General features: G+C 50.2%; 17 protein-coding genes, 1 long non-coding RNA gene and 1 pseudogene across 48 annotated transcripts; 9 read left to right on the forward strand and 10 right to left on the reverse strand.

Annotated features, from left to right (window-relative positions):
• Positions 1–2,257: 2,257 nt before the first annotated feature.
• LOC139007385 (uncharacterized) lies at positions 2,258–7,281 on the reverse strand. Its single transcript, XR_011470845.1, has 2 exons — positions 6,795–7,281; positions 2,258–3,102 (listed from the first exon to the last, which is right to left on the reverse strand). It is a non-coding gene; the product is annotated as an uncharacterized lncRNA (long non-coding RNA).
• A 291-nt stretch (positions 7,282–7,572) lies between these two features.
• On the forward strand, positions 7,573–10,109 carry LOC139006509 (small ubiquitin-related modifier 2 pseudogene; annotated as a pseudogene).
• A 2,043-nt stretch (positions 10,110–12,152) lies between these two features.
• Positions 12,153–15,064, forward strand: SPSB2 (splA/ryanodine receptor domain and SOCS box containing 2). Its single transcript, XM_070410759.1, has 3 exons — positions 12,153–12,271; positions 12,754–13,500; positions 14,696–15,064. The coding sequence occupies exons 1-3, from the start codon at positions 12,181–12,183 to the stop codon at positions 14,821–14,823; spliced, it is 966 nt and encodes a 321-aa protein (XP_070266860.1). The 5' UTR covers positions 12,153–12,180; the 3' UTR covers positions 14,824–15,064.
• Positions 15,065–15,172: 108 nt separating this feature from the next.
• Positions 15,173–18,357, reverse strand: TPI1 (triosephosphate isomerase 1). Its single transcript, XM_070410760.1, has 7 exons — positions 18,138–18,357; positions 16,953–17,076; positions 16,783–16,867; positions 16,576–16,708; positions 16,213–16,298; positions 15,866–15,953; positions 15,173–15,734 (listed from the first exon to the last, which is right to left on the reverse strand). Exons 1-7 carry the CDS (start codon positions 18,355–18,357, stop codon positions 15,616–15,618), a joined length of 855 nt encoding a protein of 284 aa, XP_070266861.1. The 3' UTR covers positions 15,173–15,615.
• Positions 18,358–19,185: 828 nt separating this feature from the next.
• Positions 19,186–32,363, reverse strand: USP5 (ubiquitin specific peptidase 5). Of its 4 annotated transcripts, none has more exons than XM_070410761.1 (20): positions 32,175–32,363; positions 29,147–29,272; positions 28,831–28,897; positions 28,503–28,636; positions 28,233–28,378; positions 27,788–27,972; positions 27,253–27,347; positions 26,383–26,576; positions 25,708–25,779; positions 25,342–25,429; positions 25,100–25,225; positions 24,457–24,610; positions 23,987–24,161; positions 23,262–23,350; positions 21,999–22,190; positions 21,374–21,517; positions 21,152–21,297; positions 20,784–20,937; positions 20,432–20,516; positions 19,186–19,852 (listed from the first exon to the last, which is right to left on the reverse strand). In XM_070410761.1, the coding sequence occupies exons 1-20, from the start codon at positions 32,283–32,285 to the stop codon at positions 19,759–19,761; spliced, it is 2,577 nt and encodes an 858-aa protein (XP_070266862.1). In that variant the 5' UTR covers positions 32,286–32,363; the 3' UTR covers positions 19,186–19,758. The 4 variants fall into 4 exon arrangements, with proteins under 4 accessions (XP_070266862.1, XP_070266865.1, XP_070266864.1 ...); XM_070410764.1 differs by having other exon boundaries at positions 22,068–22,190; positions 32,175–32,356; XM_070410763.1 differs by having other exon boundaries at positions 22,068–22,190; positions 29,141–29,272; positions 32,175–32,356.
• Positions 32,364–32,502: 139 nt separating this feature from the next.
• Positions 32,503–35,199, forward strand: CDCA3 (cell division cycle associated 3). 2 transcript variants are annotated; one of them, XM_070410769.1, is made up of 7 exons: positions 32,503–32,664; positions 32,960–33,196; positions 33,399–33,574; positions 33,796–33,925; positions 34,212–34,505; positions 34,639–34,742; positions 34,866–35,199. In XM_070410769.1, the coding sequence occupies exons 3-7, from the start codon at positions 33,455–33,457 to the stop codon at positions 35,019–35,021; spliced, it is 804 nt and encodes a 267-aa protein (XP_070266870.1). In that variant the 5' UTR covers positions 32,503–32,664; positions 32,960–33,196; positions 33,399–33,454; the 3' UTR covers positions 35,022–35,199. The 2 variants fall into 2 exon arrangements, with proteins under 2 accessions (XP_070266870.1, XP_070266868.1); XM_070410767.1 differs by having other exon boundaries at positions 32,503–33,196.
• A 2,204-nt stretch (positions 35,200–37,403) lies between these two features.
• On the reverse strand, positions 37,404–44,548 carry GNB3 (G protein subunit beta 3). The gene is made up of 11 exons (XM_070410766.1): positions 44,339–44,548; positions 43,447–43,579; positions 43,137–43,223; positions 42,840–42,878; positions 41,330–41,436; positions 41,185–41,248; positions 40,894–41,056; positions 40,723–40,789; positions 40,440–40,641; positions 38,896–39,112; positions 37,404–38,026 (listed from the first exon to the last, which is right to left on the reverse strand). The coding sequence occupies exons 3-11, from the start codon at positions 43,191–43,193 to the stop codon at positions 37,920–37,922; spliced, it is 1,023 nt and encodes a 340-aa protein (XP_070266867.1). The 5' UTR covers positions 43,194–43,223; positions 43,447–43,579; positions 44,339–44,548; the 3' UTR covers positions 37,404–37,919.
• Positions 44,549–44,618: 70 nt separating this feature from the next.
• Positions 44,619–53,936, reverse strand: P3H3 (prolyl 3-hydroxylase 3). The gene is made up of 15 exons (XM_070410765.1): positions 53,406–53,936; positions 52,335–52,487; positions 51,818–52,016; positions 51,603–51,734; positions 50,978–51,114; positions 50,449–50,538; positions 50,162–50,214; positions 49,961–50,028; positions 49,714–49,838; positions 47,147–47,248; positions 46,727–46,877; positions 46,377–46,494; positions 46,227–46,302; positions 45,290–45,430; positions 44,619–45,176 (listed from the first exon to the last, which is right to left on the reverse strand). Exons 1-15 carry the CDS (start codon positions 53,883–53,885, stop codon positions 45,003–45,005), a joined length of 2,199 nt encoding a protein of 732 aa, XP_070266866.1. The 5' UTR covers positions 53,886–53,936; the 3' UTR covers positions 44,619–45,002.
• Positions 53,937–55,234: 1,298 nt separating this feature from the next.
• GPR162 (G protein-coupled receptor 162) lies at positions 55,235–60,935 on the reverse strand. Of its 2 annotated transcripts, XM_070410770.1 has the most exons (5): positions 60,851–60,935; positions 57,959–59,247; positions 57,070–57,259; positions 56,290–56,441; positions 55,235–55,990 (listed from the first exon to the last, which is right to left on the reverse strand). In XM_070410770.1, exons 2-5 carry the CDS (start codon positions 58,823–58,825, stop codon positions 55,454–55,456), a joined length of 1,746 nt encoding a protein of 581 aa, XP_070266871.1. In that variant the 5' UTR covers positions 58,826–59,247; positions 60,851–60,935; the 3' UTR covers positions 55,235–55,453. The 2 variants fall into 2 exon arrangements, with proteins under 2 accessions (XP_070266871.1, XP_070266872.1); XM_070410771.1 differs by lacking the exon at positions 60,851–60,935 and having other exon boundaries at positions 57,959–60,378.
• A 1,008-nt stretch (positions 60,936–61,943) lies between these two features.
• Positions 61,944–87,534, reverse strand: CD4 (CD4 molecule). Of its 2 annotated transcripts, none has more exons than XM_070407920.1 (10): positions 87,410–87,534; positions 80,985–81,090; positions 80,675–80,851; positions 68,236–68,391; positions 67,540–67,785; positions 65,985–66,320; positions 64,996–65,196; positions 64,311–64,435; positions 63,925–63,992; positions 61,944–63,628 (listed from the first exon to the last, which is right to left on the reverse strand). In XM_070407920.1, the coding sequence occupies exons 2-10, from the start codon at positions 81,031–81,033 to the stop codon at positions 63,598–63,600; spliced, it is 1,389 nt and encodes a 462-aa protein (XP_070264021.1). In that variant the 5' UTR covers positions 81,034–81,090; positions 87,410–87,534; the 3' UTR covers positions 61,944–63,597. The 2 variants fall into 2 exon arrangements, with proteins under 2 accessions (XP_070264021.1, XP_070264022.1); XM_070407921.1 differs by lacking the exon at positions 87,410–87,534 and adding an exon at positions 85,582–85,625.
• Positions 87,535–98,034: 10,500 nt separating this feature from the next.
• On the reverse strand, positions 98,035–103,872 carry LAG3 (lymphocyte activating 3). The gene is made up of 8 exons (XM_070407922.1): positions 103,350–103,872; positions 102,933–103,077; positions 102,368–102,615; positions 101,471–101,734; positions 100,769–101,044; positions 98,964–99,203; positions 98,552–98,682; positions 98,035–98,236 (listed from the first exon to the last, which is right to left on the reverse strand). The coding sequence occupies exons 1-8, from the start codon at positions 103,405–103,407 to the stop codon at positions 98,090–98,092; spliced, it is 1,509 nt and encodes a 502-aa protein (XP_070264023.1). The 5' UTR covers positions 103,408–103,872; the 3' UTR covers positions 98,035–98,089.
• Positions 103,873–105,137: 1,265 nt separating this feature from the next.
• Positions 105,138–109,654, reverse strand: PTMS (parathymosin). Its single transcript, XM_070410772.1, has 5 exons — positions 109,265–109,654; positions 106,244–106,315; positions 106,028–106,106; positions 105,846–105,907; positions 105,138–105,682 (listed from the first exon to the last, which is right to left on the reverse strand). Exons 1-5 carry the CDS (start codon positions 109,307–109,309, stop codon positions 105,632–105,634), a joined length of 309 nt encoding a protein of 102 aa, XP_070266873.1. The 5' UTR covers positions 109,310–109,654; the 3' UTR covers positions 105,138–105,631.
• Positions 109,655–119,228: 9,574 nt separating this feature from the next.
• Positions 119,229–124,078, forward strand: MLF2 (myeloid leukemia factor 2). 2 transcript variants are annotated; one of them, XM_070410773.1, is made up of 9 exons: positions 119,229–119,435; positions 119,925–120,002; positions 120,239–120,365; positions 120,621–120,656; positions 121,198–121,251; positions 121,822–121,950; positions 122,120–122,279; positions 123,045–123,295; positions 123,535–124,078. In XM_070410773.1, exons 2-9 carry the CDS (start codon positions 119,953–119,955, stop codon positions 123,571–123,573), a joined length of 846 nt encoding a protein of 281 aa, XP_070266874.1. In that variant the 5' UTR covers positions 119,229–119,435; positions 119,925–119,952; the 3' UTR covers positions 123,574–124,078. The 2 variants fall into 2 exon arrangements, with proteins under 2 accessions (XP_070266874.1, XP_070266875.1); XM_070410774.1 differs by having other exon boundaries at positions 119,230–119,435; positions 123,083–123,295.
• COPS7A (COP9 signalosome subunit 7A) lies at positions 123,685–142,435 on the reverse strand. Of its 6 annotated transcripts, XR_011470846.1 has the most exons (9): positions 142,301–142,432; positions 141,636–141,840; positions 139,493–139,568; positions 139,177–139,265; positions 138,023–138,225; positions 137,289–137,394; positions 136,975–137,126; positions 132,647–136,807; positions 123,685–124,683 (listed from the first exon to the last, which is right to left on the reverse strand). XR_011470846.1 is itself a non-coding variant. In XM_070410778.1 (8 exons), exons 2-8 carry the CDS (start codon positions 141,795–141,797, stop codon positions 124,662–124,664), a joined length of 810 nt encoding a protein of 269 aa, XP_070266879.1. In that variant the 5' UTR covers positions 141,798–141,840; positions 142,301–142,433; the 3' UTR covers positions 123,685–124,661. The 6 variants fall into 6 exon arrangements, 5 of the variants coding, with proteins under 5 accessions (XP_070266879.1, XP_070266876.1, XP_070266877.1 ...); XM_070410778.1 differs by lacking the exon at positions 132,647–136,807 and having other exon boundaries at positions 142,301–142,433; XM_070410775.1 differs by lacking the exon at positions 123,685–124,683 and having other exon boundaries at positions 135,948–136,807; positions 142,328–142,435.
• A 13,721-nt stretch (positions 142,436–156,156) lies between these two features.
• Positions 156,157–163,353, forward strand: PIANP (PILR alpha associated neural protein). 2 transcript variants are annotated; one of them, XM_070407924.1, is made up of 6 exons: positions 156,157–156,244; positions 158,791–158,850; positions 159,104–159,615; positions 160,607–160,688; positions 161,473–161,700; positions 162,051–163,353. In XM_070407924.1, the coding sequence occupies exons 2-6, from the start codon at positions 158,834–158,836 to the stop codon at positions 162,070–162,072; spliced, it is 861 nt and encodes a 286-aa protein (XP_070264025.1). In that variant the 5' UTR covers positions 156,157–156,244; positions 158,791–158,833; the 3' UTR covers positions 162,073–163,353. The 2 variants fall into 2 exon arrangements, with proteins under 2 accessions (XP_070264025.1, XP_070264024.1); XM_070407923.1 differs by lacking the exon at positions 156,157–156,244 and adding an exon at positions 156,529–156,687.
• A 5,340-nt stretch (positions 163,354–168,693) lies between these two features.
• ZNF384 (zinc finger protein 384) lies at positions 168,694–188,946 on the forward strand. 11 transcript variants are annotated; one of them, XM_070410791.1, is made up of 13 exons: positions 168,698–168,893; positions 169,104–169,153; positions 170,020–170,079; positions 176,500–176,570; positions 177,202–177,439; positions 177,675–177,722; positions 177,922–178,255; positions 179,079–179,171; positions 183,098–183,322; positions 184,025–184,207; positions 185,889–185,967; positions 186,704–186,862; positions 187,549–188,946. In XM_070410791.1, the coding sequence occupies exons 4-13, from the start codon at positions 176,505–176,507 to the stop codon at positions 187,981–187,983; spliced, it is 1,860 nt and encodes a 619-aa protein (XP_070266892.1). In that variant the 5' UTR covers positions 168,698–168,893; positions 169,104–169,153; positions 170,020–170,079; positions 176,500–176,504; the 3' UTR covers positions 187,984–188,946. The 11 variants fall into 11 exon arrangements, with proteins under 11 accessions (XP_070266890.1, XP_070266881.1, XP_070266883.1 ...); XM_070410789.1 differs by lacking the exon at positions 170,020–170,079 and having other exon boundaries at positions 168,694–168,893; XM_070410780.1 differs by lacking the exon at positions 169,104–169,153 and having other exon boundaries at positions 168,694–168,893.
• A 2,684-nt stretch (positions 188,947–191,630) lies between these two features.
• Positions 191,631–199,087, forward strand: ING4 (inhibitor of growth family member 4). Of its 6 annotated transcripts, none has more exons than XM_070410793.1 (8): positions 191,631–191,705; positions 195,072–195,143; positions 196,854–197,020; positions 197,197–197,311; positions 197,476–197,584; positions 197,877–198,024; positions 198,260–198,321; positions 198,438–199,087. In XM_070410793.1, exons 1-8 carry the CDS (start codon positions 191,669–191,671, stop codon positions 198,475–198,477), a joined length of 750 nt encoding a protein of 249 aa, XP_070266894.1. In that variant the 5' UTR covers positions 191,631–191,668; the 3' UTR covers positions 198,478–199,087. The 6 variants fall into 6 exon arrangements, with proteins under 6 accessions (XP_070266894.1, XP_070266895.1, XP_070266896.1 ...); XM_070410794.1 differs by having other exon boundaries at positions 197,479–197,584; XM_070410795.1 differs by having other exon boundaries at positions 197,197–197,302.
• A 5,764-nt stretch (positions 199,088–204,851) lies between these two features.
• On the forward strand, positions 204,852–212,885 carry ACRBP (acrosin binding protein). 2 transcript variants are annotated; one of them, XM_070407925.1, is made up of 10 exons: positions 204,852–204,929; positions 205,252–205,494; positions 205,663–205,757; positions 206,227–206,344; positions 206,918–207,443; positions 207,900–208,032; positions 210,256–210,435; positions 210,554–210,721; positions 211,882–211,965; positions 212,548–212,885. In XM_070407925.1, the coding sequence occupies exons 1-10, from the start codon at positions 204,887–204,889 to the stop codon at positions 212,668–212,670; spliced, it is 1,713 nt and encodes a 570-aa protein (XP_070264026.1). In that variant the 5' UTR covers positions 204,852–204,886; the 3' UTR covers positions 212,671–212,885. The 2 variants fall into 2 exon arrangements, with proteins under 2 accessions (XP_070264026.1, XP_070264027.1); XM_070407926.1 differs by having other exon boundaries at positions 210,322–210,435.
• Positions 212,886–214,971: 2,086 nt separating this feature from the next.
• LPAR5 (lysophosphatidic acid receptor 5) lies at positions 214,972–226,176 on the forward strand. Of its 2 annotated transcripts, none has more exons than XM_070407928.1 (2): positions 214,972–215,074; positions 223,512–226,176. In XM_070407928.1, exon 2 carries the CDS (start codon positions 223,709–223,711, stop codon positions 224,813–224,815), a length of 1,107 nt encoding a protein of 368 aa, XP_070264029.1. In that variant the 5' UTR covers positions 214,972–215,074; positions 223,512–223,708; the 3' UTR covers positions 224,816–226,176. The 2 variants fall into 2 exon arrangements, with proteins under 2 accessions (XP_070264029.1, XP_070264030.1); XM_070407929.1 differs by lacking the exon at positions 214,972–215,074 and adding an exon at positions 220,939–221,053.
• The last annotated feature ends 6,704 nt before the right edge of the window (positions 226,177–232,880 follow it).

The raw sequence follows: 232,880 nt of genomic DNA on the forward strand, positions 1-232,880 counted from the left end.
CCCCCATGTGGGGCATGCAGGAGGCAGCTCATCAATGCTTCTCTCTCATCATTGAGGTTTCTCTCTCTCTCCCTCTCCCTTCCTCTCCAAAATCAATAACAAAAATATATTTTAAAAAATTATCAAGGATAAACAAAAGGGAATTAGATGACTGACTGGTTAGGGAGGAGTGGCAGGGGCACTCGCTGTCTGCAGTAGGTGCGCTCTTTCTCCCGCAGTTTCTAACCTAACCCGTGTCCCTACTTGCAGCCTCCCTCCTCCAGGGTGAAAAAAAGGTCCTCTCCCGCGGAGGGTCCCCAGACAGAGCTGAAAGGAGAGGGGGAAGGGGAAGCAAAGAAAAAGGATGGAGGAAAGGAGCCCCCTACGTGTAAGGAAGCACTAGTCCCTTCCACTCCACTCCACTTCCGCTGCACGTCCGCCGGCTCAGAGGCCTCGCTTCCGCCCTGGGGCCTTTGTTCCGGGACAGAACCTTCCAGACGCGAACGCTGGCGCCGGAAGGAGGTTGGCCGGGCGGAAGCGGCGGTCCAGGGCAGGGCCCTGGGGTAAGGGCTCCCGGCTCCATCGCGGCCGTGGGGAGAAGCGGGTTGAGAGGAGGCCCCAGCACCGGCCGCGGCCGCTGGGGGGCGCGCGAGCCCCTCGGGCCGCAACCCGCCTGCCCACGTGATCCGCCCGCCCACGTGATCCGCCCGCCCACGTGATCCTCCGGCCGGTCCGGAGTCAGCGCCCCGCCCGCGCGGTGACGTAACTGGCTTCCGCAGCTCCTGGCGCGGCTGACATTTTCTGGCGTCGCCGGCTAGTCACCGCCCTTGGGTTTTGCAGAATGGCTTGTCGTTTCACCTTTCCAAGTCTCCGTTGCCGAATCTGTAAAAATTGGGATAGTTTTATTGAGGTTTCAATGAGATCGTAGACATTTAATGTGAACTCAGCCCTACTCATTAAACAGGGCAGAGGTAGCCGCCACGGTTCGTGGCGGGGGTGAGATGGTGGGCTGGACTATGCTCTCTTGGCACCAGTTCTGGGCCTTTCAGTGTGTATCTTGTGAAGCTGACTGTGATTCTAGTGTTTGGTTTTTAAAACAAGATTCTAGGCAGTGGTGCTCAACCTTCTGGCCCTTTGAATACAGTTCCTCATGTTGTGACCCAACCATAAAATTATTTTCGTTGCTACTTCATAACTGTAATGTTGCTACTCTTATGAATCGTAATGGAAATATCTGATATGCAGGATGGTCTTAGGCGACCCCTGTGAAAGGGTCGTTCGACCGCCAAAGGGGTCGCAACCCACAGGTTGAGAACCGCTGTAAGTGTTTTAAGATGCCTTCTCTCCGAATAACAGTACCATCTGACGGCATTCTAACCACATTTACCGCAATCACTCTCCATGCTGGAAACAACGAGCTGACTTACGGAGGGTGGTATGCCCGAGTCCATGTGGCACATAAATACGACCTCAGGAAATCCACACATGCAATCAAAATTCAACACATTTGTGAAGCAAGTCATCAAGTTCTCCTGTAACTACTCCAGTGACAGCAAAGTTCATGTGATAACTCTTTTTTTTTTTTGTATAAGCAAAAGTGGAAATTTATTGAAGAACAAGTACAGACTCCCACATGGGGAGGGGGAAAGGGTCCCCTGATCACTCTTTAATGAAGACTGAAAGAGCACTAAATTTATGCCTGGAAGAAATGAACCAGAAATCTGTCACTAACAATGGCAGTATGTGGCGAAAAAAATAAAAATAATTTTTTAAAAAGGAGAGAAAAGAAAAGCTCTTGGTCTCAAGTCACAGTTCAAACCTCCTGCCAGAGAAGACAGCCTTTGGGTGGAAGGATTTCCCAACCAGCCAGATGGCATAAGAGTTTTAGAAACCACCTTAACCTCAAAAACGTGCAAACTGTTGGTGAGGCTGTATCTGGAGCAGTGGTTCTCAACCTTCCTAATGCCGAGACCCTTTAATACAGTTCCTCATGTTGTGGTGACCCCCAACCATAAAATTATTTTCGTTGCTACTTTATAACTGTAATTTTTCTACTGTTATGAATCGTAATGGAAATATCTGATACGCAGGATGTATTTTCATTGTTACAAATGGAACATAATTAAAGCATAGTGATTAATCACAAAAACAATATGTAATTATATATGTTTTCCGATGGTCTTATGCTGGGGTCCAGCCCCAGCGGTCCAGGGGTTCCCAAAGGTGTGGACGGAGTCGGCGAAGGATGTTTTACACAGAGACAGCGTTCAGAACTCTCTAGCTTTCCTCAGTCTCCGTGGATCTTCCCTGTGCCTGGCTGAGGCCACAGAGAGAGATCCCAAGGCAAGCTGAGCCTTTATTTTATACTGAGCGGTAAACAAGGTAGTGGTTTCCATAGTCACACAGTAAGTTACACTGTTGTAAGTTTCACTTGTTTTTGTTCTTGTAAGTTTCACTTGTTTACACTGCTCTTGTAAGTTTCACTTGTTTTTGTTCTTGTTGCACTTCCCTCAGCCCATTAACTTCCCGAGTAAGATCTAGGGAGCTTTATACAAGGTCAAGCCTAATTATGCTAAGAGGACTGTGCTCTCTAAGCTGGGAATTGTTTATGACTTTGCCCACAGGTCAGTCCGAGGCTTAACCCTATATCAGTTCCCCACATCTCACCCTTCTTTTATTTTTTAAGCTACCATAATAACGGTAAAATTTAAGCATCAAGAACAAAACTCTGGCTATTAAAACAATAACAAAACAATGCCAATGCAAAACCTAAAACATTTTAAAACTTATGCATAACATTTCAAGAACAAAAATGTCTTAAGTCCCAATTTCAACATCCAACAGTTCTGAGTCCAAGTTTCAATGTCCGACAGTTCCTTATGTGTACATGTCAGCAATGATATTTCAGTTCTTGATGGTGGACAAATGGTGGCAATGCAGGTCCAACCCTCTCTGGTTTGATCCTGGGCAACCTGCAGTGACGCACAGCTGCTGACTGCTAGCATGGCAAAGTGTCGTCAGCGTCCTCCATCTCTGGATTGTTTTTCCTCTTGTCTTCATGGCTGGAGCATTCCTGATAATTCATCTCTGTTGCAGGAATCCACATGGTCTTGAAGTTGTTTTCTGAAAATATACAAACATATTCTCGACCGAAGGTTAATAAAGGGAATTTTACTTGGGGTCCTTTTTATATTTGCCCAAATGATTTTCCTTTGGCTTATTTTGACACCGTGTGTGTTTTCCTGGGTGTCTTGCTGTTAGCATTATAAATGAAAAAAATTTTCTAGATGTGATTTAGTTACAGGATATTTTTCCTTACATGGTATTTTTCCACTATCCCCCCTTTTTTGATTTAGTCTAGATAACTTTAAATTTTAATGTTTTTGCACAAAAATATGACTGTTTTAGGTTCATTGCATGTTAAGCAATTTTTCCATGAAATGAAAATTTTGGTTAATACTATTTGAATAATTTCAAGTTAGCCAAATATAGTTAATTTGAAAACTTGACAGCTATTTTACTGTCAAATTTAATATTCTAACAATAATCTTAATTTACACTGTAAATATTAATTGAAAGGATCACCTTACGTCCTTGAGGAGGCCCAAGCATTCCTGTTTGTTAGGCTAGATTTAAATATAGGGTCTGTTAACTAAGCCTTCGTTTATCTGGGTACCATTTTCAGCTGGACCAAGTCTCTTCTGTTATTTGGTTCCTAATCTGGGCTGGGCATGGGAAGCAAGAAGCAGCCATGGGGACAGGAGACCTTCCTCAGAAGGGGCGAGTGTTCAAGCCCCTGCACCATTGGGGGGGTGAGGATCTGTGCCCCACCTCTGTTGAACCCCAAGTTCTCTTCTGCTGGCCCCTCTGTGACTGTGCCTGTCTTAGGTTGTTCCTCCCTGAGGAATCTTACCCGTCTTTGACTAACCAGCCATGCTCCGGGGCCAAGCAGGGTGATGTGAGGTTCAGTTCTGTCTCCTTGGTAGTCTATGTCCCTCTGGCCTCCATGCCCAGCAACTGCCTTTGGATCCCCTCGCCTGCTGGCAGGGTCCCGGCATTGATCATGTATCTTGGGGAACCCAGGTTTCTTCTCCAGAGAGGACCCAGCTCATGCCATTGGGCAAGAGACAGATCCATGGTACCAGCTTTTCATGATCCCAGCTTGAACGAAGAGCTCAGATAACAGGTGTAGACAATTGGAATCCTCTTGGCAAAAAAAGGTCAAGAGAGGTCAATATAGAATGCTTAAGTGCCTTCCCAGGAGGGAATAAATCCCTTCAATGTCCTTAAAACATTCAAAGAATTAATTTGTAAGTTTGTTTGGGATAAATGCACAATATACTGTTGTAAAGCATCAAAAATTAAGACTAAAACTTGTAGAATAATACCATGTAAGAATATTCTTTGCTCTAGGTCATGACAACTTAATTTTAAACTGGCTGTCTCAAGGTTTGGAATGAGGAAACTAGTTAGCAAAAAAAAAAGCAATTTACAGAAGCAGAGACAGCATGCTCTCAAATTACAGTTTTGGGTAAACACATTATCTAGAGTCCTTGGGTAACCTAGGTTAAACTTAGGCATGTTATCTAAATTTACAGTTTTGGGTCTCCAGAACACTGAGTTGACACGCTAACTGGAGCCCTCTGACCTTGGGATAGCTGTGCTGTCCTTCCCAGGTAAAGGAAAAATGTGCCTTCTAAGACCAGTATGAAAAGTTATAGTTTTTACCTGAATTAATTGTTACCATACTTCACTTTACCTACCGTGCCCCAGGTGGTCTCTGGGCTGTTGGTTGTCTGGTTTGTCTTCCTCCTGCTGGGTTATACTCGGAGAACTTCAATTTAAAAAGAAATCTTTTTCTTTTACAAAAAGTAACCTATAGGGTTACTTCCTGGATGTTGACTGATAGTGCTGCAAGGCCATGTATTACAAGTCAAAGTCATGAAACATTTATGGTGACTGTACTTTCAGATTTGGTATTTTAACAGCAAATCATTAGATTATCCTATAAATATTAGTGGAAGATATTTCAAAATTTTAAAATTTCTCCTTTTTATTAAATTTAAGATAATATTTTTAAACAGCATTCCCTATCGGCTTATTTGCATATACAGAGGGACCATGGGAAGCCTTCAGTAACTTTTTAGAAGAATTTTACTTTACTAGGATTCAATTGCTCACAAAGATTAGTAAATTTAGTAACGTTTTATTCTGATACACGAGGTGCAAATGCTGCCCCACCTCCAGCCTAATTTAAAATGCAGCGGCGAGGAGCTTTTGTTATTTTAAATTACATCTTAAAATTCTACTGCTGTATTTTAAGAAATATCAAACAAAACTTGTTTTGCCCTTTCTTAGAGGCAAAACTTAAAATATATTTATTAATTTATATTTGATAAAGCTTTCCATGTGATTTCAAGTATATTAAATTGGCTTTATTAAAAAATTTAAGAAAAGAGAATAAACTTTTGAAAACATTTCAGGGCCCGTGAAATGTCCCAAAGTCATTCCTTGGTTATAGTTTTGAAATCTAACTTGAAAGACCATCAAATATATATGTGTATATATGATTTAAAGATTACATACCTTTTATAATTATTAAGAGATATCAATTAAATTTAAACTGATCTTTGTATTTAAAAATTTAGGTTGGGATTACAGAATTTATCCTCTTTTTTCAATTAGACAAATGTTGAAATTTTACTATAATTATATGATTTCTCCCAATTTATTTAACCAGAACTTTAAACTCTTCGCTGGCAAGTTAAATATTTAGCATTTCTCAATCAGTAACATTTTTAAGAATAAACTTCAAAAATACAAGACATAATCAATAGATTTAATTCTGTCCTCTAGATTTTTCGTGAGGGAAATTTAGATTAATATTTTAGCATTTTGTTATTTCAGAATATCTAATTCAATTTAGCAAACTCCCAAAGCCTTGGGCTGCCATTGACTGGAAACAGGTAACCATTAAAATGCAGATTAGTTACATTCTTTCTACCAAGGATGGGAAACGGGGAAGCAAGCCTCTCTTTAGAAGTTTCCACTGGTAGGAAATTTTTGGCCTACCTGCTTGTCTGTTGTGGGGAGGGAGGCTAGCCCTTCCTCCATCAGAAATTGCCTTGGGCATACATACTCCTCTGTATTCACAACTTCCCACTTCAACCCCAAAAGCCCCAGCTTCACATTTCTACCGTGAATTGGCTCCACCCCTGAGCCTCAGCACCTCAAAACAAAACCCCAATTTCGAGCCAAATTGTTAGTTTTACCTTTTGTGTCAAGAGCTAACTTTGATATGTTAAAAACTAAGTAAAATCCACTTACCCAATCCAAAACAGGCATTAAAAAGAAAAACCTCAAATGCTCTCTTGTATCCATTTTAAGAGTAGGATTGGTGCTTTCCACTATTACCTGAGTCCTGATCTATCACCCCAGGGAGAGCTTGCCAATCCTGCACTTCCCCGGGGTGGAAAGGCTGCAGTGGGGTTAAGGATAAGGCTCCTTGGGCCTACCTTCTCCCATGCCTCTACATTTACCTTTCCGGCACCTTTCCTTCCTCAGAAAAGCATGGACATGTTAAAAGATCAATACAGAGTCTTTTTTCTTCTAGACTCAGTATGGTACATCTTCTCATTCTAAAGATCAATACAGAGTCTTCTTTCTTCTAGACTCAGTATGGCACATCTTCTCAATCTAAGTTCTGTACTATCCACCCACTTACCCTACTTATCCTCTATAGGGGGGTCTGCAGCACCCTGGTGGAGTCCTATCCGTCCCGAGTGTGGGGGTTCTCAATGTGTGTGGGGGCTTACCTAGGGGAATCCTGTTCGGGCGCCATATGCTGGGGTCCAGCCCCAGCGGTCCAGGGGTTCCCAAAGGTGTGGACGGAGTCGGCGAAGGATGTTTTACACAGAGACAGCGTTCAGAACTCCTCAGTCTCCGTGGATCTTCCCTGTGCCTGGCTGAGGCCACAGAGAGAGATCCCAAGGCAAGCTGAGCCTTTATTTTATACTGAGCGGTAAACAAGGTAGTGGTTTCCATAGTCACACAGTAAGTTACACTGTTGTAAGTTTCACTTGTTTTTGTTCTTGTAAGTTTCACTTGTTTACACTGCTCTTGTAAGTTTCACTTGTTTTTGTTCTTGTTGCACTTCCCTCAGCCCATTAACTTCCCGAGTAAGATCTAGGGAGCTTTATACAAGGTCAAGCCTAATTATGCTAAGAGGACTGTGCTCTCTAAGCTGGGAATTGTTTATGACTTTGCCCACAGGTCAGTCCGAGGCTTAACCCTATATCAGTTCCCCACAGTCTTAGGCGACCCCTGTGAAAGGGTCATACGACCCCCAAAGGGATCTCGACCCACAAGTTGAGAACCGCTGCTCTGGAGGAACAGGCAGCAAAATCCATCCAGAGCTACTGAAAAGAATTACTGGGCGAAGGGCTGTCTTCCAGAATATCATGAACCTGGTATCTTCTAGGAGGAAAATGCCCAACTGCTTTTGTTTCCAAACTAGGTATACAAGGCCCTGGTTTGAAGGTAGCTAATACCCTTATGACCACCCCTCCCTCCATCTCTCATATAAAGCCCAGTATGTTCTACAGGGATTCAGATCCCAGTACCGTTAGAGAAAACAAAATATGTTTGCTTGTACTGTAGCAATCAAATGTAAAGTCCAGGGAGACTGCAGCACTTTTCCTGATTTGGTTTTAGAAGGAGACTAGGACCTCAGAGAAAGGCCTTGGCTTTAGTGTTGCTGACTGCAGACAGCGGACAGCAGTCCCATGCTAAGGTACCGGGTACTTCAGGAGTGTGCTCATAAAGACACGCAGTCTTCCTCCGTACAACATCACCCCATCCTTCACTCTGCCGATCTCAGCTTGATTTGCTGTTTCAAAGCCACATCATGAGGCTGGGATTCCTCCTCTGAGCCACGAATGCTTACCTTAATATGGTAATAAGCTGGAAGAGTTGCAAGTTCTTCAGTATTGCCAGTTGCATCCTTTATATTACAGACAGGGAACAATCAAGCCTAAAACAGTCCATGCATGTTGAGAAGAAATGTGTTTAGGATGTTAAGGATATTTCATTAACAAAGGATGAAGCTCGCTGTTTCATTGTGGCCTAGCAAGTGGATAGTGGTGGCTTCTGGAAGAAACAGAAGAGCTTCTTCTTTAAAAAAAAATATATATATATATATATTTTATATATATTTATATATAATAAAAAATATTATATATATATATATTGATTTCAGAGAGGAAGGGAGAATGATAGACAGAAACATCAATGCTGAGAGAGAATCATTGATTGGCTGCCTCCTGCATGCAATCCGGACATGTGCCCTGACCAGGAGTTAAACTATGACCTCCTGGTTCACAGGTCGATGCTCAACCACTGAGCAACACTGGCCAGGCTTGAAGAGCTTACTGAGAACCACAGAGAAACACTAATAAAAACCTTGAGGGCCCTAACCAGTTTGGCTCAGTGGATAGAGTGTCGGCCTGCGGACTGACGGGCCCCAGGTTCGATTCCAGTCAAGGGCAGGTACCTTGGTTTTGGGCACATCCCCAGTAGGGGGTGTGCAGGAGGCAGCTGATTGATGTTTCTCTCTCATTGATGTTTCTAACTCTCTCCCTTCCTCTCTGTAAAAAATCAATAGAATATATTAAAATAAATAAATAAATACCTTGAGGCCCTAGCCGGTTTGGCTCAGCGGATAGAGCTTCGGACTGTGGACTGAAGGGTCCTGGGTTCAATTCTGGTCAAGGGCACGTACCTCGGTTGCAGGCTCCTCCCTGGTTGGGCCCTGGTCGGGGCACATGCAAGAGGCAACCAATCAATGTGTTTCTGTAGATGTGTTCCCCCACGTCCCGTGTGGTTCAGGGTTCAGGATATGGAAGAGGAGCTGCACACAAATGAAAGAGAAGAGACAAGAGATAATTTGGAAATATTGGGGGGCCAGGCGGGCAAGTCCAACTCAAAGGGAAGGACTTCCACAGGTGCCCAGGCCTGGCCAGCCTTTTATTCAACTCTGGTTACACATAAAGCCCTTAGGCAGGTAATTGCAGTAACAGACAGGCTATCTTAAAGGTCAGTAAATATTAGACGGATTTACTCTGAGACTATTTGATCAGGAAATAGCTTGAGCCTCCATTGTCAGGACTAGACAATCGGTGCATAACCCAGGCCCTTGCCATGGGCTCAAGGTTCACCAGCGTTCCGGGATCCTTGTTTGCACTTCTCTGATAGTGAAGACAATGGGCGGCCTCCTGCAGTTTCTCTCACATCAATGTTTCTCTCTGTCTTTCCCTCTCTCTTCCACTCTCCCTAAAAAAATCAACAGAAAAGTATCCTCAGGTGAGGATTCACAACAACAAAAAACACCTTGAGGACCTGGCATAAGGTGCAGTGCCCTCTCCCTCCTCCACCGGTGCTGCTTCTGGTGCTGCTTGTGTCCGCCTTTGGTGCGGACCTGATACCTCTTTTGTGAAGTGGCAGCTGAGGAGACTCCAGCACTGGCCGAGACCAACGAAAAACCCAAGGAAGGAGTTAAGACTGAGAACAAGGATCATATTATTTTGAAGGTGGTGGGGCAGGATGGTTCTATGGTACACTTTAAGATTAAGAGGCTTACACCACTTAGTAAACTAATGAAAACCTATTGTGAACGACAGGGTTTGTCAATGAGGCAGATCAGATTTTGATTTGATTCAATGAAACAGACACACCTGCCCTAGCCGGTATGGCTCAATGGATAGAGCGTTGGCCCAGCGACTGAAGGGTCCCGGATCAGTTCTGGTCAAGGGCGAGTACCTCTGTTGCAGGCTCGATCCCTGGCCCTGGTTGGGCATGTGCCAGGGCCATATGTGGGGGGCAACCAATCGCTGTGTCTCTCTCACATCAATGTTTCTCTCTCTGTCTCTCCCCCTCCCTTCTACTCTCTCTCTAAAAAAAAATTAAAATTTAATGGAAAAATATCCTCGAGTAAGGACTAACAAAAAAAAGAAAAGAAAGAGAACACCTGCACAGTGGGAAACGGAAGATAAAAATACAATTGGTGTGTACCAGCAGCAGACAGGCGGTGTCTACTAAAAAGGGAACCTGCTACTTTACTCCAGGACTCTGTTCTCTAGACCAAGAAGACATTCTCAGTTAGGAAATTGCAATTTGGTTTCAACACATCTGACTACTACATACTAGTATAGTTTTCTCTATTCTTTCATTTTCCTCTTCCCCGTTCCTTTATTGTACATAAAGTAACTGATGAATGTGCACAAGCATTTGCATTTTTAAAAAACTAAATGGCCAATGCTATGTTTTGATTGACATCAGATGGAGATGGGTGGAGGGAAAACACTGGTTCTGTGAAAACACATTCTGGCATGCTCATTCAGCTCTTATCTTTATATTCCAGTAAGTTATTTTGCTCTCACTGTTTAATCAAAAAAGAACAACATAAAAATCCTTGTATACCTTGTTTGATTGGAGAATTTTAATGTTTTTCATTTATCATTGTAAAATCAAGGACAATTTTATAACTGTTTTTGTATGTGACTGTTACATGTAGGGTAATTTGTCCTTAAATAGAAATAAATTACCAAAAAAAAAAAATGAATCCTAGTTTTTCCTTCAAGTCAAGTGTCTTGTTGTTTAAATAAACTTCTTGTTTAAAATGGAAGAGAAAAAAAAAAAAGCTTGAGGAACTGATAAAATCCCCAAAAGACAAAGATATGATGAACAGGAAGAAAAGACCAGTTCAAATCTTCAAGGATATGTTGAAGTGTTCCATACTGCCAAATACCTGAATGATTTAATTTCTGAATAAAAGTGCTCTATGGAGAGAAACCTGAAAAATTACATGTGGCTAAATCTATACATTGTAAGTTTTTATAAACCGGCAATTCTGCACATAAGTATACATGAGTGTGCTCATAAAGAGAGATCGATGTTTCTCACAATACACAGCTAATTAGTGGCATAGCTTCACTCACAACCAATAAAATGAGTGCTTAGGTCCACCAGAAGACTTGTACAATACTGTACATAGCTTTCTCTGTAATAGCTAAAAACTGGAAACATTTCAAATGCCCATCAAGAGTAGAATAGATACATTGTAATACATACATACAATGGAATACTGTAAAACACTGAACAGAAGGAGCTCCTATTTCATGTAGCATGGATGACTCACAGACATAATATTGAGAAAAATAAGCCAGATGCAAAAGAAGACATACTTTATGGTTTCATTGAAGAAGAGGCAAAGCTAATCTATACGGATAGAGGTCAAACAGTAGGGACCTTTAGGGGTATAGTGTTAGGGAAAGGGCAAGAAAGGAGCCTACTGGGACGCTGGAGATACACTTGACCTTGAGGCTGGAAATGGTGGTCACATAACATATAAATATGTAAAAATTCATTGAGCAATTTACAATTAGTGGACTTTACATGTGTTACATATCAATGAAAAATAAAATGTTATTATTGCTTGTAGCATTATGGAATGTTTGAGCTATTATCAGCAAATGTTTGAGCAGTTCAGGATCCAGTGGCAACAACTGGGGAATACCATGTTTTAAACAGTCAGCTACTGCTCAAGCTGAGCTGGAGTCGGCTGTGGTTTAGGCTCGCTTCATCCGCTTGGCTATCACACAGGTCTTGCACTAATATTCATCGTAGGCCTCGATCCACAGTCATTATTTTTGTTGTCACACTGGCAAGAATATCCAGGTGGGGTGGATGACAAGTGTTCAGGTTTACATCTTTCTTATTAATATGCTTTATTTTTTTCTCTTTAATTAATATATTACAAAATTTTGCCCTGGCCGGGTGGCTCCATTGGTTGGATCCTCGTCTGGTGCACAAAAAAGTTGCTGGTTAGATTCCCAGTCAGGGCACATACTTAGGTTGCGGGTTCCATCCCGGGTCAGGGCGCGTGGGGAGGCCACAGATGGATGTTTCTCACGTCACACAGCTCATTAGTGGCATAGCTTCGCTCAAACCCAGATCGGAACCACTCCACTCTCCCAATGAGACCTGCAGTCTAGGAATGGATGGACTAGTACAGCATGGAGACCTGCGACACCTACCGCTCAGAGCCCGAAACACGGGGTTCAGAACCTCAGGCATAGAACAGGCTGACTCACAACCGAACCAGAAAGAGACCTGCCCAGAAACGGTGACCCCGAGTCCGGGACCATGGAAAGAGGCCGGCACAATGGAGGAACCCCCTTGACCCCAGGCCCCTCGTACCGAAGGGCTCAGGAGTTGGTGCCCAGGTGGCTCAAAGGTATTGACGGTGGAGAACAGACCCCCCAGAGACCCCAGAGCGATGCAAGGGAGAGATTAACGGCCCCGAGGGCCTCCCGCGGGGGCGGGGCCTCGAGGCGGGGACGTGGGCGGGGCCAAGCCTGGGGGCGGTGCTTGGAGGCGGAAGCGGCCGGCGTTCTGCGCCCGCGCCCCTCGGTGACTTAACGCCGGGTTCCTCCGCAGGCCCGGCGACCTCCCGGCTGGGGGAGCCCAGCGAGGTTCGGGGGCCACGGGTGACGCGGGCACGGGGCGGGCGAGGGGGACGGCCCGAGGGGCGGACTCGCCCGTCTCGGGAGCCCGCGATTGATGGGTGAGGGTAGGGCGATGGGCTGGGGCGCTGGAGGGAACGAAGAGGGAGGAGCGGGGCGGTGGGCCAACGGGTGAAAGGCCGGGGCGCATGGAGGAGGAGCCCCCGCCGGGTCCCCTCACGTTACCGTCTCTTCTCTCTTAACTCCTTTCCAGGGCAACCCCGAGCCGGAGCGCAACTTGCAGAAGAGAGACGCCCCAACAAGACTCTTCCGGGGAACCCTCCAGCGCCTCACCCCATGGGCCAGACGGCCCTGGCAGGGGGCAGCCGCAGCCCCCCCACCCCGCAGGCCCTGTACCCCGACCTCTCTTGTCCCAAAGGCTTGGAGGAGCTGCTCTCTGCTCCCCCTCCTGACCTGGGAACTCAGCGGCGCCACGGCTGGAACCCCAAGGACTGCTCGGAGAACATCGAGGTCCGGGAGGGGGGGCTGTGCTTTGAGCGGCGGCCCGTCGCCCAGAGCACGGACGGGGCCCGGGGTAAGAGGGGCTACTCGAGCGGCCTGCACGCCTGGGAGATCAGCTGGCCCCGCGCGCAGAGGGGCACCCACGCCGTGGTGGGTGTGGCCACGGCCCTCGCCCCGCTGCAGGCTGACCACTACGCGGCGCTGCTGGGCAGCAACAGCGAGTCATGGGGCTGGGACCTTGGGCGGGGGAAGCTGTACCATCAGAGCAAGGGGCCCGGGGCCCCCCAATATCCACCCGGACCTCAGGGTGAGCCGCTGGAGGTGCCGGATAGGCTGCTGGTGATTCTGGACATGGAGGAGGGAACTCTGGGCTACGCGATTGGGGGTACCTACCTGGGGCCAGCCTTCCACGGACTGAAGGGCAGGACCCTCTACCCAGCAGTAAGCGCTGTCTGGGGCCAGTGCCAGGTCCGCATCAGCTACCTGGGCAAAAGGAGAGGTGAGGCCCGGGGTAGGTGTGGGAGCGTGTTCTGTCACTGGTGGCTGTGGTTTGGGTTGGAAACTCAACGCCTTTACAAGGGTGGAGGGAAGGAGCCTTCATCTGACCTGCTTCCCTACCCCTTACTCAGTGCCAGGAATGGCTAAGGGTCTTCACAGCCCTTACCTAGTTTAATCCTCCCAACAGCAAGAGAGGTAAAGGTGAGGCTTGGGCATGCAACTTGCTATTAAGTGGTGAGCCCCCAGAATGGAGGGAGGCCCTCCAGGGAGCAGCGGTTCTCAACCTGTGGGTCGCGACCCCTTTGGCGGTCGAACGACCCTTTCACAGGGGTCGCCTAAGACCATCCTGCATATCAGATATTTACATTACGATTCATAACAGTAGCAACATTACAGTTATGAAGTAGCAATGAAAATAATTTTATGGTTGGGTCACAACATGAGGAACTGTATTTAAAGGGCCAGAAGGTTGAGAACCACTGGATTAGGGCTTTATGGGAGCTAGCAGCTCCTGGAGCACAGGTGCAAAGGGTTAAATGGGTACTGGGCTACGTGTACAATTTCAAAAGAGGACAGGCAGCTCCAGGCACCCAGGGTGTGTGCTAGATTCCCTGGGCTCTGACCTGTGACTCATACATGCCTACTTCCTCACTCAAACCCCAGGAAGGAGCCACTGAGCCCTCCCCCCCCCCCCCCCCCCCCACCTGGAAGGAGAGCAGTAGGGGCAGGGTTTGGGGTGGGGCTGCAGGGGAAGGACCTCCTTGGGGAAGCAATGGGGCCCGGCTTTAGACTGATGGGATTTAACTGTTCTCTGCAGTTGTAGGCTTAGCAGAGGCTGGGTACCTCTCCTCCCATCACCCATGGTGAGCTGTTGTGGAGGGCTAGCCTTCCTTCCACCTCATCAGCCCCATTCCCCAGGACTCTCTGGAATCCAAGCCTGGGCCAGCTCCACCCCTGTCAGAGCCACCTTGGCCTGTTGCTTAGAGGGCCTTAGCTAGAGCTTCACCCCCAGCTCTGACTTGGGGGGTGTGATGCCTCTGACCCTGAGAGCAGATGCAGAACGTCAGGGTGCTTTAGATCTCTTGACCAAGGTAGGAACAGACTCGGAGCAGGAGAGCGGAAGGGAACCCTATAATTTGAGGATGTCTAGCTGGTGCCTGCACCCCTACTTACCTTCCCCTCCTTCTCTCCCCCAGCGGAGCCACACTCCCTTCTGCACCTGAGCCGCCTGTGTGTGCGCCAAGCTCTGGGGGCTAGCCGGCTGGGCCAGGTATCTGCTCTGCCCTTGCCCCCTGCCATGAAGCACTACCTGCTCTACCAGTGACCCTGTGATACCACAGATTTGGGGGCCTTGATGCTACCCCTCCCCAGGGGTACTGCTGGCTTGACCAGCTACTTAAAGCCAGTGAGGCTGGGCCCCTAGTCCCAACCCAAGCTCTGAGGAGCTGAATGGCCCGAGCCACCCAGGGGGTGAAGAGAAGGAGCTGTTATTCAAGGCTGTGGCGCCTGGTACACAAGACACTTTTTTTTCCAAGTAAAAATAATGAGACCTGCTGTTGTAAAAACCTGTTTGTGGCTTTTTTTTTTTTTTTGCACAAGGGTCCTGTGGCTGCCTCAAAAAAGTAAAGAGAAATGATGTGGAAACAAGTACAATGAAGGACAAACCACCAGGCTTAATGCCAGATGTTTATTCCCACCCCCAAGTGGGACTGCTCACATACACAACACACAGGCGTTGGCACCAGGGAGGACAGGGCTCTTTCCCTGCCCGTGGCCTCAAGTACGAGATGGGAGAGGAGGACGGCTTCTCTTTCCTGCCTTCAGTGGGGACGGAGGGGCCTACGAGCAAACCCCACCCTTCTACCTCTCAGCCAAGGAGAGGCCATTTTGGTGACATGTTTTGTTCCAATTATTATAGTAAGTGGAGAAGGGGTTGTCCCGACCATTACAGGTGTACATGGTAAAGGAGAGGTACAGTTTGGATTAGGCCACAAGAAGGGGCAGGTGATACCATCAGAAGCATGTGTGGGGGTGGGGAGAGGGAGGAGCAGTTATTGGGCTTCTGAGCTTCACAGTCCTTGGCATAGCAGGAAGGGCAGGGAGATGGATTTGGGGCTTATTGTTTGGCGTTGATGATGTCCACGAATTCAGGCTTGAGGGATGCACCACCCACGAGGAAGCCATCCACGTCCGGCTGGCATGCCAGCTCCTTGCAGTTTGCCCCAGTCACAGAACCTGGAAAGGGAGGAGTGAGGGCGAATGGTCAGGGATGGGATGGGCATACTCCATTCCCACCTCAATGTCTAAGGAAGGCTCAGTCTAGTTCCCAGCCTACCCCACCTCAGGCTGGAGCCAAACCCACTCACCTCCATAAATGATGCGGGTGCACTGAGCCACTGCATCAGACACATTGGACTTAAGCCATCCCCGGAGCTTTTCGTGTACTTCCTGGGCCTAGAACAAGAAGCCAGACTAAGTTAAGACTCTTCCTGCCTTTCCCTCAAAGGGGGAACCACCCTGGGCACCAGTGACAAGGCAGTGTTGCTTCAGGGAATCCCAGAAACCCTGAGATCCCAGTTAGAACACCAGGCCCTGGAATGGATGTCCTTGGGCAATGTTCTGTCTTTAAAATGAAGGGCTGTCCCAGATGGTCTCTGCTGTCAGTTCTACCCAAGCAGGGTAGGATGAGGGTGGGGCTCCTGGGCGTGGTTACCTGCTGGGGTGTTGCAGTCTTGCCTGTACCAATGGCCCACACAGGCTCATAGGCCAGAACAACCTTGCTCCAGTCCTTCACGTTATCTGTGGGACAGAGATCACAGAAGCAGGGTGTTTAGGAGGGAGCGACCGAGCTTGGTACCAAGGTATAAAGAGGGTGGCCTGCTGCCCCCTAGTGGCTGTTTAAGAAACTCCAAGAGGCATCAATACCATGGGGCAGGTGTAGAAGTGAGAGGGAGGAAGCAAGGGTTCCCACCTTCCCCTTCCCTTTCCATGGGGATCAAGTCAGGCTGCAGGGCATCGACCCCACCCTCTGTGCCTTCATGGACTTGGCGAGGCTCATAGGTCCCTTCAGAAATACCTGCAATGACCTTGGTTTGTTCAAAAACGACCTTCTCAGTGATGCCAGCTTCCCTCTCATCTAGCTTCTCCCCGATGCAGGCGATGACTCCAAGTCCCTCGGCCAGGGCATGGGCCACTTTCTGCCCAATCAGCTGTTGAGGAACACACTTGGTGAAACACCACTCTTGGAACAAGGCGTCTCTCATCTCTTCTCCTAGTTACTAACCTCATCTGACTCCCCAAAGACGTGTCTTCTCTCCGAGTGCCCCAGGACTACCCATGTGGCTCCACAGTCTTTGATCATGCCGGGGCTGTGGGAAGAGATGAAGCCACAGTTCCACAGGGAGGAACATGAGGGACGGGTCCCCACACACCCCTCTCCCACCTGCATCTCACCTGATCTCCCCAGTGAAAGCCCCATTCATCACTTTGTAGCAGTTCTGGGCAGCCACGGCAATCTTGGGATCTAGCTTCTGCCTGGCGAAGTCAATGTAGGCGGTGGGGGGTGCACAGACCACCTCTGAGGACGAGATCACAAGGAAGCCTTCATGCTCTAGACTCCATCCAGGGCTCTGAACCCCTCGCCTTCACCAGCTTTCTGAGTTCTGCTTCCCATCCCTTTTCCCCCCAACAAGATGATCTTTGTCCACCTCCCAGATTGGGCCTGTTTCCAATTCCTAGAGCCTCCCAGGTGCCGCCGAGGCCACGGCCCTGCCCTCTGCTCTTTTAACAGCTGTGGCTCTGATTTCCTGGGGCTATTCTGGGCCTGAGCACCAACTAGACTCAGCATTCTCCGGGGGCCAGTCCAGCCTCCCTGCTAAAATAGCTCTCACAGGCCAGGCAAGGCTTTTTAGCAAAAGCAGAAAGGGCCAAGTCCGGCTGCTGTGGGGTCTCGGGGCTGCCCCTTCTGATCAGGCCGGTGGTTCTGCGATGTGGGTGGATGGGACGGGCTGAGGACAGCGCTGCGGGTGGTGGGCCGGGAGCCGAGCGGCTCCTGGAGACCCCGCGCTTCCCGGTTCCAGGCTGGAGAGCGCGTGGGGTCGCTCCTCATTCGCAAAAGGCCCGGGCTGCTTGGCCCCCGCGCAGGCGGCGGAGGGGAAGGATCGGGGGCGCTCGGCTGCTCGGGAGCGCGGGGCGGAGTCTGGGCTACGTGCGGCGGCGCACGAGCCGGGCCGGGCCGAGGGGGCAGGTAGCGGGAGGCGCGCGCGCGCACGCCCACTCGGCCGCCCGCCCCCGCCACCCCCGCCTCGGCGGGCGCCCCTCTCCCGCCCGCCCGCGGGGGCTGCCTCCGCTCCCCTCCGTGCCCGGCTCCTGGCGGTGCAGCCCGTCCTCCCAAAGGGCCATCTTCCTCCGAGGACCCACTGTCCGAGGGCACCATGAAACGTGCCCCCGACTCCCCCTCGGCACACCCCGATCCCGCGGCTGCGGGCCACGGCGCTGCGGGGTCAATGTCCGGACCCCCAGGAGCTCTCGCCCTCAGCCCTGCACCCCCTTCGCTCGGACTCCCCGTGGCTCGAAGAAGGCGCTGCCCGCCCTCCCCTCCCCTCCCCTCCCCTCTTCTCCCCGCGAGGCGAGGCTCACCCGTGTCGGCCGGCACCTTGGCGGAGTTCAGGCAGGTGATGAGTTCCCCCAGGTTCGCCTTCCGCCCATTCATCTTCCAGTTTCCCCCGACGAAGAACTTCCTGGAGGGCGCCATGTCGTCGCTGAAGCCGACACACTGAAGGTCAGCCTCACGGCGCAGCCGCGGCCACTGCCCGCTTATATAGAGCGCGGAGAAGCAGAACTCCGCCTCCTCGGCCATGGTGCGCCGCCTGCCCTGCCCAAGCCCTGCCCCGCGCCCGCCCCGCCGCCGCCGCCGCCCGTGTGCGCGGTTCTGACGTCTCCCCCTTTCTTGTCGCAACGTTCTAGGGCTCGGGGCTCAGTCGCCGGGGCTCGGAACGAGGCGAGACCTACGAACCCCTGCGCTCGGGGGTGGGGGACCCTCACTTCAAGCCCACAGCTCGGGGCAGGGGGCAGGATGGTTCCCAGGGCAGGTCCAGCCACTCCCACTGCGGGGCCGCCCGCTTCTCGGACTGCGGGGCCCCGAGGGCCATCTCCCAGCTCGGGGAGAGGGACTCCGCCCGTCCAGTCCCGCAGACCTGACCGCGGAGCGGGTATCTTTGACCCCCGCAGGGGACGCCCGGCCCAGCTGTTGGACCAGGGACAGGGTTCAGAGGGAGGGACGGCCCATTGGCACAGAGACCGTGCAGCTGCGAGAGGCGGTCGGAACCCCGAGGCCCCGGGAGCAGCCCCCTCCTTGCTCCAGTTGGCCAGGCCTGAAGAGGCTGCAGGGCCTGGGCCAGGGCTCCTTGGCCACTAGGGACATGGGGGAGTACCCCCTACCCCCTGGTGCAAGTGTGTGGGGCTGCTGGAAGGAAGGGCTTTTGCCCCCAGTTTTGCTCTGTCACCCCACTCCAGTTCCCCAGATCTGACAGCCTCTAGCACTCACCTCACCCTGTTTCCCAAGAGCTCCAAAAACCACGGAAAAGTAGAGAACTGCCTACAGAAGGGGCAAGGCTGGGAGTTTTTGGACACGGCCTTCCTGCTAGCCCCAGGGAAGAGAACTCCCACTGTATCAAACAGGACACAATTTCACCCACTGTACTTTTATTCACATCATGTATTTTGGCATTTTCCAGAGGACAGGGTAGAGACAGGGTAGAGGAAAGACTGAGGCAGGAGGGTGAGGGGGTCCCCATTTCCCTCATATCCCTTCTGACCCGACCACACAGGGAGCAAACACACAGGGGAAGGGGGAGCAGGGACACCCCCTTCTGTGGAAGAGGCTGCACAAAGCGACACACACACACACACACACACACACACACACACACACACACACAGATAAGCCCCTTCCACACCAGGAGCTGGCAGGACTAGAGAAGCAGAGGAATGAGGGCCCAGGGGGAGAGGAAGCAACGCAGTCTCCTCACAGACAGGCAGCCACCCTCCGTCCCCTTCCTGCTCTACCCCAAAGTCTCTCGAGTGTCCCTCCACTCTGCCCAGCCATTCTCCTAGCGCCTCTAGCTTCTTCCCTGCTGCAGGGGACAAGAAAGGAAAAGGGTGCAGAGCCAGCGGCTGCAGTCCACTCCCAGCCCCTCTCCCTCATGCCAGGTGGCCTGCCCCTGCCCCTGCCCTCCGCGGTAAGGGTCAGGACAGGCTCTTAGCTGGCCACTCTCTGGTAGAAGTAGATGTAGCCCAGGTCCTTGGGCGGCTTCTCAGAGGCACACACTTTCTGGTCGTTGTAGATCACCCATCTGGGAAAGGTGGGGAGAGGTGGGAAAGGATGAACAAACCGGGCAGTCCACAACGCTTCAGCTAGGTTTCTCTGACCCAGCCTCTGGAGTCAATCCTGGTGATTGTGGGGAAAGCCCCCCAGACCTACAGTCCAGCTGCTACCTGTCTGACAAAGACCATTTCCCCTACTCGGTGTCTGCAGATCCTCCAGACACTCCCCACCTCCACCCCCGCCCATTCCTGTAAGGCAGGGGTCGGCAAGCTTTTCCTCTAAAGGGCCAGAAGGTTTGGTAGGCCATTGGGCCTCTGATATAACTACTCATTTTCCTCTTGCAGAGTGAAAACAGCCACAGATAATACATAAATAAATAAGTGTAGTTATGCTCATTAAAACTACTCACAAAAGCAAGAGGCCGACCCAGCCCAAAGGGCTGTCGTTTGCCTGATGTTTGCTGTCGGGCATTCTCTCATCCCTGGTGGATTTGTGGCTCCCACCAGGCAGTCCTTCACCTTCTCCACACATACTCTAAGGGTTTCCAGGTGGCCCTGCTCACTTCCACCACCACTCCCCATTCCAAATGCACACTGTGGCCCCTCACCTGCCTTCCTTCTTGATGTGGCAGACGTAGTGACCACACATGGTGGAGGTGCCCATGTGACTAATGAAGGCAAAGAGCTGGTACTCTAGGGATGGAGAGAAGGGGAGGGCAGAGAAGACAATGAGAAAGGAATCCTTGAGTGACAGTCCAAAGATGTATCTAACAGCTCAAATGCAGGGTGTGTAGGCATGTATTGGGTCAAAAGTCTATCTCCGCCTCCTAGAATCCACCGTCAGGAGTCATGTCACGGGAAAAGATCTCCTGCGCCCTCTGCCCCGAGGGAAGCAGAGCCGCCCTGGAATGAGGCTCTGGTAGAGCAGACTGGCCTGTCCTCTTTCCCGGGGACACTCACTTCCAGAACCATCCCGCACTTTAGGTCCCACCGGCACAGACTCAGAGATGGAGTCGGCAGCTGAGCGACCCTCCGAGATGTCCATGGCAGCTTCCGCGTCTAGGTCGTCAATGTGGCTGAAGATCCAGTCCACAGCCCGTTCTAAACTGTTGTTCTTGGAGAGGAGGAAAGCATTACATTTCCAACAAGTTCGGGCGCAAGAAAACCGCCAGGAAAGCCTCAGCTCCTCATCACAGCCACAAAAGGGTGGAGCCCAGCCCTGGCCATTCCGCAGTGGCTGTCCTCGGTCTTGCTTACGAAGGATGGAACCTCATTCCCACCCCCTTTGACCTCAGAGGCCCCAGTCCTGAGCTGGGGGCAGCCCCTACCGTGGCCCGCAGAGCTTTGAGGGCCTGGTCCCGGGAGAAGCCCATGGAGACAATGGTGGTCACGCAGTCCTCTGGTGGGGGGTCCGCAGCCGCACTTGTGGAGCCAGGCCCGCTGGAGCCAGGCAGGATGAGGGGGTTTGCAAAATCTGTGGATGCGAAGGGGTTGAAGTGTTTGGGGGAGGATGGTGGCCCTGCCAGGCCCTGCCACCCATCCCTACCTACCTGGATCATCCATGTGAGACATGACCCAGTTCATGGCAGCCTCGGCCCCGCTGTTGCCGGTGTAGTAGACAGCTTTGCGGCAGGCATCCATAGGGAAGCCCATCTCCACCAGCTGGATGATGACTGACTCATCCAACATGGGGGCTGTGGTGGGAGAAGTGTGGGCACGGTGACCGATTCCTTGGGCCACTATTTGCTCCACCTTCTCCTCCTCCCCACAGGCCAGCCCCCAGCCCTCTCCCAACCATTCCACTCCATGCATTTTTCTTCTACAGCCTGGCACCTTATCCCAGAACTGAAACGACAGACAACACAAAGTGGGTCCCATATCCTAAAGGCACAGACCAAAGCTAAAGATCTCACAGAATGGGCCCTTTCTCTGGAGTATGATACGCAGCCCCCACACCTAACCAATAGGTGACAAGGATAGGGAGGCAATGCTACTGCCATCCACACAGAGAACGTGGCTGGGAGTGCTTCAGTCGGTCCTCAGTCCACCCAAAGAGGGCAGAGGAAATTGGAAAGGGAGGACAGGAGAAACACAAAGGACAGGGTTGTGGGGAGGCAGGCAGAGAAGACCCCCATCAGCAAGGGAGAGAGACAGGCAGGAAAAAGAATCACTAACATGTCGGAGAGGAGAAGTGAGGGGAGCAGAAGGAGTCTTCGTCTTCGTTGCCATAGAAACCAAGGCTACCTTTGGGCTCATCCGGAGTGACCAGGGGTGGGGCAATGTCAGGCAGCTCCTCCTCTCCAGGCTGCAGCCCTGTACCCCTCAACTGGGAGATGTCTAGCTCGTCTGGCATCTCGATGGACACATCTGTCATGGGAATGGCAGGAAAGGGTCACTCAGGAGCTCCCTGAGGCCCTCCCTGAAAAAGCACTTTGGGAATCTCAAGCCCAGGCACCGTATCTTAGCACTGCCCTGTAGTCGGAAGCTGTTCAGAGAATACCAATCTTAGGGATCCCGGTGTAATAAAAATAATTGTGGCCTGGGAGTCAGGAGACCTGGATTCCAGCCCTAGATCTACCACAAATGAGCTATGGGCAAGGAAGGGGGGCCTCCAATTTGTGGGACAGGATGATTTTATACTTCTGTGAGTCTCAACTTATCTAGGAATTGAAGTTAAATCAGAGTTCTCAAAGTCAGCAGGGCCCTGTAAGGCCCATGAGAACTAATTATTTCCAGATTATTAAAATGAAAACATCTTAACAATTGAAAAAGTAAAACTTGTGAAACTCTGAAGATCATGTTTGGTTGTAAATTATAACTCTAAAATCAAAGCAGTCTTTTTTTTTTTTTTTTTTTTTTTTTTTTTAATCTGAACAATAAAGATTTAATTATAAAAAAAATTGAAATAGATTACCAAAAGAAAATGCAGGAGTGAGGGAATTACTAGAAGCACAAAGGCTCCTTCTCTTTCTTGGAGGGAAAGGGAAACTTAGTTTCTATAAAGGTAGATGTTTTATTCTACTGCCTTCATCTAGAGAGGCCACCTCTATGGACACCATTTATTAGATGCTTCCCACGTGAATCAAAGCAGTCTTGGTGCTGGCCAGGTAGCTCAGTTGGTTAGAGAGTCGTCCCCATATGCCAAGGTTGTGGGTTCGATTCCTGATCAAGGCATATATAAGAGGCAACCAATGAATGCATAAATAAGTGGAACAACAAACCAATGTTTCTCTCAAATCAATACATTAAAAAAAAAATCAAAGAAGTCTTCTAATATGTTTAGTCAGTGCTTTTCAAACTAGACACATTCTGAAACGTCTAAGGTAATGCTTTCTTCTTTCAGAGGAAAGTTAGAGAAACGTTAGTTTACATATATTAAGGCCTCTTCTTGTCTAGCATTTTCTGCTTAACCTCCCCGACGTGTCCCAGCCATCATACCCAGTTTCTTGGGTACCCAGTCTAAGCCAAAGGTGAACTTCTTGATCTGGATGACCAGGTAGTCAGGGAATGAGGCAAATCGTGTGGTCCTAGGGAAGAGAGAATGTCCTGTAACCCAGACAATCCCAAGCCTCTCCTATCCTGAAAGCCCCACCCTGGGGTTCAGCCTCTTATGGGTAGAAGACCTAACAGCCCAGAAGATACCCCATATTCTCATCTCGCCCTGGGCAGGCATCAGAGCATCTGCAAACAAGGAGTGGCGGAAGCCAGGGCAAGGGCTGGCTTGTTGACAGGAGCAGCAAAGGGGTGAACGGCTGACTTCTCTGGAGACCAGCACTCTTACAGATCTCACGCTCATGCCAACACAGTTAGGCAAAAAGTGAAAGCATTTGCTGGAAACCCACACCCTGTTCACCAGTGATACTCAGTGTCTGTCCTGCCAGGATCGAGGGAGGGAGTGGAGAGAAGCAGCACTAAAGTGACCCTGTGCCATGAGAGAAGAGGGAGTGGTTTGGCCAGGACAAGGGACTGTGTAGTAATAGGGTCGTCTGAGTCTGCTCCTGCTAGGGCCTCTTGGTTCCCACCAGGGCCAGATTACCAGCCTCAACTGATGCAATTCTGAGATTCCACCCAAAAGAGGAACGACAGGAGACAAAGGCAGATAGTATCTCAGGGACCACCCTGACACAGGCCCGAAACCCTCAGCCCAGACCACCAGGACTTACTTGACAGCTACTGATTTGGCCTGCAGAGCCGTGCTCCAGAAGTCGTCCACCTGCTCAGGGGCCCCGTAGGCCTCCAGGCAGGAGCTGAAGGGCACCTGGGCCCGAACCAGCTCTGGCAGTGGCAGCTTCTCCTCCTCAGCTTGCCGCTTCTTCTCCTCATACTCCAGAAGCTCCTCTGGTGACAGAATTGGTGGGTGGCTCCTTCAGAGGGTGATGCTTTTTCCCTCCTAGCCTGGCCCTGCTGGCTCTGTGTCCCACCTGACAAGCATCTGTATATGATCTTGCTTCTTTTTAACACAGCTCTGCTGATAGGCTGTGGGCGAGGTTAATCCTACTTCCCCCTGTGGCCTCGCTTAGGACCACGGGCTGGGGAGCAAGGCATAACATGGGCTCTGCTCCTATTAGATGCCCAATGCTCTTCACAGCCCTCAGACTGCACCCGCACCCAGGCCTGGCCGAGAGCCCCCTACCTTTGTTAAGGGCCGCGTCCATGGGCACAGGCAGCTGCATGATGTAGTCCACTCTCTGCGTGTACTTCACCTTTTCTGTGGCCAGGCACTTGATTTTTTCCTCCACCAAGAAGCGGAACACTTCATTAGGATTTTCAGAACTCCGGCAATTCCTCTATGGGAAAGAGGCAGGTGGGGAGGTCTGGGTAGCCAGGGACTGAAATGGGGGCCTAAAAGGGTCCTTGGGGGTTAGGGAGGCAGCAGAGGGAAAGGGAAGGGAGACCACCTGAGAGCGCAGGGATGCAGGAACAGAGCGGAGGCCTTCCCTAGTTACCCACCCCCTCCCGGATTCGGGCCGGGTCACAGCACTGCGGGACTGTGTTGGGATGTGCTTGTAGTCCTCCCGAAAAGCAGGAAGTATCCCAATTGCATTTTCTTTGGGTGTATCCTTCATGAGGCAGCAAGCCCATCCAGTGTAAGGACCATGCTTGGCTCTACTATTCTTGGGTGTCACTGCCACCACAGGGCAGGCACAGTGCATGCAGACTGTCAGGTTCAGGGGTGGGGCTGGCAGGCAGGAAGGGGCAGGAAGGGGAGGGAGTGATTGCAGGTGGATGGGAGGACTTGGAAGAGGGTCCTCCCTTGTCATCTGCTCAGCCCTTACCTCCACCATGTTGATAAGGTGAAGGAAGAACTCTTGGGCATCCTGCTGTCGGTTGGTGGAGAACTCGGGGTGACCCTTGCCAACGAGGGCCTTGAACATCCGAGGGGCAATGCCATCTTGAACTTCCTAGGCAGAGCCAGGGCAGCGAATTAGCTGGGGCTCAAGAGGCCAACAAGTGAGACATCTTCCACCTCAGTTTCCCCATCATTCCAGAGCCTGATAGGGATGGAGTCCTTACTCACCTTGTGTTCTGACACCTGCTCCCCATTGCCGGACTCTGGTGGTAGCTTGGAATACTCTCCAGAGAGAAGGCCATGGCCCAGCTTAGCCCTACGTTAACATCCAAGAGAACCACTTGGCTTTAGTCAACCAATGATCTGACATCTGCTATACCTCTTCCTCCCCAACTCAATCCTGGCTGAAAGCCCTCCTTAGACAACTCTGCAAAACGTGGAAAACCTCAGGTTCCCATCTCAAGGCAGTAAGCATGCCGAGAAGGCAATCATCTGACAGTGTTTAACTGGCCAGGGCTAAACTGCTGCCCCTTCCAGGCGGCAGACAGGCTGCGAGGCGGCCACAGCCTCTGTGCATAGGACCTGGCTACGTACACCTGGGTGCTGAAGTCCTGGGTTGGGTCCGTCGGGGCGTTCTGGAAGATCTTCTCCAGCTTATCCACATACCTAAGAGTCAAGGGAAGGAGAGCTGGAGGGGCTTTGGTCTGGGCTCAGCCGAAAAGCCGAGGGAGAAATGATCTACCCGCTCAGTGAACAGGCTCCCTCCCCAGTGAGGAGTTATGTGGTTAAACCTCGAGGTCCATTTCTTTCCACCGGCCTGCCCTTCTTCCTTTCTCAACTACGTCAGAATGCAGTGCACTGAGGCCATCCTCCCCAGCCTCCTCGAGAAAGAATCTGCCTTCCTCTGCTTTCATGTCCCACGTCCTCCCCTTTCCCCAGGGTTACATGTCCCTGTTAGATGCTTATCTGATGTCATGGGCCTAAAATAAAGACCATCTGCTCACCCTTGGGTCGGTCAGGAGGCCTCAGAGAGCCCTGGGATTTGGTGTTCTGCCCTCAGTGGGGGCTTGTGTGTGACTGGGAGACGACGGTGCAGTCCTACAACTCACTCCCTTCATAGCACACCAGCCGCAGTGTGAGAGGAACTAACACTAGAACAGAGGTCTGAGGGCAGCTGAAAGAGCTGTGTGCCCAGAGGCTGGTGACCCAGAGAGGAGCTGGGGTGTAAGGGGTGCAGTGCCCGGGGGCCGGGGGGAAGGCACCACTCACTTCCTCTGGAAGTCGGGGATGCTGAAGAGCACCTGGACCACTGAGTTGAGGTAGCAGCTGTTACCCAAGTTTCGGATGCCGGTGTAGCCAGGCCCGAACAGGGGCTTCAGTGACACACCCGACTCCTGGATCAGCTCCCATTCGCCAATCCGCTGGTTCATATCTATCTCCAACTCGGTCATCGTCTTGTCCGTCTGTAGGGAAGGGGCACTTCAGACGAGGGGTGGGCTCAGCCCTGGGTTTTCACATTGATCTGTCACAGATCTAGGACGAAACCCAGCTGGAGCCTGGATGTGCTGAACTATGGAGGTGCGCTGGATATCGTCCAGTCTAAGTCTAGGTGGCCACAGCAACTGTCCCAGAGGACAGTCAGCAGGCTTGAATGAGGGAATGAATGAACGCAATTCCCTCTGCCTGAAGCGTGTTTCCCATTCCAAAGTTACCCCTCCTCACCCCTCAGGTCTCCACTCAAGCAACAGCTTCCTCAGAGAAACTTCCCTGATGCCCCAGGCTAGGCCAGGTCCCTGCTGTAAACCATGGCCGCCCCCTCCAATCTCTTTCATAGTACCCCGCACAGTTTGCAATTATTCAGTTATTTGTGTGAGCATATGATTAACGTCTGCCTTCCCATATATACTGTAAGTCGATGAAAGAAGGACCACACCTGCCTTATTAGTGACTGGCACATAGTAGGTACTCAGGAGTATTCAATGAATGAACAAATGATTCTAGAAAGTTCTTCAAAGCCCACATATCATGGGGACTGGAATAACTGTGGCAAATGCAACTCTCTCCAGTATTCTGCCTCAGGCCAGGAAGAAGGGCCTAACAAGCAGGAGTAAGAAGAATCTGAAGCTGAACAGGTCTTACCTTTTGCATTCTCAGCATGTTAATGCCAAAGTGGGACAGGTGCTCAGCCAGGTTGGGGTCCAGGACCATGTCGTCCTCATCATACGAGTACACATCTAGGATAGGAGGCAGAGGCAGTGTCACAGGGGGTGGCTCAGGACTGGCCTGACCACCAATGTCACGCCCTGCCCTGAGGGGCCTTGGTGGGAGGGATAGAAGGATGAGCCTGTAGGATAACCCTCTTGGCTCCCTTGAACCTTCTGGGGATGGCTGTCAGGAAAGATGGGGTGAAACAGGGTGAGGGTTGGAATTAATTGTGACCCCGAGGGATAAGGGTCTAGTGTCAGATGGGTTGGGAGGGTTGCTTACTTATCGGATAACAACAATAACTTCTAGAAAGAGGACTGAGGTTTGAAGGGTAACGGGAGATTTAGCCTTATCTGCAGTATTTTCATTGTTTGTCAAGAGAACGTACTCATGTATTATTTGTCCCATATGAAACAAGTAACAGTTAAAAGACATTTTGGCATGGAGGCGGCTGAGGAGGGAGGAGTACCAGCTCCGTCAGGTGTGATGGTGCCCAGCTTGACAGCTAATGGGTAGCCAGTCTCCCTGTAGTGCTCCGCGGCATGGTTGTTGCCCCCACTGCCATCGAAGTAGCGTCGGCCACAGAGGATGGAGCCATCGGTCAGGTTGAGCCATAGGTTTTCTCTCATGTCACACTTGGAGCACTTCCAGCCACTAACCCAGGAGAAAAAAATGGGCTGAAATATGGATCAGGGGTATTGCAGAGTGGAGGAGAAAGGGGACTCTCTGGGCCCTGCCAATCCATGAGCTCTCTGTCCTCCTCTGCTCTGGACATCCCCCTGTTTAGTTCTTCTCCCCGACGTCTCCCTAACTGTCCTGCTCCCAGCCCTCTCTCCCACCAGATCCCCCAGGAGGGTGGCCTCTTTGCCCCTGCTCTGGGGGTTGTGCCTCGAGGTCGAGGGGCCAGGTCTTACCAGGGAGGGATTCGAGCAGGGTTGTCCAGCTGCTTGAGGTTGAAAGCATGCTTAGACACCTGCCGTACTTCCCCATCCCAGGCCTGCACCTCCTGCTTGCGGGAGGCTGAGTCGGCCGACAGTAGAGCTTCCACTGCACTGGTCACCTGGGGAAAGCAGAGGGTCAGAGACAGTGCCCAGCCCCAGCCCCATGTGCCCCTCTGGCACTTGGTCTTTAGCTTTCTCAGTGCTTGCCCTAAAATTTTTGGGAGGGCGGGAAAATGTTCATACCCGATCTCTGACAAACTCAGGCAGTCCCCCCAACCCATCCCGGGCAATCTCCAAGTAATCCGGCAAAATGACAATCTTCACATCCTCATCGTACTCAAACTTGTCCTCGCTGATGTCAAACCCGCCTTCGACACCTGGTGAGACAGGGAAGAAGAATAGTAGGACAACGACCACAGGTAAATGTTCCTTCTCTGAGACAGCACCTGACTTCGTCCCTTCCAGAGTTCAAGGCCCACTGATCAGGCTCATTCCTTTGGGGCTTTCCTAGTACTTCTGAGAGCAGGGCAGACCAGCTCCGGGAGAGGAACGGGACCGCAGGGGTGCTCACCAATAGCGAGCCGGGTGGGCTTCTTCCGTGGGGGGTCTCCAGTGCCCGTAGTGGTGTCCTCCTCTTTCTGCAACGAAGCAGGAAGGCAGGATCAGCAACGAGGACCAGGTCAGGGACAAAGGGGGAGAATGGACGGGATGCAGTGAGTTAATCTCAGAAGAGAATGGAGCTAAAACACGTGTGCTGGGCTTTCACGATACCAACAGACACAAGTGAGAGGGGAATTGAGGCGTACAGAAGCCAGAACGGAAGAGATTCAAAATGGGGGCCCAGCGGGACATGCCAGGATGTCCCCAGGCCCAGTCCCTACCACTACCAGGCGCCGGGTCCGCCGGAGGTGCAGGTAGACGCGCTGGCCCGTCTTGTTGAAATGTCTCTCCACATACTGTTTCCCGAAACCCAGGAATGTGTTCATGCAAATGTAGAGGCCACCCTCAGACTCCTGCAGGACAAGAAGCAGGGGAGGAAACACCGGGGATTAAGCCTGGCCAGGTGGGGAGACGAAGGCCTGGGCTCGAAACTTCTGGTTTCCAAAGAAAGGTTCTGTTCTCTAACAAGGCGTGGCTCTTGGTAAGTCATTTACCTACTTGGTACTTAGTACATGGCTAAGGTTCTCCCCATCCTTTGGTAACAACCAACAAGGACAGCAGGAGCCGAACACCTTTCAGTCACCATTCCTCTTCCTCCTTGCTCCTTCTTAGGAGCCCTCCAATCAACTGCAGAGAACTCCCTCCACCTCTTCTCTGGAGCCAAGAGACCCAGAAAATAACAGGGGACCAAATACCATAGACTTCCGGTACCAGGAACCACATTCAGAGGGGAACAGGGTCCTTCCTTGGAGAGGAAAGACCTGTATGTCAGACACTGAACCTAAACCAAGGACAACATGACAAACCCCACCTGATCTCCAGGATTAAGAAAACCTACCAATATGCATAACCCATGGACACAGACAACAGGGTGGTGAAGGCCTGAGGCGGGGGGCGGGGGGCGGGGACGGGCTGGAGGGGGTCAATAGGGGAAAAAGGGGGACATATGTAATACTTTCAACAATAAAGACAAGAAAGAAAAAAAACCTACCAGACTGGACAAGCAGAGATTCTTCTAGTATATCTAACCCCAGAGCTTGCCAGCAAGACCAGACCTTTCCTCTACCATACTCGGCTAGGTAGCTGAACCCGGTCCTCAGTGAGTCTTCTCCCTCCTCTCCTGCTGAAGCCTGACTCCAGGGGAACAATGCCTTGTGTGCAGCTCACAGCTGAACGAGGACCCAGCCTGGCAGGGATCATGCATTCTCCAGCCACCCTGTCACCTCCCCTCTGACCAATAACTAAATCCCCAATGAAGTCCCATCAACCTCCAACCTCAAAGCCAGCCCCTTTCTAGAACAATCTAGCAACACTTGCTGAGATAGGTGGAACACATATAACCCAGGCAGAAAACAAGGAGACAGGTGTCCACTCTAAACCAAGGCTGACGGGGAGAGGATGGGCTTCCCCCACACTGAGCAAGCCTCCCAGTGCCTTTGTGACTCAAGTGATGGAGAAGGTGGAGCAGGAAATTGGGACAACAGCAGAGTCTTCCCTAAGACCCCCCAGATCCAAGGTTTTGAGCAACAGCAGGCATCTTCTTCCTGGGATAAAAGCCCCAGCGGCTTTGAAAAATTCTCTGCTGCCATAGTGAAAATAGGGCATCATCAAAGGCAGTTCTTGATCCCACAGATTGTGTTCCACTCCCTAGAACGGTGTGGATTATAAGAGTCATAAACAAATAGAGCCTTTCCCATCAGGCAGGTCACGTAAGCTCTCTTTCTACCATGAACCCGATTTGAAGATAATCAAATGTGCTGGAAGTTTGTGAGCAAAGCAACTCAGCCACACTGGAGCTCGCTTGACTTGGGGTGAGAGAGGTAAAGTGTAATAAGATGACCAAAATCCCTTTGGGATTATTCAAAGCAGTTACTAGGAGAAAGACAGGAGCTTAAAGAGGAATCCACTGACTTCTACCATCAGTTGGTAATTAAGAAAAACCTTTTCCTCCTGGGAAAGATGGTGCTTCGCCCAGCCATGCCTCTGGTAACGGGGGCAGGAGGAAACCGCAGGGATTAAGCTCCTCTGTGGGAAATGGAAAATGCTGGTTTCACCGAGGACTGGGAGCCCTGGAGCTCGGCTCTGAGCAGTCCCCTTTCAGCTTTAGCTTGACCAAAGCCAGACTTCAGAGACGCGGCACATTGTGAGAGGCCAGGCTCAAAGCCTAGCAAACCAAGCAAACCACAAATCAGTGGTGACCCTGCACTTGGCTTTAGACCACGCTCCTATACTCAGCATTGCATTAATGATCCTTTCCACTCTGACTTGCAGTTTTCCTGGCCATGAGCTGGTCTGGCTGAACACCCAGGGCAGGGCCCAGCAGCGGCTGGAGGGGAGGGCTGATGAGGGGGGCGGATCCCAGCCAGGCTGCTGCCCTCTCAGTTCCAGGCTCTGCCCTGGCCAGAGCCTTGCCTCTGCTTGCGGGTGACACAAGAAGGGAGAAGAGCAGGAAGGGAGGTGCCGGGTGGAGCCCGCATAACGTGAAGCATGGTGTGGGTGGTGGCTTTGTCTAACTAGTCAAGAGTGCCAGTGGGATGGGCAAGAGGCCTTAGTGTCCTGTAAGAAGGAAACCATCTCTCTGAAAATACTTTGAAAAGGGCACCCTCTGCTTTCTGTGATGCGCGGGGGAAAAAGAGGGGGCCGCGGGAATGGTTCACCTTAAAGGAGAAACGACTAGAGCTTTCCTACCACCAATGACCCACCTCCCCGCCCCCTGTCCATATTAATCATGGGTGGAGGCTCTGTAGCTCGGCCTTTCTCAGAAACGGCCTTCCTCGTGGCCACTTCCAGACTACTAGCTGCCTAGGAACCGCAGTATCCACCCTCCAACCTCAACCGTGGCCCAGAACAGTGGAGGGTCGCCCCATCCTTCCTACACGAGACTACAAACCCCGGAGAACCATGCGCGATAGGCAAGGCCAACTCCCAGGCTTTCGCAGGTATCCACTTGGGAGATGTAGTCCGATGATCGGGTTGCGCCCCTAGCTTAGAACTGCAGAGGGGAAGAGAGCGACTACAATCCCCACAGTGCTCCGCGAGACGGGGAGCGGATGAGGTGGGCGCGGTGGCTTCCGGGGGCGGTAGTCACACGGCAGCTCCAGCTAATTAAAAGCAACGGCAGGGAGTAGCATGGGAGACTACACGTCCCATGGTGCATCGCAAGGAGGCGGTAGCCCAAGCCTTGCAGGCCCCGGCAGAATGACCAGGGCTATGGAAGGAAGTCGTGCTCGCTGCGGACGTGGGGAAGGGGCTTACCGGTGTGTCGAAGGAGAAGGCGCACTCGTCTTTGTGGACCCGGTCTCCAGCCTTAGGGACCCGGATCGTCGGTAATACTGACAGCAGCGCCTCCTCACTCAGCTCCGCCATGACACCGGCAGTAGCTCCTTCACACAGAGCAGCTCCCACCTTTCCTAGTCCCCCTCCCCGTACTCTGGCGGTCCAATGAGCACTACTCGTTAGGTGCATGCGCTCCAGGGAAGACGCGCGAGAATGGCAGTTGGACGGAGCCTGCCTTCCAGTGCTCCGCCCTCTGCCCTACTCTTGACTAAAGCCAATGAAAAGCGCCTCCAATGCAATCGATGGTCCAGAGAACCAATCCCACTCTTCCAGGGCCGAGCAGCGAGGGGGGCCCCAGAGTTGTCGCTGCTCGCACTCCGGGACCCCTCACAGTCCCTTCGCGTGCCTCCTGCTGAAGAGCAGAAGCTGGCGGTTGTGTAAATCAACCTGAGACTCTCCTGGAGACTCGGTATTTGGGAAGGGCCCACCTAATGAGGCGGAGTGTGAGAGGGCTAGAGGCCAGTGATTGATGACGCCGTCAACCTCTACGGATCACTATTTCTCTCGCCTCAAAAAAACCTTCATATCTCTGTCTCCGCCTGAATCTGTACATAATAGCATAATAATTCTTTTTTTCTATTTTTTTTAAATAAAATAATTTGGTTTTTGAAGCTGAAGGTCTCAAAAGCGAAGACTGGCACTCCTTAAAGTTTCACGATGGACAACTTGCAGCCTAATAGGAACAAAATTCCCCTTTTATCCAGGAGGCGTCACACCTGGGTGAACCAAGCCGCTGCCCATCGACCCCGTGGTTCCCATGATAGACGTCCTCTCAGCCCAATGGCTTCCCTCCCTGTAGGCGGATTTCCCATAGCGGGCCTATCGGAGCCTGTGTCCGCTCAGCCAATAGGGTCACGGCAGGGGGCGTGGCGGGAGGTTTGAAACTCAGCTCTGGGAGTTGAGGCTGCAGCTGCCGTGCACCGAAGTGGAGTTGGGGCCCGGTAAGTGATTTAAATAAATGAGTGAGTTAGAGGGCCCCGCAGGACCGGAATGAGCCGCCTTGTCGGCTGCACCGTCCCCACAGAGGCCTCTGGCCCAGCGGCCAGGAGGTTCCTTAGCTGGGATCTGGGAAGATCGGGTGGTGTGGAGTCCGAGGTCGAACATGGTCGCGGTGAGGGCTGAGACCGGAGTCACTTCTCACAGGCATACCCTCCTCGCCCCGGGCCGGGCCCTGCCCCACCCTCCTCCTCCGGCTTGAGATGGGCTCAGCCAAGAGCGTTCCAGTCACTCCGGCGCGGCCTCCACCGCACAACAAGCTTCTGGCTCGAGTGGCGGACCCGCGTTCACCTAGTGCCGGCATCCTGCGCACTCCCATCCAGGTACTCTGGGCCGCGGGAGGGGCAGGAAGAGAAACTCTCCGAATTCTTGGGCCTCTGCCTAATCTGATTTTAAGAGAGCCCCCACTCCCCACCTCTACATTCCCCGGAATGTCGGAAGGCCTTGGCTTGGCAATTCCTGCCTGAAACATTGGCCTGAGGCTGGAGAGCTGGGAGGGAAGAAGAGTCAGGGCCCATACTTTAATGGCCTTTGGTCTTGACAGGTGGAGAGCTCTCCACAGCCAAACCTAGCAGCGGGGGAGCAGCTGGAGGATGCTAATCAGGCCCAGGACTCGGATCCCCGCTCTCCGACCCTTGGCATTGCACGGACACCTATGAAGACCAGCAGCGGAGGTCAGTGTTGGGCCCAGGGAATTCTGATGAGGTTGTCAGCTAGCATCCTTGGGTCGGGGGGTCAATGAAGCCATCCTCTCAGGGCTCCTTCTTAAAGGAGCCTCTATCCTCCTGCTGTGAACCCATCTCACTCTTTCCTCAACATTTTGCTCCCTCTCACCTTGATTTCCCTCTTCTCAATTCCTCACCCACCAGGGCATGAATCCTAAGGCTTCTGTATTTTTTCCCTCTTTGCTGAACAATTTGTATCAGGGAGTCACTATCTCACTTCACGTCTCTCCTCTAGAGCTCACAACCCCGCTGGTGAAAGAGCTGAGTGAAGAATTTGAGACGGAAGCCCCCAAATCAAATCTGCCCCCAGAGCCTGTTCTGCCCCTAGAGGTACCTTCATCTTCCGACTTGGACTTGCCTCTGGGCACCCAGTGTTCCCTGGAGGACCAGATGCCTCATGGGAGCCAGACTGAGCTCCCCTCCAAGCAGGTGTTTTCCGAGGAAGAAACAGGACAGCCCTCAGAAACCCTTAGGACCAGCCAGGGCTCAGACAAGCCCATGAGAGACCCTGAGACGCCTAGACCTTCAGGTACAGAATCTAAGGGCAAGCTATAAGGGAGAGAAATTGGAATGATGTCCTGGGATAATGTCTACAGATAGTTTAGGAGGAATGAACGGCAAGCCCCTAATTTTGGCTCCTTTCTTTAACTCTAACCACCTAGGTTCTAAGCGAAATAGACGGAAACCAAGGGGCAAGGCACTAGGGAGATCTCCCCTCACCATCCTGCAGGATGACAACTCCCCTGGGACTCGGACACTACGACAGGTAAAGGGGGAGGGGGAGGCTGTTCCTAGGAAGTCCAGCATGGAGGTGGGAGGCCCTTTCCCCCTGTCTTCCCTCTCCTGAACAACCTGCCTCCCTCCCCAACTTGCATCCTGCCTTTTGTAGGGTAAGCGGCCTTCTCCCCTGAGTGAAAATGTTAGGGAACTAAAGGAAGGGGCCATTCTGGGAACTGGACGACTTCTGAGAACCGGAGGCCAAGCGTGGGAGCAAGGTCAGGACCACGACAAGGAAAACCAGCACTTTGCCTTGGTAGAGAACTAGGCCCTGGGTTCACCAGGGTCTAGTGATATTCCGAGTCCTCCCGCCCCTTCTTTCCCTGGGAGACTGGAAAGACTCATTTTCTTCGACTCCCCCAAACTACCAGCTCAGGAACTGATAGCGTTCTTGGGCTTTCTTTGTGTATTATGTGTTTCTTGTATATTAAAGGAAGTGATTTTAAGTGATGTTGTTAACTGTTATACTTAAACCTTGCACTGGTCGTCTTCATGTAGAAAGGCAGCCTGGGGAGCTTGTGTTCTGGCCTCAGTGCCCCTGCACTGGTACCTCCAAATCTCCTCAACGCACCTCCCTTAAATTTTGGTGTTCACCCGAACTCTGTCCTTGGCTCTTTCCTCTTGATCTTTATTTCTAGGAATTAGCTACTACTTACCTGTATTCCGATTACTTCCAAGTCTCTCTGTCTAACCCTGACCATATCCATCTGCCCCATAGGCAGTCCAAAGTCAGTTTGTCTAAAATTGAATTTGTGATCTTTCCCCAAAAAGCTATTTCTCTTCCCCTCTTTTTTTTTTTTTTTAATTAACATATTTTTATTGCCCTGGCCGGTTGCTCAGTGGGTAGAGCGTTGGCCTGCGGACTGAAGGGTCCCGGGTTCGATTCCGGCCAGTGGCACATGACCAGGTTGCAGGCTTGGTCCCCAGTGTGGGGCGTGCGGGGGGCAGCCAATCAATGATTCTCTTTCATCATTGATGTTTCTATCTCTCTCTCCCTCTCCCTTCCTCTCTGAAATCAAAAAAATATATTTTTTTAAAAACACATTTTTATTGATTTTAAAGAGGCAGGGAGAGGGAGAGAGAGATAAAAACATCAATGATGAGAGATTCATTGATTGGCTGCCTCCTGCATGCCCCCTACTGGGGATCGAATGCTATCCAGGCATATGCCCTGACAAGGAATCGGACCATGACCTAGTTCATATTTCTCTGCTCAACTACTGAGCCACAGGGCCCGGCTTTTTAAAACATTAAAAAAAAATTTTTTTTAATTGATTTTAGAGAGGAAGGGAGAGAAAGAGCAAAAAACATCAATCAGTTGCCTCTTACACATGCCTGACAGCATGTTCCCCATCAGGACCAGGGATCAAACCAGCAACCTGGGTATGTGCAGGGGAATTGAGCAGGGGAAAGGACAGCTGAGTGTCTTCATGGCCTTTTACCTCCCCTCCTCCAGCCTCCTCATACCCGCCACCTTTTGGTGTTCGGGACTATGCTCCACCAACTGAGCCACACCAGCCAGGGCTTGGCCATCATTTTGAATCCTTCCCTCTTAATATCTCATATCCAAGCACTTGGTCACTAAATCCTGGTGATTCTGTATTTAGAATCATTTTCCCATCCCTTTTCTTGTGCCCTCTGTCCTATTGCTCTTGCAATTTCTTGCCACCTGGCTCCTACTGTTGCCTTTATTCCCTCCTGTCTCTCCTTCCATTTCATCAACCTGCACTGCTGCTTGGTTTATCTTTCTGAGAAGCATAGCTGATCACATTATTACTCTGCGCAAAGCTCTTTAATGGTTTTCCATTGGCCTTAGGATAAAGTCTAGACTAGCCTTACATTCAAGGCCTTTTATAACCTGACTAGAGGCCTGGTGCAGGAAATTTGTGTGTCCCTCAGCCTGGCCTGTGCCCTCGGGGGATGTCCAACTGCCTGCACCCTCAGGGGGGGATGTAAACTGGCAGTCGGACATCCCTCTCGAAATCGGGGACGCTGCATGCACCAGTGACCATACTTTTTATACAGGTGAAAGGCATCTTGCTGTTGTATGGGCAGCTACATTTCTTTGCCCTGATTATAAAAAGTAGTACATAACATGATCCTTCTGAGGAAGTAGTACCATTTTCCCCATCTTATGGGTGGAAAAACCGAAACAGAGAAGTTAAGTAATTGGCTTTGTCACACAGTTATAAGTGTCAGAATCAGGGCTGACCACACAATGTGCAAGCCAGAGTCCATGCATGTCATTGCTGCATCATCCTGTTTTTTCAGTGTTAGAGTAGCCTTGTCAGGTTTTAATTTTTACATCTAAGAGACTGTTCCCAATATATAGGGTAGGATCCCTAGGCCTGGCTGGTGATCAGGGCCAATCTTCAACACAATCCTCCTATACAAACACACATGTACGCACCACAGGCAGGCTATGGTGAACTGCTGTGCACGCACTCCCAAGCCACCTGGTGAATACCTTCTCTCCTAATCCATCTCCGGCCTTCCCCACGAACCTTGGGCTTCTGCCTCTACCCTACTTTCTGCCCACAAGCTGTCTGGTACCCAGTCTTTATCACTTGTACCTGTAACACTTCATTACTTAAGTGGGAACTGAATCTTTTTGGAACAGAAGTAGGGTGAAAACCAAACATCACAGATATACCAGCTGCTATACTTTATTGCAGGTACTTTGGAGAGGGGAGAAAAAAAAAAAAGAAGGTAGAAAAAGGGGAAAACTTGAAGGAGAAGGGAGCCAGGACCCTGGTGGTGCCAGAGCCATAGTCATGGGGCCGAGCACCCTGACCACCCAGGTCTTTACCCTGGACAAAGGTAGTAGCTCTGGAGGAGGAATCCTAGGGCCTGGAGCCTATGCTGAAACCTGCTGGGCTGCCAAGGGCTGGGGCGGGGTCCGTTGTCCTTACTCATTAAGGGAGAAACTATCAGGACCACAGAGAGGAGAGGCCATGGGAGGAGAAGGGGCGGTTCTCTGCCCAGCCCTGATGCTGTCTCCCAGAGGCACACCCTGTGTTCCCCACGGGCCTCAAAGGAGAAAGCTTGTGGGAGTGGCAGCTGGGGGTATAGAAGAGAAAGCCTTTAAGGAACCTTCAAGAAATTGGGCAGGGGAAGGGGCAGCTGAGTGTCTTCATGGCCTTTTACCTCCCCTCCTCCAGCCTTCTCAGTTCCAGATTTTGAGGAAGCTGTCCCAGGAGCCAGTGGCCACCGCCATCCCATCAGCTGTGACCCCCAGGCAGCTGACCCTGTTGTCGTGGCCAGAGAGGACGCCTGAGGAAAAGGGAGAGGAGTCAGCGGGTCTGCAGGTGCTGATTTGGCAGGGACTGTGTGTGCAGGCACAGGAATCCCAGGTTAGGTAGGCTGGGCTCCGACTCCAGCCCCCCTGGTGGAGACAGGAAGACCCAAAGAGGATTAGCCCTAAGCAGTGCGGTTTCTCTTGAGGCCAATCTCTACCAAGAACTTAGGGCAGGGGAGGGGCAGAGAGGGATGGCAAAGGGTCGGCAGGCAGTGTCCGTGTGCTATGAGAAAAGAAAGGGGCATCTGATGGGCACTGGAAAACGTGGGAAGGAACTCTTTTGTGCTATTTCTTTGTTTCCAAACCAAGAGACTGAGGCCCAGAGAGAAGGGACTTCCCCAAGGGCACTCGGAAAATAAGCCACAGAATTAGGGTTCAGACCCTGACTTTCTGGCCAGTGTTATTTTCATTGAGCACCTGACATCTCCCAAGAGAAGAAGCCACACTGACTCAACTGCAGACCAGGCTGGTCCCATGAGCCCCTCGCTGGGGGTCAGGGCCCTCAGATCACTCTGGAGCTCGATCTGCTCATCGCATGGTTCCCCGAGGCCGCCCTTCCCCTGCAATGAAGCCGCCCCTGAATCCCAGACCTGACTGGACACTCATGTCCTCAGGTCTGGGCTCAGCCTGAAGGAGCTGTGTTGGAGGGAGCAGCTCGGGCCCTGGGCGGTAAGGGAGGCCCTCAGAGCAACTTTTCTTCCAGAGAAGATGACCCTACATTGGGAACCAAGGGGACACGATTGCAGGGGCAGTTATCTAACGATCAGGGAGCAGCAGTAAGTTCCCACAAGGGGAGCTGGCGGGAGGGCACTTCCGGCTGAGGTGGCAGGAGGGGGACCCTTACCCACACGCTCGCCCTTCATGGAGTCCCAGACATTGCAGTTGAAGTCGTCATAGCCTGCGAAGAGCAGGCGGCCACTGAGGGAGAAGGCCACGGACGTGATGCCGCAGATGATGCTCTCGTGGGAGTAGACCGTCAGCTCCTGGTCTGCCCGCAGGTCAAACAGGCGGCAGGAGGCGTCGTCTGAGCCTGTGCAGATGGCCTCTCCGCTGGGGAAGAACTGAGGGCACACAGGGGGTAAGGGGGTCAGGACTCAGACCCGGGCCCCGCTGCCTCTCCTGCCTTCTCCCTGGCTCCTGCCCTGGTGGCTCCCGGGCAAGCTGCTTGCCTCAGCCTCCCTGGCTGCCCCTCCCCTGGCCTTCGGTGAGAAAGGCCATGGCATCGCTCTTCATGCGCTGGTGGCTCCCCCACACCCTTCCCTGGCTCCTCATGACAGACGGGCATTATTCCCGTGAGGCTGAGCGAGCGCCTGCAGCCTGCCCAGGCTCCCAGGGCTAGAAGGGGGAGGTTGTCTCTGACCCTTCCCGCCACACTCAGTGGATCAGAGTGTAGGCGCAGGGCCAAGTACAAATGCATAACCTGAATCTCATCAGGAGGAAATGTCAGGTCAGCCCACACAGAGGGGAAGTCTACAGAAAACTGGTTTGTACTGTACTCTTTTAAAATGTCAATGTCACACAAGACAAAGGTAGAAAAACAGTTCCAGTTTAAAGGAAACTAAGATGTGGCAAGAAAATGCAACACGTGTTCCTGGCAGGAAAAACCCCCCACTGCTGTTAGGGATATTGTTGAGATACTCGGTGAGATGTGAATATAGGCTGTAGACCATATTATTGTGTCTATATAAATGTTAAATGTCCTGATTTTAAGAACTATACTGTGGCTGTGTAAGAGAACGGCCTTGTGTTTAGGAAATACACACTGAAGTATTTAAGGGGTAAAGAGGTATGATGTCTGCAACTTACTCTAAAAAAAAAATCCAGGAAAAGCCCTAGCCGGTTTGGCTCAGTGGATAGAGCATCGGCCTGCAGACCAAGGGTCCCAGGTTCGATTCCAGTCAAGGGCACGTACCTTAGTTGTAGGCTCCTCCCTGGACGGGGCCCTGGTCAGGGCTCGTGCAGGAGGCAATCAGGGCTCGTGCAGGAGGCAACCAATCGATGTGTTTCTCTTACATAGATATTTCTGTCTCCCTCTCCCACTCTCTCTAAAAAGATCAATGGATAAATATCCTTAACAACAACAACAAAAAACACAAAATGTATATCTCCATTGGGATGTATGTGCGTGTCTAGCTAGCTGTCAATCATTTACCCATCCATTCCTCCATCCCATCCTCTACAGAGGACAAAACAAATGCGGTAAACTGTCAACAGTGAATGTGGGTGGAGGCTGGGTGGGAGCTCTTTTTGTTACAACTTCTCTGTAAGGGGAGGTTATGTTAAAGTGGTAAGTTGAAAAGACGGGGGAGGGGAGCTCTGGCAGGGGGTGAAGGATGCGTGTTGGGATGGTGAGGTGGTCCCAGGAGGTGGAGCACAGAGGGGGCTCACACAGATAGCGTTGATGTCCGACTCATGGCCCGTGAACGTCTGCCGGCAAGTCCCCTCCCGCACGTCCCAGAGCTTGGCGCTGGCATCGCAGGCCCCCGAAATGAAGAGTTTGAAGTCGGGAGACACAGCCAGGCTCATGCAGTCCCCTGTGTGTCCCACAAACACAGTCTTCTGCTGCCCGGTCTCAATATCCCACAGAGTACTGCAGGGAGGAGGGGAGGCTGTCACGACAAAGGCCAGGCCGGAGCTGACTCCCAGCCCAGCTCCCAGTGTCAGGCCTCACCACGTGGTGTCCCCTGAGCTGGTCACAATGTTGTTGTCGTCCAGAAAGCGGCAGCAGGAGAGATAACCTGGGGGAGGTGAGGACAGTGCCCTGGCTGCAGAGCCACGGCCCGCCAGCCAGCGGGGACTTCCCTGGATCCCTCAGGGGGGGACGGAAGAGAGGGCCTCTCACCTGTGTGACCAGAGAGCTCCCGGCTGACCTTGACATTGCCCTCACGGGACTTGAGGCTGTAGATGGAACACATGTTGTCCAGCCCCCCACATGCCACAAAGTTCCCTGAGGGGGCGTAGGCACAGGTCATGACCCAGGAGGAGCGCAGAGGGATGGCGTGTACCTGCAGGAGGGCAAGGGGAGCAGGGGCAGAACCTGGGCTGAGCTCCCAGATGGAGAGAGCAGAGGAGGGTAGGCATAGTGTCCCCAAGAAAGGACGGAGTGATGGAGGGTGAGAGGCAGGGCTGGTACCTTATTGGTGGTGTAGGTGTCCCACACGATCAGCTTCCCATCTTGCGAGGCACTTACTAGCAACCTGGGGAGAGGGCACCCCGTGTCACCCACGCCTGTCCTTCTGCCTCCCCTCCCCTCCCCTACAGCACCTCTCAAGTCTCACTTGGAGTCCGTGGCCCAGTGCATGGCATAAATCTTGGCCAGGTGTCCCCTGAGCGTCCGTCTCATCCGCATCTGGACTCGTCCCACGACTTCTAGGCCAGACGCAAGCTGCAGAAAAGGGGACATAAGAAATCAGGGTGAGCCGAAACCGGTTTGGCTCAGTGGATAGAGCGTCGGCCTGCGGACTGAAGGGTCCCAGGTTCGATTCCGGTCAAGGGCATGTACCTGGGTTGCGGGCACTTCCACAGTGGGGTGTGTGCGGGAGGCAGCTGATCAATGTTCCTCTCTCGTCGATGTTTCTAACTCTATCTCTCTCCCTTCCTCTCTGTAAAAAATCAATAAAATATATTTAAAAAAAAAAGAAATCAGGGTGAGCAGGGTACGTGACCAGATGTCAGTGTCACGGCCACCGATCTGTACAGGTTTCTGCTCTGTGCCAGGCTCTGGGTCAGGCCCCAGCCTTAGAGAAATCAGTCCCCTCTCTGGAGTGGCTTAGGTTGATGAGAGACAATTAGTGGCATGTCGTTAAGTGTTTTAACAAATCCCTCTCCAGTGTGGGGTGGGGAGGGCCAGGGGAGGAGGGAGGGTGATTTCTATCCTGTAATTCTCCCACCTTGACCAATTTCAAAATGTGAAGTCACTGAACACGTACTTAGGAAGATACGTACACATTTCCAAACCGCTGGGAGCCTGCCCGCACACACCACGGTAGCATAGCCAACTCTTTACCTGGGTATCCAGGTATCACCATGACCTTGAACTGCAGCTCCTGAAATGTGTCGTCCTACGCCCCTTCAGTCTATCCAGCTTCTAGACTTAGTCTGAGGCTCTAGGGCCAATAGACTTGACTCGCCATTTACCTGCTTTATTATCTTGATCAAGTTACTTGACCTCTCCGAGCCTGTTTCCTCATCTATAAACTGTTTATAGCACCTGCCTTGTGGGGTTGTCAGGAAAATGAAATTAGGCATTGAAGCAGCTTAGCCCAGTGTCTGGCTCAGGGTAAGTGTTCAGTAAATACTCACAAAGATATTTAATCCTCTCTAAGATGCAAATAACTCTAGGAAGCACCTTCCTTTCATGTATCATTAAGAAAGAAAAAACGCTGCCAATTTTAATTGTAAGGCGTCATCTAGTGTTGGATGCATCTTGATTTCAAAAATGTCAAAATATAGAAAACTGTGCGTCTTAGAATTGACGAAGTACAGTATCAGACCACTAGTAACTGCAGTCTGTAAGGGTGTGTGACTTGCGAAGTGCTGTCCCTCCCTTCGTCCTCACCACCCTGCAGTGTGAGCACCTTTGTTTTCTGGATGACAGGAGGGCAGCATCTTGTCCTTAGCCTCCAATACGGCCCCCGGCCCAAAGCAGACCTCACTAAATGTTTGTTGACTGAACTAATTAATGTTATTCCTCACGCCAGGGACTTGTTGTACTAAAGCTTGGGCTGGTCAGGGAGCTCGCATCCCCTCTCCTCCCGCAGGCCCTGCTCACGGGGACAGGAGTCTCACCTCTGCCAGAGTGGTGTCAGCACAGGCCTTCCTGGCATCCTGGGGGGAAAGCAGACATTAGGCAGGGGGAGGGCGGGAGCGGGGGTGCATGGGCCTCTGAGGCAGGTAGGCTTGGGGATCTACAGTTGGGGGACATCTCAAATATGAAACCCAGAAAGTCTCTGGTGAGTGCCAGGTCAGGGGTCACTAAGGTGTCACTCAGGAGTGAGTCCAGCCTCCTTCCCCCCCAGGCCACACTCCCTCATGTCCCCATTTCCACGTTTTCTGGGGTCCCCAGTGGGAAGGTGCTGGAGTTACTGCAATCTGCTTCTTGAGCTGTTCCGCTTCCTGCCGCAGCTGCTCCATCTCCCCCATGGCTGACAGGTCGAGAGGTAGCTCCGGCTCCTGCCGGGAACATGCGATAAGTATAAGGGATCCCTCTACCTCGCTCCCCACACCAGACTCTCAGGAGGGCTGGAGCCCACTCCAAGAAATAGGGAACTGACAGGTGGCCTACACCACCTCCCCCAGGAGCCCCTCGTGTTTGGCGTCCTGTGCAGCCAGCCCAGCCCTGCCTGCCTTCCCCGCAGCCCCAGGCCCAGAGGCAGAGCTGCCGGCTCCCCCTTACTTGGGCTCTGACTGGACCTCTCCCAGGTTTCCAGCTCCGGTTCCCAGGCGCCTCCTCACTCCCTCAACTGCAACGCCAGCCGTCACCTGCCCCGGCTCTGCTGCCAGAAGAGCTGGCCTGGCCTGGCCCCACTCTGGGGAGGGGGGTGTGGGCACAGACAGGGAAGGGCCAACAAGACGTCAGGCAAATTAAGTCAGCTGGCAGGGTGGGAGGAGGACAGGAGGAGGTGTGTGGCTTCCAGAGACTTGGGCCCAGCCTGGGGGAAGGGGGGAGCAGGAGTGTGGGCTATAGAGCAGCAGCCCCCCACAACCAGCTCTGGGGGGAGGAGTGGGGAGGAGATGCTTCCCTGATGGGTCTCTCTGCAGGCAGAGAGAAGAGCATTAGGTCTCATGGGATTAGAGCAAAGCTGTGAGGATTAAAGGTTGACGTTTGGGAGGGTGCAAAGGAACAGCAGCCACCACAGCTCCAGCAGCCTCCACCCCACCCCAGGCCTGGCCCCACCAGTGGTGATGATCTTGGCTGTCAGGACCTACCTGGCACCCAGCCCCAGAGCCAGAATACAAGGGTCAGAGATGGCCCATTGTCAATACCCAAAGCTGTGTTCCTTAGCTCAGGTAGTGGGGAAGAGGGTTCTGGTGACGTGGGGAGGGTGCAGGCCAGAGCTGAGCTTAGAAGGGACTGATCTGGATAATCCTTCTTCCAGACAAACCCCAACCAGCTGCCCCAGGATGTGATTCTGGGAGGTGGGGACAGGGGGAGGGTCCAGGGGATTCAGAAAGAGGGGTGGACAGGCCTGGCCCTGCTCTGGGTGCATCAAGAATTGGAAGTGGAGGGCAGCCCCATCCCCTGCTCCCATCCGGGGTCGGGCCCACTCCTTGCCCCCATGACTCACGAGGTCCTGCTAGGCTGGGAATGCAGGAGTCTCAGGGATCAAGCTGCCCTAAGTCTCGGCCCAGCTCGGAGGGAAGACAGGTCTTAGAGTTGGAGGCCCACGGAGCAGCTGTCCAGGGTCTGGGTGTATTTGCGTGAGGGCAGCAGGTGGCTGAGATTTCCCTGACAAATCACAGGCCTGAGTGGCCCCGCCTCCAGCAGACACCTGTCTCCTCCCCGGCCAGCCCTGGCCGCTCCCACCTCCAGCCACCACAGAAACTGATAGGAACATGGGCCCTGGCTGAGGGTCTTCACGTTCTTTATTGACAGGCTGGGGGAGGGCGGGGCTTACTCTCCCCTCTCATCCTCCTCATCTGAAGCAGTCAGGCCCTGCCCTGGCCACTTCTTCCCAGGGAGGCATCATGCCCCTCTGTCTGTCCTAGGGCTGCAGGTCCATCAGCTGGAGCCAGGCCTGACTCCTCAGACCGGACGAGTTCTAGGCTGGTGTGTGCAGTGTCCTCTGAGCCCAGGGCTGGATGGCCCTTGTGATCCCCAAGACGGTGGGGGTGCAGGGACAGAGCGCTCGCTGTGCTGCTCCTGTCACAGGGGCCTTCGTGTGGGTCCTGGCACCGAGGCAGCCCTTCACGAGTCAAGTGGCCGCATCCCCGAGGAGCTAGCTCAGCCCCTCACAGCTCCTCTCGGACCCGAGGCGGCTTCCCAGTCTTGTCCTGGACCCGCTGAGGCCTGCGGCCGGGGGGTTCTGGAGAAGGGTCTCTGCTAGGCGTTTCTTCCTCCTCCTCGTCACCCTCCTCCTCCTCCTGCTCCGGCTCCTGAAGCAGCTCCTTGGCTTCTGTCCACTCCTGAGAGGTGGGAGGAGAGTCGGCCCAATCCCTGCATCCACCCTCCCCAAGGACCCTCCCTGGTCCCGTCAGCCCGTGCCCCTCACCCAGCAACCAGCCCACGCTTCACACACCTGCTCCCTGTGCTCAGGTGCCCACGTGTGCCACAGGGCCAGGGCGCAGCGCCGGCCCCGAGTCACGGCCCACACACCGTGGGGGTTCTCTCCACCAGAGCTGAAGGCCACAAGGCGTCCGCAGCGAGGACGAACCTGCGCCTGGGGGGTGAGGGCAGGTTCAGCTCCAGGGACAGGCCCTCAGAGCAGGTGGCCCTGACTCCTAGGTTAGGACAGGGCAGCAGGCACGGAAAGATCAGCTCTCTTGCCCATCGCCCACTCCTTAATTCAGGGACTGTCCTGCGGCCAATGGGAAACTGGCCTCCCTTTGGGGAGCACAAAGGCCAGACAGGCTAACGGAGTTGGAGCCAAGGGGAGAAGGGGCCTCCATCCAGTGCCTCCTGCTGGTCCCCTCCCTCTGGCCTGACACTCTTGTCCAACCCTTTGAACTGGGTGTGAAGAAATCTGCGACATGAGGAGGACCAGGCTCGGGTGCTGGGCATAAGGATCTTGGGAACACCCTTCCACCCCACGGAGGGCGTGGAGTGTAGATGCTGGTGGTGGTAACCAGGGAAGGAAGGAAGACAAAGCAACAGGTGAGAGAAATCACTGTCCCTCTCCTTCTACCTACTTCTAGCCCCTAGTTTCTACCTGGAATAGGGACTTGGGGTCCTGTGCTCACCCACCCTTCTTTAGGAGGTGAGCAAACACGGACAGCAAGTCTGCAGGGGTCACTGTGACCTCCTGGGGGGACGGGGGCGCAATAACCAACCTCTGCTAGGAGCTCTGCTAGGAGAGCTCCTGAACAGACAAGTGGTGGAAAGAGCTGGGAGGCCAGGAGAGGAAGGGTTCGGGTGGCCCCAGCCATTTCCCTGCATTTGCTTCTGGGATCCTTCTGTTTTGAATCCTGAGCCCACAGCTGTGTCCTTGTTCCAAACCGCCGCCCTCCCCCCCTTACCCTGACAGTGAGGGCGTTGGGCTCTGTGAAGAACAGGTCCCCGCCCTGGAAGTCATCGTTGAGGTAGAGGAGTCCACTGGAGGAGGAAGACAGGAGGCCGTGAGAGCCCACCCCAGGCGCATCTGCCGGACCCCAGGAGAGGCTGCCCACCTGTAGTCTCGATAAGTGTAGGCTGGGGGCTCCCGCCAGCACTCTCCCGTGTCAGGGTCCAGAACGCAGTTGTCGGCATGCACGGGGTGACTCAGGTCCATGCGTTGCTCTTGCTCCCCTGGGAAGCAAGGGGGCCTGGTGAGCGCCTCTGTGCCTGTGCCCAAGCACCTCGATCCACTCCCACCCTGAAGCTTGGGGGCCACAGCTGAGCAGAGAGGCCAGACCCAGACGTGGGCAGGGGAGTCCGTCTTTTAGGAGTGAAGATGAACCCACACAATTAGGGGGTGCTGAGGCTATGCAGCCCCCACAGGGCCCGGAGGCCGGGAGGAACAGTGGGGTACGGTGGTTACCTTTGATGGCAGTACGGCACACCAGGTGAGTGAAGGAGAGGTGCAGGGGCCGTTCCGGGGAGAAGTAGGCCTGAGTTAAGGTCCGCACACGCTCGCTCACTTCCAGGAGCAGCTTAGCACCCTGAGTGCTCACAGCCCCAGCGCGGGCCAGCTGTGGGCAGCGGGAGGAAGGATGAGAAAGGAGGGAGGCAGTGGAAGGGTGAGTGTGGAGTCTCTCAGCGGCCAGCTCTGTCCATCAGCCCCAGCTGCTCCTTCCAGGGGCTCCATGACAACCCCTCCTCGATCCTGGGCAGAGAACTCAAGGTCTCTCGGTCACGGAGAGCCCCTCCACTGGAGAAGCCCAGGCCCTGGCGCCAGCCTCCTGTATGCCCTTTTCCAGACCTGAGCATCGGACGAGGGCATGGGTACCGCTTGGCTCACCTGTGCAGCCTTCAGCACCGTGAGCCCCTCGAAGTGTTCGTGGGCGGTGTGAGGGGATCGGCGGCCCCGATAGCCAGACCTGGCTCCAGCCTCAGCTGCATCCTAAATAGGGAGTTGACTGTGGAGTCACTGTCCAGCCCTGGACTTTTGCCCAACTCACTGCCCACGGACTACAAGACCTTCTCTCCAACGCCCCCCCACTCCCCGGAAGAGGCTGGAAGCTCCCAGAGATCTCTGGTGGCTCCTTTTCCGGAGCTGCTGCCCTTCCCCAGAGAATGACTATCTTCTCAGCAGTGTCGTTGCTCCCTGGTAAAGATCTGGCATCCCACTGGCTGAGGGCCTGTGCACAGAAGGGCCTCTGAGAGGGCAAGGACAGCTGGGAAAGGGGTGCAGGAAGGGTTTGATCATTCCCTGATGAGCCAAGATAGAGGAGTCCCTCTGGAAATAGAACTTCTTCCAGCAGGAAGCTCGATAGTCCGGCCAGGTCCAGGCGAGGTATCGCTCTTGGAGAACGTGCAGACCCTTGATGTGAACTCCCACATCACGGGGGTCTCCTGGTGTTTGGCTGTCCTTTCCCGACACCTAGTCTCCTGTCTGCTTTATGAAACTCAGTTAAAATACCACTACCTAATTATTCCATATATAAACCTCACCTCCGAAAAGCCACCTTATCACCCAATAAGCCATCTAACCTTCTATTCTTGTATTCATTCATTCATTCATTCACTCACTCACTCACTCATTCCACAAATTTGTACTGAGCATCTACTATGTGCCAGGCACTGTTCTAGGCACTGGGGACACAATTGTGCACGTGGAAAGGCCCCTGCTCTCATGGGGCTTGTATTTCCAGATAACAAACAAACCAGGATAATTCAGATAAATGTTATGAAGAAAATAAAAATAGAGCTGCAACTTTGAGAGTGCCCAGGCACGGGTTGGGAGACAGCTAATTGGTGAGGTGACATCTGAATTGAAACCAAATGATATGAAGGAGCCACTTGAGTAACTGAGAGAAAAGTGTTCCAGGCAGCAGAAATAGCAAGTGCAAAGGGGCTGAGGCCAGAGTGAGTTTAGTGTGATTGAGCAACAGAAAGGTCTGATCCTGGCATCACCCAGGGCCTCCCCCTTACTGTCCTCTCCCGTTGCATTTCTCCACACGGCCCTAGAAGGATCTACCAGTCCTCTGGGATGGTGGTGACTCCGGACCCTGCACTGGGAGGTTCTACAGGAACAAGAAAGTCATCCCTCCTTAAATACTTGAATAAGCTGTCCTACCATCCTTGGTAGGGTACAGAAGGCCCTTCGCCGTCTCTCCTCTAATTCCAGCTCTGGGTCTCTCCCCTAGAACACCTCTGAATAACAGAGCCTGGTGATAATAGTGACAGCTAGTAATACTGAGCACTGTCTTCTGAGATCTTGACCATGTACTAACTCATTTAATGCTCACAACAACTCTGTGACAAAACCACTGTATTTAGCCCCACTTTATAGATGAGGAAGCTAGGCTCAGAGATGTTGAACTACATTGCCCAACGTCACACAGGCAGTCACTGTGGGACCTGCCCTATGTGCTGAGCCCCTATACTCCAGCGCAAATTCCCAGAATACCGTGGCCTTCTCCCTCGAAGCCCGACTCTCCTCCTTTTCTCGGTCTCGTCCTTAGACAGGGTTCAAAAGCCACCCTCCACCCCAAGCTTTCCATGACCTTGCATTTTGGTGCTTTTATTTGAAGGAATCATACTTCTTTGATCAAACTTACCACCACTCTAGGTGTGTCTCTACATCGAATTCCTTCTCTCTACACTGAGCTCCAGGACGCAGAGTCTGTGTCCACCTAGCTCTCCCTGGAACCTAGAAGCTTCGAGTACACAGCAGGTGCTCAAAGCGTGTGTGTTGAAGGAACACTAGCCTAGAATGAGGACTGATGCTTCATAAAAGGACAGGCTCAACCTGGTGAATACGGATCATTCAACCCAAAGTAGGAGGGAATTCAATGGATGGGAGAATAAGCCGTTGTGTCCACTGAGCCATCAGCCAAGCCAGTAATGATATTCCAAGGAATCCTCACCCATATATTCACAATGTTCTATGCCTTTATATTCTTTATTTTCTTTTGTTCTCCTATTAACTTCTAGCAAAATCCATTTGTGAAGAATGTAAGGGAAAAAAGAAAAGAATGTCCACGCCAAGCCCTCTAAGTTGAGAGGAAAAGGAACTTGTCCACAGCAGTGAGGCAGTGGCAAGCCCAGTCCCTGCTGGAGAATCAGAGAAGTTAGAACTGGGGGCAGGCAGGTCTGCCTGGGGTCCCTCACTAGCCAACGGTGCCACCCTCCCCTGGGTCTTCTTTTTTTAAAATATATTTTTATTGATTTCAAAAAGGAATGGAGAAGGAGAGAGAGATAGAAACATCAATGAGAGAATCATTGAGTGGCTGCCTCCTGCACACCCCACACTAGGGATTGAGCCCACAATCCGGGCATGTGCCCTGACCGGGAATTGAACTGTGACCTCCGGAGCCACCACTGAGCCACGCCGGCCTGGTTTTCTTTCATAGGTCTTCTTACCTTGGCCAGCTGCAGCAGCACCCCACACTCAGCTGGGGTGAGCAGGCCGTCCAGCACCGCTCGCTCCGACCCATTCAGCTGTCTTGCATCCTGGGTCAGGGTTACTCCCTCCAGGAGGAGGACATCTGCAGGCAAAGGGATAAGGGAGAGGGGATTGAGGGTCCCCTGAAAGCCGGCCCAGCAGTAGCCCCAGCTTGCAGCCCCCAGACCCTCCAGGACCCTGCCTCCTGCTCTCCCAGGAACTTACCCTTCCAGTCCGTCAAGGGCTTCGGCTGTGGAGGCTCATGGTCCCAAGGTCGCTGCTCTTGATCCTCTCTCAGGGGTGAGAGACATGCTCAGTGGATGCACAGACCAGTCCAGATCCATTTTACCCAGAACCAGCCTCGCAGGACCCCTCCTGTCACCTTCCAGCTCAGGGCAGGCCCCTCCCACCACCAGCATCTCCTACCTGAGCTTTTCTCTCAGTGTCTCGGGGATGAAAGCTGCTGGAGTCCAGGGATCCTGGAACAGTCAAGAAAAGCGCCATCACCCACCAAGCCCAGCCCCGATCCCTGATACTAGACTGAACTACCACATTAGGCTCTGCTTCCAGAGGGCGGGGCGGGGCGGGGATGGGGAAAGCCCTGGGTGCTGGACCAAACGCTGTAACAACAACAACTTAGGTAGCACTCTGCCAGGTGCTATTCTAAGAGCTTTACGCATGGAAGTGGGATGGAGAGAAGTGGAGTTACTCACAGGATCCTTGAAGCTGGTCCCCAGGTGCTCCATGGCATAGTAGAGCTGCCTCTTCTCGCCCAGGGACCGAAGGACAAAGCGCTGGATGTCCTGAGGCAGGTGGACACAGGGAGCGGGTGGGGGGGGCGGGGGGGGACGGACAAGAAGTTAAGTGGAGCAGGGAAGTGAAGGCAGGGCAGCCCCGGTTCCAGGGGACAGCCTGCCTGCTCCATAAACACTTCACCATGCCTCTCGCTCAGCTTTCCTCCCTCAGCCGCTTCAGGACATCTGGACTCAAACTGGGGGAGAAGTCTGCGTATAGGGTGGGGGCAGGCAGGGGTGAGGTTAAGGGAAGAGAGATGGGCTGGCACTTGGACTTGGAATCTGAGTGGGGAGCAGGGCGTGGAGACAAGTCAGTGCTGGATTTGGGGTTGCCTTTGGTGACTAGAGTGCTTGGGCCAGAATGGGAGAAGGGGGCAGAGTCCAGGTAACTGCTCAGGTATGTTTGATTGAGGGCCTCACAGGGTAAGGGTGGGGGTCGGGGAGGTACCTCTCTTGGCCCCAGGCCAGGTCTCGGCTCTCCCAGCTGGCTCTGGTACTGGTTCAGAGCGTCCTTGGCGGCCTCATCCTCCGGATAAAAGAGCAGGACACTCATGGCATTTTCCATAGCCTGGGACAGATTCCCCACTGGAGACAGAGCAACAGGGTGGGGTGGGCACACAGACTGAGGATGGCCCTGACCCTGGGCAGAGGCGGCGACGACAGGTGGACAGAAAGGTGATCCAATGCCAGCCAACGCGAGCCCCCCATCCCACCCCCACCCCCCGTCCCCTCAGACATGCTCCTCCACTGCTTCTTGTCAAAGCTTAACTCAAACCTACCTGAGCTGAAGGGGCAGAATGCAAGGGGAGGAAGAGAGGAGAGAATAAAGGAAGGTGAGAAGCAGCAAGGGCAGGAGGAGCCCTGGGACCCATCTCCTGAGCTTTCCACCGTGCCGCCAAAGGAAAGCCAGTTAGAGTCCTCCAGAAGTGACGGTCCCCACAGAGCCCTGCCCAACTACAGAGCCAGAGACAGATGGGAGGGATGCAGAGACAGGGCTCAGGATACCATCAAAGACAAGCCTTCCCTTGACCTGTTTCCAACCCATCACCCCGGGGCTCTCCTCCCCAACGGACCCTGAGCGTGGGCCTCATGCAGCCGCCTCAGCTGGCTGGGCAGGAAGTCGGGGACAGGGAAGCTTCGACCAGGGCGTGTGGCTGTTTCCTCCACACAGCGCTGCCGGCACTGCAGGACCCGAATCCAGTGCCCTGCGGAGGACACGCATACGAGATTCAGCTCGTCATGCTTCTCCTCCCGGCACCGTGAATCTGCCATCCTCCCAGCTCCTTACCGGCTATAGCCTCATAGAGACCCCCCTGGCTCCCAGTTCCTTCCTCCTCTTCCTCTCTTTGATGCTCCTCAGGGCCCTCGCAGCCAGCGCGGCAGCTCTCCACCTGAGCCAGGCTCTCCTGCAGGGCCTCCTCGAGCCTGGGCAGTGCCAGTCCTGCCTCCTGGCGCCCCAGGAGCTCTAGGCCTGAGTCATAGGCTGCCTGTTGGAGAGGGGAGTGGTCAGTCACCTGAGACCCTGGGGGGGGGGGGGGGTGCCTAATGAGATTGGGAGGTAGAAAGAAGGGGCATGGCCTCCAGGTCCCACTCCGCCTTGGCCCCAGGACTGGAGCGTCAGAACGTGGGACCTTAGTGATCCTCGGGAAGAAACCAAGCCCCAGATCAGGACTCCCCATCCCGGGTCACTGAGAATGGCACTCAGATCTGATGCCCAAGACACGCAGGGACACCGTCCAGGGAGACGTGTGTGTCCTGTTAGTCGAGGGCTGGGGGAGGGACCGGGGTCCTGCTGGGGGTCTCACCCAGTGTGGGGGCGTCTCCAGGTCCCGGAAGCTCTGCGGCCGAACCCCAGACATCCGTCGGTACTTAGCCATGTCCTCCCGCATCTGCAGGTGCGTGGGGTTTGCTACAAAGAAGGTGTGAGCTGCGGCGGCTGCCAGGTCCAGCTTCTTCAGCTGAATGGGGGAGGAAGAGGGAGTCAGTGCCCCGAGGAGCGGGTGTCAGACCTCTGCCTCTCACCAGCCGCCCCCAGACACCCCCTGGGGCTGCCCCCCCCCCCCCAGCCTTCTGGAAGACTGGTCAGTGAGAACTGCCCACCCCCAGGCGCCAGGCCCCGGGGGCACCAGTATGTTGGGCCTCTCAGGCCCCGGCGGCTAAGGAAAGGGCACCAAACACTTCGGAGCCGGGGAGCCATGGTCAGAGGGCTCAGTGGGGAGACCAGGTGGAAGCGATGGCTACTGCAGCGGTGAGGGGCGGAGACCCGACGGACCAGCAGAACCCGCGGGGCTCTAGGACCCTGAGGTGAGTATGCGGCCAGCCCCCTCTCCCCCGAGCCACGTAGACCACAGCTACCGTCCAGGAGCTGCGCAGTGTCCACGCCCCCTCACCCCCGCCCCGCACCCCCACACACTCTCCGCACCCCCAGACGTCCGTCCTCACGGCCCCCAGCCCGGCCCCTCTCCTCTGACCTTCCCGAACCTCCCTCCCGCCTCCGGGGAAGGCTCACCCGCACCCTCCTCCCAGCCTCTCCGCCGCCTCCCGGGAAGGAGCAGCGCTCACCCCCACGGAGGTCACAGACCCACTGGGATTCCAGGCCCCTCCCTCCATCCTCCATCTACCCGCTCCGCGACCCCGTCCCGCGCCGACTTTGCTCCCCGCCCCCCCCCCCCCCCCCCGAGGCTGCCTCTGAGCGGGTGCAGCGTGTGATGGGGCAGGACCACCCGGAAGTCGGAGGTCCCTTAGAAGGCCCCCCCCCCGCCCCACCCGAGCCCCGCGCTCGCAGCGCGCCCCCTCCCGGTGCGTGCAGGCAGGAGGCGCCGTGGGTCGGGCGGGATCAGCCACCCGCCACCCGCCACCCGCCTCCCGGGGCGCACCTGGTAGTAGGCCCTCTGCAGGTAGTTGTAGGGCTCCCGGCGGCGGAAGGCGTCGCGCAGGGCGCCCCCCACGCGGAGCCGCGCCGCGCCCCCCGGCCCCAGCCTCCGCGCCGCGCACTGGCTCAGGCACTCGGCGCGGCGCAGCGCGGCGCGGAGCAGCAGCCGCTCCCAGGCCCCGGCAGCCGGGCCGGGCGGGAAGTCGGGGCCCGGGGCGTCGGGGAGCGCCGCCTCGGCCGCACAGCGCGCCCCGCAGTCCCGCCGCGCGCGGCCCAGCTCCTCGAGGCTCCGCAGCGCCTCCCGCAGGAGCGCCACGGCCGGCGCCCAGGCCCCCGCCGAGTAGGCGCGCAGCCCGTCTGCGTAGAGCAAGTCCGGAGCCTGGGGGGGCGCCCCGGGGGACAGCGTGGCCAGGCCCGGGGGCTCGGGGGACCCCGGGGGAGGCAGCAGGAGCAGGAGCAGCAGCAAGCGGAGGAGCCGGAGCATGGTGCCCGAGCCTCCGGCGGCTGCCGAAGGAAAATGCGGGAGCGGAGGAGAGAGAGGAAAGGGGGCAGGAAGAGGGAGGGGAAAGGAAGGAGAGATAGGAGGGGAGGAAGGGAGAAGGAATGAATGAGCGGAGCCAAGGAGACCGGGAGAGCCCAGTGTGAGAGAGAGAAGCCAGGGGGAGCCGGGCAGAAAGCGGAGAGCGTCCTGGCAGTTCAGTTGGTTGGAGTGTCCCTGATCCTCCGAGGTTGGGGGTTCCATCCCCGGTCAGGGCACATACAGGAAACCACCAGTGAGTGCATGAATAGGTGCAACAACAGATCGATGTTTCTCTCTCCCTTAACCTTCCTGTCTGTAAAAGCAATCAATAATTTTTTTAAAAAGGTAAATGGAGAAAGCAGTCTTTAAGAAGAGTCGGGTAGCCCTAACCGGTTTGGCTCAGTGGATAGAGCAGAGGCCTGCGGACTGAAGGGTCCCGGTTCAATTCTGGTCCAGGTCATATGCCCGGGATGCCCAGTAGGGGGCATGTAGGAGGCAGCCAGTCAGTGATTCTCTCTCATCATTGATGTTTCTATCTCTCTCTTCCTCTCTGAAATCAATAAAAAAAAATTTTTTTTTAAAAAAGAAGAGTTGGGTAGCCCAGCGTCATATGAACCAGGAGGACATGGTTTGTTTCCCCTTCAGGGCACATGCCCGGGTTGCAGGCTCAATCTCCAATATGAGGCAGGAGGCAGATGATCAGTGGTTCTCTCTCATTGATTTTCTATCTCTCCTCCCTTTCTGAAGTTAATAAAAATATTTTTTTAAAAAAAGAAGAGTTGGGTGGTGTGGGATGAGAAACAGACCAAGAAACAAATCATGGACAAAAGAAGGCAAGGGCCAGAACCTGAGGCCCATGGGTTCCCGTCCACTCTTGGGGCCAGGAAAGGGAGTCACAAGCCCTCCCCCACCCAATTCCTGGAAAAAGAGCTTCAGAGTGCAGCATGGAGGAGGGCAAACTCCAGGCCTGTTGCACAAGTCAGGCCCAAACGCTCTCCTGCCCAGTAACTGGGCCCCTGCATGGATTTCGGGGAAAGAGGCATGGAGGATAGGGTCACACTCTAAAACACCTCCACAGATCGGAACAAAGATCCTTCACACCCCAAACCAGTGACTCCCCAGGCCCCCAGCATGAGATGCTCTTTTAAACCCTTCTCTGTGTATGTTTGTATGTTTATAAATTTGTTTGTCTTTCTCCGTGGGTATTTCTGTGCCTCTGTCCACTCCCCCTGTTATGTTTTGTCCTCTGTAAGCCACTCCACCCCAAGCCACTGGCCATACCCTTTGCCACCACAGCACACTGCACACAGAGGTTTCCATGGTAACACTTCAGACTTTAATACATTTTACTAGGGGTGACAGAAGGTGAGTAGGGCATCTGGTTACTTGGATGGGAGAAAGCAGGGGCCCCAGGACCCCAGATCCAGTGCCCATCTCCCTAGAGTCTGGAGGCAGCTGCCCTAAGCTCAGGGCCAGAAGGAGGCGTTACCTACCCAGGCCCCCTCCTCTGAGTCCAACAGGCCCACTTGGGCTCACAGGGTCAGCTGGGAGAAGATGGGGTTACCTGGACCCCAGGAGCCTCCCCAAGCTCTTGCACTCTCCTCACCTCCTGTCAGGGAGCAGCGTCTCCCCGCACTCAGCCCCAAGGGAAGTCCAATGGCTCTATTATCAGGGGACCCGAGGGAGAGTCGGCGGGGTGAGAGGCCCAGTGGCCTAGGCCAGGGAGGAGAGGCAGTTGGAGAAGGCAGAGGTGTCTCATCAATGAAGGTGGTGATCTCCTCCCGGAAGAAGCCAGGCCCCTGTGGGTGTCCCCCACCTGACCCCAGAATGCCACCCTCCAGGAATTGTCGAAGGCTGGCTAGCCCTCCACCTTCAGCCTCCTCCTCCTCCTCATCCTCTAGCCTTTGTCTGTGTCCCAGGTACGCAGGAGGGCCTCCCAGAGCCTGGCTGTGCGCTGGGAGAATCCGGATGTCATCCGAGGATGACCACTTGTGCAGGAAGGACCCTGGTGCCCGAGGAGTAGAGAAGATATTGGTCTCGTCGTGGGACAGACGGCGGGACAGAGGGACCTGGGGAGAGGAGCAAGTAGACCCAGAGGTGCTGAAGGGGCCAAAGTGGGGACTCTGCAAGATGGTTCTACCCCCCCCCCCCGACCCCGGCCCCCTTAAACTGAAAACATCCTCTGATGGGCAAACCTGGTTCTGAGAGGTCTGAAGGGGGCTTCTCTTGCCATACCTTTCTTTCCCCTACTCTTTATGTGCCCGGCAGACCAGGGCTAGGGAATGGGGGGTTGGGGGTGAATAACAGAGACTGGAGAAAAGTAATTAGGGGACACCCAGAATAGGAGGTACATTCCCTAGTCCCATACCTGTAAGTAGTGGACCCTCTCAAGAGGGGGAAAGAGCATGTGCCTCCCAGGCAGCAACTTCACCTGGGCGGGGTCCCCTGGTCCTGTGGCCCCATTAGCATCAAATCGAACTTTGCACACTCGGCCATCTGCGTAGTCATCACAGCCCCCATCTAGGAAAGAAAAGGGGCAGAGTGGTTACAGGCAAGGCATGCCCACCACTCCCCGCCCCCCTTTAAAATCTCCCACCCCCCTTTGTAAGTTCCCGGAGAATCTTTCTGTCCCCACTACTCTGTAAGCTCCAAGAGGAAAGTGAGATTGGGTTGTTGCTGAATGGTTCAGACTGGTTCAATGCTGAATCCCTAGTGCGTCAAACATATATACATGCTTATTGAAACAAGCGTACCCCCCACCCCAAAAGCTGTCCCTATAGCTGGGGTCCCTTTTAGGAAGCTCAGCCTCCCTTTAGTTCCACACCCTTCCTTTATGGTGGTTAGGGCACCGGACTGCTTCTCGGGCACTCTGCCCCGCGGAGGCACAGCTGGATAGTGTGGATTTCCAGAGGGGAACCGACGCCCCTTGGAGGCAGCCCTTAGTGCAAAACGAAGCGGTGGCTGTGGGGTGGCTGTGGTCATGGCGTACGATTGGGGAAAGGGGAGCGTGGAGTCAGCCCAGGGGCAGCGCAGATTCCGTCCAGCAGGGGGCACTCCAGGCAGCCCGTCCCCGCACTGAGACGAACTGGTAGAAAGGGGCAGAAAAGGGAGCCGACGCCCAAGAAAAAAGCCCTGTCCCTCTTCTGACCGTCTTCGCCATCCTCCTCGGACATGATAGCCACGCACTGCTCCCACACCGTGCGCACGTCCGCGCGGTAGCGCTCGCAGGACCAGATGAAGGAGGGCAGCAGCAGCGTCTGTGCCATGGAGCACCACAGCACGGCCAGCACCATCCACGGGGGAGCCGAGTCCGACTTCAGCGAGAAGAAGCTCACCACCTGGTGGGAGGATGAGGAATGGCGCAGCGTCAGGGCCCAGAGCCCAGGGGGCCCACTTCACCCCAGATCCGATATCCTAGTGCAGCTGGTGGGAAAGAAGTGAGGAAGGGATGGCCGGGGGTCACACCGGATCGTGACAGGAGCCAAGTTGGAGGTGGAGACAGAATGAATAGAGGGGAAGGGATTAACTCGGAGGAAGGTCAGGGGAGAGTTCCAGAGCAAAGCCCTGGGCCCAGAGGGAGAGAAGCAGAGGTGGTACAGGAAACCTGAAGGCAGAGAAACATTCAGGAGTAGGGGCCAGCTGGGGATGCAAAAAGTTGGGGTGGTGGGGTGAGCTCTCTGGGGTTTCCACCCAGAAGTACTCAGAGACCTTGTGATATCCAGAGGGAATCAGGGAATGGAAAATGGAGCTCAGCTGCTGGATAATAGGTCTGGGGGGCTGAATAGTGGGGCCTCAGGACAGATGATGGAGCAGGAGGAGAGGCAGTGGGGCTGAAGAATGAATGGATGATGGCGTTCAGCGGTGGGAACTGGCAAACGTGATGGAGCTGGGGGTAATGGGAACTGGAAGATGGATGATAGAGATGGATGATGGAGTGGGGATGGATAGAGGAGAGGAAGATGGATGATGGAGTTGGAGGTCAGGTGATCGTGCTGGGGCTGGTTTGGGGAGAACAGGAGGGGGGACCCCAATCTCACCAGGATGGGCACCCCTGTGAGTGAGTCATAGAGAAAGACGATGGCGCTGACCAAGTTGGTGACCTGCAGGGATGTCTTGGCCGATTCGGAGCCATCCAGCGAGGACCGCCGCTTCCCTTGGGCATCTTCCACCACAATGGCTGGCACCTCAAAGGCTGGCCGTGCACCCAAGCCCCCTGGCCCACTCCCCTTGGCCCCACCAACACCCCCTGCTCTCCGGGCCTGCCTTGCCCTCCGGGGCCTGGCCCACAGCGTCTGGTAGAAGGTAATGGCCACACAGACCAACCCCATGACAATGCCCCCAAGTAGCAAGAGGCTGAAGCAGACGCCAAAGCCGAGGCCAATCTTGGAGACTATGAACTGGCAGCCTCGGGCGTAGTAGCGCTCACCGTTGTTGTGCCAGCCAATGGAGGGCAGTGTGGAGAGGATGAAGCTGACCATCCAGATGCCCATGACAGCATGCAGCGCCTGCTTCTTGGCATTGCTGAGGCGGTAGTTGACAGGCCAACGCACCATCCACATGCGATGGTAGGAGAGTGAGGCAACTGTGAAGCAGGTGGCCAGGGCCAGTGTGTAGTAGGTGGACACAAAGACCTTGCAGATGCTCTCATTCCAGTCATAGTCAGAGGAAGCCTGGCGCCGGAGCTGCACCACGGCGAAGGTGGTGAGGGGCACGGCCGCCATGAGTATGTGTGTGCCCGCCAGGAAGCAGAGCAGCAACTCCAGTGGCTTGTGCTTCTGCTGCTTGGCAGAGATGCTGAGGATTATCCAGGCGTTGGCCAGCAGGGCCAGGAGCCCACAGGCCAGCCAGGACAGCGCGTTTGAGCGCAGGGAGGCTTCTTCTGCCCCGGCCCCGGCCCGAGCCATCCTGTTCTCAGCCCCCCACCCCCTTTGAACTCCTGGGGGTGGGGGCGAGGTCTCACCCAGGAGCCCCACTCACACACACCGCCATGATGCCCACAGTCCTTGCCCTGTAGTGAGGCAGGCAGCCCCTCGGCCCACCCTAATGCTCAGCATTGCATAACTGACCCAGCAAAGGTCAGCTGTGGAGGGCAGGGGAAGAGACTGGGGCTCAGCAGAGGTGGTCCTCAACCTCCATACTGAGTGGGACCCTCCCTGTAGTTGACCGGGGAGGCAAGCTGGCTGCTTTGCCAACTATGCGGTTGGCTGGGGAGCTCTGGCCCCCATGCCCGGACTTGCAGATCTCTTCTTCCTCTGGTTCTTGACCAGTCGGGGATCTTCTGGATGCCCCAAGGGGTGTGGGGGTGAGGCTCAGCCACCTGCACAAACTGCAAGGGAGAGATGAGATGTGGAAGGGGGGAGGGCGAAGATAAGGCCTAGGCTGGTCCCCAACTGGCTTCTTGTGCTCCCCTTCTCATGCAACCATAGAAATGCCTGATTGCTAGGGGTCACTCTCCTGTCTTAAATCAGATAGCGGTTCAACCACCCACACAGATAAGAGCCCTGTTTCCAGACCTCCAGAAAAGACGGTGTTCGGACCTCCTGTCTCCCACCCCTTTTCAGCCCCTTTTCCTCCCTCTGGCACTCTCTGGCTCCTTCTTCTCATACCCCCTGCTCAGTACCATTCAACCACTATCTTCATGCCCAGAGTCTCTCTTCAGAGCTGCTGATGGCAGGTGCATGACTTGTTTCTTCCTGAGGGTTCACGGTAAGCTGGGATATGGTATTACAGCCCCCCCCCCCCAACCTTCCAGGCTCCAGGGCCCATGGTCCTGGTGCTCAGCCCCATTTCTCCACATCTGCATGATCACCCTCCTGCTCACCAGGAGTCTGGGAAGATGGGAGAAAAGAGGCCGGGACCAAGGGGGGCCTAGGGAACCTGAAGGCGGGGAAACCGCTGACATCAGAAGCATCCAGAAATGGAAAGAGGGGGAACTAGGGGGAAGGAGGAGAGTTTCAGCAGGAGAGAAAGAAGGAGGGGGCAAAGTGATAGTATCTGAAAATAGAAGGAAAAGCCCAGAGACCCCTGGAGAGGAGACTGGAGGAGAGGGGGGGGGGGGGGAGGGAGAGAGGCAACAGGGAATGGAGAGGCTGGGAAGAGAAGCTCAATGTGCTAAGGTGCTGCTTCCCACCGGTAGACGGTAGACGGTAGACGCTGAGTCTTTCCTCCCTGCCCCGGCCTCAGTTTCCTCCTCATGGGAGGGAGGGTAGTTCTGAATTTCATGACGCTGAACGCTGAGCTTCAGTAAGCCCCGGGGAGGGAGCTCAGAGGAAAGCAGGTGCAACCCCAAACAGAGTGGAGGCAGGAAGGATGGGCATAATGGCTTTGGGGTAAATGGGAGGAAAGGGGGCACCGCAGTGGGAGGGTCCATTGCTCTGGAAGAACCTCAGACCCTTGCCCTCCCCAAGAGGTCCTGGCCCACCCAACCTTTGTCTTCTCTCTGGAGCCCAGTGCACCCTAGTTGCTATGGCAATGGCCAGCCAGAGGGAGGTGGGGAGACTTGGTCAGGAGCGCCTCCCCCATTTTCCTCCCCGACGACCTCGGACCCCTTCCCACCCACGCCCGCCCAGGCCCAGCCGGGGGGGGGGGGGGGGGGGGGGGGGGGGGCTCAGGAAGGAAGAGATGGGAAGTCAGAGAGGGACGGAGACAGGAAGGATCTGAAGGACAGAGAGGGAGGTGAAGGGCAGAGAAAAATCAGAGGCAGGTGGGACAGGGGACCTGGGGGACTCCAGGGGGGATACCGGGCCCCTCGCCTTTTGGGGTGAAGGGGTAAGGTCACGCGGCTCCTCCCTCCTGCCGCCCACCAGGTTCTCCAGGGCAGAAACAGCAGGTGGCTGGGGAGGAGGGGCGGGCCGGAGGGGAGAGGAAGCTGCTGGGGGCGGGGGAGAGAGGGGAGGAGACCGCGGGGGACGGGGCAGGGGTCGGCTTACCTCTGGCTGCGCCCAGCACTGCCATGGAGACCGCACTCCCGGCACCGCTCGCCGGGCTCCCGCGGCCCGCCCGCCCTCCTCTTCCCTCCCCACCCCCTCCCGGCCTCCCTCCTCCCCTGGTCCCGGCCTCTCTGCTCAGCCGGCCGCGCGCTGGTCTCTGCCCCTGGGGGCTCCCGCGCCCCTGCGCCCCTGCGCCCTCCAGCCAGGGAGCCCCGCGCCGAGGGCCGGAGGAGCGCTTTTCGGGGAAGGGGAACAAGTGCCGGGCGGGGGACTGGACGGCGGTGACTTGCAGGAGGAGGGGCGAGGACGGCGCCGGGAGGGAGGGGGCGAGGAGGATGGAGGGGAACCGACTTCATTGGTGAAGCGGCTCGTGTCCTACCCCCACCCCATCCCGGTTTCCACACGAACACCAGCTCCGAGAGGCAGCTGGCGGTGTTCGGGGCTGAGGAGCGGGCTGTTCCGGGAGGAGGAAGCGTGTGTCACCGTGTGTCACTGTGTGTGTTGTGAGGGCTGCAGCTCAGCGGGCATGTGCTGGGGGCTGTGGGCAGTGAGGGGTGCTGCTGACACTGGGCTGCTCGTGGGGCGGGGTGCACAGGTCTAAAAGGGTGCACACACACACACACACACACACACCCTCCGGGAACACAAGCTCACGCGCCTTGAGGGATACACACAATTTGCAAGCACACATCCCAGTTTCTCATGGTCCTTGCTCTCCAGCACACACATGCGCATGTGTGGAAGGAACGCACACCCCCCTGCAGACTCTTCCCCTAGGTGCATCCATGACACACGTGTGACTACAAAGTCTTAGCCTCACACATACATGCAGGCCCCGTTGGGGGTGGGTAGGTGGGTAACCAGTCTCCAAATAATTTTTCCCTGCCGGGAGAAACCTCATCTCCTAGGGCCAAGCCTGCCAACCTCTGCTCTGGGTCTGGCCCCACAGATCAGAAGATTCTGGGTCCCCAGAAAAGAGTTCACCTCTCTCTCTCTCTCTCTCTCTCTCTCTCTCTCTCTCTCACACACACACACACACACACACACACACAAATGAAGAGCATCTTCTTTATAGTAAGTTTACTGTATTTTCTGTCAGCTCAGGGAGGTAAGGATGGGGAAGGGGCAGGAATACAAAGCGAGCAATGGGAGCTCTGGCAGCACCTGGGTGTGCTTCTTGGAAGAGGCAGGCTGGAAGGGAAGGGAAGGGAAAGGGCAGAGGGACTGAGGGAGATGGTGAGAAAGAATGGAAGGAGAGGCAGAGCAGGCTAGGGATCCTGAGAACTGAATTAAGAGGAAGAATACATGTAACCTTAAGTCTCCTATATCCTGAATGGTCTGGGGGGTGACGGAGCTGAGCCACGTAAGGCAGGGGGACTGAAGCCCAGCACTACCACCCTTCCCAGGAAGTCCTCTCAGTGGGCTCACTCTTCCCCAGTGCCTGCCCGCCCTGGCAAGGCTCACCTTCCAGAAGGTTCTGTACAGGGTACGTGGTATGTCCCTGGGAACTCTGCTCCCAGCCTGTGCCCTGAGCAGGAGAGCTGAAAGCTTTGTCCTCTGGTAACAGGATTCTGCCTCCAGCAGGCGGTGAGGGATTTTAGGCAGGAAGGCCCTCCTCCATGTTCTGACCTCCTGAGGCAGGCCTCCCCGAGGTGCTCCTGTGAACCCTAAGGTACATACTGAGCACCCGTGACTAGCCAGCTGCAGAGATATGTGTGGTATCTGTTCTGTGTTCAAGAAACAGCCATAGAACTAGGGGTCAAGCAGTCTGGGCCAGTCTGGGCCCCAGCACTTACAACCTTGGGCAATCAATATGACCTCTGTGAATTTCTGGTCTATAAACCGGAGATGCTAATCTTGGTCCTGTCACTACCAGCCTTGTAGGATTTTCTTTTTCTTCTTTAAAAAAAAAAAAAATATATATATATATATATATATATATATATATATATATATATATTTCTTTATTGATTTCAGAGAGGAAGGGAGAGGGAGAGAGATAGAAACACAATGATGAGAGAGAACCAATGAACAGCTGCCCCCGCATGCCCTCCATTGGGGATCGAGCCCACAACCCGGGCATGTGCCCTTGGCTGGAATTGAACCTGGGACCCTTCAGTTTGCAGGTCGACGTTCTATCCACTGAGCCAAACCAGCTAGGGCCTTGTAGGACTTTCATAAGGTTTAAATAGATAAAGGATGTGGAACTGGTTTATAAACTGAGTGTGCTGCTTGGGTGATAAGGAATTGTGTCAGTGCACAAGTGTGAGCTGTGGACAAGGGTGTGTGTCAGAATGGAACGGTGGAGCGGTTAGAGCTGGACCTGTCCTTGATGGGCTGTGTGACCTTGGCCTACTCCCTGCCTTCTCTGGTGCCAAGGTTCTTCCCTGTAAGATGACAGTCCTGTGCTTCGTGCTTCAGTCACCCAGCCTCACACTCCAGGCCAGGCAGGGCTGGTCCTGAGTGCTCCCCTGGGATCCAAGTGGGCCGTGAGGAACAGATTTGAGAAGAAATAGAAGGGCGAGGGTTCAACAGAAGAGGGAATGGGGTGGGGGGGGGAGCGGCGGTGCAAGTAAGCCTCTGGAGGAGGAGACCCAATGGCCAACTGTGGACAAGGAGAGCAGGAGATGGCAAAGGCGCTGGGATCTGCTACATTCATCCGGTCCCCAGGCCCAGGAGCCCAACAGGAAACGCAGGGTAGACAGCTGGGGAGGCTGCAAGTGGGAAGCTCCCCCTGGCCCATTGCCTCAAATGAGATTGCATGTCTTCTGGAACCGGCTGGAGGAAAAAAGCATAAGAGGAGCAAGGCTCTTCCTCCCCAACTCCTTGGAGTTCTAGGACCTCCATGGCCCCTCTTCTCTTCCAGTTTGGCAATGGCCTCTGGGCCACATCCTCCCTCCACCTTCTGCCTGCTTCCTACCTCCTCAGCCATTCCGCTGTACCCTTCTCCGCCCCCCCCCCCACCTCCCTTAGCCCTCATCTCCTCATCTGCATCCCTCCTCCCCCTCCTCCTCTCCCCCTAGCCCTCCCATTCTCACCCCCCTTTCATCCTCCCCACCTCCCCAGTTCCTTACTGGGGGCATTGGCAGGTCTTCTTCTCACTGAGGAGTCTCTTGATCTGAGACATCCGCACTGCCTGGCGCTGTCCAGGAAGAAGGAGAGGAGTAGTGAGGGTCCCAGGCCTCCAGAAGGGAGGTGCCCCTTGGAGGGGGGAGTGGGGAAAGCTGGGAGAGGAGAAGCAGATACTGTGGCTGAGGCCATCTGTCCCAGAGTTCACTCTCTGCTCCTTCCTGCCTCTCCCTCCCTGGGATCTGGGACAGAGCCCAGTCTGCAATAAGGGAACTCGACGGTGGGTAGAGAGAAACAGAGCAGAAGCAGGTCACATAGACAGGACACCCTAGTTGCTATGTGTGTGTATGGGGGTGGGGGTGGGAATTGAGGTCTGAGGAGGTTCACTCACCCTTCGGTGCCAGCATTTGACACAGCAGAAGATGCAGAACCCAATGAAAACCAGAAAGCCACCTACTGCCCCCAGCACAATGGCCAGGAGCTTTGGCGAGGCCTGGGTTAACTCTGAGTGCAAAACTGCAAGAGAGAAGAGAGGTGTGTTCAGCTCACATGACCTTCCCTCTGGGCACCACACTCCGGAAGCCTGAGGAAGGCCTGGCTGCCCAGCCACACTTGGGCCTGATGCTGGGGCTGGGAGACTGGGGCAGGGTCCTCTGGGCTCTCACAGGCCACCAGGCTGGAGGGGAAAGACTGGGGAAGGGTTTTTAAGGTTTGAAGACTACAGGGCACTCTGGGGAGCTAGGAGCAGTGGTCCATCCTATGTGCCTTCCACACACACACATGGGCGAGTGCTTGTGGCTGGGTTAGGAAAGGAGCAAGGATGGGGACTCTTGGTCAGGTGGGCCCCATTCATGGGCTGCAGACCTTGGGCAGTTGGGAACTTTCAGGGCTACAGGTGGGTCCCTAGGGTCCAGGACCATACCCTACTTCACCTTATCACCCCTGTGTCCGGGCACCATGCACATAACCCACTTCTCTCAGGAGAGTTGGGAGGCTGGGACTCTGCGTTTTCTTTGCCAACCCTGGGAAGGTCCCACAGCTGACGAGGCAGGGGCTTGGGGTTAGGCCTCACTCACCCTCGACATTGGATTCCAGCAGGACTTTGTTGTTGTCAGTCAGTAGACAATGCCACATCCCCGCCTCAGGGTCCTTCACCTGCACCAGCTTTTGATGACCTGAGACCTTTGCAATCTGGTTGTCCAGCTTCAAGCTCAGCATCAGCTCGGAGGTGTTGGTCCCCAACACCTCACAGGTCAATTGGTTCTGGGACTTAGTCACTGTAGAGGGACAAGAACCTGAGGTTAGGAGCCTGGACCTCTGAGTTCTTGGCACCTCCATGCTCTAAGGGGAATCAGTAGAACAATCAAAAGGACACTTTACATGGGAGTTCCTCTTTTGGCATCTCAAGCACATTGTCATACAGCTTTAACAGAGAAAACACAGCTTTTGAGGTCCAACAGAACAGTCTTGGATTCAAATCCCAGCCCCACAGCTTACGATCTGTGTCTCTGAGCAAGTTACTTAGCAACCTGAGCCCCAGACAATTATTAATGCACAAGTACTTGTAGGGCTCTTAAATGGGGCCTGGCATGTGGGAAGCATCAAGTATTAGCCATTATTGCTTGTGGGGTTGTTATGGTGATTAAGGAAATAGAGAAGTGAAGAACTCAGTGTGGAGCCTGACATTGTCATCATCACCAGTACACTCAGAGCAAATTTGGTCATCGTCATTAGTAGAAAGCAGACACACACAGGTAGGGGGCTTAGCCAGGGTCATGGTGGGGGTGGGGAGACAGAGACAGAACTAGAACCCTGGTTGTCAGCATATGCCCTTTGGGGGTTCTCAGTGGAATGTGCCCTAGGCTGGCTCACAGATGTCAGGGAAGGACATATGGATTCCAGTTTTAGTTCAAAACCAGCCCCACACCAGTGGGCCCTCCATCAGCCCCATCAGACAACCAGGGCTTAGGCATCCCTTTGGGGGCCAGTCCTGCCTTAGAAGGAGCCCTGGTCAGGCCCCTCCACCTCCTGTCCCCCTCTTCCCCTTCTCAGCCCGGCTCCTCACTTCTCATCACCGCGAGGTTCACTTTCTGATGCAACTGCCCCTGGCTGAGATTCAGGGTCAGGTGTCCAGAACCAACGTCCTGAAGCGAGGCCTGGGGCAGGCTGAAGGTGAGCGGCAGTGTCTCCTTCAGCTGGATCTTCCGGTCTTTTCGAACCTTCTTCACAGTCACCTTTCTGTTCTCCAAGGAGAAGGTGATCCAGGGCTGAGGGGAGGAGGTCCCCTCCTCCTGCCACCTCAGCTCCCCGACCAGGTTTTCATCCTCAAAGGTAAGTGGGAAGGAGAACTCCACGGGCTCCCCCACTTTTGTATAGACTGTGTCAGAGACGTCCCGGAAAGCTGGAGGTAGGAAGGGAGAGAACCTGGGTTAGAAGGAGGTAGAAGGACAAGGGTGCACAAAGTGGGGTAGGCATGTGGTGGGGGCAGCAAAAAGATGGAAGGAGACCAGGTGCCTTCAAACACCCAGGTTGTCATTTCAGGCCCTTAAATTCCCATCTACCTCTCTAAACCCTCTCATCTCTCCACCCCAGCATGTTCCTCTTCCCCCTGGAAGCCCTCGTAGAACAGCCCAGCCAGAGGGGTCCTCTCCCTCCTTAGGATCCTGGAGCACAGAGGGTATTTGGCCTGCATTTATTTATTTCTTTTTAATATGGTTTTATTGATTGCTAGAGCGAGACAGAAACATCGATGAAAGAGAAACATCATCAATCGGCTGCCTCCTGCATGCACCTCTACTGGAGATGGAGCCCACAAACCCGGCATGTGCCCTGACCAGGAATTGAACCAGTGACCTTTGGGTCAACACTCAACCACTGAGCCTCAAGAGCTGGGCTGGCCTGTATTTCTTAGGTGCTTAAGTCAGCACCCTCCACAAGATAAGAGCAAACACTTACATAGGCTGACTATGTGCCAGGCTCTGTTCTACGGGCCTTACATTGCACTGATTCTTACCATGACACCACAAGGTGGGTACATCATGGTGAGCATCATCCCCACTTTACAGAATCCAAAGCACAGAGAGGTTCAGTAACTTGTCCAAGGTTGTCAGAGCCAGGACTTGAATCCAAGTGCAGACACTGCCCCACCTTGTGTCACACAAGCACCCGTGGAGGACAAGACCTGCATTCGGCACCCCCACCCCCACCCCCGTGCCTAGCTCAGGATTCTAAAGGTGAGTGTAGCATTTCCTCAGGGCTGGCTAGTATCCCCCAGTGAGTAAGTGGATTTGCAAATGGGTGGGTGAGTGGGGAGTGGAGGCAACAAAGAAAATAGGTGTCCTTGACACTCCTCCTTTGGGGCCTCCTTCAGGGGTCTGTGTGGCCCCTCACATCCTGCCATTCCATCTCCCTTCCTTCATCCATGTCCACCACCCTGAGGAAGAGAGGGCCCAGTGTATGCCTAGGATAGCTTTAGGGGAGCCTGGCCCTGGCCTCCCTCTGTCCTCTAGTACCAGGAGCAGAGCAATGAGAGCAGAGGGAGGGTCTGTCAGCCTTTGAGGTGGGGGTATAGGGGGGGTGAGGAGAGGGGCGGGTCTGCAGGAGAGAGGAGCAGCTCTTACCCAGCACCAAGATGTTTATCTCGAACACCAGTTTCTTTGTGTCCTGGGAGACGGTGCATGTCCAGGTGCCACGGTCCTGCGACTTCAGCTGGGACAGTGAGAGGCTCTTGCCCCTCTTCAGCTCTTTATTCCCGGGACCTTTCCATTCTACTGAAGGGTTTCTACCAGGGGGGCTCTCCAAGGTCAGGGTCAGGCTCTGTCCCTGCAGCAGGTGGATGCGATTTTTGATATCCAAATTGGCATTCACTGTGGAGAGAGCAGGTCACCTGTGTCACACACTCTATCCCCAAGGAGAAGGGAAGAAGCCAGGAAACCAAGAGTGTCTCCATTACCCCTGTCCCAACATCTTTCTCTCAGTCAATGCCCAGCTGCCCACCCCCAGCCCTAGGCAGGACTTCCCTCTTCTTCTTCCCCACTTCCATCCTCCTCCTTCTCCTCTCTTTCCTTGTCTCCCCCCCTACCCCCTCTTTCCTCTGGCTCCTTCCCTTCTCCTTCCCTCCCTTTAGCTTTTTTCCTCTCCCTCATATCTGACCCAAGGCTTGAGGAGGGTTTGAGGAGATGTGGTGGTCAGTCTCATTTGGCTCTGGACTATTGAAATACTGACAGCTAGTTTGGCCCTGATTTGGCTGAAGGGATAGGAGGGAAGGGGAGGGTGATTGGCTGGAGGTGTCTGTACCCCAGGTCTGCCCTACTCACATTTGAACACCACAAGTTCCACTTCTGTTTGTTGTTCCACTGTACAACTATAAATCCCTGAGTCTGTTATCTCAAGATTACTGATGATCAGAGGAAAGGATCCTTGATTCCACAGGGATTTTGGTGAATGGACACGATCTTTTAGCTTGGAGGAACCTGGGAGTAGAAGTCATAGGGAGGAGGTTGGGGTATGCTGGAGACATGGTACCCCTGGTGAAGGCACAGCTCACAACTCTTCTCATCTGATTTACTAATTTCCTGCAAAATCTGCCCTTGTCCTAGTCAGAGAACCCCAGGCTGGCGAGGAGGTCCCATCACATGCATTTACCTGGCCAGGACAATATCTCACTAATCCAAAATAAAGTAACATCATATTTAGAAAACATCAGCTTTTATATGCCAAACACTTTACATGCACTATCCCAAATAATCTGCACAACAACCAACAAATAGCACTGTTTTGCTTATTTTGCAGATAAGGAAACTGAAGCTCAGAGAGATTAAGTAGTTGCCCAAACTCTTCTTTACACAATGATGGCAGGAACCTAAACCAGTGTAATTTCTTTGGAAAGTAATTTGTAACATACTAGTGGTCCGGTGCACAAAATTCGTGCATGGGGGAGGGGAGGTGTCCCTCAGCCCCGGCCTGCACCCTCTCCAATGTGGGACCCCTGTGAGATCGGGCCTAAACTGGCAGTTGGACATCCCTCTCACAATCCGGGACTACTGGCTCCTAACCGCTCGCCTGCCTGCCAGCCTGATCACCCCCTAACTGCTCCCCTGCCGGCCTGATTGATGCCTAACTGCTCCCCTGCCAGCCTGATCACCCCCAACTGCCCTCCCCTGCTGGCCCAACTGCCCACAACTGCCCTCCCCTGCCACAACCCGCCTCCTCCGCTGAGACCGGCCTCCTCCATGCCGCATGGAGCTGCAGGACCCCCAGGCCTCACCGCGTGGAGTGGCCACCGGGCCCAGCTTTTGCTGTGCGTGCAGCCATCTTTTTTTTTTTTTTAATTAAATTTTTATTTTCAGATTACATTTGTTCCTCTTCCCCCCCCCATAACTCCCCTCCTTCCAGTTCCCGCCCCACCCTCCGCCCTCACTCCCCACCCACTGTCCTCATCCATAGGTGCACGATTTTTGTCCAGTCTCTTCCCGAATCTCCCATTCCCCTTACCCCCCCAAGAATAGTCAGTCCATTCCCTTTCTATGTCCCTGATTCATTATAATCACCAGTTCATTCTCTTCATCAGATTATTTATTCACTTGATTCTTAGATTCACTTGTTGATAGATGCATGTTTGTTGTTCACAATTTGTATCTTTACCTTTTTCTTCTTCCTCTTCTTAAAGGATACCTTTCAGTATTTCGTATAATACTGGTTTAGTGGTGATGAACTCCTTTAGTTTTTCCTTGTCTGTGAAGCTCTTTATCTGACCTTCAGTTCTGAATGATAGCTTTGCTGGATAAAGTAATCTTGGTTGTAGGTTCTTGGTATTCAGCACTTTGAATATTTCTTGCCATTCCCTTCTGGCCTGCAAAGTTTCTGTTGAGAAATCAGCTGACAGTCGTATGGGTATTCCCTTGTAGGTAATTGAGTCTCTTTCTCTTGCTGCTTTTAAGATTCTCTCTTTGTCTTTTGCTCTTGGCATTTTAATTATGATGTGTCTTGGTGTGGTCCTCTTTGGATTCCTTTTGTTTGGGGTTCTCTGCGCTTCTTGGACCTGTAAGTCCATTTCTTTCACCAGGTGGGGGAAGTTTTCTGCCATTATTTCTTGAAATAGGTTTTCAATATCTTGCTGTCTTTCATCTTCTGGCACCCCTATTATTCTGATGTTGGTACGCTTGAAACTGTCCCAGAGGCTCCTTACACTATCTTCACACTTTCGGATTCTTTTTTCATTTTGCTTTTCCAGTTGGGTGTTTTTTGTCAAATCTTTGGTTTGATTCTTGTGCTCCTCTGGTCTGCTATTGGGTATAATATTCTTTATTTCAGTCCGTGTATGCTTACTTTCTAATTTCTTTATCGTAGCATCGAGGGTCTCATTAGTTTTCGTGAGGCTCTGCACAAGTTTATAGCAAGCCCTCAAAATTGCGATTCTTAGCTCCATATCCTCCATTTCTGTCATGTTTTTTTGTCTCCGCATCTTTTATGCTTTCTTGGTGCACCCCCTTGTGGTCTTTGTGCGCAGTCTTGTTCTAGCCAAGCCTTAATTGTAGTTAACACTAGAGGGATTTGACCACCAGGCCGACTGGCTGTTGGAATCAGCTGTGTGGAAAACTTCAGTCCTCTGGGGAGGCGCTAGTCCAGCCTTTGCCTGAGGCGATCGGCAAATGGCTCTGCGCAGGGCCTGGGCGGGGCGGGCTCAACAGGGCGGGGGGAGGGAGCAGCTATGGCTGCTCTCAGTCCGTCTCCAGCGGCTCTGCCTCTCTGTCCCCACAACCGCACGTGCAGCCATCTTATGGTGGCCATCTTGTGACGACATCGTGCGAGGGTGTGAGGGCACAAGGACCACCTAGGCCTGTGGTCGACAAACCTCGGCTCTCGAGCCACATGCGGCTCTTTGGCCCCTTGAGTGTGGCTCTTCCACAAAATACCACGTGCGGGCGTGCACGTACAGTGCTATTGAAACTTCATGGGGAAAAAAAAAAAAAGAAAAAGAAATTTCATGGCCCATGCGCAGAAGTGGGTATTTTGTGGAAGAGCCGGTATTTTTAGGATGGGGTCCTCAACAAACCAGGGATTGAAGTAGAAAAAATTTGGCTGTTTCATCTTGAAGGGTGTTTGCTGGTTTCTTTCTGAAAGAGCTGCATTTAATACCAGTCTTTGCAGGTGACACTCATCATGATCTCCCCTACTCAAATTGATCACTGGGCTTGGTTGCAAAGAATAATTCAGAAAGGATATTAAAGTGAAATCTGCAGACGTCTCGTGATTATTTCTGGTCTTACGTTTTTCATCGTTCATAACCTGATGGCCATTTATGACAGATACTGGGAGTCACAAGATGTCACCACAATCTGACTAGAATTGCAGAGGTGTCTCATTAACAAGGATCAAATCGATGCCTCACAAAAGGAGAAACGGAAGTACGCCAAGTCAGGATGATCTGAAATTAAACCTGGACGCCTTTGGGCTTTTGGGCCTTTGGGCCTTTTTAAAGTCTCTTGAGCATCTACACTAATAAAAGAGAAACATGGTAATTGGCGTACGACCGCTACCCTTTTCATTGGCTAATCAGTGAGTATATGCAAATTAACTGTCAGCCAAGATGGCGGCCGGCAGCCAGGCAGCTGGAAGCGAACATGAGGCTTGCTTGCTTCAGTGACTACAGACTCCAACATTCCCCGCCTCACTTTCCGGCCTCTCAGTTGCAACTCTAAGCAACTATGTACTATGTTGCAAATAAGAAGCTAAACAAAAGCCCAGAAACTGGCTTTCAGTCAGCCGGGCTTTAGCAACATTGTATGGATGTTTTCAGCAGCGAGGCCTCAGAGCTAAAGCTGGCCCAGAATAAAAAAAAAAAAGAAAACAAGGAGCGGTTGGAAGTTTCAGTCACTCGCTTCTGGAAAACAGCCCTCAGCCCCTCACCCAGACTGGCCAGGCACCCCAGTGGGGACCCCCACCCTGATCCAGGACGCCCTTCAGGGCAAACCAGCCGGCCCCTACCCGTGCACCAGGCCTCTATCCTATATAGTAAAAGGGTAATATGCCTCCCGGCACCGGGATCAGCGTGACAGGGGGCAGCACCCAAACCCCCTGATCGCCCTGTGGCTCTGTGTGTGACAGGGGGCGGGGCCACAACCTCCCTATCTGCCCTGCTCTGTGCCTGATAAGGGGGAGCTCCCCAATCCCCTGATAGGCCCTGCTCTGTGTGTGACAGGGTGCGGCACCCCAAACCCCCCCCCCCCCCCCACGGGTCCTGCTCTGTGTGTGACAGGGTAGAGCCATAACCTCTCCATCGGCCCTGCCTCGAGTGTGACAGTGGCTGTGCCCCAACCCCCTGATCGGCCCCGCTCTGTGGGTGATAGAGGGTGGCGCCCCAACCCCCCTCCACGGGCCTTGCTCTGTGTGTGACAGGGTAGAGCCATAACCTCCCCATTGGCCCTGCCCTGAGTGTGACAGGGTGCAGCGCCCCAACCCCCTGATCCGCCCTGCTCTGTGTGTGACAGGGGGCAGTGCCCAAACTCCCCTATCGGCCCTACTCTGTGAATGACAGCGGGGAGCTCCTCAACCCCCTGATCAGCCCTGCTCTGTGCATGATAGGGTACGGAGCCCCAACACCCCTGATGGGCCCTGCTCTGTGCGTGACAGGGGGTGGCGCCGCAACCTCCCCATCGACCCTGCCTTGAGTGTGACAGGGGGCGGTGCCCCAACCCCCCAATCGGCCCTACCCTGAGCGTGACTGAGGGTGGCATCGCAACCTCCCAATCTGCCCTGCTCTGTGCGTGATGGGGCTGCGCCCCAACTCCCCAATCGGCCCTGCTCTGAGCCTGACCAGGGGCTGCACTTAGGAATTGGGCCTGCCCTCTGCCACCCAGGAGCAGGCCTAAGCCAGCAGGTCGTTATCTCCCGAGGGGTCCCAGACTTCGAGAGGGCACAGGCCGGGCTGAGGGACACCCCCCCCCCCCCCCCCGCCCCGAGTGTACAAATTTTTGTGCACCGGGCCTCTAGTTTTTAAATAGAAATAAATTTGGGTTTCACAAAAAAAAAAAAAAAAAAAGAAAAGAAAATTTTTTTTTTAACTCTTGGTTCAGAAAGTGGGGGAATCAGGAGAATGACACTGCCTTTGTCAGAGATCAGGAAGTTGGGGAAGGGAGCTGCTCTGCAGAAAACTCAAATCACCGAAAGAGAACAAAAGCATTGACACAGAGACTTAAGAATTTTTAGAAAGAAGCACATTGTTTCAATCTCACAGGTGATCAAAGAAATGCAAAGTAAAATAACAATGACATTTTCAACTGTCAAATTAGTAAAAAAAAACACAAAAAAAACCACAAAAAAACCCACAAAAAATTAAATACTAATACTAATACTGCTCAGTGCTGGCAAGGGTGCTAATGAGAGTGGCACAAAGTAACATCCAGACTTACTGAAAATAAATAGAACCTTCCTGGAAGCAATCATGCAGTATATGTCAACTGTTTTTAAAAATTCATATCCTTAATTTCATTTCTAGAACTATGTCCTTAAAACAATAATTTAAGCCTTGGCTGGTAGCTCAGTTGGTTAGAGTGTCATCCCTATATGCCCAGGTTGCAGATTTGATCTCTGGTCAGGGCACATACAAGAAGCAACCAACGAATGCATAAATAAGTGGAACAAAAAACCAATGTTTCTTTCTTTCTCTCTCCCTCCTTCCTTCCTCTCTCTAAAATCAATAAATAAAAAAATTAAACAATAATTTAAAATTTCAAAACAAAATATGGGTACAAAAAAAATAACTATAGTGTTTGTTAATAGGATCCAACATTAGACAAGAGGATAATGGCTTGCATATTAGAGTACGTGAATTTGATAGAATATTAGGGTGCTACCAAAAATGATATCTATAAATAATTTTAATGAAATGGAAACTAGCCCTAGCCAGTTTGGCTTAGTGGATAGAGTATCAGCCTACAGACTGAAGGGTCCCAGGTTCGATTCCAACCAAGGGCACATGCCCGGGTTGCAGGCTTGATCCCCAGTATGGAGCGTGCAGGAGTCAGCCAATCAATGATTCTCTCTCATCATTGACATTTCTATCTCTCTCTCCTTCTCCCTTTCTCTCCAAAATAAATAAAAGAAATATATTTTTAAGAGAAATGGAAACTATTCATAATATACATTTTTAGAGTTGCATTAAGTTAATCTTTACTTTTTAAGTTAGTTATTTGAATTAGGAAAATTATACAGACTCAACACTTCCCTTTTCCTTGGCCCAGCCTCCTAATACTACTATACAGTTTGGTGTGGATTCCTCCATGCTTTTTTCTTAGCTCATGCAAACATATATTCACACACATTGTATTTTTAAATTAAAATGAGAACATATTACATATATAGCTTACTCTTTCCACTTAACAAAATATGCTTCACATCTTTCTGAGCATATACATGTGAAACTTTTCATTCTTTTTGTGGGCCACAGTGTTTTTCTCTGGTGTTTGACTAAAGTAAAGCAGTTATTATCTAAAAGTGTTTTATCTTTCTAAGTTGCCCCTTTCCTGGTCCTTTGTCTAGAAAACACAGGCTTTTGTTGAGGCTTATTTTTGTCTGTGCCCATTGGTGCTTTCAGCTTACCAGCTTCTTCAGCTCCAAGACTGGAATATATAAGGCAACAAGAAAACTCACTACATGTCGTTCCTCAGGTCCTGAGGTCCCTACCAGTCTGCCCTCTTCTCTGCAACTTTCAAAATCTTCTTATGTTAGTTTTACATATAATTTCCAGGATTTTCTGTTACACTTATTGGGAGCAATAGTGAAAAGTATGTTCTGAACTGTCCCTCCAAAATTCATATGTTGAAGCCCTAACACTCAGTATGATGGTATTTGGAGATGGGGCCTTTGGGAGATAATTAGATTGAGATGACGTTGTAGGATGGGGTCCTCATGATGTGATTAGTGCCCTTATAAGAAAAGACATCAGAAAGCTTGCTTTCTCCCTCTACCAAGTGAGGACACAGCAAGAAGGCGCCATCTGCAGGCCAAGACGAGAGTCCTTTCAGAACCCAACCATGCTGGCTGGCACCTTAATCTCAGACATTCAGCCTCCAGAACTGTGAAAAAAAAGTTTCTGTTTTTTGACCCACCCAGTCTATGGCATTTTGTTATAGCAGTCCAAGCAGACTAATGCATACATCTACTTCATTTTTCTGAAAGTCCTAATTTTTTAAAAAATCATATCATTTTATTGTACAAAAACAATGGACTTTGTATGCACACACTGTGCTGAATAGCTTCCCCCTTTAAGACATGTAAATGAGAATACTTGGATTAACTCTGGTCACAGAGGTCAGAACAACTCAACTGTCTCATAAACAAATATGCCCCAAATGTCTTTTAAGTCTACAGTTACGTGTGTTTTTTAAAATATATTTTTATTATTGATTTCAGTGAGGAAGGGAGAGGGGGCGAGAGATAGAAACATCAATGACAAGAGAGAATCATTGATCAGCTACCTCCTGCACACCTCACACTGGGGGACTGAGCCCACAACCTGGGTCAGGGCACCTGCCCAAGAATCGAACCATGACCTCTTGGTTCATAGGTTGATGCTCAACCACTGAGCCAGGCCAGCCGGTCATCATTGATGTTTCTATGTCTCTCTCCCTCTCCCTTCCTCTCTGAAATCAATAAAAATATATTGGGGGGAGCTATATACATATGGGCTTCTATATGCAGAGTTCATCTCTTGAAGGAAACATAAAAAGTGATTAAAACAGTTGTCTCTCGGGAAAAGAGCTAAAGAACTGGGGATCATAAGTAGGAGGAATATTTATTGTCACTATATCATTTGCATGGTTTTAAAATTTTACCCTGTACCTGTATCATTTTTTCAAGTTTTTATTTTATTTATTTATTTATTTTTTTAATATGTTTTATTGATTTTCTACAGAGAGGAAGGGAGAGGGATAGAGAGTTAGAAACATCGATGAGAAACATTGATCAGCCGCCTCCTGCACGCCCCCCACTGGGGATGTGCCCGCAACCAAGGTACATGCCCTTGACCGGAATCGAACCTGGGACCCTTGAGTCCGCAGGCCGACGCTCTATCCACTGAGCCAAACCGGTTCTGGCCAAGTTTTTATTTTTATTTTTATAACTTTAAAAGTAATAAAAATAAATTCCTAGCAGAAAGTCAATTTATTTCAAGCGATTTAGCAGAATAAATTTTTAGCAGAGTGTCATCCCTATATGCCCTCGCTTGCAGCGTTTGTGGGAGTTGTGGTCCTGGGCTCTGTCCAAGGGTGTAAGTTCTGTAATGGGCCCGTGGTCCAGGGGAGGACGAAGGTTAGTTTGATCATAGGGGCCTCTTGAAGTAGCTGTTTGAAGGAGGAGAGGACATGGCAGGCAAGGGACAGTTAATCTGCTGATTTCTGCTTTGTGTTTTTATCAGAAAGAGATCAGGAGTTGGGGGTTTTGTCAGTTTTTAGGGAATGGCTTTTTCATGTTCAGACCTAAAGAGTGGATATGGGTGTCTGATTCGTGTTTCTCAGAGCCCAGAAAGAACATCTGCACTGGAAGGGGAGATGTTCATTTCTTTCTTGTTTAAAAATCCTCACAAGAGGTCAGAAACCAAGATGGCGGCATAGGTAAACACTGGAAATTGCTGCCTCACATAAGCACTTCAAAAATACAACTAAAAGATAAAACAGACATCATCCAGAACCACAGGAAGGCTGGCTGAGTGGAAATTCTACAACTAGAAGGAAAGAGAAAAGCATACCGAGACTCAGAGGAGGTGCGGTGCGGAAGTAAAATACAGAGGTACGGAGGCGCATGCGGAGAGGGCTGGTGGCTGAGGACACGATTGTCTTTTTCAATCCGAAGGGAGTCTCAGGCTCCCGACTGCTCTGAACTCCAGTTCCGGGCGAGTCTCTGGGGACCCAGACTCATACGGGGAGAGGCTAGACCAGGGGTGGACAAACTTTTTGACTCGAGGGTCACAATTGGTTCTTAAACTGGACCGGACGGCCAGAACAAAAGCATGGATGGAGTGTTTGTGTGAACTAATATAAATTCAAAGTAAACATCATTACATAAAAGGATACGGTCTTTTTTTTTTTTAGTTTTATTCATTTCAAACGGGCCGGATCCAGCCCGCGGGCCGTAGTTTGCCCACGGCTGGGCTAGACTGTGTGGCATCGGTTGGACCTCAAGGGCGGCTTTCTCTCAGAGGTGCTTGCAGCGATTACCGGGACACTGAAGCGGGGCCTCTTAGGGCAGGACTGAGGAGCAGCCATAGCTGCTTGCTCTGCCCTGTTGATCCCCTGGGAACCCGCCCCACCCAAGCTGTGCGCAGGCTTTTGCATATGAAAGGCCTGGCCCTTTGCAACCTGAAAATTACCTAACCAACTGCAGCTGGCCCAAGGCCCCACAGCAGCTTGCATTCCTTCACAGCTGAGCTCCTGCTGGGTAGCCTCAGGCAGAGGCTAAATTAGCACCTCCTTAGCGATCCAAGAGCCAGTGTACCCAGTGGTCAGAGTGGGACCATCCAGATTACAACTCCTCAGATCCATAAGGGACACACTCAGGGGGCAGACTCAGTGAGCACCAAAGCCCCATTGAAGCAAGTCTTGCCCCAGAAGGGTGTCTCCAGCACAGAAGTTCTCCCACTGCAGACACAGCTGATTCTCACAGCCAATTGGCCTGGAGGTCAATTCCTCCCAGTGATACCTACAACAATCAAGGCTTAACTACAACAAGATTGTGCACAAAGCCCACAAGGGGGTGCACCAAAAGTGTCCACCTCAGGTAATTGGGGAGGCTGAGCCACTGGGCCCTATAGGACACCTAGCACAGAAAGCCACTCTCAACACAGGGAAGCATAAAAAATGCGGAGACAAAGAAACAGGTCACAAATGACAGAAATGGAGGAAAGCAAACTACTGGATATAGAGTTCAAAACCACACTTTTAAGGCTTTTCAAGAATTTTCTAGAAACCACCGATAAACTTAATGATACACTCAAGAAATTTAGTGAGACCGCCGATAAATTTAGTGAGATCCTCAATAAGTCTAGTGAGACCCTCGAGGTTGTGAAAAAGGACCAACTAGAAATTAAGCATACACTGACTGAAATAAAGAATATTATACAGACTTCCAACAGCAGACTAGAGGATCGCAAGAATCAAGTCAAAGAGTTGAAATATGAAGAAGCAAAAAACACCCAACCGGAAAAGCAAAAAGAAAAAAGAATCCAAAAATATGAAGATAGTGTAAGGAGCCTCTGGGACAACTTCAAGCGGACCAACATCCGAATTACAGGGGTGCCAGAAGAAGAGAGAGAGCAAGATATTGAAAACCTATTTGAAGAAATAATGACAGAAAACTTCCCCTACCTGGTGAAAGAAATAGACTTACAAGTCCAGGAAGCGCAGAGAACCCCAAACAAAAGGAATCCAAAGAGGACCACACCAAGACACATCATCATTAAAATACCAAGAGCAAAAGACTAAGAGAGAATCTTAAAAGCAGCAAGAGAAAGACAGTCAGTTACTTACAAGGGAGTACCCATACGACTGTCAGCTGATTTCTCAACAGAAACTTTGCAGGCCAGAAGGGAGTGGCAAGAAATATTCAAAGTGATGAATAGCAAGAACCTACAACCAAGATTACTTTATCCAGCAAAGCTATCATTCAGAATTGAATGTCAGATAAAGAGCTTCACAGATAAGAAAAAGCTAAAGGAGTTCATCACCACCAAAGCAGTATTAAATGAAATGCTGAAAGGTATCCTTTAAGAAGAGGAAGGCCAGACCGGTTTGGCTCAATGGATAGAGCGTCGGCCTGTGGACTGGGGAGTCCCGGTTCAATTCCAGTCGGGGGCATGTGCCTTGGTTGCGGGCACATCCCTACTGGGGGGCATGCAGGAGGCAGCTGATCGATGTTTCTCTCTCATCGATGTTTCTAACTCTCTATCTCTCTCCCTTCTTCTCTGTGAAAATTCAATAAAATATATTTTTTAAAAAAAAAAGAAGAGGAAGAAGAAGAAAAAGGTAAAGATACAAATTATGAACAACAAATACACATCTATCAACAAGTGAATCTAAAAATCAAGTGAATAAATAATCTGATGAACAGAATGAACTGGTGATTATAATAGAATCAGGGACATAGAAAGGGAGTGGACTGACTATTCTCGGGGGGAAGGGAGTGAGGGGGTTGCAGGAAGAGACTGGACAAAAATCGTGCACCTATGGATGAGGACAGTGGGTGGGGAGTAAGGGCGGAGGGTGGGGTGGGAACTGGGTGGAGGGGAGCTATGGGGGGAAAAAGAGGAACAACTGTAATAATCTGAACAATAAAGATTTAATTAAAAAAATAAATAAATAGTTGCCATGGAAGGCACCAGAGACAAAAAAAAAAAAAAATCCTCACAGGAGGGTATTTTCCCATTGATTTTTAGAGAGAGTGGGAGCGGGGGGAGAGGGAGGAGGATGAGGAGGAGAGAGAGAGAGAGAGAGAGATCGATTGGTTGTCTCCCAATGCACCCTGACAGGAGCTGGGAATCAAACCTGGAATACATGAATGTACCCTTGACCCAGAATCAAACCAGAGACCCCTTGGTGCACTGAGGGACACCTTAACCACTGAGCACACCGGCCAGGGCGGGAGATGTCCACTTGCAGCAAACACGGTTTCCTGTGCGCTGTGGCCAATTCAGGTCTGACGGCACTGAGGAGAGCTTTCCACAGGGAGCCTAGGCTGAACGTTGGAGAACCAAAGCTCCACCCCAGCGCTGCCACTCACTGGGTACATAAGCTCAGGCAGGCGCATCCTCTCAGGGCCACAGTTTCCTCTCTAGTAAGATCAGAGTCTTAGGCTGCAGCCATATTTCCCAGACTTCAACCATTCACATAGCTTATACATGATTTTGGCCAAATCTACTTGTCCTATTTATGTAAGATTTTAAAATGGATTCACTTTTGCCCTAGCTGGTTTTGCTCAGTGGATAGAGCATCAGCCTGTGAACTGAAGGGTCCCAGGGTCGATTCTGATCAAGGGCATGTGCCTGGGTTTCGGGCTCCATCCCCAGTAGGGGGTGTGCAGGAGGCAGCCAATCAATGATTCTCTCTCATCATTGATGTTTCTATCTCTCTCTCCCTCTCCCTTCTTCTCTGAAATCAATAGAAATATACATACATATATATATGTATATGTATATATATATATATATATACATATATTAAAATGGATTAACTTTTAAAAATTAAATAAATTCATTTAAAAGGAAACTTTATATCACTATAATAAATAGGAAGTCAGTATCACTTGACATAAACAGAAGGCCACTGTAAAAAACACACACACACACCAAAAAAACTACCCCTGGCCCAGGTGTCTCAGTTAGTTGGAGTATCGTCCCATACACCAAAAGGTTGTGGGTTCAATTCCTGATCAGGGCATATATCTAGGTTGGGGGTTTGATCCCCAGTCAGGGGGCCTCAGAGAGGCAACCAACTGATATTTCTTTCTCTCTCTCACTTCTCTCCCTCTCTCTCTAAAATCAATAAACATATCCTCATATCCTCAGGTGAGGATTAAAAACAAACAAACAAACAAAAAAACTCCTTAAAACAATGTTATAATTATCACGTAAAACTAACACATGTACCTGGGTCTCTGTCACCCTGAACCCTCTGGGACCCCAGAGGTTCCTAGGAGCCGAGCGCTGACACCAGGGATGCTCAATTCACAATGCTTTCTTCCTGAAGGGGGAGCGGGCCACCCTACCTGTAACCAAAACTGAATTCTTGAGTTGGCCGTAAGTCTTCACAATCGTGTTTCCTCTAGAATCTTTCCAGATGAATGACATGTCCTTCTTCTCTGAAGCTTTGCAGGGCAGCTCCACCTGGCCTCCTGCCTTACCCAGCACCACTTCTCTCCCCTGAGTGGCTCCTAGGAGCAGTGCTAGGTGGAAAAGAAGGAGTCAGGCCTTGAGTCAGTCACTGCCCCACCTCCACCCCATCTCCCGCCTTTGCATTTCTCAGTCAGCCCCTCCTCCCAGGCCACCTGCACCCACACCCCAAGTCTGAGCACTCACCCAGTTGCAGCAGCAAGAGCAGGTGCCTAAAAGAAGTTCCCTGGTTCATGGTGGCCTTGCTGAGGCAGGGAGGGACCTGGATCTTCTCCCAAAGAAGGGGCAGAGCCTGGGGGAGACACTAATCATTAGATAGCGGGCATTTATTGGGCCTGGGGCATACAGGGACGCTAGGCAATCGCTCCCTTCAGGAACCTACAACCAAGCCAGGGACATGGACGTGCGTGTCTCTAAGCAGACCCCCACCAGCATGTGCCACACAGTGCTGGGCCCAGGCCAGGGGTGGGGTCTCTGCCAGCTGCCATCAGAAAAAGACCGAGAAAGCAGCAAATTGGTAGGAACTAAGACCAGGGAGCCAAGCCAGGTCACGAAGGTCTTTGAATGCCGTGCTGGGATGCTGGGACCCGACCCTGTGCCCTGGGGAGCCAGCAGAGGATTTTTTTAAAATTTTTTTAATTGATTTCAGAGAGGAAGGGAGAGGGAGAGAGATAGAAACATCAATGATGAGAGAGAATAATTGATTGGCTGCCTCCTGCAAGCCCCCCATTGGGGATCAAGCCTGAAACCCAGGCATTTGCCCTTGACTGGAATTGAACCCTGGACCTTTCAGTCCACAGGCCGACACTCTATCCCAGGGGTGGGCAAACTTTTTGACTCGAGGGCCACAATGGGTTCTTAAACTGGACCGGAGGGCCGGAACAAAAGCATGGATGGAGTGTTTGTGTGAACTAATATAAATTCAAAGTAAACATCATTACATAAAAGGGTACGGTCTTTTTTTTTTTTAGTTTTATTCATTTCAAACGGGCCGGATCCAGCCCACAGGCCGTAGTTTGCCCACGGCTGCTCTATCCACTAAGCCAAACCAGCTAGGCCAGTGGAGGATTTTATGGAGAGGACACGATTAGATTTGCAAAATGGCTCATGAGTGGTGTGAATGTTTTGTCCACTGGCGCTGGCGCAGGCCCCACCCTAGGACAGGGACCGACAGCTACAGGCTGTCACAAGTGCCCACCGTGGTGGCTTCAGCAGCACATACTAAAATTGGACAGGCCAGCATGGCTCCTGAGCAGGGTGGATGTGCCGTGTGAAAGATGAGTGGGAGGAGGGCCAGCACGGGAGTCAGGGTTGAAACAGCCCTGCCAGGGAAGGGGAGGCCTGAACTCAGACAGTGGGGTGAGATGTGGGGAAAGAGATTGACTTAAGGTGCGATTCTCAGGACTTGGGCCTGATCCCGTGTGAGGCGCCAGGGAGAGAAAGAGCAGAAGGTAAAGCCCTGTGCACCAGCAGACCGACCCTCTCACGCCTCCCAGGGGCGCCGCAGGAGGTGCTGTTTCAGCATTCGATGATGACAGCGGCAGCCGGTTCTGTGATCTGTGGTCGCTGGTTGGGGTGGGGGGTGGGGGGAAGCTGCAGAAAAGTTCTGAATAGACCTTGAGGAAGGGGTAGCATTAGGTTGAGCAGCGATTCTCCAAGTGTGAGTCCAGTTCCGCAGCGGCAGCAGCGTCACGTGGGAACTGGTTAGAAGTGCGAAGTCCCAGGCCCCACCTAGCCGTGCTGAATCAGAAGCTGGGGCTGGGTCTAGCAGTCTGTTCTCACAGACCCCCAGGTGACTGACGCACACTTAAACCTGAAAACCATGAATTAGATGAAAGAAAAGGGAAGGTACCTCCCACCCCGAGGTGTGCAGAGGAGGTAGGGCTGTTCAAGGAGACTTAGAAGTTAAGAGGGGTGCTGGGGGCTGGGAGTTCTGATGAGGTTTGGGAGGAGACTTTTTTTTTAAATCCTCACCCAATTTTTTCCACTGATTTTCAGAGAGAGTGGAAGGGGGGGGGGGGGGGAGAACATCAACATGAGAGAGATACATGGACTGGTTGCCTCCTCCATGTGCCCCCACTGGGACTGGGGAACATGCCCCTGACCAGGAATTGAACCTGGGACCCCTCAGTCTGAGGGCCGATGCTCTAACCACTTAGCAACCAGCCAGGGCAGGGGGAGATTTTTTAAAAAGCTCTCTCCAGGCACTCGACCTGCCTGAGAGAATCATTACCCAGGGCCAAGCACATGGTAGGGGCCTGATAGTGCGAGGTCTGATCAAAGAATGGAATCGATACCCCCTCCCCTGGGAACTGACCTTCAAACATAATTTAACATAACTGCTGCCACTGCCATGGAAGATGGTCAGAGATTCCCTACGTCCAGGCCTTTTCCACCTTCAGTCCCATTCCTCTCTCTCAGCCCTGCTCTGCCCGTCAGGGATTTCTCCTTCACACAAAACATCATACCCCTAACACTTCTGATTCTGAATCTACTTTTGACCCAGCAGACCACCGACCTCCACCCTCTTACACATCCCCTCCCTCACCTGCAGTAGATTCCCAAAACCCAGACCCTCCTAACCAGCAACCACCTTCTCCCCAGCCCCTGAGAGCCCAAGTCCCAAGAATGCAAGCTCCAAAATAGCCTTTTCCCACCTGACACTTGCTCTCGGGCCACCCAAAGACCACCCTCCTCAACAGCCTCTTCTATTCCCGCACCCATCCTACCCCTGAGGGAGGCAGCAGGAACTGAGGGTATTGTGGTCAATTATGAGAAACTTAATGAAATCACTCAAGGCCCTCACACAACCCCTCGCTCCAACCAGGAGGAATCTATACAACATTCCAGCTGACTACAATTGAAGGCCAATGCCCTGTGATCTCAAAATCCAGACTCAGCAGGAAATAATTACAGAATATCGTCCCTATTCCATAAAACAAAAAGGCTGGAGTGTTAGGTTTGATCCAACAACTGACCTTTAGGCCACTTCACAATGTACATTCCACTTGCCGAGACCACAATCCACTTGCTAAGACCATTATCTCTCCCCTCCAGACTTCCCAAAATCCGGATCTGCACGGAGAATTCTCTGCCCAGAAAAAGCCCGCCTAGAGTCCTTTAAAAACCGCTGACTCCCATCACTGGGTGCTGGAGCCATCTGGGGCTCAGCCACCTGGTGTGCGGATGATCGAATAAATTCGTAATCCCTCACCGTTCTGGCCTCCTGTGTTCCTCCTTCGGCGACCTAACAGATAGAATTTTTTTTTTTAACCAGGGAAATAGGAAGATGTCAGGAAGGAGGGTTTAGAAAAGGAAGGAGGCTGGTCACAGGTGCAGTTGTTTACAAGTTAGCTTGGGGCAGGGAGGTGCTGAGGGGAAGGCTGGGGTGAGACCGTGGGGCAGGGGCACTCTCACATCTGAAGTGGTTCTCACTGGCCCCCTATCCCGGGGAAACAGGACTCTCTCCGTGTCTTTGGTGAGCAGAGAGTGAAGGGGTCTCCTAGGGGATATCACTTCCCAGGGGCCAAATTCAGCTCCGGTGCTTGAGGAAGCTGGGATATTCCTGACCTTCCCCCAAATGGTGGTCATTTTTTCTTCCCCACGCCATGATCCTAGGTCTGTGCAGAGGCCCACTCTTGCCTCCAGCTCCCTGCACTGCCCCAACCCACCCCCAGAGCTCAGCTGAGGCAGGAGGCTAGGGGTTTCCAGCTGCTGCTTGCTTTTGTGCCTTGGGCTTCCGCTGCCACCCCAGAGAGCTGGCCTTTGATTCCCACATCCTCAGCCTCCCCAGACACGCTCCGCCCCAGTACTGCAGCATCCTGTACACCTCCCCACACCCCCACCCCCAGAGGCTGGGAGGGTTCGCTGGTCCCCAAGATCTGGTGCCTCTCTCTCCTCCCCCCACCCCACTTCTCACACCCCCAGCCCCCCGCAGTGTCTCTCTGCTCGCATCCCCTGCGTTTCTGTATCTGTACCTCCCCACGTGGATGCATCCATCCGCAGCTCCCTGCCTATGTGTCTCCCTCCCTCTGCGCCTCAGACCCCAGGAGGCAGTTCTGACTCTCCTGGTTTTGCGGGGAGTGCCCCTTGCCTCTCCTTTTTCGTCTCTCCCCATTCCAGCTGCCACCGAGCTCCAGTTCCATTTCTTGCCTGTAAACAGGCATCCAGGCCTTTGGCAGGAATGCAGGCTTCAACAAGCTTTGATCTGAAGGGAGCCCGCAGAGCACAGCCTGGAGCGGAGGGGCGGATGCAAGGGGGTGGCTGCAGGGTGGACAAAGGGAAAAGCACAGATTGGGACAAACACACCGGCGCCCCAGGGGCTGACGGCGGGAGGATGGGAGGGGAAGCCGAAGGTAAGGAGCGACCCAGAGCAGCTCATTAAAGCCACAGCTGCACTCTGCACAATCCACGATCACACACAAAGCCCAGGGGAGTACAAGCAAGGTGGAGGCAGAGGGAGCGAGAGGAAGAAATTCTGAGAGGCGAGGCCTGTGCGCAGCGCAGTCGACCAAAAGGGAGACAGAGAACAGGGGGCGATGAGACCAAAACGGCAGCACAACACGCACCGCACACGCAGAGCCCTTGGGGTTCCTGCTGCCCTCACCCTGGCCCCCCGAGATGGGATGAGGAGCGAGGCTGGGGAGAGGAAGAGGGCACGGCCTCACCACAGTGACAGTCTGTGGTCCCACAGGCACTTTTATCTCCTCCCCGCGGCCCCCAGTCAGCCCCGCTGGCCCAGCCACGGATGTGCCCCCCACCGCACACCCTCTCCACGGCTTACTGGCGTCGTGTAACCTTCCTCGATGCCATGACCCCCCTGAGGGACCCTGTGGTTCGGTGGCTGCAACCTCCGCCATCCTCTCCTTTGCCTCAGACGCCCACGGTGGGGGAGCCGCGCCCCCCTCCTCCCCCTGTCCCCCGAAAGGTGCAGAACAGAGATCAACCTTAGAGCCTTACAAACCCAGGCCCCCACCTGCCTCCTCCCAGCACCCACCTCATCAGAGTTCTTTCATTCAACAGACTTCCATTCAGTGTCCACACTGGGCAAGGCCCTGGGTCTCCCCAGCTCCCTGGCGGGTGGGCCACCTCTCCCCACCGTGGCCAGGGGAGGCCCCCGGTGCCCAGAGGCCCTGCCTGGAACCAGTGGCGGGGCAGCTTTTACTCTGAGGCTGACCTCTTCCAGATAAAGTGTCCTCACCCTGAGGGAGGGAAACCAGCTGGCGAGTAATTTCTGGCCCCATCTTCTCGGAAACCTCTCAGCGGAGGGAGGCCGAGGCGGCCATTTTGTGGAAAGGGCCCCAAAATAATTAGTCAAAACACGAAAAGGTGGTGATCGTCCCCGTCAGGTCCTGCTCGCAGCCTCGAGCTCTTGAACGTGTGCCCGCGGAGCAGGGCATCCAGGTGCAGGTGGTCCACCCGGAGTGAAGCCTCTGAACTGGGGAGAAGGGGCTGTTCTATGGGGAGGAACCTGACTGCCCAGGAGGCCCTGTCCAGTCTCAGAAGGGGAGGCGGAGGACGCCTCGGGCACAGGGCGGAGCCGAGGAGGTCTTAGGGGGGGAAGGTCCGAGGCTGGGGATTGGACAAGGCATCCCGTCTTGAGGGGTCTCACCTCCCCAGTGCCCCCCACATTCGGCCAAGCCTGGGGCAGGGCGGGCGGCACATCCCTCCTTAGCCCCCTGGCCTGCTTTGTCGGAGCAGCTAAGACACCTACAACCGATTCTCTTAGAGCCAATATTTCCCATGATGTATTTGCCTAAAAATGTGTCTCTATCCTCTTTATAGCATGTCACACGTAGAGCTCAAAGTCAATCCCTTTTGAGAATTTTAACTTTTCCATTTCACTCATCATTTCAAAGCTAGTTAAAGGGGAAGTCTTTAGACATATTGTTCAAGACGTCCTAAAAAACGCACGAAAGTAGACAAACATATCAAAGTACGTATAAACAGAAAAGACGATTAACAGGCTGCGTCAATCGTGCGGCCTACGTACGAAATGCCGCCAGTGTGATTTCTGGTGTGACTTTTTGGTGATGGTGTCACTGGGAAAATTGATTTTGGGAGAATTGCCTCTATACTAGATTCCACTTCTCTTATTATTATTTTTTATTGCCTTTCCCTTTGTTTCCCCTTCTCATTTGTTTTTTATAGGCCTCCTCCCCTCCTTCCTTAATATGTTCTTTCTCTCCCTTTCCCACTCCCCCTTCCCTCTTTTTTTCTCTTTTCGCTCTCTCCCCCTCTTCATCTTCTCCTCTCTCCATAGTTAGTTGCCTTCCACTGCTTTTCTCAGCCTGAGGTGGCCTCAAGTCCCCGGGTCTTCTCTGACTTTGCAGGCTGAGCCCACACCCCTCTGAGGAGCACCGTCTGGCCCGGGCCCTGGGCTGGGCTGGCGGGGATGCCGAGAGGGTTTGGCATAGTCCCTCTTGAAGCTCACAGATCCAGTGGGAGATGGCTGCTCATGAAACGCAAGAGAAGGTGGCCCGACCTGCGGTGGGAGAGCTGGGAGTCCAGCACATCCCAACGCATCTGCCGCCTCGCTCTCCTCCCCTTCCCGGAGCTCTCCTCCCCTTCCCGGACCCGCAGAGAGGTACGAAGCTGTCTGCCCATCTTACCTCTGGGCCTGTGTCTTTAGTCCCCTCTGCGTCTCCTCTCGCTCCCCTACAGGTGTGCCTATGTGCGGGCTGGGAGCCCTGCCACTGCCACCCCGCTGGGGAGAGTGCTTGTTACTCCTGCAGAGACGCACTTAAGTGAAGAGACAGGAAGCCAGCTGGGTAGAGAGACTCCACACCCCAGACCTGGGCCGGCCCCCAGCGTCACGGCCTGGGGCTGGGGTCCCCACCCTCGGCCTGTAGGGGAAGATGTCAAAGTGAAAATGCAGACGTCAAGGGAAAAAGTTAAGCAGAACTAGGAGGGAGCCCAGAGGGTGTCATGTCACGCACTTGTTGCCTGTGTGTCCAGGCGTGGGGCCTGCAGGAGGCAGCCAATCAGTGATTCTCTTGCATCATTGGTGTTTCTATCTCTCTCTCTCTCCCTCTTCTGTCCTCTCTGAAATATATATATATATTTAAGGTTATTTTGCCCTGTTTTAACATTCCAAAGGTTTGAGGCATAAGACGGGCACAGTTCCACAGTTCCTTTGGCACGGCAGCTCTGGCTCCATTTTAAAGTGGCTCCATTTAGTTCTCAGCCGTCATTGAGCCATGGACATCTCTGGGGACAACTGGCACAAGCAACACAAGACCGGGGGCAAGAGGAAGCCCCGCCACAAGAAGTGAAAATAGGAGCTGGGCCGCCCTGCTGCCAACACTAACATGCCTCCCCCTCCAACCCCTCCCTAACCCCAACCCCACCCCCTCGCATACACACAGTCTGTGTGCGGGGAGGCAGCAAGAAGTGCTGCACCTTGAGGCTGGACGTGGCCAACTTCTCCTGGGGCTGGGAGTGTTGTGCCCCCAAAACAAGGATTACTGGTGCTGTCTACAACACATCCGACAGCAAACCGGTCGCACCAAGACCCTAGTAAAGAGCCGCAGGGTGCTCATTGCAGCACCCCACACGACAGTGGTACAATCCCGCCAGGCACCGCCCCTGGGCCGAAACAAGGGGGCCAAGCGGTTTCCTGAAGAGGAAGACCATTTAAACAAAAAACGATCAGAGAAAATTCAGGAGAAATATGGGGAAAGGAAAAAGAATGCCAGAATCATCCGTCGTCTAGTTCCAGCAGGCAAGCTCCTGCACGCACGGCTCCAAGACCAGGCCTGTGTGGCCGTGGCCGCGCAGAAAGCTCTGTGCTGGAAGGCCAGGAGCTGGGGTTTTCCAGCTGAGGAAAAGCAAGGCCCGGAGCAGCAAATAAATCCTTCCTCCTATCGTAGCTCATGTAATACAGGTGTTTATTGTTTAGATAAAGTGGCTTCATTTATTGTTTTTTTTACAACCTACCATCCTTCTTCTTTGAACCTCCCACTCAGTGAGGGCTTCACCACCCACCGAGCTGCTCACAGCCAGATAAGCTGGGTATAATCTATGACTCCACCCAGCCCCGCCCACGTGTTCATTTACCAGTTCTCCTGGATGCTGTCTTCTAAATAGCTCTGAAGTCTGTCCAAGTCACTCTGCCCCCTGCCACCATTCCCATCCAAGGTGCCAGCATCATCCCTCGCCTGGATAATCGCACCTGCCTTTTCACTGGTCTCCTGGTCTCGCCATTCTTCTTCCTCCAGGTCATCCTCTGCTCAGCAGCCTGAATTTAAATATGCTCGTATCGTCATGCCATTCCCCTACTATGAGAAAAAACAAAGTGGCTAGTTCAGCTTGCAACTCCAACAATGAACACAGTGTTTCCACTGTAGTCCATCATTGTGCTGCATTTGCAGCAGGAGAGCTCCCCTCATCTCTCATTTCATAATTAATGAGAAGTGCTACATCTCATTCCATAACAATGTACTCAAGGGTTGAACTTTAATAAAATTAATATTTACTGCTTCATCAAGGACATTCTTAAGTGAAACTGGCACTTTTTTTCTTTTTCTTTTCTTTTTTTTCTGCTAGTGCCTGGCGGTGAAGAATACAATGACTATAGTATGGTTTGGCTCCACTGCCTTGATTTGTGCTAAGGCAGCAGGCAGTCTATCCCTGATAGCTTTTGCAACATCATTGCAATCTCAACATGCAGATAACTTCGTCTTATTTTTATGAAAATAACTGGACCTCGAGAACCCCCTGACAAGGTCTCAGGGAACCTTGTGGGCCACACGTTGAGAACCACTAATCTAGGAAATGTTTATTCATTCTTCAGATCTTAACTATGTCTCTGCACAGGCCTTCATTGTCCTCAGTCTTTTCTTCCTTAGTAATGCCCTCAGTTTTTAGCGGTGCTCAGGGCTGCCCAGATTTAAGTTATACTTCCCAGCTCCCTTTGCAGCTGAATGTGGCTAAATGACCATTTTAGTTAATGGATGTAAGAGAAAATGTTAGGTGCAATGCACCTTCTATGGAGCATCCTCCAAGGGAGGACATATGTCCTTCAGAGGATGAAGTGAATCCTTCCTCAGGCCTTCATCCCCTTACTGCAGGCTGGAATGCAAACACTCTCCCACCTGCTTTCTCATGTACATGACCTAGCAGGCACCCATGGGCACTTGAGTTTATAACCCCTGATCTAGTCTGGTTCCTCCATTCATTCATGTATTCAACAAGTGTTAAGTGTCTACCAGACCCAAGGTGCTGGGGGTGTCAGGTAAGCTAGGCATGGTCCTTGCTCTAGCCTGCGAGGTAGACACTACACGTTCAATCATTTCATTACGATTAGACAAGTGCTACAAGGAAGAAGCACAGAGTGCTGGAAGAGCTTATCATCGGGAACTTTATTTCAGCCGGGAGTCTGAGGAAGGCTCCTGTGGGGAGTGTGTATTGGTAAGCACTGGGCTCTGCCCCAAGTGAAAGAAAAGTCAACATAATAGAAGCTTACATGAGGCTGAGGCTGATTTCTCAGCTGAAAGAAGTCTGGTGGCAGGTGGTTCGGAGATAAGGGAGGTGAAGGGGCTCCACATCTTACCCCAGGGGCTGGATTTGGGCTGCACCATCCTCTCTCTGCCCAGGACCCCTCCTCATAGCCTGAGAAGGCAACTCAAGCTCCTCAGCTGAAACCAGAGTCGCTTACAGTAAGATCTCCGGGTACCCTGTGCTGCTTCTCCCCTGGAGCACAAGTGTAATGATGATGAAGTTATCAATTATGTAGGGTCTGTCTGTCTCCCAGGCTAGAGTGGTGACCACGCCTGTCTGCTTAGCACCCAGCAGAGTGCCTTGGGCCTCGTAGATCCTTAATACTTGTCAAATCTTTTTTTTTATATATTAAATTTCATTGACATTAAGTTGTGGTAAAATATATACGTACCACCGTAAAATTTATCATTCTACCCATTTTTAAGTGTACAGTGCGGCAGCATTAAGTACATTCACCAACCATCACCAACATCCATCTCCACAACTTTTTCATCTTCCCCAGCTGAAATTCTGTACCTGTGAAACACTAACTTTCTATTCCCCCAGCCCCTGACTGTTGAATACTTTTTGAATGGATGAATGGATAGGGTCCAGGTTGGATCACAGACTTCAATGCCTAAGGGAGCCTGCTAGGTCTGTGGTCGGCAAACTGCAGCTCGCGAGCCACATGCAGGCGGCTCTTTGGCCCCTTGAGTGTGGCTCTTCCTAAGCCTTAGGTGTACCCTAATTAAGTTAACAACAATGTACCTACCTATATAGTTTAAGTTTAAAAAATTTGGCTCTCAAAAGAAATTTCAGTCGTTGTACTGTTGATATTTGGCTCTGTTGACTCATGAGTTTGCTGACCACTGTGCTAGGTAATCTAAATGAGAAAAGCAGACCCGCAGTGAACTGTAGGGAGAGGTGAGGACCGAGGTGGGCACTAGAGAGTGCCTGCCTCATTGAACAGGGGCAGCCACTAATCACACAGCTCCAGCTGAGTTGATAGTAGAGGTTGTGAACTCAGAGTTGCCAGCTCTGTCCAAATTTTGAGAGAAGATGAGAAACCAGACATGTATGTAATATCTCCTATTTTTAATGTTGACAACTAATTGTTTGTTTTGTTCTAACACTGGATAAATCAAACAAAGCATTCCAGAGGCTGGGTCTAGCTTAGGGCCCACAGATTGCACCTGATGAACCAGATGGACTGTGTAACACCATTCGACTCTGGGGTCTGTGACCTGTGAATGTCTATGAAGATGGATTCCCAAGAGTCAACAGGCTCCAAGAACCTGACTGGCTGTCACGCTGGGATTTCCAAAGAGGAAAAGAAAAGAGGAAGAGAGAGCAAGTTTATGAACATTAACAGCTGTGTGCTCTATATAGCTGTGTATTTTATTTAATCCTCACAACAATGAGAGGACACACGTATTATTTTCTGGACCATACAGACGAGGAAACTGAGGCTCAGAGAGTTTAAGAAAATTGCTGAAGGTCACAGAGCTAGTAACCATAACCGGTGGAACTGGGATTTGAACTTCTGCCTGGACCCAATGCTTGGATTGTCCCGACTGCCTCTTCTCTGCATTAAGGAAGGCAGTGCAGTGAGGGATATGAGGCTGACAACCTCATCTGGGGCTCCTGAGGCTTAGCATCGGCCACTATGCCTCACATATATACAGTGATTTTCCATTTCAAAGCACTTCCACATACATAAGCACTTGCCAAACCTTTTTGGTAGGTATAGAAGAAGAAATGAAGTGAAGTCCATGGTAGGACTGTAAGCACTGAGCATGGCGATTTCCAGAAGTCTCCTGTTCCTGGTAGAACGCTATTTTTGCTGCATGGATTCTGTCTCCAGGCTGGAGGAGGGGGAGGAGGTCAAGTGGGGAGAAAGGGAGGGGAAGCAGAGGGAAGACAGAAGCTAGGCTGACAGTGTCGGAGGAGGCCGGGCTATTGGAGAAGGGGTAGGGCTGCCCGTGGAAGCTGGGGAAGGGAAGTTGGAAACCCCAGGTGCAGTCCTGTGGTGGCCTCCTTACCAGAAACATCTGCAGCTGCACTGACACCCTCTGCAAAGGGGGTTGGGGGCAGGCTTGGAGTTGGGGGTGGGGGAGGGGCCACAGAGGTGGTCTGGGAAGTAGAGTCTCCGAGGGCTGACCCACCTCCACCCTGGCCACATTCTCCCTAGCTCCTTGGCCACCTTCTGCAACTCTCAGAGGGTGGCTCCTGGGCCTCCCGCACTGCATGGGAGCTATGAGCAGGCAAATTTCAGAGCCCAACCTGGGCTCAGCCAGCTGGCACCTGCAGCCCTTTGGATAAACTGTCAGCCGCAGAGTAAAGCAGACAGAACCCATCCCCACCCAACCCCATTCCCTTCAAAGGGGGCCCTTCATCTTGGGGTGGGCCCAAGCAAGGAAACCTAAGCTCCTTGCTTACCTCCTTTGTGGGATGCACCTCTGCCTGTGGGGGAGGTGGAGCAGGGAACTTTCTGGGCCTGCCCTGCACCTTAAAGATAAGAAGACCTGCTGGGCATTGGGTTGCAGGCTCATCCCCAGTTGGGGGTGTGCAGGAGGCAGCCAATCAATGATTCTCTATCATCATTGATGTTTCTATCTCTCTCTCCCTTCCTCTCTGAAATCAATAAAATATATATATAGATATATATGTGGTGTAGATATACACTGAGTGGCCAGATTATTATGACCACCCCATCAGTACTTCGTTGGGCCACCTTTGCCTTCAATACTGCAGCAATTCTTCTTGGCAGTGACTCCATGAGATGTTGAAAGGTGATGCGAGGAATCTGACACCATGCCTGATGAATAGCACTGTCCAGTTCTGAGATTTGATGGTTGTGGAACCAGCTGCCTGATGGCTCTTTTAACTTCATTCCACAAATGCTCAATTGGATTGAGATCTGGTGATTGTGGAGGCTACCTAAGCAAGCAAAAGTCTCCCTCATGTTCTTGAAACCACTCCTGCACAATATGAGCACCGTGGCATGGCACATTGTCTTGTTGGAAGAAGCCATCTCCATTGGGATATGCCACCAACATGATAGGATGAACTTGATTAGCAACGATACTTAGGTATGTTGTGCTACTCAGACGTTGTTCCACACGAATTAAAGGGCCCAAATCATGCCAGGAAAACATGCCCCAAACCATAACACTGCCACCACCAGCTTGAAGGGTTGTACTCATGCATGTGGGGTGCATGCTTTCATGCTGTTTCCGCCAAATTCTCACTCTGCCATCTGCATGATGCAACTGGAAATGTGAATCATCGGACCACATGACTTTTTTTCCAGTGCTCGACTGTCCAATCCTTGTGTTCCTGTGCGAATTGGAGACGTTTTATCTTGGTAACTGCAGACAGCAAAGGTGTTTGAACAGGCCTTCGGCTTCCATATCCCATACGATGCAGTGTACGGCTAATATGCCTACAAACATCAGGTGGTCATAATAATCTGGCATATATATATATATATATATATATATATATATATATTTTTTTTTTTTTTTTAAGGAACCCCAACTGGCGTGACGACTCAGTGGTTGAGTATTGAACTATGAACCAGGAGGTCATGGTTTGATTCTGGTCAGGGCACATGCCCAGGTTGTGAGCTCAATCCCCCATATTCTTATTTTTAAAAAAGAATTCTATATCATACTATCTTTTAACCTAAATATGTCCTTTTTTATTGAATATATTTTTATTGATTTCAGAGAGGAAAGGAGAGGGAAAGAGAGATAGAAACATCAATGATGAGAGAGAATCACCGACCTATTGGCTGCCTCCTGCACGCCCCTCACTGGGGATTGAGCCCACAACCTGGGCATGTGCCCCTGACCGGAATCGAACCTGGGACCTCAGTCCGCAGGCCAACACTCTATACATTGAGTCAAACTGGCTAGGGCCATATAGAATTCTTAAAAGGAAGACCAAGGTCAGGGGAGGGGGACATCTGGCAAATGTGATCACTGGTCTGGCTGAGCACAGCATGGCCTCTTGCTTGACACACTTGGCTTGGCAAGGCTCTGGGCCTCATTTGGCCTCCAGAATTTCTGGACAGTGGACAATGGGAGAGGCTGTCAGGTCATGCAGGGCTGTGGGGAGAGGAGAGGTACTCAGAGATACCGCTCCCCCTCTCATAGCCTAGCTCTCTTTCAGGCACTGTTCCCCCTATGATAGCCCAGGTGATAAGAGATGGACCCCCAGTGATTCCCGTCTCCTTCAGTTCCCACCCTCTGTTGTCCCCTCCCACACTGCACTAGCATTGGCCTGTGTGACCAATAGAATAAGGCAGGAGGGAAGTTATGCCACTTTCCAGATTAGGTTATAAAGACATGGTAGCTTTTGTTTTGGCCACTCCCTCCCTCTGGGGGAAACCACTAAGAGGCGGCCCATGTGGGGCAGAACTAACCCCTCTGGCCAGCAGTCACCTGAGGGTCCTTCTTAGAAGCAGATCCTTCAGTCACGCCTTCAGGTGACTCAGCTCTGACCCACATCTTGGCAGCAACCTCACAAGAGACCCTAACCCAGAACTAGTCGGCTGCTCCTGGGTTCCTTCCTGATCATGTGAGATAATGTTTACTGTTTTAAATGACTGAGTTTTGGGGTGATTTGTTATGAGGCAATAGGTACTTAATACACCCCTCCCCCCCTTTTCTTTTTTAAATTCTCACCCAAGGATATTTTTTCCATTGATTTTCAGACAGAGTGGAAGGGATGGAGGGGCGGGGATGGGCGAGAGAAACATCAACTCGTTGCCTCCTGCATTCCAGGGTCTGAGATTGAACTGGAAACCAAGGTACAAACCTGAAACCTAGGTACATGCTGTTGACTGGGAATCGAACCCCGACCCTTTGGTCTGCGGGCCAACACTCTAACCACTGAGCCAAACCCAGCCAGGGCTACATCCCTTCCTTTTTAACAAGGACCTAAGCCCTAGCCAGGTTGGCTCAGTGGACAGAGCGTTGGCCTACGGACTGTAGGGTCCTGAGTGTGATTCCGGTCAAGGGCACATGCCTGGGTTGTGGGCTTGAATCCCCATGGGGGGTGTGCAGGAGGCAGCCAATCAAGGATTCTCTCTCATCATTGATGTTTCTATCTCTCTCTTCCTCTCTGAAATAAAAATATATATTTTTTTAAAAAACACACACAAAAAAACAAGGACCTAAGATGATCCCTCCCCCACCCTCCACAGGCCCCACTGAGCTTCCTGCCTCCTTTTTTTTAAAAAAATTTTATTTGATTTGAGAGAGAGAGGAGGGGTGAAGGGGAAAAGAGTCTAGAGAGATTGATTTGTTGTTCCACTTATTTATTCATTTATGCCAGTGGTTCTCAACTTGTGGGTCTCAACCCCTTTGGCGGTCAAATGACCCTTTCACAAGGATTGCCTAAGACCATTCTGCATATCAGATATTTCCATTACAATTCATAACAGTAGCAACATTACAGTTATGAAGTAGCAATGAAAATAATTTTATGGTTGGGTCACAACATGAGGAACTGTATTTAAAGGGCCAGAAGGTTGAGAACCACTGATTTATGCATTCATTGGTTGCTCCTTGTATGTACCCTGAGCAAGGATCAAACCTGCAACCTTGGCATATCAGGACGATGCTCTAACCAACTGAGCTACCTGGCTAGGGCTGAGCTGCCTCCTTGGTGCCCCTTCCCCTCTAGGTCCCCAGCCTGGAATACTGGTTTGGTTCACAGAGAAGCCTGAAGGCGCGGGATGAATTAACCCAGCTCCCTGGAAGGACGAAGACAACACAAAATGGGCTGGAGGTTATCTTGCTAGAGCTTTGAGGGGAGAGGGGAAGGGGCAGGGTGTGTCACCCCCTAAGAGAGATCTCATAGGGAAGGGGGTGAAAATTAATAAAAGGATCACGGTAAGCACAAGCCCCATGCCCTCTCTTCCTCCCGTCCTTTCTATGTTCTTCACTTCCTTAGTGGGTGAACCAGGTGGCCCATCGCTCTGCCGCTGTCCCCTCCCTGCTCCCTTTGTGCAGGAACAAGGGGAAGTCCCCGCAGAGACACTGGTGAATCCTCGATGACTGCTTTCAGAAGCCCAAAGGGCATAGGATGTTACCGAGTCAAAAGGAAAAATGCCACCCACAAAAATTTCCAGGAAACCCCTGCCCCACTAAAACAAGGGGGCTCCTGCTGCTGCAGTCTTGCTCCCACTCTCTTTAAATATTTTTTCCCTCCTGCCCAGGGTAAAGTTCCCTGACAGAGCTGTCTGCGGCCAAAGTCCAGAGCGTGGCCCACATTGCAGGCAGAGGTCTAGGTCGCTGTGGGGGTGCTGTGGGCTGAGGCTGTGTGTGTGCTCTAAGACCATGACCGGCTGGCATGAATGTTCTCTCTGAGAGGGACAGACAGACAGGGCGGGCGGGCAGGCAGGCGGGTGGGTCGTCTCTATCATTCCTGGCATGACCAGAGCAGGTCTGCTTCCTCCTTCACAAAGGGATGATCAGACAAGCACATCACATGCGTGGAGCACAGCACAGTTAAGCCCTTTTGCTATTCAATATTCACAACAGCCCATTCTGGTGGGTTATTACCCTCCCATTCAATAGGTGAGGAAACCGAGGCACAGGGAGATTAACTCTGGTCACGTCAGCACAGCTGGGGTCAGAAGCCAGGGCTCCTGACTCCCAAAGCTGCAGCAGCGGCCAGCTGCCTCGCTGGCTGCTCTTGTCCCCACGTGGGGCCTTTGTTCACAACACTCTCCTTTGTCAGACTTGGATCTTAACCTCGCAGGTCCAGGGCTATGTATCCTGAGGCATGTATTGTTCAGTCCTTCTCCTGGTGGGTGCATAAAGCATGTGACAGCTGCTGGGTGCAACCTCATATGCAGACCCTAGCAAGGGCACCCCACAAAGGCGGTGCCTACATGTGGGGACACCAGCTGCCTGTCCACTGCACTGCTAATCTCCCACGTGCCCAGCCTACCCAGGAACCCCCAGTGGTGTGAGACAGTGACCACTGGGTGGCAGTGTGTCCTCATGCCTAGGAACAGATGCGGCCCCCAGGAGCTGAGGAACGTGGGGGTGGGGCAGAAGCAGACAGGAACCCCAGCAGCCCGCACAGAAAGGTTGCAAGACTTGATCTCCAGGAGGATTCGACAGGGCAGGGCTGTTCCGTGTGTGTGTGTGTGTGTGTGTGTGTGTACACGCACCCACTACAACTAGAGGGACAAGGACAGTGCTGAAGTGGAGCTGAATGTGGGATGGGGTGGGGTGGGCCAGAGGAATAAAAATATAAAGGAAACCAGGGCAGCCAGCACGATAGCCAAAGGCAGGAAAGGACTGTTGAAGTAAGGGGTGAGGGCTTTTTGGAGCTTTAGAAAAATTACTCCCCATAAGAGATAGTAAGAAAGAGACTAAGGAGAAAAGAATCACTGACAGTTGAGGAATAAGCAGTGGAAAGAAAGGAAAGATAGGTCAATGGCGGGGCGGGGGGGGGGGGGGGGGGGGCGGAGTAGACTCATGTAATACTTCAAACAATAAAGAATTTTAAAAAATAAATAAATAAAATTTTTAAAAAGAAAGGAAAAAAAAAAAAAAAAAAGAATCACTGAGAAGCAAGGAACAGAAAGGGGAAGATAAGCGAGCCTGGCGGGGAGGGGGGCAGGGGGGAGAGTAGGTTGAAAGGCTGGAGTGGGAGAAGGGAGGCCCCAGAGGTTGGGGAGAGACAAGACTCTTCCCTGGACAAGAAGGAGCCAGACTCAGGCTTGCTGCTGATGGGAGTTTATTTGTACTGAGCTACGGAGATCCACTGGCTGCCTCAGCTCCAGGTCAGGGCTGCTGTGGCTGTGGCTGTGGCTGTGGCTGTGGCTGTGGCTCCAGCTCCGGCTCTGGTTCTTGCTCCAGATCCTCTATCTTGCTCTGAGCCTGAGGTGGGTGGATCCCATGCTCTAAAGCAGAGAATCTTCTTGGCCGCCACTGTGGGAAGACATGGAGGGTGAGAGAAAGAAAAGGACGAAGAGAAAGGGAGTGAGGAGGCTACTGGGTCCATCTATTCTTTCTCCACCCCTGCCCTCGCCATGTGGTCCCAGGCCTTTTCTCGGCCCCTTCAAGCCTCCCCTGCATTCTTCAGGCACAAGGGGTCCCTGGAGTGCAGAGGCCTATGAGGAAGGGGTTGTAAAGGCAACTTCAGGCCCCACCTTAGTCACCTTTGCTGAGGAGGTGGTGCCAGACAGCACGGAGGACTGGGGAGAAGGGAAACCAGTGGCAAAGGGAGGGGAGTCCCTGGCTCACCGGTCTTCTCCAAAGGTGAAAGCCAAAGGCTCCAGCCGCCAAAAGGAGCAGGAGGAGGACACCGAGGGTGATAAGGAGAGGGAGGTGGCCTGTCTTCAGGGCTCCTGGGGCTCTCTCGGAGCGCTGGGCACCTAAGGAGAAGTACAGGATTGGGCATAGAGTCACGACTGAAAGGACGTTTGGCCACACCCTCACATTTCACAGACGCAGACCACGAGGCCCAAAGAGTTTAAGGGACTCGTCCAGGATCATTCAACTAATTCCTGGCAGGAGAGGGTCAGGACTAGACAAGAGCTGGAAGTCAGGGCCCTGATTGGAAAAGAAAGAGCTGGGAGGGGTGGGGAGGAGGTCTGCAAGTGGGATCAAGATGACTGGTCTGGAGTTGGGGACCCCGTGTTGCGGGGTCTCAGACCTGAGCCAGGCAGCTCCGTGAAGTAGACCGCTGTTCCCAGAAGCCTCTCCCCCCGGTACAGATGGCACTGCCAGGGCTGGGAGAGGAGGCTGGCCTCCTGCACCTCCAGCAAGGGTCCTGGGGAACTCCTCGAAGACTTGTCCCGGCGGCGCCACACAAAGCGCTCCTGTCCAGATGCCGGCGTCACCTCACAAAGAAGTTTTCTCAGGTTGCCAGGTAACCCGGAGGATTTGGGAGTCACTGAAAACATTAGAGGGAAGAGATCTTTTGAGTCCCCGGCCCCCTTACTTGACACCATAGGATGAACTCCCAAGTCTCAGGCACACTGCACTCCCCTGGGCTCTGATTGGGTGAGGCTGAGGGGAGGAGACCAGGGTCATGGCCAAAGTAATCTTATGAAGACAAAGTTCTGGTCAGATCACTCCGCTGCTCAAAAACTTCCCCGGCTCCCTGTTGCCTTCAGGGGACTGTTCAAACTCAAACGGGGCCAGAAGGATCCCATAACGAATATTATTTCAGACTCGTTTACATTACTACCACTCAAATGCTCAAACCCTCAATATCTGTTAGGTGAGTTGGCCCCCAATATACTTTGCACTGTTCCTGCTTTCATAATTTGAACCACACATCAGTGCCCCCGCCTTGAGGTGCCCCCTGAATGAACTTGCCCACTTCCTGGATGTTTGGAGAAGGGTGAACTGACCAACTGACCTAGAGACAGAGCATCTCAAAGCTGAACGGTGAGAGACAGGGTGAGTAGGAGGAGACAGATGGTGCACAGGGACCTGAAGATTTGGTGACACAGACAGCTGAGTACAGACCCTGAGTCTGACACTTCCCCGGGGTGTGACTTTGGGGATGTTCCTCCTCTATAAAGCATCTCGCGTTGAATTGTCATGAGATAGCATGGGAAACTGACACAAAACAACGGGCCCTCAAGAAAACCTTAGACAGAAAGAATTGGTAGGCTTCGGCAACTGACTGGACATGAGGGAAGGAGAAAGCCAGGTTTCAGGGTAAGTGGGATGCAAATGGCGTTATTGACAAAAAGGCTAAGTCAGCAAGACTTAGCATGAGGAAAAGATGGGGTTCAGAGTGAGGCTGAGATCTAGCTAGAAATTTCCAGGAAGTATATGGAAATTCAGCACTGGCAGGCAGGGGATGTATTATTTGCTAGCATAATCACTTATTCATTCAACTATATTCATTAAGCACCTACTATGTGGTGCTATTATTTAGTTTCCACAGGTTAGTACTGCAGACACAGTCAAGTAACCACCACTGGTAATTGATTGAATAACCAATCAATCAACATATTTTGAGGTGTTTTTTTTTTTAATGTGTTTGTTTTACACTGTCTTGAAAAGCCCATGATCAGTAAATATTTGCTGACCAAGGAACTGATGTATTAACTCCTCCCAAATCCAGGCCACTTCCTGCAACTTTAACCCAAGCCCTGGCCCCAAAGTGAGACAAGGATTCTAGAAATATAGTCCACCCCTTTGGAACCATTCAAACTTTTACCGCTTCTCCTTCTAACTTCTCAGACCCTCCCCCCCTCAATTCAGAGCAGGGGATCCCCTTAGAGAAGAGTGGAACATGCATCTAGTGACTCAGGGGAGATTTTTAGTTTCAGTTTTTATATGTGGGGGCGAGAAAAGAAGAGGCCTCGAGGGGCAGCCTCTGGAAATTGTGCCTATGGCCTGGCATCATGAGGTGGCTTTGCCAGTATTTGCCCAGCCAGGCATCCCTCCCTGTCCAGCTCCTCTGGGTTGGGAGCTACTCCTTTCCCACACAGGCCTGACCTGTGATGACTGCCAAAGTGACGGTGGTAATGAGCTGCTGCCCCTGCAGATGGATGCGGCAGGTGTAGGTCCCAGCCTGGGCCTGGCTCACAGCCTCCAGTTGAAGGGTAAAGTTGCCATTGTCTCCAGTCACCAGCAGGTCAGGGCCTCCCCCAGGAGGGGCCCACTTGGCAGTGAGAAAAGACCCGGTGCCTACACCAGGAGGCAGGGAGCAGGGCAGCTCCACCCGGGAACCTGCTCCTGCATACACTGTCTGAGGGACTGGAGGCTCCGGATCTGGAGAGAAAAGGAAACCCAACGTTAAAGCAGAGAGGGGGAGGTGGCAGAGGGGCTGGGACACTGGATCTGAAGGGAAGAGAGGCAGAAAAGTGCAGGAGCAAAGGAGGTGGTCCGGCTCTGAAGAGTGCTAAGTAGAATAAGGTGGAAGAACCAAAGAGGCTCAGAAACCCGGGATGGGAGTGGGCCAGCAGGAAACCAAAGGCTGGCCATTGTGGCTGGGTGGCCCAAGGAAAGTCTACAATGGGAGAAGGCAGCTGAAAGGCTGCAACAGGAGAAAGGAAGAAACCGGACGGTGAGGCCCAGAATAATCACAGGTTGTGTAAGCTGCTGAGGACCTACTGTGGGGACCCGCAAGTCAGGAGGAGATGGGAAGAGGGCAGCAAGGCATTGAGGTCACGGGTGAAGGCGGACGGGAGGCGTTACCCAGAACAGTGAGGTTGTAGGCGCTGGAGACACTGAAGCCATCTCTGTAGGTGAGGATGCAGCCCCAGAGCCCAGAGTCTACGGGGCTGACTTTGGGCAGGAAGAGGAAGCTCCCATCTAAGTGGTGATGGGGAGACTTCTGAACAGGGACTCTGCCTGGGCCCCGGAACCACTGCACAGAGGCCGGGAAGTCAGGGCGGCTGAAGGAGCAGTTCAGGACGACCCAATCCGAGGTCCTGAGAGGCCCTTGGGGACTGGCGGTCACTGCACACGGATAAAGAAGGTTGGAAGGGTGGATCAGCCCCAGGCAAACACTTTCCCAACACAGCAGGCCAACTAGGCTGGGAGCTCTAGGCACCACCATGTAAATTTCTTTGTCTTCTCCCCTGGCGCTCCCCGCTCCCAGCTCAGTGCCTGGCACCTGGAAGTGCTTAAAATGGATGCCCAGAGATTCCAGCCTCCAAGTGTACTTGGCTTGGTCTTCCCTTTCACCAGGCCTTCCTTGCCCGAGGATCCCCACTCAGCCCACCTCCTGAGCCACAGATGTCTGAAATGAATCACTCTAGCCGGCACCCTCCCTCTCCCCACCCTCCCCAGGGGTGCCTCCCCTCCTCCACCCTGGCACTCCCACGGCGGGTGGGGGAAGGGGAGCGCAAGGGGTGATATAATCTCTCCAAAGAGCCCTCCTCCCCCACACGTGCTTTTCTGGGGGCACCTTCCACTTCGCGATCTGGTTCCCCACCCTCTTCCGCTACCCTTCTGGGGGCTCGCCGGCAGGGCCCAGGGCGCATCCTTAGAAGCGCAGCCTCGGCCCAGCCCTTCCTGCCTCCGGACGGCGGCGTCTGGAACGCGGCGCCCTCCTCCCAGCCCGGCGCCCCTCGCCCCGCCCCCACCTACTGGAGGCCTGGCCCACGCGCAGATGGAGGCGGCAGGTGAGGGCGCGGTCCCGGTCCCGGAGGTTCACGGCGGCGCGGTACTGGCCCGCGTCCGCGCGTCGGGCTGGGCGCAGCCAAAGCGAGAAGTCGCCGCGCCGGAGGCCCCGCTCTTCCAGCTGCACGCGGGGCTGCAGGGGCGGCCGCCCGCTGCGCAGGCCCCCGGGCGCCAGCCTCAGCACGGTGTAGGGGGCGCTCCGGGCTGGGGGCGGGCTGGGAGCGGGAGAGAGAGATGGAGACATTAAACGGAAAGAGAGATGCAGTCCCGCCACACTCCTAGGATAAGGAAGGCCCACCCAAAGGGCAGATCTCTTGACCATTAACGGCCCCCGTGTCCGCCCTCGCACTGGGCCAGCACCATCCCCTGCTGGCAACCTACGGGCTGCCTGGATGAGGAAGGAACTAGGGTGCATGGTGGCCGGGGAGGCAGGCCACTGGCTTCAGAGGGACTGACAGCTCCCGGGAGGGGACCGAGGGCCGGCTTGGACCTCGGATTTGGGAGTTCTGTTGCCCAAGTTTGGGGTGCATACCTGTCTGGTAGATGCTGCCAGGTAACCCCTCCTATTCGAAGGCTGAGATCCTGGAGGGGGATTGTGGGGCTGCAGGGGAGCTGGGCAGGAGCCCCCTCCTGGGCCCACACCTCCCGGACAGAGGTCCGGGGCCCTGGTGCCTCCACTGGGGAGGAAAAGAGAGGCCAAAGGGAGGGACCATGAGCCAAGAGACTTAGGAGTAGAGAAGGAGCCTGAGGAAGACCAGGGTTCTGCCCTTTTCCTGCCAACGGGGAGCCTGATGGGAGGCTTTGGGGCTGAAGGACTGCCCCCAAGCAAGGCTTGAGAAAAATCCACCCAAACTACGAACCCTGGCTTCTGTGTAGTCATCCGGAGATCCCTGCTGACCCCCTCCTGTGGGTCTGGGTCAACCCTCTCACAGCGTCATCCCCATCTTACCTGGAGCCACCCACAGCAAGGGCAGAAGCACCAAGAACAGGAACTGGGCTTCCCCCATCTCCCCTTAGGTCTGGGCCGGGAGGAGCCCTCCAAAGGGAAGAGGTCAAGAAGGAGGGAGAGACAGCCTGACAAAAGAGAGGTTCTGCAAGGTGGAGGGTGGAGGAAAGGAACCTACGAGAAGAGGGACAGGGACAGAGACCTGGAGGGAGAGAGGAGGAACCAATGCCCAGAGGCTGGAATCCAGAGGAAAGCTGGCCAGGTCAGGCAGCCACGGGCTGGGGAGGGGAGGGAGAAAGGTAGGGGGGGTGGGGGGGAGTCCTAGGTAATGGGGCAGGGCAGTGGCAGAGAGCAGAGCAGAGGCAAGGTGGATGTCTTGAGCTGGGAGGCCCGTCTGTTCCCAGGGCCCTTGCCCCTGTCCTTCTGCCTTCCCTTCACCTTCCCCACTTCCCCTCTGCGTTGCCCCCCCCACACACCCCAGGGCTCACGGTTTCGCTTCGCAGTGGAAAGTCTGAGGGGGCTGATTCCCAGCAGCATTACCCTCCACCCCTGTGGTGGCTGGCGCTCCCCTTGTTTATTTCCTCAGTCCTGGGTGTCCCCACCACCTCCTCCACGCCCTCCCCCACCCTCCTGACTATTCCCTTTCCCAGGACCTTCTGCCCTTCTCTACAAGCTGTAAACTGTTTCCCCCATCAGTTCCAACAGTCACACTTTCTTCCTGGCCAGCCCTTTCTTTGGTACTCATCCCCTCCCTCACTCCTTTAACCTCCCAGAACGTCATTACCGCTCTAGACCTGCCTCCCCCACCCACCCAATCATTCTTGGGAATAAGGTAGACAGGAAGGTTTATCGGACCTTAAAAGATAGGCCTGGAAAAGGGCGCCTCAAGCCCAAATAGCTATGAGCTTTCAGTATGGGCTAAGCAGTTTTGGACACTATATACAGCAACTCATGAAACCTAATGTTATCCCCATTGTACAGATAAGAAAACTGAGGCAGGCTCAGAGACAAAATAATGTGGCAAGGTCAGTTACGGAGTATGAAGACAAAAGCTGTGTGTAGTCCTGACCGTGGGTGAAGTGTGGATCTTTAACAAGCTGGTGGTGTTAATAAGTCACACGCACCTGCCCCAGCTCAGACCCCTGCTCCCAACCTAGAGGTTCTAGATTGGCAAGGGTGATATGGCAAAACACAGAAATCCTGCAACAGAGACCAAACCCTAGAAAAACTGAGGCAGAAGTACTAGGGAAGTTGAAACCCTTGCTTCCCACCTGTCCCAGCCTGAGGAGCCCAGCAGGGAGTGATGGAGGGCGGGTGCCAAGAACTTGCAGCCAGCCTGGGTACAAGAGGCCCTGGAGTTCTCTACTTAACCAGGTACTCACACCTCAGTGCCAGGCAGAGGCAACTAACTCACTCCAGGTCCCAGGTAATTGAGACCCAGGCCTCCAGCCTTCTCCCACTGCAGGGGTGGGACTTCCTGTTTCTGAGGCCGTCTCTGCCTGGTTCAGCACAATAAGGCTGGTAGCTTTCCACTGGGCTCAGCAGTGTCTAGACCTGGTGTGGGCTAGCAGGGAAGTGTGCGTGTATTGCTGGGGAGGAATTCCCCAAGAATCCAAAATCAGGACAACAGTCAGTTCTCAAAGAAGCCGTCTCCGTGTCCACCCTGAAAGTGCTGACCTTGTCTTCCTTCGTGGTGGTAATAGGAGGGCACTTTTTAATAGAAGGGAACGGTCCTAACAGAATGTGACACAGCCACCCTCCTCCCTCTGCCCTGGGAAAGCAGGAGACAGGTTAAAAACAGAAGCGCGACCATTTCTTTATTAAATTATACAAAAAGGGGAGGAGAGGGGGGCAGCTGTGGGGCTTGGTCCCAACCCTGGCCCCACCCCGGCCTGGCGCTGTCTGAGAGAAGGGGATCTGAAGGAGACCCAGGGATCAGGCAGGGTAGGGATGGGCAGGACAGAAGGCTAGGATGCAGAGGTTCCGAAGGAGAAGCTATCGGAGGAGGAGTGGGAGTGAGGAAGAGAGAAAGAAGAGGGAAAGGGAGCAATTGGGGACCAGCTGGGGAGCTCAGATGGAACAGGTCAGGAGGTGGAACAATGGCAGAGTGAGGATGGAAGGGCAGTGTCTGGAGAGGTGGACATGAGAAGGCTGGGGAGAAAGAGGGTGGCAGCTCTGATGCAGGGCCCAGAGCAAGGAATCAGGTGAAGGTGGCTGCACTGACTGTTCCTGCCCCCATCTCCAGGCCTTGAGGGGCCTCCTTCCCCAGCCCATTGGCAGGGGGCTCATGCCGATGCCCCATTTTCTGTCTTCTGCCGCTTGGGATCAGCTTCATCCTGTGGAGAGGGAAAGAGCTGGTAAATGGGAGAGGGACTTCCCCGTCCCTGCCCTGCTCCAGCACCCGCCCATGCACCACAGGGTTCTGGGTCCAAATCCAAAGGGCTCCCAGCCCCTGCTGCATCCCTGACAGCCCCTCAGGCCCCACAACCCAGCCCAAACCTCCTCTTCAGCAGCTCTCTTCAGCGCCGGCCCCTCGTCGTCATCATCTTCTTCTTCCTCATCTGAGGAGCCAGAAATGGGTCATTGGGGAGGCAGGGAGCCCCAGCAGGCCCCAGTGGTCGCCCTCAGCCCTACATCAGGTCTTCAAGCCCACCCTGACTCTGTTCCTTGCCCCTCCCCACCTTCTTCTTCTCCTTCATCCTCCTCCTCTCCGTCCTCAGCGGTTTCTTCTTCTTCCTCCTCAGCTCCATTCTCCTCCTCCTTTGGGGACCAGAGGAGAGAGCAGTGTCAGGCTAGCTGTTTGCCTCCCATACCATCACCACCAGCGGCCAGGGGCACTGGGAGGGCCGGAAGGGTGGGGCAAGGTGGGCACAACCCCCAACCCTGACCCTCAGCACCTCCACCACTTCTTTCTTCCGCTCTTTCCGGCTTGCCTTCTCCTCCACCTTCTCTTTCTTCTCCTTCAGGTCCTGCAAGAGAGAAAGAGGTCACCTTTCTCTCACCAGAAAGCATCTGCAGCCCTGAAGTCCCTCTAGCCCTGGTTCTCCCTCTGCAGTGAGCTTAGAGGAGAGTGTGAAATAGAGAAGGTAGTGACAGCAGTTTAGAGTCAGAACAGAGGTCGCAGGGGCCTTAAAGGCCACAACAGGGCTGAGATCAGACACTTTCTTCCCGTCTCAGAGAAGATGAAAAGTGATGAGGAAAGAGAACTAGGTGGCCAAGGTAACTGCTCACCATCCCCATCAAGTTCTTCCAAACCTCACTGGCTGCAGAGTTCAGCTCAGCAAAGCAAATCCCCTCCATCTGCTCACAGCCCTGATGCCCCACCCCCTCCCACTGCCTGCCCAGCTCTGCCTTTTGTCTACCCCTAGGGCCTTTTCCTGGTACTCTTTCCTGGGCATCCCTCCCAGCTTCCCCCCAGCTACCAAAGCCTTTGTTTCCCTGTCTGTGTGTCTGTCCCCAGAATCCTCAGGCTCCTACTTGGGCAAACACCACAGGAATAGGGAGAGCACTCTAGCCCAATTCCTGGCACCCCCTCTCACTTTTTCCCACTCCCCTCTCTCTGGGAAAAAAAAAGTTCAAGTAGTAGTTTCCACCTCCCTAAGGCCTGTGGTGTGTGCACGGTGTGGTAGGAGGGTAGAAATAACTACTTCCAGGGGATGTAGGTCAAGTAGGATAAAACAAACATGGGAGAATGTGGGACATGGAGATGAAATGAGAGAGACAAGTTCTGTGTCTGGGGTGGGACAGAAATACAGATGGGGAAGTACATGTCTGGAGGCCACCCCCTCTGCACTTGCACTGCCCCTCTTCTTCACCCCAAGATCTTAGCAGGCACACCCTAATGTCCTTTTCTGATGTGGCAGAGGGAGATGCTCCTGAGAGTCCCCCTTCTCTAGACACACCTGCCCTTCCAATTTTGATCCCTCCTCTTCCCACCCCACCCTTGGCAGGCCCTGAACGAGTGTCTCCTTATGATCAGATCTGGCATTGGTGTGCAACTCTGTGTATCTGATTCCGTGTGGATGGAAGTTTTCTGCGTGAGTAGATCAACCTGGGAGGGTGTGTCCTTTCTGGAACTGTACTGGGATAGGAGGGGGTACGGGCTGGTGTCAGTGGTTGGCCTGGAGGGACACTCAATTCCCTTCTCCCTTTCAGGGAAGGGAGAATGCTTGACCCTCTCACTCCAGCTAGGTTTCCTCATGTCACTTGGCTGTCCTCATTTCTTTGCCACATGGTCGGTATGGCATTTCTTTCTTTTTTTTCAAATTTATTTTTGATGAGCTAGAGAGACATTGATTTGTTGATCCACTTATTTATGCATTCATTGGTTAATTCTTGGATGTGTCCCGACCAGGGATCAAACCCTGGCACGACGCTCTAACCAGCTGGGCTATCCGGCCGGGGCAGTATGGTGTTTCTACTACCTGGTGGGCTTGCTCCTCCATCCTGGGCCTGGAGAGCGGCCGAGGCTCATGAGCTTCTCTCTGGGCCCTAGCACCAAGTCTGTGTGCCCCTGGCCTGAGTTTCCCATCTGGGCTTAAGAGGGGAGGGACATTACCAGAGACCAAAGTCCAAGGGGCCGGGCCCTCTCCTCCCTGCTCTGTCCTTCTGGTCACTGTCCTTCCATGATCCCCTTTCCAGGAGGGTATGACCCAGGTCTGTGCTAAGCAGCCCTCTGGCCCATTTACTCAACACGGGCACACGCTGACACGGGCTGACACCAGTTCACACACACAGCTTCAGAGGAGACACATGGCCTGTGTTTGGTCTTCTGGCACCCTCCTGAGACAGACAGCCCCAGAGCACGGTGGCGTCCTGGGCACGCACAAACCAGCAACACGGCTCCAGGCCTCCACATGCACACATGTAACTGACACAGGCAGTCCCACACACTCGCTGAATTTCAGACATACAAAGACACCTACTCAGTGAAGTCACGTGCCACCACACCTTGCCAGATCTCGCACACAGCCCCCCTCTTCCACGGCCTGTAATCCCACGGGGTCCCTCCTTCCCGCTTCACAGGCCATCAGGAGGCCCCCGTGACCTCCTCAGCCACCCTCCACTCCCAAGGTCGGGCTCCCAGCCCCCAAGCCCTGGCCGAATTAATTGCCCAAAGCAATCCTCAGCCAGTTCCCTGGAGAAATTAAAGGCTGGAAGAGAGGCAAGGGCAAACGGAGGGGCCAGGGAAGGGAGCTGACGAGAGCAAGGACGGCTCCATGCAAGGCGGTGCAATGCTGAGCAGAGGCTTTTTCGAAGGCTATTCCTATCCCGCTTGTGGTTTTTAGGGACTCGGGGTTCTTTATCGAGTGTGTGTGTGTGTGTGTGTGGAGGGGGGGGGCTGAAAAGGTTCTACGGAGAGAAAAGCTGACGGCCACAGGCAAAGGAAAGGATGCAGCCGGCAAGATCGGAGGGAAACGAGAAAATAGAGGCAGTGGCTGTGCAAGGAGAGGAGCAGGCAGCAGGCGGCCTCGAGGGGAGGGGCCGAGGAGCGGCCTCCGGGGAGAGTCCTGTTTACACCGGAGGGTCTCACGCCGCGCAGCCCGGGAGGTGAAGTCAATTGACACCCCGGGGGGCCGGGGCCGGGGCCGGGGCGCGGGGAGGGGGCAGGCGGAGTGGGCCGCGCGTGCAGGGCTCCGACGGGAACGGGCCGGGGCCGGGGCGTGCGGGCCGGGCCGGGCCGGAGAGGGGTGGAGACGGCGCCGGGGCCCGAGCGGGCCGGGAAGCTAGAGGGCGCTGGCGGGCGGCACGCCGCGCCGGGGAGGCAGCGCCAGGCCGGGAGCGGGGGGAGGGCGGAGAAGGGTCGGCCGGGCTCCGGCGCCGGGGCAGCGTGGGGCCGTCGGGGGCGGCCGGGGGCGCGTGGCCGCGCCGAGTCCGGGGGTCGCGCGGGTCCGGGTGGCGGCCGTCCCCGCCCGTACCTTGGCGCTCAGCTCGGCCGCTGCCTCCACGCTCTTCTCCGACATGGTGCCGGGGCCGGGGCTGGCGGGGAGCCGGGGTCCCGGGGTCGGGACGGAGGGGCCCTGGACGGCGGAGGGTGGCCGCGGCCGGAACCTGGCGCGGTGGCGGCGGCGGCGGCGACAGCGGCAGCGGCAGCGGCGGCCGCTCGGCGGGCTGGGGCTCTGGAAGAGGCGGCAGAGGCGCGCGGGATGGGGCGGGGGTGGGTCCGGCGCGGAGACCCGCAGGGCTGCGGCCGTCCGGAGAGCGGGCGGAAGGGCGGTGCGGGCGGTGGCTGGCGCGCTCCGGCCGCGGTCGCTGGGTCCTCGCCGCCCCCGCACCCGCAGAGCTGCCACCGACCAGCCGCTGCCGCCCCCGGGCAGGGAAACCGCTTATAAAGGCGGCGCTGCCCGACGGGAGGGGCTTCCCAGGGGTGGGGCCGGCGGGAGCGGGGAGGAGAGGAGCTGGGAGGAGGATGAAAGCGGAGGTTGGAGAGGTGGGGATGGGAGGATGAGAGCGAGGGGAGGGCGCGCGGCGGGAGGGGCCGGGAGGCGCGGGGCGCGGAGGTGGGCAGGGGTGGGGTTCCTGCGGGGCGGGGCCTCCGCCTGTGGATGTGGAGTCTGTCTTTTGGGGGCGGGCTGGAGGGGTGGCCAGGATCCCACTGGCCTCCCCCCCTTCCCCCCAAAAAAACAACCACCCCGAGATGTTGCCAGCGGGTGGTGTGGGGAGCAGAGGGGGAGCTGGGCAGGTATTTGAGAAACCAAAAGCCTCCCGAGGAGGAAGCGGTGGGAGCCACTTGCGCACCGCGCTGGCCTTCCCCTGCCCTCGGGCCTCCGCGTGGCCTGTGGCGATGGGAGCGGACCGGGCAGCGTGCCCCGTCCGGCCTGAGGCCGATTTCGGTGACCCTCCCGGCTCTTCCCGCCCCGCGGGGTCGAGGCCGTTTCCTTTCCTCTCCCGTCTCACTTCGCCGGGCCCTCCTGCTCCTCTCCACTCCTCTGCGCCCAGCCCCTCTCTCTCCATCATTCGCACCTCACCCTGCGCCCCTTCCACCCTCCTTCCCGGACGCCGCTGTCCTGGTCTCGTCTGCCCCCTGGCCCTCTCTCCTTGGATTCTCCTCGGCTCCTCTTCATGCCCTTGTTTTCCCTTTCCGTCCATTTCTCTCCCCTCCGCTGCCATCTTCCCCAGCTTTCCGGGACCCTGTGCGCCTCCTTTGCCGGGGCTCCAGGTCTGGGTCCCACCCCGGTCCACAGCCTCAGTCCCGGGCCCCAGTCTCGGTGTCTTCGGGGCATTTTGAGACGCTCAGGGTTTCAGGAGGGACAGGAGCCTGGGGTGTGTTAAAGGTCAGGAACGTAAATGGAGTGGAAGGTTAGGGTTTGGAAAAGATACCTTGGGTGTGTGCGCGCTCCCATATTTGGTTATCGTTACCATTACTCTTATTTTCTTAATACAAAATACACACTGATCATTTATTATTTGAGGGCTTGACTAAGCCATCTGCTGGTCCGTGGGTGCGCACACCTCTCAATGTCTCTTCCTGACCCTTGTTTCTCAGCCTCCTTCTCCTCAAAAATCTTGGAGCCCCACCCAGGTTTTTCCTTGCCGAACCCATCTTTCTCTGAGATCTTTCCGTCTCTCAATCTGCTTCTCTGACTCATTTACTGATGTATTTAGCGATCTCTGACCCTCTCCATCTCTACTCTCTAGCTTCATTTTTCTCCTTCTCCCCCCCTTTGCCCCCCCCCCGCCCCCCTTCCCGTCTGTCTCTTTCCTCTCCCTCCCACCCGCCTCCTTCCTCTACCCCCTCCGCCACCCCAGCCCCGCCTGCTGTCTCGGACACCCTGCTGGGCTCTTACCCTGTTGCCCTGGTAACCGCCCCCACTCCGGTCACCTCCACTCCCCTCCCCCCTCCAATCCCCGCCACCAACAACCTCCATCCACCTTCCTCCTATTTTTCCTGAGAGCCAATAGAAACCCTGTTGCCAGGTGGAATGCTCATTTGAATCAGCCAATCCAGGAGCCCAACTGCTTGCCCTGCCTTATATGGGGATTTGAGGAGGGCCACGCCCCCCACACCAGCGCCGCTGGGGAGCCCCTCCGCTGCCCTCTCTGCCCGCTCGGGAGAGAGCCGGGGTCCCTCGTTCTCGCTCCTCCGTGAGGGCCTGGCCTCCCCTTCCTCTAACCGGGACCCCCGGGGTTAGTGTGGGCAGCGAGCGGGCCGGGGGCGGGGCCTCAGGGCCAGGGGCGGGAATGAGGTGTGATGAAGGAAGGGGAGGCGGAGGGAGCCGGGAATGCTGCCCAGGGAGGGGTGTCTGGGAGCGGAGGCAGCTGCAGTGGAAAATTCCAGGGAGATGGAGAGGCAGAGAATGGGAGCCCTGCCCCGAGGCCCGAGGGAGTGTCTGGAGAATCGGAGAGTTTGGACACGAGGGACCACAGGAAAGAGACCCAGGAAGCTGGAGGCCTGGCTCTCAATCCCTTCCCGATTGGAAAAGCATCCCTTAGCCTTCCCCGTCTGCGTGGACGACAGACCAGTCTCCTGTCGTCTTGGCTTCGAAATAACGGAGCGAGAAGTGAGACGGGTGGATGGGGCCGGCTGGGCTGCCGAGAGCCAACCCCGCAGCCCTTGAGGCCGGGCGAGGACCCGGACCTGGTCTCTGGGCCGGACGGTGTTCGGTGATGCTCGCCGTCTGCTCCCTTCCGAGAACTGAGGCCTCGTGCAGGCTTGTCTGCCCCGAGTTGTTACTCCACAGTCCGGCTGAGAATTTCCCACTAGTTGAGTGGGGGAACCTGTGCTTCTTACACATTTCCTGAGGGTGGGAAAAGGGGGGCCAGGTGAGAACAGGGGAGGCATGAACCCAGGAAGCAGGGGGCACTATGAGCTCTGGCCTGACCTCCCAGGCATTTCCCTCGCTGTGTGTAAGTGTTCAGTCCATCTCATTCAGAAGTGACTTCCTCCCCCTCTCCAGCTTCCTGCTTGTTGGCATTTGGTTTTCGTTTGCCTATTTATCGGATTGGTTAAGTACTGAGGAAGATCTAGTTATTCAAGGCATTGGATAGAAACTTGAAGAGTTGGCCCTCCCCTCTCTTCACTGTACCTTTTTATCCCCACTTCCAATAACCTCATTTCTATTCCTTTGTTTTTTTTGGTGTGTGTGATTTTTTTTATACCTATATATATTTAAAAAGCTCAAATCACTGGAGAGTTGAGATGCGCTACTAGAGAGAGACCTAAACCAGCTTAACTTTTTAAAAAATATTTTTTATTGATTTTTTTACAGAGAGGAAGGGAGAGGGATAGTTAGAAACATCGATAAGAGAGAAACATCAATCAGCTGCCTCTTGCACACTCCCTACTGAGTATGTGCCGGGAACCAAGGTACACGCCCTTGACCTGAATCGAACCTGGGACCCTTCAATCCGAAGGCTGGTGTGCTATCCACTGAGACAAACCGGTTAGGGCTTAAGTTTATCCTGGCTTTGAGTATATTGCCCCCAGGAGCATTACTTAAGAAATCATCTTCACGCCCAGCCAGTGGCTCAGTGGTTGAACATCTACCTAGAACAGTGATGGCGAACCTCTTGAGCTCTGCGTGTCAGCATTTTGAAAAACCCTAACTTAACTCTGGTGCCGTGTCTCATATAGAAATTTTTTGATATTTGCAACCATAGTAAAACAAAGACTTCTATTTTTGATATTTATTTTATATATTTAAATGCCATTTAACAGAAAAATCAACCAAAAAAGTGTGTTCGCGTGTCACCTCTGACACGCATGTCATAGGTTCACCACCACTGACCTAGAACCTGGTCAGGGCACATGCTCAGATTGTGGACTCGATCCCCAGTAGGGAGTGTGCAGAAGGCAGCTGATCGATGATGTTTCTCATCCATGTTTCTATCTTTCTAGCCCCCCCCCCCGCCTCTAAAATCAATAAAATTTTTTATTTTTATTTTTTTAAAATATATTTTTATTGATTTTTTACAGAGAGGAAGGGAGAGGAATAGAGAGTTAGAAACATCGATGAGAGAGAAACATCGACCAGCTGCCTCCTGCACACCCCCTACTGGGGATGTGCCTGCAACCAAGGTATATGCCCTTGACCGGTATCGAACCTGGGACCCTTCAGTCCGCAGGCCGATGCTCTATCCACCGAGCCAAACCGGTTTTGGCTCAATAAAATTTTTTCAAAGGATTGGTAAAATGGGACCATTTCACATTTCACTTTATAAAGCTATCTTGAGTACTTCCTCTTCTTACCAAGCTAACTCCTGCGTCTGCCCTGGGGCTCAACATCACTTGCTGACTTTTAGCTTAATTAGGATTTTCAATCAATTGTAAGAATTTTTGTATCTTCAGCACCTACTTTCCTATCTGGCATATTGTAGAAGCTCAAAAATGTTTCCTAAAATGCATAAACTGTCTTTCTACCTAAAATACAGATTGTTTAATTTCTCTATGTAAAACCCTTTGATAGTCCTAGCCAGTTTGGCTCAGTGGATAGAGCTTCGGACTGAAGGGTTGCAGGTTTGATTCCTGTACCTCTGTTGCAGGCTTTGGCCCTGGTCTGGACTCCTGTGGGAGGCAACCAATGGATGTCTCACCTCAATGTTTCTGTCTCTCCCTCTCCCTCCCACTCTCTCTAAAAATCAATGGGAAAATATCCTCAGGGGAGGGTTAACAAACAACAATAACAAAACAAACAAACAAAAACTATCAGATAAAGTCCAAAGATCTGGTCCCTTTAAGGGTTTAACGTCTTAACCTCATGTTTCACCACTGTTTTCTCAAATGTTTTGCTTCAGCACCCCCTGTTCCCCCCCGCCCCCCTGCTTTTTTTTTACTCCTGATAGTTCTTCCCACATGAGGCATACCTCTGTGCCTTTACATTGATCACATCTTCTGCCTGGAATGCTCTCTGGGCTCCACTCCCAAAGTCACTCACTCCCTCTTTTGAACCAGTTTTGGCCTTTTTATATACATCTTTCAAAGGCTAAAGGGAGTCAAATATATGGTGACAAAAGGGAGATTTGACTTTGGGTGGTGAATAAACAATGCAATATACAGATTATGATTATTGTAGAATCGTACACTTGACTAATGTCACCTCAATAAATTTAATACAATTAAAAAAAATAAATCTATTGCATACTTCCTCACTGGATAATAATTAATTCCATGTTGGCCAAAGACCCTTCAGTCCACGGGCCAACACTGAAGGGTTGAGATCTTGGGCAGAGATTATGTCTTGTCTTTTTTTAAAAAAAATATATTTTATTGATTTTTTACAGAGAGGGATAGAGAGTTAGAAACATTGATGAGAGAGAAACATCGATCAGCCGCCTCCTGCACACCTCCTACTGGGGATGTGCCTGCAACCCGGGCATGTGCCTTTGACTGGAATCGAACCTGGGACCTTTCAGTCCACAGGCCGATGCTCTATCCACTGAACCAAACTGGTTAGGGCTATGTCTTGTCTTTTTATCTCCAGCACCTAGCACTATGCCTGGCACATAGTAGAAGCTCAATAAATATTTTTTGACATGAACTACCAAACAGGTGACACAGAAATGAATCCTTAATGCCCTTAATGTTAATCACAAGATGCCCTGCTTCCTTCAGGATGTCTTCTTGAAATGATCAAAGAACAGCAGGAAGTTCTTAAGACTTAAAACTCCAATGCAATGCAAACCTAGGTTTGGCTCAGTGGATAGTGTAGTCCATGGACTGAGTGGTCCTGGGTTCGACTTTTTTCTAGGTCAAGGTCAAGGGCACATACCTTGGTTGCAGGCATTGGAGGGGGAGGGGGAGTAGGGAGGCAATCAATGTCTCTCTCATATATTTCTTTCTGTCTCTTTCCCACCCTTCCACTCCCTCTAAAAAAATCAATGGAAAAATATCCTCAGGTGAGGATTAACTAAAAAAACAAATTAAAAAAAAAAGTAAATAAAATTATTAAAAAAAACCAAAAAATCCAATGCTGATACCAACCATTAACATTAGCAAGGTATCTATCCCTGATGGTCTAACAGCTAACAACTTATGGTCAAACTAGGTATGAAATTCACTTATTCCTGTTGTCCACATCTCCTCCTGCTTGGTGACTAGCTTTTAAAGGTGAGACTGTCCAGGGAGCCACATGGTCAGGATCTTCCAACCAGACACAATTTTAATATACTATTCCCAAATCATTGTCAGTATATATTCAGTACAATGCAGCAAGCAGACCAGTAATTTATTTCTCATTCAGTTACCCACTTCAAAAAACCTTGGGAGTCCTTGATGCCTCTCCCTCACACTTCATCCATCTATCAGCAAATTTCATTAGTTCCATCTTCAAAATATATCTAGAACATGACCACTTCCCATCACCTCCATTTTTTCTAATCTAGTCAAAGCCACCATCATGTCTCATCTGGATTATGACAGCAGCATGTGAATAGGTCTTTCTATTGCTGCTGTTGTCCTCCAACAGTCTATCCTCCATATAATGGCCACATTGATCCTTTTTGTAGGTCTTACAAACTTCCACATGATCTGGCTCCTTTCTTTCTTTGTGACCTTGTCTCTTACTATTGCTCTTCCCTATTCCACATCAGTCTAGGCACATTGGCTTCTTTGTTGAACACACTAAGCATACTTCTGCCTCTGGGCCTTCGCACTTATTGTTTCATCTGCCTAGAAAGTTCTCACCTCAGCTAGCCCTCCTCTTGTTTAGGTCTCTACTTAATTATCATCTTACTAGAGGCCCAGTGCACCAGTGGGGTCCCTCGGCCTGGCCTGTGGGATCTCCAATATCCCACAAGGGGTCCAGGATTGCGAAAGGCCTCAGGCCAGGCATGATCAGGGCAGAGGAGTGACACAGGAAGTTGGCCAGCTGGGGAGGGACCATGGGAGGGCTCCAGGGCATGTCCGGCCTGACTCGCTCAGTCCCGATTGGCCGGACCCAGCAGCAAGCTAACCTACCAATTGGAGCATCTGCCCCCTGGTGGTCAGTGCACATCATAGCAAGTGGTTGAGCATCCTTAGCATATATTAGCATATTACACTTTGATTGGCTGAACAGCCGATCAGACACTTAGTATATTAGGTTTTTATCATATAGGATATGTGATGCCTTCCCTAGTCACTCTAAAAAGCCACCACTACCTCCCAGTTGTTTGTTCCTCTGTCCCCCTTCTACCTTGCTTTATTTTTCTCTGTATTACTACTATATCTCAGAGCCAGGAACAGTACCTGACACACAGTAGGTATTCAGTAAATATTTGTTGAATGGATATGGATATAAAAACAAACAGAAAAGCTGATTTTTAAAAAATGCTCCTGAGTCACTTTTCAATCTCACTCTAACCTGGTGTCTGCTGTACAACTCCCTCTACCTGGGGCACCTTAGTGCTAATTTTCAGGGTTCATCTTCCTCCACCAATGCAAATTCATACACACATACACTCAGTTACACCCATTCACTTTGGCCCAGGCCTACTCCCACATCATTCCCCATCCTCACTCTGTTCCAAATCCAACTGCCCTGGGATTGCTCCAGGTGCATGACCTTGCACCTAAAAAGGCCCCTTTCTGGCCAAGCTTTACTCTCACAAGGACTTCCTGACTTATTTCTATCAGATAGAGAAGTGAATACAGGAACTACTTTATTTCTCTTCCATCTTTATCCTCCTGGTGTTAACCCCCACCCCTGGCAGGGTCCACTTCCCTCCTACATCTTACCATCTACAAGACACTCCAGTGACAGAGAAATTTCTGTTCCTGAGTTCATTGGACAGAAATGAAAGGAAGGAAGGGAGGAAGGGAGGGAGGGAGGGAGGGAGGAAGGAAAGAAGGAAGGAAGGAAGGAAGGAAGGAAGGAAGGAAGGAAGGAAGGAAGGAAGGGAGGGAGGAAGGAGGAATGGGAGGCAGAAAAGCAAGGAGGGAACATGGGAGGAAATATAAGGTGTTCCAAAATTCACCAAAGATTTGAACTTTGCGTGAGCATTAACAACAACAACAACAACAAAAAATAAAAGCCTAATTTTACTTGATTTATTGAATCAGATTCTAATATCTGTTGCCCTTTGATTTCAATCCCTTCAATTTGATAAGCATTACCAAGTACCAATTATGGCCCAGGAGCAGAGACAATGAAGACCACGGCTTTGCATATGTGCCAGCAAAGCTGTGGAGGCCATTTACCCAATGTGGTATTCCATACATAACCCTATACTGTATACTTTATGAATCAATAAAAAATTTACAATTTTTAATTATAAACCTGTGTTTTCTATCAAAATTACTTCTTGCGTGAATTTTGGGACACCCTATAGAAGTGAAGGCAATGGAGAAGGAAGACACACTCTGGTTGTGGGGGACAGAAAGGTTCTTGTAAAATTACATTCCTTCAATTCTTGGGAGTAGATGGCTGCCTAAACGGTATGTCTCCTGGAACGTGAAAATGAGCTCTTGCATCTCCTCCTTCATCCCCATCTGTTCAAGGATTTCTGTTAACCGGAGACAAAACCCAGGTTTGGAGCTTTGTCTCATAGTTAGAAGCTAAACTGTAATTTGTAAACAGCACTTGGGATCTGCTCCAGGGGCACTTGCATGGTGGGATGTCAAGAGACAGAGCATCTGGAAGATAAATGTAAAATATTTTACTAAGTCTCTTCCCCAGAAATATCAATGAAAACAAATTTTCTTTGTGTCTTTGTCTTTCTTTGGCTTTGCCAGTCAGCCTGCTTCTAAATGATCTGTCTCTGTACCCTCTGTCTTCACTATTGTTTTTTCCCTTTTAATGATGATCAAGTCCTAAGAAACCTGAGAAGCCCTGCCCCCAGTACCTTTTCCTGAGTCACCATGGACCCCTTCCTCTTTCTCCCCCAGGGAAATATTGGGAACAAGTCTTTCTGATTGTCAGGCTCCACACAGCACTCAGATGGCTGGCAGCCAGAGTAAAGAACCAGGGAGAGCTAGATTTGGATAAATCTGGTTTAAAGTCCACCCTAGACAGTCCAAATTCCCTGATACCCAGGGGGATGGGCCTTTCTCTCCAGTTGGGCCAGATTTTATGCAAGACCATTTACTATGTCAAAGTATCAGTCTTTGGCCTCGGAGTCAGGTCTCCAGAGTCTGTTTCCAGCTCCACCCCAGGGTGATTCTGGCTAATGAAGCTTCTCCCAGTCTTTACACCCTTGACCTAGCTACCTGACGAGAGACAAGATCAGTGCAGAGCTGGGAGCTCTTCAGGACACAGGAATTACGGAAAAGACAGGGAAGGTTGCTACTAAATGAGTTCCGACCCTCACGGTAGGGTTAAGTGGGGGTTTTAGGAACCTCGCCAAACCCAGTTCCCTGGGGGAGGTCGTTCCAGTCTGACCCAAGGGCGCCATCTGGCGGCCGGATCCCTCCCACACCTGGACTCGCCCCGCCCGCGCGCTCCGAGCCCAAGCAGGCTGCCCGGGGGACTGCCGCCGCCTCCCCGCGTCACTCAGCGGCCCCGCCTCCGTCCGGTAGCGCCTCCTCCCGAGCTGGCCCCCAGCGTCCCCTGCGGAATCGCCCTTCCTGCCTCTTGGGCTGAGCGTTTCTCCGGTAGAAAGTCGGCTCCAGGCTCCCCCAGGGATCCGCCCCGTCTGGTCCTCCCGGGGCGCGTGCCCCCCGCCCCCCCATGGGAATCTGCCCCTGGTCCTCTTCCTTCGCCTGAGCGAACGTGCCGCCCCGCCCCGCCCCAGCCCCATCCTTCGCGAGCAATGACTCCCTCCGCTTCCCCCCAAACCCTGACGGGGAGCCTCTTCCGGTCAGCAGAGCCCAAACCCAGGGGCCAATCAGCTCCCATCACCCTTTGTCCCCGGAGGACCCCGCGCCCTGCCCCAGCGCCCGGCCACCCCGGGAGCGGCCCTGGCCTCCTCTCCACGCCCGCCGGCGGGCGGGGCTCCGCGGGCCGCCCCGGGGTGGGCGTCCCGCCGTGACGTCACTTCCGTCCGGGCCTGGCCGGGATTCGGGTTCCGTGGGCCGCGGGAGGTACGGAGGTGGCAGCTGTGGGAGGCGGCGGCGCGGGAGGCCGAGCAGCTCGAGCCCGGACCGATCTTGCGTCCGGGGCCGCCAGCCCTGATCCTGCAGCGCTCGGGAGGCGAGACCGGCCGGATGGGCCGCTGAGCCCGAGGCGGGGACCGGTGAGGCTCGGTGGGAGCGGGGCTGCAGGGCTGCGAGCCTGGGATGCGGGGAGGGGAGCGTCAGGCCCGCCTCCTGCTTCGCCCGGCGGAGAGCTGGGCCAGCGGAGTCCTCTGACAGTTCGGCGGGGACCGCGAGGCCCGCCCGGGGAGGCCTGGCAGCGGCTGGGGGAGGAGGGGGCGGGATGCTGGGGGTCATCACTGGGCGCAGGCCGGCACTTGGGATTCGCATCCGGAACAGTGGCGGCAGGGGCGGGGTATGCTCTGGCCAGGGCTTTGGGGAGAGGATGGCTGAGTGGGAGAGGCGGCGGAGTTCCCCGTGGCCCTCCTTGTGAGAGGCTGGAAGAGCTCGTCTCTCCCTGGAGGGGGTCTCACCGCGTTCGGGGTGGGAGGTCAGCCGCAGGATGTGGAAGGGACGGTGAGTGCTGTGAGCGCCTCGACACTGAGCGGGTGTGCAGAGCCTGGCTGCCACCAAGTGTCTCATCTTTACAGTGTGGAGCCCCCTGGAGCTAAAATCAGGATGTTCCGCTTCATGAGGGATGTGGAGCCTGAGGATCCCATGTTCCTGATGTGAGTACTCCCTCCCCCTCATGCTCATCCCACTCCACTTGAGGTGTCTGAGTAGTGCCTACAGACATGTGGGTTCCCATGGTGTCTACAGTGCTGGCTGGATACTGAGCTCCAGCTCCATCTTGGAGGGCAAGCAGACATCTGTGCCTCTGTTCCCCAGGACCAGTTTCTTTTGGGGGGAGGGGCGGTTGACTGCTTGGCCCTTCTGCCATCCATACTGTATACTCACTCCACAGGGACCCCTTTGCTATTCACCGTCAGCATATGAACCGGATGTTGTCAGGTGGCTTTGGATACAGCCCCTTCCTCAGCATTACGGATGGCAACATGCCAGGGACCAGGCCTGCCAGCCGCAGGATGCAGGTAATGATGCTGCAGTGTACCTGAGACCCCAAGAAAGGTTGGAGGGTGGTTAGTAAAGCGCTTGATTTTTCTTGCACTACAGCCAGTGTAGCAAAGTGGGATCATCTAGGAGCAGGGGGAAGGGGTCTGGAAGAAGGGCTGAGTGATACCCCTTTGAGAGGAGGGTGAGAAACAAGCTGAGGCCATGGGCTAGGTTTGGGATTGCAGTGAGATCGGTTGTGGTCGCTGATGTCTGTTCTTTCTGTGTTCCTGTAGGCTGGGGCCGTCTCTCCCTTTGGGATGCTGGGAATGGTGAGTTCTTATCTCCTTGTGTCCTTCCATCTCAGACACACTCTATACACTTAGATATTACTTCCAAATGTGCCTCTGTAGAATAGCCTTATGGGTAACCCTAGAAACTTATAGTGTTCTCAAAGCTCTGGGCCTGCTGTGTGCCATGAGTCAGTGAGGTAAAGATGCTAATATTGACTTCTGTCCCTGTAGGAGCCATACTCATTAGGAAAATGTACTTGTCTAGGGAAGTTTGTTCTTTTCAGGAGGGAGGTGCAGGTGAAGGGCCCACTAGACATGGTTTTTATAAGATTACCTATACAAGTTCATGCCCAACACCTTTACAGGTGAGTCCATTGACTTCGGCATACCTAGGGCAGTCAGGAAAAGGGAAATTGGACCAGAACAGCCGTAGAGGCTGCGGAGGAGGGCTGCAGTATACGGGAAGAGAAACATGTTCATGAAGAATGACAAAGAGCAGTTGCTAGGCGTGAAGGAAGAAGAGAACGGGATGGTGGGTTATCTCTGAGCACTCATTCTGCTTTCCATCTCTCTGCTGCAGTCGGGTGGCTTCATGGACATGTTTGGGATGATGAACGACATGATCGGAAACATGGTGAGACTCCTGTTTCATCCCTTGGCACCACCTTGAGTCCTCAGAGGAGTGGGGGAGAGAGCTAGAGAAGGGGTCAAGCTGGGTAAAGAAACTGAATCCGGAGAGCACTGGGTTTCGGTGTCTGCTCTCATGCCTGAGTGCGAAGCAGCAGCAGCACTCTTATGAAATATGCAGTTAAGGCTCAAACTCTTAAAAGTCCTTCTTTTTTATTTATTTTAAAAATATGTTTATATTGATTTTAGAGAGAGAGGAAGGGAGAGGGAAAGAGAGATAGAAACATCAGTTGGCTGCCTCCTGCACATCCCCCCTCTGGGGATCAAGCCTGCAACCTGGGAATCCAACTGGTGACCTCTTGGTTCATGGGTTGATGCTCAACCGCTGAGCCACACTGGCCAGGCGGTCCTTTTTTATTGTTGCACTCAGAGGAATTTGGGGGTAATGATGAGTCCTGACATCTTCTTAGTTTTCACATTTTGTGAGGAAGATATGAGCAAGAATAGGCAGCTGAAGGGTGGGATCCTGTCTCCAGAGCCCCGCCCCTTCAGGCCCACTGGACCCTTTCCTTCTCAGGAACACATGACTGCTGGAGGCAACTGCCAGACCTTCTCATCCTCCACAGTCATCTCCTACTCCAATACGGGTGACGGTGCCCCCAAGGTCTACCAGGAGACGTCAGAGATGCGCTCGGCACCAGGCGGGGTGAGTCGGAGAGCTTTTCCTCTCAGAGAAGGCAGGATTTGAATGGCAGCCACAGAAACCCTGCCTTCTTTTTTCAAGATTGAGTTGTGGGTGGTTTGTCTGTCCCGGGTTGGCGTGGCCTGGGCTTTGGAAGGGGCAGCTGAATGTGCCGTGTTCTGCCTCATCCCAGATCCGGGAGACTCGGAGGACTGTGCGGGACTCGGACAGTGGACTAGAGCAGATGTCCATTGGACATCACATCCGAGATCGGGCTCACATCCTCCAGCGCTCCCGAAACCACCGCACAGGGGACCAGGAAGAGCGGCAGGACTACATCAACCTGGATGAAAGTGAGCCTTCCTTGCTGCTCACCACCCTTCCAGCTTCTCTTCCAGTAGCCCCTAGTCCAGTTTCTGTGAACTAGGAGATACCAGCTTTTTCTCCCTACATCCATAGATATTTTTTTGGGCAAAATATGGTGAGCCCCATATTTCTTTTATTTTTTTTAACATTTTTGTTGATCTCAGAGAGGACAGGAGAGAGATAATGATAGAAACATCAACGATGAGAGAGAATCATCCATCGGCTGCCTCCTACATGCCTCCCATGGGGAGCGAGCCTGCATCGCGGGCATGTGCCCTAACTGGGAATTGAACCGTGACCTCCTGGTTCATAGGTTGATGCTCAACCACTGAGTCACATCTGCCGGGTGATGGTGAGCCGCATATTCTTACCTCTCTTGGAGGCTTGTCAGCTTTGGGGCTGAGTCAGGTCACCAGGGAGGGGCAAACTGTCACCTAAGTGAGAGATTGATAGTAATCTACCCTCTCCAACTGGATCCATTTTTGTTTTTGTTTTTTTCTCTAAAATCAACAAATATTTATCAAATACTTATTGTGTGCTTGGGACTCTGCTCCTTAAGTAAATAATTATCCCATTCCTGAATTCCTTCTGTAGTGGTCATGCCTTAGGCCTGTTAGTGGCTTCTAGGAAGCACATTGAACCAGAAATTGCTAAATAAGCTTGCCCTCCCCCACACATCCTATACCCCTACTCTCAGCAGTTTCAGTCGTAGAAGCCTGTGGCTCACCCTTGCATCTCCCTCTGGAAGCCAGGCTGTCCACAGGCGGTGTCTGGTCTCTGTCTTCTTCAGGTGAGGCCGCAGCATTTGATGATGAATGGCGGAGAGAGACCTCCCGATTCCGGCAGCAGCGCCCTCTGGAATTTCGAAGGCATGAGGCTTCAGGGGGTGGAGGCCGAAGGACCGAGGGGCCTCCCCGCCTGGCTATACAGGCACCTGAGGACTCCCCCTCCCGACAGTCCCGCCGCTATGACTGGTGAGGGCCCCGGGCCCTCAGCCTCTCTTGTAAGTATTTGAGGGGGAGGAATTGTAAGATGCCAAGCACAGGAGGGAGGTTGGGCAGAGTACCTGTGCCCATTACTCTGCTGAGGCAGAAACAGTCCAGGTGCCTAGCAGATACTGCCTTTGATAGAAGTTTTAGTTGCTACGGAAAGAACTCTCACCAGAATAGGGATTAAACCCCAGCTCCTGGCTTTTATCATTTGTCTTCCTTTTGACTTGTACTCATCTCTCTCCCCCTCTAGGTACAGGCTGAGAGGCTGACAAATCATCCCCCGATATAACTTTTTCCTCTCCAACTCCCACTCCCACTTTAATATTAAATTAACAGGCAAGCTGGCCCCCACTCTCCCTGGAGTCTCAGGGAGAACCTTTCACTGCCCCCTTTATCTACATTTTCCTTCTTTAATTCCCTTCCCAGTGACTCCACATCTCCTGTATCCACTAACTTGATTTTTCATTTTGCTGCTCCATCTTTGAACCTCCTCACCTTCCCCATTCTACCCCTGCCATACATTGAAGGCTTTTGTGGGGAGCTCTGGGTTTAGGGGCCTCCTCCCTCCCTCAGCTACCTTGGACCTTTGCCCACCTCCTTCTCAGATCCCCTGCTGCAGGGGTCATAGCCCTCATTCAGGGGGCTATGTGGAGAGAGAGGACTGGTTCTCACCCCCTTCTCCCTTCCCATCTCCTACACATCACAAAAATCTTCCCTGTGTCCTCTACCTTTATTTTTTGTTTGTGCAACTTGTAACTAGGTGTTTAAGGAATAAAGGAGAATGGGGAAAAAAACCAAGTGGCATTCTGGCTTTACTTTTAATCTTTTCCCTGTTCAATTTCAACCCACTTGTCTCCTCCTCATCATTTCCTTTCTTCTGTCTTCATGTGTGGCCTTCATAACTCAAGTTCAATCCCAGTGCCTCAATGGTAATGACATTGGGACTGGCAGATGGGAAGCAGCAATGGAACTCAGCTGGGCTGGATGAAATGTAGCAGCTGTCTTCCCTTGCTTTTGCTGTAACTTCATTTGTCAGGGGGAATGTAGGGCATATCTCATAGGTGCCTGAGGAATTCGCTGCCCCTTGTCCCTCAGGCACAGTCTCTCCCATGGACTGTGGGTGGGAACACTTGTGGTACAGAGCAGGAAGGAGTCCAAATAACCCTACGCAGGCCTTCAAGTGGGAGGAACTCTGGGGTCAGCAACATTCCACCAAACATTCTTCAAACCCTCCACTGCCAGTTGTTGAGAATTTGAGCCCAGTGAAGGAGACCAGAGGGGAAAACTAACCTGGAACCTGAGCGGTACTGGAAGGGCATGAAGTGCTCAAATTTCTCAAGACATTCACTCTTGCTTGACCTGGCTCAGGCAAATGGGTCACTCTGTTTCTCTTGGGAACCTATTAATGATGACAAATGCTTGTATGAGTTTAATGATGGTTTCCACTAATTAAAAAAATCTTCAGTTCTTTTCAGTTGGTAAACAAAGGCAAAACCTCCATCAACCACTACCCAAAATTCAAGGCTCTGAGTCCTCTCAGCAAAGGGAGGTTTTAATGGATAAATAGGTTCAAGAGGAATTGTCTAGTTGCTCAATGAGCAGAGAGATGATATTGAGCTCAACAACCAAACACTGGCTTTGTAGTCCAAGGCAGGTGTTAAGTCTTATTAAATAGGGTTGGTGAAGAGGGATGACCAGGGTCAAGGGAACCAATTCAATGGCTAGAAGAATCCAAGAATGCTCAGTTGGGTGAGTGTCATCCTGTGCACTGAAAGGTCACTGGTTTGATTCCCAGTCAGGGCACATGCCCAAGGTGTGGGTTTGGTCCCAGTTGGGGTACTTACAGGAGGCAATTGATCTATCTGTTCCATACATCGATGTTTCTGTTTCTCTCTCTCTCTCTCTCTGGGTCTCTGTCTCTGTCTCTCTCCCTCTCCTTTTGATGTTTCTCTCTAGAAATTAATAAAAACAAACAACACACACACCAGAAACCAAGAATTCCAGAGGTTAAACAGGTATAGCTAATCCAACCTCCATCTAGGTGCTGGGTGCTGAGTTATGGTTGATGGAAGTCAAAGTGTCCACAGCCTTCAGCTTCAAGTGTAATCTGCTCTGTCCAGATAGACACATGTTTACTTCCTCTAGCAGGGGGAGTAGCCTTAGTCTCCTGAGGAGGCAGCACATGAAAAAGCACTGGAGTTACAGAAGGAGCCCAGAGGCTGGGTCTTCAACTCAGCTCTGCCACCAACCTAGCCATGTGGTCTTGGGCAGGTCATTCACTTCCCTGGACCTCAGCTATGTAGGTTCCTTCTAGCTACAAAATCTTAGGCTACAGCAGTGCCCAATCTCAACCTGAATTTCTGTGCCAGCACCCACATATGGGTGTAGTTCTGAGTAGGGGCTGTAGCAGGGCAAAGGCTGCCCTTATTGCCATCTAGGTGAGTCACTCCAGTGTTTCACAAGCTCTCCCATTTGGGTTCTGGCTTTCAGACACATGAACTAATTTTCACCCCTGCTCCCTGCTCTTGGGTGAGGTCCACCCTTCAACCCAACACTTATTCCGCAGGCCTGTGACTCTAGTTCTCAGCAGTGAGATGTTGTTCCAACAGTTATCTACAACTCTGGGGAAGATTCTTCATCTCTCAACATCAGTTTCCTGTTTTGTAAAATGGGCCTTTCTTGGCACTGGTGGCAGTGGTGACGTGGATAGTACAGAGAAAGCTTTTGACACAGTGCATGGAATATAAATGACTGATTTCTCCCCAGTTACTCTGTCTCAGTCTGGTTCCTTCAGTGCTCTCTGTGGTCCTCATCCTTGATTCCATCCACAGGACTCCTCAGATACTTCCAGACACAACCAAACTTCCATCTTACTGGCCTTGAATCAGCCTCAAGCTCTCCGTTCTTCCAGCTACCAACTATCATCTTTCACCCTGTCATCGCTCAGTTCACAGACTAACAAGTAGAAAGAAATGTTTTGGGCCATTCTGATCCCGTCCCCCTCGCAGTTTGAGATTTTCCCTCCTCCTGTGCTAACAAAGGGCTTCCGGTTCTAGTAACACCTTTTACTCAATGACGCCTACTCAGTGCCCGAGTTGAGGCTACCCAGAGAACGAGGGCTGGTCTCCAAGCCCACATATTCCAGGCCATTTAACTTTATATACCTATCCTGCCCTTAAGCTCCCAGTCCTGGGAATGAGGCTGAAGGAGCAGCAAGAGTCAAGGATTCTTTCTCTCGGGCCATTCCAGTTGGGCTAGGAACAAGAAAAAAGTAGTCTTTCCCTTTCTCTCCCTTAGACATCACTGGGGGCTTCAGATAGGAGAGGTGGGAGCCAGGTGAAGCCGCACTAGAGGAGGAGAGATGACGATAGGGACAGTTGGGCAGAGGAGTTGCTGAAAGATAAGAAGTAGACTTTGTATAGCTGGTTCCTGTAAGGAGCCTCCCAACTTGCCTCCATCCCTGGGGAGAACCGGCGGGGGGCATGGAGCTGGAAGGGCTGGAGGGAAGATCACTAAAGGGGTTGGGATGCAGAAGGCTGGCAGAGCTGCTAGAGGAGGTGAGCCTAAAGTCCCCCTGTGGAGTGCCGTAGCTCTGAGCCTTCCCAGCCTCAATGTCTACCTTAAGTGGATTTCCAGGGACAAGGAGGAGCAGTGGTGCTTCCTGCTCTGGGCCCAGGTCCTTGTCCTCTAGACTGTCCCTGAAGTGAGGTCAGAATTCCTTGCCCTTTCTCTGCCCTTTATGATTCTTCTCATCGTCCCTGAAGACCTTATCTTTTGGAGAATGGGGTACTGCCCCAGCATCCGTCCCATCCTCTTCATCTAGCCTGTCACCTGCCAACTGGAGAACTTACAGGTTCTGGACAATTATCCCCAAGATGTCAGTGTTCTCCATCCAGGATGTCAGCCATATGTCTGTGGGGTCTGAGGCGAAGGACATTTGGATACATAAAGCTGGAGGAGGGGAGAGAAGGGGGCATGGGAAAGGGCTAGAGATGTGGGACTGAGTCTCTAAAAGAGGGAGCAGAAATACTTTGGAAAAGTCCAAGTGACACAGGTGGAAAATGGTTTGAGGAAAGTTAGCAAAACTCGGCTCTTAGAAAACTACTGGTGGGATCTGAGTGGGGGGTGGGTTCCCAATTCACAGAGAATGTGGCAGGGAAGGACAGAAACTGATTCCCAATACAGATAGCCCTTGATTTAAGCAAACTAAGTATATGATATAATTTTAGAGTTGAAAGAGACCTTAGAGATCACCTCTGTATGTTCTCAAATGTGCCAGCAGGTCAGAATTACCACCCCAGCCTACTAAGGCAGAATCTTGAGGTTGGAGAGGATTGCAAGGTAGCTTAGCAACAATTACAGATATCCAAACCCCAGCTCCTATTTTGCTGTGGAACAGAGGTGACTTATTGAACATCATATAACTACCTAGTAGCACTGCAAGAGCCAGGACTCAAAATCCAGATTGACACAAATGATACTAACATGCTGTACAGAATGACTCACAATGGGGACTCCTTTAAATGAAAAGTTCCTCAGTGATTTAAAGTTTTTAAAAAATTTATATTAAATTTACCCCACAGCATAGTTTTAAAACGATGGATTGCCAGTAGCCCAGTACATGTTTTTTTTAATCTTGTATTTGTTTTTACATACAGTAAAGCTGCTGTGTGTACAGTTTCTATGAGTTTTAACACATAATAGATTTGGGTAAACCAACACAATCAGGATAAAAACAGTTCCATTACCCCCAAACCCTCTCCTGCTGCTCTTTGTAGTCACACCCTTCCTCCAATCCTAACCCTTGGCAACCACTGATTTGTTCTCCATTGCTAGAGTTTTGCCTTTCCAGAATGTTGTATGATGAAGTCATATAGTATGTAACCTTTTGAGAGTGGCTCTTTCATTCGGCTTTATTTAGCCCTTGAGATTCACTCATGATGTTGTATGTATTAATAGTTCGATCCTTTTTATTGCTGAGTTGTATTCTACTGGTTATTGTCTGTTTATCCATTCACCAGTTTTTGGCAATTATGAAAAGAGTTGCTATAAATATTTCTATACACGTTTTTGTGTGAACATAAGTTTGTTTCTTTAGAATGAAATGAAGTGGGATTGCTAGGTCATATGGTAAGTGTATATTTAACTTTATAAGAAAATGATAAACTGTTTTCCTGAGTAGCTGCGCCATTTTGTATTCCTACCAGCAAAGCAAGAGTTCCAGTTGCTTTGCCTCCTTGCAAGCAGTTGGTATTGTCAATTACTTTATTTCACCCATTCTATTGGGTGTGTAAGTACTCTATTTATTCTAATAGATATCGCATCATGATTTTAATTTGTATTTCCCTGGTGACTAATGATGTTGAGCATCTTTTCATGTGCTTATTTGCCATCATTACAGTCTCATTAATAAAGTGTGTAAGTCAGCCATTTTTCAAAATTGGCTTGTTTATTTTCTTACTGTTGAGTTTTTAGGGCTCTTTATATATTCTGGTTAGCTCTTTGTTAGATAGGGATTTACATGTATTTTTTTCCCTATTCTGTAGCTTGTCTTTTCCTTTTCTTGACTTTTTCTCCCCCCAAGTAAAAGTTCTGAATTTTAATGAAGTCCAACTTACCACTTTTTTCCTCTTATGAATTAACATTTTTGGTGTGGCATCTAAGAACACTTTGCTAATTCCAGAAACTAAGATTTTCTCCTATGTTATCTTCTAAAAGGTTTATAATTGTATATTTTTACATCTTTCTCTCCTTGGGTGAGTTTTGGTAGCTTGTAGCTTTCAAGGAGTTGATCCATCTCATCTAAGTCGTTGAATTTATGTGTCATATTCCCTTAACTTTTTAATTTTTAAAATATATTTTTATTGGTTTCAGAGAGTAAGGGAGAGGGAGAGAAACATCAATGAGAGAGTCATTGATTAGCTGCCTCCTGCACGCTCTCTACTGGGCATATGCCCTTGACCAGAATCGAACTCAAGACCCTTCAGTCCCGCGGGCTCTATCCACTGAGTCAAACCAGCTAGGGCTTATTAACTTTTTAATATCTGTGGGGTTTGTAGTGGTATCTTCTCTTTTATTCCTGATATTAGAAATTTATGTCTTCTCTATTCTCTTTTATCAGTATGGCTAGAGGTTTATTAATTTTATTGATCATTTTAAATAATCAACTTTTAGTTTCATTGACTTTTTCTATTTTTCTGTTTTCAATTTCACTAATTGCTGCTCTTGTTTTTCTTCTGCTTGCTTTGTGTTTATTTCTCCAATTCTTTATATACCTTTTCAAAGTACAAATGTAGATTGTTGACTTCAGACTTTTCTTCTATAAGCACTTCATACTATGATTTTTCCCTTAGTCACTGTTTTAGCTGCATCCAATATATTTTGGTATCCTATATAATAAAAGGCTAATATCCAAATTGTCCTCTTGGGAGTTCGACCAGACTGGGAGTTTGCTCGCTCGCTATGATGTGCACTGACCACCAGGAGGCGGTACGGAACATGGCGGGAGACCAGCTGCAGTGGTGGTGGGGCGCTGAGGGAGCAAGGGAAGGAGGCGGTAGGGAGGTGGGGAACCTGATGGGCCCTGGCAACAGGTCAGGCATAGGGACCCTACCCTACCCGAATTTCATGCACTGGACCTCTAGTTTTATATATTTCTTATTAAGTTCACAATATTTTCTAATTTCTCTTTGATCCATCGGTTATTTAGAAATGTATTTAGTTTCCAAATGTTTGGAGAGTTCCCTGCTAGCTTTCTGTTATTGATTTCTACTTATAATTTCATTATGGTCAGAAAACATAGTTTGTATGACTTTGATTCTTTAAATTTGTTGAATTTTATGACACAGGACAGTATATCTCAGTAAATGTTCAATGCACACTTGAAAGTAAAAACTGTATTCTTCTGTGTTGGGGTAGTGTTCTATAAATTTCAATTAGATTCTCTTGGCTGATGGTATCATTTGGTTTTATATACTTCTATATATTTGGTCATTTTCTGTTTACTTGTTCTGTTGATTACTGAGAAAAGAGTTTTGAAATTTTCTTTTTTTTTTTTTTTAAACATATTTTATTGAATTTTTTACAAAGAGGAAGGGAAAGGATAGAGAGTTAGAAGCATCGATGAGAGTGAAACATCGATCAGCTGCCTCCTGCACACCTCCCACTGGGGATGTGCCCGCAACCAAGGTACATGCCCTTGACCGGGATCGAACCCGGGACCCTTCAGTCCGCAGGCCGACGCTCTCTCCGCTGAGCCAAAACGGTCAGGGCCTGAAATTTTCAATTACAATTGTAATCTGCCCATTTTTCTTTTGACATCTATCAGTTTTTGCTCTATTTATTTAAAAAACATATTTTTATTGATTTCAGAGAGGAAGGAAGAGGGAGAGAGAAGAAACATTAATGATGAAAGAGAATCATTGATTGGCTGCCTCCTGCATGAACCCTACTGAGGATTGAGCCTGCAACCCATGCATGTGCCCTTACCAGGAATCAAACCTGTGACCTCTTGGTGCATGGGTCAATGCTCAACCACTGAGCCACACCAGCTAGGCTGAACTTTATTTATTTTTTAAATATATTTTATTGATTTTTTATAGAGAGGAAGGGAGAGGGATAGAGAGTTAGAAACATTGATGAGAGAAACATCTATCAGCTGCCTCCTGCACACCTCCTACTGGGGATGTGCCCGCAACCAAAGTACATGCCCTTGACCGGAATCGAACCTGGGACCTTTCAGTCCGCAGGCCGACGCTCTATCCACTGAGCCAAACCGGTTAGGGCTGAACTTTATTTTTTTATTGAATTGAGAGGGAGAGCGAAACATTGATCTGTTGTTCCACTTATTTATGCATTTACTGGTCGCTTCTTGTATGTGCCCTGACTGGAGATCAAACCTGCAACATTGGTGTGTCAGGACAACACTCTAACCAAATTACCTACCCTATAAATTATGTACTCTAAAACAACAGGGACACCAATCCTTTTACTTTTAACCCACCTGTGTCATACTTAAAAATGGATTTTCAAGGGCAGCATATAGTTGATTTTTAAAATTCATTTTGATCATTTATCTTTTAAGTGTTGCATTTAGGCTATTTATGTCTAATATCATTATTAATGTTTGCATTTATTTCTATAATTTTATTATTTGTTTCTGTTTGGTACATTGCTTATAGTTCCACTATCTCTACTTAAAAAAAATTTTTTTTAATTGATTTCAGAGAAGAAGGGAGAGGGAGACAGAATCATCGATCAGCTGCCTCCTGCACACCCCACACTGGGGATCCTGAAACCTGGGCATGTGCCCTGACCAGGAATCAAATTGTGACCTTCCGGTTCATAAGTCAATGCTCAACCACTGAACCACAATGGCTGGGCCAAATTTGGGATTTTTTAGCTATTTCTTCTAATAACTTTTCTATTTCACATTTTCTCAACTTCTGGGACACTGTTGACATGAATATTAGACCTTTTAGTGTTGTCCCACAGGTTCCCGTGGCTCTGGTGTGGTTTGTTTAAACAAATTTTTGTCTGTTGTTTTAGAATACATAATTTACAATGATCTACCTTCAAACTCACTTGTTCCTCTGTCTTCTCCTTTCTGCTAATAAACCTATCCAGTGACTATTTTATTTTGGTTATTTCTATTTTTCAGTTCAAAATGTCCATTGGTTCTTCTTTATATCTTCTATTTCTTGGCTGAAACTTCCTATGTTGCCATTTGTTTTAAGAAATTCTCCCTTTCTTCTTCCAATGTGGTTTTATTAACTGCTTTGAAATCTTTGCTTTCAATTCTAACACCTCTGTCATCTTGGGTTGGTTGTCTTTTCCCTGGAGATTTCTTTGTATGCTGCATAATTTTATATTTTATCCTGGATATTTCGAATATTGACTGTAGATCTTGTTAAGATCCTAAGGAGAATGTTGTTTGTTTTTACAGGCAATTAATCAGGTTGGGCTCAGGCAGCAACTTGCCTTCTTTGCATTGTGGTTCCATTATCAGTTTAATTTTGTGGTGGTATTTGGATCAGCTCTACATGTGTTCCACCCAGTGGATAGTAAGACTTGGACAGTGGTCCATCCTGTTGCTCAGTTCACAAAGCTTTGGCAAGCTATTTAGGGTCAGATCCATGCTTGTGCTACTCAGAGATGAGCACAGGAGTTAACACATAATTCTGTAGGACTGTTCTCTTGAATTTCCTCCTATGACCTTTCTGGTTCTCTGGGGGCTTCCCGTCCCAATCCTCTGACCAAAAGTTGGAATTTTATTTTCTCTAGTCTGCTAGGCATTTCCCACTATGTCTGGGCTAAGCCTCAAGAGAACAGAGAAAGAAAAAAGCACAGGGGATCTGACTCACACTTGTGGGACCACAACTCTTCTGGTCAGAGATAGGGATTCTCCTCTCAGAATTGCAAGTGCCTGCTCAGCCACTCTTGCTGTCACTGTTGCAGCTATCACCACCATGGTGTGCTTGGGGCTGGAGGTAGAAGAAAGGAAAAAAGAAAATGGGGTTTCCGCCCTAACCAGTTTGGCTCAGTGGATAGAGCATCGGCCTGCAGACTGAAAGGTCCCAGGTTCAATTCGGGTCAAGGGCATGTACCTTGGTTGCGTGCACATTTCCAGTAGGAGGTGTGCAGGAGGCAGCTGATCAATGTTTCTCTCTCATCAATGTTTCTCTCTATCCCTCTCCCTCTCTAAAAAAATCAATAAAATATATAAAAAAAGAAAATGGGGTTTTCCCCAATCTACCTCTTAGGAGTCCCTTTCTGCTCCTCACACCTGCAATACAGGGTTCTAAGAAGAGTTCTTTCAGTTCACATCTGATGTTCATTTCTGGTTTTGGCTGCCTTTGAGTCCATTTTGGATGATACTGGAGGAGGAAAAATGGTGAACTCACCATTTTTTAGTGGAACTTTGAATTTTGTTTTTTCTCCCTGCTACCATTTACTTCTCTGAGATCTCAGATAGCTGCTCCATGCATTTAGGAGCATGGAAGACAGGGTGAGGTGTGCCTTCTCCACTTATAATTTGTGTGACCCTGGGCAAATTACATAATCTTCATACCTCTTTTGTCATCTTAAGCAGTGGGTAATCATACAATCTCAGAAGGTCCTTGTGTAAATTAAGTGTTTATATACATAAAGCACTTAGGATACTGCTTGATTATAGTAAACACTTACAAATACTAGCTTGTATTATTAGCAATTATCATAGAAAGATAATTGTTATTTCACCTTGCTGATGTGGTCTCCTGCTCTGATGGAGGCCACCTGGATGGCCTCTAACCAAGTCAGCAGGAAATGAGGTCCTCAGTCCATCCACCTCTGAAGCAGTGAATCCTGCGGACAATCCCTGAGCATGCTGGGAATCAAGTCCTTCCCATTGGAACCTTGAAATAATATGGCCCTAATGAGCACTGTTTGTAGCCTGTGAGCGACCCTAAAGCAGAAAACTCAGCTCAGTTGTGCCAAATCCCAAAACAGAAACTGAGTTAATAAATGTGTGGTTTTAAGCCACTAAGTTTTGGGATAATTTGTACACAGTAATATATAATACACTGCCTAGATTTGTCTCTCTACATGCCTTTCTTTCCACTCATGTTGGAAGATGCACCTAAGGGGAGAATTTCTTCTCTAACAGGATTTCACAAAACACTGACTGTAGACATTGTCTGTTTTTCTTGTGCATGAGGATAGGCACCAGTCCAACCGCTGCTTTTAGCTTCAGAGACTTTGGTTTAATCTTTTAAGTGTCATCTGTCTCATGTGCATGAACTCTGAATTCTCATGAAAGCAAGTTCTCTTCCTCCTCTTCTTACTATAGTGGTCCAGCCCTGAGGTCATTTAAGATTGCTGTACGTTAGGGATGAGTATGTGAGTGTGTGCAAGTGGTGATAAGATTCTTGGTTAGGAAGATTTTCCTGGTGCCCTGGGCTTATTTATACATGGAATCCCTAAATCCTGAACCAAATTTCATGCTCAAAAACTGAGTCCACAAATACTCTACTCCCTCTTCTCCATGCCTTGGTAGCCAAGAGCCCATCTTTGCAAATCAAAGACAAATTGCATTTGCATGTCCCTGAGGATGTGAAGGGTCCCCCTCCTTCTTTGGATATTTAGCCAGGGAGTCCCAGCCCAGCACAAGACTCTAGAGTAGCAGTTCTCAACCTGTGGGTCACGGCCGCTTTGAGGGTCGAACGACCCTTTCACAGGGGTCCCCTAAGACCATTGGAAAACACATACATAATTACATATTGTTTTTGTGATTAATCACTATGCTTTAATTATGTTCAATTTGTAACAATGAAATTGGGGGTCACTACAACATGAGGAACTGTATTAAAGGGTCGCGGCATTAGGAAGGTTGAGAACCACTGCTCTAGAGCCATCCACTAAAGCAGTGGTTCTCAACCTTCTGGCCCTTTATTTATTTATTTTTTTAGATGGAGATTTATTGAAGAACAAGTACAGACTCCCACCTAGGGAGGGGGGAAGGGTCCCCTGGCCCTTTAAATACAGTTCCTCATGTTGTGACCCCAACCATAAAATTATTTTCGTTGCTACTTCATAACTATAATGTTGCTACTGTTATGAATCGTAATGTAAATATCTGATATGCAGGATGGTCTTAGGCCACCCCTGTGAAAGGGTCGTTCGACCGCCAAAGGGGTCGCGACCCACAGGTTGAGAACCGCTGCACTAAAGGATGGAGCTAGAGAGGTCAGGAAAGTTATGGAGCCATTAGCTGCAACCAGCTTGCAGGAAAATGTATAAGTTCAAGAGAAAAACGGGCATGGGCAGAGGAAGGGGAGACAGGTTTAAAGCACTAGGAATGAGCAACTTCTATACATTAGAAGGTGTGGGAGGAAGAAAGGGTTTATTTCAGAGGTAGAGACTGAGAATCAAGATGCAACAGGCTTAATATGCTTGTCTAGGGAAAAGCTAAAATGAGAAGCCAGGAGTGTTAACTCCTGCAGTAGGGCTCTTTGGATTGGTCCCCTTAAGTCTCCATAGCAACCTCAAGACAATATGCTTACCCAGCCCACTTTAATAAAAAACTCAGAATTCCACCCCACTTTCTAGGTCTGTGACTGACACCTTTAGGACCAATAGAATGGTCTGTCCTAATTCTCCATCTAGAGAATAGCACAAGATCTGGGACCCTCTGGAGGCAACTGCTTCACATGCAATTGTGTGTGTGGGGGTGGGGGGTGGGCAACCATCCCTTACACTAGTGCTTCCCAATTCCAGGGAATGCACAACAGTGCACTAGGCCAAGACCAGTCCTTTCAGTACAATGCTAGGGAAGCTCTGAGCTCTGTGGTTCTGATGCAAAACTGAAGTGTACTGTCAGTCTTCCCCTTATAATTCTTTAAGGTGGAAGGAAACAGGCTGAACTCCAGCTCCCTGAGGACTGGGACAGGGATCATCTCTTTGCATCTCCAGTGCCTGTCACATGTTGGTGCTCACGGAGTATCCACTGCTTCGGAACGAATGCTGAGATACTGAGCAATCTGTCCAAAGTCATGTAGGCCAAGACTCAGCACAAAGTATCTGGTTCTCTTCATTTTCCAGCACCATGCTGTAGAGTGGACTGGGAACGAACATTCTTCCCATCCACAAATAACAAAGACAGAAGATACCCAGTTCAGGGCATGCTTACAGATAGACTTCTCATAGATTTATTTTTGTGTTACGTTATATATAGATATATATATGTATACTTTTCTTTTTTAATACAATCTATATCCCCTTTCCTTCTCCATAAAACTCACAAAAAGGAAGTATAAATTCTTCCAAGTTTGCCATCAGGCTTTCTAAGATAGCCAGGGCCAAGAAAGAACTATCTCTCAACATCTCGAGAAACAGCTGCCCTTCTTAGGCTCTGGGGTCATTGAAGCAGCAGCATTCCCAGGACCCAAGGGAAGGTGAAAAGAAACGACAAAATTTGAGGATGAAAGTGTCCAGTGACTCCTAGAATAGCAGACTAGCTCCCAGAACTTTCAGGGTAGGAACAGAGATGGGAGCCCTACGGCTCTGTAGATGCTGCCCAAATAGGCTGGGGGTAGGGAGTAGGAATCGGGGATTAGTCATGCAGGGGTGGGGTGGTAGGACAAGGATCACATGTGGGTTTATTGGAGACCAGCAGCCCCACCTACTCAATGACATATAATAAACAAGGGCAGTGCTGTCTCTTAAAAATATAGGAGAGAGAGCATGGTAGGGAAGGGGAGGGGGACAATGGGACACATAAGAAAGTCACATAAAACAAAAAGTACCAACAAAACATGACTTGTACTTGCCTCCTCCCTAGAGAAGGTGTGATCTATACTTGGGGTGGGGGATAGAAGAGAGATGAAAGGTCATGAACCTAGAATTATCAGCTGGCCAGGGGCACAGGAAGGCTCTCTGAGGACTCCTAAGGGGCAGCCAGGCAGCTGGGACCCCGTATCCCCAGAGGAAAAAAGCGACAGTCCCTTCAGTTCGACTTGGACCAAATCTTGGCGCTCCCTCGGAGCCTGGCAAGGAGAAGAAAGAGAGAGAAGCTGCAAGGAATCCCCTAATCCCTGAAGGTTCCCCCCATTCCCTACCCCCTGCAAATGACTAAAGGGAGTGAAGACAGCCAGGTCTCTGAAGAAAAAGCAGGGCACCCCGGAAGCGAGCAATTCCTGCCACACTGGCTCACCCCTTGCCCTTTGAGGCTTTCTTGCTGGGCTGGCGTTGGTTGGTGCCAGCAGCTGGTTCTCTCAGTTCAGTCAGGTGTTGCTCAGGGTCCTGAGATGTGGCTGCGGCTGCTGCTGCTGTTGTAACTTTAATGGTTTTTTTAAGGTTGGCGACCTACCAGGATGAAAGGAGTGGGGGATAACAAGGAAGGTTCCAGAACCTGACAGTCCTGCCCACCTTGTCTGTCTGCTACAGCCACTGTCCAAACCCCTCTGCATTTGACAACTGGCCCCGGCTGAAGGAGCTTGGGTCTGTCTCACTCCCCTGACAGCTCACCTCACTCTCAATCTGCTGCTTCAGGCCCAGCTGCTGCTCCTTGTGCTGGTTGGCACGGCTCACCTGCTCCTCAATGCCTGACAGCACTACCTCGCAGCCCACACACCTGCGGGAATGAGGAGAGAAGTGTCAGCAGAAGAGAGCTGTGATCACAGACTCACTAAAAATAGACCCAGAAAGAACCCTAGATCCTGATATGCAAATCCTTGTCTGAGTTAGCAACCCTCACCAGGGCATCTGGAAACCACCTGCAACAATATTCCCAGGAGCCAGAAGGACACTCAGGTAGGATTAGAGAGGTATAAGGAAGTGAATGGAGTGATGTGCAAAATGGGAGTAGGAACTCAAAACCAAAGTGGGATAGGGGCTGCTAAAGAGAAATTAAAGGTGTACTAATTAAAGTTAGAGAAAGCAGAAGTGGAAGAGGCCCAGGGCCTGTGGACAGTGCTGGTTACAGACTAATGGGTTGAATCCAGCCTAAGGTAACCAACTTCCCAGTGAGGATCCTCTCAAGAGTACAACTCACCTTTCCCTCCCCCAGTTATGATACTAAGGACACCATCTCCTGTCTCTTGCTTCCCAAGCCCCTCCACTCCTGTCTTCTCTCAGAAGGAACAAGCTCATTTCCCTTCATCCTCTTGAATTCCACCTCTGCCGCCCAGCCCTCACCCTCCAAGCACCTCTCCCCTGCGTGGGGTGAAAGAGAAGGGACAGTGCCAGGACACAGGTCTCACCACTCCTGTAGGGTTCGGGCAATGGCACTGAGGTCCTGGCGCTGGATGTCCCGTCCAATGCTGTAGTCAACCTCCAACCGCTGATTGCGCTGGTCCAGGGAGCCACGTAACACGTCTGCATACACGGCCTCTATGACAAGGTCTTCCAGCTGCCGCACGTTACGCAGGGCAAGGGCCTCCAGCAACACTGCATATGGGATACACTGGAGCCGGGGAGGTCGGGCTGGGATTTGTGAGGCTCTGCCATAGAGAAGGACTTCCAAGATTCTTCACTCCTTTCCCCCGCCTAGGCTCACCTGCCTACCCTCCACTCCTATTCCTAAATCATTTCTTCTAAAAGGTTGGTTCTACCACAAAATAAATAGAAGTATTACTGCCTGAAAAGTAACAGCATGAGAAGGGCTATCTTAAATAACATATACGACTTGTGCTCTCCTATCACCCTTACCTCTCACACCAGAGGAAGAAAGTGATTATCTGCCCGGGTGTCAATCCTCTGGCCAAAGCTCAGGGTAGTGTACAGACCTTGCTCAAGATCAGCTTGAAGCTTGACATAATGGAAGTATGTGGTGTGGGAGAAGTCTAGAGTTACTGTTACCATTTATACTCAGCATACTTCCAAAAAGGCTTCTCACAAGAGGCAGCCCAACTTAAGTAAAATCATTAGAATGATGGGAGAGTCTAGTAATGATTGGGAGAGTGCAAATGGACAGGAGGGGGATATTTAACAACAACAAAAAACACACATAAACACTTATTCTAGAATAGAAGTCTAGCACTTCACCAGAAGAGAGAGCCTTGTTCCCAGGCTGTTTGCATGGGCCGTTCTATGGTGGGAAGGAGGGTGATCCTTGTAAAATAGCGAGTGGCATCCCAGTTGCTATTTTGACCCCACACACAAAAGATGTTTTACTTAGAACTTAAAGTTGATTGAAAAATAAAAACAAAACAGACAGCTAAGAGAAAAATACTCAGCCTAAAAAATCTGCAGATGATGGAGTTTAGATACAGATCTGGGAAGAATGTGGAGGGGAAGGCAGGAAGAAGCAACAGTGTATCAAAGGCTGTCCCAGCACAAATTCCCTCAGATGGCCCTTGTGAAGGGACATACAAAAGGATGCTCTGTGGCTCACGACTGGGGGACTGTCACTCACCTTGACTTTGGCAGCTAGGGTGACGACTGATAGGTGTCGAAGCTTATTCTTCTGAGCCTCTGTGAGTGGGGGAAGATTCCGGGCTTCAGCTGGAAAAAAAGGACAAAGTAGAACATCCTGATTTCCTTTTTGTGGGAAGGCCTAGCCTCTGTCCCTTGCATTTTTTTTCAAGTTTTCCATGCCGATTCAGGTCTTGACCTTGACCCTGTGTACCTAAGGGATCTAAGTAGGATATCTCGGGAATTTCTCTGAAGTCCCTCCAGAAATTGCCCTTCTCCCACCCCCACTACTCCCGAGCTCCAGCCCTTCTGGTTACCTAAGTAGTCAGCATATGTCCCGTAAGCAAACACCGTGAGCAGGCGGAATGTGGAAGCGAAGTCGCTCTCAGCCAGCTGCAAGAATATGAGGGAAGAGATGACAGGAAGGGCCTCTATTCACCCTTCTCCCTGCCTTACCCTGCTTTGAATCCCACTTCCTGGCCCCACCATTCCCTTCCACTGGCTCTCCAGGCTCACTGAAAGGAACTCTGCCTCTCTGATCACTGTCCGCATAGGAAAGCCTCATTTCTACCTCCAGGCCTTTGTTTATACTACTCCCCCCAATCACAATGCCCTCTGCCTCCCTAGCCTCCAATTCCTACCCTAAATTCACAGTTGAGAACATTCAGTGTTCAACATTTCTCTCTCTCTCTCTCTCTCTCTCTCTCTCTCTCTCTCTCACACACACACACACACACACACACACACGCATGCACCAGACATTGCAAATGGTGTTTTTTATTTGTAAATTTAGTGTGTATATTTGTAAATCTGATTTTCTTTAGGCAGTCTGCTATACTCCCCAATTCACCAGATTCCTGCCTCAGCCTCACTCATCTCTGCCAGCTGCATGGCCTAGGCAGCCATTGGAATTTGTGGCCTCTGCTTCAGACCTGCTTCACCAGGCTTTCATCACCCAGGCCAGCCCACCCAGATCTCCTCTCCTCCTATCCCTGATCACTCATTCTGACATTTAATCAAAACCTGCCTAAGGTTGTTACCTAAGAATATCTTTCTCTTCAACAAGATGACAGGCCCAGTCTTTGGTATCCCTCTTAGGTCAAGCAGAGCTAAGCATGTAGTTGTCGCTCTCAATAAATAACTTGCTGAATAAATGATTTGTATATGTATATCTATTCATCTGATCTCTAACTGAAATGAAAGCTTCAGAAGTACTGTTGTCTTTGACTACTTTCCTGGCATTCCCAGACAACAGGCATCCAATAAATACTTTTCTTCACCTTGACTGACTCTGTTTAGCTCCATTGCAGAGGAAAGCAGGGAAAGAAGGCAGCCAGTTTTCTCTATACCACAGAGTGATCCCAAAAGACTAAATCCACTGACTCAGTCACTGGCCATTGACAACTTAATTCACAGTTTGCCCACATACCACTGTCATAGCAGCTCAGGACTTGGGCTGGTTTCATACATCTTGGCAATCTACCCCCTGTGGATTGTAAACTCTTAACTCTACCACTTCTGTGTGAATAGTTCTTTCTACTGTGTTTCTAGCACCTTGCGACATGTCTTTGGGGAAAAGATACCTTCTACATGATCTAACTTAAGTGATGGTGCAAGGGGCGGGGGGGGGGGGGGGGGGGGGGGACACAGGGTATGCCAATTTCACATTCATTCCTTCCATTTGTACCAGACTTTACACTTTCCAATAATCTCACCTGATTTCTACAGCAATGCTGAAGAGCAGTATCAGCTCCATTTTTTATTTATTTCTTTTTTCTATTTGTTGTTCCATTTATTTATGCAGTCATTGGTTGAGTCTTGTATTTGCCATGACCAGGGATCAAACCCACACCATGGCATATCCGGACAAGCTCTAACCAACTGAGCTATCCAGCCAGGGCACAGCTCCATTTTTAAAAGAGAACACTGAGACCCTAAAATAAAAGTGACCTGATCAAGGTGACATGATTATTAAGAGCTATTACATTGGTGGAGACAAGCTGGAATCTGGTCTCCTATTCTGAATCACATGCTCTTTTGCTTAGAAATAAAAAAAATATGCCCTAGCCAGTTTAGCTCAATGGATAGAGCATTGGCCTGTGGACTGAAGGGTCCCAGGTTCAGTTCCAGTCAAGTGCACATGCCCAGGTTGCAGGTGGCATGCAGGAGGCAGCCCATCAATGCCTCTCTCTCATCATTGATGTTTCTATCTCTCTCTCCCTCCCTCTCTAAAATAAAAAAATACTTAAAAAAAAAATACTGGGTTTCACAGATCATTCATCCTCAAAGGGAAAGTAAGAGTTTACTTGTGTACATACTCCTGCAAGATGCCAGTTAATCATCATCCTGATATTGTTCAAGTGAATGGTTATGGGGTTACAAAGTGAGTCCTGCCCACCCACCTCAAATTCAAACGTGAGCCCCAAGCTTCCCGGTGGGCTATCCAGGCCAGGAACCCACCTCTCTAACATTAGGCATATCCAGCAGTTCCCCAAACACGTAGACACCAGGGGCCTCCAGCACCTGGTGGATGAGTGTGGCCAGCGCTGCCCCCTTGGCCGACTTGGCCAGGAGCAGAAATTGCTCCTGGTTCTGCCCTGTCACCTTCACCTCGGCACTCATGGCTGCACTGAGCTGGGGGCACCTGGGCTCAGGATGTCTGGAGCTGCAAGGAGAGAGGATGTGAAGCTGGAGGTCCCCGGACACTGGGAGAGTAAGAAGCACAGCGCTGGGGCTGACTGCAGAGGCACAGAATCCCTTCTGCACGGGGAGCCAGAGAGGGAGCCGTCTACACCTTGGATCCAGGAATCGTCGAATCCGCCACACCTTGAAGGATGCCAGGCGGAGACAGGGTCGCCACGCCCAGTCTGCCCGCCCCCCACCCCTGGGCCTAACCCCAAGCCCTACCGCGTACAGCCCGCTGAACCCCCAGGCACAGGATGCAGTGGGGGAAGGGGTGTCACATGGTCTCCGCCCCAACGACAACGCTCCTTCTAATCTCCACTGTGCCCCGCAAGTGCCCCCCGCCACGTGACCTCACCCTCCAGGCCTGCCGCGTGGCTCCGCCCCCTCCCTTAAAGAGGCCGCCCAGAGACTGTGGGCTCCCGCAGCTTGCCGCGTCGTACCCTCGGTTAGACTCTGCGGGCCGCTACCTGGAGCTTCGTCTTCCCGATCGCCGGGCGGGGCCGCCGCTCCGTCACCTCCGGCAGCCGTTCGGAGTCTTTCCTGCCACCTCCCTTCAGGGTCGCTCTGGCGGCTCAACTCTATGGCTGACTTCCGGCCGTACTTCCGCTCTTAGCAGGCGGGTCTGGGGCGGGACGTGTCCCCGCTCCCGTCTTCCGACTGGGGGAGCGCCTGTGAGCGACATAAGCATTCTACTCTCTGATTGGTTGCTGAGGAAAGACTGACGGGCACTTTTTTTTCCTGCTTTGTTTCAATAAAACTTTATTGTGGGCCATGGCTAGACGCTAAATGCAAAGGGAGCTTTGGTCTCAGGCAGGTATCCAGTGGTTGTGTTTAACGTTTCTTGGTCAGCCCTGGCGCGGGGGTTCAATGTCCTCCCGTACACCAAAACCTTTCGGGTTTGAGAACTGGTGGGTGTTATGGGTTGGCTCGAGATAGACCACCGACTCAGAATTTAAATTTGAAAGCCGTTTATTAAGCTGGCCAGCTGACCACAGCCCGTACCTTCCCCATCTGGGAAGCCTCTCGGCATGTGGCAAAGAGCAAGTGTGCATTATGATTTTTATAGCAAAACAGTGTTACCTTAGAAATTCACAGAAAGTTCATAAGCACAAAAGGGGGGGGGGGGGGGTAAACAGAGTCACACCTGACTGGTCTAAGACAATCTAGCAATTTTTCTTCCATGTTTCCTAACCCTGCAACCCCCCTCCATACGTCAGTCCCTCCTCCCAGCACATACACAATCCTCATATCCTGGCAACACAATCCTTCTCCATACGTCAGTCCCCCCTTCCAGCACATTCTGTTACCTTCTGTAACCCTTCCATGGCGCAGTCCCTCACCCTAGCACAGTGGGGGCACCTACGGAGGCAACCAATAAATGCATAAATAAGTGGAACATGCCCTAGCCAGCTTGACTCAGTGGATAGAGCATCAGCCTTCGGACTGAAGGGTCCAAGGTTCGATTCTGGCCAAGGGCACATGCCTGGGTTGCAGGCTCAATCCCCAGCAGGGGGCTGCAGGAGGCAGCCAATCAATGATTCTCTCACATCATTGATGTTTCTATCTCTCTCTCCTCCCTTCCTCTCTGAAATCAATAAAGAAATGTCTATATTTTTAAAAAAATGGAACACCCCTGGCCGATGGTGCTCAAAGGTTAGAAATCCGCCTGCAAACCAAAAGGTCGCTGGTTTGATTCCCTGGTTCAAGGGCACTACCTGGGTTACAGGTTGGATCCCCTCCCCCTAGGTGCAGGAGGCAACCAATCCATGTGTCTCTCTCACATCAGATGTTTGTTCCCGTCCTCCCCCCCCCCCCCAACACACTTCCTCTCTCTCTTCCACTCTCTTTATTTTAATTTTAATATATTTTATTGATTTTTTTACAGAGAGTAAGGGAGAGGGATAGAGAGTTAGAAACATCAATGAGAGAGAAACATTGATCAGCTGCCTCCTGCACACTCCCTACTGGGGATGTGCCTGCAACCAAGGTACATGCCCTTGACCAGAATCGAACCTGGGACCCTTGAGTCCGCAGGCTGACGCTCTGAGCCAAACCCATTAGGGCTCCCTTCACTCTCTTTAAAAACCAATGGAAAAAATATCCTCCGGTAAGGATTAAAAACAAACAAACAAAAAAAATGGAACAAATCGATGTGTTTCTCTCTTTCTCTCTCTCTCAAATCAATTTTTTAAAATGTTTAAATGTCATTATGGATGCATGAACAGAAGCAACAAGTTCAATTAAGAGGCTACTGAAGCCTGGCCAGCGTGGCTCAGTAGTTGAGCTTTAACCTATGAACCAGGAGGTCATGGTCATGGGAGGTCATGGCTGGATTCCTGGTCAGGGCACATGCCCTGGTTGCAGGATCAATCCCCCAGTGTAAGGCATGCAGAAGGCAGCCAATTGATGACTCTCTCTCATCATTGATGTTTCTATCTCTCTTTCCCTCTCCCTTTCTCTCTGAAATCAATTTTTAAAAAAATACAGAGAGAGAGAGAGAGAGAGAGAGAGAGAGAGGTGCCGGAAGCCGGTCCATCCTTGCTGCTTGACACAGTCGCTGCAGGAAAGAAACATCTGCACAGCATATGTTTCAAGGGACCTGGCATATATAGCATACTGTTCTTAATATGTTTGCTCCCTTTAGGGCCATGTGTTTTAACCAAGGTCACCTCTCCGAGAAAGGTTGTTTCCCCAGGTGGGGATCTTTCCCTGAGGTTAGGGAGGGGATACAACCCCTTAATTAAGTGCCAGGCGGGTAGTTAAGCTACATAATCTTTACTCCCTGGAATGGAGATAAGAAACGCCCTAACCTTTGTAATAGAAATTGACAGGATTAAAATCGGCTGGTATAAATACGGATGTAACAAGACAATAAACATCAGATCCTCTTCAGATCCTCATCAGATCCTCATCAGTTCCTAACCAGAACTCCGACCAGAACTTTGGCTGGAGATCCTGGCTAGAGGTCCTGACTAGGCTGCTGATCAACTGAAGGCTGTCTTCGTGTCATTCCTTCTTCGCCGACTCCGTCCACACCTTTGGGGACCCCTGGACCCGCTGGGATTGGACCCCAGCACATGGCTTGCGGGCTCCATTCCCAGCTGGGGCATGCAGGAGGCAGCCAGTCAATAATTCTCTCTCATCATTGATGTTTCTCTCTCTCTCTCACTCTCTCTCTCTCTCTCATCAATAAAAACAAAACAAATAAATGTAAAAGGCAAATTAAAAGCCTTTTAGAAGATAATATAGAAAAATATATACATGAATTCAGGGGAAGGAAATATTTCATAAGAAATACTCAAATACACTAACCATAAAGGAAAAGATTGATACATTTGACTACATTAAAATCAAGAACATCTGTTCTTTAAAAGACAAGCCACAGAATAGAAGGAAGCACTTACAACATATATAACTGACAAAGGACGTGTTCAGGATGTATAAAGAACTTTTTCAAATGAATAGGAAAAAAATATCCTAACAATAAAAATTATAAACGTGAACTAAAGATCTGAAATAGCACTTTACAAGAGGAAATCCACAAGGTCAACAAAATATGAAAAGGTGCTCAACTTCATTAGTGATCAGAGAATTGCAAATTAAATCCATAATAAAATACCACTGAATGCCCCAGAATAGTCTAAAGTCTGAAAATATTAAGTGTTGACAAGAATATGGAACAATAGAAACCCTGATATACAATTAACGGGAGTATAAGTGGTTAAATCACTTTGGAAAAGAGTTTAGCATTATCTAATAAAAAGGAATATGCCCTATAATACAGTAATTCCACTCCTATGTATATAACAAATATATATATATACAGTAGTAGTATTTTTTTATTATTATTTTTCGCTTAAAGTATTACAAAGGGTATACAGTAGTAGTATTACATATACAATATATATCTTCAAAAGCAGACAAAAGAAACTATATTGTTAAATAATGTACACAAATATGGGTAAACTGTTAAGAAAAGCAAGGAAGTGATTTCCATGAAAGTCAGAATACTGTTTATCTCTGCGAAGAGGAAATGGTGTATGACATACAAATAGAAACATACAAATCCTTTTTGAATACTGGCCAGGTTCTTTTAGTTAGCCTGGATGGTGGTTACACAAGTATTCCCTCTATAAGTATTCTATATTTTATATTTATGTCTTTCTGCATTATCTTTATGTGTTATATTTCACAATAAAAGTGGGCTTTACAAAGCATTTAGTTCAACACCCAGACATGACAAAACTCTTAACAGACTAGGAATAAAAGGGGACTTCTTTAACTTGATAAAAGTTATTTTATTATTATATTTTAAATACTTTTTTATTGATTTCAGAGAGGCAAGGAAAGGGAGAGATAGAAATATCAACAATGAGAGAGAATCATAAATCAGCTGCGTCCTGCACACCTCCTACCAGGATCAAGCCCCCAACCTGGGCATGTGCCCTGACCGGGAATCAAACTGTGACCTCCTGGTTCATAGTTCAATGCTCAACCACTGAGCCACACCAGCCAGGCTAAAAGTTATTTTTTTTTAAACTACAGCAAACATCATTCTTACTGGGAAAACACTGGAAGTGTTTCCTTTAAAGTCAGGAACAAAAGAAAGATGCCAGCTATCACTACTTGTATTCACATTGTATTAAAGGCGATAGCCGGCACAAGAAAAGGAAATTAAAGCCATGATATTGGAAAGGAAAAAGCAAACTGCTATATTTGCAGATGATATGATTGTAGAAAATTCAAAAAGTTTATAGAAAAATTATTATACAGAAGAGGGAGCTTATCAAGGTAGTTGGCTCTAAAATCCTTATTTCAAATCAACTGCATTTCTATATACCAGCAAAAACAATTCAAAATGTAATCTTAAAAAATATCATTTACCATAACAGAAAAGCAATAAAGTATATACTTTAGGAAGAAATAAAACAGGAGATGTACATTATCTGTATGCAGAAAATTATACAATTTCATTGAAAGACATTAAAGACCTAAATACTAGTAAATGGATATCCCAAATCCATGATAAGAAGTTTCAATGTAAAAAAGATGTCAATTTGTCTTGAATTGGACTTTGGATTCAATGCAGCTCCAACCAAAATCCTATTGAACTTGACAAATTGATTCTGAAATAGAGCAATGACCAAGAAGTGGCAAAATACTCCTGAAGAAGACTATATTGGCAAGGTAGTGTTTGCTCCAGGAGATAACTAGATTTACTTTAAATTTTTAGGGTTTAAGAAAGTGTGTTATTGGGGCAGGTTTTTAAAAGTTGACAGAAACAGATCCATGTATGTATGGAACTTTGATGTATAACAGAATTAGCAAAGCAGATCAGGCAGAAAGGGGGGACTGCTTAATAAATGAGATTAGGAAAACCAGTTTTCCATATTACAAATAGATCCTAGCCCTGGCCAGGTAGCTCAGTTGGTTAGACAGTAGTCCGGATATGCCAAGGTTGCGAGTTTGATTTCTGGTCAGGGCACATACAAGAAGAAACCAATGAATGCATAAATAAGTGGAACAACAAATTGATGTCTCTCTCTCTCTCTCTCTCTCTCTCTCTTCAATAAAAAAAAAAAAAAAAAAGAAACTAGCCCAGCTGGCGTGGCTCAGTGGTTGAGCATTGACCTATGAATCAAGAGGTCATGGTTCAGTTCAATTTCGGGTCAGGGCATATGCCTGGGTTGCAGGCTCAATCCCCAGTGTGGGATGTGCAGGAGGTAGCCAATCGATGATTCTCTCTCCTCATTGATGTTTCTATCGCTCTCCTCTCCCTTCCTCTCTGAAATCATTAAAAAATACAAATAAATTTTTTAAAAAGAAAGAAAAATAGATCCTTATAACACAACATACACAAAAATCAATTCAAGGTAGACAAGCATAAAGAGCAAAAGTTTAAAATCTTTTGATGAATATATAAGAAAATATCTTTCTGATCAGGAGTGTAGAAAGTGATTCTTTTACACAAGGAAGAAAAGCACAATCATAAACTGAAAGTTTGATAAATATGCCTATGTTAAAATTAAGAACTTATGATCATCAAAATACAGACGGTCCCCAACTTACAATAGTTCTACTTACAATTTTTCAACTTTGTGATGATGTGAAAGTGATATGCATTCAGTAGAAATTGTACTTTGATTTTTTTCTTTTATTTATTTATTGTCTGAAGTTTTACATATGTCTCCTTTGTACTTTGATTTTTGATCTTTCCCATGGCTAGCCATATGCAGTATGATACTTTCTCATTATGCCAGGCGGCGGCAGCAAGCCGCAGCTCCCAGGCAGCCACACAATCACAAGGGTAAACAGCCAACACTTTTCAGTGTACTGTGTTGCCCATGTTTTTGGATATTGTGTTTTGTGTTCTCACATCCCATCACGTGTACAAACTCTCATCTGTGTCTCCTGCGTCTGGTGAGAAGAGGAAGGCAATTACTTGAGATGAAACTCGAGTTATTTGTCCAACTGTAGGCTAATGTAAATGTTCCGAGCACATTTAAAGGTAGGCTAGGTTAAGTTATGATGTTCCGCTGGGTAGGTGTAGTAAATGCCTTTTACTTTTTAAAAAAATGTTTTTATCGATTTCAGAAAAGAAGGGAGAGGGAGAGAGAGAGAGAGAGAGAGATAGAAACATCAATGATGAAAGAGAATCATTGCTCAGCTGCCTCCTGCATGCCCCATACTGGGGATCATGGAGCCTGCAACCTAGGCATGTGCCCCGACTGGGAATTGAACCATGACCTCCTGGTTCATAGGTCGATGCTCAACCACTGAGCCACAGCAACTGGGCATGCATTTTCGGCTTGCAGATATTGAGAGGGTTAACTTGAAATGCAGGCAGATGGGCCAGGGGTCCAGTGAAAAACAAAGGCAGGTCAAACAGGCAGGGGCAGACATGGCAGTTTGAGCAGCCTAACCACAGGAAGCAACCAAGCAGAAATAATAAAATGTTTCGACCCTAAGCAGGAGGCATGGGAAACCAAGGGAGGGCCTCAGTGAACAAGATTTACAAACACATAGAAACAGAGAAAGTTTAGCATAGAAACAGAAAAACAACACAGAGAAACAGGGAAAGTTTAGGTCCGTGGCTGGGCAAGAACAATTGAGGGAATCAATCAGGTGACGAGATAGGTAGACACAGAGCAGGCTTGTGGCAAATATGTACCCCTGGACTACAAGGCTTTCACGGGCAGCCCACTGTTGGGTCCCTCTCCTCTGCGGGGCATCTGAATCTGCTTGTAATAAATTTTCCACACTTTTGCTTAAATCTTCTGGTCCGCGTAGCTCATTCTTCAGCTTTTCGAGACACGACCCCGGGAAAAACACCTCAGCTCACCGTTTCGATTATCAATATTTTCAACTTACAATGTGTTTATGGGGGCTATAATCCCACTGCAAGCCTTTGAAGCATTGGTACATAATGAAAAAAGTCAAAGAACAGGTCACAAAATATCTTCACAAAAAAGAAAATATTTGCAACATATGGAACTGACACAAGATTGGTATCCAGAATGTATAAAGAATGCCTACAAATCAATTAAAAAAATACAAACAACCCAAATGATCAGGCATTTCCCAGAAGAGAAAATTCAAAAGGCTAATAAGCATATGAAAAGACGCTCAACTGCATTAATAATTAGATATGTGCCAAATAAAACAAAATGAGATACTTCTGGGTTGGCAAAAATTAAGTAGTCTAAAAATACAAGTGCTGGAGAGACTGTAGATAACTCAAGCATTGCTGGTAGGAGTGTACACTGAAAAAAAACAACAACTTGGCATTCTTTCTCAAAGATGATTATTCTTTGTTTTTCCATTCAATATTATTTTGTACTAGTTTCAGGTGTACAGCATAGCTGTTAGATAATCATGTACATTGTAAAAGATGATTATTCTTATATCTCACAGCCTAGCAGTCTCACTGATAGATATATGCTCAAGAAGAACTCACACATATACAGGAGACAAATGAAATAATGTTCATAGCAACAATATTTATAATAGCAAAAATATCATAAATTCACCAACAGAATAGATAAATTATGACATATTTGGTATATTCACACAGTGGCACATTATCTTCCAGTGAAAGTGTATGAATTCCAGTTACCTGCAACAAGATGGATAAATCTTAGCAATGTCCTATTAAGTGAAAAACAAACAGCCCTGGCCTATGTAGTGTATGCTTGATCCCCAGTAGGGGGTGTGCAGGAGGCAGCTGATGGATGTTTCTCATTCATGTTTCTCTCTCCCTCTCCCTCTCTTTCTAAAATCAGTAAAATCATATTTTTTAAAAAAAAGAAAAAACAAACATATACCAGAGGGTTACATGTAATATAATATAAATACTACTTTATAATATACAATGTTATTATATTAAAAGTAAGCAAGACTAAACAACATATTTATTGTTTAAGCTTATATCCGTTTGTGAGAAAATGATATTTTTAAAAAATGGACTACTTTTTTAAATCGGAGAGGTAGTAATTATAGGAAGAGGAGGCAGGGGGATGGGAGGATGGGGGAACCACATAGATGCAAGTTATTGGTAACTTTCTAGTCCTTGGGTTGGGTGGTAGATTCACAGACATTTATTTAAATTTTCTACTTTATAAGTAACATATATAATAGTATCTTGTGCATCAAATTTTACATATATAAAATTATATTTGCATATAAAATAAATACATATTATACATAATGTATATTTAAAGATAACAGAGTTAAATAAAAAAAAAATACTAGCGGGCTGTAGACATTAAAAATAAAAAGATGACTTGAGGGTCCAGCCGGGTGTGGCTCAGCGGTTGAGCTTCGACCCAGGAACCAAGCAGTCACTGATTCGATTCCTGGTCAGGGCATATGCCTGGGTTGTGGGCTCGGTTCCCAAAAGGGGGCATGCAGGAGGCAGCCAATCAGTGATTCTCATCATTGATGTTTCTACAGTATCTCTCTGTCCCTCTCCCTTCCTCTCCAAAATCAATAAAAATATATTTTTTAAAAAGGTGACTTAAACCCTGGCCGGTTTGGCTCAGTGGATGGAGCATTGACCTGAGGACTGAAGGGTCCCGGGTTCGATTCCAGTCAAGGGCACATGCCCAGGTTGCGGGCTCCATCCCCAGTAGGGGGCATGCAGGAGGCAGCCAATCAGTGATTCTCTCTCATCATTGATGTTTCTATTTCTTTCTCCCTCTCCCTTCCTCTCTGAAATCAATAACAATATATTTAAAAGAAAAAAAAAAGGTGACTTAAGGGTGTTTGTTCTGATCAACTAGAAGAATGGAGATGCCATTTATTAAGAGAGGAAGCACTCAGGAAGGGGCAACTCTGGGATAAGGGAAGGGGCTAGGCTAGAGATAAAAATTTAGAAATAATCAGTAAAAATGATATTTAAAACCCAGAGACTGCATGAGATTCCCTGGGGTGTGACCACAGATAGAGAAAAGAGCCAAGACGTACAGTCAGGGGGATGAAGAGGAACTAGTGAAAGAGAAGGAGGATCCAGTGTGGGAGGACAAAATTCAGGACAATGTAAGAAACATAAAAGTCAGGTAAGAAAGTGTTTCTAGAAGGAGATGTGATCACTGTATCAAAGGCTACTGATCACCAAGTGAAATGACACTGACAACTGACCTTTGGATTTGGAAACATGGAAGTCACAGGTAGCCTTGAGAAGAGGAGTTTCAGCAGGGCAGTTTGGGCAGAAGCCTGGCAGAGTGGGTTAAGAGAGATGGGGAGTATATCCATACGCTAGAATACTATGAAGCTGTGTGAAAAAATGACAAAGCTTCCTTCCTCTTCATTGATATGGGAAGATAGCAAAGATATGTTGTTAAGTCAAAAAAGAAAGATGTAGAACAGTATACATAGTATATCAGCTTTTATGTGAAATACATGGGGAAATAAGCATGTGTATTTCTACAGTATTTGCTTGTATATGCGTAAAGAAACTCTGGAAGAATACAGAGAAATTAGTCACATTGAGGGCAGGGATGGGAACTGGAAAGATAGTAGACGGGGGTGAGAATGAGAACTTTCATTATATATATTTTAATATATTGAAAATCTTTTTGCACATGTGAATGTATTACCCATTCAAAATAGTGAATTACAAAATTTTAATAGCTTAAGTTAAGCCCTGGCTGGTGTGTCTCATTCGGTTGGAGCATCATCCCATACACCAAAAAGTGGTAGGTTCGCCCGAGTTGGTTTGGCTCAGTGTTGGCCTGCAGACTGAAGGGTCCCAGGTTCGATTCCAGGTCAGGGCACATGCCTGGGTTGCAGGCTCGATCCCCAGGGGGCATGCAGGAGGCAACCAATCAATGATTCTCTCTCATCATTGATGTTTCTATCTCTCTCTCCCTCTCCTTTCCTCTTTGAAATCAATAAAAAGATATATATATTTTTTAAGTGGTAGGTTTGATTCCTGGTCAGGGTGCATACTGGAAGCAACTGATCAATGTTTCTCTCTCATGTCGATGTTTCTCTCTCCCCACCCCTCTCCCTTCCTCCTACTTTTTCCCTCCCTCCCTCTTTCCATTCCTTATAAGATCAATAATTTTTTAAATTTTTAAATTTTAAGTTAATAAAAGAGAAAGAGAAGGAAAATGGGAGACGTGGAAAAGATGGTGAATGGAGGCCATCTTCTGAGATGCTTTGCTGTACGAGGATACAGAGAAGGGCAGATACTGGAGGGAACAGGGAGCTAAGAAGGGTTTGTTTTCAGCTGTGAGAAATTGCAGCATGCTTACAAGCTGCTGGGAATAACCAGGTAGAGAGGAGGAATGATGCTGGGGGAGAGGTAGGGACAATCCCTGGCGTGAAGACTTTGGTGATTGAAAAGGCCTGGGATCCGCCACCCCAGAAGGAGAGGTGGGATGGGATGTGGTGGCAGAAGTGGGAAGTTCTCTTCTGTCTGCATCTATTTTCTCTGAAAAGCGGAAACAAGATCATCAGCTGAGAGTGAGAAGAGTTCAGAAGAATGTTGGGCATTGGAGGACAGGAAACAGACAGGAATTTACCTTGACAAAGACCAGCACCTCCCAGTGAGCCCAGAGATCATGATAAAGAGCCAGACACAGGGAGAGAATTTATAGACTGTGGAGTGTGGGAAGGTCTTAAAATTACCTGAAAACACACTTGTCACTGTATTTCATCGTCTCCCTCACTAGACTCTAAGTTCTAGGAAGACAGTGATGGCTTTGTTCTTGCTCTCCACTGTATCCCAGTACAGTACCCAGCATGCGGTCGGTGTTCAAAAAAGAGTGTTTGAGCCCTGGCCAGGTGGCTCAGTTTGTTGGAGCATTATCCCATACACCAAAAGGTCATGGGTTCAATTCCCAGTCAGGGCACATACCTAAGTTCCAGGTTCAGTCCCTGGTTGGGGTGCTTATGAGAAGCAGCTGATAGTTGTTTCTCTCTCACATCAATGTTTCTCTCTCTCTTTTCCTCTCTCTCTAAAATAAATAAAAATATATATACTTGGGTGAGGATAAACAAACAAAAAAGGAGTCCCTGAATGAATGAGTGAATCAAAAATACTAGAAATAATTGCTAATGACTCAAAGTCCTCAGTGTAATCTGGCCCACACCCATCGCATAATGAGTCCTCTTATTGCACATCCTCAGGGTGCACTGGGGCCCAGTGAGGCCCAGGTTATGGTGTGACTTGTGGACCTGCTTCACAAGGCGCGGTTCACATCCAATGTGCACTGTCTTTCCACTGGGAGACACGAGGAGGACGGCTCACTCACTGCTGTTCTGACCTTGGAATGAAGGACTGCCAGGGACAGACAAGCAGGAGGGCAGCGCTGCAGATGCTGGTCAGAACAGCAGGCTTCCTTCAGGGAGGCGGGAGTACCAGGCTAATGATAGTAATAGTGCAGGGGATGAAGGATGATTGTCTGGAGGGGCGTGGGTGTGAGCAGAGACTCAGCCGAAAGCATTGTGCACAGATCACAGGGCAGAGATCAGGGAGGGCAGGAAGAAAGAGAGGAAAGGCAGGTGGAGGGTAAAAGAGAGAATGAAGAGTTCCAGTGGGCAGGAGTCCCAGGTCAAGTTCACTAAGCAATACATATTGAGCATCTACATATATGCCAAGCCCTAGTGTATGTGGGGTGGGGCAGACAATAAACAACTATAAGATCATTTCAGAGAGTGAGCTGAGTTGGAAAGACAATGAAACATACTGATGAAATAGAGTGGGTGGCTGAGTGACAAAAGGGAGCCAGCCAGGTAAAAAGGAGAGGGAGAGGGACACAAAGGATTGATTCCAAAAGGAGGGAATCAAAAGTGCAGGGGTTCTAAGAGAATGATTTTGGATGTTCTAGAACATCAAGACGCCCGATCTGGCAGGAACATTGTTTGAACACTGAGGAGGAGTACAAGGTGAAGGGCCTCTCCTAACGAGTTCAGATCTATCACAAGCACAATGAAAACCCACTCAAATATTGTAAGCACGGAAGAACACGATAAGACTCTGATTTTTAAAATATTTCTAAATATTGTGAAGACGAGTTTGTAAAGGGTAAGGGAGGAGCAAGGGAACAGCTAGGCAGCTATTGCACTATTCAAGATGAGAGACGATGGCTTGGACCAGGGTGAGAGCAACAAAGATGGAGAGAAGTGGATGGATTCAGGATATATTTTGGATGCAGAACTCACAGGACTTGCTGGTGAATTAGATGCAGGGCGGGAATTAGTAAGAAAGGGGAAAGGGAGGAAGGACGTTTCCTAAGTGGTTTTTTTTTTTAATACAAAATTTTTAAAAAATATATATTTTATTGATTTTTTACAGACAGGAAGGGAGAGGGATAGAGAGTTAGAAACATTCATCAGCTGCTTCCTGCACACTCCCTACTGGGGATGTGCCCGCAACCAAGGTACATGCCCTTGACCGGAATTGAACCTGGGACCTTTGAGTCTGCAGGCTGACTCTCTATCCACTGAGCCAAACCGGTTAGGGCCGTTTCCTAGGTTTTTAGCCTGAAGAAGTGGATGGGAAACACTGAGGGAAAAAATGGATTGGCCAGGAGATAATTCAAGACGCATTTTAGCTGCATTAGCTTTACATGGCTATTAGACATCCAAGTGGAGATGTCAAGTAAGCTGTTGGATAAATGAGTCTAGAGCTCTGTATATAAATTTAGGGCTCGCTGACATTTACATAGTGTTTAAGCCCTGGGACTGGATGACATCATTGGACAGCGGATGTGGAAAGACAAGAGGGCCAAGGACTAAGCCCTCAGAAGCTCTAATGTTTAGAGGTAGAGGAGAAAAAGACTGAGAAAGAAAAGCCAGCGAGGTTGGAGGGAAACAAGAGTGTGGTGTCCTAGAAGTGCAATCTGAATAAAACCGGGTTGTGGTCCTGGCTGGTGTGGCTCAGTTGGTTGTAGCATCCTCCCGGTGCACCAGAAGGTTGTGGGTTCGATTCCTGATGAGGGCACATACCTAGGTTTTGGGTTCGATTTGGTCAAGATGCGGGAGGCAACGATGTCTCTCTCTCTCTCTCTCTCTCTCCCCATCTCTCTCTCTTCTTCCTTCCCTAAAATAAATTAAAACAAAAACTTGATTGTGATAGAAATGAATGAATGGGCTGGGCTGGGGCAGGGGAAGCTACTTTTTAAATATATATATATATATATATATATATATATATATATATATATATATTATTGATTCAGAGAGAGAGAGAGAGATAGAAACATCAATGATGAGAGAGAATCACTGATAGGCTGCCTCCTGCACGCCCCACACTGCGGGCTGAGCCTGCAATCCAGGCATGCGCCCTGACCAGAATCGAACCTGGGACCCTTCAGTCCGAGGCTCTATCCACTGAGCCAAACCAGCTAGGGCAGGGAAACTGCTTTGGACAGAGTGGTTAGCAAAGGCATCCCAGAAGAGGTGACACTGGATCTAAGTGAAATATTAATGAAAAGAGTGAGTCATTGCTAAAAGCCAGGGGGGACCGTTCCAGACACAGGGAACAGTGAGTGCAAAGACCCCCCTGGTCAGTTAAGCTCCTCTAGTTTTAGAAATACAGATCAGGTCCAGTGTCGCTGGGGCATAAAGACGTGTTGGGGAAAGACATCAGAGAGCTAGGGGCGAGGTCATACAGTCTGGTAAGCCGCAGTAAGGAGTTTGGCTATTCCGATTGCCAGATAAGCTGAGTAATGCGACTTGATCTCCTTATTTTAAAGGTAATCGGGTTGCTGTGAGGCAATGCATTGTAGCAGGGCCAGAGTGGAATCGGGGTCCAGTCATTGGGAGAATCCAAGGCTGGCGCGAGGTCCTCACTGCCCCCGCTGCCCGGGCCCCCACTCCGCACTCTTCACCAGGGTGAGACAGTTGGAGATGCCGAATCGCAGAAATGCACTAAGGTGACCACGGGTTTCCACGGTGTTGGGGGAAAAGGGCCGGGAGGCCGCCATCAAAACGCGGGGAATCAGACAGTCGCGCAGCCTCCGCCGCCCTCTCCAGCCTCACACCTGGGACACAGCTGAGCGCGACTCCCGCGGTGCGGCAGCGGGAGGGTTAAACCGTGCGCGGCCCGGGGCGGGGGGCGGGAGGGGGAGAGGAGGAGACCGAGCGCTCCGAGCCGCCGAGCCGAGCCCCGCCGAGCCGAGCCGAGCGGAGCATCTCCCCGCCGCCGCCTCCGCTGCCGCCGCCCCGCGCCCAGGGCGCCCGCCCCCCACCCTCTCCAGCACCCCGCTGCCGGCCACCCCCCTGACCATGCCCCGCGCCCCCCCCCGCTCCCGCGTCCCCCCAGCTCGGCGCAGCCCCGAGCGCCAGCAGCTGTCGCGCCGCCGCGCCAGGCACGCAGGTGAGTGAAAGGGACCCCACACCCCCACCCGAGGGAGCCCGGCCTGGTCCCTCCGAACTCCGAGCCTTTCGCCCCCGCCGCTCCCGGCGCGGTCCCTCTCCGGGTCCCAGCCTCCAGTCCCGAAGCGCCCCTTCCCCGCGGCGCTCTCCATCCCTCCTCTGGTCCCGGCTCCATCCTACCCTCCTGGCGCAGCGGTCGCCGTCCCCGCGGCCGCCTCCATCCTGCTTTCGGCTCAGGCTCCCCGCATCCTCTGGCGTCGGGTCCCTGTCGGCTCCCTCTCTCGGAGTCCCTTCGCCGACCGCCGGGTCCTCGTTTGCTCCCCAACTCTCGCTGCTTTCCAGCGGGGAGCGCGGGCCTGTGAGAGGGGTGGGCTGGGGCCCCGCTGGAAATGGGGCCGGGATCCCCCACCTCCAGGCTCCCGCCCCACCCCCATCTGGTCTCCTGCGCACAACAGGTCCGCGAGGCGCGAGGAAAGGGTGGGGGTGGCGCGCCAGCCTGGGGACTGCGGGCTTCCTGGAAGGGGTGGCTGGAGGGGCGTAGGGTCCTGGGACCCGAGTTGACGGCGTGGGGAGGGGGTGATGCACACGGCGGAGAGGTGAGTGAGTCCCGGAGTCAGCCGGCCGCAGAGACCCCCGTGAGCCCTCTCCGCTTCACTGGTTCGCTCCCACACTCCTTACTTCCTCCCTCCTGCTGCTTCTCTGTCATCCCTCTCTCCCGTCTTCCCACCATGCCCCTATCCCTGTCTCCTCCCATAGCCCCACATCCCTTTACATCGGAAGAAGCAATTTCCAACTCCTCCATCTTTGCTGTTTGTCTTCGGTCCCCAGCCCTTCCTCTTATTTTGTCATTGTATTATGCTCCCTCCTTTCCCATTTCCCTTTCCCCAACCCTGCTCTTCTCCACCCCTCTCTCCCTTCCCCTTCCACGGTGTCTCACCTTCCCTTCCTGCCTGCACCTTTCCTTCTCCCCTCCTGCCTTTCCCCTTCTTCCCCTGCTCCTGGGACCCCTTCACCCTCTGTTTCCCTCCCTGACCTTTAACTCATCCTGTTCTCTCTCAGCATCCTCCAAGCTTCCAGCCTCTGTACCTGCCCCCCTTCTCTTCTCTTTCAGGACGGACTCCTGTCCCCCGCTCTGTGCTCTATGCTGGCTTCCTCTTCACTCTTCTCCTTCCTTCTGGCTCCTAACCCACCGTTCCCCTTCTGGGCCCTTCACCCCTTCACATCCCTCCCCACTGCCCATTTTCCCAACTCCTTCCCCAGACCTTCTTATCTTATTCCCATGATCTCTGAGAGTACTTAGAGTACAGATTTAGACCCATAATCCACAGGGTATCATAGTCCCATTTACTTAGGGGAGCCTGGCCCACCCTGGGTCCAGCACCCTCAACCCTGAACACATGTCCTTCCTCTTTCCAAAGCAACCACCCTGACTCTTCCAGGATTCTTCACCCAGGAGAGCTACATGGAAGGGGTGGCCCCTCCCGTCAGAGGGCATCTATGCATTTGTATGATTAAACACTGAGCAAAAAGTATATTCTGTAGTTTTTCTCCCACTCACCTCTCTCTGCCTCTTTCCTTCCCTCCCTCCATCTCCTCTTCCCCTTCTCCTAAAGATGCAGATTCCTGAGGCCAATCCTAAGAGAATTGTCTGGGACTACAAGTCGGGTGGGCAGGCTGGGCACGTGCCACCCACACACACTCACACACTCAGATTGACTTCCTCTACCCTCCCCCACCCTGACTCTTTCCCTAGCGGTAGGTGCTCAAGGAATCACAAGGTTCTTGACTCTAAATTAAGATCCAAGAAAAGCTTGGTGCTGTGGGCAAGGAAGTGAGAAGGAAGCCTGAGAAGTGAGAGTAGGCCCTGGGGTGGGGAGATAACAGCGACCTGGGTAATTGTAGAGAGGGGCTGGGAGCTAGACAGGGAGCCACTTGGGGAGTTTTTCCCCCCAAAGGATGCTCAGCAGCAGTGAATCCTGGGGGGCGGCAGCTTTGCTGGCAGCCAGCAGCATGGGAGGGGAGATGTGGGTAGAATTGGTGGATGAATGAGCTGGGGAAGAACACAGGGCAGGGTGGGGATGTGACAATCCCTTCTCTTCCCCAGTAAAAGCTGAAAATCTGGGTCACAGCTGAGGAAGATCTCGAGCATGGAGTCCAGGATGTGGTAAGTTCGGCACAGTGGAGGGAGCGTTCCCTGAGGTCTTGGCCCTTTCCTCCCTAGACCCATCAAGGGCCTTCCATCCTGAGGGCTAGACCCTGGGAAGATAGGAAATGAGGCTGAACCTTCCCAAAGCCCGCCTGCTTTTGCAGAGAGACCTGGAGAGAGGCAGCTGGGGATCACAGGTATGAGCCTGTCTTCCCCACACACAGGCCCAAGATGGGCTTCTGTCTCACCCTCTCTTTCTCCCTTTTTGTAGGCCTGCACTGCTGCTGTCCCACCTCCTCCCTCTCTGGCCACTGCTGTTGCTGCCCTTCCCACCACCTGCTCAAGGCTCCTCCTCCTCCCCTCGAACCCCACCAGCCCCAGCACGTCCCCCATGCGCCCGGGGAGGTCCCTCAGCCCCACGCCATGTCTGTGTGTGGGAGCGGGCACCCCCACCAAGCCGATCCCCTCGGGTTCCAAGATCCAGGCGGCAAGTCCTGCCAGGCACTGCGCCCCCTGCCACCCCATCAGGCTTTGAAGAGGGGCCACCCTCATCCCAGTATCCCTGGGCTATTGTATGGGGCCCTACAGTGTCTCGAGAGGATGGGGGTGATCCCAACTCTGCCAATCCTGGATTTTTGCCCCTGGACTATGGCTTTGCAGCCCCCCATGGGCTGGCTACCCCACACCCCAACTCAGACTCCATGCGGGGTGATGGAGATGGGATCATCCTTAGAGAAGCACCTGCCACCCTGCGGCCATTCTTGTTCGGGGGTCGTGGGGAAGGTGAGTGGGAGTGTGAGAGGGCGGTAGGGATATGAGGGTGGGGAAACTGGTTGAAGCTCAGGGCAGCAAGCGAGGCCTTGTCTGTTAGCTCCTTCCACAAATGTGTCAGGCACCACGCTGGCACAGGAGGCAGAGATGAAGATGCGTCTGAGCCCTGGAGGAGCTCAGGGCCATCGGAGAAGACAGATGTGTAAACACTTGGGGATGTCAGTGTAATAAGTGCTCTACTAGAGGCATGCTCAGCATGTTGCTTAAGAAAAGAGGAGAGCCCTAGCCGATTTGGCTCAGTGGATAGAGCATCAGCCCTCAGATGGAAGGGCCCTGGGCTTGATTCTGGTACACGAATTCCTGGCCCTGGTTGAGGTGTGCGGGAGGGAACCAATTGATGTGTCTCTCTCACATTGATGTTTCTCTCTCTGTGTCTTTTCCCTTCCCTTCCACTCTCTCTAAAAATCAATGGAAAAATATCCTAGGGTGAGGATTAACCAAAAAAAACAGAAAAGAAAAGAAAGGAGAGACGGCCTCTGCCTGGGGATCAGGACACCTTCCAAGAATTGACATTTGAACTGAACCTTGAGTGGGTGCATTCCATGCAGAGGAACACCATGAAAGGAACCCCAGGGTGACAGCTCAGCTCAGAGAGTGCAGAGCCAGGGCCAGTGGTTTGGGGGTGAGGCCAGAGCACAGATGGACGGTTCCACCCCCTGGTTTCTGTACAGAGAACAGGGTTCTCTCTGACCTTGGAGTCCCTCCTCATCACATATATACAGGATTGGGAAAGTGGGGGATTTGGGAGGAAAAGAGCTGAAAACTCTGGGTAAAGCTGATGAATGGAATAAAGGGGGAGGGGCTCTAGAAAGAGTTGGGCAACGTGGATTCACATTGGCAGCCCTCCTCAAGCTTACTGAACCTGCAGCCTAGCCCCGTCCCCACTCCCTCATGGCTCCTACCACACTGAGCCCCCCTAAAACTTTCTTCCCACCCCAATCAGGTGTGGACCCCCAGCTCTATGTCACAATTACCATCTCCATCATCATTGTTCTCGTGGCCACTGGCATCATCTTCAAGTTCTGGTAAGCTGTGGGGATGAGGGTGCTGGCCGTTGGGAACTGGATGTTTGGCTGGAAGGAGGGAAGAAGCAAGGGCAGGATTTTGCTGGGGGTGGGATAGGGAGTGGTAGATTAAGGCAAGACCTTGGGGAAAGGTAGTTAAGGATTTGGGTGGGGGGGAGACAGTGAGAAACCAGGGCACATTCCTTCTCCCAGGGACATACAAGGTTAATGGGAGGGGTGGGGGGTTACCATGTGCACTAGGGGCTTTTCTGGGCATTCCTTGTCCCTCCAAGACTGAGAACAATTACTCAGTCTGCAGAGCCCCTTCTTAGGGCACCTGGGGAGGAGGGAGTAAATCTGGAGCTTTCTTGGCCTGTATTTAATAATGGGTCACCCAGTCCTTCACACATTACTGAGAGAATCATTAAAGTGTCCAGGTCATTAGCTGGCTTTGAATTAGAACTAAACCTGCCAAGGTGCTTGCTGAGGAGAGAAATGGTTTTTCTGGGTACGCCTCCCCAGGCGGCGATTCTGGGGGATTCCACCTGTTGGTGGGGAGGAAGTACTAACTCTGTGGATCTGGACCAGGATGGTTTAGATCCCAGCCTCCCAGGGTGGGCAGGGTAGGAGAAGTGGTTTTATGGACACTTGGTTTCAGATTTGGTGTAGGGAACTGTTAGAGGCCGGTTTCTCAGCTGTAGGATCTTAGGGGTGCCTAAGGGAGGCTGGGGGTGACCAACCCTGCAGGCTCAGGATGGGGGCTTCTTAAGTGTGTGAGAGAACCTCTTCCCTTCCGGTGCACCAGCTGGGACCGCAGCCAGAAGCGGCGCAGGCCCTCAGGACAGCAAGGTGCCCTGAGGCAGGAGGAGAGCCAGCAGCCGCTGACAGACCTGTCCCCGGCCGGGGTCACTGTGCTGGGGGCCTTCGGGGATTCGCCAACCCCCACCCCTGACCACGAGGAGCCCCGAGGGGGACCCCGGCTTGGGCCTGGGATGCCCCAGCCCAAAGGGGCTCCAGCCTTCCAGTTGAACCGGTGAGGGCCAGGGCAAAAAGATGGAGGGCGGGGAGGGGAGGATGTTTAGGTCTCTGGAGCTGTGGTTGGGGGTGCTCCCTCCTGGGTGGGTGGGAAGGAGGTAGGCCTGGCCCTCCCAGAGCCCCTGGCTCTCCTTCCCAGCCTGGTCCCTGGCCCTCCCAAGGAGCCTGGACCCCTCCTCTCTGAGGGGACCCTTCCTTCTCCTGCTCTGTGGATCTCTGTCCTATTCTCATGCTGTCATTTAACTCCAAGTCCGCCCTCTTAGCCTTGACTCCCCGCGTCTTGGACTCCCCTTTCAATTCCGGCTTACCCCTTGTTTCCTGACTGCGCCCTTTCCCTCTTCCTCTCAGGATTCCCCTGGTGAATCTGTGATGCCCATCAATGTTGGGGTGCCACCAAGCAGGAGGCCAAGGGGCCGGCATAGCCACCATCCCACTGAGGGTAGGGCAGCTGTGGGAGCTGGGGCTGCAGGTGCTCCTGGCTTCTGCCCTGGCACACCACCCTGGAACACTCACTGGCCCTGTAGGCAATCCTATCTGCTCACCCTCCTTTAAGTGGGGCCTCTGGTTCCTGGTGCCCCATCCCCACCCTTGCACACTCACATGAAAGCCTTGCACACTCACCTCCACCCTCACGGGCCATTGCACACACTCATGCTCTTGTGCAGCCAGCCTTCTGCGCCCTCTCCCCATCCACCCGTCTCCCCTCTGCTGACCCCCCACATTCTCCCTTTTGTTTCTCATTTTTCATTTTCTCTTCCCACATTTCATGCTCATCTCAGTGGTCAGTGGCTGACTTTACCATTCCTCTCACATGCATTTCCTGGCCCCATGTTGTGTTGTGTGTTGTGCTTACATTCTCCCTCATGAACACCCACTGTGGCTCCTGCATGCTGCCCCAGAGGTGGGTGGGAGGTGAGCGGGGGGGCTCCTTGTGCCCCCCATCTGTCGTGGCCCATCCTGTTCCCTGTCATGTGTTTCACTGTCTCCCTCATTCCACTCCATGGGTGATCTCATACCCTGAGGGCTCCCATAAGGATGAGGGTAGTGAGGCCCCACACTTCTCCCCCACCCCACTGCTAAGTTCTGTTGTCTGGGAGATGGGTTTTGGGGAGTCCTCCACCCCACTGCTAAGTTCTGTTGTCTGGGAGATGGGTTTCGGGGAGTCACCTGCTGCACTACCCACGAAAGGGGCTCCCATTTGCCCTGCCCTTCCTCCTGAGTCCCTTTTGTCTTATCTGTCCTGGCTGTCTGTGTGTGTGTCACTCTCTGGAATTCAGAGCCCCCTGAGCCAGTCCTCTACTTCCCAGCCTCTCTAAGGGCCTCCCTAATTCCACTGAGGCTGCCAGGGAATGGAGCCAGCTGGTTCAAGGCCATTGGGAGCTCTACCTCCCAATTTATCCCTCCCCTCTGGGGCTCCCTAACATCTCTCCTTCCCTCCCTCCTTTGTTCTTCCACTCTCCCTCCTTTTGTCCCCCTGCCCCCAGGTTTCTCCCTACTTCTCATAATTTTTCCCACCTTCCTTCTTCCTCTCTTACCTGGCTCCTATGCTGTGATATATATTTTTGTATTATCTCTTTCTTCTTGTGGTGATAATCTTGAATTCTTGTGGGATGTAAGTTTCAAAATTTTCAAATAAAGCCTTTGCAAGATACCTGAGTTCCCTGATTCTGTCTTATGAGCCCTGTAGAGTGGACGGGAGGAGAGGTGATGGGCGGCCAAGAGGGAGAAAGAGGATGAACCCGGGAACCCCTCCAGCCCAATATGACCGGCCTACTCTGACCTGGAGTTGGGATTCAAGGGCTTTAACTTAGGACTAGCTGGAAGGAAGAGAAACTAAGGGAGCAGACAGAGCAAGAGAAACTGGAAGAATGGCTTGCCTGTCACTTGCCAGTGCAGGTCAAGAGAGACCATGTGAAAGGAGACAAAATAAGGGCAAATTACATAGAAGGACAGGCAATGGAGAAGCAAGAAAATGAAGAAGAGAGAGCTGTTAATACAGATGGAGGGTGAAAGGTGAAAGAAGAGAAAAATGAGCAATGGGAAAGAGGCTGCCCTGCTTGGTTTATTTTCAGCCATGCTCCCTAACCTGCCCCCCAAAAGCTGTGCAGCATTAGAAGCCCTGTAGTTAACGCATTAGCTTTCCCCACTCTGCTTTCTCTGATAGGGTGTGGAGGTGGAATCAAGCGGTGTGTTTGGGGGAGGGGATCCAAGCTGCCCAGCTGGGATCAGTCACCTCTGAGCCCCCAATTCTAGGTTTGGCTCTTATAACAACCCTGCAAAAGCCCACACACACATCAGCCTCTCAGCTGTTGCTAGGCTCCGTTGCCATAGTAACCACCCAGGTCCCATTTCTCTCCCCACCCCCATCTGTTCCCCCCTTGCTCCCTGGAAATGGGGAGCTCCAGGGAGGAGAGGAGACTGTAATGTGCCAAAAGGCATCTGGGCCGCCCCGGGCTGTGTATGCATACATGTGTTTATATTTGTAGCTCAAATTAGGAATGTACATGGGTTGGTAGGTGTGTGCGTTAGGTGCTGGAGAGCTTGACTGTGTACTCAGGGAAGTAAGATCGAGTCCATGCAGCGCACAAAGGTTAGTGGGGAGGAGGCAGCGTATTTCTCAGGACCAGAGCAGTGTGTGCATTCAGGATGTCAGCCTCCCTAAGAAAAAGACAGACTGTGACAGAGGGAAGAAGCAGAGTGGGGCCAAGGAGTGATAAACCAACTAAAAGCAGAGGTACAAAGCAAATAAGCTGCTGATGAAGGCTCAGAGGCAGCCCAGTGGGGCCTGAAGAGATCCCAGTGGGTAGCTGGTGGACAGGATGGCTGGATGGGACTGAGGGTCCAGGAAGAGGCGCTGGTGGGAGGGGTTGGGGGCAGTGAGAGAGGAATCCTGGAGGACGGGAGAGGAAGCCTCATTAACCTTTCTCTTCTTTCCCCACAGGAATCTAGTCCTTGTCAGGTGCAGGGAGGGGGAAGCACAGGACGGAAGGGGAAGGAGCTCAAGTGCCTGGAGAGCACACTCAGCTCTATCACCTTCAGCAACTGTCTCTTCAGAGGGACAGTGTGACCCTGTGGCTCATCCATATGCAAAAGGCACACATGAAGGCCCCTGATGAAGAGGGAATTAATTATTGCCTGATTAGACTGCTGTTTCTCTAAATTTAAATATATTAAAATACACCAGAAAAACACTGGAAATCCTCACCTGCTCCCTCTCCCTAAATGCTCTCTTCCCTATGGAAAGTCAGGTGGAGAGACAGAGGAGAAAGGAGACATCCTAGTCTTCTGAGTTGTCCTAAAGGAATTACCTCAAACTAAATCACACTGCCATGCTGACCAGGAAGAGTCTTGAGTCCACAGGGAACAGATCCTAACCTTTCTCTCTGATGGAGTTGAAAATGAAACGATGGGACCTTGGAGGCCCTCAGAAGGCTGCCAGTAAGTGGTAGAGCAGAGAGTCACTGCTTAATGACAGACGAAGAACATAAACAATGACTATACTGCCCTTTTGGTTCTTGGATCGCAGGCACTACTGGGACCAGGGTCTCTCATCACTGTACTTTCTTTGCCTCCTGAGCTGTGCATCAAATGATTCAGCCAGGCTTCTCTTAAGCATTTTTCTGGAATGCTTACCATTGTGGCTCAGACCAAACCAGGAATGGGGAACCCCCCGGGAGGAGGGATCTCCCAGGCAGAGCTCAGGGTGTGGAAGTGATTCAAGATGGTAACAGTGTGCCAGCTGGAAAACCCCAAGCTAAAATTAACAGCCTTCCTCTCTCTACACCCCACATTTCTCTATCTAAAGCTTCTCTCTGAGGAGTTCAAGGAACTTAAAGACTTGCTTCTTAGAGCGAGAGCAGGACTGACAGTTGCAGACACTGAGGCCCAGGGAGTATCAGTTAATGTAAAGAGGAAAAGAACTAGAAGAGAACCAGGACTTATAGTGATGACTACTATTTTGCTCCCACTTTTCTCTCAGCCCCCAAATTCAACATTTCTCAAATCATCGATCTCTAACTCATTCAGCAACTGGGTTTGGTCACATCTGAGCCCTTAAGACTGTTGCTACCAGGTTAACACAGACAGTGCAGACCCCCAAAAGGTGATAGGAATATTAGATACTTTAAAAAAGATATGAACAGCAACAGAGTGCAGAATCTGGGAGGGAAGGTGGGGGTGGGTGGGAGGTAATCAACCAAAGACCTTGTATGCATATATGCATAACCCATGGACACAGATAACAGGGTGGTGAAGGCCTGGGGTGTGGGGGCAGAGTGGGCTGGAGGGGTCAACTGGGGGAAAAAGGGAACATATGTAATACTTTCAACAATAAATATTTATTTTTTTTTAAAGATACAAATAATTATAGGCCAAAGATACATGTCTTTTTAAACATTTAATTTAAGTGTTTATTTTTAGGTGTTCTTTTCTAGTTCATTGCTGTGATCTTGGGGGGGAAAATCACCTAAATCAGGGGTCCTCAAACTACAGCCCGCGGGCCACATGCAAAAACAAATATTGTATTTGTTCCCGTTTTGTTTTTTTACTTCAAAATAAGATATGTGCAGTGTGCATAGGAATTTGTTCATAGTTCTTTTTTAAAAAAATATATTTTATTGATTTTTTACAGAGAGGAAGAGAGAGGGATAGAGAGTTAGAAACATCGATGAGAGAGAAACATCGACCAGCCGCCTCCTGCACATCTCCCACTGGGGGTGTGCCCACAACCAACGCACATGCCCTTGACCGGAATCGAACCCGGGACCCTCCAGTCCGCAGGCCGACGCTCTATCCACTGAGCCAAACCGGTCTCGGCAATAGTTCTTTTTTAAACTATAGTCCGGCCCTCCAACGGTCTGAAGGACAGTGAACTGGCCCCCTGTTTAAAAAGTTTGAGGACCCCTGACCTAAATCTTTCTTATTTTCATTATTTGTAAAATGGGCATTATAGTTATTTTGGAGTTATTTTGCTCTCTGACCAAGGGGCTGTTTCTGTTAATAGGAGGGACTTCAATTCTGTTTCAGCCAAAATAGAGCTGAATCCAGAGCTGAATCAGGGTGCAGGCTAGTGGCAGCATTCATTTACTCAAATAACATACAGTAGTCCTTCATTATCTACAGGGGATAAGTTCTAAGACCCCCAGGGGATGGTACGGATATAAAATATGTGTTTTTCCTATACATATATACCTTTTTCTTTTAAAAAAATTTTGTTGATTTCAGAGAGGAAGAGAGAAACATCAATGATGAGAGAAAATCATTGATCAGCTGCCTCCTGCATGCCCCTGACTGGGGATCAAGCCTGCAACCCGGGCATGTGTCCTGACCGGAAGTGAACCATGACTTCCTGGTTCATAGGTCAACGCTCAACCACTGAGCCATGAAGGCTGGGCCATATATACTTTTTCACTTACAGCAATCACTTCCTGGCTTTTGAGCACCACCACTCTGGTGCTTTGGGGCCATTATTAAATAAAATAAGGGTTACTTGAACACAAGCACTGCAATACCTCCAGAGTCAATATGACAACCAAGATGGCTACTAAGGACCTAATGAGAGTGAGGAGAATGTACATCTTGGAGAGCCTGGACAAAGGGATGAGTCGTGTCCCATACTCAGCTGGATGGCTGGAGATTTCATCACGCTACTGAGAAAGGCATGTCATTTAAAAATTATGAATTGTTTATTTCTGGAATTTTCCACTTAATATTTTTGGACCACAGTTGACCAAGTGTAACAGAAACAGCGGAAAGCGAAACTGTGGGTGACCGGTGTATAACTATTCAGCATTTACTATGTGCTCAGCAAAGCAGCTCCTCTTCCCTGAGAGCTGACAACCTTGCTGAAGAGTCATGTATATGAAAGAGATAAAACAGCAACGAAAGGTACAGACTAAATGCTGTAGGAATTCAGAGAAAGGCACCGTTATGGGTTGGAGCAATCAGGGAAGGCTTCCTGAAAGAGTTCACATTAAGTGTTCATTTATGCAACAAACGTTTACCGACCACTAACTAAATGCCAGGCTCTGAGGATACAGCAGCAAACAATTCAAAGAGCTTGCCCTCACGAGGCCGATATTCTAGTGGGAAGAGATGGAAACAATACAATGTCAGGTAGTGATGAGTGCCCTGTGTAAAAGCGAAGCAGAGTGGGGAGACAGAGACGTGGAGGTGGGCAAAAAGAACCTAGAGACCAAAGCAGAGAGTAAGGGGTGTGGTCAGGGAGGGATCGGATTTTTTGTTGTTAATCCTCACCCGAGGATATTTTCCCATTGGTTTCTAGGGAGAGTGGAAGACAGGGGGAAAGACAGAAACATGATGTGAGAAAAAGTCATGGGTTGGTTGCCTCCTGCAAGAGCCCTAAGCAGGGTCCGTGCGGGGGAGGAGCCTGCAACCAAGGTAGGTGCCCTTGTCCGGATTCGAACCGGGAGCCTTCCGTCCGCAGGCTGACGCTCTAGCCACTGCGACACCCGGCTGGGGCGGAGTGGGATTTTGATGGCTGGGGAGAGGTTATTAGTTACTCTCTGGGTCTAAGTAGGAACCTCAGAAAACGGACACATCCAGTCCTCACCCGCGTGTTCAAAGCATTGAAACATTCTTGAGAGTACCATATAGAAAAACAAAAACGGTCGCTTTCTACGTCGCCCATTCCCCCACCGAGGTAAGGGAGACGGGACCCTAGTCTTTAAGAACCCGCAGGTCCGCCCGTACCTTGATGCATAATTCATGAACCTGTCGCGGTTCCGCCCGCCCACTTCCCCAGAAGCCCCTTCCGGAAGCCGGGGCCCCGCCGGGCGTTCGGAAGGGAAGGTTCGGCTTCTGCCCTCAGCAGAACGCTCTTTCACTTCCGTTGTGGCGTCACATCCACGGAGGTTCCACCGGGTCCCGGAGCCGAAGCCACTTCCGCCCCTCCGCGGCGTCACTCCGGGCCTCAGGACTCCTGGCGCGAGCGGCGCCGGATGTGCTCTACCGCTTCCGGAAGTGACTCGACCTTTGCATTTCCCCCCTCTTCCCAATTGCCGCCCCCCCTACATTGCTATTTCCCTCCCTCCCCCCTTTTTCGTTTCCGGCGCTCCCGCCTTCTCTCCGTGGCGGCTCAACTCGGACCGTGTGGGGGGGAGGGAGGGTGGGAGGGAGGGGGCGTGGAGGAATTGGGGTTCTCAGGAGCACTAGCAGCAGCACCACTTCCGGGTGAGTGTTAGGGGGAGGGAGGGCGGTAGAAAGGGGGCCACCCACTGCCTGGAGCCCCCGCCCTGCGGGTGTCTCGCGCGCATTCCGTGTGTGGGAGTGTGTGGGTCTGTCTCGCGCCTAAAGTGCGTGCCCGCGCGCTCCACCACGCGCGTTCCCCCTCCCCTCGCCCCCTCCGGTCCTCCCACCCCAATCGGCTCCCTCCTCTCCCAGCCGACGCCGCCCCTCCCGCGCTCTGGCGCCGCCGCTGCCGTCGCCGCTGGGTGAGTCTCGCGCCGCTGCAGCCGGCGCGCGCCAAGCTCTCTGCTCCTCCCCCTCCCCTTCTCGCTGGGGGGGGGGCGTGGAAGGGGGGGCTTCACGGTGTGACTGTACGTGTGTCTGTCCCGGAACCGGAAGTGGTTGTGGAGGAGCGGGCGATGGGGAGGCATGGGGGGGCTTAGGGGGCGGGTGTCTGGCTGGTGGGTGGCAGAGTTCAGCTCCCTGGAGGAGAAGGAGGGACGTCCCAGAGAAGGGTCTTTGATGAAGGGGTGGGCGGAGACCTCAGGGGAAAGCTGCCAGGGGCTGTTTCAAGGGAGCAAAGGTTTTGGGGGGACAGCTGGGGTCTCCAATAGATAGACCACTGTGCAGCCCGAGGGAGGTACTTCTTGGCGCAAGGCCTTCGGTAGGCAGGGGCGAAGTCCTCAGAGAAGTGGAGGGGGGAGACCAGAGGAAGTGGCTGGGCCTGAACTGGCACCGTGCCTGACACAAGGGCTTGTGCACCCCCTAGTCCCCAGTTTCCCCTCCGAGCCAGTCCTTAGGGGTAGGGACCTTTCTCTTCCAACTCTGCTGTTCTCTGGCCCCTGGTTCCCTGTGGCCCTGAGGATCGAAGAAGAATCAGTGTCTTCTTCAGGAGTGGAACCCAAACACTGGTGATAGAGATCATCTTAGTTTCTGGGAGTTAGATTTATTTCCCTTGTATCTACAAAGGGGTGGCACTGCACTCCTGTTATTATATCTTTGCACCTTTGGATGGTTGGCTGGGGGTCCACCTGCTTTTCCGACTGACTGCTGACAGTCAAAGAATTCCTCCACAGTTCTCTGGTGTCTGCACCCTTAACTGGCCCGTGTAACCCAGACAATTTGTTTACAGAAAGTTCAGGAGCCCTGGAAAGGAGAAAGAATAAAACAACAGGAGGAAGAGAGAGAGAGGGTAAGACAATTTTGGGTTAATGGTTTTTCTGGTTTGGGGTGGAGAAGGGGTCATAATAAAATAGGTTTTTTGGGGAGACAGTAGGACAGAATTCTTTAAGTAATAGCAATTGTAATACTGGTGTTTGCTGTGGGAGAAAAATCAGCCTTTTTCTATTATCTCTTGGGGGTACACAGGAAGTTTTTGTGTAAAAAGTCTCCGTCCCCATCACCTTCTCTTCCCACCAATACTCATCAGGAATGAATTATGAAATGTGCACGTGAAATTGTGGAGTAGCGCTGCATTGTGTCCAAAGGAGAAACTTATTTCTACTTTGGGGACAAATGGGCCCTTGTTGCTAGTATAGTCCTTGTGGCATAGCTTATGGAATTGCTTTCCGACACTTGGAACCAGCAGAGTTGAGTTTAGAGTGGGGTCATATCCTTAATATTACAGCTTAGTGTTTGGAGTGGATCTGTTGAGTGATTGAATCTATGGCAGTTATTTGAATTTGATATGACAGGGTGACGTTTTCATGAAAAAATTGGTTCATAGGTAGCTTGAAGTGGATAAAACTATGAAGAATTCAAAATACAAGATTTGATGGTGATTGAGTTTTAGGTAGCTTGAAAATGACAATGTATTGATTCAAAAGAGTTTTGAGTTCAGAGTTTATAATCCTAGGGATGTGTCTCCTAAGAATCAATTCCAGGCTGGTTTATAAAATGTGTTCCCCATAGGTTTCTGAGCCAGGTTCATGATTAAATATTAGGTGCATATTCCCTGAACCCCAGCCTTTTCCCCCCTGCCTCACATTGCCTGCATCCATTATTTATAGCGGAATGGGCAGGGCAAGGGGAACTACTGAATTGTTCTTGCCACAGGTATCCTGGTCCCATGGGAATGATGGTCCAGCAGTGCCGGGGTAGATGTGATGGCCCATATTCCTGTTGGTTCCAAATAGATGTGGTGTGATGGTCTTTTCCAATAGAATTGGGATAAGCCTGTTCAGAGTTATTTTGTACTTGGGAGAGTTTACAGGTAGTAGGAAGGCCTCAAATTCTTTTGGGACAGTCCTTGAATGTCCTTAGGACCTGAGAAAAAGACTTTGTCTGCTTACTGAGTTAAAAATGGTTCTCTGTTTCTTCACTTCAGGCCCTTAACTAATATTGCATCCTTTCTGCAGTTGTGCATTTTGGAACAGTTTTGCTCAATAGAATGTTTGAGATCTGTGAGTCAAGTTCTTTCTGTAGTTGAATTTGAATTGATTGTTCTTTGCATCTCTATTTCTTTTTTTTTTTTTTTTTTTTTTTTTTTTTTTTTTTTAAATATATTTTATTGATTTTTTACAGAGAGGAAGGGAGAGGGATAGAGAGTTAGAAACATCGATGAGAGAGAAACATCGATCAGCTGCCTCCCGCACATCGGGGATGTGCCCGCAACCCAGGTACATGCCCTTGACCGGAATCGAACCTGGGACCCTTCAGTCCGCAGGCCGACGCTCTATCCACCGAGCCAAACCGGTTTCGGCTGCATCTCTATTTCTTGTGCTTCTAGTTGGTGATTACTGAGCTGGAGGCTATAGAACCGATACTTTGGGGTAGTTCCTTTGTAATTATGTGGTCTTCATATAATTTTCACTAATTGTTCCTAATAGTTCTCATCACATGGAAATATTTCTCTTTGTTCCTTTCAGGAGTACTTTGAGCATTTTTTTTTCCTGTTCTGCCTTCATTCCATAATTATATGCCTTGTGAATTTTTTTAAAGGGGTTTATTCTGTTCCATCCTTAACCCAAATAAAACCTTAGTAGAGTTATAAGTTCAGTCATCCACTGATAATCGTAAAATTACATTCCAGAAGTCTTGATTCCTAGGTGGTTGGTGTGTTTCATGATTTTTCTAAAGGTTGGTTGTGTTAAGAGAATATTATTTATCTGAGAAAAGAAAATCATGCTGTATTTGAAAAACAGCAAAAAATAGTGTGTACCGGGAAAGAGGTGGTGGTCTTCATCATGTATACAAAAACCACATGCTGCGGGCAGTGACATCTTTATTCCTGGATGGCTGATAGCACTGTGGAAGGATGGACAGATGGATAGAGCTCTGGTGTAAGAGTTCTACTATGTGTTTCATGGATGCTATGTAATACTGTCTTTTTCTTCATCTCCTCAGTGCTTCCAAGATTTCTTTTGAGATTGAAAAAGAAATAAATATGTAGATCCTTGAACCTCTTGAAAGAAAAGTCCTGTCCAACTTAATTATAGTAAACCTCCCCTCTTATTAACAGTGCAGTGGTAAAGTTGAAATTAGAACCCAGATTTTCTTTTTTCTTTTTAAAAATATATCTCTTTATTGATTTCAGAGAGGAAGGGAGAAGGAGAGAGAGAGATAGAGGTATCAATGATGAGAGAGAATCATTGATCGGCTGCCTCCTGCACACCCCCCACTGGGGATTGAGCCTGCAACCTAGGCATGTGCCCTTGGCCGGAATCGAACCTGGGACCCCTCAGTCTGTAGGCTGATGCTCTATCCACTGAGCAAAGCCGGCCAGGGGAGAACCCAGATTTTCAATCTGCCAATATACTTCTCCCCACTTACTGTGTTTTTCCTTCTTTCCTGCTCTTTGGGACTCTACTAGAAGTTTTCTCAGTCTAGGGCCGTGGTCGGCAAACTACGGCTCGTGAGCCACATGCGGCTCTTTGGCTCCTTGAGTGTGGCTCTTCCACAAAATACCACGTGCGGGTGGGCGTACAGTGCGATTGAAACCTCGTGGCCCATGCGCTGAAGTCGGTTTTCGGCCTGGGCGAGTTTATTTTGAAGAAGTACTGTTGATATTTGGCTCTGTTGACTAATGAGTTTGCCGACCACTGGTCTAGGGTAAACCAGTGCTGTTTTAGTATAATGGCACAGTCATCAAAACTGGTGCTCTGTAGAGATGAGATTTCCTCATAATATCATTGGCTTTCTTAAGGTTTCAGACTGTTAATGCATGCCTGCTTGGATGTCAGGATAGTTTGCTAAGAGTTTCATGCCAGAAAGAGTTAAGAGGATAAGTGGTAAAGTAAACAGGTATTTGAGTGATCTTGTCCCAGGGGTACCCTGTTATACAACCCTGGGGGCACCATTTTTATGTATTTCTGGCATGAGCCTTCTTGATTCTCCATTTGATCTTATTTCAGGGATACAGAGTTTTAAGTTAGCCTTTTCAGAACAGCATTATAGCATTTATCAGGTGTCATTATGCAGGCAAATATTGCTTCTAGTTGGCCTAGCAGTACTCTCCATGAACCCACATTTTGGCCTGACATTTTTATCAGAAGTCCACAGAGCACATTTATCATTTTGTTCTAGGACCAGCTGTGGTTCTGATCTTCAGCTTTGTTCTCTTAGGAACCAAAGCAGAGTGATAGATTGGGTATCCATGGAAGTGGAGGGGCCCCTCTGGACAGCCTGGCCTTTTTACTCAGACTCCATGATTCTAAAATCAGTTATTGTGGCTAAATAAGTTTTCACAGGATGTGGACAGAGACTATCATCTTTAATTGCTATCATCAGAACTTCATTTTTTAAAACATTAATGAGAACTACCTGAAAAATGCATAGTCCATTCCTGCCAGTATTCTAAATTTTATTTCGTGAATCAAATCACAATGTCAGAGTATGTACTTCAGTTGTATGGTTTTGAGCTCCTTTCCCTAACTTGCTCTGTTATTTATTGTTAGCCTCCAGTTTCCTTGTTTGAAAAATGGGATTACAGTACCCTACTTATAGAATTGTTAAATGATGTGAAGTTGTGAAGTGCTTAGAACAGTATCTTGAACACACTAAACACTTAATAGATGTCAGTGGTGATGGTGGTGGTAATATTGTTCACCATATCACTTTGTATGCCCCCTAGTTCCCTCAGAAACTGCTTCACCTGAGTCACTTGTAAGACAATATGAATAGATACATTCTTTTGGGGGAAGGAGAGGCCTTGTCACAGGCATCCTTTCTGAGGACATTCATATTTTCAGGCTCTCAGTTCCTCCTTCCTAAATTTTCATGTCCATAATGTGTTTACTTCCTTGACTCTTTAGAGGGATATTATATATTAGACCCTCCTTTCTTTTACTCTCCAGCCTAATTCTCTACTACATTTCTTTTATACATTACCACTCGCTGTTTCATTTCTCTCAGCTGGAATATTAGACAAAGTGGGGTTGTGAGTTAAGATTTGAACCCCTTGCAATGTTTTCAGAATCTGAATGTCTGGAGCCCACTGTCATTCAGTTGATTAAATATGGAGTTTCTTCCTGGGGGATGAGTCCTGTGTTAGAGACTCTGGGGAGGTCCAAGATGTGATCCCTGCCTCCTGAGAAGGTTGGCAAGACTGGATCCCCCTAAACCAGTGATGGCGAACCTCTTGAGCTCGGTGTGTCAGCATTTTGAAAAACCCTAACTTAACTCTGGTGCCGTGTCACATATAGAAGTTTTTTGATATTTGCAACCATAGTAAAACAAAGATGTATATTTTTGATATTTATTTTATATACTTAAATGCCATTTAACAAAGAAAAATCAACCAAAAAATGAGTTCGCGTGTCACCTCTGACACGTGTGTCATAGGTTTGCCATCACTGCCCTAAACTGTAATTTGATTGTTTCTTGATTTATCTTGCCTGAGGAGGACCTGAGGCCCCTAATACTGGGAGGAAAGGCTCAGCACCTGTTTCGGAGACTGTCTGACTTTATTGTATTTTATAACTCAAGGAGCGGGATTTACCTGCAATCAGTCCTCAGTCATTTAATATTGAGCTTTATTTGTGTGAAGCTGTCGTCACAGATTTGGTGCATTGCCTCTCTCCCTTGCTACTATTTAGGAAAAAGTAGGCTGAAATTCAATTCTTCTTCCCTTTATAGGACTTATGAAAATTGAGGGTGCTGTTTAGTAGAGCAAAAAATGTGATGAGACTTCTGGAGAAAGATAAGGAACAGGGTTACTTTTAGAGAGAGATCCTTTATATCTCACTTCTTTTGTTGAAGATCTTTCCTAGTTTCCTTAGTCACTACTTGAAACCAAGTTTCTGTGCGCAGTCTACCCTCCAGGTTTTAGTATCTTTGGTATCTGCTGCCAGCATTTCCTCTGCAGGACCTGTAGTTGTAGGTCACAGGTCCTTTCCCACCTGAAGCTTGGCTGCTCTTGGCTCAGAGTGATCATGTTTATTTCCTGATGTTACTTGTTTCCACATTCTACCAGTCTCACTCTCCCTCTTCACCTGCTTTCTCCTGGGCTGGATCTTTCCTGATCCAGAATTTTGGGAAGCTACTCTTGACCAACATACTGTCATTAAGCCTTTCTAGAAGTGGTCAGAATGTAAAAATGAGTGAGTGGTGCGATGCCTCAGTTCTGTACTCATTGGTGACTTGCAATGTGATTCTGAGGGATTTATTTTCTTGATTATTCTTCACTCCCAGAGTTTTAAACTTAATTATCATCTACAGAGAAGAACTCAAGTTCTGAAGTTCAATCTCTTAGAAACCTAGAGTTTGAGAACTACAGAGCAGGAGCTTTGTATATGTGTTCTGGCCAACTGTTGTCCCTATTCTGAATCTGTTTAAGTGGAAATTGGGCTGCTGCTGCTACTGCTGGTGCTAGAACCCTTTTTAAACTGGTAACTCCTAGGGTTCTCACTGCTCAGCCCCACATGTGTGGTGTCCAGTGTAGCACCATGGATGTTCTTAGACCTTGGGATCAGTGCAGTGTGGTGCCCAGGTATCATATGGTACACAAAAAATACCTTAATTTTGATTCCTGCCAATTTCATTCTTTAATTCCCTTGGGCATTTTGTGTTCTGGCCTAGAACCTTTTCAAGCTGCATGGAACTATAGATGTGTCGCTTGAAACTCTGAAATTTTTTATTTCAAGGAAGGAGAATTTAAGGAATAAAGGAAAAGAAGAACAGTGATAGGTATCCTGCTGTTTGAAGCTAGTCAGTAGTTTACTTTGTGGGACTTTGGGCACATCCCTTCCCCTCTCATGACTTCAGTTTCTTTCTTTCTTTCTTTCTTTCTTTCTTTCTTTCTTTCTTTCTTTCTTTCTTTCTCTTCTTTTCTCTTCTTTTCTCTTCTTTTCTACTCTCTCTCTCTCTTTCTTTCATTCATTCAAGGAAAGTAATACCAATTCTATTTCTTGGGATATGGGAAACATTCTGTGGGTAACTGAATATGTATAAGTTCTTTCACCAGCATCTTATCTAGGATAGCCTCTGTTGGATAGGAATATAGTGCTGAGTGGTTCTGACTAATGGGACTAATATAATATGCTAGATCCTAAGGTCTTGACCACTAATTCCCAGCCATGTTGTCAGAGGAGAAATCAAGAACTCCTCATCTCCACTTCTCCATTGCTAAGCTTCAGATTTATTCCTGAGTGTGATGTGGTCTCTCTTTCTTCAGGTAGAATGGAAGAATCTCACTTCAATTCTAACCCATACTTCTGGCCTTCTATCCCCACAGTCTCAGGACAGGTAGGTGGAGTTCGCTTTTTTGCCCCTCCCCCATGGTGTCCTTTTTTCAACTCAACTCTGAGTAGTAAGTTCTGCTTGCTCCTCAGAGACTGAAGCAGGTGGAGACTGAAGCAAGACAAACCACCCGCTTTTTCATCAGGTCCCCATCACTGAGAATTGTATAGTGTTCCTGTTTGGCTTCTCTCTGGAAACACAAAGATATTAACTATCATTCCTTGATATCCAAGGAGGTCAGACAATGCTAAGTGCTTGGGGAGCAGACATAATCAGACTCTTCCTTAAGAGGCCGCTTCCCTCCCCGCCCCTCCCATTTATTTATTTATTTATTTATTTATTTATTTATTTATAATAGTTGACATATATTAGTTTCAGGTGTACATCATTGTGATTAGACATGTATATAATTTACAAAGTGACCCCCTACTCCCCATAAGTTTAGTACTCATCTGGCACCATTCATAAATTATTTTATCCTATTGACTATATTCCCTATGCTGTACTTTATATTCCTGTAGCTATTTTTATTACTGGCAGTTTGTACTTCCTAGTGCTCTTCACCTTTTTTTGCTCATTTCCCTACCCCTTCCCATCTAGTGACCAGTTTGTGTTCTTCCCCTTCCATTTCTTTCAGATTGAGAACACGATGTTCATCAACAAGATGAAGGATCAACTGTTGCCAGAGAAGGGCTGTGGGCTGGCTCCACCCCACTACCCCACCTTGTTGACAGTGCCTGCCTCAGTGTCCCTGCCCTCAGGCATCAGTATGGACACAGAGTCCAAGTCAGACCAGCTGACCCCACATAGCCAGGCATCCGTTACCCAGAATATCACGGTGGTCCCTGTGCCGTCTACAGGATTAATGAGTGCTGGTGAGCAACTCTGCTCTTCTCCAATCTGAGGTGTTGATCTTCCATGATCAGTACCCCAGGCTGGAGGGCTCCAACAACATGGGGAGTGGGAAATGTGTTTGATTACTCAATCAAATTTTTATTAAGAGCCTACTGTGTGCCTAGCAATGCTCTAGGCATTGTGGGGGATACAAAGAAGTAGAAGATGCGGTCCCTGCCTTTGAGGAGGTGACATTCTTTCCTTCTCTGAATCAAGGAGTCTCCTGTTCTCAGAGGTGGAGAAGAGAAGGGAGTCAATCAAGGGGTAAATCTCACTGTTACTGGGGTTGGGGTGGGGACAGGGGTTAGGAGACCATTATTTTTCTACAGGGTTTGGGGTTTCCTATATACTCTGGGCTGGGGAGGTGGTAAGGGTTTAGTTAGACAATGATCTGGGGAAATGAAATAGGATTAGGATCAGAACTGGACAACATGACACCATCTCCTTTTTCTCCCAATCCTAGGTCCTGGTTTGGTAATCACGTCCCCCTCAGGCTCCCTTGTGACCACAGCCTCATCAGCTCAGACCTTCCCCATTTCGGCTCCCATGATTGTCTCAGCTCTTCCCCCTGGCTCACAAGCCCTGCAGGTGGTCCCTGACCTCTCCAAGAAGGTATCATCAACCCTAACAGAGGAAGGAGGCGGAGGTGGTGGTGGAGGTGGCAGTGTGGCTCCAAAGCCCCACCGGGGCCGAAAGAAGAAGCGGATGTTGGAATCAGGGTTGCCGGAGATGAACGACCCTTATGTCCTCTCCCCTGAGGATGATGATGACCATCAGAAAGACGGCAAGACCTATAGGTATGAGTCATCCTGGGGCAGGATGGGGTGTGAGGATCCCTGTCTCAGCTTCCCTACCCTATCTGTGTCTTGCCCCTAATCAGGCTGTATGCTCTGCCAGCTTTCCACCTCAGATCCACATGCATGTCAGGCATTTTGCCACGGGGCAGGAAGGTAGAGCTTCTAGCACTTCTCTGGTGCCTTTTCCCCCAGGATGGAGACCCTTTGGGGTCATCAGCATTGAGTTATTTTTGAGTGCCATAATGGAGGTTTTTGTATTGAGGCTTTAGACTGGGTTTGAGATTCTATCTCCAGCTCCTTTTTGCTTTCTCCATTTTCCATTCCCATTTTTCCAAGAAACCTTTCTGGTAAGCCCCTTACCAGTATGCCATCCACTGGTTCTTGAGTCATATTTGGGCATTGAGCCAGCCTGACCCTGCATGGTTGGGATAATGGGAGGGTCTATATAAAATGGTGGGAGGAATAAGATGCCTCCCTTCCCCTACTTATGCTTATAAAATGACTGCTTACTCTCTGATTCATGGAAGTCATTTTGATTCTTTACTGCCTTTAAGTTGTCCATGGCCAAAAAGCATTATATTTGCATGTGATACCGTACAAAAATAATTACATAAGTAAACTTCCCTGCCCTTTGAACATTGGAAATCTTTTAATTCCCTTCAGACCTATCAAGGGCCCTAGTGGGTTTGGGGAGTTTGGTCCCAGTGTATAGAGTAGGATAACCACTGCCACAGCTTTGACGCAGACAGGGGCAGAGATGCATGGCTGGGAGACTGGGTCTGTCCTTAGTGTACCGAGATGGGCAATGTTGTTCCCATTTTAGGAGCGAAGGGAACTGCGGCACAGGAAATGGACAGAGCCTTGGGCTAATGGATTCAGTTCCCGGCTCCACCACGAACTTGCTGTGTGACCCTGGGCAAGTCCTTTTCCCCTCTCTGGGCCTCAGTTTCCTCATCTATAAAATGGGGAGAATTCTGTTTTTGCCTCCCATTTGTTGGGAGTATATATCAGATAAGATTTGAAATGTTGGGAACTTCAAAAGAGATAAAAGTAGTTAGCATTTATTATTGTGTTGTACACTTTTGTAGAGAGCAGCTACGACTACAGAGAATTTAAATCCCTCTTTGTAAGTGAAAATGAGGGGAGTGTTGCTATGCAGAAAGTGTAGAGCACTACAGAAATCAGTTTATAATCTGAAAGTTCATTGCAGCTTTATTATTACAGGTATATCCCACTTTATACAATAAAAGTGTTCCTGGAAAATGTTTACATCATATCATATTATAAAGGTACCTGATAAGTTTGATTAATTTAAAGGCATTATTTTATATATCATTTCATAAAATGAAAATCCCTCTTAAATACATTTTGTAGAAATCTGGATTTTTATGTATTTGCTTAAAGTGAGGTCATTGTGACATGGACGTTCACCTATACAAAATTTGCTGTGTTAGAAGTAGTGGGGGGAGGGCGTGTTCTCTGGCACCCTATGGAACCCTACACATGGATCAGGGTCCTCTGATTCTGCTAAGGTTTTCTTGTTTGTTAGTTTTTTGGACCCACATTAAAGCTATCTCTGGACTTCCCAAATTGTTTATATGGAAAGAAATGTGAATACACAATTGGAAGGAAGCCCTGGTGGGATTTTCTGCACCCTCCATGTTTTTGGAATTCTTGCTGGCCCTATGCCTAGGTGACGAAAGAGAACTCTGAAATTTAAGGGCGACTAATTATATTCTAGGTGGACAGGATTTCTTCAGAAACTCAGAACTCTGAAGTTCCAATGGTGGAATCATTGTAATCACAAAGAATCCCTCTTTCAATGCATATATGGGTCAATCACATCCATTCCCGTGGCAAGTGGCATTTGACTGTATTGGGGGAATTGGGTTCTGTTGCTCTGGACAAGTAAACTTATTTCTGACTAAGGAGTTCCTATCTGTAAAATGGAAGGTCAATCATGGCCCTCATCTGTCTTGTGGAACTGTTTTAAGGGAAAATCAGAGTATATGAAACTGTTTTTGAGCATATTAGGGGAAAAAATGGAATGATAATTCAGAATAGTTATTGTAAGCAAGGCCATTGCATTTCATGCCTCCAAAGGGGCACCTTTCTCTTGTTGAATATGAATGGTGCCCACTGCCACAACTCTCCTAAATCAGATTTCTTTTCGACTACCTGACACTTTGCATTAAAGGACTTGTACTCTTACTTGGCTTCATAAGATTTCAGAGTTGGAAATACTTTAATGGTTACCTAAGCTGTCTCGTCCCTAAGATTTAGTTCTCTAAACATTCCTGGAAGGTGACTGTCCAACCTTTCCTTAAGTACCTCTAGTGTGAGGAATCTTTAAATTAGGCTGAAATCATAGCTTTATAGTAAATAACTGTCCTTTGGCACATTACTTAACCTTTCTGAACCTTTGTGTTCTTTTCTATAAAACAGAGATAATACTTGCTAGCTTGTTGTGAGGGGTGGAAACAAAGTTCCCTGGCAATATCAGGCACAACAACAAATGGCAAACTATTATTATCATCATCATTATTATACCTAGTACCTTTTTTTTTTTTTTTTTTTTTTTTTTTTTTTTTAAATATATTTTATTGATTTTTTACAGAGAGGAAGGGAGAGAGATAGAGAGTTAGAAACATCGATGAGAGAGAAACATCGACCAGCTGCCTCCTGCACATCCCCCACTGGGGATGTGCCCGCAACCCAGGTACATGCCCTTGACCGGAATCGAACCTGGGACCCTTGAGTCCGCAGGCTGACGCTCTATCCACTGAGCCAAACCGGTTTCGGCATACCTAGTACCTTTTGAGACTGCTAGTTATGTTGCCAGTCCATTATCGATTAATTTAAGTTTTGTGGATTCTTGTCTAGTTGAAAACTTTGATGAAGGTTATTTCTTCTTTTATAATTAGTTTCATATTAAGGAAGTAAACAGCACTCATATATACTAGCTAAATGAGTTAAAATGAATGTGTTGTTCCATTTATAAGAAGTTTTAGCAACCAAGGGAAATTATTTTATAACTTTAGTACAGTTCCCCTCCCAAGTGGCAATGTGACCAGTTTCTAACCTCAGTCTTAGTGAAACTATAGTAGCATGAATGCAACCATCACACTGGTGCTGTTAACATTAATGCAGCTTTATTATTTTAAAAGATATTTTTATTGATTTTTAATGAGGAAGGGAGGAGGAGAGAAACATTGATGATATAAGAGTGAAACATCAATCGGCTACCTTCTGCACGCCCCCTGCTGGGGATGGAGCCCGAACCCGGGCTTGTGCCCTGACTGGGAATCCAACCGGCAACCTTTTGGTGCACAGGATGACACCCAACTAACCAATCCATACCAGACAGCGCAATGCAGTTTTATTTTTAGAGAACACTGGCTTACTTTTGACTATCCTGTTTGCTGGCTCTTGTAGGGGCAGATATTTAATTTATCTCTCTATTTACAGATCAGAAAAGTAAGGTCTGTATTGATGAGCAATCCCATAACTGAACCCTGAGTAGAGAGCCTAGGTGTCCAGATTTCCTGTTGGCTGTCTTCCATTGGCTGTGTCCATTAGACTGTGCTTCCTATAAGCAGAACCTCCCCATCTCTACAATGGTTGGGCATCCCAGACAATACCCTGCTAACAGTGATATCTTTTTCTCTGAGGAGCTCAGAGTTCTTTGAAGCCTTGATCTCACTTATTCTCCAGAGATTCTCCTAGAATCAGGAAAAAGTAGAAATCATCCCTCACACCATCCTAAGCCCTTCTTACCGTGATAAATTGGGAGGACCCAAGGAAGAGGGATTTGTCCCAGTTACCTGGCTTCTAGGCTGTTGCCCTTTCTACCAGTCCACATTGTATACTGGTGACTTGTTTAGGAATGTTAGGGTTCTAGCTCACATATAAATAGCTTTTACCCAATAAAGTTTGAATAGTTGTGGTTTCTTACTTGGTATTGTTGGACAGTGTCAGAGCAGGAAGATTACCAGCTCAGGGGATGAATAAAAGTGTATTCAGATTCTATTAATGTCAACCCAAAGTGCTAATGTTGGCTTCATGTGTGAGGAAAGAGGAAAGGTTTAGCATGGAAGCTTGGTGTTTTGCAAATCTTTTTCTCCTATATATTTGAGGGACACAACCCACTCCTAACAGATACCATGGCTCATTGCAAAAGTGGTTTTCTAGGGGGTGGGGGTGATTGGCTGGTAGAGCATCAGATACAGGATGGAGGCCAGATAAACATGGGTTGGAAAGGCCCCTCCAAGTACTGAAATTCTGATACTTCCCCCAGCCCCATCCCTCTAAAAGTCCTGGCAAAAAGGAAATAGGAGAAAATCTGAGAGAAGGCAATTATCTGAAGAAGATGGGACTGGGTCATCTAGTCAGTTTGTCCTCATCATTTCAGAAGCTTGAGGAATACCTGATGGATGTACTTTTTACATGGGAAATTAAAGGAAAGAGTTCTTTTAAAATTTTGAAATTAAAATTATAGGCAGAAGGAAAACAGAAGTTAGCTGACGATCCTAGCCCAGTGAAATTTACATCAGCCAAAGCCCATAATAAGATTTTCCTGTCTTCCTTGGTTGAATTCTTGTTTTTGTACACACTTGGGAATCCAATTATTCAGCAAATATGTATTGAGTATATTGTACTGGGCTGTGTTAGAAGCTTCAACTATAAAAATAAATAAAACAGAGCTCCTCCTCTCATGGATCTTACAAGGTAGTTGGAATAAGAGAGAGATCAGAAAGGTTGGCTTCTTTGGAAGTGGAGGGGAGGGTTCAGCAATGCCCTCTTGGTGGGAAAGGTTCTAACGGCTGCCCTCACTTGGCCCAGGTGCCGGATGTGCTCACTGACATTCTACTCAAAGTCGGAGATGCAGATCCACTCCAAGTCACACACCGAGACCAAGCCCCACAAGTGCCCACATTGTTCCAAGACCTTCGCCAACAGCTCCTACCTGGCCCAGCACATCCGTATCCACTCAGGGGCTAAGCCCTACAGTTGTAACTTCTGTGAGAAATCCTTCCGCCAGCTATCTCACCTCCAGCAGCACACCCGGTAAGGCTGCTCTTGATTTTACCCCACTACCTGGCCTTGAACCGCCCCACCCTGAAACAATGTTGCCTGCGCCTATTGTTCTCTCCATAGGTTTCCTTTTTTCCTTTTCAATTTTGCCCTTTGGGAGCCTCAATTCTCTCCCATTACTGTTTGTGAAAATTAAACTGTGTCTTAGGAGTTTGGCGTGGGGGGCCTGGAAAATTGTGGTCTTCAATCCCAAAGTCTGGATCAATTTTTGTGGTTTCTCTCTGTGTCTGTGTTTGGAAATCTTCTGCAGAGCAGGCCCTGCATTTACTATATGCTTCAGTTCAGAGCCAAGGTGTGCATTCAACCTCAGGTCCATGGGGAACAGGCGGTATTGGTCTTTGTTCAAATTACAGTTTGGAAGCAGGGTATCTGTGGTGAGTGTGTAACCTTAGAACCAAACGGAGGGTTGACGAAACTGAAATCTTTAAGGTTAACAGGAGCCAGGGGTTGCAGCTCTTCATCATCTCACTGCCATTCTAGCTACCGACGTAAGATCAGCAACAACCTAGATTTTGGTGTCCTCGTCATTAGCCTCTACAGGCCGGAGTGTGTTTGGGAGGAGGGAGGAGGGGGTGTTCTCATCCCTCAAGCAACATCATTTCACCCAGCAGAGAGCTGAGCCCGTGGTGTCGAACTGCTTCCTCCTCCCCCCTTCCTTCCTCTCCTCTCCGGCAGGATCCACTCTAAGATGCACACGGAGACCATCAAGCCCCACAAGTGCCCGCACTGCTCCAAGAGCTTCGCCAACACCTCCTACCTGGCTCAGCACCTCCGTATCCACTCGGGGGCCAAGCCCTACAACTGTTCCTACTGTCAGAAGGCCTTCCGCCAGCTCTCCCACCTCCAGCAGCACACACGGTAAGGGAGAGTGGCGGGCTACTGCCCCCGCCCTGCTGGCATGCCCTCCCCACCCCCGCCCCGGACACACACAACAACCCGCATGCGGGGGGCGGGGGAGAAACCTGGCTGGAGGAGAGACCTGGCTGGAGGAGAACATGACTGGCATCTGGGAAGAAGAACAAGCAGCAACATGGAGAAACAAGTGGATGCTCAGAGAGAGCCTTTCTGAGGCAAAAGCTACATTGGGGAGATGCAGTGACTGATATTCCCGGATGCATGGGAGGAAGAGATTGATCTGGAGCAGAGACAACTTTATTTTCCTCATTTCCTTCCTTGAAAATACCCATGCACACATCTTGCAAGGTTTTCTCCTTGATGCCAAAGCTGGGGAATTTGAAGATGTTACCTCTAGTCCTTAGAGCACTGCTTATGAATGGGAGATACAGACTTTAGCTGCGTACCAGCCTGGTGACAAAGCAACCAGCAAGCTCCAAGGCATGCCCGGAGTAGAGAACAAAACCAAACATGTCTTAAATCTTAAAGAGCCAGCAAACAATGAAAAAGCTCATACTTCATAAGGATGCCTACTGTTTGTCCCATGAATCTGGAGTGACTAGGAGGAAGTGACCCTGCCAACTAGAATTGGTGTTCTTTAATGTATCTCACGTCGAAGTGGAATCGAGACTCTTAATAGACACCTGGCTGCTTCTGGATGTGGTGATCTGAGAGTGGTCAGACATCGTGCTTGTGAAGAGGAGTCGGGCTTTCCTCAGAAGGAGACACATCCTGTGATATTTTGAAGAGTTTATACCAGAGGTCCAGAAAACCACCTGGTCACAAAGATGGTTCTGAAGTCCCTAATGAGGAGCAGATGTTAATGCACCTTCAAGTCCTTGGCTCATTTTAGTGGAGGACCCTGTAGAGATTGGGAAAGAGGTCAAATTGATACTAAACTAGACATTTCTTGCCATTAGGGGGCTGTACTGGGAAAAGCCTGAAGGAGTTTGTACAAGTATTCATATCACTCATACTTTCCACAATTATCATAACTCTGTATTTTTCTTTGACACTAGAACTTTCTCTGGGAGTGGTGCTTGAGGTTGAAGAGAGAGTTTCTAGTTGGATAGTGGGGGCCAAGGAAAAAGTGTTACGTGTTTCTTTTTCCCCTACCATTGTGTTGACCTTATGTTTCTAAGCATTCATCAGAGAGTTACTGTAGGAGCTTCCTTCTACACCAGATTGTGAGCTGCCTGTCCCTAGGCTGCCGTGTCACCCATCCCTCCTCTCCCTGCAGAGAGGAGCCTATCTTTTTTTTTTTTTTTTTTACTGATTTTTTACAGAGAGGAAGGGAGAGGGATAGAGAGTTAGAAACATCGATGAGAGAGAAACACCGATCAGCTGCCTCCTGCACACTCCCCACTGGGGATGTGCCTGCAACCAAGGTACATGCCCTTGACTGGAATCGAACCTGGGACCCTTGAGTCCGCAGGCCGATGCTCTATCCACTGAGGTGGAGCCCATCTTGAGCTGAGTGATGCAGGCAGTGAGCAGAAATCAGGCACTACAGCGTGTCAGAGAGCAGCTGAGGCATCCTGGAGATCCATCTCATACTACTCCCTTGAGGAGGCTTGTTAAGGAGCCAGTCCCCAAGTGGCCTTGCTGACATCCTTCCCCTTTCTTGTTTTCTCATCCCATGCAGAATCCACACCGGGGATAGACCATACAAATGTGTCCACCCAGGCTGTGAGAAAGCCTTCACACAGCTCTCCAATCTGCAGGTAAACTTTCCTCCTTCCACATGAGGCCTTGACTTTAAGACGTGGGGTGGAAGTGCCATTTGACTAATATAGCAGTTCTCAAATGTTTTCAGGGCCCCTTCACACTTGTAGTAATTATTGGGGAACCCAAAGAGCTTTTGTTGATGTGGGTAATATCTATCTACGTAGATATTGTGAAACTGAAAAACTGGAGAAGATATTTAGTAATTCATTTAAAAAATAGCAAACCCATTGCAAAACACAAATAACATTTCCAAACACACACCCCCCAAAAAAATTTAGTGAGAAGAATGATACTGTTTTACATTTTTTTCACATTTCTTTAATGTATGGCTTACCAGAAGATGGCTAGATTCTCGTGTCTGCTGTATTCAATCTATTGCAATATTATGCATCATTTAATCTCATACAGTCATGAGAGAATGAAAAGGCCAAAATTATTATTATTATTTTGAAAATAGTTTTGACCTTATAGATAGACCCCCTAAAAAGGTCTTGGTATTCCCTAATAAACCCCATACCTCACTTTGAGAACCACTGGACTAGTGGGACCAGGCATAGTCATCATTCTAACTTTCAGGATCCTGGTCTGTGCTGCCTGAGGTATGCTGCTTCCCTTAGCCTGTGGCTCCTGAAGTTTCATTTGAAGCAATTCCTACTGCCTTCAGAAGGAAAGAGAACTGGGAGACAAGAGGGAAAAGTCCAATACACTCATCATTTCTACCAATTTTCTCAGTCCCACAGACGGCAGCACAACAAAGATAAACCCTTCAAGTGCCACAACTGTCATCGGGCGTACACAGACGCAGCCTCACTAGAGGTGCACCTATCTACCCATACAGTGAAGCATGCCAAGGTGTACACCTGTACTATCTGTAGTCGGGCATATACGTCGGTGAGTGCTCAGTGTCTTCTCTTTCCTTTCTCATAGGCCTGTAAACTATAATCCACTTCACCTCATCTTTCTGGATAAAAACCTGTTGCAGTGAATCTGCAGCTTCCCTAGCTCCAACTTACAGAATCAGACAGAACAAAAATTAAACAGACCCATAGCTGAAGAATTTAGGGGACGCCTGATTTCTTAAGCCTATAGAGATCATTAAGCAATGATTCTTCATTTTACTTGAACATAAGGCAAAGTAAAGCAACTTAAGAATTTGGGAAGAGAAAGATTTCAGTTAGATGTTTCCATTAGACTCCAGAAAAGGGTTTTAAAGTTATTCCATTCAAAGATCTTTGAGAAAAATGACAGCCTTTTCCTGTGCCAATTGAATGTCCATGGTGACTCTAAAGCAGCAGTCGCCAACCTTTCGGACCTCATGGACCACCAGTGGTCCGGGGACCACCAGTTGGCAACTGCTGGTCTAGAGGACACCACCCCCCCCCCCCACCCCCCTGCCTTTTTTAGCCAGTAGTGAGCCCTGAAAGTGGCTCGTGGGGTGAACTTGCCCATGGCTTCAGAATATATCTGAGTGTAAGTCCTGCTCTATTTAAAGTTAAGTAAGAGCCCAGGATGCTAGTTATAAGTAACCTCTTTCCTTATTTCCCCCCGCCTCAACTCTTTTTTACCATCTCTCCCAGGAAACGTACCTTATGAAACATATGCGCAAACACAACCCTCCTGATCTCCAGCAACAAGTGCAGGCAGCGGCAGCAGCGGCAGCAGTGGCCCAGGCCCAGGCCCAGGCCCAGGCCCAGGCTCAGGCTCAAGCCCAAGCCCAAGCCCAAGCCCAAGCCCAAGCCCAGGCTCAAGCCCAAGCCCAGGCTCAAGCCCAAGCCCAAGCCCAAGCTTCCCAGGCATCGCAACAGCAGCAGCAGCAGCAGCAACCACAGCCACCACACTTCCAATCCCCGGGGGCAGCCCCCCAGGGTGGGGGTGGGGGGGACAGCAACCCCAACCCTCCACCCCAGTGTTCTTTTGACCTGACCCCCTATAAGACGGCGGAGCATCATAAGGACATCTGCCTCACTGTCACCACCAGCACCATCCAGGTGGAGCACCTGGCCAGCTCATAGAGACCTATGCTGCCACCCCACTGGGAAAAGGGAGAAGAAGTTCTGGCCTCTTCTTTCTCTATCTCCTCTTGGTGGGAAACGTCTTCTTCCTTGACAGGCCTTGGCTCCATCTCCTTGGGCCTCAGGCACAGCCTTCCTTCACATGATACCATCCTTATTTTCAACTCCTCTTCAAAAGGATTATCAGCCCTCCTGATTGGCAAAGGAATACTGAGCTGGTAGTGTAATCCAGCAGCCTCCCTCCTAAGCATAGCTTTTAAAAATTGGGAGTTGGTGCTCAAGGGGGGGATTTGCTATGACCTCATAGAAACGTTTCCATTGTGGGCACTTACTCTCTCCTTACCCTCATAATCTTCAAAGTTTAGGCTGATAGAAGACTAGAGGCTGGCCCTCCCAGATACCAGAGAGAAGAAAGCCCTAAATGCAACCAGCCTCCTGTTCCAATCTTGCCTGTGTAAGAACAGAGGTTTCTCATGTGCCCTGACCCTGGGAGCCATTTCCCCTCATGGTCTCACTTCAGTTCCTACCTGATGCTGGAGGAAGGAGATCTGGGTGGGGGTCAGACTCCCTTTACTTGTAAAGGGCATGAGCCTAGATGTGGTCCCCACGGGGCTAGTGATCCCCAGATGGTCGAGGGTGGCTTAGAAACGTGGGATATGGTCTTCCTTGGAGCCTCTCCCCTTCTCTGCCAACCAAGGCCCTATACTCAGCCTCCCCATCCCCAAACTTAAGGAGCTGTGGGAGCTTTATGAAATCCCAAACAAAGGAGTGTTGCACAGAAGGGAAAGTTCAGGGCAAACACAAGGACTGGACTTAGCTTCCTAGGTGCCACGGTCAGTTGCTGGACACGGATTTATATATAAATATATATATATATATATAAGTATATATATACCCACTCATCACGGCCATTTTTGTTGTAACCATTTCTGTGTTTATAAATGCATTATCGCTGAGAATTTTCATATTTGATCTTTTGTTTATTTTTGTCCCTTTTTCCCCCACCCTGTCTTCTGACCAATGACATTTTTATTTTCCTTTGTCTTTTTCTTTTTCCAATCATGGCAGATTTCAGAGAAAAGAGAAAATGAAAAAAAAAAAAAAAGACAGGAAACCAGTTGTTATAAAGCAATTTAAAATGAAGAAAAAACTTATGTACAAACCAAGGGGTGTTTTTAGAACCTTGTATAGAAATAAATTCATGTAAAAGGATCAGAGGCAGTGGAGCAACTGATGTGAGCGAGCATGGGAAAAGCTATTTGGAGAGATGTTAGAGGCCAGTACTAAGGGTTTATACTAGAGTTTCTATATGTGAAAAACGAATGCTGTGTGATGAGACTGTATCCCCAGCCACAGAAGGGAACAGCTTTGATATATCTGAAGTGAAGTCTTGGTTGATGAGATTTTCTACATACAAATCTTACGGGGACTGCATTGCCTAAATATGTGACAGCAAGGTTTCAGCTGTGTTAAGACCACTAAGCTTCTTATCAAAGAATAGCAAGCATGGCCTCTTGAAAGAACCTGTACTCCTGCCTGAGCATCAGTGGGCTCAGTGCTAATTACGTTTGGCATGCATCTATATACATGTATCTTCATTATACTGTGGCACCTAAAACCATAGGTTTCCAGTGGTGGGAACCATAACCAGGATTGAATAACATTGCAGGACAGTTTTCTGATGGTCAGAAAACCTGGACATCAGCCCTGGCTCTTCTATCAACCAGTGTTGGCCATGATGCATCTTCAGCTGTTAAATGAAGGGATTGGACTAGACTATCTCCAAGATTTCTTTCTGAGAATTAAAAAAACCTTTAAGCCCTAGCCAGTTTGGCTCAGTGGATAAAGTTGGCCTGCGGACTGAAGGGTCGCGGGTTCGATTCCAAAAAAGGGCACATACCTCAGTTGCAGGCTCCATCCCCAGTCAGGGCAAGTGTGGTAGGCAACCAATTGATGTGTCTCTCTCACATTGTTTCTGGCTCTCCCCATCCCTTCCACTCTCTAAAAAAATCAATGGAAAAATATCCTTGAGTGCAGGTTTTAAAACCCCCCCAAAAACATTTAAGCACTGAAAGTGACAAACTTCCCACACCTGATAACATGGCTATCCTATGGGACTGCTTGGCAACGGTGCTCATTACCCAATGGCGTGAGATACTCAAAATGTTACCCACTTAATTTATGGTTCAGTCTCGTGTGGGTATCCAAGATAGTCTCCATCTGCGGTGTGACAACGAATACCACATGACCAAATATGCCAATATTGGTTAGCTTCCTGAGTATTAACTACCCCCCCCCCCCCCAAGCTCTCACCAACAGTTGAAAAGACCTCTATAGCCCTACCTTCATCACAGGTGTTAGAACCAGAGTCTACTTTTTTAAAAAAGATATGCTCAACTCAGCAACAATTCTATGAAGTGGGTACTGTTCTCATTTTATAAGAAAGGAAATGGGCACAGAGCTTAGATTACTTGCCCAGGGGCATGACACTTAAGCGTGAAGTCTAGGTTCCATTGCCATGTCTTACCACGTGCTCAGTTGAGAATGGGGTTTCACCTAATACTTCACATATTTGGTCTAAATTATGTGGTTGGAAACCTGTTTCATTAAAAACCTATTATGTAACATTGGTGATTATCAAGAATGTGTGAGTTAGGAGTGACAATGATGTCCAAAACATTGTCTTGCTAACATCGCTGTTAGGTTACGGGTTTTGAGTTCTGTTTCACTGGTGTGGTCCAGCCCGTCTGCACTCGATCGCTTTCCATGCTGATGAAAAGCAGTTTTAATTGTACTGCAGCTGAGTAGGGTGATGGCTGGCGTCTCATCGGCCCAGTTGCCACAGCTCCATGTTCCAATCTTTTCAGAATCCTGGTGCTAGTTTACATCAATAAACTCGAATAAAAAGGGAGACAAAAACAAGAGGGGAAGGTCATTTTATGTGAGAACGTATTTGAATGTAAAATAGACAAGAATCCTGACAAAAAGTGTCGATAATTACAGATTTATTGTCAGGATTATAGATTTACTTGTACGTATAAGCAAAGTGAATACACAATCTACTTTTTCCATGTTAAAAAAAAAAATCCTGGGGAGTTGGTATTCGTGTGAGTGAACACAAATGCCGATGTTTTAATCTCATAACACTCAATTTGCTTCCCCAACTTCCTTCAGAAACTAGCAACCTTAGAGAAAGTTCCCACTCAGCTGGGATCAGCTCTAGTCACCAGATTTCTATTCTGCAAAAGGGATGGATGATCCCCCGGGTGCTGAAAAGGGATATTTATGAGAAATCATCCAAGAGACAGGTTTTTGTGGGTGGTTTTTGTTTGTTTTACCTCATGACCGCACACTCCCGTTGTGGAGGGAGAAAAAAGTTCGATGGAGGATGCAAAATGGCGACCTCCGGTGACGTCATGACTGCCACGGTCGGTCGCGTATCGGGCCTCAGTGAGGGCGGAAGCGGGCTCCAGCCGCTTCAGGGCGCCTCTGCGGGAGCCCTGGGTACTTACGCAAAAGGACGAGTGTCGACATCGGGCCGCTGTGTCCCGGCGGATAATTCACTAAGGGCGGAAGTTCTCCTTTTAAGGGCGGAAGGGCCCAAACCCAAGAATAATAGCTTCGGCGCCTGTCGCGTTTCAGTCACTTCCGGGGTGGATCGGAAGTTGCTTTGTTTTGCTTCAAGATGGCTGCGGGGATGTATTTGGAACATTATCTGGACAGTAAGAGCAGTCTGGAGGAGGGGGTCAGGGGTCACAGCGTGGTGGGGCGGGGGCGGGCTGAGGAGATCTAAGGCCCCGAGGTCCCGGTGGTCAGAAGGTCACCATTGTGCAGGGGCTTCCGGGAGAGAAACATTGAAGGGTGTGAAGAAAGAGGGGGCGGGGCAGCAGGGTCGAACCTGGGCTTTTGGGTGTAAGGTGAGGAAGGGGCTGCGCGGTGGGGCTGAGGAATGTGGCTTGAAGAGAAAATATTTGCTGGCCCCGTCTTCAGGGTCTCCAACCTCTGGGTATATATTTTTCTCAAAATCATTCCGAATCTTTCTTCCTTTGTGCAGACTATACATCTGGTCGTTTTAGTATTTCACTCACTGCCATTTGGAGCAGCGACAAAGATCTCGCGGCTCCTCCGCTTTCTCTTTCTCAGGAGTGGCTTCTCGTGGGGGTGGGGGTTATGGGTGACACTGTCAGATGAACTGGAAGGCTTCTCTTCTGGGAGTAAAGATCCAGTTCCCATCAAATGTTTATACCGTTTATGTAACCCACCCCTTCACAAAGCCTGTCACCCGTGCGCTTACGTTTGTCTTAGTGTTGGGAGTCATTCAACCATGCATTCATTCATTCACTTATTGAGGGTCTGCTATGGTTCAGACATAGTTGCAGGTACTGGGGGTATAAGAAAGTGAATAAGACAGCCCTTACCCTCAAGTGCTCATCGTCTAGGAAACAGATTCCGCTAATAAATATAAAAGTGTGGCAAGTGACATGCTAAAAATACATGAAAAGGACACTTGGTAACATTGGAGAAAGAGAAGCTAATGATGTAGAGCAGTGGTGGCGAACCTATGACACGCGTGTCAGAGGTGACACGCAAACTCATTTTTTTGGTTGATTTTTCTTTGTTAAAAGGCATTTAAATATATAAAATAAATATCAAAAATATAAGTCTCTGTTTTACTATGGTTGCAAATATCAAAAAATTTTTATATGTGACATGGCACCAGAGTTAAGTTAGGGTTTTTCAAAATGCTGACACGCCGAGCTCAAAAGGTTCACCATCACTGATGTAGAGTCTTGAAGGTCGAGTATTTTGCAGTGTGGAAAGAGGGAATTGCAGGTTGGGAAGAGCATCAGCAAAGGTATTATATGGGTTTGTGAGGTCAAGAGTTTGATATGTAAGACTCTAAGGCAGTGGTTCTCAACCTTCCTAATGCCACGACCCTTTAATACAGTTCCTCATGTTGTGGTGACCCCCAATTTCATTGTTACAAATTGAACATAATTAAAGCATAGTGATTAATCACTAAAAATATGTAATTATATATGTGTTTTCTGATGGTCTTAGGTGACCCCTGTGAAAGGGTCGTTCGACCCCCAGGTTGAGAACTGCTGCTCTAAGGTGAAAGAATGGGAAGTGAGACCCAAGAAAGAGGCGGGGCTATCAAGGTCTTTTAAAACCAAGCTAAGAAGTTTGCACTTTAGTGAGGAACCAACAGATTTTTTTAAATGGAGTGATTTTTATAAAGGAAAACAACTGATATATGATCAACTGGAGCATGATAGCCTTTGTAATAGGAAGCTCAATTAGTAATAACAGTCCAGCTCAGATCTGAGGACCTCATCTCAGGGAGTGACAGAAATATTTAGGAGTTAAATATGACAGGACTGACTGAATGAGTAAATGGTTAAGGGAGAAGGAAGGATCTAAGGCAGGGGTGGGCAAACTTTTTGACTCGAGGGCCACAATGGGTTCTTAAACTGGACCAGAGGGCTGGAACAAAAGCATGGATGGAGTGTTTGTGTGAACTAATATAAATTCAAAGTAAACATCATTACATAAAAGGGTACGGTCTTTTTTTTTTTTTAGTTTTATTCATTTCAAACGGGCCAGATCCAGCCCGCGGGCCGTAGTTTGCCCACGGCTGATCTAAGGTGACTTCTTAATTCCCTGTTTGGGAAGTGAGTAGGTAGTATGTCATCAACAAGATGTGAAATTCAGGAGTAACAGCAATATGGTTAATTCCATTTAGACAAGTATAGGAATGATCATTGTATCCACGAGAATGAATGAGCCCAAGATAGTTCAGAAAAAAAAAAAAGTGAGAAAATGAGAGGGCTTAAGAGTAATCTCAAGAAAACATTAACATGTAAGGGACAGGCTATGGAAACACCAGTGTGGGAATTACCAGTAAGTATATGATAAGAGATTCAGAATCCTAAGAGGAAGAAAGTTACTCAAAGGAGAGAAGATGGTACCAACTGCTGCAGACACATATTTTAGGATAGGACTGATAACATCGTTTGCTTTCATAAGTCATTGGTGACTTAAAGTAATCTCAGTAAACTGGTGGTAGCCGATCTGAGGTTATAGGTTAAAGCAGTGGAGGCATTTTAAAATTTGAAGTATAGTCATGCAAAGAGATTTTTCTTTTATGGGCGAAAGTTAAGAATTCATGCATTTCTACAAGTATTTATTGAGGACCCTCATATGCAAACCATAGTTATAAACACTAGAGAAAAAGGAGAAAACAGGCATGTCCAGGCCTTCTGGAAGGCTGAGGAGACAGATATCAAAAAATATTTTAACTAATTACACAATTATTTAATGATAGTTGGATAAGTGCAAGGAATAGTGGAGATAGAATAACTTGACAGCAAAATTCAGGCACTTATTTGAGTATGGGAGAGTCAGAGTTGAGCTGAATTTTGAAGAATAAACAGGAATTTAGCAGGCCGGGAGGCATGGTGGAGGCGGAATGAAAAAGACCAGGTGGTACATTCCAGGCACAGAGAGCAGCATGTAGGAAGCCAAGTGGCAAGAGATTGCTGGCAAGTTCCAGGCAGTCAGAGAAGGCCAGTATGATCAGAGCAGGGAGCACAGAGGAGGACCGACATGGATTAAGGCTGGTGTGAGGTAAGCAAGGGCCAAAAAGTGCAGGACTAGGAATAGTGCCATGGGAAGTTACTGTAGGGTAAGTGACTTGATCAGATTTGCATTTTTTTAAAGGAACAGTCTGGCTACTATATGGAGAACAGATTGGGAGGATGTGATGAGTGGTGGAGGATACCAGGAGGATATTTGTAAGTTGAGAGCAAGGAGCTTGGAGGCAGAAATTGGAAATAAGAGAAAGGGAAGAGCTAATTTGTAGAGTACATCACTAAAAGGGGGGGAAACGGTTGGACAGCTGTGTGAGAGGGAGAGGTTAGTTGTAGAGAGAGGCAGACACAGCCCCTTCTGAGGAAGGAGTGATGAATGCTGTCCAGATACATCCAGTGGTTCAAAGGAGGGAAATTTGAGTACTGTTGTATACTTTAAAAACGCTATAAGGCCTATGAAGTCCAGCGAGTCTCAGTTACTCCTCTTCTTCCTAGGTATTGAAAACCTCCCCTTTGAGCTCCAGAGAAACTTTCAGCTCATGAGAGACCTGGACCAAAGAACAGAGGGTACGTACAGAGTAAGGAGTCCATGTGAATATTGAGTGTATGTGGTCACTTCTCTTTCTGTTCTGTGTTACCCTATCATCTGGTCTGATCTGAAGAACTCTGGCTTCTCTCTTTTTTACTCTCTTGCATTTCTTAAAATGAGAGTAACGATGATCTGCATTTTTATATCAGCCTTTCCATAAAAAATGGAATATTGCAACAATGCCTCAAGAATTCAGAGATGCTATGTTCTTTATATCTTCCTCAAGAATAATTCAGGAAACTAAAAGCCCACTCTAGAATCATGTCTGTTCTCCATGTTTAATATATTTATAGGAAGGCGAGACTCTTTCTACTCCATTGTTAACGTTACTGTCACAAAATGCAGCGTGGCTTTAGACTGCAACTCACGTTGGTAGACAGGAGCTTTGCTGCGTCAGAAGTTCTTAAAGAGAGAGAAAGGAAAAAAGAAGGAAAAGCAGCAATTAACGTCAGGATCTCTACACTGTATTCTTCAACCTTACAGAAGCACTAGATACCATCTGTGGCCTTCCTTGGAAGTTGAACAAGTTTGGCTGCATTGAGGCATTCACTGGGAGCCTGAGGCTACACTGCAGTGGTCAGGTTGGTCTCTTCCAAGTCAAAGGTGTCTGTTGGATCTATCCCCCACACCTGCTGAAGGATATATAGGTCATATCTTCCATTCTTATGAAACCATGCTCAAGAATGTAACAAGCTGATAATACCTAAAACTGTAACTTAAGTTACTCTGGGTAAGTTTACTCACGAAAAGGTGAACATCATCTGAAATCTGGATTTAGGTCCTTAAGAACTGCCTGCTGAACTCTGAGAACCAGCTTGCTCTCTTTGTAATACAGTTCCAACTCTTTCTCTGGCACAGAAAGGCCACTTGGAGATGATCAAACTACATGCTTTTTCAGCTTCCTCCAAGGGCCCCGAAGAAGTGGGGCATAAGCATAGTGTGTGCACAGTCCTTCCTGTTCTCTTGCTGCGCTGTTACAGTCATGCTTCTGTCTCTTTTTTGTCGACATTTTTTTTTTATGAGCCCTACCAAATATTAGGCAGTAGATACCTATAGTCTGTGTCTTGGGACATCACCAGCCTTCCAATACTAAAATGTAAATGTTTGGAGCAATATATGTAAGATAACAAACAGAAAAAAAGTGATGAGAACTATTAGCAAGTTGCAAATGCTGAGAAAAAAAGGGTGGACAGTAAGTAGAAGAATTGTTATGTCTCATTTTAAATGATGAGCTGTAAATACACAGACCTGGAAGCCAGCAGCAGCAGATGACCCAACCTTGTGTACAGCACTCAGAGCTGTTGTGGCATATTTTTGTGATGAAAAACCTTAAAATTTTGGCTTTTAAGACAAAAATTCATTCAAGAAGCAGCAACAAGCCCTGCAAAGAAACATCTTCAGACAGCAACAAAAACATAATTTGTATTAGTGCAGTATGCAAAGGGTCTCTCATTATGTTTCAATAATTTAAGTTCCAACTCTGATAGCAATGTTTGCAGCACCTGAAGGCACCTTTGAAACAAATGTCAATTTGTATTACTTGAGTACATGGCACAGTATCTATGAACACTCAGTACGTTTTAGTTCAAAGGTTATGGTCAATGGAAAAGGTCCAAGGAAGAAGAGGAAGAAGTGTCTATCACCTAGCTACTCAGGGGCCATTGTGACCAGGCCTCTCTCTGTTGTAGACCTGAAGGCTGAAATTGACAAGTTGGCCACTGAATATATGAGTAGCGCCCGCAACCTGAGCTCCGAAGAAAAATTGGCCCTTCTCAAACAGATCCAGGAAGCTTATGGCAAGTGCAAGGAATTTGGTGACGACAAGGTGCAGCTTGCCATGCAGACCTATGAGATGGTATGGCCCTGTTCATGACTCCCCACATATCTCCCATCTATTCCTTAGGGTCCTAGACCCCTCCTTCATCTGTGTTGGGATCTGTTTTGGGTCTGGGAGATTCATAAAATCTGCCTTAGCCTGTAATCTTTCACTGGTACCAGCCTTGTACCTCTATCTTCTTCCTTTCCACCCAGGTGGACAAACACATTCGGCGACTGGACACAGACCTGGCTCGTTTTGAGGCTGATTTGAAGGAGAAGCAGATTGAGTCAAGTGACTATGACAGCTCTTCCAGCAAAGGCAAAAAGAGTGAGGAGGGGGGTGGGCTCTCAGAAGCGGGTCGAGGATTCAGAGGGAGAAGAAGCCAGCTCTTCAGCTATGAGGGAGGGGCACCAGGTTGGAAAGAAGAGGAAGAAGGGGGACTTAACCTGTCTTTCTGTCTCCCTGCCTTTTGCCTTTCTCGTCTTCCCTAGAAGGCCGAACTCAAAAGGAGAAGAAAGCTGCCCGTGCTCGTTCTAAAGGGAAAAACTCAGATGAAGAAGCCCCCAAGGCTGCCCAGAAGAAGTTAAAACTTGTACGCACGTGAGTGTATCAGGGAGCCAGATGACATCCTCTTCTCTCCCATGACCCTACTCCCACCCTGCACTGCCCCTTGCCACTTTCTCTGTCCTCTTCATGGCTCCCTATAGACCTCCCATCTATTCCTCAGGGTCCTAGACTCCTCCTTTCTTCTCCTTACCATTTTGTTATCTGCTAGACAGAGAGAAGCAGCACCAAATCACTTGCCCCACCAGGATCTCCTTCACCACCTCTGAGTCTCAAGTAGTAGCTTCCCTTCCTGCAGATGACACTTTCTTTTCCTCTTGGTATACAGAAGTCCTGAGTATGGGATGCCCTCAGTGACCTTTGGCAGTGTCCACCCCTCTGATGTGCTGGATATGCCTGTGGATCCCAACGAACCCACCTATTGCCTTTGTCACCAGGTCTCCTATGGAGAGATGATTGGCTGTGACAATCCTGATGTGAGAACCATTTTGCCTCAGGATGGCGGGTTCTGGGGACATGAGGTAGAAACAAGAGGTTGAATAGTGGGACATCAGGATAGGAAGAAGGTGGTTGGAGTTTTTGGCCTTGGGACCTCTAAGAATTCTCCAAAGGAATGGGATAGGGGAATACTCCTAAGGAATTTATGAAGGGGGCTTCTTTGTTCCCTCTGTCTCACCCTGCCTTGACTTCTGCTTCTTCCATCTTTTCTAGTGTTCCATCGAGTGGTTCCACTTTGCCTGTGTGGGTCTGACAACCAAGCCTCGGGGGAAATGGTGAGTGAGAGTTGTGGTAGGAGCTGGACTGCCCCTATGCTGAACGGCGGAGGGCATTCTCTCTTTCACTCACTTTCTCCCTCCCCTTCTCTGTCATGTTCTATTTCTTTCTTTAGGTTTTGCCCACGCTGTTCCCAAGAACGGAAGAAGAAATAGATAAGGGCTTTGAATTCTGACATAGTTTCTTCCACATCCCCTGACCTGGACTAGTGGGGAGAGGAATGCCTGTGCTGGGCCAGAGGGTTCAGGGAGAAGTGAATGGTGCAGTGTTGTCATCCTTTCTCCTCCCCTGTCCCCACTACTGGTGCTGAGGCTGCATTCAAATCCTGGTAGAGAGGAATTTCGTAGCCACTAAGGGTATATGCTCTCATTCAGCCCCACCCCCCTTCAGAAGGAAGTGGTCTTGCCCACTGTCCTTTGCCTCCATGCTGAGGTAGGTGCTGTATTTCCAAGGGATGGTCCTCTTTACTCCCCTGGCTTTTTATTTAAGGACTGGGGCAATAGCATGGGGGCACTCCCCCAACCCTCCTGATTCCCTCCACCCTGTGAGGGGCTATGGTATAATAAACTTTCATTGTTATCTTTCTTTTTCCATGCTGGGGGCTCTCCCAGCTTATCTGGGCTGTAGCCCTAGTTGAAGGGCCACCCCTTCCTCTGTGCCAAGAGGCTTTGTCCTGGCCTTGTGAATAAGAGAGGGGGCAAGGTGGAATGCAAATAAGCCACATGTAAAGGAACTTGGGTAGGTGAATAAAAGCTATACCCATTGGCCTGCTGTGTTTTTTATAAAGATACCATTTTAGTATATATGCCAAGCATTTTTTTTTTTTACTTTTGCATTTCTGGGTTGGATTAGAGGTGGGAGAATGACATGCCAAAATCAAGACAAAACAGGGAACCAGAAGGGCACCAGAATCCACAACTTCTCAATTTGGAAAGGACAAAGCTGACTGGCTGGGGGGTCTGCCTCAGACCAGGGAAACCACTTCCCTATACTGAGCTCCCCCACACCTGACCCTTACTCTTTGTTTCTCCTGTTGGCTCATTTCTTACCTGGAGAATTCCTCTCTGGTTCCTATCCCAGTAGGCCCTGACTGTTTTGTATATTCCATGTCTGCCACCTCAGAACCCTGCCTATACTCACATTTAGACCTCACTACCTAGTTGAGCAATTTGTTTCTCAAAGCAGGTTTCTGCATCTGTAAAATAGGGATAATAATAGTATCCAGTATGGGATTACCTTGAAAAAGAAATAAGGTGATGCACTTAAGTATCACATATGTCCCCTTTGTCCTATCCTATGTAGCCTGGGTGGCATGGCTCAGTGGTTGAGCATTGACCTATGAATTAGGAGTCACAGTTCAATTCCCAGTCAGGGCACATGCCCAAGTTATGAGCTGGATCCCCAGTGGGGTGCATGTAGGAGGCAGCCAATTAATGATTCTGTCTCATTATTGATGTTTCTGTCTCTCCCTCTCCCTTCTCTGAAGTCAATAAAAATACATTTTTAAAAAGACAACACAGGGCCTACTCCATCAAGGGTAATAAAAAAAACTCCCAACAAATAAAAGTCCTGGACTGGATGGCTTCACAGGTGAATTTTATCAAAATTCAAAGGAGAACTAAGACCTATAATTCTCAAACTAATTCAAAAAATTCAAGAGGATGGAAGACTCCCAAGCTCATTTTATGAGGCCAACATTATCCTAATTCTAAAACCAGATAAAGACACTACAACGAAAAAATTATAAGTCAATGTCCCTGATTAACATAGATGCTAAAATTCTCAACAAAATATTAGCAAACCAGATCCAGCAATACATTAAAAAAGATCATACACCATGATCAAGTAGAATTTAGTCCAGGGATACAAGGCTCATACAATCACCTGTAAGTCAATAAACATGATATACCACATAAACAAAATGAAGGATAATAATTACATGATCATATTAGATGCAGAAAAAGCATTTGATAAAATCCAGCACACATTTTTAAAAAAATCATTGTTGAAAGTATCACATATGTCCCCTTTTTCCCCCAGTAACCTCTTCTAACCTGCCTCCACTTCTTCCCCAGGCCTTCACCACCCTATTGTCGGTGTCCATGAGTTATGGATATGTGCATACAAGTTCTTTGGTTGATCTCTTCCCACCCACCTTCCCTCTGAAATTCCAGTCTGTTCCCTGCTTCTATGTCTCTGGATCTATTTTGTTTATTAGATTCCACATGTAAGTGAGATCATGTGATACTTGTCTTTCTCTGACTGGCTTACTTTGCTTAACATAATACTCTCTAGGTCCCTCCATGCTGTCTCAAAGGGTAAGTGCTCCTTTTTTACTGCTGCATAGTATTCCATTTTGTAAATGTACCATAGTTTTTTTATCCACTCATCTACTGATGGGCACTTGGGCTGTTTCCAGATCTTAGCTATTGTAAATTGCACTGCTATGAACATAGAGGTGCATACATTCTTTCTGATTAGTGTTCCGGGTCTCTTAGGATATATTCCTAGAAGTGGGATCATTGGGTCAAATGGCAGCTTCATATTTAATTTGGGGGGGGAAACTCCATACTGTTTTCCATAATGGCTGCACCCATTTATGATATAAACTCTTGACAAAGTAGGAATAGAGGAAACACACCTCAACATAATGCCATATATGACAAACCCAGAGCCAATATCATACTCAATGGGCAAAAACTAAGATCAGGAGCAAGACAGGGATGTTGGCTTTCACCAATCTCATTCAACATCATATTGGAAGTCCTGGCTACAGTGATCAGACAAGAAGAAGGCAGGAGCGGCTGGAAGAGGTTAATGGGGAGAAAAGGAGAACCTATGTAATACTTTCAACAAAGATTAAAAGGGGAGAGGGAACAAAATCACAAAAGAAGGGGGAAAAGGCATCCAAATTGGAAAGGTAGAAGTAAAACTCATTATTTACAGATGACATGTTACTGTGTATAGAGAACCATAAAGATTCCATCAGCCTGACAGGTTTGGCTCAGTGGATGGAGCGTCAGCCTGCGGACTGAAGGGTCTCGGGTTCGATTCTGGTCAGGGGCATGTACCTTGGTTGCGGGCACATACCCAGTGGGAAGTGTGCAAGAGGCAGCTGATCGATGTTTCTCTCTCATCGATGTTTCTGACTCTCTATCCCTCTCCCTTCCTCTTTGTAAAAAATCAATAAAATATATTTAAAAAAAAAAGATTCCATCAAAACACTACTAGAACTGATAAATGAATTCAGTAAAGTAGCAGAATACAAAATAACTATCCAGAAATTGGTTGCATTTTTATACACTAATAATGAACTATCAGTAAGAAAATAATCCCATTAATAATTACATTAAAAAACAACAACACCGAAACACCTAGGAATAAACTTAACCAAGGATGTAAAAGACCTATACTTGGAAAATTGAAGAAGATAAAGATAAGTGGAAGCGTATACCATGTTCATGACTAGAATATCACTAAAACATCTAGGCTACCCAAAGCAATTTATAGAGTCAACACAATTTCTATTAAGATACCAATGGTGTATATCGCAGAACTAAAACAAACTTAATAGGAAACCACAAAAGAACCCAAATAGCAACAGCAATCTTGAGAAAGAAGAACAAAGTTGGAGGAATCACACTACCTGATATCAAAGTATACTACAAAGCCATAGTAATCAAAACAGCATGTTACTTTAAAAAATAGTAACAGTGCCCTAACCAGTTTGGCTCAGTGGATAGAGCGTCAGCCTGTGGACTGAAGGGTCCTAGGTTTGATTCCGGTCAAGGGCACATGCCTGGATTGCAGGCTCAATCCCCAGTAGGGGGTGTGTAGGAGGCAGCCAATCAATGATTCTCATCATTGATGTTTCTATCTCTCTCTCTCCCTTCCTCTAAAAGCAATAAAAAAAAAAATCTAAAAAAAAATAAAATAGTAACAGTTGAGCCTGGCCAGTGTGGCTCCGTTGAGTGTGGTCCCATATACCAGGTGATCACTGGTTCAATTCCAGCTCAGGGCACATGCCCAGGTTATGGGCTCAGTCCCAAGTAGGGGATGCAGTAAAATTTCAAACATTTCACATAGCAATATTGTTTCTGATGTATCTCCTTGGGCAAAGGAAACAAAAGAAAAAAACAAATGGGACCACATCAAACTAAAAAGGTTTTGCACAGCAAAGGAAGCCATCAACAAAATAAAAAGACAACCCACTGAATGGAGAACATATTCACCAATAAGGGGGCATAAGATGGCCAATGGACATATGAAAAGATGTTCAATGTCAAGAAACATAAATAAAAAACAGTGGAGATAACACCTTGCACCTGTCAAATGGCTGTCATCAATAAATCAACAAACACCCTAACCGGTTTGGCTCAATGGATAGAGTATCAGCCTGCAGACTGAAGGGTCCCAGGTTCAATTCCGGTCAAGGGCATGTACCTTGGTTTCGGGCACATCCCAGTAGGTGTGCAGGAGGCAGCTGATTGATTTTTCTCTCTCATCGACATTTCTAACTATCTCCCTTCCTCTCTGTAAAAAAATCAATAAAATATAAAATAAAATAAATCAACAAAAAAGTGTTGGCAAGGATGTGGAGAAAAGGGAACCCTTGTGCATTGTTGGTGGGAATGCCAATTGGTGCTGCCACTGTAGATACAGTAGGGAGTTTCCTCAAAAAAATAAAATGGAACTGTCTTATGACCCAGTGATTCCACTTCTGAGAACATATCTGAAGGAACCTGAAACACGAATTCAAAAGAATATATGCACCCCTTTGTTCATTGCAGCGTTATTTACAATAGCTAAGATTTGGAAGCAGCCCAAGTGACCATCCATGGATGAGTGGGAAAATAGCTGTGGCACATTTACACAATGGAATACTACTCGGCTGTAAAAAAAGAAGGAAATCTTTCCCTGGATGGTGTGTTCAGTGGTTAGAGCATCGGTCACGCACAAGGGTCTTGGGTTCAATTCTTGGTCAAGGGCATGTACCTGGGTTGCTAGTTCACTCCTCACTCCCCTGGTCTCTAACATTTGGGAGGCAACAAATTAATGTGTCTCACATCAATATTTTCCTCCCTCCCTCCCTCCCTTTCCCTTCCCCCCTCCTTTCACTCTCTCTGAAAAGCAAGGGAAAAAATACCCTCTGGTATAGATTAACAACAACAAAAAAGAAGGAAATCTTACCTTTTGTGATAGCATGGATGGGCCTGGAGAGTATTATGCTAAGTGAAATAAGCCAGTCAGAGAAAGACAAATACCATATAATCTCACTTATATGTAGAATCTAATAAACAAAATAAACAAAAAAAATTGAAACAGACTTATAGATACAGAGTTCAGACTGACAGCTGTCAGAAGGAAGGAAGTTGGGGGCTGAGTGAAAAAGGCAGGCAAGGGGATTAAGGGGGGGGAAAGCAGACAACAGTATGGTGATACAAGAGGGAAAAGGGGCGCAGAAGGTAAAGGGTGGGTAAATGGTGACAAAAGAGATTTAACTTCGGGTAGTGAACACACAATACAATATACAGTGGGTCCTTGACTTACGAGTTTAATTCGTTCCGTGACGGAGCTCGTAACTCAAATTACTCGTATGTCAAATCAAAAGTGAACGAGTGAGACACGTGATGCTGGGCTGATGTTGTGGGTTCACTGTGACGTTCGCTGCACCAACTAGCAGTGGGGTATCTGAAGTTGGCTCGTAACCCGAATTTTAGCTCGCAACCCAAAGCAAAAAATCGGCCGAGAGACGGCTCGTATCTCGAAAAACTCGTTAGTCGGGACACTCGTAAGTCAAGGCCCCACTGTACAGGTGATATATTATAGAATTGTATACTTGGAACCTATCTAATTTTATTAACCAATGTCACCCCAATAAATTCATTAAAATTTTTTTTAAAGATATTTGGGGAAAAAAACACCGATTTTCCTCTGAGACCAAGATAAGCACAATCTCCCTCAGATACTAGACGTCGAGAGCCTGTTGGGCAGTCCAGTTTCCTTGGTTCATTTTACTGCCATTTACTGAATGCCAGCCATGTGTCAGACGAATAAGCTATGACACCCCTGCCATCCCAAAGCCGCAGTCCAGGAAGGGAACCCAGACATGTAAACAATTGCAATCTGTGTTGGAGGTACGCACTGTAATAACTGAAAATAAAACCTACAGGCACATAAAGGGAAATATTCTCTTCAGTGCTGTTCCTGGAGACATTTATATTCACTCCATTGGACAGGGACCATTTTATCACTGATGTATCTCAGGCACCTAAAAAAAAGTGCCTAGCACCAGTAATGAGTAGATGCCTAATAAATGTTTGGGTTTTGTGCTTAAAAAAGAAAAAAAAGATACAGCGTCAGTGGTACCTTAATCATTATCCTCCCGAACTGGAATTGGACCCACGAGGACTCCCACGTCAGTTTCGGAGGCCCCGCCCCCGGGGATCTGTGACGTCAGAGCAGCCCCCCTGCTCCCCTCTGCTGGCCGCAGCCGCTGCGCTCTCTGGCTTGGCCCGTTAGAGGCCGCTTTGGTCCGGGGAACGCGGGCAGACCGTCTGGGCCATGAGGAAGCTCGGTGCTGGCTTCCTCCTCTCGCTCCTAAAGGGTGAGAGGTTCCCGCCCGCCAAGCCCCCCGCCCCCCCCTGCCCGCCCCCCCACCCCCCCCCCCGCCCCGCGGCCGGGTCCGCCTCCCGAGGACCCTCCTTCACTGATTCGGAAACGTTTCCCACGGTGGACGCCCCCTCGCTTCTGCCCCATCTCCTCCGGGTCTCCCCAGGGCTCTCCTTTGCCTCTGTCCCTGGCATCCCCACCGACCAGACACCCCGATCCTAATCCACACGGGGCGCCGCTGGCCAGCGTGGGTCCATCCGGGCCGGAGCGGGTTCTGGAGCTGGGTCCGTCCGCCCATCGCCTGTTCCCGCCCGCAGTGCTGCTCTTGCCTTCAGCTGCCCCCGGCCGGGGCCGCGGCGGCGGCGGCGGCGGCGAGGATTCCGTTCCGACCTCCACGCCCGGGAGCCCCCTCTCTCCCGCCGAATATGAGCACTTCTTCGCACTGCTGACCCCCACCTGGAAGGCAGAGACTACCTGCCGTCTGAGAGCCACCCACGGCTGCCGGAACCCCACCCTGGTCCAGCTGGACCAGTATGAGAACCACGGCTTGGTGCCCGACGGTGAGGGCCCGCCTCCCGGGGCAGATCTGTGCTCGCTGGAGACGGGCGGGTCTGGCCGGCCTCTGGCCCTGGGGCCGTGGTCTCCACTCTCCAGACCCAAGGCGCCCACCGCCCTCAGGAGGGAGGTCCCCTCGTGTGTTCACCGTCTGCACCCCTGCCCCTGCCCAGGTGCTGTGTGCTCCGACCTCCCTTACGCCTCCTGGTTCGAGTCCTTCTGCCAGTTTACTCAGTACCGTTGCTCCAACCATGTCTACTACGCCAAGGTGAGTCCCAGGACAAAGATGGATCTGGTGGCGCAGGACAAAGGGAGGGGCAGTGGCAGTAAGGAGCTGAGGAGGGCCATCCGTAGGGCTTTCTTCCCTGCCACTTGGCCAATCATTTACCCAGATTATGTATGAATGCAGACTCCCTTTGGCCATTCAGACGGTCAGAACACTCCTGATAACTGTAAGAAAAGGAGGGGAGAGGCAAAAAGATAAGCCCTTCCATTTCTTCTAACAGTGAGTCACTCGAATCAAACATTAAAGACCAAAGGCAGGGTTGTGTCCAAGACATGGAGTTTTATCTTGCAGGGGAACCCTTTCTCAGGTCTAGAGGGTTCCACCAGGGACCCTGTGCCTTTGTCCCTGCCCAGGAGCTGTGAGCGAGGCAGCTGGGAGAGGGACTGAGGAGTAAGTCGGGGTAAGGCATTCCTTTGGGAAAGGCATTCCCACATCCCTTCTCTCTTTGCAGAGGGTCCGATGCTCCCAGCCAGTTCCAATTCTCTCACCTAACGCTGACCAGGAGACAGACTCTTCTACTGAAGCACAGCCCTCCACCATGACCTCCCCCATGCCATCCCACAACACAGGTGATACCCTCCCAACCGAGGAGACTCGGTGGTAGGGATACGGAAAGAATGTTGAGCAATGGTGGGTGATGGACACAGGCAGCACTTTACATAATGGGGAATCTGCTTTTTAGGAATACAAGTTAGAGCTATCCTGTGTCAGAATATCTTCTGGCATTACTTCCAAGGCTGCCCTGACTCCATTTTTCCTAGCTCCCCAAAACATCCCCGGGACTTTTGTAAGCTAACATCTTCAGTCTAGAAAGGATTAGCTGCCAACTATTCAGAATATGTGCTAGTTCCTAAGTGAGAGAAACAACAGGTGGAGTTTGAGGTGGCAGTTAAGAGGGGCACTGGTAGGGAGGTGGAAAGGTGGTATACCACCAACTCCACCATCGCCATGGTAATGTTATTTTGATATTTGTATTCTTTTCTGTGTCATCTATACCTGACCGTGTGAATAATTTGGATTGAGGCTGCTTCCTTCTGCCTTGGTGTTTATGTGTATGTCTCGCTGAAGAAAAACATTCAGAGGCCAGAAAGCTGACTGTTCCTCTCCTTCTCTTTCTTGGTCCCTCCCAAACCCTGCTGCAGCCACAGAACGGCAGGCCTTCCAGCCCTGGCCCGAACTGCTCAAGAACAATGTGGAGGAGCTGCTGCAAGCCTCCATGTCCCTGGGAGGCCCAGAGCGAGTGTCGGGCCACAAGCAGGATCAAAGGCAGGAGCAACAACAGGAGCAAGGACAAAAACATAAACAGAAGGGAGAGCAGGAGCAGGAGAAACAGGAGGAAGAGGAGGAGGAGGAAGAGGAGGAAGAGGAAGAGGAGGAAGAGGAGGAGGAGGAGGAGGAAGAGGAGGAGGAGGGGAAGCAGGAGGAAGGACAGGGGACAAGGGAGAGACTGCATGCCATGCATGGGCTGCAGACGGCGGACTCAGAGCCCAAGCACCAGGCTGGTTTATCTTCCAACCCTTTGTCCTTCGCTGCCCGGGTGCGGAAAGTGAAGTCTACGCCTATGATGATGGAGAACATCCAGGAGCTCAGTCAATCTGCCCAGGAAATGGATGAAATGAGTGGGGTGTTTGATGAAGACTCTGCTTGGAGAAGCCAAAACTCTGGCAGGTACAGGAAATTCTGACTCCTCTACCTTTCCTGCTGCCTTTCCTCCTACCTTTCCTGCTGCCTTCTTTGGGAATGAGAAGCCCACTTTCCAACTTTGCCCTCCAGACCCACTCAGACCTGCTTGGGCTTCAGGCGCACCTAGTAACTGCCTGCCTCATCTGTTCTGTGGCCATCGTTGGTTTAAGTCCTGCCTTAGATGCCTGTTTCCTTATACCTGGAGCTACCAGGCTTGAGTTCCGGTCTTGTTTATGGCCTGGATAAACACTGCAATTTTGAGGAAGTTACTTCCCCTTTCTGGGCCTCAGTTCCTCATTTTTAAAAGGAGGCAGTTGGTCCAGAGGCCTTTAAGGCCCCATCCAGCATGCTGAATGTGTGTGACCAAGAACAGAGTCTGAGGGAAAGGAAAGAGAATGGATGTAGCTTTCTTCCCCACCAACCAGGTCTGTCTCCTTGCAGCCTCTTGCAGCTGCCCCATGAAGAGGCCTTACTGGTGATGTGCTATTCCATTGTGGAGAACACCTGCATCATGACCCCCACAGCCAGGGCCTGGCGGCACTTGGAGGATGAGATCCTTGGTTTCGGGAAGTCGGTAGGCCCAGCATGCTGTTTAATGGATACTTGCTCACTGGGCATCCTATTAGGCCTTGGGAGTTGGGAGATGTGCAGGGATACAGACAGCATGAGGCATCACTGGAGAGGTCCTCTTCAAGTGGGAATCCCTTCTTTGGAAGGACATCTCCAGCTCACCTTAAAGGAGGAAGGCTCAAGACTAGTCTGGAATTCATTCCAATTCAGAATTCATTCTTTTTTTAAAGATATATTTTTATTGATTTCAGAGAAGAAGGGAGAGGGAGAGAGAGATTGAAACATCAATGACGAGAGAATCATTCATCAGCTGCCTCCTGCAGGCCCCCTACTGGGGACCGAGCCCACAACCCAGGAATGTGCCCTTGACCAGCATCAAACCAGGGACCCTTCAGTCCGCAGGCCGACACTCTGTCCACTGAGCCAAACCGGCTAGAGCCAGAATTCATTCTTCAGCTCTCTGAGTTGTTAGGCTTGAGTCATCTCCTGATCTAGTTCACCATCTTCAAACCTTGGCTTTACCTTAGATGCAGCTCTCCTTTCCAAAGCGGGCATAGAACCCATTCCAGGGATCTGTAGAGAAATTCCAGTCTCATGTGTCCTCACCAACCAGCAAGTCCTATTCCCAGGAAAATATCCTTTAGGTTTTTAAATAACACAAGTTAGCAATCATCTGTTGGGAGTTGGTATGCCATCTATTCATCCATTTGTTCAACAAATGTTGATTGGTCACCAACTCTGAACAGATATTTGAGATATTAACGATGAGCACAGTAGATCTAATTATCGTGGGGGCTCTTGAAGTCCTAGTGGGAGAGGCCGATGAGGAAACAGGCAGAACAGTCTGACAGGAGAAACGCTGTGATGGATAAATACAAAGTGTAGAGAGAGCGGAAGGGGACAACTGTCTGTGTTTGGGAAGATCAGAAAATGCTTCGTAGAGGAACTGACGTTTACACTGAAACCTGAAGAGAAAGGAAGTTAACCCGGCCAAAGAAAGGACTTGGTAGAAGCTTCCTGCTAGAGGGAATAGCATGTGCAAAGTCTGTGAGGCAAGAAAGAGATTTCATGAGGGACAGACCAAGAATGAACATATTACTCCTGCTCTTAAAGTACCTGGAGCCCACGGGGGACTCGGCAGCATTACAAAAGGAGTATGGTAGGTGTTGGAGAGAGGTTTTTAAGTGTAGAAAGTTCAGGAGTCATGGAGAGCCCACTGGATTTTAGGGCTTGGGTAAGGGAACAGTAAGGAGCCCATTTTGCCTGGAGCAAAGCAGTAAGGGATAGAGTCAGAGAAATAGTAAAGGTCACAATGTGAAAAATCCCAGGTGGCAGTCTGGAGCATTTGTATTTAATTGCGTAGGAAAAAGGAACTTAGTAACTAACCATTTTTGGTGAGAGACGTAACTATGCCTCCCTTATGAGCTGTTGTGCGGAGTGAACAAGGAGATTTTTTGCACCTGTGATGTGCTGGACCCATGGGTGGAGAAGGAGGAGGCTTGGATTGACTGCAGATTTCCTGAGGAGACCGAGGGACTCGGTTAGGGCAAAGAACCCAGCTAGGAGATGGGGAGCTCCACTCTAAAGAATGTCTTCCAGGAACTTGGAGGTTTAAACCTAAGTAGAGTAAAGGTTTTGAAGTTAGAAGGACTAGATCTACATCTCAACTCCACCATTTATAAGGCATATGGTTTCGAGCAAGTTAGCCTCACTGAGCTTGTTTCCTTGTCAGTCAAATGGAGATATTATGAGGGCTAATGTGCAGGGCTCCTGTGAGGACTAAATGACATGATAGCATTTATATCCACGGTGCTTAGCCCTGGGTCAACTATTAGCACTACCATTAGGAAAGAGAGAGAACAGGGAAAGTTAGGAGATCTATTCAGATAGTCTAGGGGAGAGGTGGTTGTAGGTCACCCGAGGGTGGGCAGCTGTCAGGCACCTGGCAAGTGAGGCTGTGGAGCTTGTGAAAGAGATCAGAACGGATGATGAAGATCTGGGTGTCCCTTGCAGAGAGATGAAGATTACCTGGGAGTAGAGAAATCATCCAGGAAGAGGGTGAAGAAATAGAGTGCTGAGGCGAGGTCCTTGAGGAACCCTTGGGGAGGGGGGCAGGGGGAAAAGCTTTTGGAAGAGCCTGGATGCAAAGACATTGTGGGAACTGCTCTGGAGGGCTGAGGTGTGGGACAGTCTCAGCCTCAGCCTCTTAACCACATTCCTGCCTTAGGTCTGTGACAGCCTTGGGCGGCATCACCTAGCTATCTGTCCCCTCTGTGCCTTCTGCTCCCTGAAGCTGGAGCAGTGCCACTCGGAGTCCAACCTGCAGCGGCAGAAGTGTGACGGTTCCCACAAAACACCCTTCATGAGCCCCTTTCTCTCATCCCAGAGCATGGCCATCGGCATCCAGGTACCTAGCCAGCTGGGCAGCCTCAGTGGGGGAGGCCTCAGGCTCTGGACCTCTATCCGGAAGGGAGACCTGCAGGGGGCGCAGGGGTTCACACCTCTCCCTGTTCCCTCTGCTACAGATGGGGAATGTAAAATCGAACCGCTATTACGGGCTAGATATTTATGGCGGGCTTCGCATGGATTTCTGGTGTGCCCTGCTAGCCACGAAGGGCTGTGAAGATACTCGAGTAGCTGGCTGGCTCCAGGCTGAGTTCCTTAGCTTCCAGGATGGGGATTTCCCCACCAAGGTCAGAGCCTTTCCCAAGCTGAACCCCACCTCACTCACCCCAATTCCTGCTGGTTATTTGCTCCAGGCAGCCCTAGGGTGTGGAAGGGGACTTGGGCCCTGGCTTCTGAGATCCAGTCCTCATTAAACCAGCTGCCTCTCTTTAGTAGACACCACACACACACACACACACACACACACACACACACACACGCACAATAGAGCAGGATTGTGTTTGGCAAAGAAGGTAGGATTTGGGAGGGGTGGGAGAGCAAGCACAGGACCCTGAGGCAGGAGACAGAGCTTCTGGTCCCAGCTCTGCCAGTTACCTGCCAAGGGGGCTTTGGTCAGGTTACTTCCCACTCTAGGCCAAAGTTATACTCATTCCTGCAACAAATGACTAGGTGATGGGTGAAGGGCCACCCCTCCCCTGATCCAGTCCTTCCCTGACAGCCTCCTTCCCTAACTCTTCCAGTGCTTTTCTTGCCCAATGGCATTGTTGTTCCCCCTCTCCCCAGAGTTACCTGCTCTGTGGAGCTACCTGTTGTACCTGAGGGCCAGGCCCCTCCTTTCTGTGGTTTAACAGGGGAAATCAAGACAATGAAAAGTAGGGGCAGCTTAAGAAAGGGCTGGTCACTGAGCTGAGGGGCCCCTGCCCAGACCTCCTCCCTGGGCCCCTAGATCTGGAAGAGGTCTCAGAGGTCGTCTCTGCTGCACCCCTGGGTTTAGAGATGGGGAGGCGAGGTCCGCAGAGGAAAGTGATTCAGCCGAGGTCCCACATGAGATTGTTCTACCCTCTCCCTCACTTGCCCATCACTAGAAGGCTCCCCGAGGCTGGTTCATTCATGGGCCCCCTTCCAATGTTCTGCACCCTTAGTGCCCCCTTCCTCAATCCCCATTCCTCAGCCATTTTACCAGCAACTGAACAGCAGGGAAGCCATTTCCCACTCTCCGGCTCCTGGCTTCTTCCCACTAACTGAACTATGAGTGAGGGTGGGATGGGAAAGGCAGAGGGGACAAAGGCCTCTTCCTCAGAGAGGGACACCCCCAGTGTGGAAGGTCTGGTTCTGAAAGGTCACACCCCTGCCCTTGGTTCCTTCACCGCGGGCACTCTCTGGAGGGCTGGTGTCTCATAAGGCTTCTGATATCTCCCCGCCTCCCCATCCCTGGCTCCTGGTCTAGATTTGTGACACAGACTATGTGCAGTACCCAAACTACTGTGCCTTCAAAAGCCAACAGTGTCTGATGAGAAACCGGGATCAGAAGGTGAGCTCATCACCACGCCTCCCTCCCCCCTCCCATCAGCCCCTCTAAATCGGTCACCTTGGTGGGGTGTCTTTTCTGGGCCACCCCCTTCCCCCTGCTCCACACAGCTGGGATGTGGAGAGCAGTTTCCTACTTGCCTCTCAGGGTAGAGGCCTCCACCAGAGCACTTGCTCTCCTCCACGCCCCCAGCCTTGGAGTAAGCAAGGCGCCCCAGCCAGAGGTGTCTGCAGGAATGCTGCAGAGAGGTGAAGGCCCTGAGGGCACCACAGGAAGAACCTCCCCTGGGTTGGGAACTAGATGTTGAGGTTGCAGTCTTGCCTTCTGCTCTTACTCACCAAGAAGTCTGGGATAAGTCACTTCCTCCCCCAGGCTCAGCCTCCTGATTTCTGAAAGGAGGAGGGGCCACTTGGTGTCTCTTGCAGCGGGAAAAACCCACATCTGAGTTTCTTCCTTCCCTCTGCTGCCCTGTGCCCATGCCCGCCTGCCTCTGGTTCTCGTGGGACTTCTGACACCTCCCCACCTCCACACTGCTGGCTCCTTGCTCTGTAACTCACATTGTGTGTGTACCCGATCCCCGTGTAGATATCCCGTATGAGATGTCTGAAGAACGAGAGTTACAATATCTTGACCCCAGCCAGAAGCGAGGACCTTGTGCTTCGATGGAGCCAGGAGTTTAGCACCTTGACTCTAGGCCAAGCCGGATGAGCTGGGATTCTTCCTGTCTCCACCTCAACCCAGACTGTCCACATTCTCCATTGCTTTCTTACTCCATTGGTCATCAGTTTGCGTCCAGGCTGCCCCTTTTGTGTCTCTTACCTGGTCCCTACCCACGTTTTCCTTGGGTCGGGGAAGGAGTCCCTGAAAGTGATGGAACTCCACCCGCCTTAAAGGATGTCTTTGCATAAAGTGTTTATTTTCAACCTATGTGGCCCATTTTGGTTATGATCCTATCCTCAGCACTGCCACAGTGCCCCATGGGGATCAACTCGCCTCCCCCACCCCTTGCCCAGGGGCTTATGGATCCATCTATAGGAGAGATAATCTCATGGGAATGATGCTCAGGCAAGCAGCCATCTGCTAGGAGAAGAGGCCCTGAAAATCAGGGAGTTGGATTAAAGAAGACCATGGCTGAGGCTCAGGGATCCTGTGGGCCAGGAGGGCGTGTGTCTTCATCTTTCTTCATCTCTGAATGGTGTTCCTATTGCCCCCCGTCCCTTCCTCTCTGAAATATAAAACATTTTTTTAAAGGTGGAAACATCTGGGGCCTGGAGCTCAGGAAACCTTTGATTTGACATCTAGTAATGTGCCGGATGGTCTTCAATGTTGAAGTGGTTGTGTCTAGACAACATACTTTGAGATGTGACTTCAGCATTGGCCTTTAATAACTTGGGATATCCCAGAGTAGGTTCTGGGGACACATATGTTTGGGAAACTGTACAGTCTCTTCTATAGGTTTACAGTGATTAAAGCATTAAAAAACAAACAAATAAACAAACAAAAAACTATGCCCCTGGCCAGTGTTGCTCAGTGGTTGAAGCATTGGCCAGAGTACTGAAGGGCCTTGGGTTTGATTCCCAGTCAGGGCATGTAGCTGGGTTGCAGACTCAATCTCCAGCCCCAGTCAGGCACGTGTGGGAGACAACCCATCGATATGTCTCTCATATCGATGTTTCTCTCTCACACACACAAATACACACAAATGCAATAGTATAATGCACCTCTATGCTTCATCCAGCTTCAATTAACACACTAAAGGCCTGGTGCATGAAATTCTTGTGTGTGGGGGGGGGGGGGGGGAGGGGGGGCGGGGATGTCCCTCAGCCCAGCCTGCACCTTCTCCAATCTGGGACTCCTCAGGAGATGTCTGATTGCCGGTTTAGGCCTGATCCCGGGATCAGGCCTAAACTAGCAGTCGGACATCCCTCTCACAATCCAGGACTGCTGGCTCCCAATCGCTCGCCTGCCTGCCTGCCTGCCTGGTTGTCCCTAACCACTTCCCTGCCAGCCTGATCAACGCCTAACTGCTTCCCTGCCAGCCCAATCGCCCCCAACTGCCCTCCCCTGCCGGCCATCTTGTAGCTGTGGGCGCCGCCAACTTGGAGGGTGTGGCAGTCAATTAGCGTATTCCCTCCTTATTGGCTGTAGGTGCTGCCATCTTTGAGGGCAGGACAGTCAATTAGCATATTCCCTCCTTATTGGCTGTGGGTGCCTCCATCTTTGCAACAGCGTGAGGGTCAATTAGCATATTTCCTCTTTATTAGATAGGATTATTAGACAGGATGGTCAATCTTTCAGTGGCATGTTCAAGGCTCTGAGAAGCCCTGTAATAGAGAAACCTGTTTAAGCCAGCATTTTCCAACCTAACTTGACCACAATATCCTTTTTCACTCACCACTCAAAAACTTGAACTTATTTTTGTGTATTGAGCTTGGACAACATGTCCAGCCCTGCTGATACAGAAGACAAGGGTCTTGGCCAGGGTACAGAAAAGAGGGGCTGTCATCTAAGCTCTCCCCAGCCCTCCGGCCCCCCAACCCCCAGCCTAGGAAAGAGACAGAAGCCAGGAGGAACAGCCCAGCCTGGTATCAGCTGTGGTGGAGAGGCTGTGGGCCCACCAGCAGCCCTGGCACGTAGAGGGGCCCAAGGCAGGGGGAGGGATAAAGCCACAGGTGGCCAGAGCAAAACCACCTGCGGGGATCCAAAAGAGAGACACCCAGAGGGAACTGGAGAGAAAATCGAGAGGCTGGTGATTAGTCATCGAATCAGGGGTGGGTGTGCCCGTTAGGCTTCCCGGAAACTGTGGGGAGTCTGTGAGCGATGGGCGGGGGAGTCATTAGTTGGCCCAGAGTTGGGGCTAGACTAAGTGCCATTATCTGCTGGGGTTTCTTCTCTGGCCAGTCTGTGAAGACCGCTGAAGGCACTGCTTCCTCCTCTCTCTCCCCGCGAGCGAGTGCGGGGTTGGGTGAGTGCACAGAGCTGGAATCTGTTGAGATCTGCCCAGGTGGGTGTGTCCCCACCCGCCCCAGGAGCAGGTCCTTCCAGCCCAGCCCAGCGCAGAGCAGACAGAGGAAGCCAGCTTGCAGCAGCGGCAGAGCTCGACGGAGCACAGGTACGGGGGTGTCACAGGTGGGCTTGAACCTCATGGGGGCATTAGGGGCGGCACCCCACTTTTAGAAATGGGGGATGCGGGTAGGGGCGGAGGTGAGGGTGGGCCACGGGCCCCAGAAAACCTTTTGAATAGAGTAAAAAGCTAAAGGGGCTGCCTCAGGCAGAGACCTTTTCAGACAGCACACACCCTAGGGTGCCCCTCTGAGGCTCGAAGCCACACACGGGGGCATCTTGGAAGCTGTGTTCTCCCCTTCACCTGTTAGGCCCACTGTCATGCTGAGCCCAGGCTTCCCAAGACCAATGAGGAGGGTCCTCTGGGGTTGATTTCCAACCTTTTCCCATCCTCAGCTAGTACTTAACCCCTAATACCCACTCACCTCCCAGGGCCAGGCCCTCTCGTAGGTGACAATAAACTTATCTGATTAAACTCCATGAATGGGTTCACGGCACAAAGGTGTTCTTATGCTTATTCTTCCTAGCTAACCAAGGGGTATTAACCAAGGAGTATTTCTTTCTTTCTATCTATCTATCTATCTATCTATCTATCTATCTATCTATATTGATTTTAGAGAGAGGAAGGGGGAGAGAGAGAAAAACACACACATTGATTTGTTGTTCCACTTACTTATGCATTTATTGGTGCATTCTTGTATGTATCCTGACTGGAGATTGAACCTGTAAGCTTGGTGTATCAGGACAATCCTCTAATCAACTGACCTACCCGGCAAAGGCCTCCAAGGGGTATTGTAATGGGGTCTTTGAAAAACACGGCCTTAACACAATGCGTGCATCTAGATCAGTGGTTCTCAACCTGTGGGTCGTGACCCCTTTGGGGGTCGAACGACCCTTTCACAGGGGTCGCCTAAGACCATCGGAAAACACATATATAATTACATATTGTTTTTGTGATTAATCACTATGCTTTAATTATGTTCAATTTGTAACAATGAAAATACATCCTGCATATCAGATATTTACATTAAGATTCATAACGGTAGCAAAATTACAGTTATGAAGTAGCAACGAAAATAATTTTATGGTTGGGGGTCACCACAACATGAGGAACTGTATTAAAGGGTCGCGACATTAGGAAGGTTGAGAACCACTGGTCTATATAAAAGGATTAGACAAAATTATTTCTCATGTCCCTGTAGCAATGCTAGAATGTGGCTCACGGGTGACATGAAGGAGATGAAATTTCAGATATTGAGCACAGGTGGGGGAAATATTTGAGGGTGGGCAAAGCCTTATGATACCTTTGTCTCACATCAATGAGGGCAGCTGCCTCCCTATTACCTGTGTTTATAGGGGCCTCCCTGAGAGAAGGGGACCTCCCACCTGATTGTATCTCCAGCTGAAACTGTAGTCCTAAGGGGAGATGGAGGCAAGGATTGAGGGGGAAACAGAATCTTATCCCTGTAAGCCTCACCTCCTGGCCACTCAGAGCACTAGAGCCCAGCTCTGCCTGCCTGTGTCTGATGCTGTCAGCTCTCCCCACCCTGCTGCCCCCAGTATACACCCCAACACAGGCCCAGGGGAAGGAGACAGTAGAAAGGTGAGGGCAGAAGCCATTGGTGCTGCCGGGAGTTCAGGGTGAGGTCAACAAGGCTGGAAGGCTGCAGGAGACTCTCTGAGCCAAGCAAGGTTAGCTGCACGCAGACACTCAGAGCACAGGGCCCGGACAGCTCCTCCGAGTGATTTCTCTTGATTGGGACTTTACTTCCTGTTTTTCCAGCTCTTGAAAGCAGGGGGGAGGAAGATGTGCAGGTGGGGAGGTGACACCCCACATTGGGGAAACTCATTATTGAGCTGTCGGCCGCCTTTACTTTCTGCCTTTTCCCAGAAAGAAATGGGCGAGATGAGGTCAGAATACCTGGGACAGGAGAAGACATGACTGGGGATGATGTTGGGAAGGCAGCAGGAGACAGGCTCCGTGTGGGGGCAGGCATTTTGGCTGGAGCAAGCAGAGCAGGCCTGGACCCAGGAGGAGAGTGGATGGAGATGGGATAGGACAATCCCTTGGGGTCTGTGCCAGAGAGGTGCCTGTCCTTGGGGAGGACGTGGTCCCTGAGTGAGGATGAGGCCATCTACTCACCCTGGCAACCTCGAACTATCTCCACACCACAGAGCCCTCAGACCCAGGACAAGCTGATGAGCAGGATTCATCCGTGTCCCTAAAGCAGCTCTGGGACAGATCTTTTCAGGAAGCCTTTGGACTGGGTTAAGCTTCTCCCCGCGGCACGGCAGTTTGGATCCGTGTGGGGAGTTTGAATATACAGATACGGAGAGGCCTTTGTAATGAAGCCGGCTGCATGCCAGGGTGCATCCTCCCAGTGCTGCCTGAGCCCAGCACCAGAGGAAGTGGTCTAAGCTGACAAGGCAGGTTAGAGCACACACTGGGTAGCACAAGCATGTCAAACTCGTGGCCTGCTGGCCGCATGCAGCCCACAACGAATATTTTTGTGGCCCAGCCAATATAACTGTATGTAAGAAACGTTTTAATAAAAATTTCGTAACTTAATTTTTACTATATCCTATTATATATAGTTATTAATAACAAACTACAACGTTCGCTAATGACTGAGTACTATAATCATGTTGCATTCATTTCCCTTTCGTGCCTTTACACACAGGCGCACCATTTCTCTCCACTAATACCAGCAGGGAATATTTTAGCAGCTGATGGCCACATCATTAGTCTTGGACTGACTTGTTTGGTGTGTGCAATAGGAAATATTTCGCTTTCAGAGAACAAGAAGAATAGGTTTATTTGCATTACGCAGATAAGTTTGATAAGTTAATGTTCAAGAAAAAATATTAATTTTTATTAAAATGTTCTAATATTTTATGTTAACGATTACTCATTTATTTCAGCCCTTTGTATTTAGCATGTCTCTATCGAAATAAACCTAAGTTTCTATGAAAATTGAAGCTTTTGTTTTTTTGTGGCCCACATAAACTTAAACCTTGTTTTTTGGCCCCTGTTAGCCTTTGAGTTTGACATGCTTGGTGTAGCGGGTGGGACACACTGACAGGCCGGGACTTCAGAATCTAAAATGAGGTTGGGTTATTCTAGAGCAGATCTCCTGGGGCAAGGAGGATGAGGATATCTGAGATTCCTTCTTTTCAAACTTCTGAAAGATGTGAATTAATTACTAAAAAGAGGAGGTGAAGAGAGAGCAAGGCATTTGATGAATGTGTGGGAGGGAAAAGGAGAGAAGTGCCTGGAGAGGGTAGCAGAAAAGAAAGCTGGACCAAGAGGAAGTATTTCTTTCCCGTCCCTGCCTCCATCATTGTCCCAAGTCACGTATTTGTCTTCAGCTCCTGTCTGTGCTGTTGGTCAGATGCCAGAACAGTGGGTACTGCTGGCGGGTTCTGTGTAGCAGAGCGAGGGAATGATCATGATCTAGCCTCCTGCCCACTTTTACTCTCTCAGTCTTTCTTCCTGCCTGTGGCAGAAAATAGCCCTGTCCCTCCCGCTTATCTCAGCAAAGAGCAGTGCCCAGCCAGCTCAGAGGACAATGGGACAGGTCTGAGAGGCCCTAAGGACAGGAGGAAGGAACCTGGGTCTAGAGGTGCACAGGGGAGGCTGAAGGACAGGGACACAGGGAGGAGGAAAGTGGCCGCTCGCTCTGGTGTGAGTGTGTGGTGGGCAGGTGATGTGGATGGCACAGTGCCTGGTGCCTCTATGTGTTTGGTGCTTTCTTTGCCCTTCAGTGCCTTGGTGCTGGGATCTGTTCGTGCACATCCCTGTAGGTATGTGCTCCTAAAGCTGCCTGACTGTCTGTCGGCGCAAGGACACGGTCCCTAAGGCAGGGGCTGTGTCTGCCCTTCCTCCTGGGGCCATCTGTCCATGCCTCCATGCATTTGTGAGTTACAGGGCGTGCAGCCACACTGAGGGACAGGTTACTAGGAATCTTATGTTACCACATCCATGTGTGTTGAGGTGGCTGAGCCTATACAGACTTCCGTGTCATATCCCTCCTCCCCTGTGAAATGAACCCCCCGTTTCCGTTCTTTTCTGGGTTGGCTGCTGTTTCTTTATTTCCAACATCTCCCCTACAGCCCAACCTCTGCCACAAGGCAGGGCGGGGAGAGGGCCAGGCTGCCCCTTCCCCACATCTAGAACCCTCCTTCCATTTCCTGCTTGCCTCCTTTTTGGCAGTGTTTTCCATCTTGTCATCTGGCCTGGCACTGTGCCCATTCAGCTCCACTGACGGGAGCCTCAGGGAGGCAGGCAGATGGGGTGGGGACCAGGGCAGGGGCCTGGCAGCTTTCAGCGCTCAGCTTGGGCCATTCTGCGTAAGTCTGTCAGGAAGGGGTGACTTTTTGACAAATAGGTTCCACTATAAAGAAACCCAAGGACACCCTTCTCTTTTTTTTTTTTTTTAAATATATTTTATTGATTTTTTACAGAGAGGAAGGGAGAGAGATAGATAGTTAGAAACATCGATGGGAGAGAAACATCGACCAGCTGCCTCCTGCACATCTCCCACGGGGGATGTGCCCACAACCAAGGTACATGCCCTTGACCGGAATCGAACCCGGGACCCTTCAGTCCGCAGGCCGACGATAGAGCGGCCAAACCGGTTTTGGCAGGACACCCTTCTTTTGGAGCAAGAGCATTAACATCAGTTTTGCTAAGAGGTTCCTAATTTTACCTTTAAATAGCAGCTCACGTAATACATTTTGGTCTGTTAAACAGTGTAACTTTGTCAACGGAAAGACTTGCAATTTTGGGGAAATAAGTAGTATTGATTGTCCAAGTAATGGTTAAGAATGATAAAGTGTTACAGTAATTATAGTGTGAACTGTTACTGAAATTTTAATGCAACCTGTTTCCAAACAGGCCTTATAAGGGGCATGGTCTTTTACTAAATGAGTTATACATGCGGACAGGATAGTCAGAAATGTGATAATCAGAAGTGGTTACTTGTAAAAACAAAAAAAAGAAAAGAAGAAGAAGTGGTTAGTTGTGGTTAGCTCACTGATTTGTTATATGTTATAACAATTACAAAATAGTTAAACAATGGGGGAGGGGACAGGGGCCTGCTAAGTAGAGAGACTGAGGTGTGAGCAAACTTGGGAAGAAAAGCAGTGAAAGATGTGGTCCCATCCCAGGATCTTACCATCTAGTTGGGGAAATGGAACCAATAGACACAGTACAAGCTGGTGAGTTCAAAGCAGCAAGGTAAGTGCTTAAGTAGGTGAGCGGAAATTGTAAGGAGGGGCTTATTTGTGTGTGTGGAAGACAGATGAGCCCACGTTGCCAGTGTTTGAAGTGGGAGAAGAAGAGAGCAGATTACTTAAAAGTATATATTTGAATTAGACAAATGAGGAAGTAAAACCATATCTCTGTGGGCACAGATTTCATACCGGCATCTGTAAAAGACCGGGAGCGCTATGCAGCGTCCATCCTCGTCTCTAACCACCCACTCTTATTGGAAGTAGCACCAAACAGCTTGGACTTTGGAGCCAGGAAGTCCTGGGTTTGAATCCTGACTTCACTCCACACGGAGCTCTTGAGCTGTTTCCTTGCCTGTAAAAATGAGGGTAAACACCGACCTGACCTCCAAGGGCTGTTGGAAGGATTAAATATTGTGCATATAAAATACCTCAGGATGTGGTGAACAATCAGTAAATGACAGCTATTTCACTCAACATTTATTGACATTGATGTAGGTGCTGGCAATACAAAGATGAGTAAGTCACAGTCCATAGCCCTTCCCTCAAGGAGCTCACAGTTGAGTGGGAGGTGCAGATAAAGAACAGCTCATTACAGTATGGGGCGGGCCAGGGCAGGCGGGAACAGCTACTATAGACCTGCGAACCGAGGGGAAGTGCCAGTGAGGGACCACATCTGCCTCTTAGGGAGGGAGTCAGGACAGGCCGCACAGAGTCCTAAGAGATGACTGAGTTTGTCAGTTGGAGAATGGGAGGAGGCTCAGTCCAAGTTGAGGAAACAGCATGAAAACATAAGGTATGTGCAAAATGATTAGTTTGGTGTAGCTGGAGCAAAGGAGCATGGGAGATGGGGCATGGGTCAGGAACAGAGCCTGGTTTTATTTGCTTTTCAGCTCCAGTTAGTGTTACTCTCCCTGTTGAAACTGGTATTTTGGAGAGGACGTGTTTCTTTCTTTAAAAAAAAACAAAACTATTTATTTTATTTATTTATTTACAATATACAAAGTAAAGTGGTCTCTATGCGGTCTCCAATTTTGGTCCTCCGGTATCAGGGTTCTCTCCTGCGAGTTTTTCGTTGATTACTCGGGAAGTTTTTCTGTATTTTAGTTGTAATACCAGTTTGTTCCTGGGAGCACGTCCATGCAGCATCCACTTACTCTGCCGCCTTTTTTTAATCCTAGGAAGTGTTTCTTTATTCCCTTTAACTGTCCTACACCTCTCACAAGTCTTAAACTGCGGTTAGTAGTGGTTGGAGGGAGAACAAATGAACAAAAACCCACAAGAAAACTTGTTACAGTCAGGTTTACAATTTAGTTTCATGTAAGAATTCAAGCAGTTCCTTTTGAAAGGAGTAAGTTCAATATCTTAGGATAATTGCTCAGGGTGTCCGCACAACTTTGCTCCCTAAGATGGCATGTGGACACCCATATTCATAGCATTATTCACAATAGCCCATAGGTAGAAAAACCCAAGAAACCATCGACAAATGAATGAATAAACAAAGTGTGATATACATATATATGAATATATTATTCAGCCATAACAAATAATGCAATTTGATACATACTACCACATGGATAGACCTTGAAAACTTTTGCTAAGTGAAATAAGCCAGGCACAAAAGGAACAGATATTATATGACTCCACCCATGCGAGCTATCTGGAATGAGCAAATTCATAGAGACAGAAAGTAGAATAGAGGTTACCAGTGGCTGGAGGGCAGGGGTGGTAGTGGAATGGGCAGTTACTGTTTAATGGGTATAAAGTTGTTGTTTGGGATGGTGAAAAGGTTCTGGTGATGGTTACACAACATTGTGAATGTACTTAATGCCACTGAATTGTACACTTCAAGATGGTTACAAGGGTAAATATTATGTATATTTCAACACAAACACACAAAATAGATGGCATCTGGGTAGCTCTGTGGCCTCGTGGCATTAAGGAAGGTGGGATACTGAGACCATGTCCTGTCATCTGGCTCCTCCACCTCTTAACTCCATCCTTTGTCGGCCAGCTGTTGCCTCTCTCCAGCAGTCTCATCAGTACCCATGGTACTTTCTCACCTCCCTGCCCTGCTCTCTGGGCTTAGGGTCCCCTTGGGTCTCTTACTAACAAACAACCATCTCTCCTTATCACAGAACCCCATCTGGGGATGTCCCTAGTCCAGCAGTTGCCAACCTTTCGGACCTCACGGACCACCAGTGGTCTGCGGACCACCGGTTGGGGACCGCTGCTTAGATCCTCCAGGGGAAAAGCTCAACCGACAGAGCCTTGCCCTGCAGGGCTGTGCTGGGGTGTGATCAGCCCAGGAGAACCCTGTTATATTATTATCCCCACTTTACAGATGAAGAAACGTAGAGAGGTCAACTCAAGGGTAAACTCACGGCACTCTGAGCGCAAGCCCAGCCCACACAGGAGCAACAGTGGGTGTGAGGAGTGAGGCTGGAATTTTGTACTGTACTTGGGAGCTTGAACTTTATTCTTTAGATAAAAGGGAACCAGGAGAACACCTGTTCCAGGGGAGGTGCTCCACAGCACTTGTCACCACCTGACATGACACCTGTTTACTTGCACTTTATTACCTGCTTCTCTCCAGTGGAATGAAAGTAAATTGGGGGCAAGGCCTTTTTGTTCACTGCTGCAAACATGTCTGTGAAAGCCTAAGCACTTTATATATATTGTCTTATTTAATCTAAAAACCTCATGATCCCCACTCCTCGACCCCCACTCCACCCCCAGGTAAAGAAAATGAACTTCAGAGAGAGTAAGACAGTAAGTCATTTTTCTGACAACTAAAGTCAGGTGAACTGGCAAAGCCAGGATTGAAACCCAGGCAGTCTTGCCCTAGCCGGTTTGGCTCAGTGGATGGAGCATCGGTCTGCAGACTCAAGGGTCCCAGGTTCCATTCTGGTCAAGGGCACAAGCCCAGGTTGTGGGCTCCGTCTCCAGTGGGGGGCGTGCAGGAGGCAGCCAAGCAATGATTCCCTCCCATCATTGATGTTTCTATCTCTCTCTTCCTCTCCCTTCCTCTCTGAAATCAATAAAAATATATTTTAAAAAAAGAAAGAAACCCAGGCGGTCTGAACTGCTATACAGCCCTGCTGCAGAAAGCTACTCTGGCAGGACAGAAGGTGGGGCAAAGGCTTGAGGCTGAGAAAAGATTCAAGAGGCCAGCCAGTTTAGCTAGATAAACATCTGTGTCCTCCACCCTGGCCTTGCATAACGATGACTTCTGGTTTGCCTTCCTATTCCAGGTCTCGGGATGATGAAGCCCTGACCAAAGGCACCCACCCCCTGGCAGCCATAACCCACATTCTCAAGGCCTACCTCTGCTGGCTTTGGGACCCTCTGGATGCAGCCTGCAGGCCCTGTTCTGGAGATGACTGCCCTGTCAGGACCTTGGTGTGCCCCGTAATGCCCCGAGGCTCGCTCCTCGGCACGCTTTGGCAAGATGTTGGCCAACTCCTCAGCAAACACTTCTACCAACAGCTCGGATCTCCCGTGCCCTGACTACCGGGCCACCCACCGCCTGCACATGGTGGTCTACAGCCTGGTGCTCCTCGCGGCGCTCCCGCTCAACGCGCTGGCCCTCTGGGTCTTCCTGCGCGCGCTGCGCGTGCACTCCGTGGTGAGCGTGTACATGTGCAACCTGGCGGCCAGCGACCTGCTCTTCACCTTGTCGCTGCCCGTGCGCCTGCCCTACTACGCGCTGCACCACTGGCCCTTCCCGGACCTCCTGTGCCAGACGGCGGGCGCCATCTTCCAGATGAACATGTACGGCAGCTGCATCTTCCTGACCCTCATCAACGTGGACCGCTACGCCGCCGTGGTGCACCCGCTGCGGCTGCGCCACCTGCGGCGGCCCCGCGTGGCGCGGCTGCTCTGCCTGGGCGTGTGGGCGCTCATCCTGGTGTTCGCGGTGCCCACGATGCTCGTGCACAAGCCCTCGTACTGCAGCTACCGCGGCAAACCGGTGCGCCTGTGCTTCGAGAGCTTCGGCGACAAGCTGTGGAAGAGCCGGCTGCTGCCGCTCGTGCTGCTGGCCGAGGCGCTGGGCTTCCTGCTGCCGCTGGTGGCCGTGGTCTACTCGTCGGGCCGGGTCTTCTGGACCCTGGCGCGGCCCGACGCCACGCAGAGCCGGCGGCGGCGGAAGACCGTGCGCCTCCTGTTGGTCAACCTGGTCATCTTCCTGTTGTGCTTCGTGCCCTACAACACCACGCTGGCCGTCTACGGGCTGCTGCGGGGCGACCTGGTGGCGGCGAGCCCCGCGGCCCGCGACCAGGTGCGCGGGGTGCTGATGGTGATGGTGCTGCTGGCGGGCGCCAACTGCATGCTCGACCCGCTGGTGTACTATTTCAGCGCCGAGGGTTTCCGCAACACCCTGCGCGGCCTGGGCTCTCCTCTCGGGACCAGGACCTCGGCCACCAACGGGGATGGAGGGACGCTCGCCCAACTGCCCCAGGAGACCACCCCCACCGGCAGGACTGCTGCCTCCAGCCAAGGACTGATCAGGCATTTCAATCCCCGGACGCCAATCCCCGAGGATTCTGTCCTCTAAAGGAACATGGGGCCCTAGCCCGGTTACACCCACCTCCATCCCCTCGCCTCTCGCACTGGAAAACTTGCAGGGTGCGCACAGGAGGGCGGTGGATCCCGACACTTGGATTTCTGGGTGGCAACTCCAACTCATAAATGCAGAAGGAGCAAAGTGTGGGAGCGAGGGGCACGGGGAAGGGAGGGTGGTGGTGGGAATGTCCTCTTTAAGTTCGTGGTGATGATGAGCATAGAAAAGAAGACCCCGTCCCCAGTCTGTAGGAAGGGGTGATGCTGTGAGCCTGCCAAGGCAGGGGCAGAGGAATGGGTGAAATGCCCTTGCGGGGGACTTGAAACACTGCCCAGCGCCAGTAGATGTAGCAGAAAAAATGGATGTCCTGGCTTTAGACTGACCACAGCAGTCTTAGGGCCATAGATGCCACCCACATTTCACTCCCACCTGGGCTTCCCCTCCCCGCATTGAGGCAAATACAAGAGTTTATTGGATAAGACAGAACTGGTTTCCTTCTTGTTTCGAGACTTGTAATAATTTAGACCTGACCTCCATCATGGGGTGGTTTGGGGCAGGGCAAAACTGTGAGTTAGAAGGTTTTCTTTTCTCCAAAACCTTGATCCCTGTTCCCCTTTTTAGGTCTTTTCTATCCTATGTTCCAACCCCCTTTCAAGACCTCCTCCATTCTAGATCCTAAGTCTACTCCTGCCACACACACACACACACACACCCGTCCCCACAGCTTCATCTAGAATAAGGGAACAATTCTTTGTACTAAGTAGCAGTTCTCAAATTTTTTTGGTCTCAGACCCTTTACACCCTTAAAAATTGAGAATTCCAAAGAGCTTTTGCATATACTTTGTTCTTTTGATACTTACCATATTAGAAATTCAATTAAGTTTTCAAAGCATACAGATCTGGCCACTGTGGTTCAGCTGGTTGAGCATCATCCATGCACCATAAAGGTCCTTGGTTCGATTCCTGGTCAGGGTACATCCCCAGGAATTTGGTCTGGATTCCCAGTAGGGAGGTGTGCAGGAAGCAGCCAATCCAAATCCATGTTTCTCTCACACATCGATGTTTCTCTTTCTCCCTCTCCCTCTCTAAAATAAATAATAAAACATGTTTTAAAAAAACAGAAATACATAGGCACACATTCCATGAGCTGTGAGAGCAATGATATCTTTCATGAAGCCTCTGGAAAACCCCACTGTATACTTGTGATGGAATGAAAGTGAAAAGAACAAATGACAATAGTATTATGAAAATAGCTTTGACCTCATGGACTTGTCAAAGAGTCAGTCCCCAGATCACACTTTGAGAACTATACCTATACTAAAGTATTAAAGTTCTTGTGTAACTTCTTCCCAGGGCATTATATAGAGTGCTTTTTATTGCTGTGGAAGAGAGCAATGCTCAACAAATCAATTGGTAATTGTAGCCCTTAAGGCTTGGGGTTGGGGGTGGGGGTGGGACAGTAGGAGCTGCACACCAGATGGAACATGGCCTTGGGCTTGCTGGAGCTGCAGCCCTAAGGGGGGGGGGGGGGGTAGAACTGGACACACACACACACACACACACACACACACACTCAGGAGGAGGGGGTGGGGCTTCTCCCGGAGGGAACAGGAACTGTGCCACAGCCAGGAAAGAAGTTTACAGGGAAGTTAGAGTGTGATGGGAGGACAGGAATGGGCTGGCTGTTCTTAGCAAGCGGGCAGCAAGGGAAATGGAAGACTGGTTTATGGGCCACCTACTGCTTTCTTCCCTTTTTACCGGAGTCGGAGTCGGGAGCTGGTAGGAGTTGCAGAGTTGGAACTAGGACATCTTGAGACCCTGACATTAGCAAGGGAGTTGTTGCGTGCCTAGGTCTTGCATGCCTTTCTATGCCTGTCTCTCAATACTGTATGTTTCTGTGTGTGTGTGTGTGTGTGCGCGCGCGCGCTCCTGCCAGTGTCAGGGTTTTCCTGTGTGTATCTCTGGGCCTTTTGTGTGTCTCTATGTGATCCGTCCAGATGGTGATTTACAGGTGTAAAATGACCCCTGGTGGCCAAACCAGAGAACTGACCCAGATTCCTCCGTCATAGCCTCGAAGTCTGCGCCTTCCACCATCTGGCGGGAGCTTAGAGACCCGGCACAGGCCCTCACCTCCTGCTGTTCTCAAAGAGGCCTGGAGGTTAGCACCTGCTCCATCTTGCCTCATGCTTAGGGTTCAGGACCCGTGCCCTTCCAACCCTGGGATTAACAAACAGAACTGAACACAATTTTTAAAAACTACTTGATTATTTTTATATGCAGATACATGAATAAATTCCAAAGTAATTAAAACTAACATAGCAAGTATCTTCTACAGACTATATAATTTACTTATTTATTTATTATAATTTTTATAATTTATTGTCTGTCTCCTCCCCCTGCTCAGGTAGAATGTAAGCTCCCCGAGGGCAGGAATTTTTGTCTGATGGTTCTCTGATGTATTCCCCAGCATCTAGAATGGAGCTTAGAACAAAAGAACAAATAAATATTTGTGGAATGTTGAACAGTTGGGTCTTGCTGTGAAGTAGTTTTCTATCCAGTGGGACCAAAAGAACAAATCAACTATAATTACCATTCAAGACAGAAGATGCAAGAATGCAGGGTAAGCTCTGGCCGGTGTGGCTCAGTGGTTAAAGTGTTGGCCCGAGTATCAAAGGGTCTCAGGTTCAATTCTGGGTCAGGGGCATGTAACTGGGTAGTGGGTTCAATTCCCAGCCCTGGTTAGGGCAAGTTCTGGAGGCAACCAATCAATGTGTCTCTCTCCTTCCCCCTCTTCCATTCTCTCTAAAACTCAATGGGAAAAATATCCTCGGGTGAGTTTTAAAAAAGGGGGGGAGGATGCAGAGTAAGGTTAGCAGCTCACTTAGTGGGCAACGAAGCCCCTGAAGGTTCTGCTAACCTTGACATAGTGTGGGATAAACTGTAGGAAATCGGGTGGAGAGAGTCTGAGGAGAAAGGAAGACTGGCCAGGGAGCTGTTAAAATCGTCCAGAAAAAGTGTGACCATGGCCCGTGTCGGTGGATGAAGTAGGCTGTCTCCAATGTGAGACCTCTGGTGTTTCAGCTCTGGTGGACTGTTTCCCCACATTCAGTACACCCCAAGGGTTTCCATCACAAGAACAGAGAGGCAAGAATAGATTAAGGAGATGTGGCAGGCAGAGGAGAAATGACCCAAGCTCACAAGTAACAGGCTGGGGAAGTTTAAGAAAACCCATAGCCATCACCATTTTCACAGGATTCCCCAATTACTGAGTGGACCGTATCATGGAGACAACATGTGGGGGCTCCACAGTCCATGCCCTGGAGTTACCTCAGTTGAAGTTTAGGAAAATCCAAAGGCGGGAAACGAGGAAACCTTAAATGGAGGGAGAAGAGCTTTGACAAGGTTTTAAAATGCTCTCTGAATGCCTGGATCTCAATTAAGTGCATAAAATGCATTATCTAATTTATTACAACAACTCACTGAGTTAGGGATGATTATTACCCCATCTTACAGATGAGACACCCTGGAGAAGTTAAGGTCCTAAGGTCACACAACCAGGAAGTGGTACAGTATCTCTTTGGCTCCCCAACATCCTACTGTATCTCCCCTTCCTGGCACTTCTCTCATCCTTGCCTTTATGACATTCACCCTTCCCTACTTTCCTTTCTCCCCTTTCCTCCCCCATGTAAATCACCTCTCCTTCACCTCTCTTGACTGAAGTCTCACCTTGGATCTACTGTACCATCTCAGCCTCCTTTCCCAGCGCTTCCTCCTTGCTCTCACCCACTCAGCCGACAGCACACCTGCCCCTCCCTCTACACTGGCCTCCGGCCCCTGTGCAGAACACAGTGTGGCGGGGGCACGCTCAAGCAGGATGGCTCAGCCTCTGTGCAGTTGGCCGCAGGTCCCTTCCCCAGCGAGGAGGTGCCCAACATCTCCAAGGCAGCATTCTTGATGATCTACCAACTAAAGGAAAGAGACTTCCTCTGGGTTCTCCACAAAGTCTGTCCCCAAAGGCTGGTCCACTGCATGGCGACATGAGTTAGGGGAGGAGTGATCGTTGGTCTTGAAATGAAAAATTCAGGAGAACCAGGGGAGAAGTAAGGGAACCCGGAGGGGCATAGGTGCCTTTCTATTGGCCCTGAACCATCTTGAGGGCAAGCCTCACGGGTGGCTACGTGGGGGCCTGTGGGAGAAAGGAGGAGGTGAGGTGATTATTATGGGATGGTGGTGCAGAATGGGGAGACCCTGGAGACAAGAGGCTGGGTAACTCTCGCCCGCTGTCCCTTACAGGGGAGCAGAGAGCGCACTGAGAAGTGAAGTTCCACACAGGAGTCTTGGAGAGTCCCAAAGGTTCTCTGAACTTGGGAATCAGAAAAACCTAGGTACTTGTGTCAGCTCTGATACTTCCTGGCGATGTGACTTTAGCAGTGACTTAGCCTCTGAACCTCTGTTTTCTCCTCTGAAAAATGGGGATCGTAATACCTACTCACTGGGTTGCTGCGAGGGTCAATGAGCTCTCCTTTGAAAGGCACCTGAGAGGCACCCCGAAAGGGAGCTCTTTCCCACAAGAACATGCCATTGTGATGCCCAAGGGAAGGGTTTCTGGAAGACAGTGAGGGCCTCAGGTGGATCCTCACCCAGCAGTGCGGACTGGGGCCGGGCTGGTGGTTTCCATGGTGCGAGGTCAAGCAGACAGTTTGCAGGGGCAGGGCCTGGCCGGCTGCCCTCTGGGGGCACCCTCTCCCCGCTGGGCTTCAGCACCTACAGCCGGGGCGTGCGTGGAAGTACCTGAGTGGGAAAGAAAGGGGCCTGGGATGGAGAACCGGGCGAAGGAGAAAGGGCGAGGCTGGAGGGGAAGTCAGGGCCCAGGCAGGCACAGGGTGGGGCCCGGAGAGGGGCCCAGGGCAGGAGGGCGGGCGGGAGCCCGGGAGGCTGAGCGCCCGCGAGGGCGGAGGGAGGGAGGGACCGGAGCGAGGCTGGCGGCGCTGACACAGCCTCGATGTGTGCAACGGGCTGGGGTTTGGCCCACAGGTCAGGCGTCTGGCAGTATTATGGGATGGCGAGGCCTTAGGAGACAGGAGAGTATTATGGGCTGGAGCAGCCTTAGGAGACTGGGGAATATTATGGGCTGGTGAGGCCCGGCTCCAACTGGAGGCGGGAGGAAGGGGTGCGGGGCGGGAAGGGGGGGTGGTGGTGGAAGGGAATATTATGGGCTGGAGGCCTCCTGCGACCAGAGGCAAGAGTATTATGGGCTGGCAAGGCCTTCGGTGGCCAGAGGGGGGAGCAGCGGGGGATGGCACCGGCTGCATGTGACTGAGGGGGGGCCAAGTTGGGGGGGGTGACGGGGGGGGGGGAGCATATTATGGGATAGCTCTTTGTACCTACTGCGGGGACTGCTTCTCCAGATGATATTATGGGATGTCGTGGGTGGGAGGGGGAGAGGGGCTGGGGGATTATTATGGGATGGTGGTGCAGAATGGGGAGGGCCTGAGCCGCTCTTCTCTAACGCCCCCCCCCCCCCCCATCCCTCACTCTCTTGCCATCTTCTCTAAGGTCTGCTTCTCTCTCAGACGGCCCAAGGGGACCACCTGAAATCCAGCACCCGCCCCTACACACACACACACACACACACACACACACACACACACTCAGGCACCTCAACCCATCGAGGCATCTCCCCTAACTAGCAGCCACCTCCGGCCCGAGGGGAAGGCAGCCCCTAGGGATGGGGAGAAAGCCCCAAAGCAGGGCTGTGGTGGCCAGTGGACCACACCTCTCATCTCTGGGGGCCCCGGGTCTCCCTATTCCCTTGGACCACTCTCCTTTCCCGTCCCCAAAGTGGGGGCCCCGGGTCCCTCTCCCCTCCCCCCTCCCCTCTATTTCCTCTCCAGCTCCCTCCACAGTCTTAACCAGTAAAACAGGCGGACGGCTATTATGGGATGGCTGCTCCCGGCAGCTCTGCAGGGAGGGGGCGGTCACCGCGGAATGTCTCCTGTGGGTGGCTATTATGGGATGGCCGCCTCTCCTTTTTTGGGGGGGTGGGGGCCAGCAAGGAGAAGGATTATTATGGGATGTGCCCTGCACAGCTGGGTGGGGCTGTACAGGGTAGGTGAAGCTTTAGGGAGGGGGAGGGGGGAGGAAAGGAAGGAAGAGGGCAGGAGCTGGGAGGGTGGGTGAGCCCTGGAGCCAGACCTGAGGCCTGGCAAGGGTAACTGGCTGGAGAGGTTCTTGGGTGACAGCTGTTTGAAGGGGCCCCTGGGGCAGGCGGGAGCTACCACCTCTGAAACCCAGACACCTGGGTCCTTGTGGCTCACAGCTTGTGAGCTGCAGGGCTGCTGAGTCCAGGGCTGCACACGGACTGGCCGGACAGTGAGCACGCTGGGCTCCGGCTGTGTGGACACCAAAGGGAGCAGTGCTCCTGGAGGCCCACAGGACCCAAGTCTTCCTCTCCTTCTTTGCCTTCCTGGATTGACCCTTGGGACCATCGCTAAAGTTCGGGGGAGGGGGGTGTGGGTGGACCAGGGGGTCTTTGCCACCTTGCAGTCACACCTAGGGGAGAGAGGCTGGGTGGGGTCCTGAAGGACAAATTCCTGGCCCATCACCCCTCAAACCCTGCACAACCTGCATCCTGTCTAGCCATCAGAACGCACTGTCACTGTGGCTTTTCTTCCCTAATCAATTTTTTCTGACAGAGCAAGAGAACACTAGTCCCTTCCATCTCTTATAAGCAGAGTTTCTAGGGCTCATACAGAACAGAGATATAGAAGGAGGAACTACATACAGAGCATGTGCTGAAAACTCCATGAACAACTATTCTGCGTATTATTCCAGGTTCTTCTGTACCATGGGTTGCAAACAGAACTCTAAGGTAACTGGCTGGAGAGGCTGTCCCCCTGGATACATTAATCACGGGATTATCCCACCCTTCGTCCCTGAGGGCCAATCATGCTAGTGGTTTATTTATAATTTATCTGGGAGGGGAGCTTGGAGCCAGGATGGGGGGGGGGGCACAGATGCATAAAGACCACAAAAGCAACACAACAACACACGGGTCCTAGCCCTCTCTGGAACGCAAGAGGAGAGGAAGGGACTTTAGCCTTTTCCTTGTGGTGTGAGGGAGAGGTGGGGAGTAAGAGGAGCAAGAGGGTAAGTTGGTAGGACCTATAGGGATGGGGCAGAGGGCTGTGGTGCACAAAGGGGACCACCAGCGTTTGTCATCACAGGCTGTGACTACATACCATTATAAGACTCTCTTCCTGGTTTATATGAGGAATCACTGTAGTAATGTGGTAAACATAGAAGAAGAAAAGGGCAGATGGAGATTTACAGAAGGGAATTTGAGGCCCAGAGGCAGGCTAGATCCCCTGGAGAAATGGGGAGAGGGAAGGACATAATCGGTGTCTGGCAGCTCTATATAGGAAGGAGAAACTTCTTGAAAGGAGGTATGGTATCTTAAAAGAGCTTCCTCCTTACCCCCAGATGAGGAGCACAAGGTTCCTCCTTAGTGCTCAGAATAAGCATGGGGAGGATTTGCACAAATGAATGGGGCCCAATCTTGAAGTTAAGAGAACGGAATGAGGAAGACTCTGGTAGCCTTGTGGAATGGGGGAAATGGCCTGCATGTCACAATGGATGGAGCAAAAGGGTGGACCAGGGAATTAAGTCAGGCAGGAACTGGTGGGAAGACTTATCAGTGTCTCTGGTACTCTGCTTAGAAGCAAAGGAATAGTGATTTCCAGAAGCAAGCTTTGCCTCTTCTGAGCTCTTTTCTCCTTGCCAGTTCTCCAGTCCTGTGGCTCCCAGAGGGGAGTGGAATCATCTGGCCAGGCCTTTTCTCTAGGGAAGTGAGATCAGAAGGGCAATGTAGAGATGGTCTGAAGCTCTTCCCACTCACTTCTGGTCAGGAAGGGCTCCTCCTAGGAGGAACTTCCGGTTTCTCTTCAACCTGTCCCACCGCCCTAGGTCTTGGACTTGTGTGAAAAAGGCACAAGAGAGCAGAGAGAAGGGCAAAGTGATAGGTTTATGGGCTCAGGTTCTCTGAGGGCCAAAGGGTTTA

The sequence above is a fragment of the Myotis yumanensis genome, unplaced genomic scaffold, assembly GCF_028538775.1.
Source record: "Myotis yumanensis isolate MYYU_CA2020_CCGP unplaced genomic scaffold, mMyoYum1.0.hap1 SCAF_3, whole genome shotgun sequence".
NCBI classification, from domain to species: domain Eukaryota; kingdom Metazoa; phylum Chordata; class Mammalia; order Chiroptera; family Vespertilionidae; genus Myotis; species Myotis yumanensis.

Excerpts from the sequence above, each read along its gene's own strand:
- SPSB2 (XM_070410759.1), top strand. The coding sequence starts at position 12,181 with ATGGAAAGAGGCCGGCACAATGGAGGAACCCCCTTGACCCCAGGCCCC. Across the intron at positions 12,272-12,753 it reads GGTGCCCAGGTGGCTCAAAG|GGCAACCCCGAGCCGGAGCG; the intron begins GTATTGACGGTG and ends ACTCCTTTCCAG. Across the intron at positions 13,501-14,695 it reads CTACCTGGGCAAAAGGAGAG|CGGAGCCACACTCCCTTCTG; the intron begins GTGAGGCCCGGG and ends TCTCTCCCCCAG.
- TPI1 (XM_070410760.1), bottom strand. The coding sequence starts at position 18,357 with ATGGCCGAGGAGGCGGAGTTCTGCTTCTCCGCGCTCTATATAAGCGGG. Across the intron at positions 16,868-16,952 it reads GCTTTCACTGGGGAGATCAG|CCCCGGCATGATCAAAGACT; the intron begins GTGAGATGCAGG and ends CTCTTCCCACAG. Across the intron at positions 16,709-16,782 it reads TCTTTGGGGAGTCAGATGAG|CTGATTGGGCAGAAAGTGGC; the intron begins GTTAGTAACTAG and ends GTTCCTCAACAG.
- USP5 (XM_070410762.1), bottom strand. The coding sequence starts at position 32,285 with ATGGCGGAGCTGAGTGAGGAGGCGCTGCTGTCAGTATTACCGACGATC. Across the intron at positions 27,973-28,232 it reads CCTGCTCGAATCCCTCCCTG|TGGCTGGAAGTGCTCCAAGT; the intron begins GTAAGACCTGGC and ends CTCCTGGGTTAG. Across the intron at positions 22,191-23,261 it reads CTGGGTACCCAAGAAACTGG|ATGTGTCCATCGAGATGCCA; the intron begins GTATGATGGCTG and ends TTCCCATGACAG.
- CDCA3 (XM_070410767.1), top strand. The coding sequence starts at position 33,455 with ATGGGCTCAGCCAAGAGCGTTCCAGTCACTCCGGCGCGGCCTCCACCG. Across the intron at positions 34,506-34,638 it reads TGAGACGCCTAGACCTTCAG|GTTCTAAGCGAAATAGACGG; the intron begins GTACAGAATCTA and ends CTAACCACCTAG. Across the intron at positions 34,743-34,865 it reads GGACTCGGACACTACGACAG|GGTAAGCGGCCTTCTCCCCT; the intron begins GTAAAGGGGGAG and ends TGCCTTTTGTAG.
- GNB3 (XM_070410766.1), bottom strand. The coding sequence starts at position 43,193 with ATGGGGGAGATGGAGCAGCTGCGGCAGGAAGCGGAACAGCTCAAGAAG. Across the intron at positions 41,249-41,329 it reads CACTGGGCCACGGACTCCAA|GTTGCTAGTAAGTGCCTCGC; the intron begins GTGAGACTTGAG and ends CCCTCTCCCCAG. Across the intron at positions 41,057-41,184 it reads ACACCTACACCACCAATAAG|GTACACGCCATCCCTCTGCG; the intron begins GTACCAGCCCTG and ends GCCCTCCTGCAG.
- P3H3 (XM_070410765.1), bottom strand. The coding sequence starts at position 53,885 with ATGCTCCGGCTCCTCCGCTTGCTGCTGCTCCTGCTCCTGCTGCCTCCC. Across the intron at positions 51,115-51,602 it reads GCATGAGGCCCACGCTCAGG|TGGGGAATCTGTCCCAGGCT; the intron begins GTCCGTTGGGGA and ends CTCTGTCTCCAG. Across the intron at positions 50,215-50,448 it reads GGACCAGCTTCAAGGATCCT|GATCCCTGGACTCCAGCAGC; the intron begins GTGAGTAACTCC and ends TGACTGTTCCAG.
- GPR162 (XM_070410770.1), bottom strand. The coding sequence starts at position 58,825 with ATGGCTCGGGCCGGGGCCGGGGCAGAAGAAGCCTCCCTGCGCTCAAAC. Across the intron at positions 57,260-57,958 it reads TCACAGGGGTGCCCATCCTG|GTGGTGAGCTTCTTCTCGCT; the intron begins GTGAGATTGGGG and ends TCCTCCCACCAG. Across the intron at positions 56,442-57,069 it reads CGAGGAGGATGGCGAAGACG|ATGGGGGCTGTGATGACTAC; the intron begins GTCAGAAGAGGG and ends TTTCTTTCCTAG.
- CD4 (XM_070407920.1), bottom strand. The coding sequence starts at position 81,033 with ATGAACCAGGGAACTTCTTTTAGGCACCTGCTCTTGCTGCTGCAACTG. Across the intron at positions 80,852-80,984 it reads GCTCTTGCTGCTGCAACTGG|CACTGCTCCTAGGAGCCACT; the intron begins GTGAGTGCTCAG and ends TTTTCCACCTAG. Across the intron at positions 67,786-68,235 it reads GGAACTTGTGGTGTTCAAAT|TGAATGCCAATTTGGATATC; the intron begins GTGAGTAGGGCA and ends CTCTCTCCACAG.
- LAG3 (XM_070407922.1), bottom strand. The coding sequence starts at position 103,407 with ATGGGGGAAGCCCAGTTCCTGTTCTTGGTGCTTCTGCCCTTGCTGTGG. Across the intron at positions 98,683-98,963 it reads CACGGAGCTGCCTGGCTCAG|GTGCCCAGCGCTCCGAGAGA; the intron begins GTCTGAGACCCC and ends ACTTCTCCTTAG. Across the intron at positions 98,237-98,551 it reads TTCACCTTTGGAGAAGACCG|TGGCGGCCAAGAAGATTCTC; the intron begins GTGAGCCAGGGA and ends GTCTTCCCACAG.
- PTMS (XM_070410772.1), bottom strand. The coding sequence starts at position 109,309 with ATGTCGGAGAAGAGCGTGGAGGCAGCGGCCGAGCTGAGCGCCAAG. Across the intron at positions 106,107-106,243 it reads GGAAGAAAGAAGTGGTGGAG|GAGGAGGAGAATGGAGCTGA; the intron begins GTGCTGAGGGTC and ends TGGTCCCCAAAG. Across the intron at positions 105,908-106,027 it reads GGATGAAGGAGAAGAAGAAG|ATGAGGAAGAAGAAGATGAT; the intron begins GTGGGGAGGGGC and ends CTGGCTCCTCAG.
- MLF2 (XM_070410773.1), top strand. The coding sequence starts at position 119,953 with ATGTTCCGCTTCATGAGGGATGTGGAGCCTGAGGATCCCATGTTCCTG. Across the intron at positions 122,280-123,044 it reads CTACATCAACCTGGATGAAA|GCTGTCCACAGGCGGTGTCT; the intron begins GTGAGCCTTCCT and ends TCTGGAAGCCAG. Across the intron at positions 123,296-123,534 it reads CCGGGCCCTCAGCCTCTCTT|GTACAGGCTGAGAGGCTGAC; the intron begins GTAAGTATTTGA and ends CTCCCCCTCTAG.
- COPS7A (XM_070410775.1), bottom strand. The coding sequence starts at position 141,797 with ATGAGTGCCGAGGTGAAGGTGACAGGGCAGAACCAGGAGCAATTTCTG. Across the intron at positions 139,266-139,492 it reads GACATATGCTGACTACTTAG|CTGAAGCCCGGAATCTTCCC; the intron begins GTAACCAGAAGG and ends CTTTTTTTCCAG. Across the intron at positions 138,226-139,176 it reads CCCTAGCTGCCAAAGTCAAG|TGTATCCCATATGCAGTGTT; the intron begins GTGAGTGACAGT and ends CCCCGGCTCCAG.
- PIANP (XM_070407924.1), top strand. Across the intron at positions 160,689-161,472 it reads GGCATCATCTTCAAGTTCTG|CTGGGACCGCAGCCAGAAGC; the intron begins GTAAGCTGTGGG and ends CCGGTGCACCAG. Across the intron at positions 161,701-162,050 it reads CCAGCCTTCCAGTTGAACCG|GATTCCCCTGGTGAATCTGT; the intron begins GTGAGGGCCAGG and ends TCTTCCTCTCAG.
- ZNF384 (XM_070410789.1), top strand. The coding sequence starts at position 176,505 with ATGGAAGAATCTCACTTCAATTCTAACCCATACTTCTGGCCTTCTATC. Across the intron at positions 178,256-179,078 it reads AAAGACGGCAAGACCTATAG|GAGCGAAGGGAACTGCGGCA; the intron begins GTATGAGTCATC and ends TTCCCATTTTAG. Across the intron at positions 184,208-185,888 it reads CACCTCCAGCAGCACACACG|AATCCACACCGGGGATAGAC; the intron begins GTAAGGGAGAGT and ends CATCCCATGCAG.
- ING4 (XM_070410793.1), top strand. The coding sequence starts at position 191,669 with ATGGCTGCGGGGATGTATTTGGAACATTATCTGGACA. Across the intron at positions 197,312-197,475 it reads TTCCAGCAAAGGCAAAAAGA|AAGGCCGAACTCAAAAGGAG; the intron begins GTGAGGAGGGGG and ends CGTCTTCCCTAG. Across the intron at positions 197,585-197,876 it reads AAGTTAAAACTTGTACGCAC|AAGTCCTGAGTATGGGATGC; the intron begins GTGAGTGTATCA and ends CTTGGTATACAG.
- ACRBP (XM_070407925.1), top strand. The coding sequence starts at position 204,887 with ATGAGGAAGCTCGGTGCTGGCTTCCTCCTCTCGCTCCTAAAGG. Across the intron at positions 207,444-207,899 it reads AGAAGCCAAAACTCTGGCAG|CCTCTTGCAGCTGCCCCATG; the intron begins GTACAGGAAATT and ends GTCTCCTTGCAG. Across the intron at positions 211,966-212,547 it reads TGAGAAACCGGGATCAGAAG|ATATCCCGTATGAGATGTCT; the intron begins GTGAGCTCATCA and ends ATCCCCGTGTAG.
- LPAR5 (XM_070407928.1), top strand. The coding sequence starts at position 223,709 with ATGTTGGCCAACTCCTCAGCAAACACTTCTACCAACAGCTCGGATCTC.